Here is a 262,078-nt window from a genome sequence, read left to right on the forward strand (position 1 = left end):
CAGCAAGCCCGGTAGGGAGGCCGGGCAGGGAGGGTGGTTGGGGAGGTTGGGCATGGAGACCGGCAGGGAGGCCAGGCGGGGAGGTCTGACAGGGAGACCGGGCGGGGAGACTGGCAGTGAGTCCAAGGAGCAAGGCAGGGCTTCAACTTTGCTTTGCCTTTGAAACCCAAATTTAGGGCCCCAGACAGTTAGGAGGGACAGTGAATCGGGAACATTTGTTCCAATTCAGCCTCACTGAGCGATCTTCAGAATGTCCCGGCCCACTCTGGGAACATTTCAGCTCCCATCTGGAGTTGCGCCAGAGGCAATCAGTCAATCGATTGATTGATTGAGGCAGTGTTCAAAAACACAGTGCCTAAATGGATAGAGCACAAGTCTGGGAGTCAGGAGGACCTGGGTTATTAATCTGGCTCCACCACTTTGCTGTGTGATCTTGAGCAAGTCACTTCACTTCTCTGTGCCTTAGTTTCTTCATCTGTAAAATGGGAATTAAGACTGTGAGCGCCACATGAAACACGGACTGTGTCCAATCTGATTAGCATGTATCAACTCCAGCACTTAGTACAGTACTTGGCACTTAGTAAGTGCTTAACAGATACCATAAAAAAATTAAGCAGGAGTCCTTTCTGCTATCCTCAGTCATCTATCTTCCAAAAAATGGTATTTGTTGAGGGCCTATTTCCAATTAATCATTTAGTAAGTCATTGAGCACCTGCTGAGTGCAGACCACTGTCCAAAGCCCTTGGGAGAGTACAAGGTGTCTTCAAGGTGCTCACAACCTAAGGGGATAAGAGGTGCCTTATGGGTGCATAAGGGATGAGCTGATATTTGGGAGGATTCGACCTGGGGAGAAGAAATGTGAACTGGGAGAAACCTTTTGGAGGAGATGGGATTTCTGAAGGACTTTGAAAGTGGGGAGAACTGAGGTTTGGCAGATTTAAAGATGGAGGAAGTTCCAGGCAGGAGAAGAGGGTAAGAGTCAGCAGTCCAAAGTTAGAGAAATGAGAAGGATGCACATTGAGAAGACTGATCCAGAGAGCTGCTGCACCCCCACGGGCCACAGAAACAGCAAGTCACCCAGCACGGGCCATTTTGCCCCATCTATTAGAAAGGCCTGGAGTCCCCCGCTTCCTTCAGTCACCATACCGGGACCAGCCTAGAGAAGCGGCATGGTATAGTGGATAGGGCATGGGCCTGGGAGTCAGAAGGTCATGGGTTTTAATCCCGGCTCCGCCACTTGTCTGCTCTGTGGCCTTGGGCAAGTCACTTCACTTCTCTGCGCCTCAGTTATTTTATCTGTAAAATGAGGATTAAAACCGTAAGCGCTTTACGGGAAAGTGACTGTGTCCAACCCGATTTGTTTGTTTCCGCCCCAGTTCTTAATACAGCGTCTGGAACATAGTAAGCGCTTAACAGATACCACAATCATCATTAGCAGGGGAAGTCTTGGCAGGAGTCAAGCAGATGAAGGAGGGCCACGTGAACAGCCTGCTGCGGGGAGGGAGGTGGTGGGACCTTAGCAGTAATCAAATAGGTGAAGGAGTGCCAATGAAAGGCATTGCATGGTGTTTTGCATTCTCTTGCCTCACGCAGAAGCTCAGAATTTGGGTGCAACTGCTGTCTTAAACGTTGCTCCCCTTATCTGGCACTGCCTGGTGCCAAGCAAATCTTATACTACAGAAACAGAAATGGACAGAGGAGCCACAAAACCGGGCTCTGGTGTTCTCAGGCTCCTGTGACCTCCTCAACTTCTGGTCGTCTGAGGCCTGAATGTTTTCAGTTTCAACAACCTGCCCCATGCCTAGACCCCCGAACTGCCGCACCGCGTAGAGGTGCGGAGAGATGTCGAGATGCCTGTGGCCCGAAGAGATAAAGAGGCTGGCTCTACAGATGACTCCTGGGACCGAGGGCAGACACCTAGCAGGAAGGGAGAAATGAAGGAGGAGAGAGAGAAAGCCGACTGAGACTGTGTCTGACTGGCTGACTGACAAAGACACCCCTTAAAAACAGCCTTTCTGCCCATTTCTCCGGTCACAGTGGTGCTGGTGACAGGGAGCGCTCTGGTCAGTAGCTTAAGCCCTCAAAATGCTTGATCTGTGCAGTCGACAAACAGGAGCAGACGCCGACAAGGAATTCAGCCGCAATTTTGCACCCCCACCTACATTCACGAGTCCTGACTTACCCTAAACCTAACCCAGAGTTGGAGCAGCAACCGTGACTGATGGAAGGAGCTGATGGCCTAGCGTGCACCCTGGCAACAGTCTCCTGCTGCAGCTTCTTTCTGCGACCTCTCTTCAGGATGCACCCTCTCAGTGGCTTGCTGCAGCCTCTCTGTGGGCTGCACCCTTGCATCATCTGCTGCAACCTCTCTCTCTGCAGCTTCCTTGTGAGCTGCACCCTTGCAGCCGTCTGCTACAGCCTCTCTGCAGGATCCAACCCAGTGGGGGGACCAAGCTCTTTCCAATCAGAGGGTTGGAAGGCTTTGGTCTCATTTCAGAGATGACCTCCGTCCTATAGGAGGTGTTTCCATAGTTCTGTGAAGGGAGCCATCAGGATGGAAGTGCTGACAGGTGAACAGGCCTGTCTACTGGGCGGACATGCCAGCCCCAGGCTGGAATGTCTCAGGAGGGTGGGGGAAGGGGCATCAAAGGTGGGATTTGGGGAACCTGGCCCCAGGGCTAATGCCAGCCGGGAGCCATAATAATCATAATAATAATAATGGTAACTGTTCAGCGCATACTATGTACCAAGCACTGTTCTAAGCGCTGAGGTAGATACAGGATAATCAGGTAATCCCCATTTTAAAGATGAGGTAACTGAGGCACAGAAAAGTTAAGTGACTTGTTGGCTTGAGCCTTGTGTCCTGCGCAGGTTGGAGCACAAACCGATCCCCCCGCTGACAAACTCAGTGGGGTCCACCAGAGCCGTGGCTCCAAGAATTAGGATCACACAATGGGCCCGCAGTGGCCACGCCCAACCGCTTGGAGTGGCCGCCACCGCCAGGGGCCCAGAGGGCCGCGGCAGCCGAGTCAGGCGGTGGCCCGGCTTAGCTCCTGCTCCCGCCCGGGGCTGAGGGCGGCACGCATTGCTCCTCCCTTCGCTCACAAAGAGGTTTGGCAAGACTTCCAGTGGCACAGAAACAGCTCAGAGATGCAGCCCACCGCCCTGGAGTAACTACCGCCCTCAAGACCCGAGGGAACACAGCCTGTATTAGCCCATGTATATTGGGAGCTGGCTCCAGGCCCCATCTCTATTCCCGACCCCTGGGCCCAACCCCCAACCTCGGCAGCTGGGCCCCACTGAGCTCAGGCCACTGAGCCACTTCCAAGGTGTCGGAGTCACTCGGCTGCTCCTCGCCACGGCTTGGAAGGAAGAAGCTTGGAAACAAAGGAAGGGACCCATCTCTGCTAGTCTGGCCCACCGGACGGCTCGTGGATGGGCACTTCTTCAGGCCCGCTCAATCAGTCAATCAATGGTTTTTACTGAGCATTTTCTGTGTGCAGAGCATTGTCCTAAACCCTAGCTCCTTGAAGCCTTTCAGCAGAACGATTTGTTTTTAAAGGAAGTGAGCCGGGTTCCCAAAACCATTCTGTAATCCACCCCTCTCTTGAGAGGTTTTCCTGTGAGAAGATTGACCTATTTGCTCTCCTAGACCTCACACTGTCAGGGATTCCGGGGTGACATTCCAGGGTTCAATTACACGGCATCATTGAAATCCCCAAGAAAAACGGCGAATCGAGGCCAGAGCAGTACTCCATCCTTCCCCTTTACAGATTTTCTCTCAGGGCAAATGTTCCCAAGCTCTGCGGCTTATTAGAGAAAGCAGGAGACTCCCAGCCACGGACACCTCCTCCCCGGGGATGACTGGGGGGTGATAGCCTCCCGTGCACATGAGAGCAGGCGTCTCTGGCCCCCTCCCTGCCCGCCTCAGCTCCGACCCGCCCCGACAAGTCCTTGAAAAGCTCCCAGCCAGGGTCCGACTGGCCTGCTGGCTCACTGAGGCCTGAGCCGACCCTCTGCCCTGCCCTCCTTTCCATTTCCCCCAGACTCCCACCCCGGCTCGGCCCCACGCTCACTCACATAATGAAGGGATGGCACCTCTGCTGGCCCTCATTCTCCAAGATAATGTGAAAAGCCTCTTGTTTGGTTCTAGCACTATTCTACTATAGTACTACTAATTCATTTCCCAAAACATTTTCCACAGCAGAGCGCACTGTGGACAGGGAATGTGTCTGTTTATTGTTATATTGTACTCTCCCAAGGGCATAGGAGAGTGCTCTGAACACAGTACATACTCAGTAAATACGACCGACTGATCTACTGACAATACTCAAACCAATCTTCTTCCTGATATCAGAATTTCCATTCCTTCTCGGGCAATTGCTTGATCAAGAGCTAAGAGATAATATTAATAATAATGTTGGTATCTGTTAAGCGCTTACTATGTGCCGAGCACTGTTCTAAGCGCTGGGGTAGACATAGGGGAATCAGGTTGTCCCACATGGGGGCTCACAGTCTTAATCCCCATTTTACAGATGAGGTAACTGAGGCCCAGAGAAGTTAAGTGACTTGCCCACAGTCACACAGCTGACAAGTGGCCGAGCCGGGATTTGAACTCATGACCTCTGACTCCAAAGCCCGTGCTCTTTCCACTGAGCCACGCTGCTTCTCTATGAGGATGAGGGATGAAGGAGCTCCTGAATGGCCTAATAAAATTACAATAAACATAGAGAGAAAATTTTTCAGATTTTTTTAGGACAAATATCAATACGCAATTTCCATCCTACAGAGGGACCAGTCGATGGGTCCGACGGATGACGTAACTCCTCATTTTGAGCCTTTTTTCCTCATTAAAATGACCAATTGTCGGATGAAATACTGTATTCTTTTCAAGGACAACTATCTCCTTTCAAATACTAGAGGAACCACAGAATTTAGTGGAGTGGATAGGGGGCGAGAAGAAGATTAAGATTCAAGTGCCACAGATCCAGAAGATGAAAACTTAAAAGCAAGTCCAACTTCTCACTCCTTAAAAGGCTTGCATTAACTTCATAGAAAAAGAGTGCACCCCTCCTTCTTAAACCACTTCCCCTAATTGAAGCCATTCCACCTACCCTAAATGCCAGAAGGAACAACAAAATTTAAGCAAGGAAAGCATTTACCTTTTTGAGAAGCCGATACCAGCTGGTGAGGTGACTTTGCCTCTGACCCTCTCAAACATTGAAATATATACAGGTTCTGCCACTCCCTCCAGTGATGCTCCTCACTGCAACCACTGCCAGCCCCAGCTCCAATACAATCAAGGTGGCTAAAAGCCTGACTTCTCCCTCATCCCCTCCCCACCCACGCCACACTGCAGGCCTGGAGGCCGGGGGGGGGAGGCTTTATTCCAGAATGGTTCTCTCCCTAGTAGTTCCCTAGGGTCCCTGCTTATCTAGGCTGAAGGCAGATGGTGTCTTGAGCAATCCCGTGACCTCTGCTCCTCGGAGGCGAGCGCCGCTTGGAGTTATCGATCAATTGCATCTGTTGACTGTGTGCAGAGCACTGTACTAAGCGTTTGGTAGAGTTCAGTATAACAGAGTTGGTACACACATTCCCTGTCCAAATCGAGTTCATAGCCTAGAGGGGAGAGAGACGTTAATATAAATTCATAAATTACGGGTACTTCAGTAAGTGCTGTGGGGTTGAGGAAGGGGTGACTAAAGGGTGCAAATCAAAGTGCGTAATTAGAATAGAAAGTCATCATCCCTTCATTTATTTCTTCAAGAACAATTTCATGAAAATAAATTCTCATGGGTTTTGCTAGATTTTTTGGATTTGATTGTAAAAACCTGGCTTTTCTCACTCCACCGCTCCAAATACAGTCTCAGCCGGCAGGGAGAGGGAAACTAACTGATGGCCAGCAGGAGGACGGCGACTGGGCCCATTAATCCCCAGCGTCCCATTCCACCCACCTGGGAACATGTCCGAGGACTCTCCGGTTGAGGCGAGCTCAGGCTGCCTGCGATTCCCCAGCAGTCGCTCTTATTTCCCGGTCACCCTCTTCCAAGGAGCAATATCTCTTGGATGGGAGATCCTTACCCCTCATTCTTGTGCTTATTTTACCTTCATCATCATCATCATCATTACTCTTTCACCAGCTGGTGGCCCCCAGGAATTTTCATATGAAAAACATCAATAACGCACACCAGGTCAGGGGGAATCTCAAAGCTCACTGACACGGTGAAGCCTCTGTCTCCCAGTCCCCCAGAGCAAGCGGCAAAGGGAACTCCATGCCAGACTAGCTCAGAAACTTCCAGCCCGGAAACACAGGCATCCCACAATGGTTTGTGCCTGCACAGCTGGGCCAGGACGCAGCAGTGCAGTTGGCCTCTAACTTTTTCCTCTGCGGTCACCAGATCAGTGATCTGCCTTCCACTTGAAGCTGGAATTGCTTCAATAGCAATGGATCAATGGAATTTATGAGGGTAGACTGTGGGCAGGGCACTGTCCTGGGTGCCCTCTGTGGGCAGGGTGCTGTCCTGGATGCCTGGGTACAGACATCAGAAATAAAAGATTCAACCCCTGCCCTTGAGAATCTGCAATCTAAGTGCATATGTGTTTGGGGGCTGGGGGCAAGGGAGGAGAGGGTGCAAGGGAAAGGGGGCCACCAGTGGAACAAACGTGCCAATAAAATATGCCGGCAACCGTTTTCCCACAGAATCCATTGATTGTTCTGATTTATAAAATGTAGGGCTTTGGAACAAGATATTTTGCCAGTGGTATCAAGGATGGTTCCTGCCACAGCCCAGGACTAGGACTACAATCCCGGCAGCAGTTTTGCCCATGAGGGCAATAGCTCTTGATAAACCTATGGGATCATGAGTCTCACTGCCAGGCCCCCACCAGTACCATTTAAATGCTCTGTGCCTCGGTTTCCTCATCTGCAAAATGGGGATTAAGACTGTGAACCCATGTGGGACACGGACTGTGTCCATCCTGATTAGGTTGAATCTGCCCCAGTGTTTAGTAGAGTGCCTGACACATAGTAGTGTTTAACAAATACCATTAAAAAAAAAAGGGACCGCATCCTACCTGGTCATCTTGCTTCTACCTCAGCTACTGTTAGCTCCTGGGAAATGGAGCTAGCCAGGGAGAAGGAGGGGCCATTGACTCTGCTGGCCGACACGGCCCCCAGCAGACTTCCCTGGGCTTCCTGTAGGCGTACACGGGCAAGGCTGGACGGCAGGATGGGTCAGAGAGACTGGACCTAGAGTTTTCTCACCCCGGCCTCATCCGGGGATCCGGAACAGCCCTCCCGAATCCTCCTGCAGAGGTCCTGAGGACCTTGGTTTCACCATCTGCAAACTGGGTTCCTACCCATCATCCAGCAGGTGGGGTGGGACAGGGAAGGGGTGAGAAGAGGGATGAGTCACTAATGAAAGAAGGCTGGCTCCACCCTGCGCAAACCGTGGGCTGAAATATTCCTCCAGAGAGGACATCGCCAACCCTTTCCTGGATGCCCTGACCACCCAGACATCCTGGCTTCCTGGGCACCCTAACCTCCTGGACATCTCGAGCTGGACGGCCCTGCACTTCCCCCGGGGTTTGTCCCTGGACCCGGGACAAAGAGGGGGCTCAGGGGCTGCTGGCGAGGGTGTGTTCAGCCTGTGCGCGAGCTGGGCTGCTCCCGGAAGAGGGAGACTAGGCTCAGGGTGAATTCTTAGTAGAGAGACAAAGATGTCAGTCCACTCACAGTTACAGACCAGAGGGCGGGCAGGAGACCATTCCTCTGAGCCCTGGCTGGGCAATAACTCCAGGGCAGCCATGATCCGGAAGCCAAGGACCCCTCCTCCTCCCCCTGCCCACTCACTGCCAACCTGCTCCAGGTTATATAATAATAATAATAATAATAATGTTGGTATTTAAGTGCTTATTATGTGCAGAGCACTGTTCTAAGTGCTGGGGTAGATACAGGGTAATCAGGTTGTTCCACGTGAGGCTCACAGTTAATCCCCATTTTCCAGATGAGGGAACTGAGGGACAGAGAAGTGAAGTGACTTGTCCACAGTCACACAGTTGACAAGTGGCAGAGTGAGGATTCGAACCCATGACCTCTGACTCCCAAGCTCGGGCTCTTTCCACTGAGGCACGCTGCTTCTCATGGGGAGGCAAGGGAAGAAGAGGGAAAATAAGGAAGGGTAGACAAGCCACATAGCTCCCTGCCCCCAGAGGGTGCCAACACAGTGCCCTGCCCCCAGCAGGCATCCAGCAAATACCTCTGAGGAATTGTAGTGCTGCTGGACTCACTGGCTTCATTTCTTATATTTTAAGGTAATAGGAAGAGCTGACCTTAACAACAAATGCCAGTCAATGCCAAATTCTCTCTGGGCCCGACCGCAGACCAGCGACTGACCTCTCTGGGCTTCGGAGTCCTTCTCCGGGACAGGGCCGCCCTATCCATTTTAAACCTCGTCGCATGTTGGCTTTTGACAGCACTCAGAGGAAACGGAAAAGTCGCAGCGGCCTGGCCTGGTCACCAGTGCCTCCCACGATACCGGGCAGCCAAAGCCGCTGGCACCGCTTCAGGGGCAACCCAGAGAGGTGCTAGTCCCGGGCCTGACCCCCGCTGGAGACGACCGGGGAGCACGGTGAGCAGAGGCCCCCAGAGGGGGTCACACCAATGGGCCGCACCCACCGATGTGGTCCAAGTCCCTGAGGGCGGAGCTGGGCTGGGCTGGGCCGGGTTGGGCCGGGCAGGGCGGCTGTGAGAGGATTAGCACAGTCGCTCGGGGATGGGAGCGCCGGAGTTTATCCTGTGGGGCCTCGATGAAAGTATGATTTGAAAAAGAGGCATCTGCTTGCACAATTGCATCTGGGCATCCTAACGAATCTACCGATCCCTGGTAGAAGGGGTCGGAATACGATCCAACATGGCACTGTCTCCCCTACGATTGGCATCTGCCAGTCATCCGGTGCAATCTGAGGCTGGCCCAGCGCCGACTCTCCATGCTCCTCTCTGCCTCCTGCCAGAGAGGCCTCTCTGCTCCCTGGGAGTACAGGGGACACAGAGAGAAACGCCCCAGGTGGGCACAATGCCTCCCAAGAAGCCAAGACACATTCGTTTGCTTTGCCAAATCCAACGGCCTCTATTCCATCCTAATCCTAAATCTCCATCCTAAACCACCCCCTTCTCCTGGAAACACTGTCCGACCTCAGCTTCACTGGCACCGTCCTCTCCCGGTGACCTTCTGTATCTCTGGCTGCTCTTTCTTATTCTCTTTTGCGGATTTGGATGTCCCACTGACATCTCAAGCTAAAAGTGTTTAGGGATTAAGATGTGAGCCCCACGTGGGACATGGACAGTGTCCAACCTGACTAGCTTGTAGCTACACCAGTACACCAGTACACACACTTAGTACAGTGTGTGGCACATCATAAGCACCTAACAGATACCAAAAAAAAAAAAAGAAAAGAAAAAAACCCTGTAACCTTGGCATTATTTTCAACTCATCCCTCTCATTCAACCCATATATTCAGTCTGTCACCAAACCATGTCAATTCAACCTTCACAACATCACTAAAATCCACCCTTTCCTCTTCATTCAAAATGCTACCACATTAATCCCATCTCTCCTTGATTACTGCATCAGCCTTTTTACTGACCTCCCTGTTTTCTTTGTCTCCCATTTCAGTCCATACTTCACTCAGTTACCTGTATTTTCTACAAAACCATTTGGTCCATGTTTCCCCAGTCCTTATTAATAGAAAAGTTATTAATAATTAAAATAATAATGAAGAAGCAGAGTGACTTAGTGGATAGAGCATGGGACCGGGAGTTAGAAGGCCCTGGGTTCTAATTCCGGCTCTGCCACATGTGTTCTGTGTGACCTTGAGAAGTCACTTAACTTCTCTGTGTCTCAATTCCCTAATCTGTAAAATGGGGATGAGTGTGAGCCCCATCTGGGACAGGGACTGTGCCCAACCTGATTAACTTGTACATAACTCAGCACTTAGAACAGTGCTTGGCATATAGTAAGCACTTAATGACTACCATTATTATTATGATAATATCATCATAATTGTGGTATTTGTTAAGTTATTACTCATGTCAAGCGCTGTACTAATCACTGGGGTAGATGCAAGAAAATCAGGTCCCACATGGGACTCACAGTCTTAGTAGGAGGGAATACAGGTATTGAATCCCCATTTTGTAAATGAGGAACTGAGGCACAGAGAAGCTAAATGAATTGTCCGAGATCACACAGCATGTAAGTGGCGGAGCCGGGATTAGAACCCATGGTCTTTTCACCAGATGATGCCGCTTCTCAAAAACCTCCAGTGGTTGTCCATCCACCTCTGACTTCTTACCACCTGGCTTTAAAGAACTCAACCATCCCCCTACCTTACCTTGCTTCTTTTCCACTACAACCCAGTCCGCATGTTTCACTCCTCTAATGCCACTGTGCCACTATCTCATTTATCTGATCACCAACCCCTCTCCCACATCCTGCCTCTGGCCTGGAACACCCTTCCTCTTCATATTCTACAGATGATCACTCTCCCCACCTTCAAAGCCTTATCGTAACTATTATAATTATTCAAACCATATCTTCTCCAAGAGGCCTTCCCCGACTAACCCCTCATTTCTTCCTCTCCCACTGCTTTCTGTGTCACCCTTCAATCAGTCATATTTGTTGAACACTTACTGTGTGCAGAGCACTGTGCTAAGTGTTTGGGAGAGTACAATACAACAGAGTCGGTAGCTACATTCCCTGACTACAACAAGCTCACAGTCTATAGCGGGAGACAGACATTGATGCTGATGGTATTTGTTAAGAGCTTACTAGGTGTCAAGCACTGTTCTAAATGGTGGGGTAGACATAGCTGATCAGGTTGGTCAGAGTTCATGGTCCACACGGGGCTCACGGTCTTAATCCCCATTTTACACATGAGTTAACTGAGGTATAGAGAAATTAAGTGCCTTGCCAAGGTCACACAGCAGGCAAGTGGCAGAGCAGGGATTAAAACGCAGCCTTTGGACTCCCAGGCCAGTATTCTATCCACTAGGACTTGCTGCTTTCCTTATTTATACATTATATTATATATATAGTAGATTATATTATGCATTGTATAATGTATAAATTAATAAATTACATAACTACATACCTGAAGTGGGGCCGAAGGAGAAGTGAATAAAGAGAGAAGATCAGGGTGATGCAGAAGGGAGAGGGAAAAGAGGAAATGAGGGCTTAGTCAGGGAAGGCTTCTTGGAGGAGATGTGTCTTTAAGGAGGCTTTGAAGTGGGGGAGAGTAATTGCACGTGGACTCGCACCACTTATTCACCCCACCCTCAGTCCCACAGCACTTATGTACATATCCTTAGTTGATTTATTTGTATTAATATATGTCTCTCCCTCTGTAAGCTTCTTCTGTTCAGGGAATGTCTACCTACTCTATTATATTGTACTCTCACAAGCACTTAGCACACTGCACACAATAGGCACTCAGTAAATACAATTGATTGATTGATTTGTGAGGACCCCTGATCGGGCAGAGGAAACTGCATGTGCATGTCAGTGTCCCCCTTCATCCACACAGTACTTACTGGCACTCTCCTTGGCCTCCTCTCTGTTCTCTGGAGGGGCAAGCAGTCCTGGGGGCCAGAGAGATAGAGGGAAATACCCTGGATGGGCTCAGCCCCACCCTAAGAGCCAGGACAGAGCCATTTCAGTTTGCACATACCCTCCTGGCAGAGGAAACTGCACAGGCATGACCCCAGTAGACTGTACACTCCCTGGTGCACAGTCCCTCCCAGATAGAGAGAGCCCTCCGCAATGTACCACCCTTCCTGAATATAGAGAATGCCCCCTGGTCCACTCCCAGGTGTAATGTCCCTCCCGGATAGGGGGCAACCCCCCATCCGCTTCCCAGTGTACCCCCCTTCCCAGATACGCAGTGGTCCACTCCAGAGGAGGCACAGGTAATAATTATAATAATTGTAGTATTTGTTAAGCCGCTTACTATGTGCCAAGCACTGTACAAGCTGTGGAGTGGATCCAAGCAAATCAAGTTGGATAGAGTCCCTGTCCCATGTGGGACTCACTGTCTCAATCCTCATTTTGCAGATGAGGTAATTAAGGCACAGAGAAGTGAAGTGACTTGCTCAGGGTCACATAGCAGACAAGTGGCAGAGCGGGAGTAGAACCCATGACCTCCTGACTACCAGACCCGTGGTCTGTCCACTACACCATGATGCTTCTCATATGTGCACGCCCTTGGTGGAGAGTGGACTGTCTGGCACACAGGTCCTCCCGGATATGGAGCGCCCCATCCCGGTCTGCCCCAGAGGAGCCAAACGTGCACATCCTCAGTGGACCGCGAACTCCCCGGCACGCGGCTCCCACCGGATACGAGCACCCCCCGATCCGCTCCGGAGGAAGCAACCGTGTCCCTGGGAGCCACGTGCGTAGGACGGGGACTATGTCCGTTCCACAAAAAACATCCCTTTCCCCACATTCAGTTCAGCGCACGGCGCATAGTAAGCTTTTAACAAATACCACAGAGTGGTATCGTTATTATTTCCTATTACCGTCGTCATCATCATTAAGGGCTTTATGGAGCTAATCAGCCTTTCAACCTTGACACACACCTTTGACTTTACCGTGCCAGGGAGTGCGTAACTTGCGGACAAGAACACATGGCTGTCTCGTCTCAAAATAACCATTGTGCAAGTCTCTGAAACTCTGCCCTCATTTTTATTGGTCGTGATTCAGAATAAGTATCATTCATTCATTTGCAAGACAAAAATTTTAAGAGATTTAGTAATGTCGGCAAGCATGTAATTAGGAGCCACAGAGGCCTCTGACACTGCCACCCTCAGCCCTCACTTCCACTCACGAGGGAACATTCTTCCAGGATAACAACCCCCTATTAGCATGCCAGCTCCTTTTGGGCAGGGAAGAGACCTTGTACTTTTCCACGTCACCCACCCAAGTGTGTGGCGCAAGGCATTGTCATCAATCAATAAATCAATCAGCAGTATTGATTGAGTGACTTCTGCAGAGAGATCATTGAATTATGCAACTGGGAGAGTACAATAGAGTTAGCAGTGGGGGGCCGAGCGGAAAGCAAATAGGCCTGGGAGTCAGAGGACCTGGGTTCTAATCCTGGCTTTGTCACTGAATGCTGTGTGACCTTGAACAAGTCATTTAACTTCTCTGTGCCTCAGTTTCCTCATCTGTAAAATGGGGATCAAATACCTGTTCTTCCTCCTATTTGGATTCTGAGCCCCAAGTGGGACCAGGACTGTATCTCACCTGGTTATCTTGCAGCTACCCCAGCATTTAGTACAGTGCTGGGCACATAATACACGCTTAACGGACATCACAATTATTAATAATTTGTAAACATGAGCCCTGCCCTCATGGAGCTAATCAGTCACAATTATTGAGAATTTACTTTGTGCAGAGCACTGTGCTAAGCACTTGGAAAGGTACACTATAGCAGAGTTGGTAGACATATTTACTGGCCGCAAGGAGAAGAAAGGTGGTCTAATGGAAAGAGCTCGAGCCCAGGAGTGGGAGGATTTAGGTTCTAATCCCATCTCCACAAAATGTCTGCTGTGTGACCTTGGCCAAATCGCTTAACTTCTCTGTGCCTCGGTTCCCTCACTTGTAAAATGGGGATTAAGACTATCATCCCCATGCAGGTCATGGACCGTGTCCAAACTGATTAGCTTGAATTTACCCCAGCGCTTAGTACAGTGCCTGGAACATAGTAAGCACTTAACAGATATCATTTAAAAAGGGGAGCTTACAGTCTAGAGGGGGATACAGACATTAAAATAAATTATGAATATGTATATAAGTGCTGTGGACCTGTGGGTGGAGTGAATGGCAAGTGCTTGAAGAGTAAAAATTCAAGCGCAAGGGTGAAGCAGAGGGGAGAGGGAGTAGAGAAAGTAGGGGCTTAGGGAAGGCCTCTTAGAGAAGATGTGATTTTAATAAGGTTTTGAAAGTGGGGAGAGTGATGACCTGTCCGGTAAGAAGTGGGAGGGAGGTCCAGGCCAGAAGGAGGACATGGGCCAAGGGTCGGCTGTGAGATAGTGGAGATGGAGGCAGAGTGTGTAGGTCGGTATTAAAGGAGCGAAGTGTGCCGGCTGTGTTGTAGTAGGAAATCAGTGAGGTAAGATAAGAGGGGATGAGTTGATTGCGTGTTTTTAAGCCAATAGTTAGGAATCTCTGTTTAATGCAGCAGTGTATGGACAGCCACTGAAGAAAATGTGGCCTGAATGATTTTTTAGAAAAATGATCCAGACAGCAGAGTGAAGTCTGGACTGGGGGCAGGGGGGCGGGGGGAGGGAAGGAGGCAGGGAGGTCAGCAAGGAGGCTGATGCAGTAGTTAAGGTGGGATGGGTTAAGTGCTTGAATCAGCGTAGTGGCAGTTTGGTGGCAAGGAAAGGGTGGATTACAGCTATGCTGTGAAGGTAGAACTGACAGGATTTGGTGACAGATTGAGTGTGTGAGTTGAATGAGAGACATGAGTCATGGATAATACTAAGATTACTGGCTTGTCTGTTTATTGTTGTGTTGAACTCTCCCAACCAGTATAGTGCTTTACACACAAAAAGTGCTTAATAAATGCAATTGAATGAATGAATGAATGGTTTGTAAGTCATGGGAGATGGGATGCTGTCTACAGTCACAGGAAAGTCATGGGTATTGGGTGAAAAGGTAAGCAGTTCTGTTAAATTTGAGATATTGCCGGACATCCAGGTAGAGATGTCCTGAAGGCAAGAGGAAATATGAGACTGCAGAGAAGGCAAGAGATCATGATTGGAGATGCAGATTTGGGAATCATCCTCATAGAGATGGTAGCTGAAGCCATGGGAGAAAATGAGTTCTCTGAGGGAGCGGGTGTAGATGAAGAATAGAAGGGGACTCAGAAGTGAGCCACAAGGGACTCCCACAGTTTGGAGATGGGAAGTAGAGGAGGAGTCCACAAAAGCGATTGAGAATGAGAGGCCAAAGAGATGGGAACCAGAGAGAGGACAGGGGCAGTGAAGCCAAGGTTGGGTAATGTTTCGGGAGAAGAGCTTACCCAGGGAGAGACAGTTACTAAAATAAATTTCAGGTAGGAGGAAGCAAGAGATGGGAGGAAGCAAGAGACAAAAGACATAAACACCCAGGTGCCTAAGTGATCCAGGAGTGCTGAAAAGCCCACTGGAGGGATTTGTGGGGCAAGATGAGAGATCAACAGCATGAAGCATTTTAGCATGGATGGAAGAAAACTGCCACATTCCTATCTTTCTCAGTATAAAATTATCTTTAAAATAGTAAAACTTTAAAAATGGTTCAACCAACCTACAACTGTGATTTCCAAAGTTCACTAGGATACTCTAGGGAAGAGAGACCACCCGGCTTTCTCCAGACAGTGGGGACTGCTTCTGTTCTGTCGTGATTGGGCCTAGACCACAGGCCTCCCACACCTCTGCCTCTATATGTGGGTGTGAGGAGACAGTGGGAGGTCTGCATGTGTGCACACCTGAAGGGGCTTTGTCATGTGTGTTTGTGTGTGTGTGTTTCCACCAACAGAATCTGCACCTCCCTGGCCACACCTTCTGGCAACACCTCTGTGGAGCAACTCCTGGTGAGGTTGAGGCAGAGCTCCTGGGAGCTGGGTATTGACAGAAGTAAGGGAGAGGAGGACAGCTGGAGGGCCTTAATCTCCCCCAATCTCAGCAGGGCAGCCGGGAGGGCCCGGGGACAAGAGGTGCAGGGCAGCAGTGGCCCAACGTTCTGGGTCCGCCCTCGAGATCAGCAGCAACACAAGGTCAGAGGTCCATTAGGTGGCCCCTTGCTCTGATCCAAGAACGGGAAGCCATGTGTGGAAATCCTGCTCTGCTCCAGCTCCTCCACTAGAGTGGAAGCCCCCAGAAGGCAGCGACAGCAGGCCGGCTTCTGTTGTGCCCCTACAACATACTGAGCACTGATGATGACGATGGCAACGGGGTCAAAGATGATGGTGAAATATGAGAGATGGTCCAGATTGGTCCAACACTCCCGCTGACAACAGTTGTCGCTTCTCTGCACCAGTCCACCCCAGAGCCAATCCTCTCTGGGCCCCTGCTTCTCCTCCTGGCCAGAGCAGGAAGAAGTTCTAGGTATGGGGAGCATGCAGGGAGGTCCTGAGCAGTTGGAATAGGGGGAAGGGAAAGAGGAGAGGGAGGATTTTGGAGTGAGGGGGAGAGGGAAATAAATTGAATGGTGCAGGGAGGAGAGGAGAAAGGAAAGGGATGGGAGGGGATGGTGTGGAGACAGGGGAAGGAGGCGAGAAAGAGGGCGACGGGAGCCCAACCTCATCCCTCCTGGAACACACGTGTGCTCCCTACCCGCACATCTAACTATAATGGGATGAGGAGTCCATCCCTGAAGCAAGGAATGTCCCTCAAAGGCGGGGACTCAGGACAATCATGGGGTACGGGTCCTGGCCTAGTTTCCGTCCATCCCCCGGTGACATCACCGCAGTGCCGGCTCCACTTCCATGACTTCTTTTGCCCTGTGGACCTCGGCTGGCCTGGGAGGCCAGACAAGGAGATGGGCTCCCCGCCTGTGCCCCGTTTGCAGATGAGTGAGAGCAGCCAGATGAAGAGGCACCAATCAGTGGAAGGAAACACAAATATTGTCACCAGGAAATCAGAGGCATGTTTTTGCACAGTCTTTCCCATGGGTTTGCCTACTAGTTTGCTGAGATTTGCATGTTCCACCCTAAAAGAATTCACCTGCATGCAGTACGTGAGAGAAATTGGTGTCATCGTACTGCCTCTGTAGTCAAATCCAATGCCTCCTGGACAGTTGGGGGCGGTGCCTGGACATGGTGCAACTGAGCCCAGACTCTGGAAAGGGGAGGAGATGGTCCCCGGGAGCCTGGTCCGATCAACTGCTAAGGACTGAGCCAAAAGGACATTCTCCCTCAACAGGAAGAAGGTGCTGATGAGGCCAGGCAGTGTTGGGTCTGATGGGGTGAGGGCACTGCAGGGAGAGGACAGAACAAGATCGATGCTACTATTCATTCATTCATTCAATAGTATTTATTGAGCGCTTACTATGTGCAGAGCACTGTACTAAGCGCTTGGAATGAACAAGTCAGCAACAGATAAGGACAGTCCCTGCCGTTTGACGGGCTTACAGTCTAATCGGGGGAGACGGACAGACAAGAACAATGGCAATAAAAAGAACAATGGCAATAAAGCCAGCCCAGGCCAGGAATTCCATCCGGCCCTTCCCAAGGCAGAGGGATGGACTGAGCTGAGCAGAGCGGCCTCCAGACAACAAATGGAATGACTTGGTTTTTCTTTACCTGCCTGTTTAAATCTGGAGATTTCACTATGACAACCTTTGAAGGAAGCCGAGCCCGTTTCCAGCGGATGCTGACATTTGGGACAGGAGTGGCCTAAACCAGCTGAAGCCTCTGCCAATGCATCACTGCTGTAGAGTGGTCCTGGGTGCAGAGAGGCTCCCACCCCTCTGACTTTCTTGAGACCACACATGGGACGGCAGGTTCAGACACCTGGCAGCCATGAGAGACACTCTTGAGGTTTCCGGTTGGATGGGTTTCAACTGAGGAGATCACAGAAGGTTGCAATCAACTAATCAAAGGTTTGGGGAGAAGCAGTGTGACCTAATGGAAAGGGCACAGGTCTGGGAGTCAGAGGTCATAGGTTCTAATGCGGCTCTCCACTGCTTGCCATGTGAATTTGGGCAAGTCACAACTATTCTATGCCTCAGTTTCCTCAATTGTAAAATGGGGATTCAATACCTCTTCTTCCTCTGACTTAAGACTGTGAGCTCCATGTGGGACAGGGACTGTGCCGGACCAAAATGCCTTGTACTTACCCCAGCGTTTAGACCAGTATTTGACATAAAGTAAGCACTTAACAAGCACCATAAAACAAACAAAACAAACAATTCATTGAACCCCTACTGAATGCAGGGCACTGTACTGGTCCAAGAACTCATCAACTACTGCATCAGCTTCTTTGCTGTCCTCCCCGCTTCCAGTCCATACTTCACTCTCCTGCCTGGATCATTTTTCATTTTAAAAAAAGTTCAGTCTCGATTTCCATTCCTCAACAACCTCCAGAGGCTGCCCATCCAACTCCGTGTCGAATAGAAACTCCTTTTTAACAGCTTTAAGGCAATCAGCTCTTGCCCTCCTACCTAACCTCGCTAATGTCCCATTACAACACAGCCCACCCACCCTGCCTGTTCACTGTACCTTGATCTCATCTGTCTCGCCGACAACCCCTCGCTCTCATCCTCCCTCAAGCCAGGAACTCCCTCCCCCTTCATATCCAATAGACCACCATTCTCCCTCTCTTCAGAGTCTCACTAAAATCACACTTCCTCCAAGAGGCCTTCCCTCTCTAATCCTCATTTTCCCAACTATTCACTGTCCCTTCTGCGTCACCTATGCTCTTGGTTCTATACTCCTTAGGCACTTAGATACTCATCCCACCCTAGCCCCAAAAGACTGAAAACTCTTTGAGGGCAGGGATCGTGTCTAACAACTCTATAGCACTGAACTCTCCCAAACACTTTGTACAGTGCTCTGCACACTTGCCAATTTTCAGCAGGGCTGGTGTTCTATTTGAAGCTGAGCTCTCCTTCATTCTTAAAACGTTTCCCCATTATCCCTGGCCTTCACATGCCCCATTTCCACTGTGTAGGTATCTTACTGTTGGCCTTTCTCTTCATCTGCCGTATGCAGGGCTACTGTCTGGTGCTGAATACAGCTGCAATCAATCAACTGTATTTACTGAGTGCCTACTATGAGCAGAGCAGTGTACTAAGTACACTGGGAAGTACTCAGGGAAGTTCATTAAAGACAAAATCCCTGCCCAGAGAGACTTTACCATATTCTATAAGGGGGAGATAGATATAAAAGGATTTTTTTGGTGGTGATCGTGTCTGCCCTGTGATGTTGCAGGTGGCTAACAATGATAATGATAATTTTTAAAATGATGATAACGATAGTACTTGTTGAGCGCTTACTACAGGCCAAGAAATGTTCTAAGAGCTGGGGTAGATACAGGTTAATTAGTTTGGACACCATTCCTGTCCCACTTGGGGCTTACTGTCTAGGTAGGAGACAATAGGGTTTAATACCCATTTTACAGATGAGTAACTGAGGCATGTAGAAGTTAAGTGACTTGCCCAAGATCAATAAATATGATTGCCTGACTGGCAGCAGACAAGTGGCAGAGCCCAGATTAGAAGCCCAGGTCCTTCTGACTCCCAGGCTCTAGGAGTCCAGGCCTCCCAAGCCGAAGAGAGGGTGGAACAGCTTCACGAGCGACCTCCTTGTGTCACTCCTTGCGACACGGCAACGAGGGACCTTCCTTGCATTTGGCCCAGAGCCCGGTCCCACACCACCACCGAGCTCTGCTGGGGAGCCCGGGCCTCCTTGCCATCCGGGAGTCCTACGGGGAAAATCTGCCCGGGAAGAACTGTGACCGTAAAGCCCCGGCTAAGGAGTGGGTGGTGGCAGCAGCAGTGGAGACCTCTATGTTCTCCCCTCAGCGGACAGCCAGTTCCCCCCAGGGTGGGGCCTGCTGCAGATTGCCATCGGGGCACAGAGAACCAGCCGGGTGCCACTCGGGCACGAGGGCCCCCGCCCTCGCCACCCTCGGGGTGAGATCTAAGCCAACGCAACTTGTTTTGGAGAGGGATTTGTCGGCTCTCCGATCTTCCCGGCACGGGATGTCCCGGGGCAATCTGGCGGTTCTGCGTCTTCATGGGCCACCCCTGGCCGCGGGCTGGCTTCCCGTGGTCTCGGGCCAGCTGCCGCTTAACTGGGTCGCTCGGTCTGTGTACCTGCGCTGCGGTCCTGTCTGGGGGGTCGGGGCCGGGGGGGATGTGTTCCAGGATGCAGCGGTCAATCTGGGAGCACTCCTCGGTGGGTCCCGGAATCTACCCCCCATCCAAGAAGGAATGACATCAACATCTTCAGGAACCCCACACCCGCCCAGAAAATTCACTAAGTCAGCAGTCTTGTGGCTGGCAGAGCCCAAAATAGTCAGGGTTGCCTTCTGGCAGAGACGCAACTGATCCTAATCGATCGATATTTACTGAGAGCGGAACAATGGGTCGAACCCTTACTGTGTGCAGACTCCTGTTCTGAACCCTTGGGAAAGTAAGAGTTAATAGATGAGAAGCAGCGTGGCTCACTGGAAAGAGCACGGGCTCTGGAGTCAGAGGTCATGGGTTCGAACCCCGGCTCTGCCACTTGCCAGCTGTGTGACTTTGGGCAAGTCACTTAACTTCTTGGTGCCTCAGTTCCCTCATCTGTAAAATGGGGATTAAGACTGTGAGCCCCACGTGGGACAACCTGATTCCCTTGTGTCTACCCCAGCGCTTAGAACAGTGCTCGGCACATAGTAAGCGCTTAACAAATACCAACATTATTATTAGATGTGATCTCTGCCCTAAAAGAGCTTACAATCTAGTGTGAGGAGGCATGCACTAAAATAAACTACAGAAAGGAGGGAGAAGGAAAAGGGAAGATATTCCTGAGTTAGCTCGTGCTTAATTAAGTACTGCACTATGGAAGAGATGTATCTAAATGCTCCTGAAGGTTGAGAGTACTTAAGTGCTCAGTTTCCTGCAGAAATGCCCGAGTGGCAGTTGGAGGGATTTAGGGTGGGGAGTTGAGAAAGTAATCAGGGAAGGCCTTCTATGGGAAATAATAACTAGAATAACCACGATAACTGTGGTCTTTGTTAAGCACTTCCTATATGCCAAGTGCCGTACTAGGTACTTGAGTAGGTACAAAATAATCCTTTGTAATATAAGTGCGATTTCAGAAAAGCTTTGAAGATGGGGAAAGCTGGGCCTTGTCAGATGTGAAGGGGAAGAGGATTCCAGGCTGGGAAGAGGGCAAGAGCATGGGGTCGGTGAAAGGAACAACGAGGGTCAGTTATGGTTCCATCTAAGAAGACCCTGGGTAAGTAAGAGTGAGCTAGTTGACTGAGCCAGAGAAGCAGAGTGGCTTAACAGATAGAGCCCGGGACTGGGAGTCAGAAGCACCTGGATTCTAATCCCTTCTCGGCCACCTGTCTGCTGTGTGACCTTGGGCAAGATACTTAACTTCTCTGGGCCTCAGTTCCATCATCTGTAAAATGGGGTTGAAGAGTGTGAGACCCACGTGAGTCAGGGACTACATCCAAACTGATTAACTCGTACCTACCCCGGCGTTTAGAAAAGCGCTGGGCACATAGTAAGCATTAAACAAATACCGTTATTATTACTATTATTATTATTCTTATTTCAGTCAGTGATCAGGAGTTTCTGCTGGATGTACAGTATTGAGTGCCTGTTTTGTGCAGACGCAGTTCCTGCCCTCAAGGAGTTTTCAGTCTACCTCATCCACCTTCCCAGGAGGGGTGAGAAGCCCAGAGTAGACACCCCATCGACTCTCACAGCTCCTGGGGAGGAAACGAGCAGCTGACCTGTCTACCATCTGTCTACCTGTCTACCAGAGAAGCAGCACGGCTCAGTGGAAAGAGCCCGGGCTTGGGAGTCGGAGGTCATGGGTTCGAATCCTAGCTCTGCCACTTGTCAGCTGTTTGACTGTGGGCAAGTCACGTAACTTCTCTGTGCTTCAGTGACCTCATCTGTAAAATGGGGATTAAGACTGTGAGCCTCATGTGGGACAACTTGATTACCCTGTATCTACCCCAGCCCTTAGAACAGTGCTCTGCACATAGTAAGCGCTTAACAAATACCACCATTATTATTATTACCATCTCTGCTGTACTGTACTTCCCAAGCACTTAGTACAGTGCTCTGCACATAGTAAATGCTCAATAAATACCACTGATTGATTAACCTCGGAAAAGGGAAGAAAGCAGAGGACATTTTACAGAGTGCTCCACTTTGGGCAACAACATTTTACAGAGTGCTCCACTTTGGGCAACACCAACTCCTGCCCCCTACTCAGAGCCACATCCTGGAGCCAACATGATGGAGGGCTCTCCCTCCTCGCCCCTGACCTTCCCCCTGCTCGATCAGCTCAAGCTGCATGATCATCATCGTTATCATTATCACTGTGGCATTTGTTAAGCACCTATTCTGTGCCAAGCACTGGGTGGATACAAGATACTCAGCATTAATCACTGCTCATCTGATGAGTAACTTTACAATCAATCATATTTATTGAGCCCTTACTGTATGCAGAGCAGTGTACTAAGTGGTAGGGAGAGTACCAGAGAACAGAGTTGTTAGACACATTCTCTATCCTCGGCTGGTTTCATTCAAAGGTGGGTATGGGGGCCTCTCCCTCTCTCCACTCTTTTGGCTGCTTATATTTTTTTATTCTGGTGAAAAGCTTTCCCAGCCTTCTTTGTTTGAAAAATACTGACTCCAGGGTTAAGGGTTTTTAAGATGCAGTTCTGACCCCATAAAATCCCGCCTAAAGACCCAGAGGGTGGCATTTTCCACAACCTTCCCTGGTCAGTGGGAAGCCATTACCATTAATTATCCGGGGTGCCTCTGCCAAAGTACGGATCTCCGGCACTTCTCTGAGTTTGTACATATGCTTTGAATGATGATCAGAACCTTCCTTCTCCATTTTGTGTGGACCTGCAGCAATTTGTAACTCTCCTCCCTGGCTCCAAGGCCCAGAATCTTTGCATTATCCTCAACTCTTTTCTCTCCTTTCATTCATTTATTCATTCCATAGTATTTCTTGAGCACTTACTATGTGCTGAGCAATGTACTAAGCACTTGGGGGAGTACAATATAACATTAAACAGACACATTCCCTCTCCTCCAACCTGCATAATCAGTTGATCACTAAATCTTGTCAGTTCTATCTCCAAACCATCTCCAGAATCCACCCCTTCCTCCCCTTCCAAATTGCCACCATGGTGGTCCAAACACTCATCAGAGCCCATCTCAGTTTCTGCATCAGCCTCCTCGCTGACCTGACTCTTCCAATCTCTCCCCTGCTCCAGTCCACAGTCCACTTTGCTGCCTGGATAGTTTTTATAAAAATAACCCAAAAAACTGCACGTGCACCTCTCCCACTCTTCAAAACCTTCCAATGGTTGTCCATCCATTACGGCACAAAGCACAGACTACTGACCACATGTTTTAAAATATTCAATCGGCTCTCTCCTTCATGGTGTACTGGATACGGCACGGACCTGGGAGGTCATGGGTTCTAATCCCGCTCTGCCACTTGTCTGCTGTGGGGCCTTGGGCAAGTAGCTTCATTTCTCCATGCTTCAGTTACCTCAGCTGTGAAATGGGAATTAAGACTGTGGGCCCCACGTGGGTCAGGGACTGTGTCCAACCCGATTTGCTTTGTATTCAACCCAGTGCTTAGTATAGTGCCTGGCACATAATAAGCACTTAAATACCATTACAGATATCTCTCCTTGCTGCTCTCCCACTATGACCCAGCCCACACCCTTGGCTCCTCTGATATCCACCTACTCACTTCGCCTCACTCCCGTTTCACTAGCCATTGACCCCTTGTTCACATCCTCCCTCTGGTCCAGAACTATCTCTCTTTTCATATCCAAGTCCACCAACCAGTTAATCAGGGGTATTTATTGAGCGCTTACTTGTGTTTAAAGCACTATACTAAGAGCTTGGGACAGTACGTTACCACAGAGTTGGTTGACACGTTCCCTGCCTACAAAGAGCTTACAGTCTAGAAGGGAAGACAGACATTAATACAAATAAACACATCACAGATATGGATCGATGCTACATTATGTATTTTTATATGTGTTTTTACTAAGAAAACTCTAGAGACTACATACCAGAGACTACGGATGAAGATAGGACATTCTGGGGAAGATGCTTCCATGGAGTCCCCGTGGGTCGGAAATGACTCGACGGCATTTGGCAACAACATTTAAGTGCTGTGGGGCCAAAGGTGGGGTGAATCCAAGTGCACCCCTTGCCCCATCTTCAAAGCCCTACTAAAAGCACATCCCCTCCAAGAAGCCTTCCCTGACTAATCCTTCATCTCCCCAACCCTCTTTTCCTTCCTTATTGCATCACTTATGCACTTCATACCCCCTAAACCCAGAGGTACTCAACCCACTCCCAGCCCCGTAGCACTTGTGTGCATTTCCTTCTACTCAGGTGCTTCCTCTTCGGTAATTTATTTTAATACCTGACTTCCACACTAGCTCGTAAGCTCCTTGAAGCAGTGATCATGTCTACTTAGTCGACTGTACTCTTTCAAGTGCTAGGAACAGAGCTCTGTCCACAGTAAATGCTTAATAAATAATACTGACTAACCAAAAACCACTCTGGATATGGCAGAACTAAGAAAACACACGTCATTCCAGTTAACATGATTTCACCACTGATTGGCTGATCTTGGAGGGAATAGAGCTGTTTAAAGTTGCACAGCGTTTGGCCATTACAGCCACCTGTGATGCAAGGCCAGGGACTCCGGCTCCAATGCAGCAAGTGTTCTCACAGACATTGTGTCGATGCAGCATGACAACCCTGAATATTTCTGACTGATTGCATCACACATCAACCTGAGCCAAAATGCCCAATGGGAAATCGCGAGGACTTAGCACCGCAGCAACAGACCAGGAAACCCATTTGTTTGGAAAACAAATTAGATGATTCCCACCCTCTGACTCTGCTGCCACCTCAACCAAGCTTCAGAATCTCTCAATGTCTCTCTGTTTCTCTCTCTTTTTCTCGCTCTTCCTCTCCCACCTCTGTCTGGAAAAAAGAATGCTCCTAGAGTCACTCTGCATTTGTGCTGTCTCATTTAAAGTTTCATTTTCCCCAAATAAAACCACAACATTAAAAAAAAAATGGTTTTGATGCAGGTGTTCGTGTTCCCTTCTTTTGAGTTTCTTATAAACATCATTTCATCTTACCTACTGAGTCTGTTGCCAAGTCCTTCCTCCCCTTATTTTTGATTGTGAGCCCCTGGAGGGTCAGGTCTCTTACCTGCACTTATTTTCCCAGCTCTAAGTACAGTGAGGTGAAGCATGGCCTAGTGGAAACCTGTGTGACCTTGGGCAAGATACTTAATTCTGGGCCTAATTTTACTCAAGTGTAAAATGGGGCTGAAATACCTGTTCTCCTTCCTATCTAGACTGTGAGCCCCATGTTGGACAGGGACTGTGTCCAACCTGATTAACCTGTATCTACACCAGTGCTTAATAAACTGTTTGGCAAATAGTAACCTTTTTACAAATTAGTACTCTGCGCAGAGTAAGCACTTAAGTACTTCAGTAATACTACTTAAGGCAAGAAACAACAATCAGATAGGTAATATCTCAGTCAATCGATGAGTATATCTTCTACCTGGTCTCTAATCCCAGCTCCACCACTTGCCTGCCATGTGACTTTGGTCAAGTCACAGTTTTTCTGTACCTCCATTTCCTCATCTGTTAAATAGTAAGAATAATAAGAATAATGGTATCCGTTAAGTGTTTACTATGTCCCAAGCACTGTTCTAAACGCTGGAGTAGTTACCAGGTAATCGGGTTGTCCCAAGTGGGGCTCACAGTCTTAATCCCCATTTTACAGATGAGGTAACTGAGGCACAGAAAAGTCACACTGCAGACAAGTGGAGGAGCAGCAGGGTCTAGTGGCAAGAGCATGGGCTTGGGAGTCAGAGGTCATGGGTTTTAATCCCACCTCCGCCACTTGTCTGCTGAGTGACCTTGGGCAAATCACTTCACTTCTCTGGGCCTCAATTTCCTCATCTGTAAAATGGGGATTGAGACTGTGAGCCCCACATGGGGCAAACTGATTACCTTGTATTTACCCCAGGCTTAGAACAGTGCTTTATTTATTATTAAATACCATTATTATTATTATTATTAATAAAAGAGAAGCAGCATGGCTCCATGGAAAGAGCACGGGCTGGGAAGTCAGAGGTCATTCATTCATTCAATAATATTTATTGAGCACTTAATATGTGCAGAGGACTGTACTAAGCACTTGGAACGTACATTTCAGCAACAGATAGAGACAATCCCTGCCCATTGACGGGCTTACAGTCTAATCGGGGGAGACAGATGGACAAAAACAAGACAACATGATCACGATAAATAGAATTGAGGGGATGGTCACCTCATTAATAAATAGGGTGATAAAATTATATACAAATGAGCATAGTGCTGAGGGGAGGGGAAGGGAGAGGGAAGGAGCAGAGGGAAAGGGGGGAAAGGGGGCTTAGCTGAGGGGAGGTGAAGGTGGGGAGGGGGAGGGAGCAGAGGGCGGAGGGGGAGCAGAGAGGGAGCAGAGAGAAAAGGAGAAGCTCAGTCTGGGAAGCCCTCTTGGAGGAGGCGCTCTGCTGCTTGTCAACTGTGTGACTTTAGGCAAATCACTTAACTTCTCTGGGCCTCAGTTACCTCCTCTGTAAAATGGGCATTAAGCCTGTGAGCCCCCCCGTGGGACTACCTTTCAATAGTATTTATTGAGCGCTTACTATGTGCAGAGCACTGTACTAAGCGCTTGGAATGAACAAGTCGGCAACAGATAGAGACAGTCCCTGCCGTTTGACAGGCTTACGGTCTAATCGGGGGAGACGGACAGACAAGAACAACTGAGCACCTTGTATCCTTCCCAGCGCTTAGAACAGTGCTTTGCACATAGTAAGCACTTAACAAATGCCATCATTATTATTATTATTAGAATACAAGTCCTCTGCCTCCCAAGCCCTTGCTCTTGCCACTAAGCCACGCAGCTTCTCCAGCTGTCTGCTGTGGGACCTTGGGCAAATCCCTGAGCTCCTCTGGGCCTCAGTGGAAAGAGCCCGGGTTTGGGAGTCAGAGGTCATGGGTTCAAATTCCGACCCTGCCACTCGTCAGCTGGGTGACTATGGGCAAGTCACTTCACTTCTCTGTGCCTCAGTGACCTCATCTGTAAAATGGGGATTCACTGTGAGCCTCACGTGGGACAACCTGATGACCCTGGATCTCCCCCAGCGCTTAGAACAGTGCTCTGCACCTAGTAAGCGCTTAACAAATGCCAACATTATTATTATTATCTGTGAAACGGGGATTAAGAGTGTGAGGCCACCCTGAAGGGACCCCAGCGCTTAGAACAGGGCCTGGCCCACCCTAAGCTCTTAACAAGCAGGACGGGCGAGGGCCTCTATGACGTCACCCGGTATCCGCGTGCGCAGGCGCAGTCCCGAAGCGGGGCGGAGGGCGCTGGCGGTCCGCGCATGCTCGCTGGCCGTCCGTCCTCCGCCGCCGCCGTCAATGTAATGGCAATCTGCCACCTAGCGGCCACATAGCCGTGGTGCAGTCGGTATTTGTTGAAATTCGGCAAAACCGGCTCTCCCCGCGGCTATAATAATGTCGGTATTTGTTAAGCGCTGACCAGGTGCAGAGCAATAATAATAATAATGTTGGTATTTGTTAAGCGCTTACTATGTGCAGAGCACTGTTCTAAGCGCTGGGGTAGACACAAGGGAATCAGAGAAGCAGCGTGGCTCTGTGGAAAGAGCACGGGCTTTGGAGTCAGAAGTCATGAGTTCGAATCCCGGCTCTGCCACTTGTCAGCTGTGTGACTGTGGGCAAGTCACGTCACTTCTCTGGGCCTCAGTTGCCTCATCTGTAAAATGGGGATTAAGACTGTGAGCCTCACGTGGGACAACCTGATTACCCTGTGTCTACCCCAGCGCTTAGAACAGTGCTTGGCACATAGTAAGCGCTTAACAAATACCAACATTATTATTATTATTAGGTTGTCCCACGTGGGGCTCAAAGTTTTCATCCCCATTTTACAGATGAGGTAACTGAGGCACAGAGAAGTGAAGTGACTTGCCCACAGTCACACAGCTGACAAGTGGCAGAGCTGGGAGTCGAACCCAGGACCTCTGACTCCGAAGCCCAGGCTCTTTTCCACTGAGCCACGCTGCTTCAAGCCCCGGACTCTCTGGGGCTTTGCCCCTCAACCGTGCCTTTCCCCAAGATCCACCAGAGTCGGAAGCCTCGGATTCTAATCCCCACTCTGCCACTTGCTTGCTGTGTGCCCTTTGGGCGTCACCTAACTTCTCTGTGCCTCAGTTTCCTCAGCTGCAAAAAGGGGAGTTCAATACCTTATTGCTATCGTTCTTGTCTGTCTCCCCCGATTCGACTGTAAGCCCGTCAAAGGGCAGGGACTGTCTCTATCTGTTACCGATTTGTACATTCCAAGCGCTTAGTACAGTGCTCTGCACATAGTAAGCGCTCAATAAATACTATTGAATGAATGAATAAATGAATACCTGTGCTCCCTCCACTTTAAACTGTAAGGCCCAGATGAGACTCACAGTCCCCTACTACATCTGACTTGCATAGCTTGTAGCTACCCCACAGTGCAGAGCGGTGCTCGACACGTAGCAAGCACTTGAGAGATACCATCCTAATAGTAATCGTCGATATCTGGAAACCGCTCCGTAAGCTCGGACCCTGGGCATCTACCTTCCGCCTCACTCTAGTCTCAGCTGAATCAGAAACCGGAGCTCCCAAGACTTGTTCAGTCAGGGGAAGGGGAAAGCAGTGTGACCTAGTGAAAAGAGCACGGGTCTGGGTTCTAGTGTCGGCTCTGTCACTTGCCTGCTGTATGAAACTTGGGCGAGATACTTAACTTCTGGCCTCAGTTTCCTCATCTGTAAAATGGGGATTCAATATCTGTTCTTCCTCCCCCTTAAACTGGGAGCCCCATGAGGAACAAGGACTGCGTCTCGCCTCCTCTTCTTGTATCTACCCCGGGACTTAGTACAGTTTTTGGCACCTGCAATTTCTGTATTTATCTGTGATTTATGTTCGTATCTGTAATTTCATTTATATCATCTGTCTCTCCCTCTAGACTAAGCTCATTGTGGGCAGGGAATGTGTCTGTTATATGGTGCTCTCTTAAGTGCTTAATACAGTACTCTGTACACAGTAAGCACTCAATAAATTCGATTGACTGACACATAGGAAGTACTTAAATACCAGATATTATGATTACAAAGGGGGAGAACTAGATTGGGGCAGGAAGGGAGGGGGGTGGGTATCATGATTGAATCATTCATTCATTCAATCGAGCAGGCAAAGGCAAGAGCAGGGACAGCCTCACTGATGGCCAGCCCTGAGGTACCACAGCCCCTCTGGAATGCCAACTTCTGCTCGCAGAGCATCCAGCCCCCATACCCTCACCTCTGCCTGGCCTAACCAGGCTAGACCACTGGTTCCCAGGACCACCACTGTCTCCTGCCTCTTACCTATAGCACGCCAAGAGCTACACTGGGTACCTACTGTGTGCAGAGTGCTGCAGCAGGTGACTACTGTGTGCAGAGCACTGAATTCTGCATCCGATGTTTGTGCTAATAGAATTTGCAGAATGTCCTTGGGCCCCAGGGGCCTCAACGGCTTTATAAATCTGAAAAAGTAAATATTTGTCTTAAACCCTGGTCCCTTTCAGAGCAGTAAATCCAAAAGTCCCTTTGGGGTCCCTGGGACAGTCAAGCGTTTAGTACAATGCTCTGCACACAGTAAGCATTCACTAATACCATTGATGGATTTACCGATTGATTCCATGACCTCTGACCCTCCAACACTGCTCAGTCTTGGGAAAAACACCATTACACCAGATCCTCCCTGAGAGCCCCTCCAGGCCCCAACTGGGAAGTCCCGGATCCGTCCACCTGTCAGTAGCACCCACTGACCCTCATCTGCCCGGGCTCATATCCTATCCTGCCACGCCTGGGCTGCGAGGGGGTGATGCAACCATGAAGAGGAGCGGGTACCGGAGCTGGGACTTGGAAAAAGCAGCATGGCCTAGTAAATCGAGCACAGGCCTGGGAGTCAGGTGGTCGTGGATTCTAATCCTTGCTCCACCACTTGTCTGCGGTGTGACCTTTGGCAAGTCACTTAACTTCTCTGGGCCTCAGTTCCCTCATCCGAAAAAGGGGGATGAAAGACTGTGAGCTTTATTTGGGACAGGGACTGTGTCCAGCCCAATTTGCTTGTATCCTCTCCACTCCCGCCGAGCTTAATACAGTACCCGGAACATAGTAAGCACTTAAATACCACAATTATTATTATTATTATTATTATTATTAATAAAAGGCAGCCATGAGGGACCGTGGGAGTTCCTCAGCAGCTGGTGGACATCTCTTCCTGGAGGCAGCACTAAAGGCACTATGGACCGTGAGAGGGAGAGTCGGGGCAGACTGGCTGTGGCAGGGATTGTCCGAGTGGGGAGAATCGGTTAGGGGGAGGGACAGGGGAATGACTGCGGGGAGAGTTGGGGCAGAGGGCGGGAAGGCGGGGGATGGAAGACGAGGATTACATTCGATCACCTGGGCAAGGTGTGGGTGAGGGCGTGATGAGGCGTGGTGAGGTCTGGCTGGGTGTGAGTGAGGTGGGGCCAGGTGAGGGTGAAAGCCTGAGCGAGGCGTGGGCTACAGCGTGAGCGAGGCACGAGGGTGGAAGCCAGAATGCTCCAACCCAGGCGAGCCAGAAATCTCTCACTGCTGCCCAGTGTAGAGTGCACCGTCCTGGCCCTGGCCCACAAGATGCAGGCGGTGGAACGGAGAAGGCAGGACACCGTCGGGGAGAAGGGAAACGGAGCTGGAGAAACAGAAGAACGTCCCCTTGTGCCTTCTTCTTCCCACCAACAAATGTCCTCCAAGAGTCCCCCTTAGGTGTGTCCTTGACGCCGAGCAACACTCCCAGCGATGCTGTCGGAGGCCTAGTCGGGCACAGGCAGGACTGGGGCCTCCGTTACCTTTCTCAAGCCTTTGTTTCTGCCACCCTAGGAGAAACGAGTCCCGGGGCAAGGTGAGGAGAAGGGATGAGGGGGACGGGCAGAGTTTTGAGCCCGGAGAGCTGGCAGGAGGCACCGGAGGTGCAGGTGGGTGAGGGTGAGATTGAGACAGGAGTCGGGGCTGGGGAGGAACTGCCAGGAGGGTGGGGCCAGCGGGACCAATACTACCAGCCCAGCGCTGGCCCACGGGGCTGACCAGGCACCGATGCAGCAAAGGGCTCTGGGAGCAGGAAGGGGAGGGAAGGAGAAGGAAGGGGAGGAGAGGGAGGGATGCGAGCACCCACAGGAACCAGAAGAGGCAGGATGGATTTATTAAGCTCAGGCCGCTTTAGGGAGAGCACAACTTCCCGAAGAAGATAATGTTGCGCGTCTTGTTGTGCCTGATGATGTAGATGAACGGATGGTCAGCCTTGAACTCATCCTTGTGCTGCAGGATCCGGGAGCCGGGGACTTCGATGGATTCGCCCCCGTCCTCAGAGATCTCCAGAGCAGCCCCGTGGACCACTGAGGACAGAGCAGCCCCCTTGGCCTCTGTCAGCCCTGAGAAATCGGCAGTGGAGGTGTCAAAGGCCTTGGTCATCCCCAGCTTCTCCAGGACTGCCTGTGGGCCAAACACCGTGTCCACCTTAAACTTGGGGATGGACAGTTTGACCTTGGCGTTGGCCATAGTGCTGGGGTTGGTCCAGTCCAGCAGGGTCTCCGAGCTGAGCTGCTTTTCAACCTGAAGAGGGGAAGAAGAAAGCAAATTGTTGCGGATTTCCCCGCCTCTTCACTCCCCGCCTGGACACGCCACATATCGGTAGTCGCCTTCAACCTCAGGCTGGCAGTCCCCACTCTGTGCCAGACATGCCCTACCGCTCCACTGACACCCACCCCCCCCACCACCACCACGCCCCCGTGACCCAGCAACAAGGAGAGCCGCAGCCGGGTGGAGTGCTGCAGCCCGTGGGCACCGAGAAGCTTCGCCAGGCCTCAGCCTTCACTAGAAGTAGCAATCATAGCATTTATTACTATTTACGTTGCCCGCTAGCAATGTAGGCTGTGCACTCTATTCGGGCCAAAGGGAATCCAGGACCACATTACCCAGAAACATACACCTTCAACGATCCCCATAATGTCTGAGTTTTCTCAGAAACATATTTTATCCCTAGGATTCCCAGCCTTCACCATTTCTGCCCTAAATTCACCTTATCAGGAACAAGACTGTCTGTTGGGTGGATTTATGGAAACTCACTAAAGCTAAAGAATCCTGCAGTTTGGGAACAGCACCCGATCCGGGAGAAAGAAGACAGTCCAGTTGGAACAACTAACGGTAGCAGTCGGACAGGGCTGGGCGTGGCCGGGCATGGCCAGGGCAGGACAGGGGGCAGGAACTGAGACAGGCAGAGACAGGAGGTAGGGAGTGGCATGGACAGAATGGGGATAGGTGGGATGGGGTGGGGTGGGGGGTGGAAGGGAGGCAACGTGACCTTTGAGAAAATGTGGTCACAGCCTCAGGGATGCCCCGGGCCAGTGGGGGAGCATGTGGCCATCCTGACAGTGCCCCCCTCCCCTGATCAGAGTTCCCCACAGACACTGTTTCAGGGATAAAACCTAACTGGGGTCTCAGGGAGGGGAGCACAAGGGCAGGGATTTGGGTCATGGATATGTCCTGGGTGCCTGGGAAGGGGTGAAATTCGGCCTGGCCCACCCATTCCAGCCCCCGCCCGGTGACCTCGGGCCTTAGTGCAGCCTGGTTTACAGCGGAACCGTAAATCCGTCGATCCCAACTCAGCCCAAGACCCTGCAGTGATGCTCTCGATGAGAAAGAGAAAACTTGAGGGAGGAGGGGAAAGAGAAAGAGGATGTCAACTAAATTTCCTTCTAGTGAAGCGAGACCCAGAATCCTCTGCAGCTCTAGAATTCTCTTTTTGTGATTTCCACTGACGCGTTGGGGACGACCGAGGGGCCTGGAGCGGGTGCGGTCGGCTGGAACGGATGGAGGCGGGATGGAGGCAGACTCCATCTCCCACTTACCAGTCTAGAATGAACCAACAATCAAGTTCTTTAGAACTAGTCTGTCAGCTCCTTGAGGGCAGGGAGCCTGTTGACCACCTCTATTTTCTTCTAAGCACTTAGTACAGTACTCTGCAGAAAGTATTCGGTAAATACCACCATTTGATCGATAAACCTGAGCCCCGGGCAATGGCTTCCAGACTCCCTGTGGGGTTGAGGCACTTGGTGAGTGGCTGTAGGGGGACAGGGTCACGCCGGGGGAAAGGACAAAGACGGTGACCAAGGGGATGGGGGAAAGAGCCCAGGCCCCTACCTTCTCCAAGCCCGTGGCACCATCCTCCACATCTTGGGGGAGCAGAATGAGCATGCTCAGGTGTTTGTTTTGGAAGGGGACTTCTATGATCTTGCAGTCTATGTCCTTGATGTTGCCCATGCAGAACGTCGCTTCCACATTCATCATCTGCACCGGTTTGCTGTCTGTCTGCAAAACAGAGCAGCCGCCGGCGGCGGCTGTGAGCCGGGCCTTCACCTGGGCACAGCTCGGGAACAAAGTGCAGGACCCGCTCAGAAATCCCCCGTCAGGCACCCGGGCCCCTGCCAGCTGTCTGTCCTACCGCGGGGGCCGACGGGCCCGGGGCCGGGGAATGTGGACTGCTGGGCAAACTATCACCGCTGTGGCCAACACAACCAGAGTGCAGCCCCACCACCGGTGGGACACAGTTTTCCCCTGTCCACCCCTGGTGCCTGAGCAGTGCTCATCCGGAGAGCAGGGTTAAGGGGGAGGGTCGCAAGAGAAGGTCGGTGGCACTTCCCCAGGAACACTGGGCCCGAGATTCTCAAGGTGCCCCTCTCGCCCACAGCCCCAATCACACCATCGACAGCGTGGCCTTCAGACCGAAGAACTCTCGCTCTGGGGCCTGCGCGTGGGCAGAAGTAGCTGGCCCACCTTCCCGTGCCCAGATAAAACTGAACCTAAACTATCTGAGATAAATCCTCCCCAGGAAGGAGCTCTCACACCCTTCTCTCCGGGGAGTGCCCAACCACTGAGCAGATTTTCTTAAATAAAGGAAAAGAGTGTTTAATTTATCTTCATGCCTGTCACCCACATCCAGAGAAGGAAAATGAAACCAGAGTCATCAGAGAGTCATGGGGGAAGCAGCGTGGCGTAGTGGATAAAACACGGGCCTGGGAGTCAGAAGGTCATGAGTTCTAATCCCAGTGCTCCGCTTGTCTGCTGTGTGACCTTGGGTGAGTCACTTCACTTCTCTGGGCCTCAGTTCCCTCATCTGTACAACGGGGATTGAGATTGTGAGCCCCACGTGGCTCGGGGACTGTGTCCAACCCGATTTGCTCGTGTTCACCCCAGCACTTAGTAAAGTGACTGGCATATAACAAGCATTTAACAAATGCTATAATAATAATAATAATTATTATTAGTTGCCATCCCTCAGCCCTTGCTGGGGCTGATTTCAATGAAAACGGTTTATCCAAGTCCGGGTCCGGTCCTGTCCCCAGGTCCACGGCCGAGTCATCCGAATCTGCACAGGATTCTGGGTCCGAGTCGAGCGTGAACCCGTATGGCGCTCGGTGGGTCAAACAGCGGAGCCGGGCCCAGGCCTAAGACGAGTCACTGTGAGCTCTGATTCGGCCTGCTCCTCCTGATGCCTCCCCCCAAGCTACCACCCCACCCTATCAGCGATCTGCGGAATCAGCTCCAGGAGCCTGCTGGACACTCAGTAGAAAAGTCACCTCCACCAAGACCCCCAGCCTCGGCCCCTGCTCTCCCTGTTCCCCCACCTCCCCCGCGGCCACCACCATAACGTGGCACGGGTCCAACGCCAGCGTGGTACTCGTCCGACACTGACACGGGACCGGTGGTCTGATGCTGACACGCTATACCTGCTGACGTTGACGTGGCACCAGTCCGTTGCCATCCCAGAACCGGTCTGCCACACTGCTGGTGATCTGCCACCGACACGGTACCGGCCTAAAGCCGACGCTGTACCGGTGAGCTGACGATGCCGTGGCCACCAGCCTGCCCCTGATGCTTTTAGCCAGAATTCTTCTACCCAGGTTCGAGTCGGGGACATCGAGCAGACGCTGAGCCAATACCTTGTTTATTCGGAAAGGGCACTCTTTGGTTTCCGATTCGGGGAATTTCTTCATCCATTTTCCTATGAAGTAGGCTGCATTCACCACTAGGATCTTTGTCTGGTCAGTCACATTACTCTCAGCCAAGATGTTCTCAAAGTGCCCTGCAGACAATGTGCAATGTAAAAAACATTAATCTCGCAGATTTGCCACCTCATCTCGGTCCCGGGCCTCCTAGAAGGAGCCCTCCTAACCCCCGGCCCCCATCCAGTCCCCAAGGGAGACTAAACACAGGGGGATGGACTCCAAGACTTTGTGGGGCTCCCTCCTCCAAGCCAGTGGTTCTGGGATCCATTTTATGAATGAAGAAAGAGAGGATCACAATGAGTTCAAGAGCCCTCGGTGGGGAGGACTTGTTGGGATAAAGGACCCATACCATCTGTGAGGTCCTTAATCGATTTATTGATCTGCTCTTTGGTTTCTTCCAATTTTTCTTTCAAGTCCACGGTTTCCATTTCGTTCGCGTAGGGCCTCTTTGTGGAACTGACAAACTCCTGCAAGACAGTCACAGTTAGCAACGTGCTCTGTCATTTCCCGATTAAGGGGAGATTAAGAGAGGCATGGAGAACCCTGTAAAGGTTCTAATCATGGTAGGGGTTTTTTAAGTGTTTGAAAGCAAATGAACGTGAACATTCTCCCATGTGTCAGTGCTGTAACAGAACAAACTGAAGAGCTGAATTCACATCTGCACACTCCGAAAGTGTCCATGACCGGCAAAAATTGTGTGTGCCCAACTCTGCCCAACGCCCTACCAAGCCCCGTGATTCTGTTGTCCCCTCCCAGCCCCCTCTGCCCACCTCAACAGCTCTGCTGTGCTTCCACTTACACACCAGGCCCCTGAAAGCCTAATTGCCCTCACTTTTATCATCCCATCTCTTCCCAGCTGCACCAGTCCCACATTCCAAATATGTCCTTAATCCATTCTGAACTCGCCCTTCTGCCCTTTTTGATTTAATGGCATTGGTCAAGCTCTTACTATATGTCAGGCACTGTAGTGAGCGCTGGGGTAGATCTAAGCCAATCAGGTGGGACACAGTCCATGTCCCACCCGGGGCTCACAGCCTTACTCCCCATTTTACAGATGAGGTAACTCAGGCACAGAGAAGTTAAATGACTTGCCTAAGGTTACACAGCAGGTATTGGCCGATCTGGGATTAGAACCCAGCTCCCTTTGACTCCCAGGTCGGCTCTCTCTCCGTGACGCCATGCTGCTTCTCCTTTTTCAAAACATGTTGACCACAGCTGCCCCCACCCAGTCCTTTGCGACTCCCCAGCTGAGACCCCCCAGGAAGGCAGGGCAGCAGGATGGAAAAGAGACAGAACAGTAGGGTGGGAGGGGGACAAGATACGAAGGACAACGGGATGGGACAGAGCAGGGTAGCAGGATTGGGGAGATCAGGGGAGGGCCGGCAGAGGACAGCGCTGACATCATGGGCATCCGGGCCAGCGTGGGATCCACAGCAGAGAAAGGGCAAGGGCGGTATAGATTTGTTTTTAGGAGACAAGAGCCTGTGGGTGGACTGGAAACCATGGGGCAAGGGGAATGGAGAAGAGAGACTAGTAAGAAAAAAATCATTTAAATCATTCCTTGTACTTATATGTCACTTCCATTTACCACAGTGCCATTGCATCAGTTATCTCATTTTATACTGAAACAACCTTATAGGCAGGGAGAAGCAGGAACTATTATCCCCACTTCATGGAAGCAGAAACTGAGGCCCCGAGAGTCTTGTAGTCACTTCCCCGACCAGACTTCCCAGGCCCCCCACCACCATATGAGGTGGCAGTCATTCACTGGGAGAGAAAAAACAAGGCGACTCACGGTGGAAGGGCTGAGAGACTTGTCCAAGTAGAGGCGTTTGATTAATTTCAGCGAGTAGAAGGAACTGAGTTTGTTTACATCAGACGTTACCGTTTGGAACCCAAAAGGCACATCTTTGACATTTTCAAAATGAAGGACCTGGTAACACAGACAGAAATTTGTTTGTCAGAGATCACGTTTCCTCCTGGTATGGCCGGATTTTTCCTAATGAGCACTAAATAAACCAGAACACATAAGCAACTACTACTGAGAGTGCTGTTTTCCAGGTGCTGAGATCATGGCACTAGTTATTATTATTAATTATTATTATTATGGTGTCTGTTAAGCACTTATTATGTGCCCAGCTCTGTTCTAAACACTGGAGTAGATATAAGGTTATCAGGTTGGACACAGTCCCTGTTCCGCATGGGGTTTATAATCTAGGTAGGAGGGAGTAGAATTTTAATCCCCACTTTACAGATGAGGAAACCAAGGCCCAGAGAAGTGACTCGCCCAAGCTTCTGTGCTCAGAGTGCAGCGCCCTGGGTTGATGCCTCGGAGACAAACTCGTCCCCAGTTGGGTCTTCCTCTTCCCTGACTCCCTAAGCAGCATGGCTTAGTGGAAAGAGCACGGGCTTGGGAGTCAGAGGATGTGGGTTCTAATCCCGGCTCTGCCACTTGTCTGCTGGGTCACCTTGGGCAAACCATTTAGCTTCTTTATGTCTCAGTTACCTCATCTGTAAAATGGGGATTAAGACTGTGAGCCCCATGTGGGGCAACCTGATTACCTTATACCTACCCCATTGCTTAGAACAGTGTTTGGCACTTAGTAAGTACTTAGCAAATACCATCATCATTATTATTATTCCGGTGGGCCCGCCCATCAACTCCCTCTCACTGCTTTCTGCATTTGCCCTTTGTGTATCCAGCACATCCCCTTCCAGGGAGAGAGAGACAGAAGAAGCGCTTACCTTTCCCATCTCATCCGCCGTGTCTCCTTTGGTGCCCACTTGAGCCAGAGACAGGGACGTCGAGAGGCAGAGTGGGGAGAACAGCACATTCCCAGTCTTATTTTCGGTACACATCTCCTTGAACATGTCGACCGCAAAGGCTGTGTTGGCCACTCGCAGAGCATCCATGGTTCACCTGGGCACAGACCAGGGTAGTGAAGATCAGTACACAAAGGTATTCTCCCGTGGATTCCGTTAAGGAAATATTTCTGAACCACAGACTGCCATTGCTATTACCAAACTAGATTTTGGGATTGATTCCATGGGGTTGAGACTCTAGGAGCTGGGAAATATAGGGGCCTGAATTGTTTCAGAGTGGGAATCTCAGCCCCTGCTCAACATATCCAAACCAGGGCTTCCCAGCCCCACTCCCTTTGTACCGCCAAGGAGCCGCCCGGCCACTAGTTCTTCGAGGCGTGAAGCCAAGTCCTGCGCTTCTCTCGTCTTCCCCTTAGCGTTTAGTCCACGGGGATTCCCCCCAGCCCAAACCCGGGTAGATGCTCAGTGACTATTTCTGAGGACTTCAGGCCTCTCCCCTCTCGGAGTCTGGCAATCTGAGCTGGTCGTAGTCACAGGCTTCCTTGTGACTAGGGTTCTGGTGAGAAATCATCAGCTTCACAGCCATGGGGGACCCAAACACCACAGAAAGAGAAGAGCACCTGCGGCCAAGAGCTGGACAATGAGGAGCTGAGGCCGTGTTTCTCAGAACAAAAAGTTGCTCCCAGACCAGGAAGTCAGCGGTCATCACCTCCTGGAGGGGGCCCTGCCCCCAGAGACTATTGCAAACGAGCCACCCCTGGAACAAGCTGCCCAGTTTGCCTGGAGCCCTCAGTGAACATCCGATGAGCACGGGAATGGTGGAAACGTCGGGAACATTTCCACTCTAGATGCGGTCCACCTGGATGGTCCAGGTCGACGACCCTGCGGGGAGAACTCAGACGAGTAGAAAGGAGGGCCCAGGGAGGCTGATCCCAGCAGCGGCAATATCCATCATCGCGGGAGAGTTCCTCATAAGGGGAGACGTGAAACCTAACATGGAACCTGCAGTGGAAAAAACCACTGGACCTAAGTTTCAATAAGCGCTCAAAAAATACAGTTGATTGACTGATTGATTGACCGACCACATGGGATTAGAGGCTTGAACACAACAACGGTCCTCACCCTACCTAGCAGGCCATCACCCACGTGAAGCCCCTCCAGTTCTGTAGGCAAAAACCATCATGGCTCCAGCCCAGATCCTCCAGATCCTCCCAGGCCATCCATCGGGGAGAAGCAAAAAACCCTCGCATTGCTACACCTCTGCCCGGCTCCGAGAGCGAGACCGTCGGCACTCGATCTGCTCCAGAATCTCAGTAGGCGTGAAGCCAGCCCTCCGTCACCCAAATCACGCAGCCAGCTGGACGCTAAACTGGTAGGATGAAGTTCCCGTGCGATAACATCAAAGCAGCCCTATCAGGATCAGAAACTCCACCGGCTTTCCCTACGCGGCTGCCAAACGGGTGTGTCCGGAGATACGGCTCCCAGGCAGTCATTAGGGCCCAGGCTCTGGAGTAGACAATGCCACGACTCGTTTGGCAAGAAGAACTCCAAGATCAAAGAAAGAGCTCTTTGCAGCAGAGAAAGGTCCTCACACCAGTCCAGGACCAGGCCTGGAGATCCAAGGGGGCGGAGAGGAATACCGAGGCTGGAGGAGAGAGGGGAATACCAAGGCTGGGAGAGTTGGGGAGATAGCAAGGTCGGGCTACATAGACTGAAACCCAACACTGTGAGTGTCCCAGAGGAGTTTACCTGGCTCACTTCCATCCAGCAGTCAGTCAGTCAATCATATTTAATAAATGCTTACTGTGCACAGCACTGTACTAAATGCTTGGGAGAGTACGATATAACAATTTAACAGACATCTGCCCACAACGAGCTTACTGTCCCTCTGGGGGTGGGCAGAGATGCCACCACCAGAATCCCATCCCAGATGGGGACACTGAAAGCACTTAACTATGGGCCAAGCACTGTGCTCTACGCTTCCACCACAACCTCAACTCCCTTTCCCCCTACGGGGTGCAGCCCCTTGGAGAAAAGCTAGTCAGAGCATCGGCGTGTCCTCGGATGACCAGAGGAGTCTACCCTGGCCATGAGTCTGGAGTTCTGGGCACTGTAACCTGAAAGCCTTTCAAATTTTGGGCAATTCTTTTTTTTTTTATTTTTGCCATAAATCAATCCTTAGTGGACCTGCAGTGGTGATTATTGCCCTGGACAAGAACTGACCAAGTGCTGACAACTTGCCCGAGGGTGAAGTTCTCCCCTATCATAGTTAGAGCCCTAAGAAAAGGGAAACTTGGGGTCTGTCAGCATTCCAGCCCATATTCAGAGGTGGGGTCACGGGGGAAGGCAGTCTTGGGGGGAGGGGGTGTGGGAAAGAAGGAAGGAATGTGGCCCCATCTGAGGTGTACCATTCATTCATCCATTCAATAGTATTTATTGAGCGCTTACTATGTGCAGAGCACTGTACTAAGCACTTGGAATGAACAAGTCGGCAACAGATAGAGACAGTCCCTGCCGTTTGACGGGCTTACGGTCTAATCGGGGGAGACGGACAGATGAGAACGATGGCAATAAATAGAGTCGAGGGGAAGAACATCTCGTAAAAACAATGGCAACTAAATAGAATCGAGGCGATGTACATTTCATTAACAAAATAAATAGGGTAATGGAAATATATACAGTTGAGCGGACGAGTACAGTGCTGAGGGGATGGGAAGGGAGAGGGGGAGGAGCAGAGGGAGATGGGGGGAAAAGAGGGTTAAGCTGCGGAGAGGTGAAGGGGGGGTGGTAGAGGGAGTAGAGGGAGAAGAGGAGCTCAGTCTGGGAAGGCCTCTTGGAGGAGGTGAGTTTTAAGTAGGGTTTTGAAGAGGGGAAGAGAATCAGTTTGGCGGAAGTGAGGAGGGAGGGCGTTCCGGGACCGCGGGAGGACGTGGTCCGGGGGTCGACGGCGGGATAGGCGAGACCGAGGGTCGGTGAGGAGGTGGGCGGCAGAGGAGTGGAACTCCATACAAGTCACCCCCTGGAGCCTAAGGAAGATGTCACAGGAAGTCCTCCTGGACTGGCTACTGAAGAAGCCACATGGCCTAGTGGATAGAACCCGGGCATCAGAAGGATCTGGGTTCTAACCCAGGCTCCGCCACTTGTCTGCTGTGTGACCTTGAGCAAGTAATTTCACTTCTCTGGGCCTTAGTTCCCTCATCTGTAAAATGGGGATTAAGACTGTAAGTCCCATGGGGGACAAGGACTGTGTCCAAGCTGATTAGCCTGTATCTACCCAAGGGCTTAGTAGAGTGCTTGGCACATAGTAAGCACTTAATACCATAAAAAAGGGCATTCCTACCTACGGGGGGGGGGGGGGGACACGGGGGGTGGGCAGGGTGCTTCAGACCACACAATTAACCAATTCATCATCACCATCAGCTGACCTGGACACCGCCAGCTACAGGGAAAGTCTGCTGCCCTGGGAAATGATCAGGGACTACATCTGACTCTTTCTCCATCACTGCCAAAATTAAGTAGGACTAGGCCACTGGTCTAGTCTTGTTCAGTCTATTCCATTCAGCCATGCTTGAGGACAGAACAAAGAATCTGAAATCTAGTATTAGAATACAATGCCGGGCCTCTGGATTCTCCTTCGATTCAATAGGTGAGTTGATCAATGGGATCCAAAGTCAGCCCCACGTGAGCTGGTGGATAGACAGGACTGAATTATGGGTGTGGGGGGCACTCCGGGAGGACTCAGAGAAGGGCCTGAGGGAGGGAGGGAAGGAGAGAGACAAGCAGGGAAGGGAGGCGAAAGACAAGAAAGGCTGAAAGAGACAAAGTTCCTTTACTTCTGGCCCATCGCCTGCCCGGCTGGCTCCGAGTGGCTCTGTGGCTCCAACAAAGGACAAAAACAATGCTTTTGTTTCATATCAGACCCTGAAGGCGTGCGGGGACTAAACCAAGACCAGGACAGTAAGTTCTCCTAAAATTGGGGCTTGCATTCTTAGAGAAACCGCGTTAAAGAGAACTCGCCCTGCCCTTGAGCTCCTCCTTGCACACAATCATTTCTTCCAGTTCCACCGCTGGACCCAGGCAGACACATGTTGTCAGAAAAACGTTTCCTAATGTCTCCATAGCCTTCTAACCAAATGCATAACACGCACTCACACTCTGACAGAACCGACCGTGCCTGGTTGCGTAGACCAAAGCATTTAGCTGCATCAGTACCTCCGGACTCAACTCCTGAATGAGTTGTTGGCTGGTCAATCAGTCAATCGATCAGTAATATTTACTGAGCGCTACTGCTTGCAGGATGCTGTACTGAGTGCCTGGGACCCATGTCGATTGATTGATTTATTTAATCATATTCATGGAGCTCTTACTGTGTGCAGAGCACAGTACTAAGTGCTTGGGAGGGTACAATATAACAATAAACAGACACATTCCCTGCCCACAATAAGCTTTCAGTCTAGAGTCAGGGTTTAACTGCCGACTCTGCCCTGAAGTCCCCATGCCCGAAGATAGGCCAATTGATGACAGTGAGCTTCTTTTTGGAATCAGGGAAGCCCAGTTAGCTCGAAGAAGATCAAGCAAATAGCATCACTGAAATCTGCTTACGTTGCACAGAGTAGGCAGTCAGTGAATACTGTGGATTGACCGGCCCAAGAAGCTCTCAGTATAAAGAGGCTACTCCAGACACGGCAGAGAGCCAACAAAAAAGAGCGAAGGACGACCCCTCCGCTGCCTGCACGAGGTCGATGAGGGATGACGGTTCACACCACGCTCTCTTAGCCACCATCACCCGCAGGGATAAAACCTCAGTGGCTCCATTGCCGGTCTCCAAAGGGGCAGTGCCACCCACAGGAGCCACCCACAGTGTCACCAGAGTAGCCTAGGGCTATCACCCTTCAGTCCCTACCGGGTCCAGTGTCACAAAATACCAACAAGTCAAAGTGCTCGTTAAAGATGAAAGGAGCATTTGGCAAATGACATAAAACTCCCTTTGGAGACACCTTGACCTAAAGTTGCTCACTCTTCTCTTGGCTGATCTTAAAGATTAGATACAGAAATTATCCTTGCAACCATCTTGTCCCTCACAACCAAACCAAGATTATTCTGTGCTCTGCGTTCCAGTGTTGGCTGCCAGCTTTAAATGGAACAAAAGGAAACACCTTCAGTTCCGGCAAGGTTGAGGCATGATAAACCTTGAGAAGGCAGATCAGTGAATCTTTCTTGCAGAATCAAAATAAAAGAAGGCAGCATGACCTGATGGAAAAACCACAGGACTGAGAATCAGGAGATCTGGCTTCCCGTCCCAGCTCTGCCACTGTTCTGCTGTGTGACCCTGGACAAGTCACTTAACCTCTTTGGGCCCCAGTTTCCTTATCTGTAAAAGTGAGATGAGATTCCTGCTTTCTCTTCCCCAAGGATCAAACACCGTGTCCTCTCTAGTTCAGTGCTTGGCAAAGCGCTGATCACCTAGCAAACACAACTGTTGCTAATTTTTCTATTTTGATAGTAAGGTTCTTTAAACCCTAGCTACTAAGATTGGTCATGACATATCTGTTGTGGGGACTCAGTGAAATCTGGACTGGAGGTGACGGGCTAGGTATGGTAGTACATAGTGGGCTGGGTAGCAGAATCCAAGTTCTAAGTTGCTGATGAAAACCCCTGGTTACATATAGGCTTTTCCAGATGTGAACTGGTATCTAATTTGGAATTCTTCAGATTTATTGTCAGGACGCAGCACCGATCTGAATTGCAAGGCAATCCATAATCCCTTGCTTGTCTTCTCCTATGGGTGCCACACGAAGTCAGATGTGGTCAGAGCGTCTTCTCAAACCGGTGGCAGGGGGAGGGGGGGCGGTGTCTCTACAAGAGGATTTGCAAGGAGAAGTAGAACCAAACTGTGCATCAGAGGCCCACAGACTGCTTTGGGTCAAGTACCAGGCTGTGGATTTATTGGACAGGGCACCTTGATGGCCCCAACCCAAGGCAGGAGGGCTGCGACAGAAATGAACCTGCTCAAGAACCACAGCCTGCTGGACTCAGCCGAGCACGACCCCCGACTGTGTCCCGGATCATCATCAGCCGACAACTTTCTTCATGGGCAGAGGGAGGCTTTGGAAGGCTGTGGCTGGACAGGGCCTTGAATCTTTCTTCCAGAACTAAAATAGAGCAGCTAAAGCCTGACTGAAAGGTAGCAGACTTCCCTTCCACCTTGGTTTTCTAACAGTTCGAATCCTGGCTCTGCCACTTGTCAGCTGTGTGACTGTGGGCAAGTCACTTAACTTCTCTGTGCCTCGGTTACCTTATCTATCAAATGGGGATTCACTGTGAGCCTCACGTGGGACAACCTGCTTACCCTGTATCTACCCCAGTGCTTAGAACAGTGCTCGGCACATAGTAAGCGCTTTACAAATACCAACATTATTATTATTATCCTTCTTTCCAGACTTTTCTTCCTCTAGTCTGGAAATGATTTTGTGTCCATCTCCCCATTTAGGAGGTAAGTAACTCAAGGGCAGGGATTGTATTTTCTTCCACCACTACTGTACTCTTCCCCAGTTCCTAGTACAGCATTCCAAATGCAGTTTGACCTGGCAAACACCAGTGATCGATAGGGAAGCTGAAAAGCTATTGGGACACTGTATTTTGTTATGTAGACTCCCCTCGTCTGAGTGAAATCAACCAGAAAAGAGTGGAAAAAGGTGCATAACTGTGAGACGCTGGAATGAGAATCCTTGCCCGTGGAGAGAGGCTACGTCAAGCGTCTGGGGCACTGAGAAACCCGTAGAATGTAAAGCATGATTATGTATACATTGCTGCTAAAGCCACTCTTGTTTTAATCTGACACGACCTTTCTTAACTAACACCCAGACCTAGATGAGAACCCAACCGGTACAGTGTTTCCAGTGTCACTGACACCCAGTCATGCAGAACACAGGAATAAGCTTTGTGCTCCAAATATTCTGAGCACGCATTTACTGTTTTGTCCCCTGAGCAGGTAAAGAAAAGTCAGCAGGTCTCATCTGCCTTAAGATTTGATTTTCAGTGATTCCCTTTTCCCAAGAAAAATGAAGAGGAGACTCGCTCTGTGACTCCGAATAACCAAAAGAGCACCTTTGACAGTGTTGACTTGCAGAAAACCGGACAGAGACGTGAACACCGTCCCTGATTCGACCGTGGGACTAAGCTCACCAGAGCGTCCATGGGTCTCTGCTCCTCCACCCACCCGCCCACCCGTCCACCCAGGTGCTACAGCTATGAGGCACACCCAGCTCCCAGTTAGACAATGCCAGCCAGCCCCCATCTGACTCAAGAGCAGTTCCCAGAGGGCTTTTGCAGGACCGGAGAAGTCATTTGCTTCCCTTTCTGAATGTAAAGCCCAAAGGAATGGGGCCGCTGAGCAGGCTGCTCTGCTGGCCGTGGGCTCAAATGCAAAGTTAGGGCAAAATCTCTTCTGGCTCTACGAACCTCCTGAAGCCTCAATGTCTGACCTGGGGACAGTGAGCACCCCAGATTCTCACTACCCCAGCCACCGTGCAGAGCAGAAGCGACAGTCCATCGCCTGGCAGAAGGGAGGGGCTGAGGGAAGGCAGACAGGGGATGGGCGCCAGTTCTGGGACACAGACGTGGGAACACGGTGATGCAATACCACAAAAATGAGAAAAACAAATGTCAGCCAAAACTACTCACAACACACACTACACAACCACGGTACACATTCACACATAAGTCCGGCCTAGAACAGGAAAGCTGCAATCACCATCATGTGAGAATCTGTTCTTCTCCAGAGAGGAAATCCACCTTGAGGGTGGTAAATTCTTTGGTCCTTTGTCCCCCCATCTTTCTTCAGAGAACAGGAGGGAAGAGCCCAAGGACAAAGGAAATGAATACCTAGCGAGATGGAAATGTTGGCAGGCATTTGCAGCTCATTTCTACCCTCCTGGCTCCTACTTGAGGACATGGGCTCATTTCTCTCAGTTCTTTCTTTCCATCCTGGCAAGTGGCACCTCTCTATTCCTGCCGCTGCCCCATAAAGCCCACATCCTTCGTTGAGGAGAAATGTGCTGCCAATAGATTCCATTCAGGGAAGGAGCAGGAAAGACCAAGGGAAGAGAAGGAGGAGGAGGAGAAGGAGGAGGAGGCTCAGAGAGCTAGGGAGGAGGTCCAGGAAAGCCTCTGACTCTCAAACACAGACCTCTAGAATGAGACCAGAACCATATCATCTAGAACCTGTTCCTAGACCCGAGGCAGCCTCACTTCCCAAGACTCCAGGAGTCAGGTTTATTATTATTATGATATTTGTTAACTGCTTTCTATGCGCCAAGCACTAAGAGCTGTGGTAGATACAAGGTCATCAAGTTGGACACAGTCCCTGTCCCATATGCGGCTCACAGTCTCAATCCCCATTTTTCAGATGAGGTAACTGAGGCCCAGAGAAGTGAAATGACTCGCCCAAGGTCACACAGAAGACAAGTGGCAGAGCTGGGATTAGAACCCATGACTTTCTGACTCCCCAGCTCGGGCTCTATCCACTGGGTCATGCTGCTTCTCTACTTTGCGTGTAGGTCTGGGGCCTGGGGGAGGCTGGGAGCGGGCTGCACCCACAGTCCGGAACCCAGAAGCACTGAAGTAGCAGATTTCACTGTGTGACAAAGCTCAATCAGAAGCTGCTGACTCATTTACTATGGAAATCCTTAAACAACAGGTTGAGAAAGCTGGGTTCAGCCTAGCAGCAGCTGCAGAGAGAAATTCCTCTATCTCTCCACCCACGTTGCCATTTCCAGAGTCAGCAAAGAGCTGACACTGCCTTCTAGAGAGAAGAATCCAGTGAGCTACGCACCCCCCCAACCCCAAGCCTCAGCCTCAGGAGGAAGGCGTGAAGGGGGTCGATCTCCTGGGTGAAAAAGACCAGGACCTGTGCATATGGAGAGTCTGGGTGGGAAATGCCAGGTGCCACCCATGAACCATGCAGCCTGGTCTCGGACATGGCAGGGCTGGGAATGGGCTGCCACCGTTTTCCTGGGAAGGGACCCGCGGGAGTTTAGGGATGTCAAATCAGCCGCTTTTCCTTCTTTGACTCTGTCTCCTCTGCTGGCTCACCATTGTCGGGAGCCTCCTGGGAATTTCTAGGCTGGCACGGGAGGGTGGAAGGCTATGCTTTTGGGAGCGGGGCTACCTGTCCACCCTCCAGTTGGCCAATCCCAGGAGCCTTGGCTCCGGGAAAGCCACCACAGAGGAGTGGCCCCGCTGACCATATGCACAAAATGGGCGGGAGGGGAGGGCTCACAGGAACTGGAAGAAAGTTCCCCTGGAGCCCAAACTCCCAGCAATGACTTTACCATTTCACCTATCCCTGAGAGTGTTACCAGCTCTGGGCCAGGGGCTCAGGAAATGGAGCCCTCACCATCTTTCAATAAATGGTATTTATTGAGCAACTACTGTACTAAGCACTTGGGAGAGTAAAGTATAACAGAGTTGGTAGACGCATTCCCTGTCCACAGCGAGCTTACAGTCTAGAGAGGGCAAGCTCTGTGCCCTGTTCGGTTCTGCGAGGCAGAGGTCAATAGGGTTGGCTACCAAATCGATTCCTCTCCCAAACACTCTGTCACAGTTGGTACTCATTAAACCTCCGCTTTATTAATGAAATCCTCCCCGGAAGGGTGCGGCTCACACCTGGGGACTGTGCATGCTGACTGGACCCCCTCCTCTAGGACAGTAAGCCACGTGTGCAGCAGGAGGAACAACCAGAGGCCACATTCTTGGGCACAAGTGACCGTGCCCACTCAAGTTTAAGATTCCAGGAAAAAGCAACAGAGTCTCCTGGCCGCTTAACCTCCACAGGCCTGGCCTCTAACTCTGGAGATGGCAGGGGCCTGGGGGAGCCCCGCTACCCAGGGACTCCTGCTGGGCAGAGTCAACCACTCTCCAGCAGTGGCCCAGGGATGGACTGACGAACAGTCAAAAGAACTGAGGAGAGAGAAGTCTAGGTGTGCCGCACAGCCGTGTGGGGTTAGTCAGGGCCTTGAGGATTTCCCCTTCAGAAAGGGAATGAGAAGAAAGCGAAGAGAGTTGCTTGCAATGAAAAGGTCCCGGTCTCAGAAACTGCAAAAGAAGTTCCTCGTAAGCAAAGCGGACAAGAGTAGGGAGTGCGTGATGACAGTGCAATCCTCGCTCCCCGCCCCAAGAGCCCGAGGATACTGCCACTATTAGTTTATGCCTTATACAGTTACCTATCTGCCCAGGTTTCTGACCTAGGCGGTGCCATGCAGTGGAAGTAACAGAGGAAGCACGGCAAGCAAGAAGGTGGGAGGACAGGAAGGCAGAAGAGTAAAGAGCAATCTAGTCGGGGCAGAGTTGAAGCAGCAGTCCCTAAGCCAACACGCCACTCCCTGGAACTATTTGTGGAATTTCATTTCTCTTCTCACCGAAGAAGTTCCCCATTGGCCAGACTGCTTAAAAGATGAAATTTGTTCCCCCTTACCTTGCTGGATGATAGTCCCAGAAAGTCACTGGAGAGAAAGATGAGGCTCGTGGAGGAGGGAGAAGTCGGTGTTTATGGCGACGCCAGGGAGAACAGAAAGAGCCTGTTTGCTCACCTGAACTCCAGCACCACTCCCACCTCACCGCTCCTGATTTGCACTCTCTCTGGCCCTCCCCCGGCTCTCTCCTCTTACTCATGCCTCTTGGCATGATTAAAAATGATTCAGGACGAACTTGCTGTGGTCTGCACGGCTTTCAGAAGCCAGCTACATGTTCCAGCAGGAACCAGCCGTCTGGATTCTGCCCCGAGCCACGCCAATCCGCTGGGCAGCAGGCGACTCCGGCACCGGGCAGGCGACAGCAGGAAGGAAGTCGGGCTGGTCTGAGGAGCGGAAGGGCCAAGACCCCGACCCGAGACTTACCGGACTTACATCTCAGCAAGGCCCAGGAGAGCCGGTCCCCACTGGTCACCCCGCCTGGCCTCGGCACCCTGGAGCCCCGCAGCTCCTCTAGGGGTTCACACTCTGGCCGGGTCTCTCCCTGCACTGTCAGAACCGTTGGACCCAGCCAACTGCATCCACAGCCCCAGCCCCAGGCAGGGAAGTGTCTCCCGTTCCCAGGTAGAGGCAGGCAGGGAGGAACCTCCCCCCGAGCAGTGAGAAGCACTGGATCGGGGAGGAGCAGGGCAAACAGCAGAGGGGGAAGACCTCTGCCCTTGATCGGGTCATTCCCGGACTGGTTCTTCCCCGGGCTCCTTCCGGCCAAAGGCACAAGAGGGGCTGGGCGGTCGAGCGGAGAGGTCCTTCTTGCACCACCCTAAATCCCACTGCTCTTCCAAAGATAGGCCCTGACCTGTGACCCACCAAGCAAAACTAATAGCCTTGGGATGGGCGAGGGACTCTCAAAGCCATGTCACCAATGAACACTGGTCAATGCTCCCAGTGTACTTCCCAATCAATCAGCATCATTACTTGCATCTTCACCGTTAACAATGAGTGTCCATTAGGTAATTACCTTGTTTTGTTGTCTGTCTCTCCCTTTTAGACTGTGAGCCCGTTGTTGGGCAGGGATTGTCTCTAACTGTTGCCGAATTGTCCATTCCAAGCGCTTAGTACAGTGCTGTGCACACAGTAAGCACTCAATAAATATGAATGAATGAATGAATGAATACCACCATTACCATTGTTGTGGCTGCCACCAGTGAATAGCAAATAGTTGTTCACAAGGTGAAAAGTGCTCGCCTTCTGAGGGAGGCCTTTGCCCTTTTAGTTTTCTCCACAGCTGTGGGGATGGCCAAGCCACAGCTTTTAATGATTATACTGTGGATATTATCATTGAATATTGTATTCAATATATTATGCTATTGCTATTATAGTAATAATTATGGCATTTGTTAAACGCTTATTAGGTGCCAAGCAGTGGGCTAGGTGCTGGGGTAGACAGACAGATCAGACATAGTCCTATGGGGCTCTCAGTCTTAGACCTTTCAGCTGAAGTTCAGCTTCAACCATCCCCGAGAGCCTCAGAAGGGACAGAGGGAAGCCAAGAGGTCTGAGTGCCTGGAGCGGGGGGAAGAGCAAGGAGCAGAAGAGCCAGAGAGCAGGACAGTTCCCGGGAATAGGGAAGAGGAGGGGGCAGGCTGAAGAGCAGCAGAAGCAGTCAGTCAATAGCATTATTGAGCGCTTACTATGTGCAGAGCACTGTACAAAGTGCTTGTGAGAATACAGTATAATGATAAACAGACACAGTCCCAGCCCACAAGGAGCTTACGGTCCCCAGGAATGGGGAAGAGCAGGGGAGGCCGAAGAGCAACAGAGGCCCCGGAGACTGCGATTTTGCTCTAGTGATGGCTGAGGCCAGGAACGGGAACCTTCGGTCCAGAGAGCACAATCTGTGTTCCCAAAGGCACCCCTCTGCAACACACTCCAGGCTAACTGACTCCTCCATGGGAGAGGAGAGCGACATCCCCCATCCCGTCCGAGCTCTCCTGGCCACTTACATCTTGAAACGTCTGCCATCTTAATGACTTGTGTGTACTGCCTGCTGCAGTCCAGACCTTCTACAGTTCTTTCCTGTGCTACTTCTCTCCCTCTAGACTGTGAGCTCGCTGTGAGCAGGAATGTGTCCCTTTTTGTTGTTACACTGTACTCTCCCAAGTGCTTAGTACAGTGCTTCGCACACAGTAAGTGCTCAATAATTACGCTGAGTGCATGAATGAATCTACTACACTGCCTCCAGTGACTGTGCAGTAAACTGTTTCTCTGACCACACTGTACCAAAGAGCATGTGGAAAGCACTGTTTCTATTCATACTGCACCAAGTGAGCAGTACACTTCTCTTTCTTTGACCACACTATACTCAGCGGGCCCTCAGTAAATATTATTTCAATGACCCTACATAGCATGTAGTAAACACTTTTCTATGGCCATAATGTTTCCAGAGAGTATGCAGTAAATACTGCTTCTATGACCACACTGCAGCAGCTCCAGTGGACCTGCAGTAAATTTTATCTCTATGACCACACTGCACCCAGTAGGCCCTCAGCAAATAATGTTTCCATTACCACACTGCACCCAGTGGGCTCTCAGTAAATGCCGTTATTACGATCACACTGCACACAGTGGGCCTCAGAAAATACTATTTCCTGTGACCGGTGAGTGCACCAAAAATAATTTGACTTCAAATAAGGGCCGGAAAAGGCACGAGGATATCATTTCAGGTCTGGGCCCTGGTCCCAGTGGGAGACAGACCCTCAGGAAAAGTATGGCTGCAAAACAGCAGGACCAACACGACTCAACAGGGAGCAGGTAGCTGCTGTGCACATCTGGGAGGGGCAGGCCTTGGGCTCCTCCCTGCTCTTGGTAGGACCACCACTGGCCCGGACAGCCACAGCCTCTCCCCGCTCCAAATACAGGTCCTAATACAGCCTCTCCCAGCTCCAAATGCAAGTTCCATTTCAGGATCCTGGTTCTCTGATAGGGGACACACTATAGAGGGTCCACAAAGTAAACTATCTGAAAACAATTCCCTGCCCGCTCCATGTGAAGCGGTAGATAGGAAGGAGGTTGGGCCTAGAGAATGCCTGCTGCAGACTCAGATTTACTGGGCAGTGAGAGGAACCAATGGACCAATGTTCAGCCAGCCAATTTCACAATAAATCAGTGTAGTGGCACGGCAATCTCTGTTTGCTGACAAAAGATGCAAAACAGCATCTTGGGTGTGGCTGCCAGCACTGAGCGACAAGCTTGGAGATGCAGACTACCTCTGTGGGAAAAGGGTCCCTCTCACAGCCCTTCCAGGACTTAGATGCTGGCACGGGTCCTGACTGGCATTCCTGGAAGGGAAAAGAGGAAGCGGAGGGCAAGGCAAAGGGGAAGCGGAGGGCAAGAGCACATCTTCTGTTTCAAAATGCTGCACCAAGTTCTGTTGGATTCCTCCCAGGTGGCCTGTGTGGCTCCTATGGTGAGTCCAAAAAGGATCCCCAGGGAAATCTTGACCCCCAAAAGCACTCAGGGTGGGCAGCTGGTGGACTTTGGAGTGCGGTGGCCGCTTCTGGCCTTCCTGCCTCCAGTCAACATTGTCTAGGCCGCTGCTCACCTTCTCCTCTTTCAGAACTCCCAACTCGGCGAACCTATAGAAATGGAAAAGTGTTTGGGGAAGGCTGGAACGTCATACCATCCGGGCAAGCCCGAGGATCGAGAGGGGCGAGTTCCAAAGTGTTAGCAGGAGCCCGGAAAGAGCCTCGCCCCAATCGTCGGTTCCTTCCCTTCTGTAAACCCTAAAACTTCTGCCCCGGGGTTCATGAAAAATCTACTGACATTCCATTCGCTGGGCTCTTGGGCTCCCCCTTCCCCTTTCCGGCTGCTCGCCCTTAACCTACACACGTAGAGTCTGATCTGGGCACGACTCTCTGACTGAAGACCCTGTGCTTCCTAAATTGCTGGGCGCCAGGCTTTCAGTACCAATTCCCACCACTTCTGCTCATGGTGAGTGGGCATTTCCAGCCCTGGCACTTTTCCAAGCGGTCCTCCACAGTCCAACGGCTGTCTCTAAACCTTCCTGTGCAAGTCTCTCTGTTTGTTGTCTTTGGGGACACTATACCTTGCCCACTGTTCTAAATCTTCCAAACTTTAAAACCAGCAGCCATATCTCCTGGGAGTTAACAAGGCCAACTGATGATCTTGTACTTCCCCGGAACTCAGTACGGTGCTTAGCACCTACTAAGGGCTTAAATGACAGTTATTATTAACAACGTACTGTCCGTCACCTTTATAATCAAAGACTTTTCTCCTCCTTCTCTTATTTCTCAAATGGGCCATTTCACCAAGGATATGATCCAGTATATTTAAGGATGAAGAATCGGGGTCTTAATTTAGCAGAATTAGACATACCCTCTTGTCTCCACACAGTCATTTCTGAGGGAGTTGGAATTGATGAACTGGATCTCTGAACTCCCAGCCTCGTCGATGGAAACATTGTAGGTGACATATGCTAGCTCATTTCCTCAGCGCCCTGAGCGGGAGGTATGTTGGCTCAGCCTGACACACCCTCTGAGTAACTCCCAGAGAGTTGTTCTGGCATGCCTGAAATCACTTTCCTTTCTTTCTCATTTAAAAAGTGAGGTAGGAAATTTGTGAACATTCTCCTCGGTTTAAGGCCTCCACAGCCAGTGGAATGTTGCCAGAGAGTTCCCTCAGTCAAGCAATCAAGAGCATTTACTAAGTTGCCTATTGCACTCTAGGTACCATGCTGAGCCTTGGAGAGAGACCAACAGTAGCAAGACACAGATTCCAGTCAAACGGGCGGGGGGTTGGGGGACAAACCTAAATGATTTGCTGATAGTGAAAGCCAGAGGAAGAAGGATAAAACTGGAAACAGACCAGACCCAACAGAACAAATGCGCTGAACAAATAATATACAGATAAAGACAAAAATAATATCAGTAAATAAAAATATCCATTTGAACATGAGAGTTGAGGACAGGATCAAACTTCACAAGTGCCAAGGGTGGAGGCTGGTGTAATGTGAGGGGGCCGGGAATTAATTGGGAAGTACTCCCGCACGAGCTCAATCGATTGTATTTATTGAGCAATTGCTGAATACAGAGCACTGTACTGAGCGCTTATGGGGTTTTAGAAGGAACAACGACAGCTCTGGACATGGGCCAAAATCCTCAGGCAAGGCTTAGAGAAGCTTCCGAGCAAGTAGGTGAGGGTTTCGGCCAGAGTGTGACAGCTGGGGAAACTGAGGATGAGGCAGGGAACAGGACCCAATGAGTCACCACTGATCAAGGTTGGAATGAATCAACAGCTGAGATTATTATGATGCTTATTGTTAATCATATTTATTGAGCACTCACTGTATGCAAAGCACTGTACTAAGCACTTGGGAGAGTACAATATAACATCAGGCACATTCCCTGACCACAACAAGCTCACTGCCTAGAGGGAAAAATTCATCTCCCAAAGAAAATCACTCTTTCGCTTCAAGACTCAAACACTGGAAGATGGAGGTGGGTTTTTCCCCCATATCCAGCTCTCAGGAAATCTAAATGGGGTCCCTTAGTGAGGAACGGTCTTTCTGGGAAACAGGGAATGAAACGTGCTATGTGAACCCAGGGTGCTTGGATTATTATTAATGGTAATTGATTCTTTATGATGAATCATTTACACATCCACTAATAATAATAATACCAGCGTGGTGCAGTGGAAAGAGCACGGGCTTCGGAGTCAGGGCTCATGAGTTTGAATCCCAGCTCTGCCACTTGTCAGCTGTGTGACTGTGGGCGAATCACTTAACTTCTCTGTGCCTCAGTTCCCTCATCTGTAAAATGGGGATTAAGACTGTGAGCCCCACGTGGGACAACCTGATTCCCCTGTGTTTACCCCAGCGCTTAGAACAGTGCTCTGCACATAGTAAGCGCTTAACAAATACCAACATTAATAATAATAGTCACTGTATTGCACCGAGAGGTAGGGTAGGAAGAGGGGGGAAGGGAAACCTCTTGGAGAACTTTACAGTAATAGGCAAGCAGTATTGCTGAGGGAGAGGTCCCTCTAAGCCTCATTTATCCTTTATGCCCCAGCTCCTTGCGTAGTACAAAACTACGCCGCTCAGAGTAGACGCTCAAATACCACTGAATGAATAGATGAATGGCAGGGCCCTGTGCACTCCCCAGTTCAGCCAAGAGGCCGCTGGGTCCAGAAACACCAACCCCCTGCCCTCAGGAACCTTCCAGAACAATCACCCTTCCTGGTGACCAGTACGCAGTTGCTGACGTGCCGGAAACTGTGGCCCTCCTCTCATATTTGCAGTGATCTCCTGGGAACAGACGAACTGCTGCTGAATCGCCCCCAGAGCAAGATGCACGGCAGTTGTGCTGTTTAGGAGTTAATAATAATAATAATGTTGGTATTTGTTAAGCGCTTCCTATGTGCAGAGCACTGTTCTAAGTGCTGGGGTAGATACAGGGTAATCAGGTTGTCCCACGTGAGGCTCACAGTTAATCCCCATTTTACAGATGAGGTAACTGAGGCACAAAGAAGTTAAGTGACTTGCCCACAGTCACACAGCTGACAAATGGCAGAGCCGGGATTCAAACCCGTGACCTCTGACTCCCAAACCCGTGCTCTTTCCACTGAGCCACGAGGAGTTCCGGGTGGACAGGTGAGTTCTTCCAAGAGAAACTCTAGTCAATCCAGTGCTCAGTTTTGATCCTGCCATCTGAGGCCCTGCCAAGCACCCCCCACCCCCAGACCCTGTCCAGTGCTATTTTTTTTTTTTTTAGGTATTTGTTAAGGGTTATGTCTGTGAAGTCCACAGACATTCCCCTGCACAAGGGCTTGGTTTCAAAGAACCAAAAAAATATGAAGTTCAGGATTGTGGGAATTGAAAGGTTTTAGAAGGGCCAAAGCACTGGTGGCAGGGCAGGGGAGGAGTTTGGGAGCCTGGATGGAAACCCTCAGAGTCCCTCTCTCCACCTGCCGAGGGGCTTGATACCTTCTGGAAGGGAAAGGAGTGAAGAGATAGATGAGAGTGGGAAGAAGGCAATTTGGACAAAGAAGGAGACAAGAAAAAGGGTTTCTGGTTTTCACGGAAATGTCTATAAAACGGTTATCTCTGGGGGTGCTTGGGAAGGCCAGTTACCCGATGGGGCCCGTCGGCACAGCACCGGTGACGTTAGGAATGATGGGAAACGCCATTAATTAAAAAGGGCTTTGTAGATGTAGGTCACGGCTCCAGCCTCAAAGTAGAAGAAAGAGATGAGGCGAAGCTCGGAAGACTGTAAGCACCCTGAAGGAGGTGGCCACGACTTGACTTCTGCTGGACTCTCCCAAGTGCTTAGCACAGTACTCTGCATCCAGGAGGGGCTCAGGAAAAGAGTGGTGATGGGTGTTGGCCAAACTGGGTGCAAAGAGAAAGAAATAGATGCTAGGATTACAAGAGTGGAAGTACTGGCCAAACGACCGCAGCCTGGAAGGGAATTTGTGATGAAACGTGAGCTGAAAATTACCCCCACGCTGGACACAGGGCAAAGCTCGGGGGACTCTGCCACCCCCCCCCCGTACCTTTCCCACCCCATGAGCCTTAAGTTCCTTTCATTACTCCTGGCCAAAAGTGTGGACTCAGCTGGCTTTGAATGGGGGTAGGGAATCAGCCCAGACGAATTCAGCTCCTCCTTTCAAACAAATAAATGAGTTTAATAAGGCCACCTAAGAAGACGAGAGGCAAGAGAACAGGCTTCTCTCTCCCGGTCAGTCACGGCCAAGAGCCCGTGGCTGATCCAGACTTCCAATGCTCTCCAGGGAACCGACGGATTGCTCATTCACCCCCAGAGCAAACCACATCGTGGTTACTCTGTTTAACAGCTCATGGTGGAACTACAGACTTTTCCAAGAGAAACCCCGGAGTCAAGAGGCAGGTGAGAGAAGGTGCTCCTGCCTCTCCTCCATCAAACCTGTCTGACCACAGCCAGAGAAGCCTTCCCCGATTATTCCCCATCCGGATCCTCCCAAGCTCCTGTACCCAGGTAGTGCCAACGTAACTGGCAGTCCAGCCCTTAGGGTTTATCAGTGCACAAACTCCATGTGCTGATTCATTCTACCACACATTTACCAGTAATCAATCAATGGTATTTTCTGATGGCAGTCTCCTGTACCGAGGCTTGGGAGAGTACAAACAAGACACCTGCATCCTGTCCTTCCAGTGTAATGGGGGAAACGGGCAGACCCAGATTATTTTGCCTATATAGCTGTAAATTTCCCAGGTAACTGCTCTATGTTCCCTCCCCACCTACGTGGTCTACACACACACACGCTCAAATTTCACTCTAGTAGCCCAGCCCTTGTACTGGGCAAGCTTCAGGCTGATGGGTGATGGTTACTTGGTACACGAACAGGATAAAGAATCAGATGATGGTCCAGAACACGGTGCCTCCTTACGGCGGCCTCGAGGCCTGGTTGCATCTGTTTCCCACAGCTCCTACATTCACTCAGTGACTTTCTCTTACAGCCCAGGGGACCCCAACAGGCAGTGCTCCATTTCCAATTAAAGGAATTTATTTGGCATGTTTAGACAAGACCATAAGGGAAACAGACCAAAATAACCCGCCTGGTAGATTCATGACTGTTAAATTCAGGCTTCCTGAGGTGTGCATGAAAATTGCGAGATGCAAAAGAACTCTTCAAAAATGAAAAAATTTTCTTTCCACGCCAAAGGTTTGCCTTCCGTCTTCAGGCTGGCCACCGGCCCCTGACGAGAGGAAGCCAGGGAAGCAGCAGGTGAGCAGAAAATAAACCAAAGAGTTCCATCTGTCCCTGGGCCGGACATTCTGCAAGGCCCCTCCTTAATCTGCCTGGGCGACACCAAGCTGCCTGACTCATTGCCTTAGCTCAGATGCTTTCTCTGAGTAACAGTGAATCAGCTTGCACTTGGAGCCTGGCTTGTTTTGTCTGGTGGCCAAAGCTGTCTGTTCTACGTGCTGGGTAAGTAGTATTAATAATGGCATTTACTAAGCGCTTACTGTATTCAGAGCATAGTGCAGAACGTTACCACCTCAGTTATATTGTAACAATAATAATAATAATAATGGTATTTTTTAGCCGCTTACTATATGCCAAAGCACTGTTCTAAGCGCTGGGGTAGATATAAGGTAATCAGGTCATCCCACATGGGGCTCATAGTCTTAATCCCCATTTTACAGATGAGGGAACTTAGGCACAGAGAGGTGAAATGACTTGCCCAAGGTCACACAGCAGACAAATGGTGGAGCTGGGATTAGAGCCCATGACCTCTGATTCCCAAACCCGGTCCCTTTCCACTAAGCCATGTTGCTTCTCTCCGAAGCCCTTATTACAGTGCTCTGCACAGAGTAAGTGGTCAATAAATGCCATTGATTAGGAGAAATAGACAGACGGACATTAGAAAAGAGCCCTGACCCTCAGGGAGGCTCATAATCTAGGAGTGTAAGTGAGAAGAAGGGATTGAGGACAGATACAAGGGGAAACATTAAACATTAAAATGGAACCCAGATGAATATGGAGACGGAGAAGCAGCGTGGCTCAGTGGAAAGAGCCTGGGCTTAGGAGTCAGAGGTCCTAGGTTCTAATCCCGGCTCAGCCGCTTGTCAGCTGTGTGACTTTGGGCAAGTCACTTCACTTCTCTGTGCCTCAGTTACCTCATCTGTAAAATGGGCATTAAGACTGTGAGCCCCACATGGGACAACCTGATCACCTTGTATCCCCCCCCCAGTGCTTAGAACAGCGCTATGCACAGAGTAAGCGCTTAACAAATACCACCATTATTATTATTATTCAGAGTACAAACAAAATCAGCAGGGTGCTGCGGTCAGAGGAGCAGAATTTCAGGTTTCTCGGGCCTCCAAGATCAGGACACACCCATGGCTTCGGCATCCAACCATTCCAGTGGCCACCAATCTTCCCAGGGCTTGGTGGAGGCCTCAGGCTGCGGCTGCTTTTCTCCCCAAGGTAGTGGAAGACAGGATGGGATGGAGTCTCCCGAAGACAGGCTGGAGAACCGGGGCCGGGAGCCGGGGAGGCAGCATGGCCGGCAGGTAGGGACTCTTCTCGGAGGAGCCAGTGTGACCTGGGGCCAGCTGCTTGACCTCTCTGGGACCATTTTTCTATCTACTCAGGGGGAATGTCAATACAAGAGTGAAGATTTGGGGGCACGATCAGCACCACCGGGGTTAAGGGGCACAGGACCCCATCTACTTGGTTCACAAAGTCTGCGGTGAGAGCCGTTGGTCAAACAAGCTCCCCTCACACAGCTTCACCACCCAGATGGAGATTACAGATTGCCTGAGGGCAAATTTGGTAAATTTCAGTAGTACCGAGTGCCTACTGAGTGCCTACACTGTGCAGAGCGATGTTACTGTATTCACTTAGGAGAGTACAAAACCGGTAAAAGACACACTCCCTGGCCTCGAGGAAGTGTCTCCCCCATCCGAATGGAAGTTCCCTGTGGGCAGGAAAGGTGTCCTATGCTTCGGTTGTACTCACCCAAGGGCTCAGTACAGTGCACTGCCTCCCTGGTAGCCTATGTGATGGCCAGCTGCAGTCTGTCCGTCCCCCTGCCCCCTTTCAGGGACCTGCACCTCGTAATGGTGTGTTCCATCTCATGTGTGAAGGATTAGTGGATAGCGGACCGGCCTGGAAATCAGAAGGAACTGGGTTCTAATGCCGCCTCCACGACATGTCTGCTGCGTGACCTTGAGCAAATCATTTAACTTCTCTGGGCCTCAGTTATCTCATCTGTAAAACGGAGATTAAGAGTGAGAGCCCCCCGTGAGATGGGGACTGCGTCCAACCTGATTACCTTGTATCGATCCCAGCACTTAGAACAGTGCTCTGCACACAGTAAGCACTTAAGTACCATCACCATTTTTATTAGTAGTAGTATAAAGACCAGTTGCAGGACACCTCCCATCTAATCCCCAGGGGGAAATCCAAGTTATCCTAAAGATACCCCAGTGCACTGCTGAACCTCCAGCGGCCTGAAAACAATATGCAAGCCACCTAGAACCCTAGGTCTTCCAAGGAGTCGGTTTACCCTCCTGGCCGGTCCTGGTGCCGGTGAACTGCACCTTTCTGGGAGGATCACAAAACATTTTACAGGCCCTCATTAACCTCACAGCATCCCTCAGAGGTAGGGACAAGACAGATGTCATAGCTCATCATCCACAGATGAAAGGCCTGAGACACTTGGAAGTTATTAGCACAAACAGTAATCTTTCCCTACATTCACGGCAGGTTTTTCTTCTTCAGTAGTATGCACCATGTCCTGAGGAGTAGACTCCACCACTTGGCTGCCGTGTGACCTTGGACAAGTCACTTTACTTCTCGGCGCCTCAGTTACCTCATCTGTAAAATAGGGATTAAGAGTGTGAGTCCCTTGTAGCACAGAGACAGTGTCCAACCTGATTAACTTGTACTTACCCCAGAATTTAGAACAGTGCTTGGCACATAGTAAGCATTTACTTACTATGCACAATGTGTGCTATTTGTACTCACACAGATGCAATAATAATAGTTATTATTATTATTAGAAACTGAGGGCTAGAGCCACCTAGTTAGGCCAAGATGGCAGGTCTCCTCAGCAGGCTTCCCTGCACTCCTCCACCTGGAAGTTGCACTACCGACTGTACAGAGCCCACTTGGCTCATGCCAACTGAAACCAGGTCAGGGGAGGGCTCTGCCTCGCCAGGGAGAGCTTGAATCCCCCTCGAGGTGAAACGGATCACACCAAGATGAATCAATTCCAAACCTCTCCCTTCAGAGCCACAAGCGCAGTATTACAGGTGCAGTATTAAAAGCATTTTCTCGTCACACCCATATTCTGAAGAGTTTCCCTGATGTATCAAACTTTCCATTTGCTTTCAAAACCAGAGAAAGCACCAAGCCCATCCGTGTACTAGAGAAACAGAAACCATCTGTACGGTAGTAGAATCCTGGCTGTAGAGCGACTGTGTCCGTGAAAACCCACCGTTTACCCCACTCCTCCCCGCATGCGCCTCGCTACTGACAAAACGGCCCCAGAGCAAAGTGCTCAGATCCTACTGGCAGTCCGGAATCAACCGATCTGTCAAGAGCATTTATTGAGAGCCTACCGTGCACAGAACACGGCACTAAACGCTTGGGAGAGAAAGAACAATAGTGCTAGTATATGTGATTCCCTGCCCTAAAGGAACTTACAATCTGACTGAAGGCAACCACTAAAATAAATTGCAAAAAAGAGGAAGCAAAAGAACATAAGTAAAGAGTAAAGATCTGCACTTCAATGTTAAAGGGAGCCTGTGAGCACCCCACTGTTTAGGTGGTTCAGATATGCTGAACCGGCGGTTTGGGGAGGTAGCTGGTTGGAGGATGATAGACTAATCAGGGAAGACCTCCTTGAGGCGCGGCAATTTCAGAGGAGCTATGTAAATGGAGAGAGCAGTGGTCTGTCGAGATACGTTGGGGGAGGGGGCTCCCAGAAGAAAGAGGGGTGTGAGCAATGGTCAGTGACAGGAGAGCTGAGAACGAAGCCCAGTGAGTAGGATGGCTTGAGGAATGAAAAGTGTCAGCTGAGCTGGAGTGAAAGAAGAGAGTGATTTAGTAGAAGGCAGAGCACTGATGGAGCATCTTAAAGCCAATTCTCAGGAGCTTCTGCTTGATGAGGAGGTGTTGGGCAACTATCGGAGGTCTTTGGGGAGTAGGAGGTGTGCACAGAATGACATTTTAGAAAAATGATCAGGTCAGCAGAGAGAAGCGCGGACTAGGGTGTTGCTGCTGGGAAAGGGAGACCGGAGGTAAGGAGGCCTGCGAGGAGGCTGATGCAGTAGTCAAACTGGGATTTGACAAATATTTAGACTGTCACGGTGGCTATTTAGACGGAGAGGAAGGGATAGATTCTGGAAAGGGGAGAAAAGTTGGAGCAAGGACCTCGTGGATTCCAACCCATCCTGAAAACTATGCAGGATTCCCATGGCCAGTGATTCACTTCTGGTCCAATTTCCAAAATGCTGTGGCATTAACTCTTGTTTATGGGGCAGTGGGAAAGACCAGGTAATGGAAACTTTTGTCCCTGAGAATTTTTCTGAGGCATTACAGCATTTCAAAGTCTTTCTCAATAAATCTTTATCAGAAGTAAGCACTTCTATATTATTTTTCCTTTCTTAAATTGACCATATACCTGCCCAAATAATAATAATAATGGTACTTTTTAAGTGCTTACTATGTGCCGAGCACCGTTCTAGTCACTGGGTCAGATACAAGTCAGTCAGGTTGGAAACAGTCCCTGTCCCTCACTGGGCTCACAGTCTAAATCCAAAATCTAAATAATAATAATGGTATTTGTAAAGCGCTTACTATGTGCCAAGCACTGTTCTAAGCACTGGAGCACTATTTAAATCTAAATCCAAAATCTAAATCTAAATTTCAGTAGTATTGCATGCCTACTGAGTGCTTACTCTGTGCAGAGCAACGCATGACCACCTACTGTGTATACCTAGGAGAGTTCAAAATGAGGTCACTGAGGCCCAGAGAAGTGAAATGACTTGCCCAAGGTCACACAGCAGACACGAAGCAGGGCGGGGATTAAAACCCAGGTCCTTCTGACCTGGGTCCCCAGGCCCAAGCTCTATCCACTAAGCCCCACTGCTTCCCAAAGCGGCTTCAGAGCTGAGAGATTGCCATAGGCGGATTTCCACGAGCAGATCAGCCATTCGCGGATCTGAATGAACCACAGTTATCATCAGCGCAAACAGGCGGGATGGCAAGCGGGTCTCTCTGGAGCAGGATTGCAAAATTCAATTTAGAGTGCTTAACCCATTCTGGCTCCGCACGTCAGGACAGCGTGTGTGCCAGGCGTGCACTAGTCCTTGCCCAAACTTCAGGAGATGGGCACCCGCGCCTTCGAATAGCCCGGTAGAGAAAGGTCTCCTTGACAGTCAGGAGCTCAAATCCTAGGGTCTCCCTCTGCGATGCTGACCTCACCTTGGAATGTGAGGCCACACCTAGAATAGAAGGGAAGACAAAAATCCCCGAGCGAAAAACACACCCAGTCGTGCGCAGACCTGCTTCCCTCCACTTCTCAACCCGGCCGCTACTAACGTAGGCCGGGCCGGGCCGGGCCAGGCCGAGCCGGGTCGGACCAGCCCCTCTCAATCTTATTGTTTCCACACCTGCAGAAAGTTTGGACAGTGTAACCTTGGGCCCACTGCCTCGTGCTGACTTTCCCTGTTCTTTTCGTTTTGCTGACAGTTGCTGTGCAATCCCTGGCATGCAGTGTAGCAGTGTAGGCCTTAGAGCCACTGCCGCAGCTTCGTCCCCCGGTGCCAGATTCTGTTCTAAGCGCTGGGATAGATACGAGGTAGTCAGGTTGGACCCAGTCCATGTCCCACCTAGGGCTCACAGTCTTAATCCCCGTTTTACAGGTGAGGTAACAGGCACAGAAAAGTTAAATGACTTGCCCAAGGTCACACAGCAATTACAAATTATTTATTTATTTATTTATATTAATGTCTGTCTCCCCCTCTAGACTGTAAATTTGTTGTGGGCAGGGAATGTGTCCATTTATTGAATTATTAGAAGCACGTAGGACAGCGCACTACATATAGTAAGTGCGCAATAAGTATGACTGACTGACTGACTGAAGAGGTAGAGTAGGATTGTAACCCAATTCCTTCTGATGTCCAGGCCTGCGCTCTACTCACTAGACCATGCTACTGTGCCTCTTGGGATAATAATAACAATAATAGTATTTATTTAGGACTTACTGTGTGCCCAGCACTCTACTAAGCACTGGGGTAGACATGGGATCATCAATTTGAACACCACCCCTGCCCCGCACGGAGCCCACTGTCTAAAGAGGAAGGAGGACAGGTATTGAATCCCCATTTTACAAATGAGGAAACTGAGGCCCAGAGAAGTGAGGTGACTTGCCCAAGTTGACACAGCAGACTTGTGGTGGAGCTGGGATTAGAAGCCAGCTTCTCCGATTTCCAGACCTGGGCTCTTTCCACTAGGCCACAGTGCTATCCACCTAGTTTTATGTTTGGGGAAACAGATTCTCCCTCACCTCTCTCCCCCTCCCAGGGCTGGGGCTGTCTGGGTTCCCACCTTCCCATCTTGCCCCTTCCAGTCACCTCTGCTAGTTCTACAAGGGCATAGCGGTTGCAGCGTGACTCAGTGGAAAGAGCCGGGGCTTGGGAGTCAGAGGGCGTGGGTTCTAATCCGGGCTCTGCCGCTTGTCCGCTGTGTGACCCTGGTCAAGCCGCTTAACTTCTCTGTGCCTCAGTTCCCTCATCTGTAAAATGGGGATTAAGACCGTGAGCCTCATGGGGGACAACCTGAATAACTTGTATCTACCCCAGTGCTTAGAACAGGGCTTGGCACATAGTAAGTGCTTAACGATTACCGTAATTATTATTATTATAGGAGGGGGTTGTGGCCCCACACCATCCCTACCCCAGCGCACTGAATTCTCTCTCGAGCTGCATGGTGACCTCATAGGCTACTAGGCCCAGCCTTCCCAGCTTATGATTATGCATGGTAATGTATGTCAGTACCCCATACAGTACCTGCATCCTGCAGCCAAAGGAGCAGCAGTTTCTAAAACCTTAACTGAATTCTATTTATTTACACGGATGCCTGTTTACTTGTTTTGATGTTTGTCTTCCCCCTTCTAGAGTGTAAGCCCGGTGTGGACAGTGTGGCTCAGTGGAAAGAGCCCGGGCTTGGGAGTCAGAGGTCATGGGTTCAAATCCCGGCTCTGCCACTTGTCAGCTGTGTGACTGTGGGCAAGTCACTTAACTTCTCTGTGCCTCAGTTCCCTCATCCGTAAGATGGGGATTAAGACTGTGAGCCTCATGTGGGACAACTTGATTACCCTGTATCTACCCCAGCGTTTAGAATAGTGCTCTGCACATAGTAAGCCCTTAACAAATACCAACATTATTATTATTATTGTCTCTACTGCTGAATTGTACTTTCCAAGGGCTTAGTATAGTGCTCTGCACACAGGAAACGCTCAAAAGATACGATTGAATAAATGAATGAAAGGAGAAAAGTGAAACACTAAGAATTAATTGTTAAGCGCTTCTTATTACACGCTAAGTGTTGGGGTAGATTCAACAGTCCCTGTCCCAAACGGGGCTCACGGTCTAGGTAGGAGGAAGCACAGGAATTTCAGGCTCTAGATTTTCAGGGTGTTGATGCTCCCAGTAATAATCCCCCGAATGCTCTCTTTCCTCACTCCTTTACCTTTTGCTGCAAACATGATACCCAGCAGAGTAAAATTAATCTGAAACAGGGAACAAATTGCAGGGCAGTTGATGGAACTTTCTTTTCTAACCTCCCCCCGCCCCCCCCCCCCCAAAATCCAGTCATCTAGCATAACCTTCTTGAAACTAGCCCCCAAAGGACTTTTCACGAAGCTAAAATAGGCCAATGGCTTCATGTTACCTCTCTGCTGTCTTCCTCTCCTTATTGCTAGGCCAGTATAGTGATGTGAATAAAATCAAACTGTTTTCTCAGTAAAATGGAGAAAATCAGCTGCAGGTTGGCCAATTCAACCAGCAGAGCATCCAGGATTGGAATGGCAGTGGGCGACAACATGAGGACCTCTCCCCTTGCGGGCCTTTTTTTCTCCTCACCAAAGACACACGGAGACTCGGGCCACTCAGTTGAAACACAGTTCAGGCTGCAGTTCTGGTTTTGAATTTTCATTTCGATGGCCTCGAATCCATTATATAATTGCACTGTTTCTTCTTCCCTTCTACATGATTTAATGTTTAGAAGATTAACATCATTTAATGAATACATTTCACCTAAACTTTCATGGCATTAGTGAGGGTATTTTAGTTGGTGCCAAGCGTTAAAGCTGTTCAGAGGATCTGAGGAAGTTGCTAAAATGCTGTACTGATCTAGACATGTCCCAACGAGCAGTCGTGGCCACTCAACACGGTATGGGCCACACCATGCTCAAACGAAAAGGAAGAAGAAGGCAGGGCAAAACTGATATCGTCTTGTTTCCAGATACACTTGAGGACGCCGTGTGGCCAAGACTGAGATGTCGTGCTGTGTGAGGTAGGGAGTGTGGAAAAGGGAACATTGTTCTGTCCCCTCCCCAGAAGAAGAAATACAGTAGTTACTTGGGCCATTAATGGACCACCCGCCAGCCCGAGTCACTCAGGAACGAATTGAAAATTGAAGGGATTGAAGGGAAAATTGAAGGGAGGGAACCCGGTCCTAAAGTCACCTCTGACTAGAGTTTAATTCTATGACCAACTGGAATGGGAATTCAGTAATGGAGGTTAGAACCCAGAGTATCCTCTCAGGATCTGGCTCGGTGTTCTTCCCAGGTTAGGAAGGAGAGAGAAGTGAGAGAACCGGTGCTTCCTCCTCCAAACCTCCGTGTTCCTGGGGTCCCTTGCCTTAAAGGGTGAATCTGGCCACTGGCCAAGACACACTCTGCACTGCACTGTGTCCAGCAATGCCCGAGGTCTCTGTGGGAGGAAGATGAGGACCCCTCCCAGCCCCAGGGGTATATTGGGTGGGTGGGCTTGCTTCTTTGGGCCCAGACCTGGAGTTGCATTGGGTAGAAGAGGCCGTTGACTGACTGAATGTGAAAGAGGGGCTTCCTCAAGCAAGCCCACACTTTGGAGGAAATCCACGGGCAACTGACAGTTGGTTCTCATCACCCTAGGGAAGGGAACCGAGCTAAAGATTTAAATTTTTTCATGGTATTCGTTAAGCGCTTCCTATGTGCCAGGCACCGTTCTAAGCACAGGGGTAGATACAAGATAATCAGGTTGGACCCAGGCCCTGTCCCACGTGGGGCTCGCAAGGTACTTACCTGCCCAAGGTAACACAGCAGATAAGTGATGGAGCCAGAATCAGAAAGCAGGTCCTCTGACTCCCAGGCCCATGCTCTATCCACCAGGCCCTGCTGCTTCGCAGCTGTTGAAATGGCTAATCTGTGGCTTGGCCATCATGTGAGGATTACCATACTTCCAGACAAACAATGTATTCCTTTCACATGTCTACTTTTGCCTCATCTTCCTGCTCAATTCACCATCCACAGAGCTGGACCACAATGTCCAAAAGAGACACTACTGCCTGAGAGATTTTCTCTGGGTGCATGAAAAAACCAACACAATCATGTGCACTCAAATGCGTACATTTATGCATCGACATATATATACATACACACATACACTTACACCTACACCCATAGCTCCTCATGGGCAGGGAACATATCTACCAACTCTGTTGGATCGTACTCTCCCAAGCGCTTATTACAGTGCTCTGCACTCTGTAAACACTCAATAAATTTGATTGATTGACTGGAGGATGCAAAGCCATTGGGGACAATAGAGGGGGCTCTTTGGCATCTCTCTGAAGCAAAGCGCCCAGGCTTCTTAGCCCCAATTTTTCATCTTCCTACCCTCTGTCCCCCTCCCAGTATCTACTTAAATATTTCCACATCACCCACAGATCTGGGTTCTCACACCCTGCCTCTCACCCTATCACATATATTTATAATAATAATAATGTTGGTATTTGTTAAGCGCTTACTATGTGCCGAGCACTGTTCTAAGCGCTGGGGTAGACATAGGGGAATCAGGTTGTCCCACGTGGGGCTCACAGTCTTAATCCCCATTTTACAGATGAGGGAACTGAGGCACAGAGAAGTTAAGTGACTTGCCCACAGTCACACAGCCGACAAGTGGCAGAGCTGGGATTCGAACTCATGAGTCCTGATTCCAGGGCCCGTGCTCTTTCCACTGAGCCACGATTTATGGGGATTCAGACCGTGAGCCCCACGTGGGACACGGACTGTGTCCGATCCGATTAGTTTGTATCGACCCCAGCACTCAGAACAGTACCTGGAGAAGTAGCACAGCCTAGTGGATAGAGCACAGGCCTGGGGGGGGGGGGGTCAGAGGGTCATGGGTTCTAATCCCAGTTCGGCCGCTTGTCTGCTGTGTGACCTAGGGCAAGTCACTTCACTTCTTGGTGCCTCAGTTACCTCATCTGTAAAATGGGGATCGAAACTGGGAGCCCCATGTGGGATAAGAAATGTGTCCAACCCGATTTGCTTGAATCCACCCCAGCGCTCAGTGCAGTGCCTAGTACCTAGTAAGCTCTTAACAAATACCACAATTATTATTAGTAGTAGCGTGGCTCAGTGGAAAGAGCATGGGCTTTGGAGTCAGTAATAACATTATTATTACTTAATAAATACCACTAAAAAAGAACAAAAAACCACAGTCCCCGGAGAGTTCCATATGGGACCAGAGGATGGCGCCGGTTCCCCACGGTAGCCGGAGCCCGGGGCGGGAACAAGGCGACACCGCGACACCGCGACACCGCGACAAGTTCAGGCCCTCGGTTTCCCCGTGGCGACTTTTCCCAACGCTCTGGCGGGCGAGGGCCGGTGGCGTCAAGGCCCCCGCGCCGCCCTGAAGCTTCAGAAATAATAATAACGATGGCATTTGTTAAGCCCTTACTACGTGGCAGGCACTGTACTAAGAGCTAATAATGTTGGTATTTGTTAAGCGCTTACTATGTGCCGAGCACTGTTCTAAGCGCTGGGGTAGACACAAGGGAATCAGGTTGTCCCACGTGAGGCTCCCAGTCTTCATCCCCATTTTACAGATGAGGGAACTGAGGCACAGAGAAGTTAAGTGACTTGCCCACAGTCACACAGCTGACAAGTGGCGGAGCTGGGATTCGAACTCATGACCTCTGACTCCAAAGCCCGTGCTCAAATCGTCCCACGTGGGGCTCACAGTCTCAATTCTCATTTTACCGATAAGGGAACTGAGACCCAGCGAAGTGAAGTGACTTCCCCAAGCTCACACAGCAGACAAGTGGAGGAACTAGGATTAGAACTCATGTCCTCCGGACTCCCAGGCCCGTGTTCTTCCACTACGCCATGCTGCCTCCCCACAAGCCTAGTGATTCCTAGTTTATGGGGTTCGTCCACTTGACGGGGTCCCCACTGTGAGGGCAGAGGGAAGTGGGGAAAGGGGGAGGGGTCTGGGGGAGGGACGGGGGATTGTTTGGGGGTGGAGACGCAGGGAAGGGAGGGGAACCAGCCTAGACTCTTCTGCCTGAAAACCAAGTTACCGAGGGGGCTCGGTGGTTTGCGCAGTTTCCTTTGCTGTCTTGAAAAATCAACCGATTTTCTGCCCCACTTGCGGAGCCCCCACCTGGGCCTGTCGAGAACCTGGGAAGCTGGGCTCCTCACGTTGTCCGGTCTGTATCCACCGTGACTTCTCTGCAAGACCCCCCTCCCCTCCATCCCCCACGAGGCCTACGCCACTCTCCCCTGCCTCCCACAGGCCCCACACGAGACCAGCCTCGACACCTGTGGGGTTCCCGCCAATTCCCCCTCCCCCACTACAAGTCCCTCCCCACCCACCCCCATTCTCCCCCTGCCCCGCACAAGGCACAGCCCAAACCCATTAGCAGCTACAAACCCAGAGATGTTTTGGATTTGGCCGACATCTGCGGCCGCCTTCCCCGAGCCTTGAACTTCGATAAGATCCCCGGCCCCTTCCCCCTACGCAACGTTTGCACCTCTCGGGATCCTGTGGGACTTTTAATCCTGGTGTTTCTGGCCCATTTTCCTGTAACTTGTCAAAGAGACGTTATGTAAGAGGCTTTGATCTCCAAAAGAGACTTTTCACGAGAGACTTGGGGCCTTTCCTCTCCAGACGAGGTTACGGACTTTGCTAGGAGCTGAGGCTGAACGCCAGCCATGTGGGCTCTGAGCAGAGCCCGCCCGGAGCCCAGCGCTGAGGTCCAGAGGACACTAACCCGGGCAACCTCGTGTCCTTCTACCGCCTCGGTTCCCCCAGCACGGAGGCCCAGAGGGTGCTAAACTGGACACACTTGTGCCCTTTAACTCCCTTAGCTCTCCCAGCATTGAGATCCAGTGGGGCTGGGGGACGGACGGGTGGCCGGGTGGCCGGGGTACGGTTCACCCCCAGGCTACCTGGAGCGGGGAGTCCATATGGTATTCCTGGACAGTGGCGGCGGCGTTGTTTTGGGCAGTGCCGGGATGGGCACCAGACTTCGGAGCCCGGTGTCCTGGCTGATTTGGTGTGGGAGTCACCCCAAAGAGGGACCTCTCCACCTGGGGGGGTCTCGGCCGTCGACGTCATCAAGGCTCTAGGCAGGAGGCGGCTTGGGACCGGACCACTGAGCCGTGAGCGCGTCCCGGGCCCGGCTGCTCAGCCGCCGCTACCCTACCGCCCTGGCCCCGCAGCAGTGCTAGAATCCGGCCCCCCGGGGAAGACCGAGGCATTGCTCTGGACCGCACAGAGCCACCTCGGTCATTCGGTGCTCCACGCCGACAGTGGCCATGGTGGACAGTGACCCTGGGGTGGACAGTGGCTACGGCAAGTCTTCTTTCCACAGTGGGTTGACCCAGCACCCACCTGCCTCCCGGGGGCAGCCGAGGAGTGGCCTCTCTGGGACACACCGTCGGGTCCAACTCTTCTGTGGCGTACTCTCCTGAGCGTCTAGTAAAGTGCTCTGCACACAGTAAGCGCTCAATAAATATCACTGATGGATGGATTGATCGATGGATTGGGGAGCCCAGGTTCACCTGCGATGATGGGCTGGTGCTGCGGGCTGGTGCCGGCTGGCCCGTGGCGAAGTCCAGTGGGTGGAGTGGAAAATCGCCGGCAGAAGGGAATGAAACGGATTTTCCTCTTGCCGTTTGTAGAAAGCAGAATCTCCAAACCAGACAGACACTTGGCTGTCTGCAAGGCTGGAGATACATCTGGAGCCCAAATGTTTCGTTTGTTCGGTTGGAATCATAGCGGCCCCCTTTCTGGCAAGCCCCCCACCCCCACCCCCACCCCGCCGCAGTCACTCTTTGTTTCTCTAACGGGCTCTTCCCAAGCCCCGCCACAGATGCCAGCAGGTGCCGATGGGTGGCTTCTACAGAGACCTGCTGTACCGTGATCTGGAGAAGGGGCTCCCTCTCCACTGGAGCATCACCCGACTGCCGGGTGTCCCCCACCCCCATCGGTCTTGGAGAGGGACAGGCGTCCCGGCCCAGCAGCGGAGGGCCTCTGAACAGATCCGTCGAAACAGGCTCCCGGGCTTGCGGGAGGTTGGACTGTCACAGCGTGCCCCCCACCCTTGGGTCAGACCCCTGTCCCCTCTCCCCCGGCCCCCGACCGGGCGTGGGCCCGTGCCAGGACCGAGGCAGCGAGACCATGTGGACTTAGGAGACTTGATTCTTGGGGCCTGGACATGGACTGGATTCTGCATCCCGGGCAGGTGTGAGCAGGCTGAGGTGGGCCAGCCTGTGCGGAGTTTCTAGGGGCCCTGGCAGAGCCTGGCAGGCTCTTCAACCCGGCACCCCAACCCCGGCCCCAACATCAGGACAACCATTTCCCCCAAGGGGGGCAGAAGGCTCACCATGTCCCTCCCCCACACCGCCCGCCAGGGAACCTCTGCTCCCCTCTCCCTCGAATCTGTTCCTCGGGCTTGGTTGGAGGGGTGAGGGGCGGTGGTCGGACCGTTCGGAGTGGATTTCTGCCTGCCATGAGGTGTGTGGCGGTGTCTGCTGCTAGATGAGACCAAAGGGCAGACCTCGCAGCTGCCCTCTGAGACAGGAGAAAGACACTAGATGGATCGAGGCCCTTCTACGCATTCAGTGCCCCAACATGTTTAACGCGAACCCAGGCGGCAGCGGCTTCCCATGAAGCGTGTGCGTCATCCCCAACCCTGCACAGATCCCAGCCCAGAGTCAGGGTAAAGTGAACTAACCCCGCAGCCCCACAGGCTAGGGTTTGGGCACTGGGGTTGCGCCACCCCCTTCTCTCCCCAGCCCCGGGGAGGCCCAGTTCAAGCCTAGACGCCACATGCCACCCCTGTGACATAACACTGGAAATGTACTCGTCACCCGGCTTCTAAAGCAGCTCGGGAGGCTCGGCCCCCAGAGCCTCGGGGCTCATCTAACAGCCATCGTGGCATCACGGCAGCCGCGACTTGGCTTCAAATGTTCGTCACTCATTCCTAGCTAGAATCAGAAACATTGCACAATTGAAATCACTCCGAGGTCAAGTCATCCCCTCGCTGATTGCGCTCGACGCTTCGGGCAGAGGTCATCCGGAGCTGACGCCTGAGCCCCCCGGTGCCCTTGTTCTCTTTCGGAATCCCCAAGGGCCGCCATCGTTAGGAATTCGGCTGGAGGGTGGCCCGTCCCAAACAGCGTCCCCTGACCCTACCCTGTGAGGTGCCGTAAATGGGGGTGGCCCCTAAGGGGAACGGTAGAGCAGTCAATCTCCCCTACCCTTGGCATTACCCCTGGCAACGCTCTGCCTTCAGGGAATGGATCCCCTGGGCCTCCCCGTCCCTCCGATGGGTCCAGTGGACCCCGCGGAGGTTCCCCCATCCACCCCGACCAAGGTGACCCACACTGTCCGCTTTAGGTTGGCTCCAGGATCCGCTCCCTCGCTGGGAGGATGGCCCAGAACAGGGAATGGCTGGAAGCCGTCACATTTCCTGGCTTCCTTTTTGCAGACCCAATGCAGGTGTACACGGCATCAAATGAGGGAGCGGGATGTTCAGCCAGCAGAGGTAAAGAGGAAATCTTGTTCCATTACATCTTTCTGAAATATTAAAATACAAAATGTAACATTCTCTTCATCTTTGCTACCAAATAGTGTAGAGGCCAGAACTAAATAGGATGCTGAGATGCACGAATCTAAAAAATAAGCAGCTTTGAAAACACATGTCAACTACAGCATTAAACACTGAACATAATACATTCCATAGTTAATACACAGAAATGGTTTCTAATGCCACAGAGTTATTCCATGAGCGACCCAAGCCCGTTTCTACACTTAAAGAGATTGTGTCCTGTCTTATCAGTTGAGCAGGTAATAATAATAATAATAATAATGTTGGTATTTGTTAAGCGCTTACTATGTGCAGAGCACTGTTCTAAGCGCTGGGGTAAACACAGGGGAATCAGGTTGTCCCACGTGGGGCTCACAGTCTTAATCCCCATTTTACAGATGAGGGAACTGAGGCACAGAGAAGTTAAGTGACTTGCCCACAGTCACACAGCTGACAAGTGGCAGAGCTGGGATTCGAACTCATGAGCCCTGACTCCAAAGCCCGTGCTCTTTCCACTGCGCCACGTGCTTCTCGATAGCAGGTATCTAGCTCTCTTGTGGGCAGGGATCGTGTCTACCTACTCTTCTGTACTATACTCTCCTAAGTGCTTAGTACAGTGCTCCGCACACAGTAAGCGCTCAATAAATACCACTGATTGATTAACTGACTCACTGTCCCCTTTCTGGTGTCTCGGCCAGTCTGGGGGCCGTGGCTGCAGGATGCCCACTGATTCCCGGACCGTCCGGCTGGAACCAGGTCCTTGGGCACAAGGCAGCCACGAGAAGGGCAGCGGGGACGTCTGCGGACGATCGGCCGTCCCTCCTGCTGGACACCCGTCAGGCTGGGTGTGCACGGCCCCCGCGACCCCGCTCCGACCCAACCCGCCACTCCGGCCGAATCCCCAACCCCGTCCCCGCTGAGGGGGCGGTGCCGGAGGCATGGGTTCCTGGGGCCAATCTCTGACCTAAATGGGTTAGCGGGTCACCCTCTTCCGCTCCGGTTCCGGGCACAGGCCCGGTGGCGTGTTCCTTTGGTTGGGCCACGGTCGAGCAGCTGCCCAATGAGAGGTGGGGCGCACGGACGGACGGGTGGGCGGGCAGGCGGTGAGGCATGGGGACGGAAGGTGGATTGGATGGTCAGGCAGAGGGGCGCCAGGAAGGCTGGGCGGTCGAGGGACTGAGGGTCAGGCGGTGGGGCAGATGGCGGACGGACGGTGGGGCGCACAGAGAGGTGGTAGGACGGGAGGGACACCGGGATGGATGGTGGCGAGGATGGATGGTGGCATCCACAGCTGTTTCTATCTCCAGTTGACAGTCTTTAAGAAATGGCCTCCGTGAGAAACTCCTAGTTCCAAAGCTCCACTTGCGATTTGAAAATGACCGGACGCCAGTTTACATGACTGAAACAAGCACAGAGGAGCCCGTCACGCTGGGCTGCAGCCTCTTCCTTGTCGGGGAGTTTGTAGCTGTACAGCTTCCGGGTTTGGCACGTCCTGTGACTGGAAAGGATCTCGAGGTGGCGACGACGAGGCCGAGAGGCTGCTCTGGCCTCGTGGCGAGGCAGGGCCGCTGGCTGCGACGTGCCGGCCGGGATGCGCGACAGGCCGAATTGGCCGGCGCGTCTTCCCTTGAGGAGGCGGGCCCTGCTGCCTCCTCCTTCTGGGCCTATACCGGTGATGAAGGATTCTCAGACCATCCACCACCTTCCCAGCGTGAATAAGGCTTCCGACCCCGCTCCCCCAAGGCTCCGGCCGTGCCGGCTGGTCCATAGCTGGGCATTTGCACGTCTGAATCAAGCAGTCTCCCTAACGATCGATTTCTTTCTGCCTTCAGGACAATGGGATCGATTGGCTGTTAGCTACCTTACCCTTGGGTTAGCTTAAAAAAATATAGCTTAAAAAAATAGGAACGCTAGAAACCCGTCTCTCCCTCTGCCCCCGGGGAGAGTCCTGGCCGGGTCGGCCCCACCGGCCATGCTGTTCTCTAGGTGCGAGGGGACAAGCCGCCCTCCGTGCTGAATAGACCAAGTGCTTGGCTTCTCTCCTGGAAGGAAATGGCCGTCTTCCAACTGGGGTTCTGTCTCTCTAACGATCCGAATCCTCGGGGCAAGAGGATAGGAGTAAAAGGAACAGCATCTTCCCAAGCTGGGGGCAGGCAGGCAAACTGGGTGCTGGCTCTTCTAAGGTGTGGTCCTGTTGGGGCGCGGCGGGGGGAAGATAAGGATTTCTGAGGTACGGTCCCACCTGTGGGCATTTGCACAAGGGTTTTCGAGATAAGGACCCTCCAGGGGGTGTAGGCACAGGGATCTCTGAGATGCGGTCCTACCAGCGGGTGCCGGCACAGGGATTCTGGAAGTGTGGTCCCGCCAACGGGTGCGGAGGCGGGGATTTTGGAAGTGCGATTCTGCCAGCAGGCGCGGGCACAGGGGCTTCCGAGATGCGGTCCTGCCAGTGGATACAGGAACGGAAGCTTTCTTAGAGGCGTGCGGTCCCGCCGGCGGGCGTGAACACAGGGGATCTGGGAGGTGTGGTCTCCGCAGCAGGGCAGGCCCAAGGGATTCCATAGGAAGCTCTATTGAGTGGCATTTGCCACAAGCAGCAGAGTGTCAGAAGTCAGAAGGTGTAACGTAAATGCCTTAAATAAATAAATCTCTTACTTCACCGTGTGAAAACAGGTGACATTTCCTCTTGGCCGGAAGTAGCTGACATTTTAGGCGGGCAGTGTGTTCTCCTCATACCAGGCCCACGAATGTCCATTCTGTGCCTCGCAAAAGGGCCGCTTTAGCAGTTTGGTCAGGGCTGGGCAGTCCGCGCCCTAGCCCGTGGCGGTCTCACTTGTGCCCGAAGTAAGCCCCCAAGGTGATGCAGGCCCCCACCACAACCAGGCTGAGCAGGGTCTTGAGAGAAAACCACGAGAGATCCAGCCTCGGCCGCGCCGGCTCTCCGTACAGCTCCACAAAGGCGTCCTGGGAAGGAAAGAGAAGCACAGACGGGAACGTCAGCAGGGAGGGCGGGAGCTGGGAGACCCCGGCCCCCCGGGATCCCGACACCCGAGGGAAAGCCCGGCGCCGTCTCCGGAGCGGACGATCCGGGGGGCGGAGGAACGCCCTGTGGCCCGCCGGGGCGCCTGCTCTCTCCACCGAGGCCGGCGCGACCCCCGGTCAACCGATGGACCGCCGACAATATTCATTCATTCAATAGTATTTATTGAGCGCTTACTATGTGCAGAGCACTGTACTAAGCGCTCGGGATGAACAAGTCGGCAACAGATAGAGACAGTCCCTGCCGTTTGACGGGCTTACAGTCTAATCGGGGGAGACGGACAGACAATACTGATAACGGTATCCGTCGAGCACCTACCGAGTGCCGAGCGGTGCGCTGAGCGCTGGGGTAGATACGAGGTAATCAGGATGTCCCACACGGGGCTCACGGTCTTAATCCCCACTTTGGCTGATGAGGTAACGGGCGCAGAGAAGGGAAGCGACTCGCCTGAGGTCACACAGAGGACAGGTGGCGGAGCCGGCATTAGAACCCACGTCCTCTGACTCCCAGGCCCGGGCTCTTGCCACTAGGCCACGCCGCCTCTCTATGGTCTGGTCTGAGCACCTAGGGAGGCCAGGGCAAGTGGAGTGGAAGCGAGCCAGGCCTTCCCCGCCCTCAGGAGCCATCAGTTCTGCTGGGCGGCCGGCCGGCGGGATGGCAACAGAGGGTGACCCCGCCGGGGCCGCTGAACGACTGAGGTGCGGTCCTGCCGGGGGGCCCGGGCCCGGGGATTCCCGAGACAAGGACCCTCCAGGGGGCACGGGCAGAAGGAGTTCCGAGATAAGGACCCTCCAGGGCACGTAGGCACAGGGATTTCTGAGACGCGGGCCCGCGCACGGGGATTCTGGAAGTGTGGTCCCGCCCACGGGTGCGGCCACGGGGATTTTGGAAGTGCGTTTGGGAAGTGGATTTTAGACACCCGCCCCATCCCCGTCCCTTCGACTCCCCGGTTCCCCGCCCCCCTCCCTCCCCGCCTCCGGTCCTTCCTGGCGCGCCGGGCCCGTTCCCGAGGAGCCTCCCTCTCCTCCTCCCCAAATCCAGCGTGCAGAGCGTGGGTGGCCCATCCGTTCACTCGGGGATATTTACTGAGCGGTGGGCGGGCGGGCCAGGAGGGAATGGGGTGGTCTGGCCTCGGGGGCGGGGCCGTGTCCGGCCCTGGCTGTGGCTCCGGGGGAGGCCTAGCTCTGGGGAGTAATAATAAGGATGATGTTGGAATTTGTTAAACCCTTACTATGTGCCGAGCACCGCTCTAAACGCTGGGGGAGATACAAGGTCATCAGGTTGTCCACGCGAGGCTCCCAGTCTTCAGACCCATTTGACAGATGAGGTCACCGAGGCCCCGAGAAGTGAAGTGACTTGCCCAAAGTCACACAGCTGACAGGTGGTGGAGCCGAGACAATAATGTTGGTATTTGTTAAGCTCTCACTAGGTGCGGTGCACTGTTCTAAGCGCTGGGGGAGCTACGGGGTGATCGGGTTCTCCCACGTGAGGCTCACAGTCTTCGTCCCCATTTTACGGATGAGGTCACTGGGGCACAGAGAAGTGAAGTGACCTGCCCACAGTCACACGGCTGACAAGTGGCATAGCCGGGATTCGAATCCATGATCTCTGACTCCCAAGCCCGGGCCCCTTCCACTGAGCCACTCTGCTTCTCTATAATATTAGTATTTGTTAAGCACTTACTATGTGCCACACACTGTTCTAAGCACTGGGGAGGATACAAGGATACACCCCACCTCTGACCCAGAACTCTCTCCCCCTTAATATCCAACAGACCACTACTCTCCAAGTCTAAGTCTCATTAAAGTCACGAGCTACTCTCTGTAAGCTCGTTGTGGGCACACAATGTGTCCATTTTATTGTTATACTGTACTCAACCAAGTGCTTAGTACAGTGCTCTGCTCACAGTAAGCGATCAATAAATACAATTGAACGGATGAATAAATGTACATCCCGCGTTTGACCCAGAACTCTCTCCCCCTTAATATCCAACAGATCACTACTCTCCCCGTCTTTAAGTCTCATTAAAGTCACGAGCTCCAAGAAGCCTGCTCCAAGTAAGCCCTCCTTTCCCCTAGTCCCTCTCCCTTCTGCATCATGCTTCCATTTGGATTTGTTCCCTTCATTTGTACCCTCAGACCTACAGCATTTATGTCCATAGTCATACTTTTTTTTTTAATGTCCGTCACCTCCTCTAGACAGTACATTCCTTGTGGGCAAGGAACACATCCACCAACTCCGTTGTATTGTACTCTCCCAAGTTCTTAGAACAGTGCTCTGCACATGGCAAGCGCTCGATTAATACCATTGACTGATTGACGGTACAACTGAATAGAGGCAGCATGGCTTAGTGGAAAGAGCACAGGCCTGGGAGTCAGAAGTCCTGGGTTCTAATCCTAGTTCTGCCAATTGGCTGTTGTGTAACCTCGGGCTGGTCACTTAACTTCTCGGTACCTCAGTTTCCTCAGCTGTAAAATGGGGATTCAATACCCGTTCTCTCTCCTACTTAGACTGTGAGTCCCATGTGGGATAGGGACAGTGTCCCATCTGATTACCTTGTTTCTACTTCAATGGCCAGAAAACAGTGCTTTGACACATAATAAGTGCTTAAAAAGTTCCATAATAATGATAAGTATAATAATAATAAAAATTCCCACATGGATACAGACAGTACTCAAGGCACTCTTCCCATCCATTTCTCACACGTCGAGGAACGGTAGATATACATCCACAAGTGCTAGGCACAACTTTAGGGCTGTTGGGTTGATCTGACTCAGGGTGTTGGGAGTTAATCCGGTCAGACTTGTTGGAAGAGGAGGTATTTTCTAAGGGTTCTGAATGGGGGAAAGAGCTGTGGTCTGGTGAGCTTGGTGGGAGGGAGGGAGTTTCAGATCAGAAGAGCTTGAGGGAGAGGAAGGAGGTGGGAGAATCATGAAGTGAAGATTACTGGATATTAAAGTACTTCTCCACAGTGATCTCTATCTGAAAGCAGAGAGGGAGGAGAGGAAATGAGGACTTGGTCGGTGAAGACCCCTCGGAGGAGATGTGCTTTTAATAAGGCCTTGAAAATGGGGAGAGTGGTGGTCTATCAGATCTGCAGAGGGAAGAAGGTCCAGGCCAGAGGCAGGACACGGGCAAGGGGTCGGCGGCGAGAGAGACGAGAGTGAGGTACAGTGAGTCAGTTGGTGTTAGAGCAGTGAAATGAGCAGGCTGGATTATAGTAGGAAATCAGAGAGTAACGTAGGAGGGGATGAGCTGATTGAGCGCTCTAAAGCCGAAGGTAAGGAGTTTCTGTTTGATGTGGAGGTGGGTGGATAGCCACTGGAGGTCCTCGAGGAGTGGGGAGACATAGACTGAACCTTTTTTAGGAAAATGATCTGGGCGGCAGAGTGAAGAATGGACTGGAGGAGGGAGGGACAGGAGGCAGGGAGGTCAGTGAGGAGGCTGATGCAATAGTCAAGGCGGGATAAGGTAAGCGTCTGGATAGACGTCGTAGCAGTTTCGATTGAGAGGGAGGCACGGATTTCAGCAATGCTATGAAGGTAGAACCGACAGAATGTAGAGACAGGCTACGTGGATTGAGCGAGAGAGATGAACACCAGATAATGCCAAGGGTATGGGCTCCTGAGACAGAGAGGTTGACGGTGCTATCTACAGTAATGGGAAAGTCAGGAAGAAGACAGGGTTTCAGTTGGAAGATGAAGGACTCTGTTTTGGACACGTTAAGTTTGAGGTGTCGGGGGACATCGAAGTAGAGATATCCTGAAGGCAGGAGAAAATGCGAGGCCGCAGAGAAGGAGAGAGAAAAATGAACTACAGATTCCCTGCCGAGTGCATCTCCATCAGAAAACCATAAATATCCATTTAACGCTACAAACCAAGCACAATAAAGGTCACATAAGATGACATGGCCAAGGTTGTTATGGGACATTCCCGCACTGCCTTCCTACGCAGGCGCACGTGTGTTGTGGAACACAACATGCAGCAGCCCAGCAATTGCTGAATTTTTCCCCCAGGCTTTCCCAGGCAATGTTGGCCTGCTTTACTGGGGATTCTGCTAACCATCATTCCCTACCCTGACTCTCCGTTGCCTGGTTCTTTTGAGACGGTTCCCCTCTGAACCAGTACTCACCACCCTCTGTTCTTTTTCCCAGAATTTTTTTTTTTCCATTTTGGAAAGCACAAACATGATCCATTCTGTTGTTTTTGAGTTCCCAGACTGTGGAAAACCTTTTTCAAGCCTCAAAACATTGTTGAGCTGCATATTTGAGCTCAGATAGCGCAGAACTGGTTTGGATTCATTACATCGACTTTGGCAGGTGAGGAATAATTGTTTTGCCTGATCCGGAACTACAAAAGAGAAATATCCATCCATCCCCCGTTGTTTAGAAAAAAAGACAGCTTTTTTTTTTTCCTGTGAGCGGAAAACTGTGTAGTTGAACATTTCAGGAAAAGGTGTCCATGATTTCAAGTCACAAACAAATTCCATTACTTTTGATTCTCACTTTATTTCACAAAAGCTTCAGCAAAGTATACGGTGTTAATTCCACCATGGCTTTGATCATGGGAGCACACCACATGAATATTCAAGTGCTGTGGGCCTAAGGAAAAGTTCATCTTGAAAGGTGCCAACATATCGAGACCGTATTGTAGAATAAGAAGAGATAGGGATTTTAAGTGGATTTAACCCTCAATCTACCTCCAGCTGAGGGCTATCTATATGATTACTACATGTTATTTCAAAGATCCTGGGGATGGAATGAATGAAAAACTTTCTCTTGTCCTCCTCATCTCTGGATCTCCCTTTCTCTCTTTCTCTTTTGCTGACAAAATTGAAAGCACCAGGCAAGAGCTCCCTCCCATCACTCTGATTATCCTTCCCACTCCTCAAAAAGATATATCCCTCCAGCTGTCAAAGTCTACCTCCTCTACCTGTATCTGTGACCCCATTCCCTCTTACTTCCTAAAAATACTTGCATCTTCAACCGCTCACTCTGAGGGCTCCTTCCCCTCTAACTTCAACGTGCTCAGGTCTCTCCCAAACTAAAAAAAGCCTTCTCTCCATCCCACTGCCCCCTCCAGTCTTCACCCCACCTCCTTCTCCATATTCCTATCCAAACTCCTCCAAATAGTTGTATGCACCGGTTATAATAATAATAATAATAATAATTGTGGTATTCGTCAAGTCCTTACTATGTGCTAAACACTATACTACGTGCTGGGGTAGACTCAAGATCGTCAAGTCAAAGGCCCCGTCCCAAATGGGGCTTGGAATCTAAGTAGGAGGGAGAGCAGCTACTGACTCCCCCATCAACTTGACCTTAAGTAATCTCAGTTGACCTGAAACAACCCAATGAACTCTCCATGAATCCACTGACCCCTCCATGACCCAATCGCCTGTCTTCAGGTGACCCCTGTGAGCTTGTCGAAGAAGAAAGAAGATCAAAGAAAAGAGGCGATTTGACCTCAAATCACCCCAATTAATCTGAAATACCCCTATGAACTCTCCATGATCCCCTACCAATCCCTCCGTGACTCCATTTCGTGTCCTAGGATGATATTTCTAGGAGTTCACTGAATTCGCCAAACTGAATTTGCCAAATGGACCATTTAACTTTGAATAACCCCAACTGACCTGAAATAACCCCAGTGAACTCCCCATAAACCCACTGACCCTTCCACAACCCTGTTTCAAGTCCTTAGGTAACTCCCTGGTGTTGGCCAGGGAAGGAGTATGGCGTAGGGGATAGAGCATGGGCCTGGGAGTCAGAAGGACAGAGGTTCTGTTCCCGGATCCGCCAGTTGTCTGCCGTGTGACCTTGGGGTAGTTACTTCATTTCTCCATGCCTCAGTGACCTCACCTGTAACATGAGGATTGAGACTGTGAGCCCCACGTGGGACAGGGACTGCGTCCAGCCCGATTTGCTTGTATCCACCTCAGCTCTCAGTACGGTGCCTGGCACATAGTAAGTTCTCAACAAATGCCGTAATTATCATTTGCTCTAATTTCTGAAATGAGGGGTACTGTTCCAAAGCAGTTCCAAATATTTATCTCATCACTATGTAAGTGATTGAAAAGTAAAGCAACATTCTGATCTGTTGGACACCGCTCAAGCCGGGACACGACAAACCGCCCCGGGGTTGGTTGCCCTGCGGCCTCTCTCTGGCTGAACATCCCCCTCCTCCTCCCTTCCCTTCCCTCCCCGCAGGGCCCAGTGGGTCGGTGGGCCCTCCCCTGCCCCACACAGGATGCCCACCGCTCCCACTAGGGGATGGAGCTGCAAAGGGCTCGCTGGCACTGTGCTTTCGGAACCACAAGCCTGCCCCTCCCCTCCCCACCCCCCGCCCCCACCCCATTCGTTCCCCGAGAGCGAACCTCTCTGCACCTGCCAGGTATCGGCAACCAGGGGGTTTCCAGTTTGAGTACTACACGCCCCTACTAGGCACCCAAACACTCATGTTCAGCCAAAATTGGAAGTCAAAGACCACAGCCTGACCCAGTGAAGGAGAAAGAAGAAACTCAGTGAAGACCACCTCGGGCTGCTGTTGGGGGAGGGGGCGTCGGCCGCCATAAGTGCCCCGGGGGGTGTCATCCTGGAACCTGTAGGAATGTGGGAGACTTGCTACTTCCCAAGCAGACAGCGAGAGTGTGGGATGTGTGTGTGTGTGGGTGTGTGTGTGTGAACTTGTGCATGCATGTGTGTGCATGCACATGGGGTTGCAGGGGAATGGGGGTCACGCAGGGAGGGGAGGAAGGAGGAATGGAGAGAGAGAGGGAAGATGGGAGAGAGGAAGGGAGAGCCCATGCCCGGGCTTTCCTCTTTGCCCAGCTGGTCATGGGCTGGGGTCCCCAGGCCCAGAGCAGCCACCCGCCTCACCCAGCTGGCCCCAGTGGGCACCTGCCTCATTCCAACACTGGAGTAGCCTCTCCCATCCAAGTTTCCCGGCTGGCCATGTTTCCCGGTCGGCTTTCCGGCTTCTTGGTGCCCAAACAAGACCGGCTCTGATAGAAACCCTCAGCTGGGCCCGGGCTGACTGTCCCGAATCATACCGGGAAGCAGCACGGCGTAACGGACAGAGCACGGGCCCGGGAGTCAGAAGGTCATGGGTTCTAATCCCGGCTCAGTCACTTGTCTGCTGTGTGGCCCCGGGCAAGTCGCTTCACTTCTCCATGCCTCAGTTACCTCATCTGTAAAATGGGCATGGAGACTTGTGAGCCCCGCATAGGACAGGGACTGTGTCCAACCTGATTTGCTTGTATCCACCCCAGCATTTAGTAAAGCGCCTGGCATGTAGTAAGCACTTAACAAATACCACAATTAATATCATTATCCTCCCATTTGGGGCTCACTGGAGGGGACGGCAGTAGGCTAAGTGTCCCCCTACAACTGCTATCCCCTCTCTAACCATGCCCTTACCAATCTTCCCAAACCAGAGCGCCACCTGCGCTCTCCACGTCCACCCACGGCGGCCAGTCCCTAATGTGGGCGAAAAGCGCAGGATGATTCAAACAACAAAATCTTCACTGTTACTAAGAAAAAAAGACCCCATCACAACCCGGGGAAGTTTCCAGAAGTCCCTGGTCTTAGCAATGCGTCCTCCATTCCCTCCCTCTCTAGTTTCAAGATGAGATAATTGCAAGAAGGCTGATTTGCCAGCCAGCAGCCGCCACAGAAAATAATATCTCTCTCGCTTATACACACACACACACACACTTTCCACCCTCCCACCCCTGTCTGACTCTCAGGGAGCCCCCAGTTCTCTAAGGGAGCCCAAACACCGCCTTCAGCACGATGGACCTGAATCTCAGTTGTGGATGACACCCAGGCCATAATCGTCACTCATCAGCAGAAAGAGGGTCTTCCCTTATCCAGCCCTCATAAGGCACACACTGACGAGAAGCTGTGTGGTCTAATAATACTGATAACCATGGAATTTGTTAAGCGCTTACTATGAGCCAAACCCAGTACTAAGTGCTGGGGTACCTGCAAAATAACCAGGTCAAACCAAGTTTTTGTCCTGCATGGGGTTCACAGACTAAGTAGCAGGGAGAATAGGTTCCTGATCCCCATTTCACAGAAGAGGAAACAGAGGTGCAGAGGAGTGAAGTGACCTGCCCAAGGTCACACAGCAGGCAAGTGGCAGGGTCAGAATGAGAACCCGGGACCTCTGACTTCCGGGCCCATGCTCCGACACACTCCTTCTCAACCAGAAAGAGCAGGGAGCAGGGAGCCGGGAGATCTGGGTTCCCGCCCTAGACCTGCCACTGGCCTGCCGCACGACCCCTTATCTGCTCAGTGTCTCCGTTTCTTCATCTGTGAAACAGGGAGAAGATCTTGGCTCTCCCTCGGATTGTTAGTCCCACGTAGGATAGGGACTGTGTCTATCGTGATTAACTTCTACTTATCTCAGTGCTCAGCACAGAGCAAGGGTCTACTCAGTAGCAATACTAACTCCTGCAGTGGCCAGCTCCCCAAACCTCTTAACTCTGAAGGTTCCTGAGGAGCCAGGTTGATGGGATGGCCCAGGAGTGAGTTAACCAGGAGTTAATTACTTACCAGGGAGTGAGTTACCCAGGTGCGAGTTGCCCCCAAATTAATTAGTTACCAGGGAGTGACTTCCTTGAGAAGGAGTTGCAGAGGAGTTAGTTACGAGAGAGTGAGTTATCCAGGAGTTTGTGGTTGACATGGAGTGAGTTGCCCAAGAGTGAGTTGCCCCCAGATGAGTTAGTTACCAGGGAGTAAGTTACCTGAGAACGGGTTGCCGGGGAGTTAGTTAGCCCGGAGTGGGTTATCCAGGATTTTGTTGCTGACATGGAGCGAGTTAGCTAGGAGTTAGGGGGAGTGAGTTACCCGGGAGCGACCCAAGAGCTGCAGCCTCCGCAGCAGAGGCCGTAGTAGTGGCTGCTGCGACACGCAGGCCTGACGGACCGGGTTTCAGTCAGTGGAGTCTGCACGTTTAGAAATAGGGAAGTTGAGGTTGTGCAGCGATATCTAGTCTGATTTCACCACCCTGCGAGCTCTGGTGTGGGCACCCTTGGGCGGACATTCCCCTCTCCGTTTCCCCGTGGCCCCCAAAAGGGAAGAGCCCACGAAGCCATCGGACGCACGACCCGCAGGGGACCTCCGGACTCGCTGCGTCCATCCGCCCCGCCACCGCCAGAGAGGATGCGGACCGACTCCTTTCCCCTTCCTCCATTCCCAATTCCCCCCCGGAGGGAGAACCGGAGAAAGGGCTGGGGACCAATCAATCGACCAAAGGTATTTATTGAGAGCCTACTGTGTGCAGAGCGTCGTACTAAGCGCTCGGGAGAGGACAATACGACGGAGTCGGTAGACACATTGGGCCAGAAAGCTGGACCAGGAGAAAGAACCGGAAGTCGGACGCCCGGTGGGGGCGGCCCCGCTCCCCAACCCTGGAAGGATGGAGTGGGGACCGAAGTCAGAAACCTTCCATCCCAGAGTAGCCGGGGGAAGGTGGTCGGGTGGCAGACTGCATGGCAACTAGCCAAAAATCGATCCGGGAATGCTCAAAGGAATCGTTTCTCCAAAGACCCTGTGAAATGGCCCTCGTTCAGTTCTGCTCCCTTGGTCTTTTAGAGGGTGCTCCTCTCAACTGTTAAAAGCCAACCCACCCTCCCCTCCCCCTCCCTCCTGGTCCCGGCCCACCCCACGATGTCATATTGAAAGTAGGATGGATATTTTGAGTCACACATGTTATTCACTGTCCATTTGCATTTGGTGAAATCCCTCTTTTGGTCCCAATTTAGTAAGCTCTCAGGCCCCTCCACTGACTGCTTTCCTGTCTTTGCACGTTTCCTCTGAAGTGTGTTCGGGCTTCAAAGTCATGAGACCCGAGCGGTCTGCCCTGCCGTTCCCTCCACGTTCCAGGGATCCGAATTCATTTGCCGGCCGTTCCGTGCTAATTGTCTCGGCCGGAGCCGAGGGGACACTCGGCAAGGTCACGGTTCACACCTCGGGCAGATTTCCTGCTCCTTCCTCGGAGCCATCCTGCCCGCTCCACCGGCAGGTGCTCCGAGAAACCGATCTCCACACCCTCGACACGGGTGAGGGACCGTGGCACCCCGACCCTTCCCTCTCGCCCGATGGGCACCGTCGTGTTTTCCAGCTTTCACGAGACGCCTCGGACCCCGGGCCGACATCCCGGGGCTGCCCGCCGCCCCTCGCCCGTGCCCCCCGCCCACTTCCCCGGGCCCTGTGCCCACAGGCCTGGTGGAATTTAAAAACATTTCTTTTCTGAGTAAATTCAAGTGACTCATCCTTGGTTTTACCACTTTGGGTGATCGGCAAGTGTTGGTGGGGAGGGGGCACACCCAGCTGAGTAGAGCAAAACAGCTCACGGAGCACGGTTTCCCCCTCCCACGTACCGTTTGGCCGGCTGACTTCACCGCGAGAAAGACGAAACCCGCCGCCCCAGGGCTGTCTTTGCAGCCTGCCTGCCTGCAAGGGGCTGCAGAGAAGCCAGGGAAACGACGTGAGTGCTAGGAGGAGAGGGGGCGGGAGAGCGACGCAGCGTTCCCGGGGCGGAGAGGGCCTCTGACAGAGGGCCACGGCGACCGAGGCCACGGAGATCGGAGAGGAACACAGGCCCGGATCTCACGGGGCTAACCACAGCTCACCAGCTTCCGGACCTTCCTACCCAGTGGCACACGGACACAGGGCCCACCTGCCGGGGAAGGCCCTCACCGGAGCCCCCAACTCGTTTATGGAATCAGGCGATGCTCCTCCGCTTCTGGGTGCTCGGACTGAATGACTAGCTTGAGGAACCATTTTGGGTCGTTCTTCTTGGAACGGATAAAGCTGCCCACCATCCGTGGGGAGCGGCATCTGAGGCTCATTGTGGGCAGGGGATGTGTCTGTCATACTGTTGTATAGTACTATCCCAAGTGTTTCATACAGTGCTTGGCACACAGTAATAAACATGATTGACTGACTGACCCGGGGGAACTTCCTAGCAGTTTCTCCTCCCTCACTGGACTCCAGAAAACTCGGTTTTTGGAGGATGGAGGGGGGACATGCTCTGCAAGCTTACTCTCCCTTCGGCAGTCCAGCATCTTGTCCACTTTGGTTGAAATCTCCCTGCCGGGCAGAGACAACAGGTGGAGTGTGGGTGGTCCCCAGAAGAAGGAATGTCTGGCCCCAGCCCAAAGGGGTGATAGCTCATATAATAATAATAATAATAATAATAATGGTATTTGTTAAGCACTTACTATGTGCCAAGCACTGTTCTTTTCTCACTCCTCTGTCTGGTTCACCACAGCCCTGAACAGGGGCCCTCCAAGGCTCACACAGTCTGGTTCTAGCCCAACTGCACGTTACTAAATGGCTGGTTATAAACTGCTGAGAATTGACCCAAACCATGTTCTCGGGCCCATCCTGCAGGTGTTGAAATCCAATTCTGTAATCTAACCCAGCCCAGCCCTCTGACCGAGCCCAACCCTCCAACCCAAACCTCCCAACTAGCCCAGCTCAGTCCAACCTTCCAATCCGGCCCAGGATGACAGAGTCTCCGTCCAATTGCTGCTACTTTTCCCTTGTACATGTAGAGTAAAAATGGGCAAGCAACATCCTGACGTCCTTTCGAGTCCCATCATATCAACAGGTCTCGACATCTCGGTTTTTGGCCCCTAAGTGTCACCCACCTCTGTGGGATTTCCAGGGACACTGTGGGCGAGGACAGAAGATCGAGTGAAAGGCCTGATGGGGAGGTCCATCCCCACGTGAGGAGCCCACGTACTCCTTAAAGTGTCTCAAGGTAGTTGGAGGGGGCCCTGAGAGCAAGGGGAAGAGGAGTACCTCTAATCTGTTAGAATGTAAGCTCTTTGAGACCAAGAACAGGGTCCACTTCTTTAGTTGAACTCCTTCAAGTGCCCAGTACAGCACTCTACACTCAGCAGATGCCCAGGTCCCCTTGTCAGGGCACTCTGCAGCAGGAGACCAGAGAGGGAATGGGTGCTGGAAACAGAAAAGCTGGCATCAAGAAGGTGCCCCCTCCACAAACACACCAGACTGTCCTGGAGCATCAGACTGAGCACAGGGCGCCCTGGAGGGACTTTGGGTCGCTGAGCAAACATAGAATCCATTTTCCCGGCCCTCACCTGCCTGGAACGGTCAACTCTGGCCTCCTTTGGAGGGGCGGAATGGGGAATGGATGAAACGGCTGATCGGACTAGGCTCTACTGTTCTGGAAAGCCACCTTTTGGTCACCTCAGCTGACCCCTCTGGAGACCTGCGTGGGGGTCCCATAGGAGACAGACCCTCTGAGGGACTTCTCCCTCGGAGCCCGGGAGCTGCAAGCCGTCCTTGGGCTCCGACTCTATGCCCTAAATAGAGAAGTGAGGGCAGAAGCATCAGTGCTAAATGGCAACCTCTCACACTATTCCACGACCTTCCTCGAGGCCTTCCCCGTTCAGGTGCCCGGCCCATGTCTGACCGGGGTTCTGGGCGGGAGAAAGTCTGCCTGGGGAGGCGTCGTCCCAGTGACTCCATGTGGCCGTGGGCAGTGGGGGAGGGCAGAATAATAATAATAGTTATTATAATTATGATATTTGTAAAGCACTTACTTTGTGCCAGGCCCTGTACTAAGAACTGGGGTGGATACAAGCCAGTCGAGTTGGGCACAGTCCCTGCCCCATTTGTGGCTCACGGTATCGATTCCCATCTTACAGATAAGGCACAGAGAAGTGAAGTAACTTGTCCAAGGTCACACAACATAAACGTGGCAGAGCCGGCATTAGAACCCATGGCCTCCTGACTCCCAGGCCCATGCTCTATCCACAGCACTGTGCTGCTTCTCTAAGAAAAGGTTGGCACTCGGTGCCAGAGCTTGCGTTGTTCTTCTAGGAGTTGGCAGCTTCTGCCCGATTTCATCCAGATGCCTCTTGTTTAGGGTCCGGTGAGGTGCCTGGTCACAACGCAGAGTCAGTCTCTCTCTCTGTCTCATCCCCCCAGTCTCCCCATCCAGGCAGAGCCCACCTCTATTTCCAGCAAGATCCCCTGCCTGCGGACTGTCAGATACCGACACATCAGCTATGACTCGAGACCATCCCCTCTCCAGCAATCCTGAGCCGGGCTCCCTGCAGAGAGCTACAAAGAAACCATCCCACCCATGAAAATGTACTACTGTTTCCTGATACAGTCAAAGGAGGGAAGAATCAGTTATGAACTAGGTAAAATTCAAAAAGGGTAATTCAATCGGTCTTTACTGAACGCCTATCCGATCGATCAATCACGCCTATTGAGTGCTTCCCGTGTGCACAGCAGTGTACTGAGTGCTTGGTAAAATACAATATAAGAGAGTTGGTAGACAGATACGTTCACTGCCCACAACGAACATACAGTCTAGAGGGGGAGAAAGGCATGACTATAAGTAAATGATGGATATGTACATGGGGGCCATGGGGCTGAGGGAGGGGTGAACGAAGGGTGCAAATTTAAGTGCGAAGGTGATGCTGAAGGGAGTGAGAAGAGGAAATGAAGGCCTAGTTAGGGAAGGCCTCTTGGAAGAGCCATACTTTCGATAAGTCTTTGAAGGTGGGGAGAATGACCGTCTGTCGGATAGGAGAAGGGAGGGCGTTCCAGGCCAGAGGCAGGACGTGGGCGAGAGGTTGGCCACGAGATTGATTTGACTTCCCTGTCTGTCATATATAAAAGGGGAAGGAGTGCCAGGCCACAGGGAGGACATGGGCGAAGGGCAGGCGGTGAGACAGACTTGGTAGAGGTACAGTGAGTAGGTTGGTGTCGGAGGGACGAGCTGAGCGGAGTTGTAGTAGCTAGACCGTAAGCCCGGTGTGGGCAGGGATTGTCTCTCTTTAATGCCAAATTGTACTTTTCGAGCTCTCGGTACAGTGCTCTGCACACAGTAAGCACTCAGTAAATACGATTGAATGAATGAATGAATGAAATCAGAGAAGAGAGGAGGGAGCCCGCTGTTTGAGTGCTTTAAAGCTGTTGGCCAGGAGTTGGAGGGGGACGGGCAGTCACTGGAGGTTCTTGGGAAGATGTGGCCGGAATAATTTTTAAGAAAAATGATCGGGGCAGCAGAGTGAAGTATGGATTAGAGAAGGGAGGGACAGGGAGATTAGCGAGGAGGCTGATTCAGGTGTGATAGGGATAAATTCTGGGATCAGCATGGTAGCCGTTCGGGTGGAGCAGAAAAGGGTCGATTTTTAACGATGTTGTGAAGGTAGAACTGATAGGATTTGGTGACAGATTGAATATGTGGGTTGAAAGAGAGATGAGTCAAAGATAATGCCAAGGTCATGGGCTTGTGAGACAGGAAGGAGGATGGTGGTGCTGTCTACAGCGATGGGAAACATGGAAACTACTTTCTATTTACTTTGTATTTAACACAAATTCCACTGATTCATGCCCATCGGAGCAAAGTAGACTATTTAGAGACGATCCTGCTGTCACTAATTTTGTGCTCTCTACTCTTAATTTAATCACAGCCACTACTATCCTGCTGTGGTGTCCCAGTTTAATGGATCACAAACAACTCTGATACTAGACTCACAGCCCGAGAAAGCCAAAACTAGCTCAGGATTCCATCAAGGTGGCGTAAGGCCTTCCATTGCCCATCAACTCACTGGATACTGCTGGATACTACCTCCTGGGGATTGCACTGAGATTTGAGTGGAAATAACTCACTGAGCTAGTAAAGAGATAACAGGCCAGGAGTGACTGATGAGTTTAGATAACTACTCGGAGAATACTTAGCAACCTGTGGCTTTTATGGTGCCCAGAAGATCCTTATAAGAAGAGTTGCTAATTATAAGGTTCAACCAAGTGATAATTGGATGAGCCTTAAAAAGAAACCAAAAGGCAAACCTGGAGGAAATTTGTTAAAAACCTATCGGAGGAAAGCCAGAACCCCCAGTTGGCCAAACTCTTTCTTGGAAACAGACTGAGGCAAGATGAACTCTGGGTGACACCGACACGGGCCAGGAACAAGCTCTTTGAGAATTAACTGTTGCTGACCAACTCCTCGGGAAAGAGCACGGGTTTGGGAGTCAGAGGTCATGGGTTCTAATCCCAGATCCGCCACTTGTCAGCTGTATGACTTTGGGTAAGTCACTCAACTTCTCTGTGACTCAGTTACTTCATCTGTAAAAGGGGATTAAGACCGAGAGCCCCATGTGGGACAACCTGATCACCTTGTATCCCCCTAGCACTTAGAACAGTGCTTTGCACAGAGTCAGCGCTTAACGTATGTCATCATCGTCATTATTATTATTATAAAACGAGGCCGACATCCCCAGGGGGTGCCCCCTTCATCTACTACATGCACTGGCGCTACGGTATGCAGATCACCCTCTGGGACGCCAGCTGGGGGGCGGGAACTGTACCAGGCGTTTGGAGATATTCGAAAGGATTTGGCCCCTGCCCTCGAGTGGCTTCCGGTCTATAACGGGAGAAAATGGGGCTCCCCAGAAGTTAGGGCTCACTCGTGTGAGCGTGCTCAGGGCCTGCAGTTTGCAAGTCAGTCCCGGAGCCAACCCAGTGTTCCCCCACTCCTTCATTTCCCGTCTCAAGTCCCACGGCGGAAGAGTGTGGACCAAAACGGTGAGCACTAAATTAACCATAAAACAGAATGGGCAACTGCCGTTTTGGGGTCAACGGTGACACTGTACGTCCTCGCTAGCCTGTCTTCCTTCCTTGGGCAAGTCACTTAACTTCTCTGGGCTTCAGTTACCTCAGCTATACAATGGGGATTAAGAATGTGAGTCCCATGTGGGACAGGGCAGCCACTTCTGGCAGCTCCCCCAGGTAACTGGCATTCAGAAGAAGATGGACCAGACCGGGATGCAGGACAGACCGGGTGCTTCTGGCTCTGAATCTTCCGGGCCTCATCAGTGCAGGTGAATGGGGGAGGGTTCCAGACAGGAGGCTCAAGGGAGCCGAAAAGCCACTAAGGCCGTAGGCTCGGCAGATTTCCGTAGAAGGAGCAGACTCTGTCTTCACCGGCAAGTCAGGTACAGAAGATCTGCTCTCGGGCAAATCCATGCTTCAGGGAAAAACACCTTTGGCTGGCTTTCCAAGGGAGACTGAACGAGAAACACGGAGTGGAAGCCAAGGCTCCGGCTGCAGAAGGAACAGACGGAATGACGTCCATCCTAAGATACGTGACTTGCAAAATCGGGAACAAAGTTCCCTTTAAAAGCTCAAACCAGGAATATCTCAAAGTCAGGGCCTTTGAATTGCATGTGACTCGCTCCTTCACCTTGGCCTCTTCCTCATCCGTCTTCTCCTCCTCTTGCTCCTCCTCTCCTGCAGCAAGGCCTCGAAGAGTGGCACCAAGTCCCAGCCACCCAGCCTATCTGCCCTTTTCTCCACCTCTTCTTGGCAGTGGCAGGGGAGGGGTGGTTTAAGCTGCCTAGTTGTCAACTGGGTGAGTGTGGTCTGTGTGTGAGTAGTGAGTGAATGAGAGAGAGTGTTTGTGTGCATGTGTGTGTGTACGTATGTGTGAGCGAGTTGCATTTTTACACCCCCACAATGCTGGATGGCTGATTCTCCTCTCTCTGCCGCACTGAAAACTTGACCATTCCCAGCGTCTGTGAGACACCACAGGGCAGAATAGGAGTCTCCTTATTAATTTCCTTTCTTTCCAATAATCAATGGTATTTACTGAGCACTTATTACTTGGAGAGCACTGTACTGCTAAGCACTTTGGAGAATATAACAGCATTCCCTCATGCTTAGTAACAATGTGGCAGGTTGCTGGGCCTGCAACTCTGTTAGCACAGCCCGCGTCCTCTGGTGCCTGACCCCTCCCACCCACTCTGACCCTCTCATCCCCACAGACCTGATCCTCGCACCTCCCTCCCCACCGTGGACTGAGTTTGTTGTCCGTATCGCTGGCAGAATCTTCAAGTGCTGACTTCCCACCATTTTGCAAATTTTCTCTCGTGCTCCAGGATCTGCAGGGCTCCCGAGGCATGGCATAACCCGTCCCCTTCCGAAATACAACCGGGAGAGATCGGAACTTCTTTCCGGGTTTCTTCGCAGGCCCCATTTAGGACTGCCGCGACCTGGGTCTGCTAGATCTGCTCAACCAAGACCCCGAATACAGAACACACAGTCCTCTAGACTGTAGACTCTTCCTCTAGACTGTAGACTCTACACTCATCTCCCCCTCTAGACTGTAAGCTCGTTGAGGGCAGGGAACGTGACTACCGATTCTTTTATAATGTACTCTCCCAAGCACTTAATGCAGTGCGCTCCACACCGTAAGCGCTCAATAAATACGACTGAGTGATTAATCCTGCTTTCCTGCCTTGCGAGCACCCAGGGCACCTTGCCAGCGCCGACTGGCTGAGGTTGCTATAGGTGAAAGACGTCGGACGTGACACCATCTTGGAGCAGCGAAGGGCTCATACTGCCCTCGCCCTGGGGTGGGGGCGAGAGGGGCCCGAAACTGGGCTGTAGAATCCCCCAGTTCTCACGTTCTTTAGCTCCTCTTTGGTCCAGATGGAATCACATGACCAATCAATTAGTCGTATTTTTCGAGCATGTACCGTGCGCAGTGCACTGCATTGTGCACTTGGGAAGAGTACAATATCAGAATCAATATCGGCCTCCACCTGAACCAATATCAGTACGATAACAGTTCAATGTAACAGAGTTGATAGATAACGACTTTGAAGTCTGGACCGGACAGGGCACTGCCCAGGGTCTCCTCTCATCCCCGGTCGAGGCTTCGCCGGAACCTTCCCCGCTAAGGCCGCCCTAGGGACAGCTGGTGCAGGAGGAAACGCTGCATGTCCACCCACACTGGGCGAACCCACCCACCTGGCAACCCGTTCACCTGGCAACCCAACCACTAACCCGTCACCAACCCACCAAATCACCACTCTCGAATCCCCTGAAAATGTCCAGTCCAAAGCCTGAGTGGTGTTTGTGGATTCTGCAGCCACAGCACGAAGCTCTTTTCTTCCCCACTGACTCTTCGGGGAGGAACACATCACCCGGCCAGCCACTGACCGCGAGAGCCCCCGGCATGTGAGAGCCCCCCGAGGACCACACCACTCCCAATTCGCCCGGCGTCCGCCCACGACATCGTGGGCAGGGAACGCACCTCCCAACTCTGTTGTAGTGTACTCTGACGAGCGCTTAGAACAGTGCTCTGCACTTAGTAAATGTTCAAGAAATAAGAATTACCGACAGCCTCCCCGAGGACCGCCCCACCCCCCATTTTCCCGGTAGCCCCGATCCGTGACGGCGGACCGGCAGGGACCGGTCCGCCCATCGGAGCGCTGCCCCAGGCAGCTGCGGCCCACGGCCCCGCTCTGCTCCCACCGCCATCCGGAGGAGAAAGTCCATTCCCCCTATCGATCGTATTTACTGAGTGCTTACTGAGTGCAGGGCACTGTACTAAGCGCTTGGGAGAGTACGCAATAACAATGAACTGACACACTGGTCTTGGGGTGTTTCGAGGTGACGGCCCCTTAATCCGCGAGGCACGGTGGGTTGGAGGGGCGGGGGACTCCCGAAAGCCCTCTCGCTGCAGACCCGACCGGTGGACGCTCTGAACTTTGACAGAGAAGAAAGGTGGCTTGCCCCCGGATCTCAGCCCGTGGGCTGTGGTGTGGTGGCTGTCAGCGGCCTCCACCTGAACCAACGGCTCCCCGACAGCCCTCCCCACCCCCTCCAGAGATCCCACGGGGCCCGGAGCCCGGAGACAGGTCCGCCCCGCTGCCTGCAGAGGGTCGAGGCCAGGGGCTCAGCCTTCTGCGTTTGGGGATCGGGGTCAATAAATGCGGTTTGCTGCTTCACACACACTTCCCTTAGTATTTATGTGCTTTGTTTGTTCTCTGCAGGAAGCCTTGCAGATAGGACAGGATGAGTGAATTCTCTAAAACCTCGCCTCCCTAAATTCTTAGAATGTAGATTCCCCACCACTACCGGTATTCTTAGAGCCAGGGCTCCTCACCCCGCCCTCCCCGACCCAGCTGAGTTCCTCGGGCCCAACCACCCCTTCCCCCCAACCCTGGCCGGCGGCTCCTCGAACCTACCTCCCCTGGGCTCCTACCTCCCACCACCCTCACCCCAAACGAGTTCCTCCGCCCCACCTCCTTTCCTCTCCCCCCCACCCCCACCTCCCCCAGGGCTCTTAAAGAAATAACTTAGTGGCTCAGTGGAAAGAGCACGGGCTTGGGAGTCAGAGGATGCGGGTTCTAATCCCGGCTCTGCCACCTGTCTGCTGTGTGACCTTTGGACAAGCCGCTTAACTTCTCTGTGGCTCTGTTACTTCATCTGTAAAATGGGGAGTAAGACTATGAACCCCACGTGGGACAACGTGATTACCTTGTATCTACCCCAGTGCTAAGAACAGTACTTGACAAATACCATAATTATTACTGTTACTATTATTCCCACAAACCCCTTATCCTAGCTGGGTTTCTTAGCCCCTCCCATACTGAGCTGGGCTCCTGGATCACCCTCAATCCAGCCGGGATCCTCCTTACGCTCCCTACTCCTGTCAACACAGCCGGGATCCAACGCTTCCACTCCCCAGCCCTCCTCACCTCCTCCCCCGCCCCACCAACACACCTGCACACACACACACACACACACACACAGATTCTCACCACCCCCCAACCAGGATCCCCACCTTCCCCCTCCTCTCCACTTCCTTCGGGATCCTCGCCACACCCACAACTCCCATCATCCCAGCCGGGATCCTCGCCACACTCCCTACTCCTCTCAACCCAGCCAGGATGCTTGCCCTTCCTCCTCTGTCCTCCCCCTTCCCTCCTTCGGGATCCTTGCCACATCTCCAACTCCTATCATTCTAACCTGGATCCTTTCCCTCCCCCACACCCCATTCCCCACCTAGATCCTCGTTACACCACCAATTCCCATCCTCCCATCTGGGATCCTCACCCTCCTCCTGCCCTGTCCCCACAAATGGGCTCCTCAGCTCCCCCAACTCCAGAGCGTAGTGACCTGGATGCTTGAAGAGGGTCCCAGGAAGCTGATGTCCGTCTCGGATAGAAATGGTGCCGGCTACCCTGCAGGCCAGAGGTTTTTTCTCTGTAAGTCTGGAGGCCTTCTGCCAGTTGTGACCCACTGTCTGGGCAGCCGGATCAGCTTGAAACCTGCTGTTTACCCTTTCAGATAGCGAGTGCGAGAAATTGAGCATCCACGGGGCTGGGCTGGATAAGCTGCCCAATCCACATCACGCAGCCTCCCGGGTTGCCTTGGAAAGGCAAAGGCCTTGGTAACCTCCCACATTCCCATGAAAAATGGGATCAAATGTACTCCTGGAGCTGACCCAGGTAGCCAGAGTTTGATGCTGGCACACACTCTCTCTTTTTCTCTCTCTCACTCGCTCTCTCTCTCTCTCTCTCCCTGTTCAATGCAAGCCAGCAAGTAGGGGGAGTCGTCAAGAATTCCTATCAGGGCTAGAGGTAGTCTAGTCTGCCCCGGGGCCCAGAGGGACCAGAACAATTACCCTCAGTTATCTCATCTGTAAAATGGGAATTCATTCCTACTCCCTCCTACTTAAACTGTGAGCCCCAGGTGGGACAGAGACTGTGTCTGGCCTGTATCTACTCCAATGCTTAGAACGGTGCTCAACACATAGTAAGTGACTGACACATAGTAAGCGCTTAACAAATACCATCATTATTATTTAACAAAAAACATTAAGAAAAACCAAAACGGGATCAGAGGGAGCCCCAAGCTTCGATGAGTACAGAATGTTCCAGATCTGGAGCTGACCGATGCAGAACGGCTCCTTCTACGGAAGCGATTCCCAGACCGCGACAACCCATCATGCCCCTGTTGGAGCCTGGGGACACTAACGGAGAGAATGATGTCCCGTGCGGAGAGGACAGAGGCCCCAGGGCCTGGTTCACCGCATTAGATTCCTTCTCCCGTCTCCCAAATTCGGGCACCGATCATTTTCCCAAAGTGACTTTTGGCTTTAATCTCATGCTTTCAAAAACGGACTCGTGGATGAGCTGTTGATGTCATTATAAAGTGACTTCAAAAGGGCAAACCTCTGCTTTTGTACCTTTTCCGAACTCAAGGAAACAAATGTCCGAGAAAGACCAAATTTGGATGGGAAAACTTGAAACTGCATCTACATTTTTAAAAAATTATTATTCACTTGAAGGATGGAAATCTTCAAAAATACCACTAAATCCATCCCTAGTGTTCAATGAGCACTTACTGGATTAAACACTTGGGAGGGTTCAGTCCCTGCCCATATAATACATACGGTGCTTGCTAGGTGCTTATTATGTGCCAAGCACTGTTCTAAGTGCTGGGGTAGATTCAAGTTAGGTTGGACACAGTCCCCGTCCCACGTGGGGTTCACGCTCTTAATCCCCATTTTACAGAGGAGGTAGCTGAGGTCCAGAGAAATAAAGCGACTTGCCCAAGGTCACACAGCGGACACGTGGCAGAACCGGGATCAGAAAATGGAATTTACAATCTTGTCCGATCTGCCTGTCTTGTCAATGAAAAAAATACCATCGACTCTTGACATTCCTTCCCACCTCCCTCAAACAAGACATCCACCCTCGGCCAAACACCCTCCGGTGGGCAAGCCGGCCAGCACCATTTGTGCCCGATGCTTGCTGTGACCTTCATCCTTCCAGGCCAAAGGTCACTCAGGTCAGGAGGATCTCAGCCGGCAGTAGCCCAGGTCTCGATACTCAGATCCCGAGGGGGAACAGTGCTCGTAGAACCCGGACTCTGGAACTGGGGCCCCGCTTTTACACCGCCGAGAGGATGATGGCCCTCACCCCCTGGGGCCACCTCAGGGCACTAGCGGCCCAGGCTGCACAGGGGCATTACCACCTCACCGCCGTCCCAGCTGCTGGGACAAGATCGGGGAGGAGGCGGCCATCCCCGGCAGTGCTCAGAGGGTCCCAAGGGCCCTTCCAGGGGTTAGGCCAGGCCCTAGCCTCCCCAGGGAAGTGGGCTCTGGCTCTCTGGGGGGTGGCAGGAGGGCACGGAGGGCACAGAGGCAGGGAACCAGGAATCTCGCCACACTCCATGCTGGGAGAACAGCCAGACCACAGCAGCGCGTCCGAGATGGCTGTACACCCTATTTGGGCTGATAATCCGCAGATTATCAGCACCCCAGGGCCGCTCCAGGGGTAACCACGGCTCTCGGGGGGGCGAGGGGACAGCTAGACATACATCTCTGTGGGGCAACCGAGGCTGACCTCTTCCCAGCACAGGTGTCCCCCGCTGGGCCTGCGTTTAGTTCCGCGGGGACACCGACCCCTCAGTAGCTCCAGAAGCTTAGCCCGCCGGGGCTCCACGAAGCCTCCGACCCCAGCGGGACATGGTTCTTCTCGGTGTTGGATGCCTCCCCCAGCGGCTGGGGCCGGTGGGGCTTCTCGGGCCCAGTCTGGGAGAAGGGGTGCCATGCCCTGCTGCCAGACCCTGGCCAACGGCAGGCAGAGACCCCTGGATAGAGTGTCTCCACTCCAGGCGACGGTATACGGGTATCACGTGGTCAAAACCACATTCATCCATCTGGTTTTTGCTCGGCCCAGGTAAGGCCGGAGCTGGAGGACCATAGGTCACTTTCCACTGATACCTGTTCCCATTTGCAGCCGACGAGCTCGTGGAGGAAATCTTAGCTTAGAAACACATCAGAACACAGAGCTTTCTCAGAAAGTCAGTTCTCAGTAGACGATAAACCACAGCGTTCCTGAGTTCAAACTGGCGAATGCATGAAACCACAGAGAGTGGCAGGAACCCGCCATGGTCCTGTCGCCCCAACCAGCACCAGGAAAACCCAGCCACGGACCCAGGCGGACCGCACTTTGCACTCAGGCTCTTTTGGGGGCTGGGGGCGGCCAAGAGGCGGCCCAGCTTCCATAAAACCGCAAGGGGCCACTCTGTGTAGTCTCTGGCCCTCGGGTCAGTTTACCCTGTGGATGCTTATCATGAGATGGAATGGAGAGAACCGCCCTCCCAGACCGATGCTGCCTTGTGAGGTCCAAGACCAAGTCAGATCACCCACAGTAGCCCGATTTGGACCCTCCGAGGAAAAGACCGATTATCCTCCGGCCTGAAGTTTCCACCTCGATCAATCCGGTGGCCAAGTTCCCTAGAGCTGCCGGCCCACGGCTTCTCTCCGGCCAACAAGGGCTGACCGACTGACCGGCACTGCTAGGAGCAGGCTAGTTTCAGGAGACAGTGGTCTCACGGATTCGGCCCTCCTGGACTTCACCCGGAACCTGAAGACCTACAGAAAAGGGGCTCAGCACCGGGTGGGACCAGAGGATCTTACACACAGAGTTCTCCCCGGATTGTTGCGGGGAACGGCAGGCCCCGGTCACACTCAGATGACTTTCAGCAAATAATGCTGAGCCCCATCCTGCTATGGAAGGGCATTCTGAAACAAACAGAGATTTGGAATTATCAAAAGCAGAGCCAGGCCTCCAGCAGATCTCTAGCTGCCCGGGGCTGGCAGAGCATCAGAGGTCACAGAAGGACAGGTAGAATCCTGAGAGAGTGGGATGGTCTCCCCCGGCACCCAGCCAACCGCACTGCTTTCTCATCGGCGTTCGACGTGCTTCCCCGGGATCGCGACTCCGGCCTGCCGGTCCAGGCCCCCGGGTGCTGCCCCACTGAAGAGACGTTGCTACAGAAATGGGTGAGAGGACAGGCAGGCGGGTGGGAGGACGGAAAGGCAGTTGAGCAGACTGGTGGGTGGGCAGGTGGGAGAATGGGTGGGTGGGCAGACAGGTGGGCAGATGGGCAGAAGGCCTCCTTCAGGTCCACGGCTCCTAGCCAAGAGAAAGAGGAGCAGGACCTCGTACTTAAATGCATCTGCGGTAACGGCGATGGCTTGCACTGAACTATCTGCACTCTCCCACCCCGGCCCCACCCCGTGTCCAGCAGGCTGCCCTTGAGATGACCAGCAGGGAGAACGGGCACAAGCTGTGGTCACGAAACAGAATATCTCTGAGACCTCAAAGGCCCAAACACACAGAGAAAGGAACTGACCAAGATCTTCCCGTCCCAATCAGAGCAGAGCCCAGCTGCTGGGCTGTCCTGTCTGACCCAACCCAAGCTACTGAGACCTGAGACCATGAGATAGACAGGATTTGAGATCTGGGCAATCATTTCCCACGTCCAACTCAAACCCCCATTGCTAGGAATCCTTCACTGAGCAAGGAAGCCAGGCTGGCACCGCTGGCCACCGTGGTGGGCCGCTGAGTCCCGCCGTGGGGGCCCCCGGCACCTCAGCACGGACCCCGATGCCGAACCAATGATCCCGTTATCCGAGCTGGCCCAGCTCGCTGGCGCTAAAAGACTACAGCCGGCAATTAGCCTGAGAGTCGGGCTGAGGCCGGACTTTTAGATGACTTCCCTTAACCTGGTCACCCATACGACAAATAACCTCACAACCACCCTGCCTGCAAAGAGAGATAATCCAGCCGGGAAGATCCTGGGAATAACCCAACTCTATGACTGTGAGCTTCTTGTCAGGCCACCTACCTGTCCGGAAGGGCGGCACAGGGGCAGGGCAGGGGCCGCGGAGGCAGGGGAATGTCAGGAGAGAAGAAAGGAATGAAAATTTCATTTGTTTCATGAGAAACCAGCAGCCACGGTGTGAGGTCGCACAGCCTTGGCTGCACCTCAGAGGAAGGTGAAACCACGAGAAGTGGCACCACAGACATTTAGAGAGTAGAGACCTCACGAGAACACATGAAGGTGGTGGGCAGCTGAAACTTGAAGGCGCCCACACGTGTGGAACCAGAGCCACTGCTGGACTTCAAAACTCCTGGGGCCGCACTCACTGCCCACTCCCACATCTGCTGTGGGGACACGGAACCTGCTGACCACCTTCTTTGAGAGAAAGACCGAGTGTACGCAAGAGAGAGAGTGAGGAGGGGGAGAGTGTGAGGAGGGGGAGAGTGTGAGGAGGGGGAGAGTGTGAAGGGGGAGAGAGTGTGAAGGGAGAGTGTGTGAGGGGGAGAGTGTGTGAGGGGGGAGAGCAACTGAAGGGGAGAGAGCATGAAGGGCAGAGAGCATGAAGGGGAGAGAGTGCAAAAGGGAGAGCTCGTGAAGGAGAGAGCGCACGAAGGAGAGAGCGCACAAAGGGGAGACTGCGTCAAAGGGAGAGTGCGTGAAGGGGAAAGGGCATGAGGGAGAGAGCATCCGAGGAGGAGAACCTGAGGGGGACAACGTGTGCGTGTGAGGGAGTGTGAGTGTGAGTGAGCACGCATGAGAGTGTGAGAGAACACATCTGAGAGAGCATATGAGAGAACCCATGAGAGAAAACACATGAGAGTGCATGAGCTCATGAGTGTGAAAGTGTGTGAATGAGTGTGTGGATGAGAGTGTGTGTGAGAGCGTGTATGAGTATGCGAGAGAGAGAGAGAGCACATGTGCGTGAGGAGAGCAAAAGAGGGTGAGAGTGTGAAAGAGCAGTCTGATGACTCTCCTGTCCTCCTTCTCATCTGCCAAACCGAGCCAGTCACGGTCCACCAACCAATCGGGAGCCGAGCCGATCTCCCCGCCCCTCTGGACGTGGCTCGGCCCTGGGGGCCGGGAGCCCCTGGCTTTGCAGGCTGAGCCGGGGACTTTCCCAATGGCTGCAAGTGCAGTGCCGAGGGCGGGCTTCCCGACGGAGGGGCCAGAGGGGACACGTGGCGGCTTCTCCTGTGGGTGGAACAGGCCCACTACAGCTCAGTACTTCCCCAGCCCCATAAGGCTCTGCCCTTCCTGCCCCTGGCATCCCTGCCCTCTCTGCCCTCTCCACGTGGTCTTCCTTGAGCATCGCAGCAGAGCAGACCCGTGCCTCTGCCGCCATCTTTCCATTTCCTTGGCACCCGGCTCCTCCCCCTCAACTTTCCCAGAGGTGGAACAGAGGTCAAGATTGCCGAATCTCCCACCCAGAGTTGGACGCGGGCAGCAGGTGCCGAGGCAGCACAGAGCCAAGGCTCCGGACTGAGCCCCACACAGCTCCAACGTCTAATGGGCGGGGAGCAAGAACAGCGAGGCAACGTCGGTGGAAGCAAGGTGGTCTAGTGAATAGAGATCGGGCCAGAGAGCCAGAGGACTTGTGTACTGATCCCGGTTCCACTACTTGACAGCTGTGGGACCTTGGGGATTAAATCCTCCTCGCCCTGACTTGGACGTTGAGCCCTCTGTGGGAGAGGGACTGTGTCCGACCTGATTATCACGTATCCACCCCAGCGTTTAGTATAACGGAAAGAGCACGGGCTTGGGAGTCAGAGGTCGTGGGTTCTAATCCCGGCTCCGCCACTCATCAGCTGTGTGACTGTGGACGAGTCACTTAACTTCTCCGTGCCTCGGTGACCTCATCTGGAAAATGGGGATTAAGACTGTGAGCCCCACGTGGGACAACCCGATTACCTTGTATCTACCCAGCGCTTAGAACAGGGCTTGGCACATAGTAAGCCCTTAAATACCCAAATTATTACTATTATTATTATTACAGTGCCTGGCACACAGTAGGGTGCCTGGCTTACTTAACAAGCACCATAAAAAACAAACAACCAAGCCCAAAACCTCATCACCGTCCCTGCCCTGCGGTGGATCCGAGCGGGGAGAAACCAGCCGTTCTTCTCCAAGCACGTCTGCCCCCGGGACGCATTCCCTGGACCTCGTTTCCGTCCACTGGCTCCCCGCCTGCCCGGCCCAGCTCCCGGACAGGACAAACAGCGTGGGAGGGGGCTGGGCCAGAGGCCCAGGCGAGGACGCAATCGCTCGCTCGCTCACTCCGCTCAGCCCGATCCAGGCCCGAGAGCCGGCTCCACGGCCACGACCCCCCAGAACACCCACGCCGCAGAGCGGCCACGTCACCCGGGTCATTCGAACCGTCCCCGGGGAAGTCGGAGGTGCTCCCCCAGTCCCGCTCCCCCAGTCCCGTGGCCTGGCGGGCTTAATTTGGCAGCATTATCGTCACTGACCCCAGGGCGGCTGTCAGATGATCTTGCTGAGGCTTGTGGAAGCATCTGAGGAATGCGTGTCTGGGTCCCAGTGCCCAGCTCTCCCAGGGCCGGGAAACCAGCCGCCGGCCTGCCAGGGGACACACCAAAACTGACATTTCGGCCCACCTGGGTGTGACCTCTGGAAATTACAGACGCGGGGGGATTCTTTCGGCCGGAGGAACCGTCCGAAACTGGAAACTCCAGTGGCCAGATTGGACTGGGAGGGGGCGCACGTGGGCTGTCCTGCCGATGGCCTCCCAGGACTGTGCCTCCTACGCTCTTCGTACACTGCCCATACACCCCATGGCCAGCACACAGTACATCCCACGCCCCTCTGGACTCCTCCAACGGCCAATAATCCGAGACTCTGAACCCTCTGGGACACCGAGATTGTGCCTTTGGGTCAGCAGCCTTTCCGAGAAAGCCATTCCACCCGGATACGCTGGTTTCCTTCCTGTTTTATCCTGGCTCTTCCACACTCCCTCCATCTGTAGATTTCTGTCTCTCGGTCTACCTGGCTTCCCTACTGTGGGGTAAATTCCTGGGGGCAAGGAACACGTCCCTTGATTCTGTGGAACTTTCCCAAGCGTGTTAGAGGAAATACGATTTCACTAAGGCTTTGAAGGTGGGGGGGAGTGGTGATCTGTCATATGCGAAGGGGGGAGAGATCTCCAGGTCACAGGGAGGACGTGGGCAAGGGGTTAGCAGCGGGATAGATGAGATCGAGGTACAGAGAGTAAGTCGGTGTTACAGGAGCGGACTGTGTATAACGGGTCGTAGAAGCAGATCAGGGAGGTAAGACAGGAAGGAGCATGATGATCGAGTGCCTTAAAACTGATGGGAAGGAGTTTCTTTTTGATGTGGAGGTGGATGGGCAACCCCCTGGAGGTTCTTGAAGTGTGAGGAGATGTGGACTGAATGGTTTTTGAAGAAAAATGATCCGGGCAGCAGAGTGAAGAATGGGCCGGAGAGGGAAGAGACAGGAGGTCAGCGAGGAGGCTGATGCAGTTCAGCAGTCAAGAGGGGATAGGATAAGTGCTCGCATCAACGTAGTAGCAGTTTGGATGGAGAGGAAACGGTGGATTCCAGGGATGTTGCGAAGGTAGAACTGACAGGAGGATTTCATGATGGATGGAGAGTGTGGGTTGAATGAGAGAGATGAGCTGAGGATTATGCCACGGTCATGGGCTTGTGAAACGGGGGGAACGGTACTGTTGTCTACAGTGATGGGAAAGTCTGGGGAAGGACCGGATTTGGAAGGGAAGATGAGGAGTTCTGTTTAGGATCTGTTAAATGTGAGGTGTGTCGGCAGGACAACCAGGCAGAGCTGTCCTGAAGGCAGTAATACACACAGAACTGCAGAGAAGGAAAGAGATCAGGGCTGGAATGGTAATAATAATATTAACTGTGGTATTTGTTAGTGCTTACTATGTTTCCGGCACAGCGCTAAGGGCTGGGGTATGTACAAGGTAATCGGGTTGGACACAGTCCCCGTCCCACGTAGGGGTCACAGCCTTAATCCCCATTTTACAGATGAGGTAATTGAGGCACAGAGAAGTTAAGTGACTTACCCAAGGTCACGCAGCAGACAAGTGGCGGAGCCAGGATTAGAACCCAGGTCCTTCTGGCTCCCAGGCCCGGGCTCCGTCCACTAGGACGTGCTGCTTCTTTAGATTTGGCAATCATCCACGTAAAGACAGCAGTTGAAGTTGCAAGAGTGAATGAGTTCGCCGAGGGAGTGGGCGTAGATGGAAGACGGAACTGAGCCTTGAGGGCCTCCCACAGTTAGAGGCTGGGAGGCAGAGAAGGAGCCTGCAGAAGAGACTTAAAAGGAGCAGTCAGATAGGAGGAGAACTAGGAGAGGTCAGTATCAGTGAAGCCAAGGTTGGACAGCGTTTCCAGGAGAAGGGGGTGGCCCCCACTGACAAAGGCAGCAGAGAGGTCGAGGAGGATTAAGAATGGAGTCGAGGCTGTTGGATTTGGCAAGTAGGGGATCGATTGTGACCTTAGAGAGGGCAGTTTCCGTGGAGCGAAGGGGGCGGGAGCCAGGTTGGAGGGGGTCATGAAAAGAATTGAAGGAGAGGAAACGAGTCAGTGGGTGTAAACCACTTGTTCAAGGAGTCTCAGAAGAACAGGAGAAGGGAAATTGGGCGATAACTGGAGGGTGCCGTGGGGTCAAGGGAGGGTTTTTTTTTTTTTAGGATAAGGAAGATATGGGCATTTTTGAAAGCAGGGGAGGAGGAGCCTTTGGAAAGTGAGCAGTCGAAGACGGGGATCGTGAAGGGAAGAAGGGGAAAGAAATGTGCTTCAATAAAGTTTAAAATGTTTTTAAGCCTTATTAAAAGCACAACTCCTCCAAGAGGCCTTCCCCAACTAAACCTTTATTTCCTCTTCTCCCATTCCCTTCTGTGTCACACTTGCACTTGGACTCGCACCCTTTATTCGCCCCACCCTCAGCCCCACAGCCCTTATATACATATCTGTGATTGATATTAATATCGGTCTCCCCCTTTAGACTGTAAGCTTGTTATGGGGCGTGAGGAACATGTCTACCGACTCTGTTATATTGTACTCTCTCAAGCGCTTGGTATGGTGTTCTGCCCACAGTAAGCGCTCAATAAATATGACTGATTGCGAAGCACTGTTGCCGGGTGGAGGAGAGGGCAGAGTTAAAGGAAGCGAGGCTGAGTTTGAGATGGACGAGTTCGGCCTGGTGTCTGGATTTCCGCCAGCTGCGCTCCGCAGCCCACGCAGAAGAGCAGAAGGAGCGGACAGTAGAGATGACCCGGGGATGCGGGTCGATAGTACAAGATGGGTGGAGAGACCGGGGGCATGGGAATAGAGTCTGGTAGAGACGGTGGAGCTGAGGGCAGGGATTTGTGTATCAAGAGGAGGTGGGTTGGGTCTGGAGACCAAATGGGAGCAGGACGACTTTGGGAAATTGGAAGGAATTGAGTGATGGGAGATCTCTGTGAAGGTCTGGGACAGTTTGACAGGGATGGGCTGTGGGGGAGAGAAGGGCCACGAATTCAAAACGAGAGGAAAAAACTGCAAAACTAAACCAAAGGAGAAAAGAAAATAGGGGAAAAGTCGGGGAAAGAAGCAGCGCAGCGTGCAGGCCTGATCTTGGGCAACTGCCCAGGGGCAACCCCCAGCGTGTGGAAACTCCTCCGTCGGAAAACACTGTCTCCTGGTGCTTTGAGAGGGCCCCGAGTCCGGCCAGAATGCAACGTGGGACCATTTTCTCCCCGTCGGCCCGGTGCTCCCCGAGACCCAAGCTGCTCCGAGCTGGTGCCAGTCCAGCGACCCGGAGGCTGACGCTGCCTCTCGGAAGCCTGGACCCCAGCAGGACCGCATCCTAACTCCGGCTTGTGGCCAGCGCTAGGCGGGCGAGCCGCGCATCTCTTTCCTCACGGGCAAAACTGCCCAGCTTTTGCCGTCCAAGGCCTGGGGAGGCAGGCGGCCCCAACGGCTGCAACGGATCATCCCAAGAAGCAGCAGCCCCACGGAGGGAGTGGCAAAGCTGGCCTTGGGGCATAGAGAGGCTCCATTTGGCCCAGACCCTTCCCCGTCCTTACCGGCGCCTGACTTTTCCGGATACCAAAGGCCAGGAGAAATTCCTATTTTCCACGGGGAAGTCAAGGAGCAAGAAAAAGAATCGGAACAGGCAAAGGAATTCTAACGCCGGAATCGCAGGCCCGAAGAACCAAAAGCAGAGCCAGGCTCGTCGATGGACCGGGCAGCAGTCGGCACTTGAGCTGGCGCAGAGAAGCTCAGGGAGGATGGTGGGCGTGACCTTTTCCAGGTTTCGCAGTAAGACCCGAGCGACCAGCCAGGCTCTAAACGCCACGGTGCCACGCAGGCCAGTTGCTGTGGAGGCCAGGAGCCTCGGAGACCGGGCGCCACAGACACCAGACGCCACGGACACCGGGCGCCAAGCCGTTCCCCAGGAAGAGGCTGGGAACTCACTGACGCCGAAGAACCCTCCGGCAGCATTGCCCAAAGAAGGCCCAGCGTGAACAATCGAGCTCCACGAGGAATCTGAAACTGTTTACTGCTTAGAGCCTCTGCCCTGGACGGGCCGTTCCGGAGGCAGACTGCACTGCGGGAACAGGCGGCCGCCTTCACAAAGGAGGCATTTTCTCTCCGAACATTCCGTTTCCAAAGCAATTAGGAATTTTACATGAGCTCAACCCTGGGAAAAGCTGCTTCTGGAAACCAGCGCAGGGAGGAGCTCTGGCCCCCGGATTCGGGGGAGTCAGGAAGAGTGACGTTTCCTGAGCTGGAGCCTTGGTTGAGGGAGGAGGAGACCACCACCCCTCTCTCCCAGAGGTGGATGGGTGGGTGAAGTGCTAGATCTCAGGACCCCAAAGGGTGTATGATGCCCCATTTCTGTGACCACCGATGAGGCCTCTTGTGCCCTGGGGCCCTGGGGTCTGGGCCAGCCTAAGTTTCCCCGGGTTTGTCCGTACAACCTCATATACTCTCACAGAAACACCTATGCCCACCCAACCATGTACACGCTCACCTGCAAGCACGCCCATGCCCACCCTGCACGGCTTAGCGGATAGAGCTCGGGCCTAGGAGTCAGAGGGACCTGGATTCTAATCCTGGTTCGGCCACATTCATTCCAGCGTTCGTTCGATCGAATTGATTGAGCACTTACTGTGTGCAGAGCACTGTACTTATATCTGCTGGGTGACCGCGGGCAAGTCACTTCCTTTTTCTGTGCCTCGGCTACCTCATCCGAAAAATGAGGATAGGAGTGTGAGCCCCATGTGGGACAGGGACTGCGTCTAACCTGATTCACTTATATCTACGCCAGCGCTTAGAACAGAGTAAGTTCTTAACAAGTACTATAATTATCATTACCTCCTACCACTCTTGCAGACACACACGGATTCGCCCGAACAGCCCTCAACGCTTTCCCAGACACTCACATCCACCCGTTCCCAACCCTCACACAGGGCACACACACACACAGGGGCCCAGGATGACCCGGGCCTCTTGGGCAGAAATGCGTGAACACATGCATGCATGCACACGCACGAATGCACATGCACACACTTGCCCAGAAGTGACTGGGGAGCATAAAAAAAGGAGGGCAGCCAGCTGGGTGCCACCAGCTCCCCGACCACCCTGGGAGGGCAGGTTTGGGACCGGGAGCTGCAGCTCCACCCCGCATCTGTAGTTCGAACCACAGCCTTCCCTCCGCACGTGCCCCACCCAAACCGCTCTATGGAGTCGGCTGTCGTCAGGACCACGGGGGCCCAAAGCAGGTCTCGGCCTGGGCCCGGTCCCCGTGGCAGGTTGCCCACCCAATCCACCCGAAGAAGACCGACTGGTCTCTTCGCCCTAGCGCGGTCTCTGGGAGCTCGGGGAGATAAGCGGGTGCGGGAAGGGGAGTCTCCAGCAGCTCATCTTCGAATATCGCCGATCCCAGGCTGGGCAGAGGTAGCCTCCGTGACCCCAGAGGACGGGACTGAAATCGGCTCCTGTAGCCCCAGCTGGCAAGTCCATCTTTCCGTTCCTTCCCCCAGCCCGGGAGCCACTTCCCCCGTGCCATGGGACGTAGACCCTGGCCATTCAGAAATCGGATGGGAAGAGAGGTGACGGTAGCTCGGCTCGCTCCCAGCCTGGTGACAGCCTCAAAGGGAGGAGGCAGCTCTGGATGGAAACGCGTCCCTCTTCGGCCGATTGGGTGGCCCTACCAGGTTTGGGAGCCCAGGGGACCCGCTGGAAGGTCGCATCCCTTTGAAACGCAGGGCCACCCGACCCGGAGCCCAGGGATGCCCAGGGGCGGCATCTCCCTCCCGCCAGAGAGAGGCCAGGGCCGCAAAACGTCAAAGAAACCCTCAGAGGGAGGGATCGACATCAGTCTGGATAGGCAGGCCGCCATCGCCGCCTCTGCTCGTTTCTGGTGGTCCCAGAAGGAAAAAGTAAACGTCCCTGGAGGGAAGTCTCTCTTTAAATCGAGTAAGATACTCCCAGCTGGAATTCAATCCGACCCAGTAATTAGCCTGCTGGAGACAGCAAATGCAAACCGGGCACCTGAGGAGCCCCTCCCGCAGCGGGAGACGGCGGGCAGGCAGCTGGAGAGGCCGGCGGGAGACCGGCCTTTCCGGACCCAATCCCACCTCCTTTCAGAGAGCAGGGCCGCCGGCTCACTGGATATTTTAAAACACAGAAAACCAATTACCCGCTCCCACTGGATATAAATTCAGTTCCTGTTTTCGATGGCTGCTCGGTGGCACCTCCCTCCCTCCTTCGCCCCCCTCCCCGGCCCCTGCCCCGGGTTACTGCCACCCACTCGCCGCCCAATCCAGAATCGTCAGAATGCCAGACCGGGTTGAACCGGGCGTCTGCTGCTGCTCCTGCCACCCTGCTGTGATGCTGCGAGGCTGGGTGGAGGGACTGTTGTCTGAGAGCTCGGAGAGTCAGTCCCTCCTAGCTCCAGCCGTGGGCGAGGGAGGGCCTGGCACCCGAGAAAAGGCAGTGCCAGCCTGGCACCGGGCTTCTCCGAAAAGCGACAACTGTCCCAGTCGGAAGGTTTCGGTTTTATTTGTTGTCAGATCAACAAAGACCCCCCGCCCTCCCCCTCCTACACACACACACACAGAGTGCCAACCGGCAAACATATCAAGGAAGGCAAAGAAATCAGCACCACTTGCACGTCACGGCAGGGTTGTGCCGGTTCAACCCCAGGCCAAGTGGGGTGGTGAGAGTGGCCAGAAGAGCCCTCATCTCCACCACTGAACACCCTATGGACACAAACTCAAACTCAGCATCCTGCTCTCCAGAGGCCCGAGACTCTGGGCCCTCAACGTCTCCCGCTGAGCCTAGAAAGTCAGGACGCCCGCCGCTGAGCAGGAAGGTGATGGTACTGACGGAACTGAGCGCCCACTGGGTGCAGCACACTGAACTGAGCACCCACCAGAGAGAGAAAACCGTACCGCGCAGTCACTAGATGCAGCAAACTCTACTGAGCAGTCACTGGTTGCGGCTCCAAACGGGTGTGGCGCACTGTACTGAGCAACCCACTGGATACAGAGCACTGTACTGAGCGACCACCGGGCACGGCACACTGTACAGACCACTTGGGATGTGAAGCAGAAGCACAAGACACTCTCCTGGCCCACAGAGGGCTGGGACGCCACTGAAGAGGAGAACGGGGAGAGAGACCTCTCGGAGGTTCATCGGCCGGGACCTTGCGGCTGCCAGGGCCCGGGGGAAGCCCCTCAGGGTCGGGGTGGGGCCTCCTCCGGGCCCAACCTTCTCTGGCCTCGGTCTCGGCGCTCTGACCGCTCTCACCATCACTGCCTAGTCACTGAGGCCAGGGAAGCCCTCGAGGCTGGTCAGAGAGGGCTCAGGAGCACAGAGCGCGAATAAAGGCTCCAGTCGGGGGGTACGAGAAGGGAGCCTCTGACTGCTCACTGGTCAGCGGTGCTCTGCGGTCCAGGGCCCGGCCTGGCCCGGGGTTTGCGCAGAAATCGTCTATGGGCCTATCTCACAGACTCAGGTCCCATCACACGACACCCCCCGAGTCCCTACCCCCGCTGTGTCCCCCCGATTCCCCCCAGGCTGTTCCCACACGGACTCGCCCAGCCCCGCCGCGGACCCCCCCCCCCCCCCCGGCTCCCCATCAGATCCAGTCCTCTTCCTCCGGCAGACTCGACCTCAGGGAGCCCCGGTTTCCCGATCAGACGGGATTCCCGTGGCGGGGAAGGACCGACACAGGACCACAGCGGTCCAAAGGAGGCTGGGCTCACCACTCCGCTGTGGGCATTGTTTGTTGTTAGACGATCCACCCCCCTGAGGCCTGAGGATTCCGTGGACTGACCACTGGGATCTGCAAGGGAAAGGGCAGTGAGCGAGCAAGCGAGGGAAGGGGAAAGGAGCGAGTGCAGCCGCTGCTCTCCCCGGCAGCTGCTCTCCCTCGCAGCTGCTCCCCCCACCCAGCTGCTCCCAGCAAGGGCTTGGGATGGGAAAGACTCTCTCTCTTAGCCAATCTACAGCGGCCACAATCAAGAAAACATGCGGAGAGGTGAAGGGCGTGTGGGACACCTGCCCGCACCCCCTTCCTGCCTCCCCCCCACCCCCCAGTGCCATTCCCATACCCTTCCCAGGACATCAGTAGCACATTTCCAACTGTAAAACTACGGTCACCGACGTCAGCAGTTCCTCCTCCGCAAAAGACAGGCCCCGCTCACGATCAAACCTTCCTCCCTTTGTCTGGAACAAAGGCTCCACGGGTCTCCCCGTGGGCCAGCCGGCACGGCACGGCACGGCCCAGCCCGGCACCTACAATCATTTTCCACAAATAAAATGAACCCGGACACTCAGGGCACCTTTGAAGATGCACCATCCTCCTCTTCCTGTGGCCTAATTTAGCAGCTGACAGAAACTGCAGAAAAGCAAAAAAATGGATAATGCAGTATTACAACAAATCTGTCATAAATAAAAGCCACCTGGCAAAACGTCGTTTCATCCAAACGGGAATTCTCGGAGATTCAGGCGGATCCCTCTGGCTCCACAAATACAGTCACTACCCATGAGTGACAAAAGAAACAAGAGGCTGAGCAAAGTCTAATCTGGTTTGAACGGCAACCCCCAGAGCGGAGACTGACGGGTACTGGGAGAATCCTTAAACCAAAAGAGATGAACAAAATAATAAACCAGCAAGGGCCTAAGCAAGGGCCGCCTCATCCACACTTTTTTTTAAAAAAATTGTAGGCACTGTTCTGAGAGCTGGAGTAGATATAAGCAAATCAGGTTGGACACAGTCCAAGTCCCACCTGGGGCTCCCAGTCTAAATTCCGATTTTACAGATGAGGGAACTAGGGCGGAGTGAAGTTAAGCGACTTGCCCAAGGGCACACAGCAATAATAATAATAATAATGCTGGTGTTTGTTAAGCGCTTACTATGTGCCGAGCACTGTTCTAAGCGCTGGGGGAGATACAGGGTCATCAGGTTGTCCCAGGTGAGGCTCACAGTTAATCCCCATTTTACAGATGAGGTAACTGAGGCACAGAGAAGTGAAGTGACTTGCCCACAGTCACACAGCTGACAAATGGCAGAGCTGGGATTCGAACTCATGACCTCTAACTCCCAAGCCCGTGCTCTTTCCACTGAGCCACGCTGCTTCTCTAGGGAACTGAGGCACAGAGAAGTTAAGTGACTTGCCCACAGTCACACAGCTGACAAGTGGCAGAGCTGGGATTCGAACTCATGAGTCCTGACTCCAAAGCCCGTGCACTTTCCACTGAGCCACGCTGCTTCTGGACAAGTCGACAGGGCCGGGATTAGAACCCGGATCCTTCTGACTCCCAGGCCCATGCTCTATCCAGTAGGCCACTAGGCTGATATTTGTTGAGCCCCTTTCTGGCGGTCTCGATGTTTGCTTTCAGGGGTCAGTCAGGGTCCTGGTTAAGGAAAGGAATCTGTGGAATGCCGATTCAAAGACAGGCCCGCTGCTGTGCAGGGAAGTGGCTGTTTCGTGGCTGGGAAGCAGCCCTCGGGAGCCCGCAGGGCCACCCACCCATCCGCCGGTCGCAGCCACCATCCGGGGGCCACGGATCCACTGTAGTGGGCCCCGCCCATAAGAACTCTGCCCACATCTCTGCCCTCTGGGAACCGTCATAACCGGAGCCGCTCGGGGCCCGAGCAAACAGGCGACCGGAATGTTTGCTTGGGGAGGGCGGCGAGGGCCCAACAGCATGGTCGGGCTGCTGCCGGTCCCCACGGGCACCGTCAGACTACCCCCATGGGCAGTGTCAGACTGCCCCTAGAAGCGCTGGCAGAGAACATTTGCGTTTTGTCCAAAGACACGACTGTGAAGATTCTCTCTCTCGCTCTCTCTCTCTCTCTCTGCCCCCCCACCCCACCCCTGCCATCGCTGCCACCAAACCCCAGAGGCCTTCATGAAGAACCACTTATTTCCCCAAAATACAACCAGTTTTTAATCTGCAAATTCTTTAGGGGATGGTTTTTACGGTACCTATAGAATTCCCTGAGAAAGGTGCTATGTAAATGGTCAAAATAATACGATATTCTTTTTTAAATACAATCTTTTTTTAGCAGAACTTCTTAAAATGCAGTCAAAGTACACCATCATCATCATCATAACTGTGGTATTACAATGGAACTGTATGTTAAGCACTGGACTTGGTACTGGCATCGGACACAGTCCCTGTCCTCCATGAGGCTCACGGTGCAAATAGGAGGGAGAAGAGCTACCGAGTCCCCGTTTTACAGATAAGGAAACTGAAGCCCAGGAAAATTAAGTCACACAGCAGAGGAGTGGCAGATCCAGAATTAGAACCCAGTTCCTCTGCCTCCCAGGCCCGTGCGCTTTCCACTAGGCCAGGCTGCTTCTCCTGTTGGGCTGTGGGGGCCTGAGGAGTGGGAACAACTGGTGAAGGGGAGAGGAGGGGAGGAGTAAGACGGAATGGAGGTGTCTCCTTTGGGAGGAAGAGAAGAGATACGGGAGAAAGGAACTGAGAGGATGAGGACAGACTGGCAGAACCCTTCCCCTTTGCACGAGAAAGCTCTTCCCACCACAGACTGAACTGTAAAAGGTGGTGAGGATCCTGACGGATTTAAACTCAGAGGAAAAAGTCAGCACCCCCAGAGAATCTGGTCCCGAGCCAGGAGTCGGGCGAAAGGATGACCGGCTGACTGGTCGGCAAGTTGGACGGTGGGGTCCCGGGAGCCCCGGGCCGGTTACCAGATACCAAGAGGAAGGGGACTGAGAGCTGAGGGACAACGGACCCGAGGAGCCCCACTCTGCACAAACGGTCAGACGGAGACTGGGGGAATCCAGGCCTTTGGAAAAGAAGACAGCCGAGGGACGCGGGGGGGGGGGGGGGGGACGGAGAAGGGAGGGATGGAGGGAGAAAGAGTGGGAGAGGCTTGGGGGCCCTTGGGGCTGGGAATCACGGTGGGCAGCAGATTGCAGATTAGCACTTAGGGAACACAGTCCCAGATCTCCTATTTCCTGCAGGGAAGCTGTTTCTCTCTAAAGTTTAAGCTCTTTGTGGGCAGGGAATATATCTGTTTACTGTTAGATTGTACTCTCTCAAGCGCACAGTGCAGTGTTCGCCACACAATAAGTACTAATAAATACGACTGAATGACTGACCGACTGACTGACTGACTGACTGAATGAATGAACTGGATGCTAAATAGGATAACGTGACCTTGGTTTGTTTTTCTTCCCAGGAAAATGGTCCCCTAACACCAAGGGCCTGAGGAGGCCGGGGGAATGGTGAGGGGGAGTGGTGGTTGTCGGGGAGGGGGGGGAAAGGGGAGGAGAGATTCTCTCTCTCCCATCCCCTCCCCCTCTCCCTCTCTTACAGGTTCCCAAGCTGTGCAGTGAATTTCCTGGAACCAAATACTCCCTGAAGCTCGGGCTAGGCCAGGAATGAGGAACACCTGAACAGAGAGTCTCACGGCCCTGCAAGAACCGGCTCAAAAGTTTGAGTGTACTCGGTTTTAATGGGTGGTGACGTGAGGATGCTTACAAAATTTCTCACGCTTCTCTTCCCGTCAGCACATAGATAAAAGATGATTGTTTCCGAAACCAAGAAATCAGAGCAGACAAAATAGAGGAGCGGTAGCCCAAGCAGTCGTTGGCCCAAATGCTTCTTGCTTCCTGGAGAGGTGCAGGAAGGCAGAGAACTTTCACTCTCCACTCATCCTCCGCTCTCTGAGGAGTACAAATCTGAGAGCCCACAGTGTCACCAGAAAGCATTTATAATATCTCACGGCCACATCTCTGTCAGGGTCTTTTTTAACACTAAACATAAATTTGATTTCAGCCAGAGCAGAAGAGCGAGGGAGAGAGGAATGAACTTTGAACTCGTGATGGTGAAATCACTGCCTTGTCCAGTCTCCGTCTAGGGCCTGCCGGGGAGGTAGGCAGAGGGTCACTCTGGGCTGGGAATCGGTAATGTTAGATGCCTTGGCCGAACCTCCGAACGGCACATACAAAACCTCTCCAAAAGGTAGGCTAACCGTGCGCTATGACGGCCCCCGTTTTGTTTTCCAACCCGACTGCACTTCTCCATTTTTCTGAGCTGACAAACTGGGGCTTGCTGGTGCCCAACAGCCTCAGCTACGAGCTGCAGATGCACTGGCTAGAGGTCAGCTCTAACAATATACGTGGCTTCCCTCCGCCCGCCCACCCGCTCACCCGCTCTCTCCTTCTTGGTGGGCGGTGAGGGGACGGGGCAAGGCAGGGTTTTGTTTGAGTGTGTTTTTTATTGGTACTGGTTTCCGTTAAAAAAGAATTCATTCAACCCACCTATTCAATCCGTCCCCAGATTCTGTCAGGTCAGCCTTCACGACGTTGCTGAAATCCTGACCTCTCACTTCAAAGAGCTACCGCGTTGAGCCGAGCGCTGATCCTCTCCCGCCTCGATTCCTGCATCAGCCTCCTCGCTGACCTCCCTCCCTCCTGTCTTCTCCTCACTCCAGTCCATTCTTCACTCTGCTGCCCGGATCATTTTTCTACAAAATCGTTAAGTCCACGTTTCCCCACTCCTCAAAAACCGCCGGTGGTTGCCCATCCAACCTCCTCATCAGACAGGAACTCCTTACCATTGGCCTTAGAGCACACATCCGCCTTAAGCGCACTCATTCCACTCCTCTAACACCGAATTACTCCCTGGACCCTCGATCTGGTCTATCTCATCACGGACCCCTCTGCCTGGAGCTCCCTCCCTCTTCATATCCGACGGGCCATCGCTGTCCCCCGTCTTCAAAAGTCTCATTCAAATCACATGTCTCCCAAGAGGTCTTCCCCAACCAAGTCTTCCTATGCCCTAATCCATCTCCCTTCTGCGTCTCCCTGGCGCTTGGATCTGCCCCCTTTAGACACCCCACCCTCGGCCCCAAATCACTTAGGCACCTAACCAGAATCTATTTAGGCTGTAAGCTCCTCGTGGGCAGGGAACATGTCTACCAACTCAGAGTCTACCAACACAGAGTACAGGCTCCCCGAGAGCTTAGTACAGGGCCCTGCACAAAGTAAGCACTCAATAAAGATGACTGATTGAGCGATAAGCACTTACTACGCGCTAGGCACCTTGCTAAGCCGTGGGGAGGGTATCAGATAATCAGGTTGGATACAGTACCTGTCTCACGCGGGGCTTAGAGTCTAAATCAGAGGAAGGAGAATTTAATGCCCATTTTACCGATGAGGAAACCGAGGCACAGAAAAGCCCCCCCAGGAAGCCGTGCTCTTGGAGAAGAACGAACTGAAAAACTGTTAACTGTTTTTTTAGCTGCTGCTTCTTGGTAAGTTGCGGCTGGCTGACATTTAAGCGGGTTCAGTTGCACCGGTTCAATCAGAGATTACTAAAAAGTGCCACGGTTCTGACTAGAAAGCACAACTGGAAGCTGGCGACTGCAGAAAGGAGCAGGTTTTCAAAGTGGCCACGACGAAATTCGAAACGACGAGCCTGCCAACTGAAATCACACATTGTACGGTGAGGGAGAGGCCAGGGTCGCGGTAGGAGAGACGGAAAGAGAGGGGCCAGGCTCAGGTGGAGAGCTCCAAAAAGTGCACAGGCTAAAACTTATTTGCTAGGGAAAACTCGGAAGTGGGGAAGCAGCGTGGTCCGGGGAGACGGGCCGGGGTCTGGGAGTCCGAGGACCTGGGTTCTAATCCCAGACCCTCCACTCGTATGTTGTGTGACCTTGGGCAAGGCACAACTACTCTGCGCCTGTGACCTCAACCGTAAAATGGGGATTCAATAGCTGTTTTCCCTCTTACGTAGACCGTGAGCCCCCGTGGGACAAGGACTGTGGCCGGCCTGATTAACTTGTATCTACCGCGGTACTTAGCACAGTGCGGGACACGTGGTGGGCGCTTATCAGATACCTCAATTATTACTCTTACTATCCTGGGATCCTTAAGCGGGTCTCAGACAGCACTGGAGTGAACGAGGTGCCCCAGGAAGAGGCAACTCGGAGACCATCGATCGATCCGCTTACTCTGTGCGGAGTACTGCATGAAGCACTGGGAGAATACAATAACCAGCCGATAGACACATCAACTGCTCACAACCAGTTTACGGTCTTGAGGAGGAGACGCACATTAGTATAAATGAGAAAGAGGTAGCACGGCCTAGTGAATGAACCATGGGCCTGAGACTCAGTAAGTCCTGGGTTCTAATCCCGGCTCTGCCACTTGCCTGCCGTGCGGCCTTGGGCAAGTCACTTAACTTCTCTGTGTCTCAATTACCTCATCTGTAAAATGGGGATTAACACAGTGAGCCCCATGTGGGACGCGGACTGGGTCCAATCCGATTCTCTTGCATCTACCCCAGCGCTCAGAACAGTGCCCGACGCCAAGTAAGCATTTAATAAATTCCACCATCATTACTATTATGCTATGCACATAAATACCATGGGGCTGAAGGAGAGGCAAAGGAGAAGACTGCCTTCAAGCCAATCCCTGCGGGAGGAAAGGGCGCGCTAAGGGCCTCACCGAATCCAACCCTGAGCGCCCGCAACACTGTCCACCCGCCCCGGCGCGGCGGGTCCCGACGGGCTCCGGCCGGAGTGTGGGCTGAGGAGAAAAAACACGTAGGGGTCACGGGGCGGGGGTAGGTGGGCTCGGCCACGGGTCATCGCCACCCCTGGAGCAGCGCCACCCCCGGAGCAGCACCCCACATTCCGGACAGGACAGAGGGAGACCACGTCCAGCCGGGCTTGATCTGCCCGTGGGCCCTGTGGAAGCGGCAGCTCCTTGCGGGCAGGGAAGGTGCCTAGCGCTTTCCCGAGCGGTCGGTCCAGTGCCTGGCCCGCAGGAGGCCACCTCCCCCCCCCCATCCAACGCCATGACGGCCGCCGCTCCCGCCGCCGGGGCTCTCCTGGGCCGCTAGAGACCGGGCCCTGCCGGCACAGCCGGCTCCAGGCGGCTGAGGCTAGGCCTCCGGACCCGCCACCTGGATGCGGCGGGTCGGGACCCTTCCCTCACGCACGGGGCACACGCGCAGACACGCAGCCCCGGCTCACCAGAAACCCCCGAGGACAAGCACACGCACCCAAGTGCACGGCGAAAACCCCCAAAGGGCGTTAAAGGGCCCCCACGTTGGCATGGCGAAATGGGCAGCAGCAACAGCGGCTGATGCCACGCAACAGGAGTTCGCCAACTTCAAGTGCTCCGGAACCACCCGTGCCGGTCACCTCTGACGGCCTCTCCATTCCTACTTGCAGGTTCGGGGGTCCGGAATCACCCGGAAAATTAAACCACGGGCCGCCACGAGGACGGAAAGGTTAACCGTCCCTTCCGTCCCCGGGCACGTCCCGGGAACAGAGAAGCGATCCGCCCCGATCCCGGCCAAGGGTGCTAACGCCAAGCGCGCTGGGGTCGGGGGCGGAACCAGGGGCCCAGGAGCCCGGTGGTCGCGTCTGTTGGCCGTCTCGGTTCCGTCCCACTTTCCTCTCTGCCTTCCCCAGGACACGCACGGCTCTTCTCCTCCCCCACGACGTCCCAGCACCACCGAGGGCAGCCCGGGCCCGCTCCAAGCCACGAGCCGGGTCCATCTCCCACAGCGGGGCTGGAGCCCGGGGCCCCGGGCAGCACCACCACCGGACGGACGGACGGATGCCCCCGCTCCGAGACCAACGCTCTGAAGCTCCACAACTGCAGGCAGGGCACAAACCACAAATCATTTTCCTAAATGTGAAACACGAGGCACACACTTTGATTCAGGAGGGGTTTTTTTTTTTTTTTTTTTTTGGATGGGGCCTAAGGCAACAAGACAAAGGGAAAAAAAAAAACTACAGTTAACCCTTTGGTGCATCGGTTGGGAAACTTAACGATGGAGTCCCGGGAAGGCTGCTGGCCTGCGGACGGGGGCTCTCCCGCCCAGCGGCAGCACAGGCGTCAAGCTGCCCACTACGGTCCAGCCGGACCTGGCGCGGAACAGATCTGGAGCAGGGCCCTTGTGGGCCCAGACCTGGGATAAAACCAAGTGGTTGGTTGGTCCTCACGCAGCACTGGTCCATAAGGGGCACGTGTCCCACCCCACCCCACCCCCCTACCCCCACACACCCACCTCAACCGGCACAGACCTACCCGCCGCTTATCGACATACGGCCCATTTGCCTACTGAGAACCTATGCGATCACTCTCGTCGCAGCTAGGGTTTGTGCGGTCGCATATCTGCTCCATCTCCCTTTATCTGTATCTGCGCCTTATCTATCGGACTGCCCAAGCACCTAGTATGGTGCTCTCCCTCAGCAGGTGCTCAATAAAAGTTGAGGATGGCATCCAGGTGTATTAATAATAACAACAACAATAATAATAACTGTGGTATTTGCTAAGTGCTTACTATGTGCCAGGCACTGTACTAAGTGCTGGTGTGGATATAAGCGATGCGGGTTGGACACAGTCCCCTGCCTCACACGGTGCTCGCGGTCTCAATCCCCATTTTACCGATGAGGTCTCCCGAGGCCCAGAGAAGTGAAGTGCCTTGTCCAAGGTCACGCGGCAGACGAACGGTGGAGCCGAAATCAGAGCCCATGACCTTCTGACTCCCAGGCCCGGGGAACTAGCCACTACTCCGTGTGGCCGTGATCAATTCTCATCAGCATTTCAATTTGGCAACTTCTATCACGGAAGACTTACCCTCAAGCAAACTGTCCCTTCTCCAACGCATCCTTTCTGGTTTTCCTAGGAAGGCCAGCTGGGGCATTTTGAAGGCCTTCGGAATAAAGTAACTTAAAATCCCCTTTAGGACTTTAGACTCTAGACCGTAAGCAAGCTCATCCGGGGCAGGGAATATGCCCGCTTATTATATTGCACTCTCCCAAGGGCTTAGTAGAGTGCTGTGCACCCAGTAAGCGCTCCACAGAAGAGAATGAATGAATGAGTGGATGAATGAATGAATTCCCTTTGCCCACTTAAGTTGTGGGTGGTTTCGAGTTTCTCCAACCAATCAGCGTCCTGCCGAGCTCTGTCCCACCTGGTGGCGGCACAGTGTGGTTTGCCACGGCCGGGCATCGACGGCGGGCTCGGCTCCCCAGAGTCCCTAGCCGGCCTGCCCGGTGCCACCCGGCCGGAAAACCAGGAGCCCGCGGTCTACTTCCCACCAGAGGAGACGACCGGATAACAGAGCCGGGAGGGGCGGGTGGGCGGGGGGGGGGGGAGGTGGCCGAGAGAGGGGCAGACGGAGGAGGACGCCCCTTCGGAATGGAGTCGCTCGTACGGCCAACCTCACTCCGAAAATTCCCCGCTGAGCGTCGTGTCAGGGATCGCCACCTGCAGAGTGAATCCTTGGGCTTTCAGACGGCCAGATTTCTACTTCCTTGGATTGGCTTCCTTGAGAGACTCGAGAAATTCCTAGCAAGATTGTTTTCCTCTCTTGAAAAAAATCAAACCGTCTGCCACAAGCCAACGGCTCTTCCAAAAGCACATCGATTGGAAACTCGAGCGACGTTTTTTCCGAACCAGGCGGATTCCGTAAAATCCCTCTAAACTCAAAGCGCCGTGTCGGGGAGCGACCCAGGCTGTCCCCCACGCTGCGTCTCCAGTTGCGTTTCCCGGGTCAGTAGGAGAGGGGAGCCGGTCTCCCTCGGGAACATCTAGGGGATCATCCCCCTGTTCCTCCCGTTCGGCCAGCGAACGTCTTCCCCATCTCATCTGGGGACCCTGCTCTTCCCTAGGCATTTCCGGCGGGTGGACGGTGCCCGTGATGCTTCCGGAGAACGGGAGACCGGTCCGTCACGGGGGGGGGGGGGGGGGGCCTCTCCCTCCTTCTTGCTCCCCCCAGCAAGGGGCACCGTTTCCGCCGGGAGCCAGGCAGCACCACCGGGGCGGGACCTTCGAAACCCGAGAATCCGTCGGAGGCTCCCCCACTCGCACCCGTCTTGCCACGCATCTCGCCACCCACGCGCGCACGGGCCCTCCAAGGAGCGACGGCTGCCTCCACCTCAGGGAGAATCGGGTCCCGCTTGGCCTCCGAGCGTCGACTTCCACGGAGCTTCCAGGCGGGACGACAGCGAGCGTGCGGAATAACCACTGCTGCTCCCGCAGCGCGGGGACGCAGCCCCTCACGTAACCCTCCACCCCTATGCGGGCCCGCGGGGAGCGGGCACACCCTCCCGGCCACTCGCCCCACCGCCCCCTCCCCGGGACGGCGATGCATTAGCGGCCCGAGGCGTTGGCAGGACTCACCCCCAAGGGCCGAGGTTCGGGGCGCTGAAGCACCCCAGGAAGCCCCGGCCCCCGGCCCAGCGGGGCAACCCCCCTTTCCCATCACCAAGAAGCCACGACTTCAGCACGTGAGGTCCTGCCCTCGGCATCACGGCCGCCCAGGTGCAGGCGAGCTCCTGCCTCCACACACAGGTCCTCAGCGCCTCCCTCCTCCGCCCCCGGCCCCCGCCCCCCAACCCACTCCCCTAACCCCGGGGCTGTCCCAAAGACAGGCCCCGTAGTCTCCGGGGCCACAGAGGAATTTCCCCGGGGAGAAACACTGGGGCGACTCGGGCCCCTGCTTCCCTGACCGCTGGGAAGCCCCCGCCGGGCAGGGGGAACCAGGGTGGGGAGAACACCGGCCACCCTAATCCCAGCTCCACCCCTTATCGGCTGTTTGACTTCGGGCAAGCCACTTCACTTCTCCGCGCCTCAGTTCCCTCACCTGGAAAGCGGGGATTAAGAGCGTGAGCCCCCCGTGGGACAGTGTGGTGACCCCGTACCGGCGCCGGTGCTCAGAACAGTGTTTGGCACGTAGTAAGCGCTTAACAAATGCCAACTATTGCTACCCTTACCCTCGACCGACCAGCCGGGAACCCCCACTGGGCGGGGGTCACGGCGGCGGGGCGGGGGGGAGAATGGACCCCCAGCCGCCCTAATACCCCCTCGGCTCCTCGACGGCCGCGTGGCGACTTCGGGCGGGTCACTGCTCCCTGCCTCAGTTCCCTCATCCGGAAAACGGGGGTTTCGGACGGCCGAGTCCCACGCGGCGACCTCGTGGCGACGCCGGCGCTCAGAACAACGCCGGGCACCCACTGAGCGCCCGACAGACGCCGCCATCATCATCACCGCCGCCACCACCGGCCCCGTCCGACGGCCCTCGACACGTCCGGCGGGCCGGGGGCCGCCGAACGCGGCGGGAGCGAAGCGGGAGCGCTCTGGGGGGACTCCGGCGCTTAGGACGGTGCCGGGCACCTGGGAAGCGCTTAACGAACACCGTCGTCGTCGTCGTCGTCGTCGCCGCCGCCCTCGCCCGACCGCCCCCGACGCGTCCGGCGGGCCGGGGGCTCCCGGACGGGCGTCCGGCGGGAGCTCGGCGGAAGGGCCGTGGGGGGAGAGGGGTCGGGGGAGCGGTCGGGCCGCGCCCCGGTCGCCCCTCCGGGTCGGAACCGGACCCCGGGCACCCCGGGGGCGGGGGGGAGGCGGGCGAGGGGTCCGGGGGGGGGGGGGCCGGGCACCACCTACCCAGCCTCCGTGCTCCTGGATCCAGGGGTGCAGCCGTCGGCCGAGGTAGTCCGTCATCCACTGGGCGATGCCGTCCACCGGGGAGGCCATCTCCCGATGGACGCTCTCCACGCACAGGGCCCCCCCGAACTCGAAGAAGGCCACGATGCGGCCCCAGTTGACCCCGTCGCGGAAGAGCTCGTCCACCACGGCGGCGAAGCGGGCCCGGGCGGTGGAGGGGGTCAGGTGCAGCTGGCCGGACATGTCGGCGAAGTCCCTCCGGTAGCGTCGGGAGAAGTGGTCCCCGGCCCGGCGCAGGGCCAGGTGGACGGCGGGGGGCGGCGGCCGGAGGCGGGGGGCGGGGGCCGGGGCCGCCGACCCTCCGCTGGGTTCCCAGTGGTAGCCTCGCTGGGCCAGCTTGTAGCCGATGAACTTGACCACGAGGTCCCGGTGGGCGTCACCGCTGGTCCCGGGCTGGGCCATGACGGCCGGAGGGAAGGCCGGGGGGAAGGCCGGGGGGACCGGCCGGGGGGACGGCCGGGGGGACCGGCCGGGGGGTCGGCCGGGGGGGACGGCCGGGGGGACGCCGGGTCCGGGCGGCGCTCAGGGCCCGGGCCGGAGCAGGGGGGCGCGGGGAGGCCGCATCGCGGCCCCGCACCCGCCCCTCAACGGGACGCCGAACAAAGTAACTTTCCCAGGGCGGGGATGGAGATGGCGATGATGGGGATGATGGGGATGATGGGGATGACGACGGGGATGGTGGGGACGACGAGGACGGGGACGGGGATGGGCCGCACACATGCTCCGGCCTCGGGGGGTCCGTGCGGACCCCCGCCCCGGTCCCGCCCGGGGTCCGCCGCGCCCCCCCCCCCCCTTCTCCCCACCACCACTCGGCGCTCAAGGTCCGGGCCGGGTCGGTCCCGGCCGGTCCGGTCCGCTGCCGGCCTGACCTGGTCGGTCCGGTCGGGGTCCTGTCCGGTCCTGTTCGGTCCGGCCCGGTCCCGGGAGGGGGGTGGGGGGTGGGGGTCCGGCGGGGGGTCGGCGGGTCCCGGCGGGCCCGCGGGGAGGGGTGGTCCCCGCTTCCCCCCAAGGATGGTGCGGCCGTTGCTCGGCGCAGCTGCCGCCTCCCGCGGGGAGGGGGGAGGGGAGAGGGGGCGGGGGGCGGGACGGGGCGGGGGGCGGGGCGGCCGCTCCACCCAAGCCCCGCAGGCCCGGGGGCGCGTCACGGTTCATTCAAAAAAACAAAAAAGTCCTAAGGGGGCGGGGCGGCCCCGGGGGGGGGAGGGGCGAGGAGGGGGGAGGAGGGGGGAGGAGGGGGGAGGAGGGGGGAGGAGGGGGGAGGAGGGGCGTCCCTTCCCCCCAGGCCTCCCGCAGACCCCCGGACCCGGACACTGCAGGAGGCGGGAGGGCCTGGGAGGCCTGGGAGGCCTGGGGGGGCCTGGGGGTCCTGGGGGGGGCCCGCCTCCTTCATCATCATCATCATCATCATGATGGCATTTCTTTCATTCATTCAATAGTATTTATTGAGCGCTTACTATGTGCAGAGCACTGGACTAAGCGCTTGGGATGAACAAGTCGGCAACAGACAGAGACGGTCCCTGCCGTTTGACGGGCTTACGGTCTGATCGGGGGAGACGGACGGACGAGAACGATGGCACTAAACAGCGTCGAGGGGAAGAACATCTCGTAAAAACAATGGCAATTTCTTAAGCGCTTACTATGGGCCGAGCACCGCTCTGAGCCCTGGGGAGGATAGAGGGCGATCGGGTTGTCCCCCGTGGGGCTGACCGTCTCCATCCCCCCGTCACAGTTGAGGTCACCGAGGCCCAGAGCAGTGAAGCGACTTGCCCCAAGTGCCCCGGCTGACAAGCGGCCGAGCGGGGATTCGAACCCGTGACCTCCGACTCCCCAGCTCGGCCTCTTTTCACCGAGCCACGCTGCTTCTCTTTCTGCCCGGGAGGGTGGCTGAGGGGGTTGGGGTTTGGGGGAGGCCTGGGGTCCGCGGGCAGCTAAGCCCCCTCCCCCTCCGAGGGGGAGCTGGGACTGTGAGTCGTCTCTCTCTCTATTTCTTTAGAAATGATGCTCTCTTTGGAGAAGATGCTGCTCTTTAGAGAAGCGGGGGCGCTCGGTGGGTAGAGCCCGGCCTTAGGAGTCGGAGGTCCGCCGGGTTCTCATCCCGCCTCCGCCACCGGTCTGCCGGGTCACTCTGGACAAGTCACTCCACTTCTCGGGGCCTCAGCGACTTCCTCTGTCAAATGGGGATGAAGACTGGGAGCCTCACGTGGGACGACCTGATGACCCTGTATCTTCCCCAGTGCTTAGAACAATGCTGGGGCACATAGTGAGCGCTTAACCATTACCGGCATTATCATCGTCATCATTATTATTCTTGGTGCCTCAGTGTCCTCCTCTGGAAAACGGGGATGAAGACTGTGAGCCTCACGTGGGACGACCTGATGGCCCTGTGTCTCCCCCCCGGCGCTTAAAACGGTGCTCAGCCCGTAGTAAGCGCTTAACAGATACCAACGTTATTGTTATTATTAGTATTATTTACTGCTCAACTGCACTTTCCAAGCAGTTAATCCGGTGCTCCGCACACAGTGAGCGTTCAGTAAAGACGCCTGAATGAATTGTTGGGCAGGGCTGGTCTCTGTTACCGAATTGCACATTCCAAGTGCTCAGTCCGGTGCTCCGTACATAGGAAGCGCTCAATAAATACGATCGAGTGAATGACTGAACGAGGCCTCGCCCGCAGCCAAGCCGCCTGGAAAGCACTGTTCCGGGGTTTGTCGGGGGGTATTTGTTAAGTGCTTACTACGTGCCGGGCACTGTACTAAGCACTGGCGGGGGAGCCAAGGAAATCGGGTTGGACACGGCCCCTGTCACCCGTGGGGCTCACAGTCGTAATCCCCATTTTACAAATGAGGTAACTGAAGCCCAGAGAAGTGAAGCGACTTGCCCAAGGCCACACAGCAGACAAGTGGTGGAGTGTATGTGTGTGGCTTGTGTGTGGTTTGGAGGTCGGGGGTGTCTTGGACCCTGCAACAGTCCATTGTCAGTTCTCATTCATTCATTCGATCGTATTTATTGAACACTTACAGTGTGCAAAGCACTGTACTCTGGGAATGTACAATTTTCCCTCCCAACACAGTGCCATTGGGCCTGCCCACTCATTCAATTTTTCCCCTCCCCCCCCCTTCCCTCTGCTCCTCCCCCCTCCCTTCCCCTCCCCTCAGCCCCGTGCTCGTCCGCTCATTTGTATATATTTTTATTACCCTATTTATTTTGTTAATGAGATGTACATCCCCTTGATTCTATTTATTGCTATTGTTGTAATGAGATGTACATCCCCTTGATTCTATTTATTGCTATTGTTTTTGTCTGTCTGCCTCCCCGGATTAGACTGTAAGCCCGTCAATGGGCAGGGATTGTCTCTCTCTGTTGCCGAATTGTACATTCCAAGCGCTTACTACGGCGCTCTGCACATAGTAAGCGCTCAATAAATACTATTGGATGAGTGAATGAATTCAATATTCAATCGTCTTTACTAAGGGCTTACTGTGTGCGGAGCACTCTACTGAGCGCTTGGGAGAGTGCAACAATAAACCGACATATTCCCCGCCTGCAACGAACCCCGGCCACCCCCACCTAGGGACCCCCTTGAGCGGTGTGATCGTCCAGTGCTGTCATGGTTCAAGGCAGCCACTGCTACCCGGTCACCCCAGACCCAGGCAGCCTCAGGAATCTGCCCAAGACCCTCACCAGCCTCACAGCCCCAGGCCCACTCGGAGTTGACGGGGCAGCCAGCCGCATGGCAGGGGGCTGAAAGAGGAAAAGAAAGGAATTCTTTCCCACGTTTGTCTCTTAATTCCTGGTCCCTTTTTCCTCTGCCTTCTACCAATTAAGCAGATTGTGGGGAGGAATGGAGGCCGTGTAGGAAAAAGACAACTCCCCCCACCAAATCCTCTTCCCACGGCTCACCAAGTACCCTCTTCTCATACCGGTCAACGCATCAGAGCGAACCTGCCTCAGCACTAGCCAAGAAAGTCCGTTCAGGCCTCCGTGCGATCCAACTAATGTTAGACATGACAGGCTACTTACATCGTAGCTTAAATGTAATTTTTACGAAAACAGGTCAATGCGCTCTGTAAGGGTGCTCGATTCATTTTCGAGTTAATCAATTTACAATCCAGATGAGCGCTGCTTAGGCGCCAGAGGTGAAGAGGGGAAAGTTTTGCTTCCAATAGCGCTAATCGTGCTGTCACACCGATCAATCAAATTTATTGAGCATTTACTGTGTGCAGAGCACTGTACTAAGCGCTTGGGGGAATACAACAGAGTCGGTAGACGTGTTCCTGCACACCAGGAGTTCAAAGTCTAGCGGGGAAGACGGACATTTCAATAAATTTTGGCTAAGTACGCAAGTGCTATGGGTGGGTTGGCTAACCAAGTACTTAAAGGCTACAGATCCAAGTGCAAGAGCGATGCGGAAGGTAGGAGGAGTAGGGGAAATGAGGGCTTATTATTGTTGTTATTATTAGTAATAATAATAATATTTAAGGGCTTACTCTGTGCCAGGCGTTGTACTAAGCGCTGGGGTGGATACATGCAAATTGAGTTGGACACAGTCCCTGGTCCCACGTGGGGCTCACAGTCTCCATCCCTCTTTTACGGGTGGGGGAACCGAGGCCCTGAGAAGTTAAGTGAATTGCCCGAGGTCAAACCGCAGACAAGTGGCAGAGCCGGGATTAGAACCCGTGACCTTCTGACTCCCAGGTTCGTGCTCTATGCCTTCACAATGACGCTCTGAAGGTGGGGAGAGTGAAGGGCTGTTGGATTTGAAGGGGAAGGAGTTCCAAGTCAGAGGCAGGACGAGAGAGAGAGGTCAGCGGCGAGCCAGTACAGCCAGGAGGATGATGTTAGAAGGGCAAAGTGAGCATACTGGACTGTAGTCCGAAATCAGAGAGGGGCCAAGGTGATTGAGTGCTTTAAAGCCAGTGGTAAGGAGTTTCTGTTTGATGAGGAGGTGGGTGGGCAACCACCGGAGGTTCTTGAGGGGTGAGGAAACATTGGCAGAACAGTGCTGTAGAAGAATGATCCGGGCAGCAGAGCGATTGGAGGATTGGAGGGGGGAGAGGGAGGAGGCAGGGAGGTCAGCAAGGAGGCTGATGCGGGAATCGAAGCGGGATAGGAAGAGTGCTTGGATCGGCATAGTAGCAGTTTGTATGGAGAGGAAAGGGCTGATTTTAGCAATGTGGTGAAGGTAGAAGCAACATGATTTGGTGACAGATGAAATAGGTGGGCTCATTTTAGGCAGGGAACTCTGTCGTACTGTGCTCTCCCAAGCACGCGGGACCGTGCTCTGCGCACAGTAAGCGCTCAATAAATACCGATGATGACGATGATGTGGGCGGAATGAGAGACGAGTCAAGGGGGATGCCAAGGTTACGGGCTTTGTGAGAGAAGGAAGAGGGTGATGCCGTCCACAGTGTCCGGAGAAGGGAGGAGGCAAGTGTTTTAATAAGGCGCGAAGGGATGGCGACGTGGAGGAGGTGGACTTTGAGAGGAGGTGGGAGAACTCTTCCCGAGGCACTGCCGGGAGAGATGGGAGTGTCGAAGAAGGGGTAGGAAGATGGAAGAGATTTTAGGGAGATCACGCCTGATGGGTTCGATTTTAATCGATAGGGTCCACGGCCGGGTCATCGGGGGCAACAGATAGGGAAGGTAGGGGGTCGGAGGAAGGAGCTAAATGCCCGAAACAACGGTTGAGGATATTGGGTGTGGGTGACGATAAGGATGGATGGAGAAATCAGGTTGCCAGGAGGAAGAGGGGATAGAGAAAAAGCAAGTGAGGAACAAGCCCAACTAACTCCGCTATCGTGTATTCCCTCGCGCTCAGTCCCGTGCTCTGCACACAGCGTTCGATACGATCGATTGATTGATGGGTGGACACGCTGACACCCAGACTCCAGGGTGGGCTCGAGGCGGGTCTAGTGGTCGGTCAGTGGCTGCGGGAACGTTCGCCTGGGCTGCACGCTTCCATTTCCCGGAAGACTGAGTCGGTGCTCTTCATTTGCCCAGGACTTTTTGCTGACAAAGGTAGCGTGGAAGACATTTGGCTTCTGCAAACCCAGTAAACGGGTCATTTGCCTGCACTTTGGTGTTGACTGCCCCCGGCAAGGTGTTTGTGTTTTTGAGTGGTGGACACACGCTCCCAAGGCCAAGTTTCACCATCAATGGCGTCACTTTTGTGCACAAAAGATCACTGTCTCCGTATGGAGTTGATGTGGGATCTGAGGTGGAAGAGTTGCCAATCTAAACTGCTTTCAGTAAACTTTCAATAACTCTAAAGATGTGAGTTGGAAGAGAGAAAGAGAGAGAGAGGGGGAGAGAGAGGGAAAAGCTTTTTGCCAGAGAGACTGGCCTAAGGAAAATTTATTGTAGCCAAAGTTGGGTAAAAATTCCTGGCAAGACACACACATTTTGAGTGTTAAACTTCTCATTTTCATACCCGTAACCTAGATGAAGATTATGGATTCCTCAAAACTGAGATGCTGAAAAGATGATATCACCTTAACTCCTTCTCTAGGCCTTGTCCTTGTGATGACAGTCAATATCACGTTAAAAATACATTTTGTCATGATTTCATCAGCAGATGCATAATATTTACATTGGAGCCCTAGAATCCTAATTAGGTTTTCATCATTTCATTGGTGGATTAGAGTTTTATTTGTAATGCTACTTGATAGATGAAAAGATAATACGTACATGTTTACATTGCTATACCACCTCATGAACAAAGCATTTAAAAAGTTAGCTTGGCAGGTTTTGCCACCTGCTGGCCATTTAACACCCAATTTAGATTCGTCAAATATTTACTCTCGTCTCTTGCTCAAGTCATATTTAGCACTTTAGAGAGTCATCTTGGACCGTAAGTTTTGTTTTAAATTTAAAGCTGCGGGCAGAATGTCAGGACAATTATCTATCATCATAAATTATTTATATTAACGTCTGCTCCCCCCCCCCACCAACACCAACAGGCTGTAAGCGCTGTCTGGGCCGGGAATATCTCCGCTAACTCTGTTGGATTGTACTCTCCCAAGCGCTCAGTACAGTGATCTGCACAGAGAAAGCACTCAATAAATGCCATTGACTGATTGACAAGGGTGGTGATGGGCAGTACTGGAGAGGGCATGAAAAACTCAAGGAGCAGTTTTTTTGGTCAGTGACACCTTTAAAACATTTTGAAAATCGGGTCAAAAATACAGACATTTTCCCAACTGTACAAACAGATTGACTAAAAAGACACAAAGAGACCAGTAAAAGTAGCCAAGGCCATAGGAATGAATAGGAATTTTTCATAGGAATGAAAAATCTGTCCTGCCAGGCACTTTTCAGGCAACCCCAGGTTCGCTTTGGTTTCCAATCTCTTTCTATACTGGGTTTACCCCCAGGATTCATTTTTGGTTAAAAATATGTTTTTGTGAAAAATGAGGTCAGTGTGATCTCTATGAGGGCTTGATTCATTTACATCTTAATAAAAAACTTGGGTAAAATGCTTAAATTAGCCCCGGGGCTTTTTTTTTTAAAAAAAAAACACATCTTGCCATAAAAACAGGAAATGCAAATTTGTAAACATCAAGAAATTGGGTTCACCCTCTTTCTATTGAGTGTGGCGTCCATCCAAGAGTTTAGATTTAATGGTTCTAGACATCTGGCCCCGCTTTAAATTAGATCATAGACCCAATGTTGGAGGCGTTGCTAAGTAATTTTGCTGAGTGAGCTTATCACTGGATTAAAAACTGAGGTTACAAGATTTACGATCGTCTTGTACTGAACTATTGGTTCAATCACATCAAAGAGACGTTGGTGTGGTTATATTATAGGCTCTTTGAGGGCTGGGCCAAGTTTATCACCTTTGGGTTCCCCTTTACAGTGCCAAGGACATTAGGTTTTTTTCAAACACAGATTGATAACAACAAGAAGAATGCTCTGAGTTGTTAAAAAAAGAAAAAAGAAAATTTAAAAAAGAAAAAAAAACACCCCAAGTTAGTCAGGGAGTTTCAACATGCATTTCCTGGTTCTCAGCAGTATCGGAATAACATTTTACCGACAGAGGGCAAAGGTAGTTAGTTCTGAGAGGCTCGGCCAGGTGCGTTGGGTGAATAATCGGGAAGCCATTACCTAATCAGAGTGGGAATTCCGCAGCTAAGACTCTTGAAGCGCAAAGGTGAAATAGCACTGCAAATTTTCATACTCTGTTCAAGTGTCTTTAAAAAACACTTTTCTAAAAACAAACTCTCATCTGTAAACCCTGTTCTCCATTATTACTTTCGTTCCTTTGTTGAGAAATACAAGATACGAAAACAGTTAGCTGTCGGTTCGGCACAAAAGCTTACGAAGAAGCAGCAAGCGCGAGTTCTGAGATGAATCAAAATAGTCAGGTATTTCCGCCGGTTTAAAAGTACCTAGATTGCACATCATGTAAAATATGACTAGCTCATCTAACACTTAATAAAATATCCAATCTACTGTATCTGCACTCAAGCCTAGGCTTCGTGATGAGTTTTAGCACACCAAGCGTAATGTTATGATTCACATGTCCAGTCACCAGACCCCGTCGAGTTACGAGGGGGATTCGGAGCCTCAGACCACGAAAAGAACGAATTCTAAAAATCGGGCTAAAAAGGGTGGACACTTTGAAACGGGAACAAGGCCTGACCAAAATCTCAAACCTGCGAAGGTCTTATGGCGGCCCCTGTCCTAGGAGCGCCTGGGACCAAAATCTGCGCAAATGGAGCTTATAGAGAGACTCCGTACTCTGGGAACGTCTGTGGGGGAGCGTCATCGATACGGATGCCAGCTCCACGAGGGCCATGCTACCACCTAACCAGAGGGCAGCCACAGGGCTCCCTGCAGCGCCGACACGTTTGCACAATTTTTTCCCCAGGCACCTCAATTTGGCACACTGGTAACAAGGAAAAAATAGTGGTTACTATATTTAGAGTTTTTTAAAAACACAGAGTGCAGGATGGCTTTTACACACTTCCTTCCCATGCTGTCCACTGGTAGTAACAGTATTCATTAAACGCTTACCGTGCGTGGAGCGCAGTCCGGAGTGCCGTGATTTCACCGGTGGAATCAGACGGGGTGCCTGCCCTTTCGGAAGGGGGCCGAGGGGGCTCACAATCTAAGAGCGTCCAACTGGCTCCCATCCCCGATAAAGTAGCACTGGTTCTCCACCCTCGACGGACGGTCCGCCCAACCCTAAATGACCCTCTACCCTGAATGAACCACCCGCCTAACTCTAGCCCATCCTGGACGGACCCGTCGGCCTAACCCCACCGACCCCAATCAGTCCTGTCGGCCTAACCCTGACTGACCCCGGACGGATCTGTCAGCCTAAACCCGACTGACCCCGGACGGACCTGTCCGCCTAACCCTAGCCCACGCTGGAGGGACCCTCTGCCTTAACCCTGCTCCTCTGTGGATAACCACCAGGGCAGCTGAAACCTCCATCCGGGTAGCATGGAAAGCATCACGAGCCATGAGCCACACCAGCAGGACAGGGACTTGGGAAGTGAAATTCTGAGGTGAGTCCTAACACGGGCTTAACGGGAATCCCTTGCCTCCCCAACCAGGCCCTCGTTTCCCCCTCTGTGTCACCCTCGCACTCGGATCTGTCCCCTCAAGCACTCGCTATTCACCCCACTCTGGGCCTCACCGCACTTTCCTTCATCTCCGTCATGTATTTTAAGGTCTGCCTCTCCCCTATACCGTCAGCTCCTTCTGGATGAGAGATGCGTCTACCGACTCTGTCGTATCGTCCCCTCCCGAAGCGCTTAACACGGTACTCTCCTCACACATTAAGTCCTCGATAAATACCATTAATTGATTGATAGATACAATTCATCATTTGGAGGCCTAAAACCAAGGCCGTCAACATGTTTGGTCCCGGAAGGAAAAAACAAACCAACCAAAAACGTCCTGGGACATTTTCTGTTGGGGACAAAAAGAAAGAAAACCAGTCGGTGGCAGCACCGCAGCTCTGAACTTTAGTGAGTCAACCGTGACGAAGTGGAGCGGTCGCACTGGTTCATTTTGGCCAGAGATCAGTGAGGTCAAAATGCTCACAGTTTTTTGGGTTTGTTTTTTTTAAACGGTATTTGTTAAATACTATGTGTCAGGCATTGTTCTAAGTGCTGGGGTAGAGAGAAGGAAATCAGGTTGGAAGCAGTCCGTATCCCACATGGGGCTCACAATCTTAATCCCCATTTTACAGGTGAGGGAACTGAGGCACAGAAGTGAAGAGACTCGCCCAAGATCACACAGCAGATAAGTGGCGGAGCCGGAAGTAGAACCCAGGTCCTTCTGACTCCCTGACGCGTGCTCTATCCACTAGGGCACGCTGCTTCTCTGACTTGGAATTAGGAAACCGCTGCCAAATATTTGAACATAATGCCGGAGATGCCCACGTGCTCACCCGTTTGAGTTCCATCCTGTGGTCGGGGAAGGACTGATCCCACTGCCACCTGGTCATTCCACTCAAGCAACCGCCCCGAGCGCCGGTTTGCCACTCTGAAACGCTCCCGAGACATTACGGGGCTAAGAGAAAAGCACTACTCAAAGTAGGGACCGCCTGGTGGGCACCGAAAACAACCCAGGCCGTTGGTCATTTTCAAAATAGGCCTTTCCTCTAATCTCTGCCGTCAAGTGGGCTTGGCCGCCTGCCTGATGGGTTAAGGTCTCCCCGCCGGAGTCCGAATCGCCGGCCCCTTGGGTCACCTCCGAGGTGGGGGTGGGGGTGCGGGGGTCAGTGAGGCCCAGACCCGGCCTCCCGGAGGCCACCTTGTGCCGCAGGGTACCCACAGCGTAAGCAACCGGGAGGCGATTCGGCCCAGTGGGGAGATCATGGAACGGGGAGCCAGGAGATCAGGGTTCCAGCCCCAGCTCTGTCACGGGCCCTCGGCGTGACCTTGGGCGAGTTGCTTATCCCCTCTGGGATAACATTTCCTCATGGGAAATGGGGGGGGTAAGACATCTGCTCTCCCCGCTACTCGGGCTGTGAGCCCCCATATGCAAAAGGTATGGGATCCAATCTATCTTGTAGCTATCTTTGCCAGCACTTGGAACACAGTGAGCGCTTAGTAGATGCCATCATCTAGTTACATTCATAAAGAGTTAAGCGGGTCCTGAGGGCACGGTGACCCCTTTACCCACTGAAGGTACAGTTTTGTGGTCTGGAGAGTCTGGCAATTTAAAGCAAGGCATAAAGAGGGAAAAGTGGAATCCTCCACCATTTTTTTCCAGTACCATTTAGAAGGCCCTGAGTGGGGCTGGAAGTCAGAGGACCCGGATTCCAATCCCAACTCTACCACTTGCCTTCTGGGTGACCTGGGTAAGTCCCTTAACTTTTCCGTGCGCCTCTGTTTCCCCACCTGGAAAACTGGGATTCGATACTTGTTCCCCCTCCTGACTCAGAGATGATGAGCTCCTCGTGGGACAGGGACTGTGCCTGCCTGATTACCTTCTATCTACCCCGGGGCTTAAAGCAGTGCTCAACCCATAGTGAGGGTTTAACGGATGCCATTTCTGAAGAAAAAAGAAAGCAACAAAATTTGAGGGTCTTCAATTTTATCAAATACCATAATATAATGCATTGTGCCCGGTTGGAAGATCAGGCTGTGAATAACTACCTTCAGGGCAGGGAGGAGTTGAGGATGAAAAGGCAGAAAGGTCCCTGGATGAGGAATGCTAAGGAGGAACAGTACGAAACAAGAAGCTTTGCCAGAGACTCATTTTAGGCACTTACTACAGAGTCCTCTAAATGAACAACAGAATCTGAACTTTTGGGCAGTGCTGCAGCACGCGGGAGGCTTTCAGGGGCCTTAGCTCACAGAAGTGGGCAGGGCTGGAATCGCAGAGTGGTTTCGGCAGCATGGCAGGCAGGAAGGGACACGGCAGAGCTGAAGTGGGTGTCTCTTAGCCAAGTGGGAGTCCAGGAAATGTTTAGAGGAGAGGGGGAGTTGAAATAAACCAAATCCAAACCCCCCAAAAGTTTTCCCTTCCCTCAACCCCTCAAAAAGTACTCTCCTGCAAACCGTGGACCTTGAGCACCTATATCAATCCACTCCCCTCCAAGGGATGAAACCAAGGCAGCCGTTCTCGGCCCCTTCGAAAGTTCGTCGGGCACCTAGGGTTTTGCCTGGGAAGCCAGAGGTCGGGGAGGTTGTGCGGGGTGAGCGGGATGGGGAGGTGTCTGTCTGTTTCCATTTGCCGCTCGCTGGTCAAAAATGGAGTCAGGGCTTTCTGTTTTCTGGAATGCGTATTATGGTACCGGCCCAGGGCAAAAGCAGCAAAGAAAGGAGACTGAGTGAACTGGAAGAGAAGCGGCCGGGATATATAAATATCCATTTCCAGGCGGTAGGTGCTTAAGACACCATGAAAACCTTTATGTTCCTAGAATTGAATATTTCCTTTAGAACACGTTCTCGGGAAACGGCCCCTCTCACAGGTAAAGAATGGCTAGGCCTACTAGGATAGTTTGCCAAAACGCGCACCCTTCCCACCTAGCGAAAATGGTCCTTCAGTAGATCACACTTCCTCCCACCTCCATCACCCACAGGGCAAAGCGCAGGCCAGGTTGGGGCCACTCGGAGGCCGGACCGCCGCCTCAAATGTCCCCCCAGCCCCTCCGGCACCAGGTGTCTGCGCAGGCAGAGGGCAGGACGGACAGTGACACGTATTTAGACCTCCTGCCAAGTGGGGAAACCACCTGGAACTGCGGTGGGGGGAGCTTCAGCTTAAAACACGGCACTGAAACACGGATCAAGAGATCTAATAACCTTCCTTGGAAAATCAAACGTCCCGAAAATACTACGTGCCGCAAAGCCTATTTCTGGTCTCCATCGCTCTTCAAAAATGAAAAGATACACACAGTTATTCAGTACCCCCAGCAAGCAAGCCCTCTGCAGACCTGTTCTCCACACCACTTCCAGCACATCACCCCCTCAGAGCCCACCGAAGCAGGCAGCCAGGCAGGCAGGCAGGCCGTCTTCATCCATGTATTTGGATAGCAGTAGTGTTCGGGGGTTGTTCTTCTGTTCCCATTTTCAGTGGCGTTCAGAGGAAGAGTCAAACCAATTCACATATCCAAGCACATTGATACAAGCGTTTACCCGTCAGAAACGGAGTCCCGGGACAGCCTCAAGCTCTCCGAACGATCGAGCAGCTATCCTACGTTCCGGAGCGCGACCATTAGGCGGTTTTGTCCACAACCTCAGGCTTTTCCCTCTGTAGCATACAGCGACGAACTACGCTGTCAAAGCTCCCCAGGTAAAACAAGGCGACGATGCGAAAGAGGCCCATGGTAACCACCTGCGGTACAGAGAGAAAGACATCTTGCAGCGCTGTCGCTTTTTCTAAACGTGCTTCACTGAATCGGAGGGCGGAACGTGCCCTCCCAAAGAGCACAGGCCTGAGAGTCACCAGGACCTGGGTTCTAATCCCGACTCCGCCACATGTCTGCTGTGTGACCTCGGGCAAGTCACTTCATTTGTCTGTGCCTCAGTTACCTCATCTGTCAAAAATAGGGATTAAGAGTGTGAGCCCGATGAGGGACAGGGACCGTGTCCAACCTGATTAACTTCTATCTACCCCAGTGCTTAGAAGGGTGCTTGGCATGTAATAAGCTCTTACAAACATCATGATTATTATTACTGGGCTGTGTTCTGGGGACACCGAGAGCCGGTCACAGAGACAATTTAAGACGATCCCTGGGTCTTAGGGCTCATCGTTCGCAGAGCACTTTTACTTTTCCAAAGTACTTTCGCGACACCTCGCTGAGCCCTCCCAGCATCCTTCTCAAGCAGAGGGGGCAAGAATCAGAGCGAGAAAAAGAGAAGAGCGGTGCCTATAATCCAGGGGGACCGGGAATCTAACCTAAATCCTTCACGTTGCAGTTGAAGCCAAATTCATTTTTTTTTCCTTCACTGGAGATGAAGGATGGTCATCATCCTCATATAATAATCCCGGGCTTTATATCCGTCATCGACTTCCTTTTACTCCCTGGGCTAAAAAATAGATCAATTCTTTAATCTTTTGGCTGGGCGGTACTTGCCTGCTGGAGACCTTCAGTAATGGAAGTGACCGGAGCCATTCCACAGGTCAGGGATGAAAGCATGTATCCATCGGAGCCCACGCAACTGCTGAAGTTTCCTTGCTGGAGAGCAAAAAGGAGAGCGTCACATTCGCACAAAGAAACTTCGGTGCCTCCTCGGCTGCCGGTAAGACCTGCGGGACTTTTTTAAATAGACGTTAACATTTTAGGTTTCCTGATGTTCATTTCATTTACGGGTGTTGACAAATTCCGCTAGGGAGAGGACAAGCAGAATGCGTGACTCACCTGAGAACAAACAATGCCTTTACTATGTCATTTTGTGCTTAAAGACTTAGTGATTCGGAAAAGTGACTGAGTCAGCGTTAACAAGGCGACCTACCACCCAGGTGAGTAGCCGGCCTCCTTTACTGCCGGTACTCAGGACTGTCGCTGCAGTTGGCACCATCTGTCCCAGTCACCGCCCCAGGGCACGGGCCCCCAGCCCGGGAGCAGGGCAGCTCCTGATTGATGTGTGTGACCGAGGGCAACATCAATCAGGAACTCCTCCCAAAGGCTTTAAAACACACTTCTCTCCTACTACCGCCCAGCCTGCACACTTCGCCACTCTAATGCCAACCTACTCACTGTACCTCGATTTCGTCTCTCTCACCTCCGACCTCTCGCCCCCACGTTCCGCTTCTGGCCTGGAACGGCCTCCCTCCTCACATCTGACAGACCATTAATCTGCCCATCTTCAAAACCTTATTGAAGGCCCTCCGCACATCTCCTTCAAGAAGGCCTCCCTGACTAAGCCCTTTTCCCACTCCCTTCTCCCCCTCCCTCACTTGCTTCCTTTACTCATTTCTCCCCCCCACCGCCAGTCCCACAGCATTCATGTATATATCTGTAATTTATCTATATTCATGTTTGTCTCCCCCCCCCCCCCCCCCGCCGAGACTGTAAACTCGACGTGGTCGGGGAACGAGTCTCTTATATTGTTGTGTTATACTCTCCCTCTCTTAGTAAAATGCTCTGCGCACAGTAAGCGCTCAATAAATATGACATTGATCAGACCACAGACTCCACCTCATCCTCGACTCCTTCACGCCACTGGCATCTCATATTCAGTTTTTTGCCAGAATCTGCCAGGTCTTCCTCTATGACATCTCCTGGTCCTGCCCCTTCCAAACTGCCCCCGGCCTGGCCCAAACTTTGGTCGGGTCACAGCTAGACTCCTCGCTGGCCTCTCTGTCTCCTGCCTCTGTGCTCCCGCCAGTCTGCACTACGCACTGCTGCACGCATCATCTTCTTGAAGCATCGCTTGGCCCCCATCTCTCCTCTCCCCAGAACCTTCTTCTGGTTTCCCACATCTCTCCGCATCAAACAAAAACCCCTCCCAATCGTCTTGATGCCTCTCTGCCAACTCGCTCCACCTCCCCTCTCTCTTCTCCTCGTTCACATTTCCCCACCTCGCTCTCTTTCCATCTCCTAAGCCCATCTTCTAGCAGTACCTCCCTCTCGACTCTCCCATCTCCATCCCCTGGGTCACACTGCTTCCCCAGCTTGGAACTCCAGCTCTCCCCACATTCAGACCCTTCCTAAGAGCCCACCTCCTTCAACAAGTCTTCCTCACTGAATTTCCCATAAATTGTCACAGAAACCTTTCAGGCAACAATAACAATGCCTAATTCAGTGTACCGCACCCTATGGGCACTCAAGAAAGGCTACCACGACTACACCGAGAAACGGGAGCCTCCTGCCAATCCAATCACACAAACAGCCAACCGAGATGATAACGGACATTTCACTTACAATGGCATCTTTAACGATGGTTTTGGCCACCTGTTCCGGTCTGCATAAAGATGAGGTCTCCGATATGAGTTTTGTTTCCAGGGGCTTGCGCAGAAAAAAATATCCACATTAATAACCTGTCAGCGCCGACTCAATTAAAGGGCAACGAATGGCAAAGACTCCCCAGCTGAATTTATGTAGAAAGATGGGATAAATATTTGACCGGGGAGGAGGTGGTTAATGAAAGAACTGGAAAGAGGAGTTTTTAAGCTCCTCGAGGGCGGGCCCCGGTCTTCGTTCTTGACCAATTCCCTGTCACAGAACACTAGGGGAAGTCCAGACTTGGAGTGGAGGAGGAGGAGGGAGAACTCGGAAGGCAAAGAGACCCCAACAAAGGACTCTGCTTCTGATTCCCAGATACAGGGAAAATGGGAATGAAAACAGAAAAAAAAAAGAGTCCGCAAAACCCAGCTGCCCAATTTAGACTAAAGCTGCAGCCCCGCTAGAACGCCTGCCTCCATTAAATGGTCGATGCGCCACGACAGAAGGATGAGGGAACTCTCCTCCACCACGAACATCTGCTCCGGGAAGCCCCGATTCCCACGTTGGCACGGGCGGGCTCAGTGCGGGGAGCAAGGGGCGTGCGTGTGGCATCGGCCAAGGCAGAGGGCTGCCACCCTTCTCCGCCTTGCCCTCTGCCTCGGCCCGCCCACCCTGCACTGCCCGGCACTCTGCATTTTGACAACTTTCTGGGACGCAGTCTAGGGAGCAGCAGTGAGTGGCCAGGGGAGGAGGCGTTCCCCTCGTGGGGGCAGATCCGTAATACAGGAATTTGTATGGAAACAGTCCCAGCAGGCGCGCCGCACCACCTTCCGCAACCCATCAATCCCCAGACTCGGTGGTCTTCGGAACCGGCAACACAACCCCCACCTTCCAGGAGAGCTCCCCGAACTATTACCTTGGTTTTATTTTCTTCGGCAAAACCGGGAGTGTCTGTATCCGGAGGGTAGGCTACTGTTATGTAGATGTTATACGGCTTCACCTGCATTTGAAAGGTTAGAATCTGTCAGGTGAATGGAATACCAATTGGCACGCTTCGATTACACACTCTAAGGGCTAATAAATTGATGGCACCTCCGTCCCGGGATCGGTCCAGGTCAGGATTAGAGACCCCGCCCAGGGACAACGACATGGGTAATGAAATGCTTCCTTCTCCATTGGCCCGCCTTTGAGAAGCCTAGAGAGAAAGACCGTAGGGCTCGAACTCTAATTTCCTGGTCAAGGCTGGAGACCAGAGAAGGCAAATCAGTGCTTTCGGTTCAGCCACCCTCTTCCCTGGATTCAGGGATCAAAGGGGAAGGCAGAGAGACGTCCAGAGCCCACCCTCACTTCAGCTGTCATTCCCGCGCCCCTGGCCCGGGCAGATGGTTTCCCCTTCGGTCTCTCCTCATCCCGGGCCACTCTCTGGTGGCAGCACCTTGAGATCGGAGAGGAGAGGAGAGGAGAGGAGAGGGGAGGGGAGGGGAGGGGAGGGGAGGGGAGGGGAGGGGAGGGAGGGGAGGGGAGGGGAGGGGAGGGGAGGGAGGGGAGGGGAGGGGAGGGGAGGGGAGGGGAGAGGAGAGGAGAGGAGAGGAGAGGAGAGGAGAGGAGAGGAGAGGGCGCATCTCTCTGACCACGCACGCCTGCTTCAATTCTGTGCACCGCACGCGAGTGGCATCAAAATGGGTATTGCTCTGTGCTTTTGTAAGAACGCAGCCCGTGAGCTTGATGAGAGCTGAGTGGATTCAACGCCTCTCCATCGATCAATGGTACTTACTGAACGCTTACTGTGCTTATACTCTGCTCTATTGCTCAGAGTGCCACTTCCCTTCTTGAGACCCTTATTCCCGCAATCTTTTTCCCTCACTCTTAATTCAGGGCCTCCGCCCCCAAATCCAGGCCACCTCTCTACAGAACCACGCCCCTCCATGAGATCCTGCATGCCAAACGTGCTCTCCCTCCCTGGTTTTCTATGCTGTGCTCTGTTGGGGCGAAGCACCGAGGCCTATTGTTCAGAGCACAGGCCTGGGAGTCGGAAGGACCTGGGTTCTGATCCTAGCTCTGCCATCTGTCTGTTGTGTGACCTTAACCAAGTCATATAACTTCTCTGTGCCTTAAAACGGGAATTAGGACTGTGAGCCCCATGTGGCACATGGACTGTGTCCAACCTGATTACCTTTTATCTACCCCAGCGCTTAGCACAGTGCCTGGCACACAGTAAGCACTTAAATACCACAAACAAAACAAAACAACCCACAGAAAAGTGCCTTCATCCCGGTTTTCATTCGCACTGCTTTCATCTTCCTCGACTGTGGACGGCAGGAGCTGAACGGGCTATGTCACTGGGGGTGTCGGAGACAGAACCGGCGGCTCCGCGCCTCCCCCGCCAGACTCGGACACCGCCCAAGGCTTCAGTCGGATTGTCCAGCTCACATTCCTTCCTGTTGCCAAGCCGTGCCGGAAGACTTTGGAAGACGCTCAAGGCCATGAAGTTTATTTTTTCGGTTTTTGGTTTTTTTTTTAAACACACCTGGGAGCAGAAGAGCTGGCTCAGCCAGTTTCCGCCACCCCAAAGTTTTCCAGGAGCTGGTGGTTAACGAAGGAGAATGAAATAAGACTTCACCCTTTCGATCCAGGCGGGCCAGAGCCTAGAGGAGTCCAATCAGCCTAATCGGCGTGGAGAAAAGGACGTCAATGTCTCCCGTGACAGAGTCCGTTGCTAGAGTGTCAGGACAGATGGATTCGTGACCCTGGCTCAGAAGTGGAGCTCTGGCGGGGGACACGGCTGAGAGATCGCTGTTGGGACCTGGCGGTCGGCGTCTCCCAGGCCCGGCCGGACAACCGAGCCAGCCAGACCCCTCTGTGCTCCAAGCTCCTTGATGCCTGGATGCGCCTAAGCGCTGCGTCGGAGTCCAGAGAAGGAGCGTGGTTTGCGGGCAGCTTTCCTACCTCTGCAGCAACCCTTCCCGCCCTAGAGTCGTGGCCCCCTTCGGGTGATTGAGACAGTGGCGCTCTCAGAGGGGACACAGGGGCCACCCCCCCTCGCAACAGTGCCCTGGTAAACCAGTGTGGGACCCCCCATCTGGGGCTAGGAGGGAGGGGGTCAGAGAGGGGTACGGTTCCAGCTCCACCCCTAGGCCAGAGGGCACCCTGCCATCGGCCGCCCCTCAGGGGGCCAACGGGACTCGGGGAGGCTGCCACAGGTGGAAGCCTGGTGGGTTTTGCAGGCCAAGGTTTTTCCTTCCCTACATCGCACAGCAACTCTTCAGATTGTGGCCCCCAAGGGAGAAGAACCAACTGTTCCAGATCAGTCTAGGAAAGCTACGAAAAGTCTAGGAGAATATTCCTCCTATCTTACGGAAGCTAAAATATTGATCTCCGAAGTTCAGAATAGCACAAAGCAGCGAACGGGGGAAAGGGACAGAGCGGGATCTGAATACCTTGGTCCTGGGTCCACTAGAAGCGAAACACCGATGAGAGGAGTCCGTACGCTCTCTCCTCACCTCATCGGGGAGGTGGGCAAGTGCGCCCTCCCCACTGGGTCAGGCCCTCCCTCCTTGGCAACGGGCCGTCCTACCGGAGTCGCCCCGTGGCCGGGAAGACCCCCAGGGGTTTGAGCCGAGAGAATGAAGAAAACAATGGGTGGGAAAATCGATTCCGGGGAGAGTCAGGGCTTACCTCCATCTGCAGCGCTTCAGCCAGTCCCCGAATGGCAAATTTTGAGGGCGAGTATGCCGTGTAGCCAAACAGGCCCAACTGGCCGGCCTGCGAGGACACAAACACGATCCGGCCCGTCCTTCTTTCTTTCATGGTGGCGATCACCGCTCGGCTTGGGTAAACGCTCCCCAGGTAATTTGTGCTCATTAATTTCTAGCGGGGAAGAGAAGTTGCCGATGCCCTTCATTAGCTGATTTACAATCCACAGGAGAGACCGAAGCAGCGTGGCCCGGTGGGAAGAGCACGGGCCGAGGAGTCGGAAGACCCGGGTTCTAAGCCCGGCTCCACCATGGACCTTCTGCGTGACCTCGGGCGAGTCACTTGACTTCTCTGGGCCTCAGTTCCCTCAGCTGCAAAATGGGGATTCAATACTAATTCTCCCTCCTCCTTAGACTGTGAGCCCCATGTGGGGCCTGATGACCCTGTAGTTATCCCAGTGTTTGAATACAGTGCTTGACGACACAGTAAGCACTTACATACCACAATTATTATTTTGATTATTATTTCTATGGATGGTCAGTTCCAAAAACAGGGTTCTACGACTGGACCTCGTGCCACGTCAGACTACTTCCTCCTCGTTACACCGGGCCGCTTCGCAGCGGCCGTGAACCACGTCGGTGGTGGAAACCGGGTAAACTGAGCTCTCAGCCCAAGCTGGGCGAGCACAAACTCCCATCAGGCAATGCTGCTCGGAGATCAGGCTTGGTAGAAAAAGCCGCCTGGAGCTCTGGCTCCGGCACAGGGACTGGGGGTGGGGGGTGGCGTGTGCGTGCGCGCACGCGCCAGTCGATAGCATTTACTGAGCACTTACTATGCACAGTGGACTGTACTAAGCACTTGGGAAAGTACAATGTGTGTGTGTGTGTGTGGTGGGTGGGGAGCTGTGAAAGGTCGGCAGTCGGACCTACGGGGAAGCAGGGACACAACTGCACGTGGATTTTAAGGCCCACTTTTGGGAAAAGTCCCTCAACCTCTGGAACACTTAAGCCTTAGAAGCAAATTTAATTCAAACACAATCCAAGAATGAATTGATGGACATTTTTAACAAAGGCACCTGAAATAGCATTATATTAAAAAAGAAAATTGGCAGTGAAGTTCATTAAAAAAAACTCTTACTGAATGTGGACTTTTACATTTTAGATGGGTTTAAATTTTAAACCCATCTGGGAGGCCCATGAGACCAGGGGAGAAATGACAGGACTCCAGAGTCCCCTTGATCTGCTTCCATCCCACACAACTGGGCATCGGTGAAATTCCCTAAGGAGAAACGGAACGTGCAGCCTTAGGAACTGCGAACACTAATCCCAGTTCTATTAATGCCTCGCTGCCTGCCAGGCAACCGACTGCACCTTCCCATGGGATCCCAGGGTTCTTATCTGTAAAATGGGATGAAAGGAGGCAAAGTGCAAGAATGGCCAAGATGCTGAGCTCAAAAATGTATTATGAAGGAGACTGAAAATGCACGGTTCAGAGCTGACAGCCTGTCCTAATAGGCTGGAATGAAAACCTGACAAATGGAGTTGTGTAGAAAGAGCATGGGCCTGGGAGTCAGAGGACCTGGGTTCTAATCCCGGCTCTGCCACTTGTCTTCTGGGTGACAGCACGCCCTTATTGCCTGCCCACTCTACACAGCTCAGGATCTACTAAAATGTAATTTACGAAATGTACTAAAAGGTAATGTCTACATTTATTAAATGTAATTTATTTATATTATTGTCCGTCTCCCCCTCTAGACTCTTAAGCTCGTCGTGGACTGGGAATGTGTCTGTCTGTCGCTATGAAGTACTCTTCCAGGCGCTTAACAGAGTGCTCCGCACACAGGAAGCGCTCAATAAATACGACTGAGTGATTCGGCTCACCGCCCTCCTGACTTGCCGGTTCTTTCAAGTTGAATCACTACAATAAATGTATCGTTACTCACTTCAAAACAGTTCACTTCAAGGTCTTCAAATTTTCCTGATTGTGCATATCCCGCACAGTTTATCAGCATGTCCACCGGACCCAGCTTCTCCTGTGCCTGAAAACACCGTTTGTTATTAGTTGGAGCCGGTCTTTGGGTGGAGAGACGAGAGAGGCTCAAGGCCTTAATTTCAAACTATACTGGCTGATGATCATCTACCATTACAAATGCACAAAAGATGGACCGGTTCTAAGAGATTCTACATTCCACGCCTGACATGGAAAACAGTGACAAGCGGTCGAGATTCCCCGTCGACGAGCCCTGAGGGACTCCTCCTTACTTGTTTGATGACATTCTCTACCTGTCCGTAGTCTCGGGATACATCGACCGATATGCAGAGCACAACCTGGGCGAAAGAAAAGCCAACGTGGTCGGTGAGAAGAGACAGGGAGAGGTCTGTTTACTGAGTCCAGTCTTCCCACCGATAGGTATCTAGTCAGAAAAAAAGGTTCCAAACACTTTGGAAGGTAGTTAACACAGGAGATGTCCTGAGAGACCATTTGGTTGAAAAGTCTGCTTCACTGGGAAAAGCCACCAGAAAAAGGAATGAAAAGAGTGGGTTAAAATGCTATTTTAGAGCAAGATACTGTCTGTGACTACACTGCCTAGATCGATTTATCCTAAAATAGCTTGGAGAAGACAGGACGGGAGAGGGAAAGTGGGGGGAGGGCAGGGGGAGGGAGGGAGAAGGAGGAGGCGGCGGAAGGGGAGTGTCGGGAGGTAGCACTAGAATGATCTGACCGGGTGAGGGTCCCAGGGACCAGTGCCTCGTTTTCCCCCTGCATCCCACGAACCATTTCTCGAGTGGGCCGGTGGACGATGAGGTGGGGCAGTAGGAGAGAGATACAGGGAGGTTCAGGTTCTAGACCGCCTGTGTTCTTGGTACAAAATGGCCCTGGGATAGCCGGCTCCGCCCCCCGGGAGAGCGGGCCGTTCCCCCACGGCCACAGACGGGGGCGTCGATAACCCCAGACCGGTTTCCGACGTGCAAGACTCGGGACAGCCCGGCCCATCCTGGATCAGGTGGGAATTCCCAGGGCAGGTACCTCCTCCGGGGCTGTTCCCGGATGGACCGGACTAGCCCTCCCGGGGCCAGGTTGGAGCGGACGGGCCCTCCCTGGGCTCCCTCTGACCAAAGGGCACATCTTTAATCTGGCCCGGCTCAGCCGCTGCCTCTAGCCCAATTTTGCCCACGGGAGCCCTCTGCCTATAGGAGATAGGGTTTATCACGGACTCTCACGCTTTAGTTCCTGAAGAGGCAAAAGCCAAGAGGGAGATGGCCCGTTTCCCTCGGCAGGGGGCACGCCCAACTTGTAGGCTCACTCTCAAACTGCAGGCACGGTTCTCTCTTCTTCCCTTCCCTTCCTCTCATAGCTCCTTTAGAAGATGTGAGGCCGAAGGACCCCTTCCAAAAGGACAGAGAACCTCCTCAGCCAGAACCCGGTGACGCTGTGGGAGGCCTCTAGGCTGTCGGCTCGTCGTGGGCAGGGAATGTGACAGTTCAGTGGTGTACTGTACTCTCCCAACTACTTAGTGCAGTGCTCCGTGCACAGTAAGCGCTCAGTAAATAACGAACGAATCAATGAGGCCAGACTGAGCACGCACCGGCCACAGCGACAACCAGCAACAGCCTCCTCTTGCCCGTGGGGTCTGACTGTACGGCAGTGGGGCCTCCGTCATCCACCCCCGCCCCACTGGCCTCCGCGCTCCCTCCATCCGCCTGCCCTCAGTCTGGCACGCCTGAGGCCGCACCGCGTGGTGGCTGGTTCCCGTACGAGTCCCCGGCGGAGGTGTGGACAGAAGCCGGAATCCCCCCGGTAGGAGAAACGTTGCCAGCGCAAGATTCTCTCGGCCTCTGGATACCAGCAGAAAGGGGTTTAGCCCAGACGGTTTGCCAAAGCACCAGAAAGGAACACAACATCGAGTGCCTCTGAGGCCACAACCCTAAGTCAGCGTGGCTCAGTGGAAAGAGCGCGGGCTTAGGAGTCAGAGGTCAAGGGCTCTAATCCCGCCTCCTGTCAGCTGGGTGACTTCGGGCAAGTCACTTCACTTCTCGGTGCCTCGGTGACCTCGTTGGCAAAATGGGGGTTAAGACTGTGAGCCTCACGTGGGACAACGATTACCCTGTATCTCCCGCGCTTAGAACGGTGCTCGGCACATAGTAAGCACTTAACGAATATCAACGTTATCATTGGTCAGAGACCCCCCGGTTGCCATAACTAGTGCCCGCGGGGGACCCCTGCCACGTGCAATCTCTGAAAGGATTTGGGATAGGGCCAGGGGCCGCCCACCCCCTAGACCAGACGTCCCACTCTGGCCCCCTGCACTCGACGACACGGCCGTCGCCGAGAACCAGGAAGCCCGAGGCCCCAAATCCCACGGGACCACCAAGCCGGTGGGCACGAGCCCTCCGCCTCGGCCCGGCGCCGGGTTCGGTCCGGGCCCGGCAGGAGACGGAGTCTTTCTCTAGATGGGGGCGTGGGGGTTGCTGGACTGAGGATCGGCCGCGGGAATAACAGGGTGAGGCTCTCACACACGTTTTTGGCAAAGGAGTCAAGGTCTTGGACAGTGAAAAAGCATTTCAGGCTCCTTCAAGCAGGCTAGCAATCAGTCAGTCAACTCAGCCAGGAAGCAAGCAAACAGGCAGGCATGCAGGTTAGCAGGTAATGTTAGTCACGAGAAGCAGGGGTTGTTGGCCCCTTCACAATCTGAGGTCAACTACAACAGAAAGCAGGGCTGAAGCAATAATTTACCTGTTTGTCATTAATCGCGTGCTGTTCAATTTCCTTCTTGGCCTGCAGAAGCTTGTTCTGGAACCAATACAGATTCGTTAGGTTTGTTTTTGCTCCTTTTTAGAAATGGATCAGAGACAAGCACTCATCCAAAAACAGAAAAATATTTAAAACCGTGCCACAGGACCAGCTAACCACCAGAAAGGAATTGTAAATCTATTCTATGGAAGGAGATGGAAAGAAGGGAACATCTTAACCCTCCCCAATTCCCCCGCCATGATGTCCCAGCAGCCCCAACAGCCTGGTCTGGAGTGGGAGGGGAAGAACGGGAAAGAGAGCGGCACGGAGAGGCGGGGGGAGACAGGCTGATCTGGGTCCAGCCAGGGTCGGTTCAGACCTGACCCAGGCAGGTCCGCAGACTCGAAACGGTCCGCCGACCCAACGCGGTCGATGGACTTGAGATGCGTGGGTCAGGCCCGGCCTGTGCTGGACCCAAATGGGAGGCCACACCTTCCCCAGGCTCCCTCTCCCATCGTCAAAGACCAAAGTGCTCTCGGGAAAAATGGAAACGCTCTCAACGATCAATTGAACCACTCTGCAAATGTTCTGCTTGCATTCAAAATGAGGCCACAACTAAACACAAAAACATTTTGCTGCATGAAAATTGTGTCTCATATGTATCTGTCCCCTTTTCAATAACTCCAGAAAGAATTTAGGCCCAATTACCAGAAAGACAACAAGTGGGTCAAGAGAGTTACCTCATTTCTTGCGACCAGGGTTATGAATGCTCCTTGTTTATAGCATTCAATAGCGACCGATTTTCCAATGCCACTGGAGCCTCCGGTAACCTAAAAACCAAAGAAACGTGAGAAGACAAAATTGAAATTTCCCTTAGAAAGAAACAGAGCGGTAACTAAACCCCATAATAATAATATTTATCAAGCACTTACTGTGTGTCGAGCACTGTTCTAAGCACTGGGGTAGATACAAGGTTATCAGTTTGGACAGAGTCCCCATCCCACATGGGGCTCACAGTCTATGTAGAAGGGTGTAAGATTTAGTCCCTCATTTTCACAGACATGGAAACTGGGGCACAGAGAAGTTAAGTGACTTGCCCAAGGTCACACGGCAGACAAGTGGTAGAGCCAAGATTAAAAACCAGGTTCTCTGAGTCCGAGGCCCGCGGCTCTTTCCACTGAGCCATGCTGCTTCTGTGTTGACAAAGAATCAGCAATACCGTGCAAAGGGCTGGCTTTTCTTCCAGTTTCTTTCCTATCTAGATTGAATTCATTCACTCATTCAATAGTATTTATTGAGCGCTTATTAAGCGCTTGGAATGGACAGTTGGGCAACGGATAGAGACAATCCCTGCCCAATGATTAGGCTCACAGTCTAATCGGGGGAGACAGACGGCAGAGCAAAACAGAACGAAACAAAAGCGAGTCAACATTATCAGGAAAATTGGGGATCTAAGAGAGGCAAGGTGAGAAGCAGGGTGGTCTTTGGTTCTGCTCAGGCGTGGTGCCTTCATGCCGCTTCCACACTGGTCTGCTCCGTTTTAGCTCTGTGCCTTGGGCACAAAAACCATCCCCAGCCTGAAGGGTCCCGATGATTTTCTTATCTCATTCCTTCCTCAAATACTGTTAAAATTCACCAGACACCTGCTGGAGTGGAGGCTGGGGCCTAGGGGCTCAACCACGACCACAGTAGTTGTTAAACGGCTGATGGTGTTATGCCACATAAATGTCCCAAACCACAAAACCTCCCCCATCCCTCTCTCTCTCTCCTTCCCTCCCTCCCTTCCCTCCACTTTACACCAACTGTCACCTCAACGACGCCCAGCGCTCGGCGAAGTCCCCGCTGAATATACGTATAAACCGTGGAGATTCTCTTCACGGCGAGAACAGAGTCCAAACTCTGTTAGTCCAAACACCAACCCAGCAACGAGTGCTTTAACCTCCATAATCTTTCTGATTCAGAGTAAGCTAACGTCATCATCATCATCATCAGCACCATCATCAATGCTATTTCCTGAACACTTACTGCGTGCAGAGCACTGTACTAAGCACTTGGGAGAGTAAAATGCGACCGTGTCGGTAGACACCCGCCCACGACAAGATAACAGGTCTAGAGGTGAGCTTAGACGAGTCAACTCTCCCAAGTGAGATTCCACGCTTTCCTAATCTACGTCACGGGCAGAAACGGGAGTTTCTGTGGAGGAAGAATAGGTGACCGGCTGGATTCCATATTGGTTCCAAGGCAACAGCGACCTCGGGGTCAACAGATTCAAGTTGAGAGCAAAGGACAGGCGCTACCCAGGGCAGGGAGCCGCTCCGTGTGGCCCCCCCGAAACCAAGCGGGGTCCGGTGGGTTCCCTGGGCCTGGTGACGCTGTCGCCGACCCTCTCGCCCGTTGGCCACACAGGATGACCGGCTACGGAATCGGCTCCTTGGCCCCTTCGTTCGTTCCCACGGCAAAGGCAAGGAAGCCTGGCGGGCTTCGGAGTGTCAGAGGCTTTTTCTTTTTTTTTTTATGGCATTTGTTAAGCGCTTACTATGTGCCGGGGACTGCACTAAGCACGGGGGCAGATACATAGTCCCTGCCCCGCAGAGGCTCACACTCTTCATCCCCATTTACAGGTGAGGTGACTGAGGCCCAGAGAAGTTAACTGACAAGTGGCGGGTCGGATTTGGAACCCAGGTCATAACGACTCCCAAGGCCCCGCTCTACCTACGAGGCCATACTCCATCCCCTTCCTGGTTGGCTTCTGGAGGGTCTGGGGGTCCTTTTGGGGCTGGGGTCCCGCCGGCCATCAAAGAGGATCATTGGACGGGGAGGTTGAGGGCGGGAGAGGTCGAGGCATGAAAAATGGCAGCAACAGGAGGGAGAAGAGTCCAGTGGCCTGGCTGGCGAGTCCTCGCCACCCCGCCACGGGCCCGGCTCCCCCCGTCCCAGAAGCAGCAATGGCCTAGCGGCAAGAGCCCGGGCTTGGGAGTCGGAGGTCGTGGGTTCTAATCCCGGCTCCGCCACTCGTCTGCTGTGTGACTCTGGGAGAGTCATTTCACTTCTCGGGGCCTCAGTTACCTCATCTGGAAAATGGGGATTGAGACCGGGAGCCCCACGTGCGAGAGGAACTGTGTTCAACCTGATTGCCTCGTATCTACCTCCGTGCTTAGAACGGTGCCTGGCACATGGTAAGCGCTCAGACTGTGAGCTCGTTATTGGGCAGGGATCGTCTCTATCTCCTGCCAAACTGTACATTCCGAGTGCTTAGTACAGTGCTCTGCACACAGTAAGCGCTCAATAAATACTATTGAATGAATGAGCAAATATTTTTGGGGCCCGGCCCCGGTCACTCACCACCCCTCGGGCCCGATCCCCGGTCACCGGCGTAGTGGATAGAGTCCGGGCCTGGGAGTCGGAAGGTCATGAGTTCTAATCCCAGCTCTGCCTCTTGTCTGTTGCGTGACCCCGGGCAAGTCACTTCACTTCTCCGGGCCTCAGTTCCCTCATCTGTAGAATGGGGATGGAGACCGGGAGCCTCACGCAGGATAATGATAATAATAATAACGGTATTTTGTTAAGCGCTTACTATGTGCAAAGCACTGTTCTAAACCCTGAGAGGATATAAGGTGATCAGGTGGTCCCACATGGGGCTCACAGTCTTCATCCCCATTTTACAGAGGAGGGAACTGAGGTCCCGAGAAGTGAAGCGACTTGCCCAAAGTCACCCAGCCGACAAGTGGCAGAGTCGGGATTAGAACCCATGACCTCCGACTCCCCAGCCCGTCCCCCTTCCACTGAGCCACGCCGCTTAGAGCCCGGGCCTGGTAGTCGGAAGGTCATGAGTTCTAATCGCGGCTCCGTCACTCGTCTGCTGGGGTGACCCTGGGTAAGTCGCGTCACTTGGGGATGAAAACTGTGAGCCCCACGTGCGACGACCCCATCGCCTTGTATCCCCCCAGTGCTTCGAACAGTGCTTAGCACATATCAAGTGCTTAACAAATCTCCCCATTACTTTACGAGAAGCAGTGTGACTCGGTGGAACGAGCCCGGGCTTGGGAGTCAGAGGTCACGGGTTCGAATGCCGGCTCTGCCACCTGTCAGCTGCGTGACTGGGCAAGTCACTTCACTTCTCTGGGCCTCAGTGACCTCATCTGTCAAATGGGGATGAGGACCGTGAGCCTTACGTGGGAATGAATGGCAACCTCATTCCCCTGTATCTCCCCCAGCGCTCAGAACAGTGCTCTGCACATAGTATGCGCTTAATAAATCCCCCAATTATTATTCTTCTTCTCCGGGCCTCAGGTTCCTCACCTGGAGAATAATGATAACAATACTGTTGGTATTTGTTAAATGCTTATTACGTGCAGAGCACTGTTCTAACCTCTGGGGTAAACGTAGGGTAATGAGGTCGTCCCACGTGAGGCTCACAGTCGATCCTCATTTTCCAGATGAGGTCGCCGAGGCCCAGAGCAGTGAAGTGACCTGCCCACAGTCACCCAGCTGACAAGTGGCCGAGCCGGGATTCAAACCCGTGACCTCCGACTCCCCAGCCCGGGCCCTTTCCGCTGAGCCGCGAGAAGGGGGCCGGAGCCCGGGAGCCTCACCTGGTGCGGCTCAGCGGAGAGAGGCCGGGCTGGGGAGTCAGAACTCATGGGTTCGAATCCCAGCTCTGCCCCTCGTCGGCTGGGTGACTGTGGGCGAGTCACTTCACTTCTCTGGGCCTCAGTTCCCTCATCTGTAAAAGGGGGATGAAGACTGGGAGCCTCATGTGGCACAACCTTATGACCCTGGATCTGCCCCAGCGCTTAGAACAGCGCTCTGCACATAGTAAGCGCTTAACGAATACCAACATTATTATTATTATTACCGTCAGCTGTGTGACTGTGGGCGGGTGACAACTTCTCTGTGCCTCAGTTCCCTCATCTGTAAAAGGGGGATGAAGACTGGGAGCCTCCCGTGGGACCACCCGATGACCCTGGATCTCCTCCAGCGCTTAGAACAGCGCTCTGCACCTAGTAAGCGCTTAAACACCAACATCATTGCTATCATTATCATTGTCAGCCGTGTGACTGTGGGCGGGTGACAACTTCTCTGTGCCTCAGTTCCCTCATCTGTCAACGGGGGATGAAGACTGGGAGCCTCCCGGGGGGCCACCCGATGACCCTGGATCTCCCCCAGCGCTTAGGACAGCGCTCTGCACCTAGTAGGCGCTTAACCCATACCACCGTGAGGCTGACCTAGGGCAGGGACCGGAGTCCCCCCCGCTGTGCGGGCCTGCACCCCGGCGCTCGGGAGAGAGCCCGCCCAAGTAGCCCCAGGGGGTGGCATTTGGGGCCCCCCCATCCCAGCCCCCCCCGGTCCCGTGGCGGCCCCTCACCACGACGTGCGCCCCCGGCAGGGCGAGGGGCTTGGGGCTGATGAGCGGGGAGACCATGTAGAGCAGCAGCACGAAAGCCACCAGCAGGGCGGCCGCCAGCAGCAGCATGGTCCGGAGGGACGGACGGACGGACGGACGGACGGTCGGGGGTCCGGTGGGCGGGGCGGGTCCGAACGGGGCAAGCGAGCAGGGCAGGGAGGGCGAGCGGCTGAGCCGGCCCAGGCCCAGGGGCCCCGAAGGCCTCCAAGGGCTCGGGCCGGTCCTGGGGGGGGGCGGGGGGGGGCAGGGCGGGGAAGGGGGCGGGAGCGACCCCTAGCGGGCGGCGGCCGCCACTGCGGGGAGCCGGCGCAGGCGCGGTTGCCCCGCCCCGGCACCGGAAGTGCCCCCTCCGCCCTCCACCGGAAGTAGCGGGGGCGGGGCGCTCGGGGGGGTCAGAGGTCATCGGTTCCCCCCCCCCCATGTCGGGCTGGGGAGTCCGAGGTCACGGGTTCGAATCCCGCCTCTGCCCCTTGTAATCATAATAATGTTGGTATTTGTTAAGCGCTTACTAGGTGCCGAGCACTGTTCTAAGCGCTGGGGGAGACGCGGGGTCATCAGGTTGTCCCACGTGAGGCTCCCACTTAATCCCCATTTTCCAGATGAGGGAACTGAGGCCCAGAGAAGTGAAGCGACTTGCCCACAGTCACCCAGCCGCCAAGTGGCAGAGCTGGGATTCGAACTCATGAGCCCTGACTCCCAAGCCCGTGCGGGCTCTTTCCACTGAGCCACGCTGCTTCTCCGAGGTGACTGTGGGCCGGTCACTTCCCTTCTCTGGGCCTCAGTGACCTCATCTGGAAAATGGGGAGGCAGACTGGGAGCCTCACGGGGGACCCACCTCATTCCCTTGTCTCTCCCCCAGCGCTTAGAACAGTGCTCTGCACCTAGTAAGCACTTAACAAGTACCAACATGATTATTATTATTATTCCAAGCGCTTAGTCCAGTGCTCTGCACCTAGTAAGCGCTTAACAAATACCGACATTATTATTATTATTCCAAGCCCTCTGCACCTAGCAAGCGCTTAACAAATACCGACATGATTATTATTATTCCAAGCACTTAGTCCAGTGCTCTGCACATAGTAAGCGCTTAACAAATACCGACATTATTATTATTATTATTATTCCAAGCCCTCTGCACATAGTAAGCGCTTAACAAATACCAACATGAATATTATTATTCCAAGCGCTTAGTACAGTGCTCTGCCCATAGTAAGCACTTAACAAATACCGACATTATTATTATTCCAAGCGCTTAGTACAGTGCTCTGCCCATAGTAAGCGCTTAACAAATACCGACATTATTACTATTGTCAGCTGGGGGACCTTGGGCAAGTCACCGCTCTGGGCCTCAGTTCCCTCCTCTGTCAAATGGGGATAAGACTGGGAGCCCCACGGGGGACCACCTGATCACCTATCCCCCCAGCGCTTAGAACAGTGCTCTGCACATAGTAAGCGCTTAACAAATGCCATCATTATTATTTTTCTAGAGAAGCAGCGTGGCTCAGTGGAAAGAGGCCGGGCTGGGGGGGGGTCAGAGGTCATGGGTTCTCATCCCCCGCCCCCCCCACCATCCGTCAGCTGGGTGACTGACTTTGGGCAAGTCACTGCTCTGGGCCTCAGTTCCCTCCTCCGTCAAATGGGTATGAAGACTGGGAGCCCCACGGGGGAATGACCTGATCACCTTGTATCCTCCCCGGCGCTTAGAACAGTGCTTAGCACACAGCAATGATAATGTGGGAATTTGTTAAGCGCTTACTATGTGCAGAGCACTGTCCTAAGATCTGGGGGAGATACAAGGTCATCGGGTTGTCCCACGTGAGGCTCAGTCTTCATCCCCATTTGACAGATGAGGCCACTGAGGCACAGAGAAGTGAAGTGACTTACCCACAGTCACACAGCTGACAGGCGGCAGAGCCGGGAATCGAACCCATGACCTCTGACTCCCCAGCCCGGGCTCTTTCCACTGAGCCACGCTGCTTCTCTAAGCGCTTGACAAATGCCATCATTATTATTTTTATAGAGAAGCAGCGTGGCTCAGTGGAGGGAGCCCGGGCTGGGGAGCCAGAGGTCATGGGTTCGAATGCCGGCTCCGCCACCTGTCAGCTGGGTGACTTGGGGCAAGTCACTCTCTGCGCCTCAGTTCCCTCGTCTGTCCAATGGGGATGAAGACCGGGAGCCCCAGGTGGGACAACCTGATCACCTTGTATCCTCCCCAGTGTATAGAACAGTGCTTGGCACACAGTAAAGCACTTAACAAATGCCATCATCATCAGTGGTAAAGCAACAGCTACTCTACTGTAGAGAAACTCGACTCCCGACGCTTCCGGCCAGACGCCCAAGGGCCCTGTAGACCGAGCTCATTGGCAACCATCCTTGGTCAAGTGGGCCTCTCCGCTGGTTGTACGGGCCACGGGACCATCACCCGCCATCGGCCCGGACCCCGGGAACTCCGTGCGTTCCACGTAGCAAGAAAAGCCAGGGCCCGGGGGGTGATGGTTCTTCGCATCCCAGAATAGCAAGCTTTCGTTTCGATGTCTGGGCGGCGAAAAGACCGGCTTTAAATAAACTGCAAATGCCCACGCGGTAGCCGTTGACCACCGGCGACGCTTCTCAAATAGCGAAATCCGTCTGCAGTAGTAAAACGACGGAGGGATATTTGTAGAGTGCTCTGGGGAATGAAAAAGGCAGGCCGTAAGCCAGAAGCTGTGTCAGCTCCACTGAATTGGGAAAGAGATGGAGGCAGCCCACAGTGTGAAACGACCTCTCTACTCCCTCTTGGAGACGGAGGCCTTTGATGTGTGTTTTCAAGAGGAAGGGGCACATCTCACACGGATCCCACGAGGAAACGGGGCCGCCCTCCCGGAGCAGCAGGGACAAAAACAAAAGGGGATTCTGGTTCCTTCAGAATTCCGCGACATACCGGTGCTTAATGGCACAAACATTTCCTGATTCATTTTCCCTCATCCTCTGTCAGAATTGTGAATCGGCCCAGGCCGTCACCGGGACTAATTTTCAGTTTCTGTTTGGGCGGAAGCCACCGGCCGGGTTCTCGGCGCACGTGAGTTTCACACAAACCCTGAGATTGTGTGAGTCTTCCGATAGATATAATAATAATGTTGGTATTTGTCTAGCGCTTACTAGGTGCCGAGCACTGTTCTGAGCGCTGGGGTAGATCCAGGGTCATCGGGTGGTCCCACGTGAGGCTCACAGTTCATCCCCATTTTACAGAGGAGGTAACTGAGGCCCAGAGAAGTGAAGTGACTCGCCCACAGTCACACAGCTGACGAGTGGCAGAGCCGAGAGTCGAACCCATGACCTCTGACTCCGAAGCCCAGGCTCTTTCCACTGAGCCACGCTGCCGCCCCTAGATATACATCTCATTCGATCCCCTTCCCTCTCGGGACTTTTTTTTAAAAAAAAAACTTGATATTTGTCAAGTATTTACCGTAACAATACATAATAACGTTGGTATTTGTTAAGCGCTATGTGCAGAGCACTGTTCTAAGCGCTGGGGTGGACACAGGGGAGTCAGGTTGTCCCACGTGGGGCTCACAGTCTTAATCCCCATTTTACAGATGAGGGAACTGAGGCACAGAGAAGTTAAGTGACTCGCCCACAGTCACACAGCTGACAAGTGGCGGAGCTGGGATTCGAACTCATGAGCCCTGACTCCAAAGCCCGTGCTCTTTCCACTGAGCCACGCTGCTTCCCGTGCACCGAGCATCGTAGTAAGTGCGGATTATTACGAGAAAATGAGGTTGGACACAGTCCAGGTCTCACAAGTCTTCATCCTCGTATTCTCGGCAGGAGGGGAAGCAGGCCCTCCTCGACAACGGAAGGATCCCACCATCGCCACCCCCTGCCTCGGCCCCCTAAACCAGGCCCGCCTGCCTGTGTTGTTCAGAGACCATCTGGGGGTCTCGGGAGTAGGTGTGGGTGGGGCCGGGCCCGGAGAAGGCATCTTGGACAACCTGTGGCGTCAGTGGTTTCGTGAAGTCTTCCGTCATTACGGCCCTTAAAAACCGCATCTTCTCGAGCCTGGACCGAAGATACACAAATTCAGACCCAAGGCAGGCTTTGGCAGGATTCTAGGCCTCACTCACACTGTCTGTTAATGACCTAACTGCAGTCCCACACCACAGTAACAACACACCTCCCTCTAATGTGCCGTTCACGCCTCGAAAATTCTGAAATCAGCCTTATCAGTTTTAGAGAGCTGAACCGTCGGGCCGTCCGATACGCGACCAAAACAGAGAGAGGTCTGAAAGGAGACGAGGCGCCCGACCCTTGTAATGCCACCATTTTTAGGGCTCCGTGAACTTGCACTAGGATTTCTCTCAACTTAGTCTGTCGGTTCCCGGAGAGCAAAGGATCGTCTACACCTACTCTTTTGTTCACATTCTCCGAAGTGCTCAATCCACTGCTCCGCGCATAGTATGAGATCCAAAACCACCACTGATTGGGTGAGATTTTTCACCCCTTCGGGAAGGCCAGAAAGAAGAAACACCCAAAGAATGCCACGGTTGTTGTACTGGGACACTTTTACTTCAGATAAGAACAGCGCTTTTCACCAGTCCTAAGACTTGTATAAAGGAAAAGACACAAAGTATGTACAGAAAAGACAAGGTCACCATTTAGGAGAACATCTGAAATGTGCAAAAATCCTTTTTAATGCAAGTGACTCTAAACCAAAGCATTTGCAAGACAGAACTGCAGAGTAGAGAACGATGGAATGTATTGCATGCTAAAGACCTCGAGCTCCTCTACATCTCCAGCCAATGCAAACGGACAAGGCACAACTCAATGCTGATGCTGACGTGTTGGAAGATACCCCGCCGCGGAACGCTCACTCCCTAGAAGGTTACTGGAAATAACCCAATACCACTTTGAGGCTTTAGTCACTGGAGCCACGCTGTCCCATTCCCAAGCCTCCATGAAGCACAGCATCTAATATAGAGGGGCGAGAAGGTGCGAGAAGGAGTTTGGCCTGGGCGAATTCTGCCTTCAACTCCCAAGCAGATGAGGAAAGGAGATTTGTGTGTGTGTGTGTGTGTGTGTGTGTGTGTGAGTGTGTGAGACAGAGAGAAGAGGTCCTCAGCACCCCAATTTTCCAGGATGAAGGAAAAAAAAAATCCAATATGCAAGGGCGTGCCTGCCCCCAGCACCAGCCCAAACCCAGTTGAAAGGTTTCCCGTTACAGTGATTTCATGACCCCGGATCTCCAACCACCGCCCTGTCTGTCATGCCTTTGTTCAAATTCGCTAACAGAAAGAGACACCGGGACAGAGGAGTTTGATCTCCGAGGGAGAGAGCGCGTCACGCTGTGCAGCTCTTTCCTCCAGATTGCACAGTGACAGGTTTCCAGGACCTGGCTTACGAAGGAAAACTTGCTGCTTTTTTAAGGCAATGCTCCCCGAGGATCCCAGGAGGCCAAACCTCGGGCAAGAAGGGGGCGACCCCCTCGACCCCCCCCTCCCCCCCCCCGCCGCCCCTGGCCAAGGCTGGCCACGCTGAATCCGAACCCAGTCTCCGGGCCCTTGGCTTCCTTACGGCCTTAACCCTGGCACTGCTGATTTCTTCTTCCCATCCTCTTGATTGGGGTTGAACAAAAGGAAACAATTATGCTCGTAAGCAGATCAATTCACTTGGACAATACGCGTGGGACTGTTACCCAGTTCTCCTCTCCAAAACAGAAAACCAGCTTCATTCCCATTGGGCCCGAGAAGATGATAACTGCTTTATGTCAGACCCGGGGCACGTGAAAATTACTGGAATTCCTGTCTTCGGAAATTTTCATCTGATGTTAAAGAAGATCTGGAATATTTCCCGTTTGCTACGCTGCCCCTTGGGATTCTAAAACAGCACTCCGTCTTTTGAAATTTCTTTTCGATAGGAGAAATTTAATAGATATTTGAGGGAAATACAATATAAAAGCTAGAGAAACTCTGAGGATTGATATCGCCCCCGCTGTGTGTGGAAAGAAAGGAATGATTTTTTTTTTTTTCCATTGGCAATTACCCGCATGCCATCGATAGAGGCATGAATACCCAAGAGAGAAAGACCAAGGTCACTGCTTCCCCATTTTCTCTGGTTTACCCTTCTTGGCCAAAGTCTTCTGTAAACTTGTGTATTTTTAACAGGTCTTGTTCATTTACTGTGGGTTTTGCATTTCCTAATGACCGCAGCATATCAGACTGTCAGGAAAAAGGTAGAGGAATGAAAAGAAAAGAAAAAAAATATTATTAATGTTCTGGCCTAGTAAGTAATGGTGTTTCAGGTCATTCGCCCGCAACTCCTTTCCCTTCCAAATGCGACAGCCCACTGCTCTCCCCATCTTCAAAGCCCTTCTCAAACCGGAACTCCTGGTGTAGTGGATGGAGCCCGGGCCCGGGAATCAGAAAGTCATGGGTTCTAATTCCGCCTCTGCCACTTGTCTGCTGGGTGACCTTGGCAAGTCACTTCACTTCTCTGTGCCTCAGTTACCTCATCTGCAAAATGGGGATTGAGCCTGGGAGCCCACATGGGACAGGGACTGAGCCCAACTCGATTTGCTTGTAACGATAATAATAATAATTATGGTACTTGTTAAATGCTTACTATAGGCCAAGCACTGTTCTAAGCGCTGGGGTAGATACAAGTTGATCAGGTTGGACACTGTTTCTGTCCCACATGGGGCTCACACTCTTAATCCCCATCTCTTACATTCCCTAGATCACCAGGACTATTTAATCCGTGTCCCCACCCAAACCCCTGTCCCGCCCCGGTCGCCTTCCTGCCCGGTGGAAGGAGGCCTGGGGTCCGACGGCTCGGTCAACAGAACGTGTGGAACCCCGGCCTCGCCGCGGGAGGCTGAACCGAGTTAGGGCTTTGGCTTTTGAAATCAGACCACCTAAGCAACCGATGAAATTCCAACTCCAGAACGGTATGGCAACAGAGCACCGGCAGACTTAAACTTCCTATATTCTCCAGAGAATCTGGGACTTCAAGAGCATTAAACGAGAACGGTTTTTGTGTCTTGAGTTCAACACAGTTCACTTTCTCCACCAATCTGCGCTGGTAAAAGAAACCCTAAATTTTGACGATAAGTGGTATTTGTTAAGTGCTTATGCGGTGCTGAGCGCTTTTTATGGGATTTGTTAAGTGCTTACTATGCGACAGGTACTGTTCTGAGCGCTGGGATAGATTCGAACTAACCAGGTCGGACCCGGTCCACGTCCCACGTGGGGCTCACGGTCTTGATCCCCATTTTACGGATGAGGAAACTGAGGCCCAGAGAAGTGAAGTGACTTGCCCAAGGTCACACAGCAGACAAGTGGTGGAGCCAGGATTAAAACCCAGGTCCTCCCGACTGCCAGGCCCATGCTCCATCCATCAGGCCATACTGCTTCTCAGCACCGTACTAAGCACTGGGGTAGATACAGGACCCTCAGGTCAGGCACAGTTCCTGTCCCCAGTGGGGCTCCAAACTCTAATGGGGAGTGAGAACAGGCTCTGAATCCCTATTTTATACAGATGAGGAAAATGAGGCAGAGAGAAATCAAGTGCCTGGCCCAAGGTCACCCAGCAGGCGAGAGGCAGGGCCACGATTAGAACCCAGGTCCTCTGACTCCCAGGCCCGTGCTCTTTCCACTAGGTCACGCTGCTTCTAATAACAACTTGATGATAATTGGCTAAATGCCTATCAAAGAGAACAGAACCCAAAGCACTAATTTCAAGGGATTCTGTTACAGTGGCACAGAAGGCGAGGATGCCTTCTGGGTGTGGGACTGCAAGTCTGATGCCAGAATGGCACCGAGAGAGCTTCTGCTGCGTAGTTCTCCACTAAAGCAGACGGTGGTGGAGGCCCTGCCCAAAATGCTCCAAAAATGCTTCTCTGTACTCCTCTACCCACCTCCTTTTCCCAAGAAGAGCCCCGGACCGACGAGTAATCGGTTCCTGGGATTCGGATCTAAGGCCAGGTGGCCCTCACACATTTCCCTGGGAGATAAGGGGTGGGGGACCGAACCCCCAACTCCATTCCCCCTCAGGCCCGACCCAACGAGGTCTGGCACCTCACCCAAGGTCGGGCAGAGAGCCGGTAGCAGATCCAATTCCCAAGCCCAACGGAGGGTTCTCTCCCCGGGATCTGACTTGCGCGTAAACGGAAATGGGGCCGTATAATTCACAGACAGGATCCTTGGGGGACGGGGGCGGCGCTAACCCCGTAGTGCAGCGTTCTGCCGGGAACCCTGAAGGCAGGCAAGATAGGTGAATGAAATGGGAGCCGCCGGACAGGCCCCGTGGACTTGTTTCCACTGAAAGCCTTCCTTGGATGGCTCCGCCCGCCCCACTGAGGCGAAAAGCAGGATCTCGTAAGGAAAAGCGAAGAAATGAAAAGGTAACTGTACCGCCCTGAGCATTTCACTGTGAAACAGGCAAACGGAAATTCTCACCATGGAAACCACCGGCTCCAAAAGCTTATCCCCGGGGACATCCATCCACGTCATTTCGATGGCATCGGGATCGCCCGGGGAACATGGGGTGAGCATATCTTCTACCATGATATTAGGGTCAGCGGGTGAGGGCCCTCGGACCTGAAGGTAAAAAAAAAAAAAAAAAAACCACGGATGCTTTCTGTCAAATAACCTTGTATTCCCGCCGACGGACGAAGTTTAAAATGGCAAGAGCAGCGGCAGTCATGGAGTTTTCTGAGCATCTCTTACAGACGGCGCGATGGACTAAGCGACCGTCAGGTCCAACAGAAACACACGACATATTCTCTGCCCATAACGACCTTACGCTCTAAGGGTCAGATAGGGAGAGAAACAGTCACGTGGGGTGGAATCGGCAAGTATAAAATTGAACCGTCGACTATGCAGATGAACAAAAATGATGATAGAAAAAATAAAACGCAGACATGAATTCCCAAGGGCACGGTCTCTCCCGTGGGAGTATAAGCCACTTATTGATCAGGGAAGGCTTATTGGGAGGAGAGGGGATTTTTTTTTTAGGGGGGCTTTGGGGAGGTGGGGAGGGCTGAGGTCTGGCAGATTCGGCCGAGAAGTTCCAAGCCCAGGGGGCAACGTGAGCGTGAAGTCAGAGGCGGGCAAGGCGAGGGTGGGGCACAGTTTAGGATGGGCAGAGAGCGTGAGCAGGAGAGCGGCCGGTGAGGAGAACCAGTAAGGTGGAGTGAGGGCGCCGGCGGACAGCCTGGGAGCCTGTGGGCGGCATCTTTCCTTGAGGCAGAGGAGGAGACGGTCAGTCATTGGAGGGTACGGAGGAGAGGGGAAAAGTGTGCCCAGTGAGTCTTCGGGGAAGATGATGGGGTGATGTGGGGACGATGAGGATGACGGGAAGGTGGGAGAAGGGAAGGATTCTGGAGGCAAGATGAGAAGATCAGCGGTGGACATGTCAGAATGGAGGTGCAGGTGGGCCATCCGTGGAAAGACGCCTCGGAGGCAAGTGGAGAGGCAGGGCTGGAGAGCCGGGGAGAGGTCGGGGTTAGAATTGGCAGATTCGACCAGATCGGCGATGGAAGCTGAAGCCATGCGAGTGGATGGGTAGCCCAGAGACAGCAGCCCCGGAAAGAGGGAGAAGAGCAAGGAAGGCCCAGCCCAGAGCCCCACGGGACAACTGTGGTCAGGGGATGACAGATGGAACAGAAGCCGGCTGAGGACACAGACACATACAAGGAGAGTCAGGAGAGTACCTGGACATGCTGGGAATCGCGAGGGGGAGTATGGGGGTTTGGGGGAAGGGTGGAGAGAGGAGAGGGGGCAAGGCTCCGCTTCTAAATCTCATCAGTCCCAGAAACAGCGTAGCTCAGTGGACACAGCAGGGGGCTGGGAGTCAAGATATAGTTTCTGCCACGTCTGCTGTGTGACCTCGGGGGAGTCACTTAACTTCTCTGGGCCTCAGTTACCTCATCCGTAAAATGGGGATTAAGAGTGCGATCCCGACGTGGGTCAGGGACTGTGTCCAACCTGATTCATTTATGTCTACCCCAGCACCTGGAGAGTGCTCGGCACACAGTAAGCCCTTAACAAGTGCCATAATCATTATTATTAATAATGTTGGTATCTGTTAAGCGCTTACGGTGTGCAGAGCACCGTTCTAAGCGCTGGGGGAGATCCAGGGTCATCAGGTGGTCCCACGTGAGGCTCACGGTTCATCCCCATTTTACAGATGAGGTAACTGAGGCCCAGAGAAGTGAAGTGACTCGCCCACAGCCACACAGCTGACGAGTGGCAGAGCCGAGATTCGAACCCATGACCCCTGACTCCCAAGCCCGGGCTCTTTCCACTGAGCCACGCTGCTTCTCCAAGCAGTGGAGAAGCATCATCATCATCATCATCATCATCATCATTATAGCTGAGAAGGAGGGGACTCGGAGTCAAGAGGCCTCCAGGAGGAAAGATGAAGCGGAATCTCAAAAGGATTTCTTCACCATCTCACCAGGAGCTGAAACTAGCGGGGTGGGTACCAGAGTCAGCGAACTCACCGTGGCGGGGGCTGTGACTGTTATACTGTCGTACCGTACTCGCCCAAGCACTCGGTACAGCGCCCTGCACGCAGTAACACTAATAGAGCGCTCAATAAATACAACCGACCGACTGCCACAGACAGAGAGGACGCAGCTCAAAGATCCGGAAGGGCCTTGGGTGACTTGCCTTTTTGAAGTGAGTGGCCGACTGAACTTTCCTCACGGGCTGCATGAGCGCATCTCGCACAATGATGCTGATGTCAGCACCAGAAAAACCTTGTGACTTCTGCCCTAATTCTCGGAAGTCTGCTTCTGTCAGGCTGTTCTGAGTAGTTCCCAGGTGCAGCTTAAACATGGCTGCCCGCGCGTGGTCTTCAGGCAGAGGAATGTGAATTCGCTTCTCAAATCTTGAAACCCAAAAGCAAACAAAAATCCCCTCAATCACTGGCATGGACAAAAGGCAATTAACACACCGGTGCCCTTTCCTTTTCCACAACAGAAGACGAAGCTAGAGCGGCGAGGCTTCTCAGATGATGAATTATTACTGGAAAGTGCGGGTGAAGGGAAGGCTTTATCGGAGACGACGGCTCGATGACGGGCTCCGTTCGCTCGAGCGTCGAACTGAACAGCTTAAAACGCCCAAATGTGACGGGCCTAAATGGCTGGTTTTGAACATTTAGAGGAAATGCCCGGAAAGCTGAGGTTTCCGTTGCTGGGTATTCTAGCTACTGAAACGCTTCTGAGTGCCTTTTGATTTCCGTACCCATTCAAACTCTTCAGAAACCGAAAACCGTTGGAATTGAGGGAAGAACGACTGACGGCCCAGGTGGCTCGAGACGACGACTAACCGAGGGACCAACTCCTCCGGGCTCACGTCCCAGCACTCCTAGCCCAGGCCGGGGAAGATGGGTCTCTGCTCCGGGGAAGCCACAGGCGGAGAACGGCCCGTGGGCGCCCGGGCTCCAGCATCCGCGGCCTGGTGAGTCCGACCCCCCGGGACCCCCGGACAGGGACCGGTTCCAGGCTTGGCACGGGGCAAAGCTTTCCGCCCGCGGAACTGTACTCCCGTCCCCGCGGATTAACTAGCTCCAGACTCAGCCTTCCGGACCTCCGCAGTTCCTTTCCGCCTCCTCTCTAGACTCCCGATGACTGGCCGAATGGCAACCCTGCTTCGCGCTGACAAATAAGAGGCTTCCGGCCCCCACCTTACCTCCTTCTGATGGCAGAATCCAGGACCCAGGGGATATTGGTGGCTCCCAGAACCAAAATTCCATCGTTGTCCACCCCGACACCTGCACCAAACCAGGCAGCACGCTCAATGACCCGTCGCTTGGACTGTGGAGGCAAGGCCTCCATGCGTCCATTCGCCCGTCCCCTTCACACAACCCCCCCCCCACTTGGTAGCTAGCGGGGCTACGTGAACCCTTTCCTCTCACCAATCAGTCGCCTCTGTGGAGCCCGTACTGAGTGTGAGGTATTACCCCATACGGCGGGGAGAGTATGGCGTGTGACCTTGGGCAAGTCACTTAACTTCTCAGAGCCTCAGTTCCCTCACCTTGTACAATGGGGATTTAATACCCGTTCTCCCCCCTACCTAGACCGCGAGCCCCACGTGGGACAGGAACTGTGTCTGTTCGGATCATCTCGTCTCTTTCCCAGCGCTTAAAACAGTGCCCGGCACCTAGTAGGCGCTTAATGAACACCAACAATTACTGTTGTTGTTGTTCTTATTTTGACACACTCCCCCTTTATGACCTGTGAGTCTCAGTGGACGACATTCGGTCAGTGTTTTATCAAAAGAGCAGGGTAAGGGCAGATTGACCGCTATTCAGAACCTATCTGGTTTCTACCCCAGCACCAGGCTTGCCCAGACACGTCCATAAGCACAGCCTGAGAAATGCCACCTCTTCACCACCGAAGGACAGGTCGCCGTCCACGATGATTCTCGGTCGCTCCGCTCTTCAGTATTTAAGCCATTCCTCCTACCTTGCATTTGAACCAGGAACTCGGTCTTAATTCTCCTGGCAGCCTCGCTTTCATTCTCACTTCTTGAGCCGCACAAAGAATCGATCTCATCGATGAAAATAATGGAAGGCTTGTTCTCTCTGGCCAGCTGGAATAAATTCTTGACCAGCCTGAAAATAAACAGATATTCCGAACATCTCAAAAAAAGCAATAGAGGCACTCCCGGGAAATTATCACTGAGTCTGTCTGCAAAGGAAACACATCTTAATATCAGAACTTTAAGTCTCGCTCTCTCACAAGCAATCTCTATGTGCCACCCAGGATTCTTAAGAGGCCCGGTGTGCACAGAAATTTCCTTACCTAGCAGCGGGATGACGTCCTACGTTTAGCATTGTTTTTTTCTAACGAGTCAGAGGACAATCGGATTACAACGATCGCTTGAGGTCAGCTAAACCTGCCAAGAGATTGCCATGATCCAAAAGGGGTCCATTTTTTTTTTTTTTAATGGTATTTGTTAAGCACTTCCCATGTGTCAAGCACTGTTCCAAGAGCTGGGGCAGAAACAAGATAATCGGGTTGGACACAGTCTAGGTCCCACAAGGGGCTCACAATCTTCATCCGCATTTTACAGATGAGGTAACTGAGGCCCAGAGAAATGAAGTGACTTGGCCAAGCTCACACAGCAGACAAGTGGCAGAACCAGAATTAGAACGCAGGTCCTTCGGACTCCTCGGCCCGGGCCCCATACGCTGGGCCACGCTGCTTTGGCACAGAATCGCCCGCCCACCGCTGATCTACACACAACCGACTTAACTGCCCCGGACAGGGCTCGTCGGCTAAGTCGTCTACCATTGTGTTTGAGTTCTGCTCTTCCTGGTATTCAAGGAACGACCTGCTCTTCCGGTGTTTTCTGTGCCCCGTCCTTGACCTTCCGGATGTAGGGTGGCATCACATCGCACGGTGCATAAGTGCCCCAGCATTGAGTACAGCGCCTGGCACTTAGTACGTGTTTAAACAGCAGCATATCGTACAGGCTTAAATACCACAGTTATTATGATTATTTTTAGAACGAAAAGGGGCAATGAGTTTTGCAGACTAAGAAAAAACAAAAAACCCCCACTGAGGCTAAGTCCACCTTCACCTTTCAATCAACTAAAAGCAGCTACTCAGTGCCGACCAAATGCGGGACGCTGTACTAAGGGCTCGGGAGAGTACCACAGAAGGGACACCTGCGTTCCCTGGCCTCGAGGACCTCACAGTCTAATGCAATGCCAGACAAATGCTACTTGTATGCCTAATATTTGCCACACTGATTCCAGAGCAGCGATTCGAGCAAAGGGAGAGCGCTCTTCGGAGACTGGAGTCGGGGTCCCCAATTCTCCGTTCTTCTCTATTCCCTGAACACAAGCAACCAACGAGCTCATGGCACCAGTTTTCCTCCCGGCAGACTCCGTGGAACACCATGACACACGGAGGGATCGGCAGGACTGAAGAACACGAGTAAGAGAAAGCAACAGCCCAGTCAGAAGCGCTCGCAATTTTCTTAAAGCACCAAGAATATGACGTCGTGTGCCGAAAAAATGAGACAAATTATTTCAGCTGAAAACCTACGTCTAAAGTTGCAAAGAAATAAGTATTCCCAAGGGCAGTGGAGAATTTTCTCTACGAGATGGCTCCAGTCAGTACTGTCGGATGACCGAATTGCCGTTCAGAGAGGGTTCTACAACTTCACTTACTTTTCGCTTTCTCCCAGCCACTTTGAGACAAGGTCGGAAGATGATATCGAAAAAAAAGTAGAGTTGTTGGCTTCGGTTGCTACGGCTTTGGCTAAGTAAGATTTTCCCGTTCCAGGTGGTCCAAACAAGAGGATCCCCCTCCACGGAGTTCTCTTCCCTACAACGCGTGCGAGAAAACAAACGTCGGTAGAAGAATTTCACGGGCAAGATGTTCGAGATGGGTTTGAGTGCAGCCGCTGCCAAGCACGCTGAATCTGACTCCTGTTTGAGAGCTGCCAGAACGACAGCTACAACTGACAGTGACTTTCTTCCGCCGCCCGAGCCGTATTGAGGGCACATCTCCTCCAAGAGGCCTTCCTTGACCACCCCCTCCTTTCCTCTTCTCCCACTCCCTTCCGACACCTCCCGGCATCCTGCAAATGTGAGCTGGAGGGCAGCGGCTTCCCAGGCTACCTCTCCACCTGCCTCACTGCCCGTTAGTTAAAAATGAAGACTGGAAAGAATGTTCTCACCTGTAAAGAGATGAGGAAACTTAATGGGCAATATCACAGCCTCTTTAAGTGCTTCTTTGGCTCCCTCAAGACCCGCGACGTCACTCCATTTCACATTCGGTCGCTCCATAACAATGGCACCTTCCGAACAAATGTTAAAAGACATTTTAAGGGATTACGGTCTAGAAGGAGGTCCAGCGCTAAAAACAATTGGAGGATATTAGCCGGGCAGTGTGTCCCATCGCAACCGCACTCTGAGTTTCTTCCTTTCCGATACGAAACACTCGTAACACCCCTCCTCCTTTAAAAAAAAAACCCCAACCCACTAAAAACCTACTGCATCCGCTTGGCTATCTGAATTCTGATTCATTTCTTTTGCAGGGGTGGCCATCTGGCTCTGCAGCCTCTATATCCTGGTTGGCCCTGGCACAGCCCCTTCCGTTTGCTTTCAGATTTAATCTGAAACAAGAACAGAGCTAATTGAATGACTCAGTTCGGGGGATTCAGCAAAACGCAATTACAAGAGTTTTGGAGGATTTTATGGAATTCGATAAGCGTTTACTGCGGGTCGAGGCCTCTTCTAAGCGCTGGGGCAGATACGGGTTAGTCAGGCTCCGAGGGAGAGTGGGGATTCTACCCTTACCGCTCTCCCCACACCGTTTCTACGACACGGCCCCGTGGGCCTCCAAGGAGAACTCTTATTGCCACCGCTGCTGGGCACTTAACAACTACCGTGATCATCTTCGTCGTCGTCATCATCACCTGTAAAATTGGGATTCAATACCTGCTGCTCCCTCCCACTTAGACTGTGCGACCCCTTCCACTTGAGACGGGGACTGTTATCTAACCTGATTGGCTTGTATCTACCCCACTGCTCAGAACAGGCAGGGCTGGACAAATACCAAGCACTTCAATACCAAAGTGATGATTTTAATGATGATGATGATGATGTTCCCAAGGACATAACCCAGGACTCTGGGCTAGAAGAGAAGTCCTATGGAATAAAGTAAGCGATTCAACTCTAGTAGTTCACCAGGGTTCTACGCAATGAAACCATAGGGAAATCTCAAAGCGACCTTGAAGTTGATTCTGCAGCTTCTTCTTTTCGGGGTCATCAGATTCTCCTTCTCCATCACTATCGTTCCTGATAAAAAAGAAGATGTCAACGGTCATTCTTTGTCTCAGATGAAAAAGGGCTATAACAAGTTGGAAAGCGATACAAATTCAAACATCTCTACGCCGTGAGCTCGCTGTGGCAGGGGATGTCTACTAACTCTGTTGGACTGAACTCTTCCAAGCGGTTAGGATAGTGAGCATAGTAAGCGCTGAACAAATACCACCGATGATGACGATTTCACTTTCGGTGAGGACGAGAAGTTCAAATGTGAAGCGCCCGGGATTGCATGAGGACAGATTGGGGGAAAATTCGTGGGTTAAACTTGTGCAAGTGGGCATCGGACGAGAAGATGGCATCATTCGGGGCTGGGATTCCCTGAATTAAACTCCCAGTAGAATTGAAAGGAACAATGTTTTCCTTTTCCTCTGGAATACCTACTCCTTCTCATCAGCTGTGCTGGGTTGTGCCTCCTTCACCGGCTTCTTTGGAGCTTTCTCCTTCTTCTTCAGGTGCTCCTTCAGTTTCTCAGCTCTATCAAGATACTCTGTGCATTTTGCCCTGATACTCTGCTTTGCTTTGTCACCCTGTGCTTCATCTAACGAGGAAAAGACAGATACGACTCTTCGTTAGAAAACCAAACAGCAAGTGAATCGAATCCGCAGCTCCATTTCCTAAAAACACTCGTTCCGCGTAGGAAATGAACTAGCATTTCCTCCCTCTCTCCCTCTCCACCAGCTCTTTCTAAATATACGAAATAAGGATGAAGGCTTTGATTTCTCTACCAGCCCCATTACTGGGAGCTAAACAACAATCACTCTGTTTAAAAAAAAAAAAAAAAGGTTGTTTTCAGTCACACATAGAACCACGAATTACATAAACCAGTAATACTATCTATTAGCATTAACCACACAGAAAATCTCCTAAGTTCCCAATTAGCTTTCTGTATTTCGGCTTCGCCCTTATATCTACATATAGTTGCTGAAAGGTACTTGGAAATGCAAGGGAGTGGGAAGAAATTATAGAATTCACCTGCTTGAACACTGTAATTAAAAAGAGTTAGTGACATGACCCGCATTAAAACACTTTAAATTTGAGTCGAGCATATTTAAAGTGCCCCGAATTTCCATTTCCTCAAAGAAGTGTCTTTTAGCCGCAGGCAGGGCCTTGACAGTGACGCAGAGTCACCAATAACCCACCAGACCGAGGTGACTCCCGTAAATCCCGTGAAGCAGCGGGGCCTGGTGGATAGAGCACGGGCCTAAGAGTCAGAAGGAGCTAGGTTCTAATCCCGGCTCCGCCACTTGTCTGCTGTGTGACCTCGGGCAAGTCGCTTCATTTCTCTGTGCCTCGGTTACCTCATCTGTACAGTGGAGATCAGGACAGTAGCTTGTTTCTACCCCAGAGCTTAGTACAGTATCTGGCGCAAAGCATTTAACAAATAAATACCTTAAAAAAAAAAAATCTAGGTCGAAACTCACTCATTTTGGGACTTAACGGGGGGTGTTTGTCTAATGTTTTATTAAGGAACCCAGAAATTCCAATAAACAAATTTGTTTTCCCTGGCTCCCTTTTAATGTCGAAATTCAAGAAAAGGGCAAATGTAATGAAGAAACACTAAAAGACTCTACTTCAAGAACAAAGATACATAGTTCTTGTCAAACATATCCAACGGCCCTGTCCCTTTTGCTCACGTTAAAAATTATGCCAGTTCTTTTCGGCGCTGTGGGCTACAGACTTGACTGCTCTGTATTTTTGGAAATCGAATCTCGTCCACGGAACGACAGTCCGATAGGGTATTTCCATTCAATCAGTATCCAGCACCAGAATGCACCCAGAGTACACCCAGAGTGCGGGGAATTCATGCTCGTGGAGTGTGTGTGCTAAGGAGGACCCGCACGGCCCACCTCACCCCCGGGTCCTACACCGGTGGGAGGGTGCCCCGTCTCCTCCGACGCCAAGCCGTGCCGCATCCGGACGGATGCGATCCCTAATCCCACCGACGCATTCTGGCCAAAACCTGCAGTGAGAGCCTGCATTCTGGCTAAATTGAGCACGAGAGAGGAAAGGACCCTCCCTTCACTCCTATAAACGGACAAACACAGAGTTGTCACTTCTCACATTCACATCACAATAGTATTTGTTGAGCGCTTACTACGTGTCGAGCACCGTTCTAAGCGCTGGGGTAGATATAAACTGGTCAGGTTGGACACAGTCCCTGGCCCACACGGGGCTCACAATCTTCATCCCCATTTTACCGATGAGGTCACTAGGATGCGGTGAAGCGAAGCGACCTGCCCGAGGTCACACAGCAGACGAATGGCGGAGCCGGGATTAGAACCCAGGTCCTTCTGACTCCCACTGGGCCACGCTGCTTCCCTTGCTTCCCGGCACAGGGTCCGCTGAAGTTCCTCACGCCATCGTCCGTCAGCCTCTTTCACTCGGAAGTCATTTTGGGCTCGATGACTGTTTCCAAATGGTAAAGGACTAGTTAACGGCTCGAGCCTTACACTTAACGACGTGGAGGAAATACTGCACGGCGTGCTGGTACAGCCGGAGGGCTTCTTCGTAATTCCCCGCTTTGTCTTCTTGTGCTGCTTTGCTGGCGAGGTCTATTGCTTTCTGTAAGGACAGATAGGCAACGATGTAACGAGAAACACACAATCACAAGATTAAAGAGAAAAGCTCTCCGCTTGCAGCAGCGGTCCAATGCTTTGAGAAATATGGCAGAGTCAATTTGGGGGGGGGAGCTAAGGAGTCACTCATCCCTGTGGTCCCCCACCCCACCCCAAGCAATTACACATTTGCATCGTAGAAAGGCTGCAATTTACCGAAACACCCATTACCGAACGGAACGAGAGACGACGGAATCTGTGAAGAGAACGATACTATTTTCTGACTCCCTCGTAATGGCAGAGGTGGCCCAAGGTAAGTGGTAGAGAAACAGCGTGGCCTAGTGGACAGAGTACGGGCCGGGGAGTCCGGAGGACCTGAGTTCTGATCCCCGAATTGCCGCCTGTCGGCTGTGTGACCCCGGGGAAGCCGCTTCACTTCTCTGGGCCTCGGTGACCTCATCTGCAAAACGGGGATTAAGACTGGGAACCCCGTGGGGGATCTGGGCTGGGTCCCGCCGGATTACCTTCTATCTATCCCAGTGCTTCAAATGGCGCCCGGCACATAGTAAGCGTTTAATAAAGAACATAACAAGAGTAGTCATTATTCCTTATTAAGCACTTACTGTGGGCAGAGCACCGTACTCAACGCCGGGAAAGAGCACACAAGTAGGAATTAGAGCCGGACCCTGTCCCTCGAGGGACTCACAGCGGGGAGAAGGGTGGCAGGCCAGGGAGGGTGAGAGGGAGCCACAAGGAGAGGCCCGTGGCCCGCCCGTCCCCCAGCTCCCGCCTGCCAGAGGCAGGCAGGCGACCGGCCACCCCGGGGCGGCGACCGGAGCTGCGGCGTCAGGGACGAATCCGGTGGACGCTGGCCCTCGTCGGCCTCTTGGGAGCGGTCCGCATCCCCACCGGGTGGGTGCCGCGCAGGCCAGCGGTTCCTCCGGGGTTCCGGCCTGGAGGGAGTGGACGGCGAGGGGTCCCGGGAACCAGGGCCCGCACGGGGAGGCGGAGGCAAGCGCGGCGGCCTTTCGGTCGGAAACTGGGCCCCGTAGAGGTGGGGGGAAAGAACTCCCTCCACCAGGGGTGGGGCTGGGACATATGGGCTCATTCGCTCAAGCATGCTCTTTCTTGCTCTCTCTCCCTCCCTCCCCTCCAGCCTTCTTGCTGCCGCTTAACAAACACGACGATTATTCTTCCACGCCTTCTCGACAATTTAATCGTCGAAGACATAACGCTGACGACAACTCGGGTCATCGCTCTTCTTTCTGGAATACCGGAGCGTGAAGTCGGAAGTTTTGAAAATGGCCAAGTAACCCGAAACGAATGAAACTCACCCTTGAATTTTCTATAGAATCTGTATTTCCTTTTACTAATGCACATCCCTCTCCTAAGGTAGAAACGTTGGAGCGCGTTACCTTTGGGAGACGCCGAAAGAGTCTTATAGCGTGCTGGATTTATTCAACATCTATCGCTGAAGACCCAAGGCATTTTCATACAAATCTATTGGAAATGGCCCCGTTCAATGAAATGGTTCGATCGAATGCGTAAGAAAAACGACCGTTCGATCGTCTCTGGAAGATGCCAGAAGACCCCAGCAGCTGTAGGTTTCCTACAGAGAGGAAAACGATCTCTTATCGGACTCCGAGGACATCCTTCAGACCTCTTGCCGTTTCCAGCCCCTTCCACTCGGCGGCTTCTCGGAATCACTTTCCAGAGAGTGCGGGCGCTCGGGACGACCAGCGGCCCGGAGAGCCGGGGCGACGTCTTGCCTTGCCAACCCGTTCCGGAGCACCGGAGCTCGGACACAGGCTACGGGAACCTCGTCCTCTCCCCCAGACGTGGAAGACGGAAGACCTGGCCGGCTCCCCCTCGGATGGCCACGTGACTACTGGCCGGGTGTCTCTTCCCCCAGTTTCCTTCCCTGTCGCGAATCCTGAGGGCGGAGGGAGCGGGAGAGGGGATCCGGGCCCTTCCGACTCGACCCGCCTCCTCCTCGGGCATCGTCCGGCCTCGGGCCCCATCCCACCCGCCGCGTACCGTCACCCGCGGGGCCGCGGAAACGTCAGGGCCGCGCGCGCGTCCCCAGGGGTCGGACGGGGCGAGCCCGTCGGCTCCCGCTCCTAAAACGCAGACCCCGGGCTGGTCCACGGTTCCCCATGGGACACTCGGTCATCGTCGCGCATCGGTGCGGCGTCCGGACGGAGAACCGCATCCGGCACTGCCGGAGTGTGGTCAGTTGCCTTGGTTCCCATATCTGCCGGAAGCTCTGCTGGGATTTTCCTTTCAGGAGAGCAGCGCAGCTTAGCGGAAAGGGCACGGGACTGGGAGTCGGGAGATTTCAACTCCAGCTCCACCCCTTTTTTTTAATGGTATCTGCTAGGAGCTGTGTTCCACTCTACTAAGCGCCGGGGTAGATACAAGCTAATCGGGTCGGACACAGCCCGCGCCCCACGTGGGGCTCACAGTTTTAATCCCCGTCTTGCAGATGAGGTAACAAAGACACAGAAAACTTAGGTGACTCGCCGAAGGTCACTCGGCAGACGAGCGACGGAGCCGGGATTGGAAGCCAGGTCCTTCGACCTCCCAGGCCCGTGCGCTAGCCACTAAGCCACGTTGAATGACCTCGGGCAAGTCGCTCGACTTCTCTGCGCCTCGGTTTCCTCATCGGAAAACGAGGCTGAAATATCAGTTCTTTCTCCCGGCTTGAGCAGGGAGCCCCTGGTGGGACAGAGACCGTGTATGATCTGACTGCATCGCGTCTACCAGAGGGCCGGGCACTTAGTAGTAACACAACGATTAGAGAGCCGTGTTCTTCAGTTTTGGCCGCGGGCCTGCCTGGGCCGTGGTTCTGGCCACCAAGTTCCCCGGCTCGGATGCCGATCAATCAACCGCCGGTATCAACCGAACGCTTACTGTGCGCAGAGCACTGCTTGGGAGAGGACGTCATAGCGACAGAACAGAGTTGGCAGACACGACGCCGTGACGGACTTCGTACCGATCCGCAAGAGGAACACCCGGGTTCCTGGGACAAGGGGGCTATTGAGGGGTCCCCCAGGAGGAACACTCTGGCACCGTGCAAAATCTTTATACTTACCCGAAGTGGGCCCCACCCCCCCACCAGTATCGTACTGTGATGCACGCCCAGTGTGACACAGATGAGGTCGTGAGCTTCTCCTTATCTGAAATACGGGAGGGCTGTGGGCGGCCACTGACGCTAGCCGGTTGTGACTTACGGCACTTCGACTGGGACCCTCCTCCGACTGGAGGTCCGCCGGCTAAAGCGTCGCGTCTGACGACTCCGGAGGCTTGGGGTTCTCCTCACGTTAACGTGGGGGGCTTGGCGGGGGCAGCCGCACGCCTGGGTCCCCCCTAAATCGGTTCCCTGTCCCCAGGCCGGCTCCAGAATCCTGAGCCTTCCAACAGACCTGGCGACGGGCCCGAGACTCTCGAGATCGTGACGGGCACGTGACGCCCCAGCCCGGCCCAGATCGGCACCTGTACTGGACAGGGGTCTCCGTCTGACGGCCACACCGACGTGTGACGATGACGGAGTAGCTCATGAGGAACCGGGGGCCAGCCCGGGTCCTGCCTTTCAGGGCCGAGAACCGAGGGTTTCATCCATTCATCTTCTCGATCGCATTTACTGAGCGTTTACTGTGTGCAAAGCAGGGCACGGGGAGCTTGGGAGGGTCCACTATGACGACAAAAAGACACACTCCCTGCCCACGGCGGGCTCACGGTCTAGAGGCAACCGGGGAAGACAGTCTGGCTCCGACAATATCCGCGCCGCTGCACGATGAGAATGATAACGGCATTTGTTAAGCGCTTGAATGAAACGAATTACTGATGCCCGTCACCCCCTTCTAGACCGTAAACCCGGCGTGGGCAGGGATCGTCTCTCCTCATCGCCGAACTGTACTTTCCGAGCGCACGGTCCAGTGCTCTGCACGCAGTAAGCGCTCAGTAAATACGACCGGATGAATGAACGGCGGCAAGAGCCCGGGCTTGGGAATCAGAGGTCGTGGGTTCTAATCCCAGCTCCGCCACTTAGCTGGGTGACTTTGGGCAAGCCACTTAGAAGCAGCGTGGCTCAGTGGAAAGAGCCCGGGCTTGGGAGTCAGAAGTCACGGGTTCTCATCCCGGCTCCGCCCCTTGTCAGCTGTGTGACTTTGGGCAAGTCGCTTCACTTCTCTGGGCCTCAGTTCCCTCATCTGTCCAATGGGGATGAAGACCGTGAGCCCCACGTGGGACATCCTGATCACCTTGTATCCTCCCCAGTGCTTAGAAAAGCGCTTGGCACACAGTAAGCACTTAAATACCAAATTATATAAACATATATAAAATGGGGATGAAGACCGTGAGCCCCCCGTGGGACAATCTGATTGACGCTGTATCTACCCAGCGCTCAGAACAGTGCTTCGCACATAGTAAATGCTTAACGAATACCAAATGATATATAATATGGGGATGAAGACTGTGAGCCCCCCGTGGGACAACCTGATCACCCTGTATCTACCCAGAGCTTAGAAAAGTGCCAGGCACGTAGTAAGTGCTTAACAAATACATATATATATATATATATATTACACACACACACACAATGGGGCTGAAGACTGTGAGCCTCCCGTGGGACAACCTGATCACCCTGTATCTACCCAGAGCTTAGAAAAGTGCCAGGCACGTAGTAAGTGCTTAACAAATACATATATATATATATATATATATATATATATATATATATATACTACACACACACACAATGGGGCTGAAGACTTTGAGCCCCCTGTGGGACCACCTGATCACCTTGTATTCCTCCCCTAGCACATAGAACAGCGCTTGGCACATAGTAAGCGCTTAACAAATACCGAATCATATATATATACACACACACACACACACACAAAATGGGGATGAAGACTGTGAGCCCCTCGTGGGACAACCTGTCGACTTTGTTTCCCCAGCGCTCAGAACAGTGTTTGGCACATAGTAAGCGTTTAACAAATATCAAATCATATATATATATATATATATGCACACATATATATATACATATACATGCACACATATATAAAATGGGGATGGAGACTGTGAGTCCCCCATGGGACAACCTGATCACTTTGTACCCCCCCCCCCCCCCAGTGCTTAGAACTGTGCTTGGCACATAGTAAGTGCTTAACAAATACCAAATCATATATATAAATATATATATATACACATATATAAAATGGGGCTGAAGACTGTGAGCCCCCCATGGGAACCCCTGATCACCTTGTATGACCCCAGGGCTCAGAACAGCGCTTGGCACATAGTAAGCGCTTAACAAATACCAAATCATACATATAGATATATATAGATATACATATATGAAATGGGGCTGAAGACTGTGAGCCCCTGGTGGGACCACCTGATCACTTTGTATCCGCCCCCCAGCGCTTAGAGCAGCGCTTGGCACATAGTAAGTACTTAACAAATACCAAATCATATAAATATATATATATATGATGGGGGTGAAGACTGTGGGCCCCCCATGGGACCCCCCGATCACCTCGTATGACCCCAGCGCTTAGAACGGCGCTTGGCACATAGTAAGTGCTTAAATACCAAATCATATAAATATTTACATATATATAAAATGGGGGTGAAGACTGTGAGCCCCCCATGGGACCCCCCGATCACCTCGTATGACCCCAGCGCTTAGAACGGCGCTAGGCCCATAGTAAGTACTTACATACCAAATCATATAAATATATATATGTGATGGGGGTGAAGACTGTGAGCCCCCCATGGGACCCCCCGATCACCTCGTATGACCCCAGCGCTTCGAACAGCGCTAGGCACATAGTAAGTACTTACATACCAAATCATATAAATATACATATAAAATGGGGGGTGACGACTGTGGGCCCCCCATGGGACCCCCCGATCACCTCGCATGACCCCAGCGCTTGGCACACAGTAAGTACTTAAATCCCAAATCATATAAATATATATATATATATATATGATGGGGGTGAAGACTGTGAAGCAGCGTGGCTCAGTGGAAAGAGCCCGGGCTTGGGAGTCAGGGCTCATGAGTTCGAATCCCAGCTCGGCCACTTGGCGGCTGGGTGACTGTGGGCGAGTCGCTTCACTTCTCTGGGCCTCAGTTCCCTCCTCTGTAAAATGGGGATTAAGACTGTGAACCCCACGTGGGACGACCTGATTCCCCTGTGTCTCCCCCAGCGCTCAGAACAGTGCTCGGCACCTAGTAAGCGCTTAACAGATACCAACATTATTATTATTATTATGATTATTGTGAGCCCCCCGTGGGCCCCCCCCCCGATCACCTCGTATGACCCCAGCGCTTAGAACGGCGCTTGGCACAGAGTAAGCGCTTAAACACCCAATCGCACATATGCAAACGGCAGCGTCGTCGTTGTTGTTGCCGTGGCGGGTCGGGCCGGGCCGGGCCGGGCGGGGGCCGGGCGGGGCCGTGGGTCGGCGGTGGGTGGCGGGGCAGGGGGAGGAGGGCGCGGGCGGCGGGTACCTGGAGGTTGGATGACGGCGAGGCCATGGCGGTGCGGGGCGGGGGATCGGGGGGGGGGGGGGGCGGCCGGGCAGGGCCGGGCCGGGCCGGTCCTTCCTCGCTCACGATTTCCGCAAGCCCGAGCCCATCCCGGCCACCGTCCCCGCCCTGCCGGCCGACTTCCGCCTCGGGCGCCGCGGCGCAGGCGCACTCGGCCCGGGCGCAGGGAGGGAGAGGGAGGGAGGGAGGGGGAGGGCCGTGACGCCATCGCTCGGCGCCGCGGCCCGTGGGGGGGGGAGGAGGGCCGTGACGCCATCGGTCGGCGCCGCGGCCTGTGTGGAGCCCACCGGAAGTCGGGGGGGGACCGGAAGTGAGGCCGCCCGCCCTGATTATAATAGGAATAATAATAATAATAATAATAATGTTGGTATTTGTTAAGCGCTTACTATGTGCCGACCACTGTTCTGAGCGCTGGGGCAGACACAGGGGAATCAGGTGGTCCCACGTGGGGCTCCCAGTCTTCATCCCCATTTTCCAGATGAGGGAACTGAGGCCCCGAGAAGTGAAGTGACTTGCCCACAGTCACCCAGCCGACAAGTGGTAGAGCCGGGGTTCGAACCCATGACCTCTGACTCTGAAGAAGAAGGAGAAGCCGCGCGGCTCGGTGATGATGTTGGTATTTGTGAAGCGCTGACTAGGTGCCGAGCACTGTTCTAAGCGCTGGGGGAGACCCAGGGGAATCGGGTCGTCCCACGTGGGGCTCGCGGTCTTCATCCCCATTTTCCAGATGAGAGAACTGAGGCCCCCGAGAAGTGAAGTGACCTGCCCACAGTCACCCAGCCGGGACAAGTGGCAGAGCCGGGATTCGAACCCATGACCTCTGACTCCCCAGCCCGGGCTCTTTCCACCGAGCCACGCTGCTTCTCTAATGCGGCGAGCACTGTTCTAAGCAGTGCTAAAAAGAATGAAGACCATTTACCTCACCAGTTGGCAGAATCAATAATAATAGCAACCACGGTACGGAGAAGCAGCGGGGCTCGGTGGAAAGAGCCCGGGCTGGGGAGTCAGCGGTCCTGGGTTCGAATCTCGGCTCCCCCACTGGTCGGCTGGGTGACTTTGGGCAAGTCACTTGCCTTCTCGGGGCCTCAGTGACCTCATCTGTCAAATGGGGATAAAGACGGTGAACCCCACGGGGGACCACCTGATGACCTTGTATCCCCCCCCCCCCAGTGCTTAGAACAGGGCTTCGCACATAGTAAGCGCTTAACGAACGTCATCGTTATTACTCGTTGAGGGCTTACTATCCTCCGATTACCGTACTGAGCGCCAGAGTAGATGCGTGATTATCGGATGGGACGCAGCCCCCGTTCCACGTGGGGAGCGCCCTCTAATCGGAGATCAGCCCATGAACCCTCATTTTACAGATGAGGAAACTGAGGCACGGAGAAGCGAATCGTGGCTCCGCCACTTGTCAGCTGTGTGACTCTGGGCAAGTCGCTTAACTTCTCGGTGCCTCGGTCACCTCATCTGTAAAACGGGGATTAAGACTGTGAGCCCCATGTGGGACAATCTGATTCCCCTGTGTCTGCCCCGGCGCTCGGAACAGTGCTCGGCACATAGTAAGCGCTTAACAAATACCGACATTATTAAGTGGCTTACCCAAGGTCAACTGGAAGACTAGTGGCCCAACGGGGACTAAAACCGAGGTCGTTGGATTTCCAGGCCCGTTCTCTTTTCCACTTAACAATAATAACGGCATTTGTTAAGCACTTACTTATGGGCGAAGCACTGTTCGAAGCGCTGGGGGGGGGGGATACAAGGCGATCGGGTTGTCCCACGTGGCTCTCCCATCCTTCATCCCCATTTTACAGACGAGGGAACTGAAACCCAGGGAAGTGAAGTGACTTGCCCAAAGCCACCCAGCCGCCAAGCGGCAGAGCGGGGATTCGAACCCATGACCTCCGACTCCCAAGCCCGGGCTCTTTCCGCTGAGCCGCGCTGCGCTTGAAAGCCCGAAGTGGCTGTACAAACTGGTAGCTGTTGAAGTGCTCGGTACAGTGCCCTGCACACAGCCAGCGCTCGATGTTCTGCGTATAGTAAGCACTCAATAAGTACCATTGAATGAACGGATACCACTGATCGATCGGAGGAAGGGAAGGTGGGGAGGGCGTAGACCCAGGAGCAGAGCCCGGGGAACGGGCCTCCGGGCGGCCCCTGCGACCTCTAACCCCGGCTCTGCCTCTTGTCCTCCGAAAGGCCTTCCCTGACTAATGATGACGATAAAAAAATACGTTTTTTGGTAAGCGCTTACTAGGTGCCAAACCCTGCTCATTCAATCGTATTTATTGAGCGCTTACTACGTGCAGAGCACTGGACTAAGGGCTTGGAAGGTACAATTCGGATAGAGGCCATCCCTGCCCAACAACGGGCTCGCGGTCTAAACGGGGGGGAGACGGACAGCAAAACCAACCAAGTAGTCTGGCGACCACAGACCGGTCTGTTCTAAGCGCTGGCGTAGATACAAGGTAACCAGGCTGTCATCCGTTCATTCGATCGTATTTACTGAGCGCTTACTGCGTGCAGACCGCTGTCCTAAACGCTTGGAAAGTACAATTCGGCACCAGATGGAGACAATCCCTCCCCGACGACGGGCTCCCAGTCTAGAAGGGGGAGACGGACAACGAAAGAAGTAGACGGGCATCGGCAGCGGAGTCTCAATCCCCATTTTACAGGTGGGGTCACCGAGGCACAGAGAAGTGAAGTGATTTGCCCAAGGTCACTCGGCAGACGAGTGGCGGAGCGGGGATTAGAACCCGCGACCTCCGACTCCCAAACCCGGGCTCTTGCCGCTAGGCCGTGCCGCTTCTCGACTAAGCGGCGTGGCTCAGTGGAGGGAGCCTGGGCTTGGGAGTCAGAGGTCACGGGTTCGATTCCCAGCTCTGCCCCTTGTCAGCTGTGTGACTGTGGGCGAGCCGCTTCACGTCTCTGTGCCTCAGTTCCCTCATCTGTCAAATGGGGATGAAGACTGTGAGCCTCCCGTGGGACAACCTGATGACCCCGTCTCTCCCCCAGCGCTTAGCACAGCGCTCGGCACATAGTAAGCGCTTAACAGATACCAACATTATTATTATTCTGCCACGCCCCCCTGCACCACTCTTACTTGCTCCTTTATTTATCCTCCCGCCCATCCCCACAGCACATAGGTATGTGCCTGTAATTTTATTTGTATTAATCTCTGTCTCCGCCTCTGGACTGTGAGCTCATTGTGGGTGGGCATGTACCTGTTGGTTGTTATACTGTACTCTCCCAAGTGCTTAGTACAGTGCTTTGCACAGAGGAAGCACTCAATAAACACGATTGAATGGGAATGGCTGCTGCGTGACCTGGGGAAGTCACGTCACTCCTCTGGGCCTCAGTTACCTCATCTGGAAAATGGGGTTTAAGACCGTGAGCCTCATGTGGGACCTGGACTGTGTCCAACCCGATTAGCCTGTATATTAATAATAATAATAGTAATTGTGATATTTGTTAAGTGCTTACTGTGTGTCAGACACTGTACCGAGCACTAGGGTGGATACAAACAAATAACGATGGTATTCGTTAAGCGCTTACTATGTGCAAAGCACTGGGGGGGGGGGGGCGATACAAGGTGATCAGGTTGTCCCAGTGGGGCTCACGGTCTTAGTCCCCATGTTACAGGTGAGGTCACCGAGGCACAGAGAAATGAAGCGACCTGCCCAAGGTCACCCGGCCGTCAAGCGGCGGAGCCGGGATTAGAACCCATGACCCCTGACCCCCAAGCCCGGGCTCTTTCCGCCGCGCCGCGCCGCTTCTTGACAAGCGCCACAATCTCTATTAAGGGCAGGAAGCGTCTGTCTGACGTGGGGGTGGATGGGCAACCGCCGGAGGTTCCGGAGAAGCGAGGGAAACGTCTGCGGAGAAAGACGATCCGCGCAGCGGAGTGAAATATGGACCGGAGCGGGGAGAGACGGGAGGCAGGGAGGTGAGTAGGGAGGCCGACGCAGCAATCGAGGCAGGACAGCATAAGCGCTGGGTTTAAGAGGGCAGCAGTTCGGCTGGAGAGTAGAGGCCCGATTTTAGCGACGCCGTGAAGGTTGAACCGAGAGGATTTAGCGACAGACGGAAGACGCGGGTTGGGCGAGACGAGTTGAGGGTGACGCCAAGGTTAAGGGCTCTGTGAGACAGGAAGGATGGCGGTTCCGTCTACGGGGACGGTAAAGTCGGGGTGGCGGGGGGGGCGGGGGGGGCGATGACGGGGTCCGGGTGGGAAGATGAAGAGTTCTGTCTGGGGCACGTTAAGTCTGGGGCGTCGGAGGGACGTCCGAGTAGAGACGTCCGGAAGGCGGGAGGGAACGCCGGGACCGCAGGGGGGGCGGAGATCGGGGCCGGAGACCGTCCGCACAGAGGTGGTGGTTGGACCCGTCAGAGCGCACGAGCTCTCCAAGGGAGCGGGAGTAGATGGGGAATGGATTCCCGATCAGACCGTGAGCCCGTCGACGGGCGGGGACCGTCTCCATCTGTGGCCGAAGTGTCCCTTCCAAGCGCCTAATACGGTGCTCCGCACAGAGTGAGTGCTCAAAAGATACTACTGAACCAATGAATTCCCGGAACCGAACCCCGAGGGACTCCCATAGTTAGGGGGCGGAGGGGGCGCGCGGAAGGGGAGTGGGAGAAAGAGACGGAGAACGGGCGGCCAGAGAGTCAGGAGGTGAACCGGGTGAGGGCGGCGGCGGCAGTTGAGCCAAGGGCAGGGAGCGGGCTGCTGCAGGGAGGATGGCGGCACCGCGCCGTGGGACCCCGCGGGGAGAGGACGGCGCCTCCGCGCCGCGGGAGGCCGCGGTGAGGTCGGCGCCACCGCGCCGCGGGATGCCGCGGCGGGGCACCGTCGGCAGGCGGGGCGGGTCCGGGGACCCGGGAAATGGAGCGGCAGCGGCGGCCGCCGCGGGGAACGAGCCCCGTGGGTCACGTCCGACGGGCAGGGGCCGTTCCCACCTCATCCACGGTGGGGCCGGGGGCGGGGGCGCACGCAGAGCCGCGGGCGCAGCCCCAGAGGGCGGGCGAGCCCGGGACCCTCGCCCGCCGCTGGGCGGGGGTCCTCCCGGCCGGGACCGAGGCCCTCCGGGTGGAGACCTACCCCCAGGCCCTTCCAGGTGGAGAGGCCGGACCTCGGGCCGGACCGGCGAGGAGAGGCCGGACCTCGGGCCCAGCAGGCCAGACGGGCAGTGAGCCGCGAGCCTCGCGACGGGTTCCGGGATTCACCTTGGGACTTGGCCGGCCCCTCCTTCCGCTCATTGGAGAACGCCCAGATCGACAAAGAGATCGAATACCGACGATGGTAATGACGACGAGGGCATCTGTTGTTGAGCGCTTACCATGTGCAGAGCACCGTCCTAAGCGCTGGGGAGGATACAAGGTGATCGGGTCGTCCCACGTGGGGCTCACGGTCTTCTTCATCCCCGTTCGACCGACGGGGTAACCGAGGCCCAGAGAAGTGAAGTGACTTGCCCAAAGTCACGCAGCTGACGAGTGTGTGTGTGTGTGTGTGTGTGTGTGTATATATACACATATATAGAAATAGATAAATGTACTGACTGTATATATCTTTATTACCCTATTTATTTTGTTAATGAGACGTACAGCCCCTCGATTCTATTCACTGCTATCGTCTTTGTCCGTCCGTCTCCCCCGACTGGACCGTGAGCCCGTCGACGGGCAGGGATTGTCTCTATGTGTTGCCGAACTGTACATCCCAAGCGCTCAGTACAGCGCTCTGCACGTAGTAGGCGCTCAATAAAGGCTACCGAACGAGTGGCCGAGCGGGCCATCGAACCCACGCCCTCCGACTCCCCGGCCCGGTCTCTCGCCCCCCGAGCCCCGCCGCCTCCCACCCGCCCCCTCCCCCGAGCCCCGCCGCCGGCTTCCCGGGTCCCAGCTTGCCGCTCAGACAGGGACGGACAGCGCGATACTTGGAAATTTTAGATTTATTATAACAAAAACTAGGACGTGTTCATCTGTGCATTCTGCTCTAATAGATCTCCGGCTCCAGGAAGGGTCGAAACGAGCCCGAGAGAATCCCGCCCGCCGGGGCCGCCATCAGGGACGCGCACGCTCTCGCACCCGCGCGCGCGCGCAACGCACGCTTTCCGCGGGGGCGCGGGACGGGGCGGGGGGAAGGGGAGAGGAGGAGCAGGCTCGGGGAGGGATACCCCCGGGGGGTCTCAAACCCGGCCGGCCGGAGGGGACGGAGCGTTCCCCGACGGGTCGTCCGTCCGTCCGTCCGTCCCCCCCCCCCGCCGCCGAGCGGGGACCGGGGGGTCGAGGGGGTCGGGGGGGTGGGCCCGGCCCGGCCAGACCGAGAGGAGAGGCGCTCGGTCGCTCGGGCGAGCGCGTCCCGGTGCCAACGGTACAAAACGTTCCCAAGCGTCACTATACGACACTGAACTATTTACAGCGATCACTTCCCAATCGACTGTTCTCTCAGAGAAAATTAGTGAATCTCGGTGACGCGAGTCACCCTACAGCAACTCCTAGGAGTCAGTCTCCGTAGTCTACGAACGTCTACCGTCTTCAAGAGCGAAAAGAAAGCCTCTCCCCAAAGGAACACGGTGTCGCGATACCACTCGGTCATTCGGCGCCGGCGACCCGCCCCCGCCCTCGCCCGCGAGTCGCCTTTGAAAAATATTACGTCGTCATCCGTTTCTCTGCAATATATTAAACCTCTGTGCTTCGTTTTTACAGTCGCGATAGGTCAGGCGCAAAGAGTTAACCGATCCGGCGCACGGCGGCGAAGCGTCGCCGCCGGAAGAGACGCGGTCGTCGTCGGGGACGGCGAACGGGGGGGGGGGGGGCGACCTACGGAAGCGGGGTCGGGGGTCGGGGGCGGGCGGGGGGGGGGGGGCCCGAGGGCCGCCGGGGGACGGCCCCGCGACTCCGCTCCGCCACGCCCCCTCGGTTCGTCCACCGAGGTTTAAAAACGGGGCCGGGGGCCGGGGGCCGGGGGCCGGGTCATAGCGGCGTGTCGTAGGAGTCCGGCGGCTGGTCCGGCGGATGCCGCTGGGGCCGGGGCTGGGGCGGCGGGTGCTGCGCCGGCCGCTGCGCCGGCCGCTGCAGCCGCTGCTCCTGGTGCTGTTTCATGATCTCCTTGACCTCCTCCTCCAGTTCCGGGGGGACGATGAACTGGTCGTCCGGGTCGGGCTGGGCCGGGGCGGCGAAGTAGCCCCCGGGCCTCCGCAGGGGCGCCTCGGCCGCCACCTCGATGACGTTGTGGCTCCGCTCCTGGGGCGCCACCGAGCCGTTGCCCCGCCGGCGCCCGACGGTCCCCGCGGCGGAGAGGTCGGGCCTCCTGGGCGGGCCGGCCTCCTCCTCCTCGCCGCCGCCCCCGCCCGCCGCCTCGTCGCCGGCCTCCGCCGGGCCCGGCGGCTCGGCGCGGCCGCAGTGGATGTCCACCTCCACCTCCACGCGGCTCCCGTTGCTGAACACGCCCCGGACGGGCTCCTCGTCGTCGCTGTCGAGGCCGTTGTCGGGGAAGGCGCCGGAGAAGGCGGCGTCGGACAGCCGGCGCCGGAAGGAGCCGGCCGGGCCCCCGGGGTGCAGCGTGCGGCGCTGCTCGCCGGCCCAGGCGGCGGGGCCGCCGTCGCCCGGGGCGCCCCCGGGGCCCGGCTCGTCCGAGGCCGTGGAGCCCACCTCGCTGCTCATCTCCGAAGCGGAGACCTCGCCGCTCGTCTCCGAGGCCGGGCCGCCGCCGCCGGCCGCCGGGGCGCGGCCGCCCGTCCGGAGGGCCGCTCCCCGAGGCCCCCGGCGGGGGCCGGCCCGGGGCCCGGGCTGGGGGGCGGCGGCGGCCCCCCGCCGCAGCGGCGGCAGCGGCAGAAGCCGTCCTCGGGGACGCCGAGCCGCACCACCACCGCGCTGATGCTGTCGTTGCAGCCGTAGCTCTGGGCCAGCGTGCACAGCTTCTTGGCGGCGGCCAGGGCGTCGGGCACGTCGCGCACGGCCTCCACCGCCTCCTCGGCCGCCAGGCTGTCCCACAGCCCCTTGCTGCCCAGGATGAAGAACTCGTCCCGCGGGGTCAGGGTCACCGACTGCACGTGCGGCCGCGGCACCACGCTCGGGTGGAGGAACGTGTAGCCCAGGATCCGCGTCGAGTCCGTCACCCCGTTCACCTTGCCGTCCTGCGGGGCGGGCGGACAGGAGGAACGGGTCGCCTCCGCCCCCGGCCGCTCGAGCCGGACGCGGGCCCGGTGGGACGGGCGCCCGCTGAGGTCGGGGGACCCACGCCGACGGGTGGGCAAGCGTGCCGCCCGGGAGGAGCCCCGCCGGCGGCCCCCGAGGACGGAGCGCGGCTCCGGGGACCCGGCGCCGCCGGGGCGCGCGTCCCCCGTCGGCCCCCGCGCTCGCCGCACCCCGCGTCCCGGCGGGGGCACGACGGGCGGAGACGAGGGGGTGCCGGCGAGGGGTGCCGCGCCGGGTGCCGGGACTGGAATCCATTCCTCTGCGCGGGACGGCTCGGGATCGAGTCTCAGCGTTCGCTCCCCGCCGGATAGTCCATCGGGGCGTGCGCGCGCGCACACGCCCTCGCGGGCCCCCGCCCCGGCCCAGGGTGCCACATCCGCCTGAGAGCACCGTGGCCCGCGGGCCAGATGGGCAGTGAATCCGAGGGAGCCGGGGAGGAGCTCCCGGTCGGGGGAGTTTCTCAGCCCGACCACCCATCCCCGTTCCCCGAGGGTCCGCCGGCCATCTTCTCTGGCTGGAGGGGGCGGCCAGGAGCCGGGGAGGGCGGATATACCTGTCCGCTCTCGGCCGGGAGGGGCCCGGGCCCGCCCTTCCCCCGGCCCGGGCGGACAGACGGACGGAGAGACGGGCGGCCGGGCGGCAGAGAGGAGAGCCGGCCCGCTCCGCCGTTCCCCCGGCTCCCGCCCCACGGTCTCCCCTCCCGCCCCGGGGGGCCGCGGCGAGACTCGGCCCGGCGGCGCCACGCGCGCAGACGGGCCCGGGCCTCCGGGGCACCGGCGCCGCCGCCGTGGCCCCGGCCCCCCGACGCCACCGTCGCGGGGGGCTCCCGGGACGCGCGCGCTCACGCCCGGCGCCCGCTCCGCCGGACCCCCGGTGGACCCGCCCCGGGCCCCCCCCCGCCTCGCCCGCCCCGGGACGGGCGGCCCTCTCCCGGCCGAGGGGGCGGACCCGGAGCGGGCGGGGGCGGCCGCCGGGGAGGCGCTCCGACCGACGGCGGTCACGGGGCTCCCCGCTCGCGAGGGTCCCCTCACCTCGGTGACGATGGCCTTGTTCTGCTTGACCCTCTTCCACTCCTCCTCACAGCTCATGACGTAGGACCGGGACAGGGGCACGGGCTTGCCGTCGCGACAGAGGACCGCCCGGCACTTCCCCACGTTGGCCGACGTCAAGGTGAAGTACCCGCCGGGGTCCAGGGGGTCGTGCTTGACGTGGCAGAGGACGGCCGAGCCCCCGAGCTTCTGTCCGGCCGTCCCGAGTTTCCTGCGAGTCGGGGGGAGGGAACGCTCCGCCACTCGCCCGGGGTCACCCGGCGGGCGGGTGGCTCCGTTCCTCTGGGCCCCAGTTCCCCCGTCTGTAAAACGGGCATCCGTTCCCCGTTCTTCCGTTCTACTCACGCCGTGAGTCCGGCGGGGGACAAGGACCGGGTCCACCCTGATTATCCTGTACCTGCCCCGACGCTGGGTGCAGAGCTTGGCGCCCAGTAAGCCCTCGGATACCCCAGACACGCCCACGCCTACCCAAAACACGCGTCCCGGTGAGCGAACGCAGAGCGGTTGCAGTCCGTCTCCCCCGACTAGACCGCGAGCCCGTCAGCGGGCGGGGATGGTCTCTGTCTGCTGCCCAACTGTCCGTGCCAAGCGCTCAGTCCAGTGCTCTGCACGCAGTAGGCGCTCAATAAATACTATCGAACGAATGAATCACCGGCCACGGGCGGGGAGAGGGCGGGGATCGTGGAGTTCGGAAGGGACGATCAGAGCCGAAAGATTCTCCGTGTCCGGTGCCGCCTCGCTCTCCCTCGGAGTCCCGGCCCCCGGCCCCGACACCCCCGGCTCGCTTCTCGCCGGCCCCGGTCTACCCGTTCTGAAAGGTCACAGCCGCGACGCGTCGTACGGACGCGAGCTCTCCTTCGGCCACTTGGCCGCGCTCTCCCCGTGACCCCGGCCCCGCTCCCCCACGCTCTAGAGCAGCGTCGGTGCCGCCGGGAGGGAGGGCGTTTCCGCCGCGCGCGCGCCGGCTGGCGTGGGACGGCGGGACGGGGAAGGTCTGGACGTCGCGCCGGCCCCACGGTGTCGGTTTCGAGCGTGCGAGTCACCAACCGGGGCACGGGGCGGGACGCCGCGCGTCCCCCCGGGACGGGCCTCGGCGGGAGTCCTCGGTCCTCGGGCGTGCCCCCCTCGGGACCGGCGCGGCGCGGGGCGGGACAGCGGGCGCCTGGAGGAGACGGCGGAGACGCCCACGGAGGAGACGCTCACCTCTGCATGACGATGAACGTGTTGACCATGTACTCCTCCTCGTTCTTGGTCTTCTGCAGCTCCTCCGCCAGGACGTCGCTCATGGTGCACTGCAGGAGGTAGGGCACCTCCACGTTGCGGTCGCCGTCGAACACGCCGTAGAGCGCCTCGCGGTTATCGCAGAAGTTGGTGGCCGACAGGGCCGCCACGCACAGCCTGGGAGCGGACGGCGGATCCGACGCGTCGGGAGGGAGGAACCGGCCCCTCTCCTCCCTCCTCCGCCCCGCCCCGGCGTCTCCTCGTTCCCGGAGCGTCCCGCGCGGGCCGGCTGGGGGCTCGTGACCCCCTCCTGCCCTCTCCCCGATCCGGCCCGGCCGCCCGCTCCCGCGGAGGGGGAGGTGGACCGGCCGACCGGCTTGGGCCGGGGGAGGAGCCTCACCGCCCCAGAGGCCCTCGCCCCATGGGGCCCGAAGGGGCCCCCGGGGCAGAGCCGACGAGAGCCCGGTCCGTGGCCTCAGCTGCCGGGAGACCCCGTCTGGATCCCGGGAAGGGACCTCGGAGCAGACGGTAATAGCGATGATAACGTCGGTATCTGTTAAGCGCTCGCTATGTGCCGAGCGCCGTTCTAAGCGCTGGGGTAGACACAGGGGAATCGGGTCGTCCCACGTGGGGCTCACAGTCTCAATCCCCATTTTACAGACGAGGGAACCGAGGCACAGAGAGGTCAAGTGACTCGCCCACAGTCACGCAGCCGACAAGCGGCAGAGCCGGGATTCGAACTCACGAGCCCCGACTGCGAAGCTCGTGCTCTCGGGTCGCAGATCCGAAGGACGGGTAGGACACGGAGGACGGGGACCGTGGGGCTTGGGGGTGGAGGGCGAGGCCCAGTAAGCCGCTAATGCGCCCGACACCCGAAGAGAGGCGGGCGAGCCAACGGAGCACCCGGCTCGACACGGGCCCTCCTCCCCTTCCCCCTCCACGCCCCATCCCCACCGTCCCCCCGTCGGGACGCGGCGTCTCTTCCATCGGAGCCGCCTCCCCGCCACGGTCGGCGGACTCGCGGACCCTCCCGCGGGTCGGACGGGAAACCCCGGCGGCCGCCGAACGTCCGCACGCTGCCAGACACGGGGCCAGGCGGGCCCGGGAGCCAGAAGACCCGGATTCTAATCCCGGCTCCACCGCGCGTCCGCCGTGCGACCTCGGGCCGAGTCGCTTCACTTCTCCGTGCCTCGGTCACTTCATCCGCCAGCCCCGAGTGGGTCGGGGACCGTGTCCAATCTAATTAACTTGCATACACCCCAGGGTCTGCAACAGGGCTTGGCACAGAGTACGTGCTTAATAAGTACCGTTACTATCGTCGTCATCGCTATTACAGAGAGTTTGGGGAAAGGAGGAGAGGAGGAGGGGAAGAGAAGAGGAGGAGAATGAGAGAGAAGGAAGGGGAAGGAAAAGGAAGGGGAGGGAAAAGGAAGGGGAGGGAAAAGAAAGGGGAGGGAAAAGAAAGGGATGGGAGAAGATGGAGAGAGGAGGGGCGCAGGACAGAGAGGTGGAAGGAGGTAAGGAGAAAGGCGGGGGAGGCATTTCCACATTCGGATCAACTCCAGACCCCGGTGTCCCCCGGGGACATAATGGGCCACGATGGGCCACCGAGCCCGGTATCCTAGCCACCCCCGGGACCAAGCGGGACAGCGGGCAGAGGCTCGAGCCCGGAAGCCCGCCGCAGTCCCGCCAGCCCCGCGGGCGCAGAGAGAGACGGCCTGGGCCGGGGCCTCGCGGCGGCGGCGGCGAGCGGGGCAGGCCGGCCCGGGGCCCCGGGGCCCCGCTTACTTGTTCTTCACCCCCGACGCCTCCGTGAAGCCGTGGCTCCACACGGCCGGGACTCCGGCGGCGGCGCCGGCCGACGGCTGGTCGATCTTGAAACAGCGGATGTTACTGCCGGAGACAAGGGAGGGGAGAGCCAACGGGTCAGGGGCCCCCGCCGCGGTCGGATCCGCCGCGGGGAGGCCGGGCCGAGGCTCCTCTCCCAGCGGCGGGCGAGATACGGACCCTCCGGCCCGCGGGGGACGCGCGCCGCCCGGAGGGGGTGCCTCAGGGCACCCGGGCTAGCCCCCCGCGGGCCGAGGGGCGGCAATCCCTCCCCGGGGCCTCCGGACGGCCAGGACGCCGCCCGGGCCCACCGGAGGGCCGGCCGACGGGAGACGCGACGACGGATCGCCCGGGGAACCGCGGGTCGCCTCCCGGGGCCGGCCGGCCACGAGGGACCGGCGGGCCGCCACCGGCGCCGCGGGACCCGGGCGGGCCGCCGGCTCGGGGCGCCGGGACGGGACCGTCCGACGGCCGGGCCCGCCCCCCCGCCGAAGGACCCGTGGCTCTGCTGGGGCGGGGCTGTCTCGGACGGAGGTGTGTCTGTGTGTGGGAGGGTCTGCGTCGGGGGGGAGGTCGCGCAGGCGTGCAGACGGACACAAAGATGGACCAACAAGAGCCCTTTCCGCCCACCTGTCCCCCGCCTACCCCCATCCCCCCCCCCCCCCCACGGGAGCAGCGCGGCCTAGCGGAAAGAGCACGGAACTGGGAGTCGGAAGCCCCGGGTTCTAATCCCGGCTCCACCGGCTGACCCCGGCCACGTCGCTTAACTTTCTTCATTTTTAAAAAGGGGATTCACCATCTCTTCTGCCACCCCCTCGGACCGGGAGACCCGGGAGGCACGAGGACTGCGTTCGATCGGATTAACTTGTCGTCGTCCCCCATCCCGCCGCTCGGCACAACGCCCGGCACGTGGGAACCGCTCAGACGCCACGGTAATCGTCATCGTTGTGGTCATCGCCGTCACTACTCTACGCATCTCCTCCCGGCTTCACGCCCGCTTCCCTTCCGGGCTCCCCCTGCCCTGTTGGGTTCTGAACCCGGGTCGGATTCGGATGGGCCGGCGGCGCTCCTCGGCGCGGACGTCCCCCGGGGGCCGCCTAGGCCGGTGCTGCCTCCACTTACTTGAGCAGTTCCAGAGTCCTGTGGTCCAGGACCAGGCGCGGGTTCCCCGTCAGGTCGAGTTCTTGCAGTTTGGGGGGCAGGTTTTCGGGCAACGTCACCTCGCTCAGCTCGTTACAGCTCAGGTCCACGCACTGCGGAACAGGCGGGAATGACGACAGAGGGCGGGGCCGGAGGGCACGGCCCCTCCGCGGTCCCGCCGGGGGGGCTCCGGGACACCGGGCGCCGCTGGGGGGGGGCCGGGGCGCGGGCGGACCCGCGGCCGGGGCCGCTCGGGGAAGCCGTCCGAATCGGGCACGGCCGGCTCCGGGAAGGAGGCGGGGTCTGGGGCCGTATCTCGGCCCAGATGGGGTTCGAAGGGACGGTCCTCGGCGCCGGGAGCCGGGGCGGACAGAGTCCTGGGGAGGCAGGGCGGGCGGCCGGGGAGAGGTCAACGGCCGAGCGCGGGAGGGGAGGAGGAGCGGCGGGCGGGGGGGGGGGGGGGGGGGGCACCTTGATTTCCGGCAGCTGCATGACTTCTGGGAAGACCTCAATGCAGTTGGAATGCGCGCTGACGGTGTGCATGCGCCTGCAGGCCAGGATGGTGGTAGGCAAGGCCTTCAGCTTGTTGCCGCTGACATCCACTTCCTCCAGCTCCTCCAGCTTGGCCATTTTGCTGAAAGAGCCGGCACAGAGACGGGCGGGGGACGGGCGACCCCATCGGCAAAACTTCAAACTGGACGCCGAGAGGCCGGGGGCGATCCGACCCCGAAGCCCCGCCCCGAAACGGAGAAGCCCCCGAAAGTCTTCGGCTCCCGGCGTCTTTACGGAGGGCCGGGAGGCGCCCGCGGAGACCGTGGGGTGAGGCGCGCCTGCTCGCTAAATCGAAACCCGACCGAGAGGCCCGAAGCCGGCAGGGACGACGGGCTCCCGGCCAGGCGTGGCCGCTCCCTGGGGGTGGCGAGGCCGGGGAGGTTCTGTGAGGAGAAGCCCGGAGAAAGACGGCGGAGAGGGCGACCGGTCCCCAGGGCTCTCCGGAGCACCCTCACCCCACGTGAGGGGACTCCCCCTCACAAAGGCCGGGGAACCCCTTCCCCGACCCGGACGTCCTCTCCGCCGGCTCTCGGGCCGGGCTGCCGAGCCCCCGACCGGCGAGGCCCCTCGGCGGCTCCCAGGAAGAAAGAGGACGAGGGACCTCCCGCGCAAGGCGCGCAACAAGCTCCCCGGGGATCCAGCCTAATAATGATAACGTGGGTATCCGTTAAGCGCTTACTACGTGCAGAGCACCGTTCTGAGCGCCGGGGGAGATACAGGGTCATCGGGTCGTCCCACGTGAGGCGCGCAGTTAACCCCCATTTTACAGACGAGGTCACTGAGGCACAGGGAAGTTAAGTGACTCGCCCACGGTCAGACACACAGCCGACAGGCGGCAGAGCCGGGAGTCGGACCCATGACCTCCGACTCCGAAGCCCGGGCTCTTTCCACCGAGCCAGAGGCGGAGGCCTAGAGGAACGACCCGCATCCCCCTCGCTACCTCTTCCCTCGCCGACCACCTGGACCCATGAGGGGCAGCTGCACCGACCTCCCAGCCCAACAGAGATCGCAGAGAGACCTGGAACGGCTGAGGAGAGCCGGGTGACGTCCCTCGGGCTTCGGGAGACGGAAGCTTGTTCCCTACTGACCGGGAACGCCTATCTCCACCGGCGGGGAGGAGGGGGAGAAGGGAGGACGGACGAGAGGAACAGCAAGGGGAGAAGCGGCACGGCTCAGAGGGAAGAGCTCGGGCTTGGGAGTCAGAGGACCCGGGTTCTAATCCCGGTTAAGTCCCCTGCCTGCGGTGTCATCCTGGGGAAGATACCAAAGTGCTCTCTGCCCCTCGGTTTCCTCATCTGCGGAATGGAGATTCAATACCTGTTCTCCCTCCCCCCGAGACCGTGAACCTCACGCGGGACGGGGACCGTGTATAACCTGATTATCTTGTATCTACCTCGCCCCGTAGCACGATGCTCGGCAGACAGTACGTGCTTAAAAATCCCACAGTTGCTGTCGTTATCGTTGTTATTGTGAGAATGAAAGGGAGGAGCAGAGGGGAGGCGAGGAGGTGGAGAAGAAAGAGGAAGAGAAGACGGAGGAGGAAGTGGAGGAGGCAGAGAAAGAAGGGGGGGAGGTGGAAGAGGGGAAGGAGGTGGAGAAGAGGAAGAGGGAGAGGAAATGGACCAAGAAGCTGGGGGGGGGGGGGGCGGGGCGGGGCGGGGGCAGGTCGGGGTGCCCTCTACCTGGCCGGGAAGCTCTGGAGCCGGTTGTAGGCCATGTGCAGGATCTTCAGGCGGGGGTGGCCCGTCAGGAGGGGCACGCACTTGTCCGTGAGGCGGTTGTTGGTCACGTACAACTCCTGCAGCGCGCCGGGCGTCTCTTCGGACAGCGTGGCCGGGGGAAGGGTCTCCAGGCCGTTAGCCGAGGCGTTCAGGTACCTCAGGCTGCGGGGCGGAAACGGCGACGAGCTCGCGACACACGGTCCGGCCCGGGTTCAGACGCGCCGCCCGAGGCCCCGACTCCGTCCACCTCCCGCCCCGGGCTGTTCTACGTGTCGGTCATCACTAGTAACAGATGGGTCCATCCGCCGGTAGTATCTGATGAGCATTTATTGGACGCGGGCCACGCGGCGCTCGGTCCCTGCCCGTAAGGAGAGTACCATCCGTTTAATGTTACGCTGTACTCTCCCGAGCGCTCGGTACGGCGCTTTGCACACAGTAAGCGCTCGAGAGATACGACCGCCCGAACGAACGAGGCAGACGGCGAAATAACTGCAGACGGGGGAAGCGGCAGAGTGTAAGGCTACGGGCCGTGGGGCTGGGGTGAAATCGAAGTGCTTGGCGGGGACGGACCCAAGCGCACGGGGGACACGGAAGGGATTGGTGAGGAGGGTGGGGAGACGGCAGGTTAGTCGGGGAGGGTTTCCTGGGGGAGATGAGATTTTAGTCAGGCTCTGAAGATGAGGAGCGTGGGGGGCCCGCCAGACACGAAGGGAGAGGGAGTTCCGGGCTGGACGGATGACAGGGGCGGCGGCAGGGAAGAGGGGTTTGAGGCCCGGTGAGTAGATGGGTATCGAAGGAGCGAAACCACTACCGGTCGTGGTCAGTTGTTGGCTCCTCTGAATGGTCACCCGCTAGGCGATCGGCCCCCGAGTCCCAACAATTAGTCTCTACGAACCAGCTAACCCGGTTTGAAGAGCAGTGAAGAGAGGCAGGAAGAAGAGAGCTGACGGAAGGCCTTCAAGCTGAAGGTGAGGAGTTTCTGTTACCGGTGCCCAGCAAGGCCAGTGGGGGGGGGGGGGGGGGGGAGAAACGTGTGCGCACGTGTGCGCACGCGCGCGCGCGCGTGGGAAGAGGACAAGCCGCCACCCCTCCGTCTCACTCCCCTCCCTCTTCCCCTCTCCCTTCCACCCACCCTCTCGTTCCTCAGCCCGAGAGTCCTCTCCTCAGTGGGGCTGACAGTCGACCCGACCCGTCTCCCACCCGGCCGGCCCTCGGGGGGGCCACGACGTCCGCGGCGGACCTCCCGGCACCCCCGACGCTCCCACCTGACCGGCCCCTGCACGGACGGATCTCGCGGGACCGGCCGACTCCGCAGTCCCCGGCCTGGAGTCGAGTCCCACACGGTCCACGGCCAGGGAGGACACGCACGAGCGTAAGCTCACTCACGTGCGCGCGGGGGACCCAGGCATTTTTTCCGTGGCTGGGGAGCGGAAGCCCGACCTGTCGGAACCGGGATACGAACCGACCGGGTATCCACGTTCGCCCCGCGGGCCTCGACCGGATGGACGGACGGGCGGAAGTCCCTTGGAGACGGAGACCCTCCCCCCGTCCGCCACGGCCCGGTTCCCGGAAAGAGACACGGATTGCCGTCCCCCCCTCCACCGCCGCCCCCGGAAGTCAAACCGGGTTAGCCGGTTCGAAGAGACTAACCGTTGGGACTTTGGGGCTAACCACCTAGCGTGCGACCATCCGAAGGACCACGACCGGTAGTGGCCGGCGTCCCCGGGGGCACCGGGCCTCCCGCGTTACCCTCCGGGCAATCAACGCAACGGGAGCCCCCTCGGAGTGTGTCTGAGAGGCCTCTCGCTCGCTCTCTCGGCAAGCCAACGGCGCCAGACCCGGCGCGCCCAATGAGACGGTCACCCGGAAAAGCTCCGACGGTGGCGCGCGGCCCCGACCCTACCCTGGGACCCCCGGCGGCCCACGCCCGCTCGCCTGGTCCTCCTATCCCTTGACCGGGTTCTGCTACTTTCCTCGCTCCTCTCGTTCTCAAACGCGGGACATTCACCGATCTATGCCCGCTGGCTCCCACTGAACCAGACGGCAGGGAGCGCGTCCTCCTCTCCGTCGGGGGTGCCGCATCATTCCCCACGTGGCGGGTCCGGGACACCTCTCTCCACATAGTAAGCGCTCGGGGAATACCGTCACCATTTAATTGTGAGAACCTTTCCATTTCGGTGACCCTAAATCCCACCGTCGTCCCTGACAGGTCCCAACTCCGCCCTTCCTTACTGTCCCTGCTACCGGTCTGGCCGCCCCCAGACCGGACCGCCGTTATCAGCCTCCTCGCCGGTTCCCCGCATCCGGCCTCTCCCCTCTCCGGTCTGGTCCGGATCGGCTTCGTACGTTCTTGCGAGTCCCTCGCTCGGCTTCCCAAAACCCACCCGCGGCCACCCACGCCCCTCGGCCCCAGACACGTCCTCGGGGTCGGGGCTCTCCTCCAGCTCCGTCCTCCTAACGCTCCGCCCTCCTCCGCTTCTCCCTGGCACGTGGGGCGGCGGCCCGCGCGGCGTGGGAAGGGTGTGGCACGGGTGTGGGAAGGACTGCCCGGGAAGCACACGGCGCGGGAGGGACGTGGCACCGGAAGCGCACGGCAGGGGAAGCGTGCAGTGCGGGGAGGATGCGGTACGGAAGCCGACGGCGCCGGAGGCACGGGAACCCGGGGCGCCGGAAGCCCGGAGGCCCAGAGCGCCAGGATGGTGGAAGCCCGGGAAAAGACACGGAGCGGGCGAGGGACGGGCCGGAAGCCCGCGGCGCGGGAAGCCCGCGGCGCGGGAAGCCCGCGGGCGGTACCTGTCGGCCTTCAGCAGGAGGGTGGGCGGCAGCTCGAGAAGCTGGTTGTGCTGCACGTCCAGAACTTCCACCTGGGTCCCCTCGAGCCGATCCGGCAGCCGGGTCAGCCGATTGTGTCCCGCCAGCAGTTTCCTCAGGCCGCGGTTACAGAACAACCTGCGGGCGAGACGGCAGTCCCCCACCCCCAACAATCCAGCAACCGAGGGCCGGGGGGCGGGGAAGCTGGAGGGAGGGTTGCTCTGGCCGGGCCTTCGCCGCTGACGGTCCTTCTGGTTCACGCCAGCGAGCCCTACCCGGCACAGGGCAATCGACCCGCCCCCGGTCACGCCCCCTCACTTCCCCAACGGAGAAGGGCACGGATCCTCTGTCCCTCTCCCCACGTCTCCCCAAGAGACGGGAATGGGTCGACTCTCTCTGGATCTTAACCAACTGGCCAGCAGAGGAAGACGCCTCCCCAGGTGGGATATTCTGACCGAGTCGGGGGGGGCCCCGAAGGAAGGAATGCTCCGTCCCCGGTGGTCGAGCGCCCCTGACCGTATCCTGCTGGGGCGAGCGCGGGGGGGCCGCCCAGACCCCGGGGTGGGCGGGCTGGCCCTCCTTCCCCCTCTCTGACTTGAGACCCAAGAGCCAAGCGTTCCCCCTGCGCACTGTCGGCGGGGTTGTGCCGCTAATCGCCGCCACCCTCAGCTAGGCCCCGTGGCCCACGCGGGGAGACTGCGCTGGACCCGAGGCGGTCGAGTGCTCCTCAATCGGGGAGCAGCGCCGAACCCCGTTCCTCCGCCCGCGCCACTCACCGGGCCGGAAGCTCCCGAATACGGTTGTGTCCGACGTCCAGCACTTCTAACTTCGGGCTGTCGCACACCCACTCGGGCACGTTCTCCAAGCGGTTCCTACGTGGGAAGGAAAGCCCACATTTGCCTCAGACCGGACCGAGCCGAACCCAACGGCCGCCCCGGCCGCAGCAACGAGAGCGATCCCAAGAGAGCCCAGGCCGGGGGAGCCGACGGAGCTCGCGGGGCCGAGGAGGCCGGGGGTCCTTTTCCTGATCTCCCGTCGTTGCGTCGGGGAGGGGCGGGGGACGGCGCAAGACGGGGAGAGGAGAAAAGGGCAAAGGGGGATGCGGTACGTGCCGTCTCCATCTGCCGCCAATCCCCGCTGCTGTCAGGAAATTCTCTTTCTGGGTTTATGAGCGCACGGTACGGGGATGGTCTCTCTCTATCTGTTGCCGGATTGTACATTCCAAGCGTTTAGTACGGTGCTCTGCACGCGGTAAGCGCTCAATAAATACTACTGAGTGAATCGTACCCACGCAGCCGTCTTCGGGAGCAAAGGAGAGCAGATGGCAGAACTTCCTGAAGAAAGGGACCAACCTTAACTTCCCACAAACGCCCGAGGCGCCCATGCTCCTCCAAGGTCAGCCCATCAACAAGCGGGATAAAGCCAAACGCTCCCTTACGGCTCCGGTGCGTCCCTTCTCCCCGAGGACACTCTAAGGCCCTCGAGGGGAGCGGGGCCTAACTGCCTTCTACTTCCACCGACTCTGTTTCCACGTACCCGGTCCAGTGCTGGGCACACGGCGGGTCCCGGCGCGGCGATCTGTGCGGGCCAGCTGGTCAAGACATACAATCCTCTCCTTTTAAATAAAAGACCTCCTATAAAATCTAACAGCCCGTCTCAAATCACTAGATAAAAAACCTCCTATAAAATCTAACATCCTGTCCCAAATCACTCTCTCGGAACCTCCCTCCTGTCAGAGCCCTAAACGTTGTCTAGAAAGGCGCGGGCCCTTGAGACGAGGTAGAAGCCCCAGAGGCAGGGAGAATTTTCACCTGAGCCTAAGCTGTTAGGTCCACTCTTCCCGCTAGGGCGTGGGCACCGGTCAGCCGACTGGGTCTTTACTCGGGATCTGTGTCTGCGACCAACGTGGCCGTCGCGGTGAGCCCGTGGGCCGGGGAGACCGGCCCCCAGAGCACTGCACAACTCTCCGCCACCCCTTTGGGTCAGCGCCCCCGAGGGCGGCCCAGAAAGAAACCCAAGTCCCAGCTCCGCCGCCGGCAACGTGACCGGAGCCGCGCGACCGGGGAGAGAGGGGCGGAGGGGATGGCGGTCGGCAATCGCCACCACCCTCTGCGGTTCACGGCTGGCACGTTGGCCGCCCCGTCTCCGACCGGCAGCCGCGCTGCGGCCCTCGGGTCACGCCGACGGAACGTCCCCCCAGAGGCCGGCCGGGTCTCAGTATCCGACGGACCCAACCGGGGCGGAGGCCGGGCCCGGGCCCGCCGGCACTCGGCGGCGCCCTCGGGCGCCCGCGGGCACGGGGTCCGTGACCGAACGGAGCGACGCGTCCTCCTTCCGGCGGCACGTCTCCCTTCAGAGCGTATCGGCGTAAGCCACGAGGTCTCCTACCTGGAGAGGTCCATGAGGGTCAAGAAGTTTGGAACCGGGCAGACGTCGAGATGAACCAGCTCTAGGAGGAGACGCAGAACAACACTAAGACCTCGCAGAGTCACCCGCCCGCAGAGCGACCCGCCCACTCCCGCAGGTTCCGAGGCCCGGGTGCGGCGGGAGGCCCGCCGGAGAGCTCCCGTAGATCCAACGCCTCCGCCAGACCCCCCCCCCCCCCGCCTTGCTAAGTCCCCGCTCCCCGGCCTCCCACCTCGACCTCGGATCCGAGATGGCCTCGGGCCGGAGGCCCCCGGGTTCCCGTGCCGGGCCGATCCCACTGGCGGGTCTCTTCGGGGACCCGGGTCCCGGCCCGGCCCCTTTACCGCCCCCCACGCCCCTCCCCTTCATTGGTTCTGGGGCCCACGACCGAGGAGCCGCTCTCGGCCCCGGCTCAGGGGATAGGCCGTCCGAGCCCCCGTACGGAACTCAGGCCCCGCCGCCTTGGCTCGACCCAGCTGGATGCCAGGGAGGGACCGGCCGGACCGGGCACCACGGACTCCGGGGGCTCGAGCCCAGGGTCCCGTCGGCCCGGAAACCCTAGGATGGATGAGACCACCCAGTCAGGGCGTGGACTCCGCCGTTCTTTTTCCCAGTCAACCTGCAAGTGGAAACCCAGCCGGATGACCCCAGGAGCACGGCTTTCCGGTCCCCGCACCGACTCCCCGGCCGGACTTCCTTTTCCCTCCTTCAACGTCCAAGGAGCGCCAGCGTTAGCACGAGGAGCTTCTGCCCGAGAAGGTGAAAGGGAGGAGGGAAGAGGGGAGGAGGGAAGGAAGAGGAAGTCGGGAGGGAGGCCGGGAGGGCGGCCGGAGGAGGAGCCCAGCTTACCATTGGATGAGGCGTAGAGCGCCTTCAGGGAGGCCCCGCAGAGGCTCAGGCTCCCCAGCTGGTTACGCTCACAGTGCAGCACCTGGACGTTGCAGAAGACGGTGACATCCAGTTCCACGAGCTTGTTGTCCCGCAGGTCCAGCTGCGTCACGTGATGAAGGGCGTCGGAGTCTCCCGCCACCACCAGCTCCCTGATGGCATTCAGCCTGCGACGAGCAGAGAGAGCGTGCGCGGGGCAGTGAAACTCGGCCCTCCTCCCCCAATCCTGCCCACGTCCGGGGAGGAGAAGCAAGGATCGCCAGTGGGATCTCCTGAATGCTCTCGCAGTGGTGACGCCTCGTTCCTTCCCGTTCTTACTCTCCCACCAGCTCTCGGGCAAGGCCCGGAGGCCTCGCGGCCAAGACGACCGCCGCCCTCGCTGGTCCCTTGGGGCGTCCCGACCCACAGCCCCGCAGCCCGCGGCCCCGGGGGAACCGACGGTCTGCGGTTGCGGGCCCCTCGGCGGACGGCAAGTTCTTCGAGGGCGGCCGGGCCACGGGTGTCGGGCTTCTGTTGGACTTCCCCAAGGGAAAGTCTAGACGCCGTGAGATGTCGGGGAGGGAGGATGGCGGCAGCGGCAGGGGCCCGGGGGACACCGCGGTCTGTCCCTCCTCCTTGCCTTTTCCATAACCGTAGACAACACCGCTACGTTCCCTGGCTCACGAGCTGGTAACCTCGGCATTATCCTCAACTCATCTCTCCCATTCAACCGATACGTACAATCTGTCACCAAATCCTGTCACTTCTACCTTCGCAACATCGCTAAACTATGCCCTCTCCTCTCCATCCACACTCCTACCGTACCGATCCCAACACTTATCCCATCCCGCCTTGACTAGTGCATCGGCCTCCTCGCCGGCCTCCCTGCCTCTTGTCTCTCCTCGCTCCAATCGGGACCTTTTTTTCTAAAAAAAAAAACCTCAGTCCACGTCGACCCATTCCCGGTAAGCTCGTTGTGGGCAGGGAATGCGTGTTTATTGGTACGCTGCGCTCTCCGAAGCGCTCGGTACAGTGCTCCGGATACGGTAAGTTATTAATAAATAAGACTGACTGACTACAGAGATCCACGGACAATAGAAACTCAATAAACTCTACTGATTGATTGTGTACCCTAGGAGGTGGCAGGGGTAAGACCGGCTGTGTGTGAGTGTGAGACGGAGAGGCACGAAGAGGGAGAGAGAAAGGGAGAGGGAGGGAGAGAGAGTGTAAAGAGAGAAGGTAGGGTGATGGGCATTTTCGCTTTTGTTTCCAACGGACCCGTCTGTCCTCAAGAGAGAAGTCATAGGAAGATGTGCCCGAGGCAGCTGTTCAGAAGGGAACCATGCCCCCTCCCCCATCTCCCCCTGGCCTGCGCCCCTGCCCCGGGAGCCCGTCTCCAATTCTCCGGGACACCGCGCGGGCCCCGGGGCTCACTCGAGCCAGGAAAACAGCAACGACCCAGAAATGCCGCCGAGTCTAACCAACGAGGCGGGGGGAGTCCCGCGACGCAACACAACTCTCCGGCCCGGGCGGGCGCTGCCCGCTGACAGAGGAGAGGCCGCGGCGGGGCGGAACGTCGGTATCCCGTACGGAGCAGGCAGGGCGGCCCCTCACCACGCTTTACACGAGGGGCGCCGCCCCCGCCCCGCCCCGGCTCAGGCGGCGCCGGGGAGGAGCTCGCTCGGACAGACGGGCCCCACTCCCTCCCGTTCCACCCGGGGCCCAGGCCGGGGTCGGACCGGCCTCGTGGAGCGTGGAGGGAGCCGACCGGGTACCTCAGGTCCACGTGCTTGATGTGCGGCACCCTGCCAAGCGCCTGCAGGCTGAGGGTCTCCAGGCAGTTCCCGGACATACAGAGCCGGTCCACGGCGGTCAGCCTGGCCAACACGCCGGGGAGGTCGGCGAATTCGTTGAAGGAGAGGCCCAGGTAGCCGAGCTGGCGCATGTTCTCCATCTCGGCAGGAAGAGACAGCAGGTGGTTGCCATCCAGCAGGAACGTCTGCAAGCTGTCGAGAGGAGGGAGAGAACCCTGAGGGCGGCCCCGGCGTGCCGCCCGCTCGCCACCGGCCGCGGCGCCACCAGAGGGGGAGCGGTCGGCCCCGGGGGCGGCAGCTGCCCGAGGAGGGTGACCGGGCCGCAGGGGAGCCACGGGCGCCCGGAGAGAGGGGCGGCAGCTGTGAAGGGAGGGAGGACCACGGGGGAGAAACCCAAAACAAAGGCGACCCCCCTCCTGGATCGGAACCGCTGGGCTTCGGTCTGGCTGTTCTGAGCGTGTGGCTGCCTTCTGAAAACCGAACCCCAGAGCGGCGAGTGAGGGCTCCCTTCCATCTCGCCGCGACACTCAAATAACCCATCCACCCGCCACGTCCGTGCTTAAAGGGAGACACGGACACGGCGGAAACGAACATCCGTCTGCCCGTCCACGCCGTCGGCGGAGCCGCCGCCGCTCAATCGCCTCCCACGGAGAGGAGGGAACCCGGTCGGCCCCGCCGGCCGGGGCCGCCCGCCGGGTCACGGCCGGGGCGGCTGCGAGCTCCCGCTCCCCGGAGACGGCCGGGGCGGGCGGCGCGTACTTGTGCATGTCTCCGACCGCGGCGGGCACGGCTCTCAGGGCGTTGCAGGACACGTTCAGCTCCACGAGCGTCGGGATGGAGCAGACGGCCAGCGGGAAGTCGCCCAGGTGGTTATTGGACAGGTTAAGGCTCTTCAACTTGGAGAACCTGTCCGGAGAGAGAGACACGAGGTCGGGGGGCGAGGGCCGGGGCCGCAGACCGGCACAACGGGGTCGCGGAGCCGCCCCGTGTCCCCCGGGCCGGGTGGGCGGCGGGTCTCCCCGTTTCCTTTCCAAGGAGGCGACTGGCTTCCGGGCCTAGTTAGGGTGAGCTGCCTGGTCGGTCCCGAGACGGCAGGGCTGGGGGCGGTGGCCGGGCCTCGATCCTGCGCAAGCGGGCTTCGAATCCAGCGAGGGCAGTTTGGGCCGGGCCACCCACGCAACATATACGACAACTCCTCCTCCACCTCCTCCTCAAGCGGAGCGAAAAGCAACCACCGCCTTCGGAGAGACTCGGGTTCGGGGCCCGGAAAGCGGCTGGGGAGGGACGGAAGAGGAACTCGGAGAGCCAACGCGGCGTGGGCCTAACTGCGGCGGAGCCAACGAGGCGAATGAACCCCGGGATCCAAGCTCCGGTTCCCACCTACCGCTCATCTTCCGGGTGCCCTCGGGCAAATCGCCGGGCCGACGGGGGCCTCGGTTTCCCGGCCTGTAAAATGGGGCCGGCGTCCCCGACGCTCCCAGTGGGGCGGGGGGGAGGGGATATCGTTTGTGTGGAAACCCGCGGGCCACCGGTGCAGGCTAGATTCAAGGAGTCTTTCGTGTTACTAGGTAAGATTCGACGGCAATTTTGCTGGATGATACGAACGGCTAGAAAATATTCTCTCTCTCTCTCCTCCCCCCCGCCTTATCTCTACACCCCCCCCCCCCCCGCCCCACCTCTTCCTCTCTCCCCAACCGACCCACAGACTCCGGCTCGGACGCAGCCAGACGATAGGCGGTCCCAGTCCCGAGTCCCGCCCCGCCGACGGGCCCCGATCTCCGGCTGGCTTCACAGGCACGTTCCCGGGAACGGGAAACCCCATCGATCCCCGCCGGGGCGTGTGGAGGGGCAGCGAGGCCTCGGTCCCGAAGGCGGGATCGTTGCCGGGGGAGACCCTGGGGGAGAACGGCCCTGGCCACCTGGGGTCCCGAACGCATCCTCGCCCCGACACCGAGCACGCGCTTCCAGACGGGAAACGCGGAGGGCGTCCCCTCCTCCGCCCGGGCACGGTCCGAAGCGGCGGCCGGCCTGGCCCGGCCCGGCCCGACTCCAGGCAGCCCGGGGATCCACGACGGCTCCCGGCTTGGCCGGCCCACTCCGCTCCCAGGTTGGACCGAGACTAGGGAGAGAAAGGGGGACCTGGGGAGGCGAAGAGCACGAGGGAGCGCGGGGTCCCGGGACCGGGTTGCCCGGGAAAGGATTCCGGGCCGCTCGGTTTAGCCGGGACACCCGGCGCGAAGCCGATTCCGCCCTGCCGAGACCACTCTGGCTCGGACCTCCCGACGGGGACGGGACGTCCACTGGGGCGACGCCGGCGGACAGAGAGGGGACCGTTCGTGAGAATCGAGTGTCCTGGCGCCAACTCCACCCCCGACACCCATCGGGTCAGTTTGGGAAACGGGGCCCGGAGAATGCCACGTTCCCTGGGGACGCCGGGAAGGACCGGTTCCGCCAGCCAGGAAGCCACCGCCCGGGGCCCCGCTGCCGGCATTCTACGGCCTGAACCTCCGAGTGAGGGAGGGCAGACCCGGCCCGCCTCTCCGGTCCCAGAAACCGGACCCCGCGGCCGTTTCTGCGAGATTCCAGCCCGCGTCCGGCCGCCGGGAGCGGTAGAAACACGGGGAATGAGAGACCAATGGCCACGGTCAGTCTCGGCCCCGCCTCTTCCTCCTTAAGTCGATTATCGGTGAGGAAATGGGGGAGAAGGTTAACCTCCTCACCGGGGCTTCCCCGCCCCCCCCGCCCCTTATACTCCCTCGGTCCGCCGGGCCCGCTCCGCGGTCCCAGGGTTATCTCCCTCTGCAGCGTGAGAGGCGGGGAATTGGTCTCGGAGTCACAGAGGATCCCGGGAAAAAACGTTCCGCATATCACCCAAAGTGTAAACGCCCAAACCGCGGGACCCCGAGAAGAATCAGATCCAGGCTAATTCCCCATTTAGGAACGTCTGGTGTTCGCTTAGGGGGTGGGGGAGGCCTGGGACCCTGCTGTTTAGGAGATCTCCTGCAATCCAACACGTCCCGACCACAGGCACGACCACGACGAGCCGGGAGAGCCATCGGAACTTTCTGCCTGCACTCCCGTTCCCGCCGGGCCTCCGTCGGATTCACGCACGAGTTCGGGGGACGAAGCAGGGCGGACAGCCACGGCCACCCCGGACTCCGGGGAGCCGCCGCAGAACCGACCCACGAGAGTGGCTCAGACCCCGCCCGCAGCAGCCCCTCTCTGAAGGACTCGCTGACCCTGTCAGCGGGGGGCACGAGTGGGTCAGGCCCAGCCCGGGGAACGGAGGGGGGCCGACGATTCCTGAGGGTGGCGGGCAGGGCCGCCTCTCTCCCGGGTGCCTCCGGGCCCCGAAACACAGACGCGTCTGCCCTCCGCTCCCCGCGCGCCCTCCCCCCGCCAGCCCCGACACGCTATCTGATGGAGCCGGACTCTCCGCGAGGGCCGCCTCCCTCCCTCCCGCTACCTGATCGAGTCGGACCCTCCGTGAGGGCCACCTCCCTCTCTCCCCGTTTCCACCCGTTATATTTAGACCGAGGAGACGCACAACTGTGAAGCTGCTTCCCTTCGCCGTCCTGACAACGTCTACCTTGAGGCTCGTGACGTCTCCTCCTCCGCGAGACGGAGAGGCCGGGTGGGCGGGATGAGGGCGAGGCTACTCGGGTGAGAAGGGAGCACCGTGGAGACCCTAACTACCCCTCCCTCGCACCGGGCCGGGGCTCCGGCTGGGCCGCCGCCGAGAGCCCAGGCTGCGGAAGTCCCTTGCTCCCCGTCCCCGCCACCCCAGACGGAGCACGAGGCGAGGGAGGGCGGATAGAGGATCCGGACCACCCATCTCAAAATGGTCTTCCCCAGGTGCCCGGAGAGAGTCCGGCAAGGATATCGTACCCGCCTCAAATCGCCTCCCGAGCCTCGGGACCGACTGGGCAGGGTGTGTGGGGGGTGGGGGTGGAGGGGGGTCAGGGAGGGGGCGACCCGAGGGAAGGCCTGCCCGGAGATGAGGTTTCAATTCGGTTAGCATCTCCTTCACCTGCTCCACGCATAATTAACAGCGGGCCCTCTAGTCCCGGGAGCAGCTGTGCCCTCACGGACGGCCGCCCAACTACTGGAAGGGGCCGGCGAGATCCACCCTCTGTCGTGCATTTTATACACAGCCCAAGGAGGGGAGGGAAGACGACGGGAAAGGAGGAAGAGAGAGAGGAAGAGAGGGGGGAGAGAAAAATAGAGGGAGAGGAAGGGAGGGAGACAGGAAGAGAGTGAAGAAGAGAGGGAGGGAGGGAGAATGAAGGGGAAGGTAAGAGGGTGGGATGGAGGGAGGAATACAAAAAAGAAGCAAAAATCAGGACATCACACACCTCCAAACTACTGACGGTCCCCCAGAGAAACGGGACAGCAATCCTACGTGGGGGTACTAGCCCCTCGGGCGGCCACCGGAATAAACAGTCCGAATGCTTCCGGCTCCTCGGAAAAGTCTCAGAAAGACCAAGCGCTTATTAATATTTCCCGACAGCCGCAAGTTCGAGGAATCTATTTCTGAAGTAATCACCTCCAAGAAGGAAATAACGAGCTCCACTTAGGGATCCCTCGCGTGAACCTCAGGTTTTTCCATTTAGCACGAGTTCGGCAAGTTTCTAGTTTGCAGAAATATGAAGGAAAGTAGAAGGTCACCTCCTGACGACATTTAGCAGAGGTAACATAACCGGTCCCTCTAAAACAAGACACTCGAAGAAGAGTGCTGTCGGGGGATCTGGGCGCGGGTCCGCCGGCGAGTCGGGGAGGGTGTTGGCCCGGGACAGAAGACCGGCAGTCCAGACTGATCCCCACGCGCTAACCCAAGCAACCGGCCGGTCCTTCCTCCCTGCTGCCTGACGGAGCCGGGAGCCAATCGATCAGTCGGTGGAATTTCCAGGGGCCCCTACTGTGTGCGCAGCACTGTACCGAGAGCTTGAGAGAGTACAATCAAGTTGGAAGGCCCCTGAAGACCTCCAGTCTACTGGGGAGGAGAAACAGAAAATACTTTACAGACGGAAGCCGCGTTCAAAAGTGGGGAGTGGGGAAGAGGAAGGCTGTCATCTGGAAAGAAGAAGAAAAATGAATAGGGGGTGGTTTCCCGGAGGAGGTGGGGTTCAGGAAGCGTCTCCAGATCGACATGCTGTTGGGCACCGAGGCTCCGCCGTTCTTGCGCAGCGAGGCTCCGGCGCTCAGTCCCAGGAATCACAGAAAGCCAATCTCCCAGGCTATTTTTTTTTTAAGCGGTGTCTGTTAAGCACTTGCTAGTTGCCAGGCATTATTCTAAGCGCCGGGGTAGATAAAAAGTAGATCAGGTTGGACACGGTCTTCATCCCCGTTTTACAGATGAGGGAACTGAGGCACAGAGAAGCGAAGCAACTTGCCCAAGGTCATACGGCAGACACACGGCGGAGCCGGAATTAGAACCCGGGTCCTTCCGACTCCCTGGTCTGTCCTCTGTCCGCTAGCCAACACCGTCTCTCATGCCATTCCCTCCCTCCCTCTACTTCCCCGGATCCCAACGGCTCCCTGGCCCAACCTGCGGTCAGATGCTCTCGGATCCCACCTGGCCTTGGACCGGCAGCGTGGGCGATGGGATCTGCTGAATGCAAGTGAGATGGCGCTAGGTGGGGTCGTGGGACAGGATGAGCAACTCCCGAACGTGAAACGCCTTTCTGAGCGCTCGATCAAATATCAGATTAAGTCCCACCCTGCTTGGGAAAATTCAGAATCAAGTCAAAGAGCATTAGCGCCGAGTTCCTCCAACTCCTGAGTGAAGGAGCCGGGGGTCGCAACGCTACGGAAAGGTCACCGAGTCAGTGGAAACCCAGCCGGGACGGACACTTAAATCACCGGCCTTTTTGATTTTGAACTCTCCGGGTGCCTAGAACAGTGCAACGCACCCAACGGGTGATGGATAAATACTATCACCGGGAGGGAAAAGGACCGACTTGGCCATAGTGTAAAGTGAGAAAGCGGGACAGGAAAGAGGATGGGCCCAGAGGCGGAGAGCGCAGAGATGGACAGGTTCTGGGTTTCTACCGGGGAAGTGAGCAGCGCTGCCCCAGCCCACGGCCAATGTCCGCACGGACGGCCAGGGACCCCCGAGCGTCAGGGGTCGGGAGGCGGGGGAACGCAGCGTTCCCCCCTCCCGACTTCCCACGGTAGGGCACGGGCCTGGGAGTCGGAAGGACCTGGGTTCTAATCCTGACTCCTCCGCCTGTCCACCGTGTGGCTCTGGGCAAATCACTTCACTTCTCTACGCCTCGTTTACCTCCTCTGTAAAAGGGAGACGGAGACTGTGAGCGCCACGGTGGACGATTTGCCTGTATCCACCCCAGCGCTCAGTACGGTGCCCGGCACACAGTAAGCAGCACTTGGACACCACAATTATCATCATCGTGATCATCGTTGGAAATGGGAGTCTTACGACAGGACCTCTTGGCCTGACCCGTCTGGACCTGATCCGAAATTCTGGAACGGGCCTGAGCCTCCCAGCCCGACATTCGCCTCTGCTCTCCCAAGACCTCCCCAAAGCCGCTTCACAAACATCTCGGCGCCCCTTACAACCTCCCCTCTCCCTCCCGCTCCCCGCCCCCGACGGCCCCGAGGCTCCTCTGGGAGCTGTGACTTTCCCACGTGAAGCAGGACCCATCTCCCAGTTTGGGGCTGTCCGGAGCCCCGGGGTGAGGCGGCCGTCCTCGTCGACGGACCGTCTTAGATCCTCACGGCCCAGCCCGGAAGACGCGAGGAGCGAGACCCAGCCCCGCCGCCGACTGAAAAGCGCCCCGGGGGCCATCGCGTGGCCCGTATCCACCGAGCGTAGGGCGCAGACCGTGGGAGAGGCCGACACAGGATCCGCTACTGCCCGTCGACGCCGAAAGCCCCCCTCTCCGGCCCGGCGGTCTGGCGGGCTCGCCTCCCTCTCGGTGTCCAGGGACACCGGGGATCGGACCGGGGTAGGGCCGAACGTCGACCGGGGAGGTGGATCAGGGCATCGGCCCGGGGCTCCCGACCGGGCAGTCCGTCCGGGCACCGGGAACCAGAGCCCTACTCCACCACCAGGTTCAGCTCCTCGGGGCCCTCACCCGGAGGAGAAGAAAACGGCGGCGACCCACAGCCGCTGCGGCGTGGCCCACCTGGCTCACGGCAACAACCCCCGCCCCGGACGCAGAAGCACAGATATTTTTTCCTGACCTCCTCACAACCCGCGACTTTGGAATCTGGCACCTCCCAAGTCCCGGTCAGCAGGGTTAAGGGACACCTCGTCACTAGAACTCCCAGCCCACGGCTGGCCAGGCCGGTCAGCCCCGGCTCCACCGCCGGCCAAAGATGCCCAACCCGAGCCGTGCGGCGAAGAAGCCAATCCTACGCCCCGGGGCCGGACAGCCCGGGGTGCCGCGGCGACCTCCGGGGCGCACGTCCCCCTAAGCGGCCGCGGAGTTCCGAACGTCACAGCCGCCCTAACGAGACGGTCTCGGGTCCGGGCCTTCCGTTTCGGGAGCCAGGACCAGGCGGTCAGACACCCGCCCTCTCTCCGGGCTCAGACGGGGGTTCCGCTCCTTGAAACCCCCTTACCCCTTCACACGGGCGCGATGACCCACTCAAGCACCGATTCCTGCATTCCCAGAGAACCGCTGTTTCTGGGAATGTTTTGCCCCAGGTAGGATTCCGGATAGGCTAAGCCAGAGGAGCCAGCCGCCTGACCGCCCACCCACCCACCGGCCCGCCTCGCCCTGCCCCCAGGGAAGGCGGGGTGGCCCCCCCCAGTCCGAGACCTGCCCCGCGGCACACGCCGGGCCCCCGCACCTCTGCAGTTCGTCGAGCCCCCGGGAGACCGAGGGGCCGGGGCCGGGCCTCAGGAAGTTCTGCTTCAAGTTGAGGTGCGTGAGATCTTGGCTGTAGAACAGGTTGGCAGGAAGCTGCTCCAAGCTGCAGCAAGAAAGGTCCACCGAGCTGATACGCTGGGAGGCGACCTGGAAAACAGAGCAACCCAACGTCACCGGGGTCGGCCGCCACCATCCCGGCTCTGGCCGCCGCCCCGGGACTCACCCCTCGTCTCCCGTCTGCGAAGCCGGGGAGACGGCCTGGAAGCAGTGGGTTTCACCCGCCACACGGTGGTTCCTCCCCACTCGCGGACCCGGGAGACAAGCCCACGCAAGACGGGCCACAGAGACCGCACCCCCAAAACCCCAGGAGGTCACGGCGCAGGAGCACGCGCAGGTCCCGGGAAGGAGACGCATCTTCCTAGTCCACGGTGACGCGACAGACCCGGGCTACCCTGCAAAGTCCCGTGGGGTCCGAGGCAAAGACCCCGGACCGGGGCTTGCCCTCGGCACTTCCATCCCCCTTCAATACATCCGTCGACCGGGGCCAGTCACCGAGCCCTGGGGGGAGCACGTCAGAGGCACGACACGGGGACCCCGCCTTCTCTGCCCTCCCGGTGTGCCCGGCCCGGCGGGGAGGAGAAGGGGGCTCGACCAGGGCAGGACGCATCAGAGGACCGACGTCGAATTCCAAACCGGATCACCCAACCTCGGGTCCCTCGCGAGCTCTGACGGCAGCTGGACCACCATCGACCGGCGGAGCGGTCCGAGCCTCGGCGACCGGACCGCCGCCGGCCCGGGGAGCCGCCGGGGCCCCGGCGACCGGACCGCCGCCGGCCCGGGGAGCCGCCGGGGCCCCGGCGGCCGGACCGCCGCCGGCCCGGCGGTAACCGGGGTGGGGAGGGCGGAGAGGCTGAAGCAGACAGGGACGAGGTTTCTGGGAAAGACGGGCTACCCCACAGAGATGGCTCGAGCCTCGGGTCTCGGTGGGCTAGTCCTCCTTTCTACCCCACAGAGACCCGAGGCTCGAGACATCTCTTCCTCGCGGACCCGAACACGCCGATGGCTGGCCGGGGAGCGGCTCCCAGATCTGGCCTCGTGGGCTGGCGGGGCAGTGCGGGCCCCGGGGTTCGCTGGGGGCCCTCGCCGAGAGCCGGAGGGCCAAAACCCCAGGCGAACGGCACGGCACTCGGCCCCGTAGCTCGTGCCGAGACAGGAAGGATGGTGTGGGTTGAGAAGGCCCGCCGGCGTGGGCGGGATCAGGAGCGGTCCGGGGCCGGTGCCAGCTGGGAGAGGGGCCGGCGTGGGCGGGGCCGGGACCGGTTAGGGCGGGGCCGGGCGCGGGTCTGGGGCCGGTGTGGGCTACAACTGACGCGCCCCGAGCCGATCCGCCCCGCTACCGTGTGCCAAGGGGGCCTCCTCTGTCTTTGCCCCGGCTCTTTCTCCGCGTTGCCTTCTTGCTCTCGAGACGTTCAGAGACGAGCCGCCCGGCGGGACACAGGTTTCCGAAACCGGGGAGGAGCGCGTGGCCTCGGACGGACTACGACGGGGCCGGCCGGCCGACGGCCCGCGGCGACGCGAAGGAAGGCTCGGCCCCTCGAGCTCTCCCCTTCCGGAGGAAGAGCGGCACGTTCGCCGCTCCTTTCGCGGAAGACAAACGCGATCCCGTCGGTCACCCCCCCCGGCCGCCCGCATCCCAGCCCGCGGCGAAACCGAAGGGTAGATCCGACCTCCCCTTAGAACGGATGAGCTGGCGACCAGCCCTCTCCTCCCAGAGAGGCCCACGGCCGTCCGCCCCCGGCGAAGCCGCGATCGGGGATATCCTGCCGAGACACGAACGCAAACTCTCACGCCTCCCGCGGCCCCGCGTGACGGGGACCGAGGGGAAACCGGAAAAACGGCAAGAGCAGAGAGGGGACCGGCCCCCGCGGATCCCTCCCGCCGGACGGGTCCGGGGAGCAACGGTTAGGGGGGAGCCGCCTACCCGCTACCGGTGCTGCTCCCGTTCTACTGGAGGAGGCGGTGCTGGGGGGTGAGGATAGTAGCAGTGGAGGGAATTATACTGACGGCCCCGGCAGCGGCAGCAAACAAAGCAGGCTTCGGCGAGCACCCACTTGGAGCGGCGCGCCGTACGAGGCGCTGGGGAAGTAGGGGATGAACAAGTGACAGGCTCCCTGCCCGTGAGAAGCTCCCACTCTGACAGGGGAGAAACCTGGGGGTCTGGGCTATCCTTCTGCAGTCTGCTTTTCCTCTAGCAGGGAGGCGGCAGATAGTTCGAGTCGCTAGCTCTCTTCCCCATCCACCGCCCCCCCCGGCCCAAAGGGGAGGAGCTTCGCGTCGGCCGCTTCTCCCAGCGACCCCAGTGTTGGCTCCCGTAGCTCCGGCCGATTCGGTAGGGGGCCTTGGGCCCGTGGGTGGCCCCCGACCGTAGACGCCCCTACTTCTCGGGGGGCTTTCGGCCCGTCCAGAGCTACGGGCCTCGGAGGCGGCGGGCGGCCCGCCCTAGTGGACGGACCACGTGACCGGGAGTCGAGAGACCCGGGTTCTAGTCCCCGGGTCTTCCCCTGGCCCGCTGTCTGAACCGGGGCAAGTCACTTCACTTTTCTAAGCCTCGGTTTCCGCCCCTATAAAACGGGTTTAAAATACCGGTCTCTCCCTCCTTCTTCAGCTTTGAGCCCCGGGTGGGATAGGGAATATGGCGTTATTTTGTACTCTCCCAAGCGCTGGCACAGTGTCACGCGGAAGGTAAGCACTGGAGAAATACGAGAGAACTGAACGGATAGGGACCGAGTTCGATCCGATTATACCTTGCACCCCACATGACGGCGTTTGGCACAGACCGAGCCCTTAATAAAAACCCCAACCCTCGGAGCTGCTCCCAGCCAACCCGCCGACTGACGGTCGGAGAAGAGGCCCGGTTCCAAGGCTCCAGAAGCTCCCCACCCAGCCCACCGTCCGGCTCTCACGACTCTGCGCTAGGCATTCCGGGCTCGCGGCGCTGGCTCGGGGAACGCTCGCTGCAGTCGGTCCTACTTACAGAGCGCCTGCTGCGTCAGAGCACTGTACTGAGCGCTTGGGAGAGAACGACCGAGCAATGAACAGACACGTTCCCTGCCCGCAGCGAGTTTACCATCTAGAGGAGGAGGCAGACATTCATATAGGCGAACAGATAAATGAATGACAGATATTTTCGTGAGTGCTGTGGGGCGGGGAGGAGGGATGAGTGAAGGGAGCAAGTCCCGGCGACGCAGAAGGGGGAGGGAGAAGAGGAGAGGAGCCGTCCCGGCTCCCTGAGCGCCCCCGCCGCATGGAACGGGCCCTTTTCTGGAACGCGCGACCGAAAAACACTCCATCCCCGACTCCCCCTCTGGTTTCTCTTGAAAGAAGCGGAACGGGAGGAGTCACTCCGCAAGGACGCTCTGCTACGAAATCTCTGCCGGCGCCTCGCCGCCCACGGTCTGGGACACGGGCCAGGGGCCCCCGGGGCTAACTTGAGGAGAGGAGCCGGGAAGAGGCAGAGGAGGGAAGGTCACGGGAGAAGCCCACTGGTCAATTCTCAGCTTCTCATTTAACCTGTGGGAGCAGATTCTTTTTCTCCGTTCGGAGCAGCAGCTGCGAGGCCCGAGACTGCAATTAATGGACCGACTTGAAGCCGGGCTTCTCTTCTCCTCATCACCTTCCCCGCAGGCTGCCCCTCCCTGCACCTTTGGAAACTCCCGTTGCGGGAACGCTCATCTCCAAGGCCGCCGGAAGCTGAAAACTGGCAGGACCTGGTCCTTCGGTGTCACTGCTCCCGAAAGAACTACTCCTCCCCTCTCCGCTCTGCCCCGCGCCAAATATAAGCTGGACCGTCTCCGGGGTCCTGGCTCTCCTCCACCGGCCTCTCCCGGCCCTCCCTCGGCACCCGACGGCTGTGCGGTCCTGACCACGGGGGGGGGGGGGGGGGGGCCCGGGGGTGTCCCCGGACGGGGCAGGAAACGGATTCTGCGGCGAGAGGCGAAGACGCCCTCTGACCCTGGCCAGGTTCACCCCTCTCCCCGGGCCACGGTGCTTTCGGCTCCCCTTCTGCTGCCCTCTTTGGGCGAGGAGGTCAGGGCGGCCACGGGCAACGTCCACCCGGGCAACGGTCAGCCACGATTCCGACCCTCTAAGGCAGAACCGGACCGGGACGGCCCCCGGCTGCACCCCTGGAGACCAGCTGCGTCCTCGAGCGGCAGCCGCCGATCGCTTCCGCTCTCTCTTCGGCCAGTGGGGAGAAGCGACGTGGCCTAGTGGATACGGTGCGGGCCTGGGAGTCGGGAGGACCTGGGTTCTAATCCCGGCTCCGCCACTTGTCTGCTGTGTGACCTTGGGCGAGTCACTTCCCTTCCCTGTGCCTCAGTTCCCTCGTTTGTAAAGTGGGGATTGAGAGTGTGGGCCAGGGACTGCGCCCAACCCGATTACCTTCTATCTACCCCAGTGCTCAGAACAGTGCTTGGCATAGAGTAAGAACTTAACCAATACGATCGTTATCATCACTATCGGCACGCGCGACCTCGCCGGCCCAACCAAGCGGAGTACGCTCTCACACACACTCAGCAGCCAGCACACATGCCCTCACAGGCACACATTCACACGCCCACCCACGCACACTCCCACGGAGAGGACGTTGGGTGGGCGGGACTCAATCGGGAACCAAAGTCGGTGCTCTGCCTCCTCCCTGGCATCGTCCCTTCAACGTGGGATTCTCTGAGCTCCCTCTGGTCCCTCGGAAAAGCTATCCGGAGGGCAGAATTTCTTTCCCGGGAGGAAGGGAGCTCTTCCTTATTTTACTAACCGAGGAGGGCCACAGTGCCGTCGCTGAGGGTACGTTGCCGTGCAGGGCTCTCGGGGTGACCGCCGCCTACCCTCTCTGTCCGCAGGGCAGCTTCCCCGCTCAAACACCAGCGTGCAGACGCCCGCTCCCCAACTCCCGGCCTAAAGGCCCAAGTCTGAGCGAGACCGTGAGGGGCAGAGGACAGGCTCATGGGCCAGATCATTACAGCGCCAGATGGACCCCGGAAGCCCTGGGCTGGGGCTGGACATTCCAGAGGGAATCGGATCCTAGGGAAAGAGAATACACCGAAAGTTTGCAATACCAACTTCGGAGAGCCCAGATCAGCAACCCTACACGATCCCAACTCCCTCTGTGAGGATGACAACATTTTCTACTGTCAAGTTGTCCGAATCTGGCCGGCAACTCCGAAGACACAGTCTCTCCTCACATTTTCATCAGATCTCAAGGGCAAATCCCTCTGACTTTTTCGCCAGCTCCACGTTCTTCGGCAAGCGACGGAGGGCACGGTTAGAGTGCGTCCGCCCCAGGCCCGGAGCGACGGGGCAACACGACCAGCCACGGGCAGCGGCTCTAGACCAACCTAGAGCACGCCTGAACCCGTTTCCTTTCCAAATAGCCAACGGCACGAAGGTGAACCGAGGACTCGGAGTATTCAACCGGGCACCCACCGAGGGGGGTGACTACCCCAGAGGAAGCCCACTCCTTCGGCCTGCCCGCTCTCCCCGCCGGCCTCCTGGCTCCAGGACCCGAGGTACAATCCCGGGCAAATATTCCTGGTCACCGGTGGGTGACTCCCCCTAAAATTTCCACAAAAATTAACTTCGAAAACTGCGACATCCCCTCTGTGAAAGCCCACAGGTTGGAGCCCACGTGGCTGTAATTTGATGAGAGGCACCTGCCTTCGGAGAGGGATGAATATTTCTGCCCCGAAAATAAAATCCTGCCCAGCGTGAGGCACTGAGGGGTGAGAACGGCCGAGGCTGGGAGCGCGGGCCCTCCCTGCTAACGTCCGGGGATGCCTCCTCGGGATTGGGTCGCCTTGTCCGAACCGGACGGACGCCACGGTCGGGCGGGTCCCTGGACAAACGGTGTGGCCGACTGGCCCCCGCAGGATTGAACGGATTAGCCAACCGAGCTGGGTCTGGCATCAGCACCCCCAGACTCTACTTGCCATTTCTGACTCTTCCCTTCCATGCCCGCTGAGCCTTTTTTTTTTTTTTTATGATATCCGGAAAGCGCTTACTCTGTGCCAGGCACTGTGATAAGCGCTACGGTAGATACAAGGTAATCAGGTCGGACACAGTCCACGTCCCAGTCTTAATCCCCATTTTACAGTCACTGAGGCACAGAGAAAGCGATGTGCCTCGCCCAAGGTCTCACGTCGGACAAGTGGACGAGCCGGGGTCGTCCGACTCCCAGGCCCGCAGTCTATCCACTAGGCCACGCTGCTTCTCTAGGCCTTCCTTCCTCCGCCTACGCTAAGTCTCCGTCTACTTGACATCGGAAACGGCCACAAAACCACCCCTGAAACCCAAATGGCTCCGGCAGGTCCTGCCTCCCTTCCTCCCTCCTCCCTCCCCACCCAGGGAGGCTGAGCAAACCCTACAGGCACGCGGTTCATTCACGTATTCACGACGACTTCACCCGAAACGTGGTCCCGGCCCGGAGGACCGGCCCCTTCCCCGCTCCCCCAGCAAGGCTCAGGGTGCTGAGGCGGCACCCGGGGGAGCCCAGTATTCCGGCAGGGAGGCGGACAGACGGGTGGGAGGGCACGACACCAGAAAAGTGGTATTTGAGATGACAGATAAGGACCGGTCCGAGTGGCCCGTAGTCCTACACCCCGTCACCTCGCCGAGACTGCCCAGAGTGAAAGAGAAGCACCGACGTCAGAGGCTTGTCAGCTTTCAGCTAAAACCCAGAAATGAACAGTTCCCCAGCGGTCTCACGGAAATTCGCCCCCAGGTCAGACGGGTTTACGGGCGGGCCCGCTGACAGAGTCCGGCTCGTGCCCTGCACGCACACTTGGCCCCCACGGCCGAAGAACTCGGTTGGCCGTCCCACAGGGATTCCGCCGCACATCGACGAGCCGGTCGGTTCCAACACTCCACCGAGGGGCCGTCCATCCGAGGCCGTCCCCTTTCTGCTGCTGAACGGGGAGGGGACGGACTCCGACCCCTCAGGACGCCGTATGACGCCAGGCAGGAGGGAATGGAAGTGGAGACCGTGAGCTCCCCGAAGGCGGGCAACGCATCTACCGACCCTGTTGCACTGTACCCTTCCAAGCACGTAGTACAGTGCTTTGCACACGGCGCTGGAGAAATGCCCTGGACTGACTGATTCTACAGAGATGGATGGAGTGGCCTAGTGTCTGACTAGGCCTGGGAGTCAGAAGGATCTGGGTTCTAATCTCCACTCTGCCACTTGCCTGCTGTGACACCCTGGGCAAGTCACTTCACTTCTCTGTGCCCCAGCTTCCTCAATTATAAAAGGGGGATTAAGACTGCAAGCCCATGGGGGACGGGGACTGTGTCCAACCAGACAAACTTCTATCCACCCCAACGCTTAGTACAGTGGCTGGCACACGGTAAGTAAGTGCTTAGGCAATACCGAAATCAAGACCAGAACCAGAAAACCCTCAAAGGCCGGAACAATTCTAGAGCAAGAGGTTGACCGGCTTACCTTGGAAGCTAGGCGCAGCCACCTCAGGTACTCAGTGAAAGTATCGAAACAAACGTAATAGGTTTGGCTCTGCGGCCCGGATGAACTGAAGGCCAGACAGTGCTCCCGGTGCTTTTTCACTTCCTCCACCTGGGCGGACACAAAAAGGCGAAGGAAGAAAATGTCACAGCTGCCCGGCTCTCCCCGCCGTGAGCCAGAGGGCCCCACCGGTCCCCAGGGGCCCACGGGAAATTGCCGGGTGGCGCGGGGATGGCCCGAGATACCCTCCTTCACCCCCAAACCGGGAACCGCTGCCCCAGGCCGGGGAGAAACACGCCCGGAGACCCCCGGGCAGGGCCTCGGGAGCCGAGCGCGGGAGAGACGGCCGGGCGGCGGACGGATCGCCGACTCGCAGAGAGGGAGGACCCCGGCCCGCGGGCTCGGACCCCCGCGGCGTGGACTCACTCTGCCTCCGATGAGCGGCAACACGTGCATCTTGCCAGCCAGGCTGTCCTTCACGGACGACACGATCAGGCAGGTGCCGCACATGATCACCTGGCGCCGGGCCCAACGGCTCCCCGGCAGCTGCATCTTCCCCTTGCGCACGTTGAACGTTCCCGACAGCTGGATCCGCTCCGAGCTGCCGGCGTCGTGGGGCTGCCCTGGAACACACGCGCGGGCACGGGCACTCGAACCGCGGACGCCTCCACCCCCGACCTCCTGCCACGTCCCCCCCCCCCCCCCCCGGAGGGACAGAGGGCAGCGCCCCGCCGGCGATGACGGGGCAGGTGGGAGAGGGAGTTCCCCTCGGAGGGGCCGGCCCACCCGGCTCCGAGGCAGACCTCAGTCGCGGGATCGGGGCTGGGGCCCCTCTCCCCAAAACCTCCGGTCTGTCGGGAGCCGTGAGATGGACGACCTCATCACCCTTCCCACCGGGGCCCTGCCCCCGGTGCGCAGTTTCAGCCCACCCTAACCTTTGATCGAGAACACTAATCAATCAGAGGAATTGACTGGGCACTTCCCCTTGTGTAGAGCGCTGTACTGAGCGCTTGGGGGAGTGCACCAGAGTTGCCTGACAGACTCCTTGCCCTCAAGGAGCTTCCAATCTAATAGAGAGTCTACTCTCTGCAGTCTACTTTTACAGTCACTCTACCGTCTACTCTACTCATCTTGGCCTCACTTATCATCTTGGTATTGTTACGCGCTTACTCCGCGCCAAGTACCGATAATAACTGTGGCGTCTGTTAAGGGCTTCCTGTGTGCCAGGCACCGTACCGAGCACCGGGATGGACACAAGCAAATCGGGCCGGACGCAGTCCCTGTCCCACACGGGGCTCAAGGTCTCAATCCCCATTTTACGGATGAGGTAACTGAACCCCGGAGAAGTGAAGTGACTCGCCCCGGGTCACCCAGCTTTCATTCATTCATTCAATCGTGTCCGAATGCTTACTGCGGGCAGAGCGCTGTACTAAGCCCTTGGCAGAATGTAGTACACTAAACAGTCACATTCCCGGTCCATCATGAGCTCACAGGCTACAGCGGGGGGAGACAGGCATCGATACAAATAAATAAAAGGACACATATGTGTTGTGGGGCTGGGAGGGGGGGAAGAGCAAAGGGTGCAAGTCGGGCCGACGCAGAAGGGGGTGGGAGATGAGGGAAAGCGGGGCTTAGTCTGGGAAGGCCTCTTGGAGGAGATGTGCCTTCAGTAAGGTTTGGAAGCGGGGAGGATAATCATCTTTCGGATCTGAGGTGGGAGGGTGTTCCAGGCCAGAGGCAGGACGTGGGCAAGGGGTCAGCGGCGAGACAGAAGAGATCAGGCACAGGGAGAAGGTCAGCACTAGAGGAGTGAAGTGCGCGGGCCGGCCCGTCGAAGGAGAAACGCGAGGTGAGATAAAAGTGGGCAAGGTAGTGGAATGCTTTAAAGCCATGGATGAGGAGCAGACAGATGGTGGCACCAGGATTAGAACCCAGGTCCTTCTGACTCCCAGGCCCGTCTCTATCCACTGGGCCACGCTGCTTCTCACACTCTCTCTTCTTAAAGAAATTGTACGTGCCCGTCTTCCCGTTGGATGGCAAGCTCTGAGAGGGCAGAGGTAGGGTCCTTTGCTTCTGTCGTACTCTCCCAAGCATTTAGTGCGGTACTCTGCACCCAATAATAATAATAATAATAATAATGCTGGTATTTGTTAAGCTCTTACTAGGTGCAGAACACTGTTCTAAGCGCTGGGGGAATACAAGGTGATCAGGCTGTCCCACGTGGGGCTCACAGTCTTCGTCCCCATTTTACAGACGAGGGAACGGAGGCACGGAGAAGTTAAGTGACTTGCCCAAAGTCACACAGCTAAGTGGCAGAGCCGGGATTCGAACCCACGACCCCGACTCCCAAGCCCGGGCTCTTTCCACTGAGCCACGCTGCTTCTCTAAAATAGCAGCGGTGGGTTGCTGCCCCTTGCTGCCCGAGCCCAAACTAATAATAATAATAATAATGCTGGTATTTGTTAAGCGCTTACTATGTGCCGAGCACTGTTCTAAGCGCCGGGGTAGACACAGGGAAGCAGGTTGTCCCACGTGGGGCTCACAGTCTTAATCCCCATTTTACAGATGAGGTAACTGAGGCACCGAGAAGGGAAGTGACTTGCCCAAAGTCACACAGCTGACTAATGGCCGAGCGGGGATTTGAACCCATGACCCCTGACTCCAAAGCCCGTGCTCTTTCCGCTGAGCCACGCTGCTTCTCAGAGCTCCCGAGAGGCCGCGCACACCGCCGTGCGGGGAGCTTTCTTACTCTTAATCGATGGTCTGGACTGAGAATCTACCGCGTGCAGAGCACTGTCGTGAGCGCTCAGGAGAGCGCAGAGGATCAGGAGACACAACTCCCGGCCTCGAGGAGCTTCCGGCCTAACGGGACCGTAACCCCGACAGCCCCGGGCCCGGGTCATCTTCGCTCCCCAAACGGAGTTTGCCGTAATTTCGTCCGAGCGGATCCTAGGGCTAAGACTCGGAGGGCTGGCCCGGTGACGACCCAGTGGGTGAGTCAGACCCCCGAGAAGGGTACTGAGAAGAGGTAGGGGCTCTGGCCCAGACATCAGCTGCGGGGAACTTTCGGTGCCAGGTGCCGTCCCCGAGTCTGCCGGTAAAAGGCACCACTGGAAACGGGGAGGCGACCCCCGGCAGGCTGTCGCTTCAATCGATCCATCGATCGATCGATCGTCCGCCCGATCTCTCCGGGCTGTTGCTCATATGGGGGAATAGCAGGCTGACCCAGAAGCCTCCACGGTGACGGCAGCAGCGCGCCCCGGACCCCCTTAGCGCGAGCACGTCTTGGGCAGGTCAACTCGGTCTAAATCAAGCCCTTAGCACGGTGCTCCGCGCACAGTACGTGCTTAGTAAACTAGGGCGACTGACGTACGGGTGGCAGGTGTAATCCATCGATCGACAGGTGGTATCTCTCGAGCACCTACTGTGGGACGTCGGTCCGGAAGTCGCAGCACCGAGGCTCGCCGGTCATCTCTGACGGGAGGCCCTGCCGATCCACCGCGCACCTACTCCGGGGCTTAGCACGGTGGCACGACTGACACTAACTGCGGGGGGGACGGCAGGGCCGACGTGGAGCACAGGGTGGAGAGGGAGTCGGCAGGGCCGCGCGGCGCCCCAGACGCTGCCTCTGGGGAACTGAGATCCTGCCCATCCCGGGGACCCCCGTTCCAGTCCGGGAAAACAAAGACCTGGAAAAATATCCTAAGGAGGAAATTTCTCTCAGGGCGGCCAGATCCCCACCGGCGTAGCGCGGAGCCGGCCGTGGCCCTAGGGGTGGCCCAGCGCGGTTCGGGGCCGTGGCTCCGCCGACGCGACCGAGCCCTTTGGACGTGGAACAGAGGGCCCCTGACGGGGCTGGTACTGGACGCTAATTCCATTCGGGAGCAATCACCGGACGCTCGACTAGCCGGAGCAAATGGAGGCCCGGGGCGCCGGTGAGCAGAGGGTTCTCCGGAGCTGGCCTCACCCCCTCTCCCTGCCCGTCGTGAGCAAATGGGCTCTGGGACGGGGCCCGATGTCTCCAGGCTGGGCCAGGGGGCGGGGTGCCCGGCGAACGGCGGACTTCAGAGACGACACCGGGCGGGGGAAAGCCAGCGGGAGCCAGCCGGCGGCGGCGCCCCCAGTCGACTTCTCCCCAAGCGGCCGTTCAGAGGGACGGCCATACGATCCCTCCCCGGAGACTAGGCACTTGCTCTAAGCTCATCCCAGAGATCGAACGTTTGCTCTTGCGACGGATGGGCCGTGAGCGCCCCGGCCCCGGCTCCAGCTTGCGTGCAGAAGGGGCAGACAACGGGGAAACCATGGGGACGCGGCGTGGAGAACCACTTCCGGGACGGGAAAGATGCTATGTCTCCCCGGCTGTCGGGGGGTGCGCGGGCCGGGCCAGAAAGCCCCTCCTGAGGCCAGGGCCCTCGGGGACCCACGCTCTTCTTCTCTGGTGTCCCCGCCGGTCCCCAGGCCTTCTCGCTCCCAGCTCCGGCCTCCTGGTGCTCCAGTCCCCGGCACTCCCTCACCCCACCCTCATCTTGACCCCTAGCTCCTTCCCTGATCCCTTAGTGTTCCACAACTCTCTCTCTCCCTCTCCCACCAACACACACACACCCACAGCTGGGCCTGCAGGACACCTCCTTCCCCAGACAGTGACATCCCTGGGTCCTCAGGTCCTGCGGACCGAGACATCCGGCAATATGACCTACTGGAGCGGAGGTCTTGCTCCGCTAAAGCGCCCGAGGTTCTCTCCCCACCGGCACGGGGCCTTCGTTAATACCTGAACGGGAGGGGAGGAGGAGGAGGAGACGGGGAGAGAAGTTGGAAGTGAAATGTTTGGTGCATGAAGGGAAAACAAGGGTGCGACGACTTTAAGGGATTGGAACCTCGTGACACCAAACTGAGTTTAGTTCAAAGGGAGAGGCTGTGACGAGGAAGATTCTCCAGATAAACAGAATGATCCCCTCTCCTGCAGCAACAGTTTCTGTCTCTGCAAGACTCTCCATCTCCCTGCCTCCCTGTCCCTCCTTCCCTCCCTCTCTCTCTCTCTCTCACACACACACACACACACACACACACAGCTAGACTCTGGCTGCAGCCCTGCTGTGATGGGTGGCCAGGGCGCGCGAGGAACATCCAGGTGGAAGGAGGAGGAGGTGGGACGGCGGGGAGAGAGCGAGAGAAGAGACGGTCCGGGGCCGGCGTCCCGGCCGATTCGGTTTCTCTTTCTGAATAGGTCCTATTGTCCACGGTCATGTGCTGCGCCGATCGATCCACGAAGCACAGATCACTCTGTTCCTCTCGGACGGGTAAACACGAAAGCATGAAATTGACCCAATTAGTACTATGAGATTAAGCGCTCGAACAAATGGCTTTTTCTCTTCCTAATTTGACAGTCAGGGCCACATCACTCAGCCCCAGACCCGAGGAGGGAGTTCTGGGAGAACGCGGTCGAGCAGCCTCACGTGATGGGACGACCGGGCGAGGGGAACCATGGGAATGAATGCGTCGGGGTGAGAACGGTGGACGATCCCTCCCTCGCTGACATTTTTCAAAACATTTTTCTCCCTCCTTGGAAACGGTATCTCCGGGCTCTCCCTCCTTGGCTTCTGCAGCCTCTGCATTTCTTGCTGCCTTGCTGTTCCTGCATTTGTTTGAGGATTCTGGGACAGGTTTAGGGAATTCTGGGACAGAATCTCTCCTCTTCCTTGACTCTCCAGAGTTTCCGAATGATCGACATCATTAAAATGCTAACGTTCTAACAAAGGACAACTCGAGGGAAGGGATCTGAGCTGCTCGGCTTTTGCGGAAATTCTCCCCTCTATTCTTTTGGCTCTGGATGAGATCTGAACCCTCCTCAAAGGCTCTCTGTTTGCCGATCACGACATCCCACTCGGCAGAATACTGGGCTCTGATTGTTTTGGGGGAGAGTGTGTGCGGCCTCGCTCTGGATTAACACATGCCACGGCCCTCCTCCTCTCCCTCCCCCTCCTAACCAAACACCGACCTCGGGGAACTGAGCAAACAGCACAACAATGACGGGACTCGAAAAGCTGAGAGTCAAACAGGAAAACAAAACAAATCCTTTTCAACTTTCAAAAATCGATCAATCAAGGAATGGACCGAGCGTTTACTGTGCGCAGAGCACCGAACCGAGCGCTTGCGAGAACACAGCAGAGTTGGCAGACGCCTTCCTTGCCCACGAGGAGCTCCAAGACTTCTTTCCCTCTCTCCCCTGTTACAGTCCTGGCCTTCAGAGCACCTCCCGGCTTCCTACCTCGTTCTCCTTTTCCTCTACAACTCAGCGGTCACTGGTCCTTCCTAGTTTAAATACCCGTTCTCCCTCCCTCAGACTGTGAGTCCCACTTGGGTCAGGGACCGCGTGATCTGACTGTCTTGACTCAATCAATGGTATATATTGAGTGTTTCCTGTGGACAGGGTACCGTGCTGAGTGCTCGGGAGAGTTCAACCCAACAGAGTTGGGAGACGCGTTCCCTGATCAAAAGGGGCTTTACGGTCTAGAGGGGGAGACAGACGTTAAAATCACTGATGGATATGGACGTCTACGCTGAGAGGCTGAGGTGACTGTCAGGTCTTTAAAGGACCCGTGCAGGTGGGCCAAGCCTGCTTCCTCTCACCCAAGACGCCCCCGACCTCTAACGATAATAATAACCGTGGTATCTGGTAAGCGTTTTCTAAGTGCCGAGCACCGCTCTAAGCACTGGGGTAGATACAAGATAATCGGGTTGGACAGTCCCTGTCCCACTTGGGGTTCACGGCATTAATCCCCATTTTACAGATGAGGTAACTGAGGCACAGAGAAGTGAAACGACTTGCCCAAGGTCACATCGCAGACACGTGGTAGAGCTGGCATTAGAATCCAGGTCCCCTGCCTCCCAGGCTGGTGCTCCTTCCATTAGGCCATGCTGCTTCTCCAGTAGAAGGGATCGGCGAGGTGTGATGAGAAGGCAGGAGGAGATGAAGCGCCTTAATCGGCAAGTTCCCGACATGAAGAGGGACACCCTGGTATCCCGGGAGAAGAGCTTGCATTTCCTCCTCCTCCCCGGTCCCCGTCCCCATCCCGGTCCCTCACGTGCACGCTGAGGAACGGGAAGCCACTACGGATATGCTCGGTCCCCACTCGCAGGCCCGGCCGGCAGCGCGCGGGAAGCCGAGTCGGCCCCGGGAGGCTAGAACCTCGGGAAGTTGGGAATGTGCCAACTTGGGAGATGAGAAAGAAAGAAAGAAAGAAAAAAACCCACGGAGTCATCACCCACTCCGGCAACAGGGATTAAGCCGGAAGCGGGGCTGGTATCCCCTCTGGAACATCCGGCTGGTCCCTGGCCAGGGACAGAGAGAGGCGGCAGGAGCACGCGGTGGTGAGGCGGGTGGGAGTGGTGTCCCGCTCTAATCCCAAGAGGCCTGAGCCAGCCGGGGGATACTCCCCGGCGTCAGCGGCCCCGGTCCCGAGGCACCTGGCAGGCAGCACGCCTGCCTACAAACTGGGGGGGGGGGGGGTGGGGGGGGGTGGTCAAAGGGAACTTCTCCGCAGTCAAATATGAGACTTGCCCAGAGGGCGCTCCAAAAATAGAACTTCCCAGGACGGAGCAAAAGCATGTTCCCAAATCTTCCACTGGGCCATTCAACTCTTCAGGCAGGAGACGAAATAGACAATTCAGATACTTGAAGGTTTTCGCCCTCGCAGGGCTGAAGGAGAAGAGGAAAGAGGAGAAGGGGAGGCGACGGGAGAAGAGGGCAGAGTTTATCTTTCTTAAATCCCGCTCCGCAGGCTCCGGATGTCACGACGGTCATCACGGTGGGTCCTACTCCCGGGGCAAACGGTAGGAGCCTGGAGAAGCCATACCAGCAACGGGGCTACTAGCCCTTCCCCCGTCACCCCGCCCTGCGCGGTGTCGGCTCCCAGGACGCTGCCCTGTGGCCCTCGCGTCTCAGGCCGCGAAAGGGCCCCTTGGTGCCAGGCCACCGATCCTCATTCTCTGGGTGGCTTGCCTACCTCCAGCCACGATCCACCGGGCCCACGGCCCACTTGGCCGGTTGCCCCCGAAGCCCAGGTGCGGCAGGATGCCCCGAATTCCTCACTCCTCCAGTCACGATCATGACGGTTCAACTGACACTGACACCTGGGCTGGGTAAGGGCCACCACGGGGGAGACAAAGGCACGAGAGGCAGAAGGCCCGCCCCCAAGTCCCTTCACGGACGCCCACTGAGAGGACAGCATGGGAGAAAGAGAGAGCGAGAGAGACAGACACAAACACACCTGAACACCACTCCCTCCCGGCCCCGGGACCCTTGTTGCCAGGCCCCACGTGGGGCTCACAGCCTTGGAAGGAGGAAGATCTGCTGTGACTACTTAACCCCGGTTCACTGATGAGGAAACTCAGAGAAGTTAAGTGACTAGGCCGGGGTCACACACAGCAGGCCAGTGACAGAGCTGGGATTTGAAGCGAGGTCTCCTCAATCCCAGGGCTCGGGCTCTTTCCGCGCACTAGGCCTCACTGCCTAACTGTCTCGCACAACCCTACTTGCCTGAAAAAATTTTTATCTTGTACAATGACCGTCTTTTGACAGCAAAACGCCTCACGGGGCTAAAAATTCAGGGTTCACGGACTTCTCAATGAATCACCGGATCGGCAGAAATGGAAGTGACGGGAAAGGAATCCGACCCAGCCGGCAGGATGGGGGAGTCTCCGAGCCCGGGGGCCTGCCGAGGGCCGGGGAGGAGGCATTTCCGAGACCGGGGGTCTGCTGAGGGTGGGGGGTGTCTTTGAGACCGAGCTTCCGCTGGGGTGGGGGTGTTGTCCCTGAGCCTGGAGGTCTGAGGGAGCGAAGAGGGGATGGTGTCTGAGACCAAGGGCCGGCTGAGGGCGAGGGAAGAGGACGTCTCCGAGACCGGGGTCCGCCGGGGTGGGGAGGGGCGCCTCCGAAACTGGGGTCCGCTGAGGGCAGAGGGAGGGGGTGTTTCTGAGACCGAAGGCCCGCTGAGGGTGGAGGGGACAGGGTGCGGGGAGGAGGTGTGAGAAAGGGTCAGGCCGCGCAGGGCGGGACCAAGTATGTATCAGAGCAGAGGAAGGGTCAGTCCCCTTGGGATGGACTCCACCTTCTAGAGCCCGCTCACCCGGAACCCCTCCCCGGCCCCACGTCAACACAGCTGGGCAGCGCAGGGCGGTGCAGGGCGGTGCTGGGCCGTGCTGGGCCAGCCGAGCCAGCCTCGGGACTGAGTCGCCCTGCCCGAGATCCAGAGAGGGCCAGACACGCACGCTGCCCGCTCCGAGCGTGGGGGCTTGGAAGGCAAGGGAGGGAGGAAGGAAGGAAGGAAGGAAGGAAGGGTAGGGAGCGAGGGGGAAGGAGGAGGAGGAGGAGGAGCAAGAAGTGGAGGAAGAGGAGGAAGCCATTCAGGATCCACACCTTTCCCCGGCAAGCCAGCCACATCCAGAGAAGAGGTCGCTTTGCTCTTCTCCCCGGGTGGGCAGGGAAGAGGACAGGCCTCGCCCTTCAACCAGCGGAGGGGCGGAACGTAGGCTTGACTGACCCGGGTCCTTCTCTGAAGAACCTTCCTCCAAATCCCCAAATCCGCAGAGCCCCTTTGCAAACGTGGTGGGGGCCCCTTTCTAAACGTGGTGGGGGGGAGGAGGGAGGGTGTGTGCGGAAGCCAGAGTCACGGATCAGAGTTCTCTCTGCCGGCCTCTGGCTTTGATCCTCCTGGGAAACCGGGGCCTTCCCCCCACAAAACACAAGCCCTGAAAGGAAATACACTCGCAGGGAGGGAGCGTACTTCCCAGCGGCCTTCTCCCTCCGTCACTGGTGATCTCAAAGCCAGTCCGCTGCCTCCACCTCGCCCTGCAGAGCTGCCGGCCCCTACTCCGATACCGCGTGGAGGGAGTCGTGCAGCCCAGCCTCCTCCCGGAGGGAAAGGTGAGGCCCGGAGAGGCCAAGACGGGGCCCCGGACCGCACCGGTCACATTCGGGACCCGGTGGGAGGCAGCGGGGTCTAGCCCGGTGAGGCCACGCGGCTGGGAGTTCGGGCCACCGGGATCCTTGGATAGGTCCCTCAGGCCCCCTGAACTACCGTTTCCTCAGCTGCAAAAAGAGGACAAGATCCCCACTCTCCCTCCCTCTTAGATCGGGAGCCCCTCAAGAAGCAGGGGCGGGATCCGCTCTCACCACCCTGTAGCAGCCCAACCGATCAGCACAGGACCTGACAGCTAGTTAGGCACTAAATCCACGCCATATGTTGTTAATAATGTTGGTATTTGTTAAGCGCTTACTATGTGCCGAGCACTGTTCTAAGCGCTGGGGTAGATACAGGGTAATCGGGTCGTCCCACGTGAGGCTCACAGTTAATCCCCATTTTACAGATGAGGTAACTGAGGCACAGAGAAGTGAAGTGACTTGCCCACACGGTCACACAGCTGACAAGTGGCAGAGCCGTGATTCGAACTCATGACCTCTGACTCCCAAGCCCGGGCTCTTCCCGCTGAGCCACGCTGTTACTGCAAGCCAAACTCCCTGACGTCCAGGTGACAGAGCAACCCAGCCTTCTTTTTAGCACCGAGCGACGACGCGCTTTCTAATGACAACAACAATTGACATCGAGAGCTTACTATGTTCCAAGCACTGTGGTAGATACCAGAAAATCAGATTGGACCCAGGCCCTGCCCCATTTGGAGATTTTTCATTTTTAAAATGGTATTTGTTGGGCGCTTACTATGTTGTTGTTAATGGTATTTGTTAAGCGGTTACTAGTGCCAGGCACTCTTCAGAGCGTTGGGATAGATACAAAGTAATCAGGTTGGACACAGTCCCTGTCCCCCACGGGGCTCACAGTCCTAAATCCCATTTTACAGAAGAGGTAATGAGGCGCAAAGAAGTGCCCAACATCACACAGCAGAAAAGTGGCGGAGCAGGTATTAGAAGCCAGGTCTTTCTGGCTCCCGGGCCCCCGCTCCATCCACTGGGCCACGCTGCTTCATCCCAGCACACAGAGAGGCTCGCCACTGGGATTTGGGAAGTGTGACTATTATCCAAACAAAGCAACCAAGCCCCAGGAACCAGCCTTCAGAGCCGAGGAATCCGTCACCCGAGTTCCCCAGGCAGAAGGCCTGATGTGAATTGACAGGCACATTTTTCAGAGCAGGTGTTGTCTGCAGAAGCGTGCTCCTGCGCTTGCCCGATTCATTCATTCATTCAATAGTATTTATTGAGCGCTTACTATGTGCAGAGCACTGGACTAAACGCTTGGGATGAACAAGTCGGCAACAGATAGAGACGGTCCCTGCCGTTTGACGGGCTTACGGTCTGATCGGGGGAGACGGACAGACGAGAACGATGGCGATAAACAGAGTGGAGGGGAAGAACATCTCGTAAAAACAACGGCGACTAAATAGAATCGAGGCGATGTACAATTCATTAACAAAATATGAAATGAGAAAACACCAGCAAGCTGATTTGGGGTGAAGACCCTAGATTAAAAGCCAAAACTAGCAAATCCCTCATAGCCCGATTCAGATCTTTGAGTCCTCGGGATGAGTTTGCCCAGGTGAGAAAGAGTATTTAGGGGAAAACTCTTGAGTTTGATCAGCAAGCAGCATGGCCTAGTGGAAAGAGTCCGGGCCTGCGAGTCAGAGGACCTGGATTCTAATCCCGGCTTTGCTGCTGGCCTGCTGTGTGACCCTGGGCAAGTCACTTCATTTCTCAGGGCCTCAGTCTCCTCATTGTAAAATGGGAATTACCCAGTCTCCCTCCTACTTAGTTTATGAGCCCCTTCTGGAATAGGAGCAGTGCCCAACTTGGCTGCCTTGTATCTACCCCAGTATACTAAGATCTGTTTAAATTCACTGCTGAGCACATTTTTCAGTGCTTTTCATGTACCAAAATTATTATTATTACCTGGCAGAAAGGCCAACCTGATCTGCACGTGATGCCCTGTCATCATCCACAACGGCATTCATTGAGCACTTACTATGTGCAGAACACCGTACTAAGCGCTTGGGAGAGTACAGTACGGTCATGGGTTCTAACCCCGGCTCTCCCGCTTGTCTGCTGTGTGACCTTAGGCAAGTCACTTCACTTCTTGTGCCTCAGTTCCCTCTGCTGTAAAACAGGGACAGAGACCGTGAGTCCCCTAAGGGACAGGGACTGTGTCCAACCCAATTCATCTTGTATCTACCTCAGCCCTTAGAACAGTGCCTGGCATATAGAAAGCGTTCAATGCAATAATTATTATTCCTATAATTACTATTAACAGAGTTGGCAGACACTTTCCTTGTCCTCTGCCTCTAAGCCCGGCACTCGGCGAAGCACAAATCTTCCATGGCAGAAGCAGCAGCCCAGAAGGGCAAAAGCAATCCCAGCTGGAGGTGTTTGAGAGAACTAAATCGCAGGAAAAAAAGGAAAGCTGAAAAACCGACCCCAGAAGCCAGCCCCCGGAACCGAGGAGCCAGCCCCACGGGCCCAAGGCCAAGCGGCGACCACCAGCCGCCGCCAAGGTCACCACCCGCTTCCGATCGACTCCCCAGACTTCAGTGGGCACGACCTCCTGGACAGCCCAAGCTCACCCAAAGGAGCCCACGGCCCGGCTCGCCTGCCGCTCTCAATCTACCATTGGCCAAGAGGGTGGACTCCCGGCAGTCAATCGCATTTATTGAGTGCTTACTCTGTGCAGAGCACTGCACTCGGCACTTGGGAGGGTGAAATATAAGAATTAGACACGTTCCCTGTCCACGATGAGCTTATAGTTTAACGGGGGAGACGAGCATTAATATAAATAAATGACAGGTATATCCATAAATGCTGGAGGGCTTGGTGGGGGAGGGGGAGAGAGGGTGAATAAAGGCAGCAAGTCAGGGCAAGGCAGAAGGGAGTGGGAGAAGAGGAAAGGAGGGCTTAGTCAGAGAAGGCCCCTCGGTGGAGAGGTCAGGGAAGGCCGGCCCATCCCGCAACCGCGCCAGGGCCGGGCGAGAGGTCGCGTCCACCGTGGTGGCCGGCCAGAGAGCAGGACGCAGGGAACGGCGGGGAGCCAGCCGGGCACAGGTTCGGTCATCAGAGCCGTGCCCGGCCACCACCCATCACCGTCTAACCACCAACGCTGCTCTGAGCCGGTTCCCAGAGGGCCCGGTCCCTTCCACCTGCCTGCTTACGGGTCAGTCCCCAGCCCGAGCCCCCACCCCGGCCCCCAATCCCAGCACTCTCTAGCACAGTGGTTATTCGGGAATCAATGAGAAGCAGCCAAGGGTTTCACCAAAGGACTTAGAGTTTCTCTCAAGTCTACCCTGCCTCTTCCTCCAGTAGTACTAATAGGAGGCATTAAATTCAAGACGGTAAGCTCACTGCGGGCAGGGAACGAGTCATACTCTCCCAAGCACTCGGTACGGCGCTCTTCACACGGTAAGCGCTCAATGAATACGACCGATCGAGCGCTTACTGTGTGCAGAGCACCGTCCTAAGTGCTGGGAAAGAATACCTGAGTGGAAACTGGACCCGGGACCCTCTCTCCTCCCTCCCTCCTCTCCCCTCAACTGACCTGCCGCTGCCCGAATCGTGAAACGGTTTGGCCAAATTGGGAGACAGACTTGTGCAAATTCCAACCCTGTTTGGCAAACAGACGCCAGCGGCATCTCGACCGCTCCGGTTCTTCGCTCGTGCGTTAGCAGCTCCCGCAACGGGCCGTGCCGTCATCCGGATTTTTCTGGCTTCGAGAGGAGATCGGAATGGGGGGTACGGGGCGGTTCGCAGAGGGGAGTTTCCCCGAGCTTCTCCCCCCTCTCCGAGGCTCCCCAAGCCTCCCTCTCCCTCGGCTCTCTCCTCCCCCTCACCTCCCCTCCGAATGTGAGAACTTCCTGCAGGGAGAAGGACATGAATAGGGTCTGGCCCAGAGTCAGGAAAGATAGCCCAGGCTGTGAATGCCCTGAATTCATCTCCTGTGCAGCCACTAAATTAAAGGAATTCAGAAGCACCACAAAGAGCCCGGCTCTATAATGGATTCCGCCTTTTATTTCCTAATATAATTAAGCGGCACACAAATAAAGGCCTTTTCCAAGGAGCCGGGCCAGATGACTCGGCCCGGCGGAGTCCTTCTCTCGAAGGAGCCCGGTCTCCCCCCCGAGAGGCCGAGAACCCACCCCGCCCCTGGCGGCGCAGGGTCGCCCGAGGGTCTCCGTCCGCTGCCAGAGGCCGTGGGGCAGCCCCTACTCCTCGCTCCCATGCCCCCCGACCCCGAGCGGCCTCAGCTCCTCCGCCTCGCGCCCGCTCCGTGCCCCGCCGGCTCTCCGGCTCGGCCCCGGCCCCTGGGACAGAGTCTGACCAGGGCAGAGCCTGGGGCGCACCGGGTCGGAGCCCGAGGGGACAAGTAAAACTTACAGTCCAGCCTGCCGGGGACTAGGTCTGAAATACCATCCGTTCGATTCGGTCGTATTTATTGAGCATTTACTGCGTGCAGAGCACCGTACTAAGCGCTTGGGAGAGTACGATGCAACGATAAACAGACGAGACACATTCCTAGCCCACAACGAGCTCTTTCCCAGCAATGACCGAAGCACTCTGCGTGAGGTGGTCAAATCGGCGGATGGTATTTATTGAGCCCTCCTGAATGCAGAGCACTGAACCGAGCACTTGGGAGGATACAGTAGGACGGAGTCGGTAAGCACGTTCTCTGCCCACAGCGAGAAGCAGTGTGGCCTCGTGGACGGAACAGAGGCCCGGGAGTCCGAGGAGCTGGTTCTAAACCCAGCTCCACCACCGGTCTGCTGTGTGACCTCGGCCAGGTCACTTCACTTCTCCGACCTCGGTTCCCTCATCTGTAAAATGGGGATTAAGATTGCGAGCCCCACGTTAATATTGGTATCGAAGCGCTTACTATGTGCAGAGCACTGTTCTAAGCGCCGAGCACCGTTCCAAGCGGGATACGGACTGTGTCCGACCTCCTCAGCTGGCGTCCACTCCGGCGTTTAGTAAGGTGCCTGGCACATAGTAAGCAATTAACCAATACCATTAAAAAAATACATAAGGCTTTGAAGGTGGGAAGAGTGATCGTCAGGTAGGAAGGGGGTGGGGCGTTCCCGGCCAGAGGCAGGACACGGGCGAGGACCGGGCAACCCGCAGAGCTCAAGGGTACCACCGGACCCTCCCCCGGGCCGAATCCCCACCACCGGGGCCAAAGCCGTGGCTCCATCCCTTCCGCCTGCCAAATGAGCGGGAGGTCAGGACAGCCAAGCGCGCCGTGACAGCGTCCGAAACGGAAGCCTCGGCCTCCAGCCGGAAGCTCCGCTCCACCGACTGCCACGGAGGATACGCGCGGCGAAGCCGGTGGGGAGGACGGGACGGGACGAGTCACGGTCCATAAATAACGCAACCTCAACGCAGAATTTCACGTTCTGCCCGAGAGTCACTTTAAACAAACATACGTGACAACGATAACGGTGGTAGTCGATAAGCACTTACCACGAGCGAGTGCCGTACTGAGCGCCGGGGTCAACGTAAGATTATCGGGTCAGACGCAGGCCCCGTCCCATGTGGGGCTCATAGTTTAAATGTTGGGGGCGGGGAGAGCTGGTACTAAATCCCCATTTTACGGACGAGGAAAAACTGAGGCCCCCAAGAAGTTAAATGACTTGCCCAAGGTCACCCGGGCAACCGGAGGAGCCAAGGTTGGAACCCAGGTCCCTCGACTCCCGGGCTCGTGCTCTTTCCACAAGGTCACTGGCTGCCCAGATGAATCAGATTTTTCTTCCCTCACCTTGCCAGCTCTCCCGGGAAACCTCGCCTCCCTCCCCTGGGGCCCCACGGCACCACGGGAGCGCCGCGTGGACTCGGAGACCTGACCGACCTGTCGCAGGCATTCGGTCACTCCGGGGTTTCAGGGCGACCTACGGCCAGAGGTGCTGGCTCGGCCCCTGAGCGCCGAGCACCAGACTGGACAGGAGCCCGACAGGGGCCAGGTCCCCTGCCCTCGGGGAGCTTTCACTCGCACGCCGCTGCTCGGCTCCCAAGCCGCCCGTGGGGGTCAGCGGGAACCCTGTCTATAACTCCGTCTCACTCACTAGACTTCCTGGCTGCCGCCTGAGCTGGCTGGGCCAGAGGGAGGATGGCCTGGTCCAGCATAATGGGGGGGGGAGTCACAGAGAAGCAGCGTAGCTCGGGCTTGGGAGTCAGAGGCCATGGGTTCGAATCCCGGCTTTGCCACTTGCCAGCTGTAAGTCACTTAACTTCTCTGGGCCTCGGTTCCCTCCTCTGTAAAATGGGGATTAAGACCGTGAGCCTCGCGTGGGACAACCTGATGACCCTGTATCTACCCCAGCGCTTAGAACAGTGCTCTGCACGTAGTAAGCGCTTAAATACCAACGTTATTGTTATTAAGTCTGCTGAGAGACCACAGGCCCCCACCCCCCAAAAAATAAATTAAAAGACCTACCTTAGAGCAGGTCCTACCCCCCTACTCCTCACCCAACGGATCCCCAACCCACCGCTATGGCTACAGGAAGGAAACAACAATACTACTACTGATAATGATGTCATTTGTTAAGCGCTTACTAATGTGACAGGCACTGTACTAAGCCCTGGAGTGGATACAAGAGAATTAGGTTGGATACAGTCCCTGCCCCACGTGGGGCTCACAGTTTCAATCCCCATTTTACAGCTGAGGTAACTGAGGCACAGAGAAGCGAAGTGACTTGCCCAAGGTCACGCAGCAGACAAGTGGCGGAGCCGGGATTAGAACCCGTGATCTCTCGTCTCCCAGGCCCGGGCTCTATCCACTAGCCGCACCGCTTCACCGGTGGACCGACGGGGCAGAAGCCTCACCGCCGGCCTCCCGGGCGCGCCTCGCTGCCGACGGCGGCCCAGAGACGCGGCCGACGGGTCAGGGCAGGCGGGCGACGGAGCGAGGCTCCGAGCCAGAAGCAGACGAGCAGGTTCTGCCGCCCTCCTCCTGCGCCGCCAGTGGGGGTAGGCTCGGGGTGGCGCCGCGCCAGGGAGACGGAGCAGAGAGGAGCCTCGACGACACCCAGGCCGGGCGACCGCGAAGGGCGGCAGCCCCGGCCCGAAGGGAGCCGGCCTCGCCGTCTTTCTCGACCGTGGGAGGCCCCAGGCGCGCAGGGACGGGGCCGGCTCCCCAACCCCCAGGGACAGCCAGAGCCACGGCCCACAGACCCCGGAGCTGCCGGAAAGGGCTTAATGCCCGCCGGCCCAGGCCAGGCCCGGGACGACGGATTGAGCCGTCCGGCCCCTCCAGGCCCTCGGCTTCGGACGCGCCAGAGGTGAGGAGCCCGAGCTGACGGACTGACCGAGACGGGAAGGCACCGGGAGATCAACGGCCTCCAAGTCGTTAGAGCGATCCCGGGCCCTCTGGTCGCTGAATCATGAGGACGACCACCTTGATCAGGGTTTCATGTTTATCTGAAAACAATTCTGGTTAGGGTGTTCCAAGCCTCACAACGTTCCTGCAACTGCATTCCGTTCGTTAAGAAGGGCTAGACTTCACCTATCTGGATAGCTTTGAAAATACACAAACTAAAGCCAACCTGCCTCCTAGAAGTAAAATAAAGGTCTTCACCGAGGTAGGTCAGAGTGACAAATGTGTGGCTTCCCAAACCAAAAAGAACTATGGTTTGAGCCTATCGGATGGCACCTGAAAGATCCGGGGAGTTCCGCCCCCATTCCAATGCCAACATCTGTCTAGAAAAGGGCGCGACTCCCTCTCCCTCCCGGCTTGCAAACCTGCCACACACCCCAGTCGCCCCATCTTCCAAACTTCCTGAATCCCCACCTCCTCCGGGCCTTTCCCCGATTGATTTTTCTTCTCTCGAGACTGCGACCTCAGCTACCCGGAGCCTCGGTTCTCATGCGCTCAAAACAACCTGCGGGATTTTTGTCCAAATCTAAGGCTGTTCTAAGTGCTGGGATAGATACAGGGTAATCAGACTGTCCCTCGTGGGACTCACGGTCTTAACCCCCGTTTTAGAGATGAGGTAACTGAGGCACGGAGACGTTAAATGGCTTGCCCAAGGTCACCCGGCAGAGCCGAGATTAGAAGCCACATCCTCCGACTCCCAAGCCCGGGCTCTTGCCATTAAGCCACGCTGCTCCTCCTCTTAGACACTTCTCTTAAACACGCCACTAGTGTTATTGTACAAATCCCATTTCGAGGGTGACGCCGAAGGGAGAGGGAGCAGGGGGAATTGAGGGCTTGGTAGGGGGCGGCCCCCTGGAGGAGATGGGATTTTAATGAGGCTTTGAAAAGGGAGAAAGTGTCGGTCTGATGGGAGTGAAGGGGAGGGAGTTCCAGGACAGGAGGCGTGGGCAAAAGGTTGGCGGCGAGATAGATGAAATCGAGGTTCAGGGGTCAAGTTGGGGTTAGAGGAGCGAAGCGAGTGTGCTGGCTTGTAATAGGAAATCAGCGAGGTAAACTAGGATGGCAAACTTGGAGGGCAGGGGATTACCACAGACAGCATTTGTTGAGTGCCTAAAAGCACTGGGCTAAGTGCTTGCAAAAGTTGAAGACGGATGATATGACTGACGGCTCTCAAGGAGCTTACTTGGACACACACAGACAGGGGAATCGTGTCTTCCAGTATTATTATTATTATTATTATTATTAACCTCCACGGTAATCTCCCGGATTTTACCGCCACCAGTGCCACCCGGGCCGGAAAACTACGGAACAAATCCGACTGTCCCAGAAGTTCAACAACGATCTGAGAAGGCTCCCTCACGACAGCCTTGCTGGCCGGACCGGAGCCAGTCCCCGGTAGCCGCCAACGGAGGAAAGCAGGGCCGGGCTGGGATCCGAGAACCTCCTCGATTTACCGTCCACAGCCCCGCCTGAAGAGGCGGCAAACGACCTGGATGCAGTCGTGGCCAACCCGGCACTCTGCACACAATAGGTGCCTGAAACCATTATTTTCATTACTATCACGAATACTACTGAACCTCGCTGGGCCTCAGTTTCCTCATCTTGAAAATGGAGATAAGATCCCCAGTCTCCTTCCCCCTTAGAAAGTGAGTCTCACGGGTGATGGGAACTGAGGCCCACTAGGTTGACTTGTCCCCTCCCCAGCGCCCTGCTCGGTTGTTTGCGTTATCATCATCTTTACGACGGATTGGGGATGAGCAAAATGGGTTGGGAAGCTAAAGGCTAATCTCCTTCAAAAGCGAAAGCCAAGCCGAGATGGAAGTCGGGGAGGGATGATGGGGAGGTGATATTCCCACTCCCGTCCGCCCACCTTCCCGCCAGCTGAGTCCCGGACGACGAGCCCCAGTGAAAATGAACGTCCGCTCCGCCCTGCCCGAAAGAGACACCCTCGGACGCGCTCGCTCGGCGGGACAAACATCCCGGAGCCGTCGGTCCCTCCTGGCTCTTCGGCCACCCATCTCTAGGCCCACTCCCTGGGGCCTCGCACTTCAATCTAGGGGTCAAATGACTTTGCCAGAGGCGATTCGGAGACGCCACAGAGCAGGTTCCGGGGAATGCTGTCGTCTTCCTAAGCTGCAACTCTCTACTAGCCCCCAGAGAGCCCCTGGTTCCAGCAAAATCACATTCATTCAATCGTATTTATTGAGCGTTTACTATGTGCACAGCACTGAACTAAGAGCTCTGGAGGGTACAAAACAAGAATAAACAGACACATTCACTGCCCACAACGAGCTTACATCTCCTCCGAGAGACCTTCCCTGACTAAGGCCTCGGTTCTTCTACTCTCTCACCCCCCGTGTCACCTTTGCGCTTGCATTTGCACCCTTTATTCACCCTTAATAATAATAATGTTGGTATTTGTTAAGCGCTTACTATGTGCAGAGCACTGTTCTAAGCGCTGGGGTAGACACAGGGGAATCAGGTCGTCCCACGTGGGGCTCACAGTCTTAATCCCCATTTTACAGATGAGGTAACTGAGGCCCAGAGAAGTTAAGTGACTTGCCCACAGTCACACAGCTGACAAGGGGCAGAGCGGGATTAGAACCCATGACCTCTGACTCCAAAGCCCAGGCTCTTTCCACTGAGCCACGCTGCTTCTCCAATAATGTTGGTATTTGTTAAGCACTCACTAGGTGCCGAGCACTGTTCTAAGCGCTGGGGGAGATACAGGGTAATCAGGTTGTCCCACGTGGGGCTCACGCACTTTTAATCCCTATTTTACAGATGAGGGAACTGAGGCACAGAGAAGTTAAGTGACTTGCCCACAGTCACCCAGCTGACGAGTGGCAGAGCCGGGAGTCGAACTCATGACCTCTGACTCCGAAACCCAGGCTCTTTCCACTGAGCCACGCTGCTTCTCCAACCTGTGCCCCACGCACTCGTGTAGATCAGCAATTTATTTATTTATTTCACTGAATGTCTCCCCCTCTGGGCCGTCGGGTTGTGGGCAGGGGGAAGCGTCTATACCGACTCTGTTACGGTGCACTCTTCCGAAGAGCTCAGTACAGTGCTCTGCACGCAGTAAGCGCTCAAATGCCATCGACTGACGGTCCGCTTGATCGGTAGAGTCCAAGCTGGGATTTGGCCCGCCAGCGACGGCTTCCAGACGCAACCGCTCCTCTTCGACATCCCCTCCTTATCGACTAATAGTATTTCTTGGGCGCAGGCTGTGTGCAGAGCGCCGTATTAGCAGCTGGCAGTACAATCGAGGCAAATGCATAAGGTCCCAGTCCTCACGGTTCTCAGAGGCTGACTATGGGGAAGGGGGGAGGAAGAGAGAGAGAGCGAGAGAGAGCACACAAGACAGCCTGAGAGAGCGCGAGACAGCTACCCACCAGAGTAGATGACTGCTAGGAGGAATCAATCCATGAGCTAATGGTATTTATTGAACGTTCACCGTGTGCTGAGCAGTGTACTAAGCACGCGGCAGAGTAGACTACGAGAGAGTCGGTAGACCCGATCCTTCCCTCAAAGCGCATATAGTCTCGTGGGAGCTTTCAATGGAGGAGGAGATGATCGGGTATAAAGATCCATCGGCAAGTGCTCCCGGGAGGCTCAGAGCATCCGAGTGCTCAGGTGGCCCTGAAATGCTGACGTGGGATGGGGGGGGGGGATCTAAGGAGGGGCGATTAGCTGGGGGGAGATGGGCCGGGGGGATCAGAAATGTCAAGAGGGAAGAGAGGCGGCTTCGGAGAAGTTCCCTCCCAGCCACCTCGGAGGAGTTCACGTAAATGAAGGGAGGGTGAGAGACGCCTGTCGGATGCCCGATCCTGCCTTGCCTTCTCCTCTCATTTACGGATTCCCACGTGTTCCCCTCACCCCTGCTGTGCGGGCTGCCTCTACAGTTCCGTACAGATACCTCAGTGGGAATTTTTCCCAAGACTTTAATGGTACGGCCCGGCTGACACCCGTGATAGGCAACCGTCTCCAAAGAAGGCCGCCCCACAGAACGCCACCCCCGCCAGCCAACCAGCCAGAACAGAGAACGCGGCGAGGCTTTGTGACGAAAGCCCCAGAGACAATCCGAGGAAGAGGCTGCCGGGTGACCTTGGCGGTTAGGCTGGGCTTGGCCCACGCCTAGAGACACGGGGACACGCGTGTCCAGAGACATGTACGGGCAGAGAGGAATGACGAACCAGGGCACAAGCGATGTCCGTCTTAGTATTCTCGTTTTAAATGATTGTCAAAATGTGTGCGTGGGTGTAGATGTGGGAATACACACCCACCCACCCACCGTATTTTCAATGAAATCAGACCTGTAGCTTCCGTCTTCACCCCGTCTGGCTTGGCGATCCATCTAAGCCGATTGCGGGTTTCCTAGTGCCTCTCCGGGAGGTCTGCCGGAGTCGTCTGTCGTCTGCCGCGTGAACCTGGGCGAGTCATTAACTTCCGGGGCCTCACTTACCTCACCTGTTCAATGGGGATTAAGACTGAGGGGCAGGGATGTGTCCAACCAGATCATTCTCTAGCTATCCCGGCGTTTAGTATAGTTCCCGGCATATAGTAAGTGCTCAACGAATACCATTACATGAAAACCTAAGGCAGAAGCGGCAGAAGGGAAATGAACTGGTTTTGCTGAAATCGCAAGGGGCGGGGCGGCTTTCTGCCAAGTTTTAGTGAACCGTCTCCGGGCTCTCATCAGGCTGGGTCACTTCAAACTCTCCGGGTGACAGATCACACCTTACAGCACTTGAAAATGGTGAGCGTCACCTGCCCTCCCTCCCGGGGGCCGATGAGGGAGATGAATGAATGAGCTAACAGGCCAAAGAGGGCTGTGGGGCAGAGGGCCGAAAGGAAAGATCCCGCCGCCCTCTTGCTCCCGGATCCGGGAGCGAAGGGAGCGGCAGCTGCGTGTCGTACACACACCAGAGGAACCGTGGATTCGGAAAGCTTCGTTCTTCAAATTAGGAAAATATCACACTCTCTGCTGTCACACGCTTGTACGGCGTTAGCCAATTCTGCTCTAATTACAGTAATAAGAACCGGCTTGTCAATGGGATAGCTTAAGGCCGGTCCACACCTTCTAGGGTTTCTGGTTCTCCGGTGTAAGACTGGAGGGTCTCGGAGAGGGTAAGGCGGGTGAGGCTATCCCGGAGGTGGTTGCCCCCCAACCCCAGGGCCCTTGGAACGGAAACGGCTGGAGCGCTTCCCCCCGCCTGCGGCAAAGGCAGGGAGGGAAAGTGATGATAAGGGGAAATGAAGAGAAAAATATCACAGGTAGTGGAGTGGGAGACCCACCCCCCACCCCATTACAGCCCCCATTAAGACCCATTAAGAGATCAGGATTCAGGATCCTTCAAGGCGGGGCAAACCCAACCAAGTTTTCCAGAAAAAGTCTCGGAAGGAAAATCTTAACGTCCAATTCTAAAAGGGAACCGATCCATCGGAGACCCACGTCCTGCATTCGCCTGCCCTTCTGTTGCCTGTCTCCCCGCCTTGACCCTAGGCTCACCGTGGGCAGGGAATGTGTCCGTGACACCGCTATACCGTACTCTCCCAAGCGCTTGGTACAGCGCTACGCCCACCGTAAGCGCTCAAACCCGACTGACCGCGCGACCACAGGTCAACGACGGTCATCTCCGGAAGACCCAAGGCCTTCGATTTTAAAGGACGGCTTTTGAGCCGGGGAGCGACTTTTTGAGTAACTCTTTTTCCCGCAGTGGGCATCGGCTTGCGGACGGATCTCTCCGTGTTCCATCCAGAGATTCCAATCGCCCCAGCCCGCCCACGACTCCCACGGTCCCCTTTCCGGTTCACCACCACCACCACCACCACCACCACAACAATCGACAACTTCCCTCGGTTTTTAATACTGCCGAGGGGAGACGGCACTCGGGGCTCAAACCTCTCAGCGAGGCGCTCGCACCCTTCTCCCCCGGCCCCATTCCTCACGAGCCGCCCGCAAGCCAGAAGTGAACGGCAAGGTCCCGGCTGGCGGGGCACCTCCGCCCGGAGGTTGGCACTCCCCTCCCCGCCGCAAACCACTTGCCAACCACGCAGACGACGGAGCTCCGTCCGCTTCAGACGGCAGCCCGAGAACGCAAAGAAGAAGGCCCCACGGTCCACGCTCGATTCTCCCCTCGTCGAGGGCGAGGAGCTCCAAGAACACACCCGCCGGGAAACGCGAAGGCCGAATTTGGGGGGCACGAGGGGCTCGGGCGTGACCTCCTCCCCCGGAGGCGTCACCCCCTCACCCCCACCCTCCGCCGCAAACACCTTTTCCCCCACTGCAGACGAGAAGCGGCGCGGCGTGGAGGACAGGACACGGGCTTGGGAGTCAGAGGACGTGGGTTCTAATCCCGGCTCCGCCACCCGACTGCCGTGTGACCTCGGGCACGTCACTTCACCTCTCGGTGCCTCGGTTACCTCACCTGGAAGATGGGGATTAAGAAAGCACGCCCCACGAGGGACGACAACCCGATTACCTCGTAAGCACCCCAGCGCTTCGGAACAGTGCCCGACACCTAGTAAGGGCTTAACAAATACCATCGTTATTATCATTATTATTATTATCTGCCCCCACTCGCGGGCTCGGGCCCGATCCGCACCCCTCCCCGGGGCTCGAACACGCTCCCCGATGGCTCCGACAGGCCCCGCGGGGGAGCTGAATGGGCCGTCAGCCCCCTCCCCGCTCCCACCCCCAAGCGGGGTCCGCCGCGCGGGCAGCTCAGCCCCTCCAGTTGCCCCCGGGCAGCCCGGCTCCACACCCCGCCTCCTCCGCCCAAACCCTCGCTACCCAAAGGACACGGGGCTCCCATGACCCGCGAGGGCTTTCTGCTCCCAAGCAAGGGGCCAAAGGGGGCCGCCTTTTAGGGGAGAACATCGAGCAACGGTATCTACTGAGCGCTTGCTAGGCGCACAGCACTAAGCGCTCGGGAGAGCACAATACAACAGAATTAGCAGACGTGTCCCGTGCCCATCGCCAACTGTGGTTTCACTCTCTTTAGATGGCAAAACTCAGAGACGGGAGAACGCCGCAAGCGCGCCCCACGTCAAACCCGAAAGCCAGAGGGAAAATGAAGAGTCCACAAACGAGGCACGTCACAAGTGCGACGGAACCCCCTACGCGGCGTCTGTAGGAAGCACGCCACGAGGATGGGATTTAAATTTCACGACACGGACGATCAAAAGCCCAAGTCAGTAGCGTCGTTCCGGAAAAAGGCCGGTCCGGAACACGGCTCCGCCGCAGATAACGGCACCCTCCGGGTGCGTGACGGCGTCGCCCCCAAAAGCTACGTCGAAACTACAACCTGCGACGTAGACTACGGAGCCGCTCCGTCGGTTTGAACCGACTGAGGGTACGAACGCGTCTGATGCGCCAGAACGGCATTCAAAAGCAGCGAGCGTTTCGCTTCCCGACCGCCGACGCTCTGAAAGCGAACGAGCGGGGGAGGATTTCGGGCCCCGGGGCCGGACGGCCGTGGCCGTGCCCGCCGTCTACGGCGAGGGGACTCCCCCGAGAGCCCCGGGCACCTTCCGTCGGCTTTTGGGAAGGAAAGCGGTAGGTCGCCGACGGCAGCGAATCCGGGCCCCGTCAACCGGGAACTCGGCAGCCCACCGTCCCCGCCTGCCCGGCGTGAGCCGACAGAGACGGAACGGGGAGGTTGACGGATAACGGGCGGCAATTCGGCGCCGGTCTGTTCCCCCGGGTGCGGGACGCCGTCCGCGCGGCCAAAATTACCCAGCTGACATCTCCGGCACCGAGGCGAGGGCCGGGCCTTCCCCGGCCCGTTTGAGACGCGAGCCGTCGCCCGAGTCGCCACGCGGGGACCTCGGGGAGGAGAGCCGGCTCCTCCAAACACGGGGAGCGGCGGCCCTGGCCCGGGAGGGAGCGGCGCGGAGCCGTCTGATGCGGGAGGCGCGCTGAAAGAGGCCGAGGAGCCGCTCCCTAGAGGCTGGCGGGGCTCGGCCCGGGGAGGGACGGAGAGACGGGGAGAGACAGAGAGAGAACCGCCCCCCAGCAAGCTCTCCTCGCAGAAACGGCTATTCCCATCCCCACCCCGACCCGGGGAAAGGGGGACCGGGACTCCAGGTCGAACACGGGGGGGGGGGGGGGGGAGAGGAGCCCGGGACGGAGCAGGGGCTCTGGCGAGACCGTACGCTCCTCCGGGGCGAGATGGCGTCTACTCCCGCGCTCTTCCAAGTACAGCGCTCCGCACACGGTAGACGGTAAGCCCCTCGAGGGCAGGAGTCCCATCTACTGACCCTTGGCACCCGAGCGCCTGGTATTCCCGGAGGGCGGGGGGGTCGCGCCTACCGGTCACGGTACCGGCCGCCCGGCGCGCGGTCCCGTGTCCCGGCGATCCATCGTCTCCGCCACTTCCGCCCCACCCTCCCGGGCGCCGATGAGCGCTCGGCGGGCGCCGCCGTTTCACCGACCGACGGGCAGCGCGGGGCCCGGGCACGCCACGGCCGCGGGCCCCGAAGAGCGAGTGGGGCGCGGGGGCGGGCCTCCGGTCGGGGAGCGCCTCTGCGGCGGGACACTTCTCCCCGGAGGCCGTCGGAAGCCGAAGCCTCATCTCCTCGGTCCCTCGCCTCCGGCCACCCGCCAACCTGCGGTGGGGGAAGACGACGGGGCCGGGCCCAGTCCCTTGGCGGGGCAGCCCGGGAGATGGAGATTCCCAGTATTCCCGGGGGGGGGGGGGGGGGAGGAAGGATCTCCCAAACCCTCAGTCCGGCGCTCCGCACGGAGTAAGCCCTTGACAGATACAACCGAACGGATCGGCCTCGTCCGTCCGACGGAGCGGAGCGTTGTTTCCCGGGTACCGCGAAGCTCCCGGCCCAAAGCGAGGGGGAGGAGGAGGAGGAGGAGGAGGAGGAGGTACGGGAAGAGCTGGAGAAGGAAAAAGAAGCGGAGGCGGAGGAGGACGAGGAAGCGGCGCGGCCCACCGGGAAGGGCACGGGCCCGGCAGTCGGGGGGCCCGGGTCCCGACCCCGACCCCGCCACCCGTCCGCCGCGTGACCCCGGACGAGTCACGTCGCCTCCCGGTGCCTCGGTCGCCTCTCCCGTAAAACGGGCACGGGGACCACGAGCCCCAGCCGGGCCCCGGGACCGCGTCCGACCCCGACGGTCCTCCGCCGGCCCCCGCGTCTCGCGCGCGGTGAGCTCTCCGGTGGCGGGGCGGGGCGGGGGCGGGTTCCCGGCGGGGGGCCGAGGCGGCGGGGCTTCGGGGCCCGGGAGGTCGTGGGTTCTAATCCCGACCCCCGCCCCTCGTGGGCCGCGGGAGCCGGGGCAGGCCGCCGGACTCCTCCGGGCCTCTCGCTTCCCTCGAGTGGGAAAGGGGGACGAGGCCCCCGGGCCCCACGTGGGACGGGCCGCCCCAGCTTCCGTCTCCACCCCCGGCCGGGGAGCGGTCGGGGGTAACGGATCGCCCCGGTTATCCTAAACGCTAGGCGCCCCCGGTTTTTCTCGTGGGTGGGTGGAGGTGGGACGGGCGGTGTGGAGCGGGCGCTCCGTCCTTCTCTTCGACGGCAATTCCCGGGCGCTTGGAGCTAAGCGTTGGGCCGGCGGAGCGGGTCCCCGGGGCCGGGCCGGGCCGGGCCGGTCTTACCGGTGTAGAAGCGGATGAGGCAGCCGATCTCGGGGTCCATGCCCTCCTCCTGCACCCGGGCCAGGTCGCGGAAGCCGAGCTGGAAGAGGTAGTCGTTCTGCAGCTGCAGGGGCTTCTCGTGCGGCTGCAGCCTGCGGGCCGCCTCCCCGTGCAGCTGCACGAACAGCGCGGCCGGGCCCGACGGGGACGGGGACCGGGAGCGGGACGGGGAGCGGGACGGGGAGCGGGACGGGGAGCGGGACGCGGAGCGGGACGGGGGGGCCTCCCTGGAGGAGGAGGAGGCGGAGGAGGAGGAGGAGGCCCCGGCCCCTTCCAGCTCCGAGGAGGAGGAGGAGGAGGAGGAGGAGGAGGAGGAGGGCCGGGGGCCGGGGGTCCCGGGGCGGCCGAGCCTGGCGGCCAGCTGGGCGGCGGTGGTGTCCAGCGTGCAGAGGACGGGCCGGGGCGGGGCGGGGGTCCCGGGGCCGGCGGCGGGGGCCCCCGGGGGGTCGCGCAGGGGCCGGCGCGGGGGCAGGACGTGCAGGCAGCCCCTCCCCAGCTGGCCCCGCACCCAGTCCCGCTGGGCCGGGGGCAGCGGGGCCGCCTGGCGCGCCGGGGGGACCGGGGGAACCGGGGGGCTCTTCCCGGCGGAGGCGGCGGCGGCGGCGGAGGAGGAGGAGGAGGAGGAGGAGGACCAGGAGGAGGAGGACGGGTTCCTCTTCAGCCGCCCCCGGCGGAGCAGCAGCGAGCCGTCGGGGCGGGGGCGGGCGCGGGGGCCGGGGCCGGGGCCGGGGCCGGGGCCGGGGCCGGGGCCGGGGCCGGGGCCGGGGCCGGGCGGGGCTGCCCGCCGCCTCCTGCGCTCCCCAAGCCCGCCCGGACCCTCCGCGCCGCGCTCCTCCCCGGCCGGCCGGGCGGGGGCGGAGGCGGAGGCGGAGGCGGAGGGCTCCATCCCACCGGATCCCGCCCCCTCCTCGTCCTCCCGGCCCCGGAGCCCCCGCCTGCAGGCAAGGAGGGAGGGAGGGAGGGAGGGAGGGAAGGAGGGGGGCGGGCCGGGAGCGGCGGCCCCCGGGGCGGCCCGGGGATTATGTGTCCAAGGCAAACATTCCACCGGGGGCTCCGCCTTCGGGCCCGCGCGCCCCGCCGCTCCGTGACGGCGGGGCGGGGCCTCATGACTATGCATGAGCTGGGGGGGCGGGGCCTCCGGCCCCACCGAAACGTCACGCCGCGGGGCATCCCGGGAAGTGGAGTGCCGCGGGGGCCGGCCGGGCCCGGAGGGCCGACACTCGGAACTACAAGTCCCGGCGGCCCGCGGGGTTCGGGGGGGGGGGGGGGCGGAGCCACCGAGAACTACAAGTCCCGGCGGCCCGCGGGGGCCGAGGACTACAACTCCCGGCGGCCCGCGGGGCCAGAAAGGGCGGAGCCCCAGAGAACTACAAGTCCCGGCGGCCCCCGGGGCCCGAGAACTACAAGTCCCAGCGGCCCCCGCCCCTGGCCTGTCCCGGCCTAGTGCGGGGAGCCCGGACCTGGGTTCTAATCCCGCCACAAGTCACCGCGGGCGGGGAGTGCGTCTGTTCTGTCGTTGCCTTCTCCTCCCCCCCCCCATCCCCCAAAGCTCCTTCGGTCGGAGTTGTCGTTGATGACGATGGCATCCGGTAAGCGCCTACTATGTGCCAAGCACTGTTCTAAGCGCTGGGGGGAGGGACAGAGAAACAGCGTGGCTCAGTGGAAAGAGCCTGGGCTCGGGAGTCAGAGGTCATGGGTTCGACTCCCGGCTCTGCCACTCGGCAGCTGGGTGACTGTGGGCGAGTCACTTCACTTCTCTGGGCCTCAGTGACCTCATCTGTCAAATGGGGATTAACTGTGAGCCCCACGTGGGACGACCTGATGACCCTGTCTCTCCCCCAGCGCTGAGAACAGTGCTCTGCACATAGTAAGCGCTTAACAAATACCAACATTATTATTATTATCATTATTATTCCTGCCCACAATGAGCTCACAGTCTAGAGATGACAGACATTAATACAAATAAATAACTAAATTACAGATATACAGATAAACATATGTACTGTGGAGATGGGAGGATGAATGAAGGAGCAAGTCAGAGCGGCGCAGAAGGGAGTGGGAGAAGAAGAGATGAGGGCTCAGTCGGGGAAGGCTTCTTGGAGGAGATGGGCCTTCAGTAAGGTTTCAAAGTGGAAGAGTGCAATTATCTGTCTGATATGAGAACAGGTACGGGGCTCTGCACACAGTGCTCCATTCATTCGATCGTATTGCACGCTTGGCGCTTACAGTGTGCAAAAGACTGTACTAAACGCTAGGGAGAGTACACTGTAACAACAAGCAGACACGTTCCCCGCAAATTCGATTACCTGATTGACTGACTCATCTGTAAAATGGGGATAAGCCCGTGAGCCCCATGTGGGACAGGGACTGTGGCCAACCCGATGAGCCTGTATCTATCCCAGTGCTCAGTGCAGTGCTTGGCACAGAGTAAGCGCTTCACAGGTACTTTAAAAAAAAAAAGCCAGCTGGCGCCCCGGCTCTGGGTCAGGCCTGCGAGGACCGTCCCCCCGCCCCTGCCTCCCTTCCCTTGCTGGGCCAGCACGGAGCATTTTACACCCGAGCCTTGCCATTCCCCACGGTCCTTGGCGTGGCATCTACTCCCCAAGCGATACCAGCATAAATAATGTAGCGCACAGTGACTCCACGCAAGTGCTAGAAGCCGCTGCTCGGTCGAGACGACCTTAATCGGCGCTTCCTCGGGCCTCCCGCTCTCAAAATGTCCTCCTTGATACTTGAGAACCTGGGGATGGGGTTTCCGAGAGAACGGCTTGCCGAGGGCGTGAAGTGTCGTTAGATTTCCGGTGGAGCCTGTTCCCTGCCGCCCAACCAACCTCCCTCCGGGATTCTAGGCCAGAAATTGCAGGGCGCCTCCCCTCCTCATCCAGTTCCCTCCTTCATGGGGATTCGGGTCGTTGGCTGGAGAAACCTGAACGGGAAAATGAAGGATGGTGAGGGCTGAGAAAGGGGGAGGAGCTGACTTTTCCCCTATCCGTCCCAAACTTTGCTCTTCCTTTCCTCTCCGCCCTGTTTCTGCTCAGTCCATTTCAGTTCTGACTTGTAGCGTCCGCTCGCATGAGTCCAACCGGTTCCTCTGATCTCTGGAGCAAAAGAGGGGCGTGGAGTGTCTCTACCTGTTGCCGAATTGTCCGTTCCAAGCGCTTAGTACAGTGCTCCACGCATAGTAAGCGCTCAGTAAATACTATTGAATGATTTAGACCGTGAGCCCGTCATCGGGCAGGGATTGTCTCTACCTGTTGCCGAATTGTCCTTTCCAAGCGCTTAGTACAGTGCTCCGCGCATAGTAAGCGCTCAGTAAATGCTATTGAATGATTTAGACCGTGAGCCCGTCATCGGGCAGGGATTGTCTCTATCTGTTGCCGAATTGTCCGTTCCAAGCGCTTAGTACAGTGCTCCGCGCATAGTAAGCGCTCAGTAAATGCTATTGAATGATTTAGACCGTGAACCCGTCATCGGGCAGGGATTGTCTCTATCTGTTGCCGAATTGTCCGTTCCAAGCACTTTAGTACAGTGCTCCGCGCATAATAAGCGCTCAGTAAATACTATTGAATGATTTAGACCGCGAGCCCGTCATTGGGCAGGGATTGTCCCTGTTGCCGAATTGTCCGTTCCAAGCGCTTAGTACAGTGCTCCGCGCGTAATAAGCGCTCAGTAAATGCTACTGAATGATTTAGACCGTGAGCCCGTCATCGGGCAGGGATTGTCTCTATCTGTTGCCGAATTGTCCGTTCCAAGCGCTTAGTACAGTGCTCCGCGCGTAATAAGCGCTCAGTAAATACTATTGAATGATTTAGACCGTGAGCCCGTCATCGGGCAGGGATTGTCCCTGTTGCCGAATTGTCCGTTCCAAGCGCTTAGTACAGTGCTCCGCACATAGTAAGCACTCAATAAATGCTATTGAATGAATGAAGGTAGCCCGAGATGGGAGGAGGTGCCCCTGAACGGAATGCCGGGGGCCCGGCGGCCCATATTCCTTCACCCCGGGCCGCAAATCACTAACACGATGGGCCTGTGTGAGTTCCAGACTTCCCGGACAGTGGTTCGCTAAAGTTTTTCATCTTCCATATAAGGCATTCCCTTCTTCCCCATTTACCACGGTCTCTCTTGGTTATTCTCACAACATACCATGCTGCGCCGACATTTCCACTTTAACGATTTCTTTCCCGAAGGCCGCGCAATTGACGGCTAAGATAAGGGGATCCATAGCCCTCATTCTCTCTCCGGGAATGGCTAGCCTAGCCTAGCCTCCCTTTGAGCAGCTTTACTGCTCTTAGAGGGTCTTCTCATCTAGAGGTCAACCAAGTCCTCGAAAGCACTGAGCTTGTAGTCCCAGGGTATCGATTTGACTTATCGAAAGGCCCCTTCTCTAACAAAATCTGGTCATTCGATCTGCTCTGGGACTTTTACCTGCCGGATCACTGGTTTGAACCTGGGGAGCACTCTCGGTGGGTAAAAAAACAAACGACTATCGATCGATCCATCGTATTTATTGTGCGCTCACTGTGTGCAGGGCGCTGAACCAAGTGCCTGGGAGAGTACAAACAACCATACGACAGACACTTTCCCCACCCGTAATGAGCTTAAAGTCTAGAGGGGGAGACGCGTGAAAATAAATAGATAAATTATGGCTACGTACATAGGCTGAGAAGCAGTGTGGCTCAGTCGAAAGAGCCCGGCCTTGGGAGTTGGAGGTCATGGGTTCTAATCCCCGCTCCGCCGCTTGTTCATCTGGGTGACTTTGGGCAAGTCACTTGACTTCTCTTTGCCTCAGTTCCCTCATCTGCCCGATGGGGATTAAGACTGTGAGCCCCCCGTGGGACCACCTGATCACCTTATATCCCCCCCCGCCAGCGCTTAGAACAGTGCTTTGCACATAGTAAGCGCTTAACAAATACCATCACTATTATTATTATATATCTGTAGGGAAGCAGCGTGGCTCAATGGAAAGAGCCTGGGCTTCGGAGTCGGAGGTCATGGGTTCGACTCCCGGCTCTGCCACTCGTCAGCTGGGTGACTGTGGGCGAGTCACTTCACTTCTCTGGGCCTCAGTTACCTCATCTAGAAAATGGGGATTAACTGTGAGCCTCACGTGGGACGACCTGATTACCTTGTATCGCCCCCGGCGCTTAGAACAGTGCTCTGCATATAGTAAGCGCTTAACAAACACGAATATCATTATTATTATTATTATTCTAAGTGCTGTGCGGTGGAGGGCGGGGTGAAAGGGAAAACAATCGGGGCAGCGCACAGGGGAGTGGGAGAAAAGGAAATGAGGTAAGCTGGTTACAAGCAGGGCCTACTGATTCTGCTGTGTTGTGCTCTCCTAAGCGCTTACTACTGTGCCCTGCTCACGGTAAGCGCTCCTGAAATACCATCGATTGATTGATTGAGGGCTCAGTCAGGGAAGGCCTCTTGGAGGAAACGTGCCTCCAATAAGACTTTGAAGGTGGGGAGAGGAATCGTCCGTTAGATACGAAGATGGAGGGCGCTCCAGGCCAGAGGAACTAGCCTAGAAAATAACTCCTCCCCGTGATGACTTTATTGGCCCCAGAGGGATCAGTGGCACCTTTGAAAGGTCAACGGGCTCTCCTTACCCTCTCCAAAACATCTGTTGAGGGATGGACGGATGGTCGGACTGCCCTCGTGGGTTTCTAAGGGAGTTTTCGAGCAAGGTCATTTTTGACCTGTGTCTGCGTGGAGCGGACCTACCTCACGTTAAGCAAGCCCAAAAGGCCCAGTTTCCACAAGAGCCTTTCACCAACCTGCAGATTTCACTTGGATGATATTTCCCAACCGAAGCCGGTAAAACTACCAAAAAAGGGAGAACGATCCAAGTGAAATTGCGTTCATCTCCATTGTTTTCAAGGGGGACGCAGAAGGACGATGGGGTAGAGGAAAGTGGAGAAAACGGGCCCGATCTTCTCGAACCGGAGGTTTGGGCAGCCGACTCCAGCCTTCATCCAACGGTCCAGAGGCAGCATTTGAAATGACATTTTCTAAAGGGCTCCGAGCTCTATTCCCAACGCGAAATGGCTCTCGAAGCCCCTCGGGGGAAAAAAAAACGAAACCTCAACTCGGAAACGGTGACAGAGATGATCCTGAAAATCCAACACATCCGCTACAACCCCTTACACCAACTTGCCGAAGTTTCTACAGCAGTGAAATCTGGGACTAGAAGACACAGCCTTTTTTCAGTCTGCTGCCCGTCTGTTAGGCTCACGTGGCTTCTAAGACACTGGCTGGGTTCTGCGTCGGGACCAAAAAAAAAAAAAAGAAATCACCTTCCATTCAAGTCAGTCGTGTTTACTGAGCCCTTACTGTGGGCAAAGTACCAGAGTACGGGAGAGTACAATATAAATGCTCGGGTCCTGAGAACAGCAAATCAAATCGTCTCTGGATCTCTGAGATAGTCTCGATCGCAATGGCAGCTAATGGGAGTTTCAAAATTTTGATTCTTAATCGTGTTGTGTGTCCATAACTTTACCCTTATGTGGCCACTTTTATCTCCGTGAGGTTTTCATCTTAAAGCAACTAATCCATGGGCTAGGATTTAATTCCCCACCTGTGGCATTCCCTGAGGTGCTGACTGTGAGTGGACAGTGGACGGCGTCTGCCTGGGTTCCCCGGTTGTTAGAGGGAGAAACAGTCGCAGAGAAAATCGATCGATGGTATTTATTGAGCACTTACTAGGTGAAGAGCACTGTCCTAAGCGCTTGGGAGCGGATGCATTCCTGGCCCACATCGCCTTTACGGTCTAGAAAAATACGAGGAATCTAACTTTAGAAATTTTACCACTCAAACTGCTTTTGTTTTCACGCGCTAGGTTTTGCAAAACAGTGGAGAGACAGCCCAAGGAAAGAACACATCCTGTCGGTTTGACCTTCACTACGTCGCTAAAACCTGCCCTTTCCTCTCCAAAGTGCTACCGGGTTAATCCGAGCCCTTATCCTCTCCTGCCTTGATTTCTTTATCGGCCTCCCTGCTGACCACCCAGCCTCCTGTCTCTCCCCACTCCAGTTTGTACTTCCCACTGCTGCCCAGGTTATTCTTCTGCAAAAACGTTCAGGCCGTGTTTTCCCCACTCCTCGAGGACCTCCAGTCGGTGCCCATCCAACTCCACAACAAACAGAAACTCCTCACCATTGACCTTAAAGCACTCAATCACCTTGCCCTCTCCTACCTCACCTGGCTGCTCTCCCACTATAACCCAGCCCGCACGCTTTGCTCCTCTAATGCCGACTTTCTCACTGTACCTCAATCTCGTCAATCTCTCTGCTGACCTCTAATAATAATAATAATAAGCGCTTACTATGTGCAAAGCACTGTTCTAAGCGCTGGGGGGATAGAAGGTGATCACGTTGTCCCTCATGGGGCTCACGGTCTTCATTCCCATTTTATAGATGAGGGAACCGAGGCCCAGAGAAGTGGAGTGACTTGCCCAAAGTCACACAGTTGACAAGTTCATTCATTCAATAGTATTTATTGAGCGCTTACTATGTGCAGAGCACTGTACTAAGCGCTTGGAATGTACAAGTCGGCAAACGATAGAGACAGTCCCTGCCCTCTGACGGGCTTATAGTCTAATCGGGGGAGACGGGCAGACAAGAACAATGGCAATAAATAGAGTCAAGGAGAAGAACATCTACATCTCATTAAACAAAATAAACAAAATAAATAGGGTGATGAAGACATATACAGTTGAGACAAGTGGCAGAGCCGGGATTAGAACCCATGACCTCTGACTCCCAAGCCCGGGCTCTGTCCACTGAGCCACGCTGCTTCTCTAGCCCACGTCCCGCCTGTGGCCTGGAACGCCCTCCCTCTTCGTATCCCACAGTGACTCTCTCCACCTTCAGAGCCTTTTTGAAGGCCCACCTCCTCCAAGAGCCCTTCCCTGACTAAGCCCTCCTTTCCTCTTCTCCCACTCCCTCCTGTGTCGCCTTGACTTGTTCTCTTTATTCTTCGCCCCTCCCAGCCCCACAGCACTTAGTCATTCATTCAGTCATACTGATTGAGCACTTACTATGTGCAGAGCACTGGACTGAGCGCTTGGGATGTACAATTCGGCAAGAGAGAGAGAGACCATCCCTGCCCAATGACGGGCTCACGGTCTAAACGGGGGAGGCAGACAGCAAAGCAAAACAGAACAATTATGTACACAGCCGTAATCTTATTTATTTTTATTAACATCTGTCTCCCCGCTCTGGGCTGTAAGCCCCTTGGGGGCAGGAAACGTCTGTTAGAATGTTATATTGGACTCTCCCAAACGCTCCGTACACTGCTCTACACGCAGTAAGCGCTCCGTAAATACGACTGACGGTTTGACAGGCGGGTGGGTTCTTTTTTCCGAAGGACAAAAACGTGCTCGTTTTTGACCCGCTGGTGTCGGCCGTGGCGGACTCCTTAGGCTGCCCGTTTACCGTAGTCTCTTACTGCTCTAGTGCATTCGCTGAGCCGTAACGGCACATCCTTCTGACGGGGAGAGCCCCTTCACCGAAGGCTGGGGACCCCGACTCTGGCCTTCCGGTTGCTGACTGGGCTCTGGGCGTCTGAAGACCGTCCTGCTTCCCCCCCCAGATAAGGAAATGGGGCACATCGGCGACCTCGCCCAGCAGGACTCAGCGTGACTCACCGTGGCTGAGGAATGTGCTCTTTACGAGGAGACGAGTAGAGCAGAGTAGGCGCTATAAAGGAACCAACAAAGGGGACATCTGCTGCCCGGGCAGGAAGAAGCTGCAGCTGCTGTCTGCTGAGCTGAAAGGGGGCCCAGGCGAGCCGCAAGGCAGACTAGCCAAATAATAATAGATACGGTACTCGTTGAGCGCTACTGTGTGCCGAGCACCGGTCGAAGCACTGGGGTAGACACGAGTTAATCGGGTTGGACACGGTCCCTGTCCCACGTGGGGCTCACAGTCTTAATCCCCATTTGACAGATGAGGTAGCTGAGGCCAAGAGAAGTGAAGCGGTTCTCCCAAAGTCACAGACGGCAGACACGTGGCGGAGCTGGGATTAGAACGCAGGTCCCGGGCCCGCCTCCCAGGCCCGGGCCCCAGACACCGCTTGTCAAGAAAGGCTCGGAAGGCAGAAGAAAGGCTCTGAGGGCAGAGCAAAACTCAGCTTCCAACCAGGCCTTGTGGCCCGTTGGGAGAAGCAGTAGCCGCGGTGGGCCGGCGGTTGGGCAGTGGCGAGCGCCAGACCCGTGAGAGCCGCGAGAGCCGGATCTGGAACGGCAGGCTCGAAGGCTCGAAGGCACGGGCAGGCCCGTCTTCAGGACCGGGACACGCACGGCCCGAAAAGAGCGTCCGTGGCCCGACGGCCTCTCCAGCCGCACTGGCCCATAGAGTTCATTCATTCATTCATTCAATAGTATTTATTGAGCGCTTACTAGGCGCAGAGCACTGTACTAAGCGCTTGGAATGAACAAGTCGTCAACAGACAGAGACAGTCCCTGCCGTTTGACGGGCTTACGGTCTAATCGGGGGAGACGGACAGACAGACAAGTACGATGGCGATAAATAGAGTCGAGGGGAAGAACATCTTGTAAAAACAATGGCAACTAAATAGAATCAAGGCGATGTACATTTCATTAACAAAATTAATAGGGTAATGAAAATATATACAGTTAAGCGGACGAGTACAGTGCTGAGGGGATGGGAAGGGAGAGGGGGAGGAGCAGAGGGAAAGGGGGAAAAGAGGGTTTAGCTGCGGAGAGGTGAAGGGGGGGTGGGAGAGGGAGTAGAGGGAGAAGAGGAGCTCAGTCTGGGAAGGCCTCTTGGAGGAGGTGAGTTTTAATTAGGGTTTTGAAGAGGGGAAGAGAATCAGCACAGTCAAGCCACGGGACTGACCGAGTGCTTCCTCTGGGGACCGGACAAGGAGAAGCGGTCTGGCCGAGGGGATAGAACACAGACCTGGGAGTCGGAAAGACTTGGGTTCTAATCCCGGCTCTGCCACTTGTCTGCTGTGTGGCGTTGGGCAAGTCGCTTCACTTTTCCGGGCCTCAGCTCCCTCATCTGTAAAATGGGGGTGAAGACTGGGAGCCTTATGTGGGAAAGGGACAGGGTCCCACCCGACTATCTTGCATCTACCCCAGTGCTTAGAACAGTGCCTGGCACACAGTCAGCACTTAAGAAATACCGGGATTATTATTACCCCTGCTAACTGAGGCCCCGGCTATCTCTTGCTCCCCACCTCTTGAGACCGTCTGAACCAAAGTACTAGACAGCGATAGAAAAAAATCGTGCCTTTTTCCTCCTCATTTTGTATTGCGCTAGTAAATTGCCAAGATTGTGGGGTAGCTCAGCTGACAGGCAAACAGAAATAACTAGGGGAAATGATTATAAGCAGCCTACTATGTTAAAAAATCTAAAACCACTGAAGGGAAAAGCAAAATTAGTATAATGTACAATTATCGCACCCTCTAATTGCCTCCCGGTAGGAATCCAAAATATTGCAGGAATATATCAACATGTGTCCCCACCCACCATCAACACATATTATTGTTATGATGATGATGATGATGATGTATTTAGGTTGTGCCTTCCCTCTGGGGATTGCAAGACATTTTCCTAAAACTTGCAGAATTGGGAGTGAATCTCATGGCATCTCAATGAGATCAAGAGGGAAATGCACTGAGTTTTTTTAAAGTTACTCACGATGGACTTGATCCACGCGAGGAAACATTTCATTTTTTTCTGGGAGTAAAGTACTCACCTCCCGGAGACGAATGTACCTGCAGTTCCCCCTGGACAAGTGTCTTCTTTGTGGGATCCTGTGGGTGTTTCGGGTCGGAGGGTAAGGGTAATAGGGGACGTCCCGACGGTGCGCATCTCTCAGTCAATCGTATTTATTGAGCGCGTACTGTGCTGTGCTAAGAAGCTTTTGGGAGAGTACAACACAACAGACTTGGTAGACACATTCCCTGCCCACAGTGAGCTTTCGGTCTAGAGGGGGAGACAGCCGTTAATATAGATAAGCGTCTATCTGGCCAGAGTGCAACGCGTGCGATGCCCAAAGAAATGGTTCATTCATTCTTTCAGTCGTATATATTGAGCGCTTACTGTGTGCAGAGCAGTGTACTAAGTGCCTGGGAGAGTACGACGTAACAATAAACAGACACGTTCTGCCCGCAACATGTTTACAGTCTAAAGGTCGTGCTTGGGTACTGTGACGGCATTACCGTGAGCTACAAGCCCGGATGTTCCTTTGCATGGGACCGGCACATCAGAGACCAGCCCCCAACCCCGCCCCCCTACTCCCCCCACATGCGGGGACAACTGGGGAAGGGCCCCGGGCCAGCAACTGGAACCTGCCCTCGGAAAGGTACTTGGAGTTATTGGCCCTCTGAGAATTCCTGCACCTCCACAGGATGAGCCTTTTTTTCCTGGATAACCCTAATATTAATGTAGGGGAATCATTTTGTTAGGTAATATTGATAATTGTGGTATTTGTTAAGTGCTTACTATGTGCCAGGTACTGTACTAAGCGCTGGGGTGGATCCCGGCAAATGGGGTTGGACACAGTCCCTGCCCCGTGTGGGGCTCACAGTCTCAATCCCCATTTTACAGGTGAGGTAACTGAGGCTTCTGCCCTCCACCCATATTCTAAACTAAGCTCCACGAGGGCAGAGATCATGCCTGACAACTCTATTGTTCTGTATCAAGCGCTTAGGACAGTATTCCGCCCACAGTAAGCACTGACTAAATACCATCGATTAATTGATCGATCGACTCGTACCTCTCATTCAACACACACATTCTCTCTGCCATGAAAAGGAGGAGGACGAGGAAGAGAAAGAGGAGGAGGAGGGAAGGAGGAGGAGGAGGCGGCTGCCAAGTTATTTTCCTGCCAGTTTTGAGCCTTCCATTACGGCAGGCAACACAGACAGTGCCAGCCTCTGGATCCGTCCGTGAGATTGAGACCCCGGGCTTCTGTCCCACGGGCAAAGGAAAATCCCTTTCAACCAGCAAGAGGCGGGGATGATCTGACTCTTGCCGGTTAGAAATTTTGCTTCTCCACAGAGAGGGACCCGACCAGGCGCCTGGACAGGCATGTTGGAGCCTAGACCTTTCTGCTGGAACAGCCGCCTACCCAATCAATGGTATCTGTTAAGTGCTTAGGATGGGCCGAGCACCGGGGCAGGTACATGAGAATCAGATCACACACAGTCCCTTCTCCTGCACTGGGCTCACAGTCCGAGGAGAAGTGAGAACAGCCATCAGATCCCCATTCTACAGATGAGGAGACCGAGGTACAAGAGAAATGAAGCGACTTGGCCGAGGTCACACAGTAGTCAAGAAACAGAGCCGGGATTGGAACCCAGGTCTCCAGACTCCCACGTCCACTCGAGCGCTTTCCGCTTGGCCACGCTGCTTCCGCTTGCAACTCTGTGCGCATGTGACTTTGAACGAACCCCGTGGCTCATCTCTCCTTCTGGAACCAGCCCCCATTATACTTCTCAGTCAGTCATATTTATTCAGCGCTTACTGTGTGCAGAGCACTTTACTAAGCACTCGGGAGAGTACAATATTATAACAGACACATTCTCTGCCCACGACAAGCTTCCAGTCCAGCCGTGTCACATTTGGCATTTCCTCGCAGTCCGGCCGTGTGTCTGGGCAAACCAGTCCCGATCCCACAGTCCCGGTCTCATTTCCTCTCGGTCCAGCTGCAAGCTCTGGGCGAACCAGTCCCGGTCCCACTTCCTCTCACATTTCCTCTCGGTCCGGCCGCAAGCTCTGGGCAAACCAGTCCCGGTCCCCACAGTCCCGGTCCCATTTCCTCTCACATTTCCTCTCGGTCCGGCCGCAAGCTCTGGGCAAACCAGTCCCGGTCCCTTTGCCGCTCACATTTCCTCTCGGTCAGGCCGCGAGCTCTGGGCAAACCAGTCCCGGACACGTTTCCTATCAGTCCAGCCGTGCGTCCGGGCGAAACAGCCCCCATCACGTTTCCTCTCGATCTGACCGGGGTTCCAGAGGAACCGGCTCCGGTCGCGTTTCCCCTCAGTCCGGCTGCGGGGGGGTCCTGGTCATCACTCTCAGGGCTAGGTAGAAGGTGACTTCCTCGGGCAGGATACTACTTCATTTTGACTCCTCGGCTTTCCTCTCCTCCCATTTCCACCCCTTTCTTCTTTTCTGGGATTTCTGGCGGCGCTAATTCAGTTTGCTGTTTACAGATATGACTTTCTCGGGCCGGGGCCCAGCTTGACGGAATTTCTGTTTATTGTCGTTGTTTGGTATTGTTGTGTGCCAGATTCTGTTCGAAATGAGAACTCCACAGATGATGATTATGGGTAGAAAGGCGAATTTGGCTGTTAAGAGAGAGTGCTTGCCAGTTCTTTCTACTCGTGCTGAGAACTTTGTTTCCCTCCTTGGAAATCCACTGCTTCTCTCCCCTCCTTACCGGGCAGAAAAACAAACATTAGCCCACAGATGATTTGTCTTCCTTTTCTCCTCCTTGTTTCAGAAGAGAACATCCCATCCTTGAATCTAGCAGGACAAGTGCTGCTGATCTCCAGAGGCTAATGGCATTGACCCTCACAGAGGAGACTGACAAACTAGCAAGGTTAGCGAGGAATCACACTTAGCACAAAGCTTTTCACCACCGCAAAAGCCTGAGAAATATTGCCTAATGTTTTCAACACGCTGCGCAAGATAGGCAAAGAAATATAATCATCCCATCCCCCAGACAAGGAAATCAGGGCCCAGAAAGGTTAAGTGAGTTTCTCCCAGGGTCCCATCTTGCCTAGCCGGGGCCGTGTTGTGCGCATAGGTTGGTAGGCAACGCTACCTCCCCTGCACAGATAAAACCCCCCCGTGGCCTTTCCCATTGGTATTTTAAGATTAGCTTGGCCACTTTAAACCCAGCAGTGCCATCTATCACAGGGTCTCCGGCCCGTATAGGGGCCAAATTACCCCGAATGATAGGGGTTGGGGAAAGAGCCTCATGTTTGGGGCCAAATCTTGGAGAAATTTGGTGCCACAGATTTCATTTAAATAACATTAGCCTGATTCTACCAAGTGACTCAAGCTAGAAAATTCAGAGGGTTGGCGGACTGTTCTCTGCTCCTTTCAATTCTCCTTCTCCCTCCATAGCAACCTAAGTGGAGGAGAGAGGATAATTACAACACGCCGCTGGGAGCTGAGCACTAGCACTCGGTATACGCCGGGTGTCGATGGATGGATGGATGGATGGTCTTGCCCCAGTTCCCGCAGCAGGCCGGCGGCAGAGCCTGGACTCGGGCCAGGGTCCTCTGGCTTCCGGACCGGTATCCCGCCATCACGCCTCGCCACCCCGACCTCGTGCCGGGCAGCGCCTTCGCTCCAACTTTGACCCCGTCGGGGCCGACCGGGACGGAGGCAGCTCGGAGCCAGTGGTCAATCAATCCTATTTATTGAGCGCTTAGCTGTGTGCAGAGCAAGAACTTTAGCACAAGAACTTTACCGTCTGGAGGGGGAGACAGTTAAGGAGACATACATAAGTACTGTGGGGGCGGGGGTGAATAAAGGGAACAAATCAGGGCGTCGCAGAAGAGAGCGGGAGAAGAGGAAGTGAGGGCTTAGTCCAGGAAGGCTTTCAATAAAGCTTTGAAGCGGGGAGAATAATCGTCTGTCAGATATGGGGGAGGGGGACATTGCAGGCCAGAGGCAGGACGTAGCCAAGAGGTCGGCGGCAAGATAGACGAGATCAAGGTACAGTGTGTAGGTTGGCATCAGAGAAGTGAAGCGTGCGGCCTGGGTCGCGGTAGGAGAACGGCGAGGTGAAGTAGGAAGGGGCAAGGTGATTGACTGCTTTAAAGCCAATGGAAAGGAGTTTCTGTGCGACGAGGAGGTGGAAGGGCAACCACCGGAGATGCTTGGGGAGGTTCGTGGCGGCCGCAAGATGGATCTGGGCTCTGGCGAGCCGGAAGGTGACCGTACGGGAAGTGGGAGGGGAAGGATGGGAGCGGGGCCCTGGGAACCGGCAGAGAGCCCGGAGCCTGCCTGGGGGACCCGTGGGGTAGTGGGGGCCAAAGGGGTCACGGTCGGAGCCAGACCGAGCCCTCCGGAGACAGAGGAAGCCGCTCAAAAAGATGGAGAGGCCAGGTGGTGGAGATGGAGGGGAAGCCAGGGTTGAGGGGAAAGGGAGAAAGGAAGTAGAGGCGAGAGGAAGGAGAGGGTGAGGGTGATGAGAGGAAAGATGCGGGGGTCTGGGGAAGACAGGGAGGATCAAAGAGGAGATCGGAAAAAAAGAAGGCGGAAGAGGGAGTTGGGGCCGGTGGTCGGGTGGGGGGGTGCCAGGGGAAGGAGGCCGAGGAGGAGAACGAGCGAGGTGGGGAGTGAGGAAGCGATGGGGAGCAAGATGGGGGGGGGGGGGGTGAGGAAAGGGCTGAGAAATAGAAGCACAAGGGAAAAGAAAGAGCAGGATCCAGGAGGAAGAAAAGGAGGGAGGAAGAGAAGACGGGCATGGACAAGAGGAAATAGACTGAAAAATGGAGTGAGACAGAAAAGGACAGATGAAACCAAGTCCTGATTGAGGAGGAAAGGAGGAGAGAAAAGAAAGGGTGGGAAACACAAGGAGGTTGGAGGCCGAGAAAGATGAGGGGGACCGGGATAGAGGCGTGTGGAAGAAAAGATCTGCGACTTTCTCCTACATTAGTTAGCTAAAGAGTCAGAGGTGATTGCTACTACCACCCTTAATAGCAGTGCTTAGATTAGTCTACGTCCAGCCTCTTGGACCAATTTTAATCGCTCTTCTTCACCAATGAAGGTCACGACATGCTATGTTGGGAAGAACAGTTGCATTTCTAATCCCAGACTTTTGAAATGCATACCATCTCTTTGTTATATCGTACCCTCCCAAGTGCTTAGTACAGTGCCCTGCACACAGTAAGTGCTCAATAAATACATTTGAACGGATACAAGCCCCGGAAGGGCTCCGAGGGTCGGAAGGTGTGGTGAGACTCCTCCCATCTCAATGGGACGAGACTTGGGACAAGGTCCGGATCACCCGGATCCCCAGGCCCCCGGAGGCCGGAGCCTCGCGCCGGAGTCCACCGGATTCCCACGGGATCCCCAGCCCCTCAGATGCCGGAGTCTAGCATCAGATCCAACCGGATCCCCAGGCCCCGGAGGCCAGGGACTTCACTCCTCTAACACGGATTCGCTTTCATCTCACCGGCTCTGGATCCCTCCCTGCTGCCTGGAATTCCCACCCCCTACATACCAGAGGTCTCCCCATCTTCGAAGTCCTTCTGAAATCACATCTCCTCCAAGAAGCTCCCATCCCTGCCCTCCCCGCACACCTATTTTCTCACTCCCCTGTGCACTTCAAGCCAGACACTGAGAACAATAATAATAACAACAACAATGTTGATATTTGTTAACCCCTATGTGCAGAGCACTGTTTTAAGCGCTAGGGTAGATACAGGGTAATCAGGTTGTCCCACGTGGGGCTCACATTTTCCAGATGAGGTCACTGAGGCCCAGAGAAGTGAAGTGACTTGCCTACAGTCACACAGCTGACGAGTGGCAGAGCCGGGATTCGAACCCATGCCCTCTGACTCCCAAGCCCGGGCTCCTTCTCCTGAGCCACGATCTCTCTCCCTGCCAGGGGGCCCTGCTGTCCGTCAGCATTTCCCTGCCCCCCGACCAGATTGCCAGGTGGTATTTCGGGCCTCTCCACCTCTCAGCCCTGGGCCTGCAGCTCCCGGTCCTCCAGGGCAGCCCTGAGAGTTGGGCCGGCTTTTGGGGATTCCGGTTCTCCCCGTTGTGGGAGGCAGGCGTGACGGATGCCCCCCGTTATTTCCTGACTGGGGGAGAGCGGGAGGGTCACACCGATCTGTTTGGGGATCGGATAAGGTCACTGTGTTAAGCCAGATGGAGCTGAGTTTTAGTCTGGAACGATATGGATCCATCTGTTCTCATCACAAACGGTAGTTTTTGCATCTCTGCTCGGTCGGGTCAAGCTGTAAGCCCCGCCCTCGGGGTGCTCGGGGTTGTTTCCAGTATTAATGATAATGGTGCTATTTGTTAAGTGATTTCACTGTTCTAAGCACTGGGGTGGGTACAAGCAAATCGGGTTGGACACAGTCCCTGTCCCCCTTGGGGCTCACGGTCTTAATCCCAGAGAAGTGAAGTGACTTGCCCAAGGCCACACGGCAGACAAGTGGTGGACGTAGTTAAGCGTATAGGATGCGCAAGAGAACTGATTCAGTCAATCGTATTTATTGAGCACTTACTGTGTGCAGAACACTGTACTAAGCTTGGGAGAGGACAGTGTAACAGTAAACAGACACATTCAGACCCCGACCTTAGTCTACAGGGGTTCCCACTCTAAAAGATCAGAGGAGAGTAATCATAATAATAATAATAATAGTAAGCGCTTACCAATTGTACATTCCAAGCACTTAGTACAGTGCTCTGCACATAGTAAGCGCTCAGTACTATTGAAGGAATGAATCAATGAATGTGCCTAAGCACTGTTCTAAGCGCTGAGGTAGATACAAGGTTATCAGGTTGTCCCATGTGGCGCTTACAGTCTTAATCTCAATTCAGGTCCTTCGTACCCCTGGTGCCCAAGAACCATGGTGTGTTGATTCCACTGTGGGTGTTGGGGCAGACATCCCTTGCCCCCCTTCTAGACTGTGCGCCTGTCGTGGGCAGGGATCGTCTCTGTTGCTGAATTGTACTTTCCAAGCGCTTAGTATAGAGCTCCGTACACAGTAAGCGCACAATACATACGATCGAATGAATCCCCATTTTCCAGATGAGGTAACTGAGACACAGAGCAGTGAAGTGACTTGCCCAAAGTCACGCAGTTGACAAGTGGCGGAGCTGGGATTGGAACCCGCGATCTCCCAGAGGGGAGACTCACTAAGAAGGAGAGACACAATGGGGAAGGAGGAGGCAGCTTCCTGAGCATCAGCTGTAAGAACTGTTTATAAGCGCTTACTACGTGCCGAGCACTGTTCTAAGCGCTGGGGTAGATACAGGGTAATCAGGTCGTCCCACGTGAGGCTCACAGTTAATCCCCATTTTACAGATGAGGTCACTGAGGCCCAGAGAAGTGAAGTGACTTGCCCACAGTCACCCAGCTGACAAGGGGCAGAGCCGGAAGTCGAACCCATGACCTCCGACTCCCAAGCCCGGACTCTTTCCACTGAGCCACGACAAGTGCCGGAGCGGGGATTAGAACCCATGACCTCTGACTCTCAAGCCCGGGCTCTTTCCACTAAGCCGCGCTTGCTTCTCTCCCGCTCCGTCTCCAGGCGTGTCCCCCAAGCAAAAATCCCCGGAGAACCCTTGCCCGGCGGCCAGCTCATTCTGCTCCCTGGGCTCCCCTCGGGAAAAGGGAAGCCCACCCGAGGGTGCAGCTGCCCCTCCCATCTCTTTCCTAAGCCGTTAACTTTCTGTCTTCATTTCTGCAGGGGTCGGCCAAGAACAGCATGGCCCTGGGAGTCAGAGAGACCAGAGCTCTAATCCCGCCTCCGCCCCTTGTCTGTTAGGTGACCTTGGGCAAGTCACTTACCTTCTCTGTGTTTCGGTCATCTCATCTGTAAAATGGGGATCGAGACTCTAAACCCACTGTGGGACAGGGACTATGTCCACCGTGAGTAGCTCGTATCTAATCGAGTGCCTAGTACCGTGTCTGGCTTAAATACCTTTTTTTAATTTATTTTAAATCTAAAAGGGAAGGAGTGCAGGTATTTCGCCCCATTCTCCTGATGATGAAACAATGGATACATAAAGACTTGGCCAAGGTCACACAGTAGGCCACTGCTCCGTATTGGAAAATATCTGCGTGGGCAGTAAGGCCGGTGTTGGGGTGCAGGGAGCCGCTTTTCATTTTGATTGTGGGAGCCAACCTGGGAAGAGACTCGGAGGGGGCGAGGAAGAGGGAGGGAAGAGGACGCTCACCCCCTTCACCAAGCCGACTCTGGCAACTCCGACTGTCCGTCCCCATCGGGCTGAGGGTGCTCTGGAGGGGTGCCGGCCGCCGCTCCGGTTGGGGCGTTCGTTAATTCAACAATATCTATTGAGCACTTACTATGTGCAGAGCACTGTACTAAGCGCTTCGAATGTACAATTCGACAACAGAGAGAGACCATCCCTGCCCGATGACGGGCTCACAGTCTATGGCAGGTGGGTGCCAGCGGCCGGACCCCTCGTGTACGGAGAAGGGCAGATACCTTCGTTACCCTATTTATTTTATTTTGTTAATGAACTGTACATCGCCTTGATTCTATTTAATTGCCATTGTTTTTACGAGATGTTCTTCCCCTCGACTCTATTTATCGCCATCGTTCTCGTCTGTCCGTCTCCCCCGATTAGACCCTAGGCCCGTCAAACGGCAGGGACTGTCTCTATCTGTTGCCGACTTGTTCATTCCAAGCGCTTAGTACAGCGCTCTGCATATAGTAAGCGCTCAATAAATACTATTGAATGAACGAAAGATGCACCGGGCCGGCCCCGGCCGCCGCATCCCGGGCCGGGCAGAGGAGCTGGTGTGACGTGGCAGCCTTCCGGTGGGCGGGGTCGGCCTGCACCCCAAACTCGGCCTCCTGCTCCTCGGTTCTCTCCCTGCCCTTGCAACTGAAGCGCTAGGATTCTGTTCTTTCCGACTTGGGCGGGAGCAAGGCAGGGGAGAGGCGGTGGCGGCGCTGCCAGCGCCACCCTGGGGCACGGGAGCTGTGCCCATCCTGGGCCCGGCGGGCTTGGCTCCGTTCTCGCACCCGTGGCTGCCCGCTGTAAGGTGGGGGTGAGGGAGGGGAAGGGAGGGGCCAGCCGGGATGGGGGTGCGGCTAGAGGCCCGGCGCTCAGTGCCCGCGCGGGTCAAGGGAAAGCACCCTGAGCACGACCCAACTCGCCGAAGAACTCGGGATCCTCAGAAGGCGCTCGACACATACCACCGGTTGGGGAGAGAGACAGACGGACGTAAGCCTCCCTCCCTCCTCACTCCTCCACACGTCGGCCAACTTCAACTCTCCCGCCCCGATGACGGAACGCCTCACCTCTCTCCGGACGACGACCGACGGGAAGTGACGGCCCTCGCGTTCTACGTGGGGTTTAGAAGCCCGAAGGGTCGTTTTCACGGAT

At 55.8% G+C, this 262,078-nt stretch overlaps 5 protein-coding genes, 1 long non-coding RNA gene and 1 other non-coding gene across 8 annotated transcripts; all 7 read right to left on the reverse strand.

Moving 5' to 3' along the window:
• Window positions 1-31,071: 31,071 nt before the first annotated feature.
• On the reverse strand, window positions 31,072-48,353 carry SERPINB5 (serpin family B member 5). Its single transcript, XM_029053631.2, has 7 exons — window positions 48,253-48,353; window positions 37,701-37,875; window positions 36,751-36,888; window positions 35,305-35,422; window positions 34,890-35,032; window positions 33,091-33,258; window positions 31,072-31,503 (listed from the first exon to the last, which is right to left on the reverse strand). The coding sequence occupies exons 2-7, from the start codon at window positions 37,866-37,868 to the stop codon at window positions 31,111-31,113; spliced, it is 1,128 nt and encodes a 375-aa protein (XP_028909464.1). The 5' UTR covers window positions 37,869-37,875; window positions 48,253-48,353; the 3' UTR covers window positions 31,072-31,110.
• A 24,002-nt stretch (window positions 48,354-72,355) lies between these two features.
• On the reverse strand, window positions 72,356-121,852 carry BCL2 (BCL2 apoptosis regulator). Its single transcript, XM_029053957.1, has 2 exons — window positions 121,353-121,852; window positions 72,356-74,866 (listed from the first exon to the last, which is right to left on the reverse strand). The coding sequence occupies exons 1-2, from the start codon at window positions 121,812-121,814 to the stop codon at window positions 74,732-74,734; spliced, it is 597 nt and encodes a 198-aa protein (XP_028909790.1). The 5' UTR covers window positions 121,815-121,852; the 3' UTR covers window positions 72,356-74,731.
• A 12,296-nt stretch (window positions 121,853-134,148) lies between these two features.
• KDSR (3-ketodihydrosphingosine reductase) lies at window positions 134,149-151,317 on the reverse strand. 2 transcript variants are annotated; one of them, XM_029053663.2, is made up of 10 exons: window positions 151,052-151,315; window positions 146,427-146,516; window positions 145,690-145,746; window positions 143,217-143,282; window positions 142,898-142,993; window positions 140,938-141,129; window positions 138,179-138,262; window positions 137,242-137,325; window positions 135,451-135,552; window positions 134,149-134,708 (listed from the first exon to the last, which is right to left on the reverse strand). In XM_029053663.2, the coding sequence occupies exons 1-10, from the start codon at window positions 151,157-151,159 to the stop codon at window positions 134,589-134,591; spliced, it is 999 nt and encodes a 332-aa protein (XP_028909496.1). In that variant the 5' UTR covers window positions 151,160-151,315; the 3' UTR covers window positions 134,149-134,588. The 2 variants fall into 2 exon arrangements, with proteins under 2 accessions (XP_028909496.1, XP_028909497.1); XM_029053664.2 differs by lacking the exon at window positions 143,217-143,282 and having other exon boundaries at window positions 151,052-151,317.
• Window positions 151,318-155,613: 4,296 nt separating this feature from the next.
• VPS4B (vacuolar protein sorting 4 homolog B) lies at window positions 155,614-176,103 on the reverse strand. Its single transcript, XM_029053887.2, has 11 exons — window positions 176,000-176,103; window positions 169,369-169,480; window positions 167,300-167,456; window positions 166,821-166,888; window positions 165,766-165,885; window positions 165,254-165,410; window positions 163,539-163,687; window positions 162,763-162,844; window positions 161,740-161,959; window positions 159,523-159,663; window positions 155,614-157,284 (listed from the first exon to the last, which is right to left on the reverse strand). Exons 1-11 carry the CDS (start codon window positions 176,024-176,026, stop codon window positions 157,183-157,185), a joined length of 1,335 nt encoding a protein of 444 aa, XP_028909720.1. The 5' UTR covers window positions 176,027-176,103; the 3' UTR covers window positions 155,614-157,182.
• MIR1377 (microRNA mir-1377) lies at window positions 170,008-170,127 on the reverse strand. The gene has a single exon (NR_034807.1). It is a non-coding gene; the product is annotated as a microRNA mir-1377 (primary transcript).
• Window positions 176,104-182,917: 6,814 nt separating the features above from the next.
• PHLPP1 (PH domain and leucine rich repeat protein phosphatase 1) lies at window positions 182,918-228,712 on the reverse strand. The gene is given in 18 exon segments (XM_029053643.2): window positions 182,918-183,748; window positions 183,751-184,167; window positions 185,260-185,488; window positions 186,481-186,675; window positions 188,287-188,391; window positions 189,448-189,578; window positions 189,937-190,099; window positions 191,700-191,900; window positions 194,532-194,687; window positions 195,326-195,421; window positions 196,938-196,998; window positions 197,805-198,010; window positions 199,598-199,828; window positions 200,396-200,542; window positions 207,455-207,621; window positions 214,967-215,095; window positions 215,411-215,607; window positions 228,514-228,712. Coding segments are annotated over 18 exon segments (3,669 nt in total). The 5' UTR covers window positions 228,608-228,712; the 3' UTR covers window positions 182,918-183,004.
• Window positions 228,713-235,216: 6,504 nt separating this feature from the next.
• Window positions 235,217-242,034, reverse strand: LOC114807561. Its single transcript, XR_003755617.1, has 3 exons — window positions 241,950-242,034; window positions 236,655-236,808; window positions 235,217-235,651 (listed from the first exon to the last, which is right to left on the reverse strand). It is a non-coding gene; the product is annotated as an uncharacterized LOC114807561 (long non-coding RNA).
• Window positions 242,035-262,078: the final 20,044 nt, after the last annotated feature.

Source organism: Ornithorhynchus anatinus, chromosome X3, assembly GCF_004115215.2.
Source record: "Ornithorhynchus anatinus isolate Pmale09 chromosome X3, mOrnAna1.pri.v4, whole genome shotgun sequence".
In the NCBI taxonomy this organism is placed as follows: domain Eukaryota; kingdom Metazoa; phylum Chordata; class Mammalia; order Monotremata; family Ornithorhynchidae; genus Ornithorhynchus; species Ornithorhynchus anatinus.

Coding starts and splice junctions, on each gene's coding strand:
- KDSR (XM_029053663.2), bottom strand. CDS start 151,159: ATGCTGCTGCTGGCGGCCGCCCTGCTGGTGGCTTTCGTGCTGCTGCTC. Junction 143,283..145,689: donor ACGCGATTAATGACAAACAG/GTAAATTATTGC, acceptor TCTTTCGCCCAG/GTTGTGCTCTGCATATCGGT. Junction 134,709..135,450: donor TTACTGAAGGTCTCCAGCAG/GCAAGTACCGCC, acceptor TCTGTACCGCAG/GTGGTTACCATGGGCCTCTT.
- BCL2 (XM_029053957.1), bottom strand. CDS start 121,814: ATGGCCCAGCCCGGGACCAGCGGTGACGCCCACCGGGACCTCGTGGTC. Junction 74,867..121,352: donor TCCAGGAGCACGGAGGCTGG/GTAGGTGGTGCC, acceptor TTTCCTTCCCAG/GACGCCTTTGTGGAGCTGTA.
- VPS4B (XM_029053887.2), bottom strand. CDS start 176,026: ATGGCCTCGCCGTCATCCAACCTCCAG. Junction 166,889..167,299: donor AGCACAGCTGATGAGAAGGA/GTAGGTATTCCA, acceptor CTTTTTTATCAG/GAACGATAGTGATGGAGAAG. Junction 165,411..165,765: donor GTTTCCTCATCTCTTTACAG/GTGAGAACATTC, acceptor CACGCGTTGTAG/GGAAGAGAACTCCGTGGAGG.
- SERPINB5 (XM_029053631.2), bottom strand. CDS start 37,868: ATGGATGCTCTGCGAGTGGCCAACACAGCCTTTGCGGTCGACATGTTC. Junction 35,033..35,304: donor GATTAAGGACCTCACAGATG/GTATGGGTCCTT, acceptor CATTGTCTGCAG/GGCACTTTGAGAACATCTTG. Junction 31,504..33,090: donor GTGCCACGGGCTTGGAGAAG/GTAGGGGCCTGG, acceptor TCCCCTCTTCAG/GTTGAAAAGCAGCTCAGCTC.